The sequence below is a fragment of the Dasypus novemcinctus genome, chromosome 16, assembly GCF_030445035.2.
Source record: "Dasypus novemcinctus isolate mDasNov1 chromosome 16, mDasNov1.1.hap2, whole genome shotgun sequence".
Lineage (NCBI taxonomy): Eukaryota > Metazoa > Chordata > Mammalia > Cingulata > Dasypodidae > Dasypus > Dasypus novemcinctus.
Genome location: NC_080688.1, coordinates 15,869,832 through 16,158,189, shown reverse-complemented (window position 1 = coordinate 16,158,189; position 288,358 = coordinate 15,869,832). Strand labels below are relative to the sequence as shown.

The window sequence follows — 288,358 nt, the reverse complement described above, 5'->3', positions numbered from 1 at the left end:
TGCTATGATTAAGAGGAGCCTTGGATTTCTCGGGAGCACGTGCTTGCACGTCTGAAGTAACCCTACCATAGCCCTACGCTCTCCTCTCTTCTCACCCCTATCTTTTCGCTCTGCATTGCTGCTCCTGAACCTTGGTGACCTCATATGATCCACGGCGGTCTGGGAGAATCGCTGGATGGCTTTCTCCTTCCATGTCGGGGGCTTATACCGACCCGCTATGATTAAGAGGCGCCAATAAAACTCTCAGGAGCACGTGCCTGAGCACCTCCACCCCTGCCTTCACCTCTGCCTCCTCCCTTCTGCGCTTGCTCCCCTTTGCCTTGCTCCACTGCTCGTCGTCCCGCCCTCCCCTCGTCGGGGCCTTCTCTTGGCCCGCGACCACCGTCGGAGCCCCACCGGCTCCGACCCCTCGTCTCACCGCGCACCTCGGCTCCCATCGCCGCGCTCTCAAGCCATTGTCTACTTAGCAACACCCCTCGCTATCGGCCTAGCCACTGTTGCACCGGACGATTGGAACCTTAAACAAAGACTCCTCCTCACTGTCATCTTCCTATCTATCGTTACTATATTTACTGCCCTCATTCTCCTTCGTTTATAAAGCAGTCTCCTACAAACCACAAAGCTTCTGTCTTAAACATACCATTCTCAACCCTATCCTCTAAATGATCTTCTCACTTCCCCCACAGCCTTTAATACTCTATTTCTTCCTCATAACCTTTGCTTTCTTGATAATATTTTCCGCCATCTGTCTAGCCGCTACCACCCCAGAAGATTGTAACCACGGCCCCCCATGCCGCCATCGCTCTCAAGCAGCTCCAGCCCCGCTAAACGGCCCGCAACCCGCTTTCCCCGGCCCGCGGCCTGCTTTCTAGCATCCAATAACGCTTCTGCTCTTGCCTCCCCATACTTCTGCGGAGCTTCCTCCTGTCTCGACCTCACTCCTCTTCTCAGCCATCCAAAGCGTCCTTTCTCGTCCCCCACCCCCCTCCTTTTTTTTTGCCTGAACCCCCACTGCGTTGCAGATTGGGCCGCCCCATGTCGGCCCGCCCCATTAACATCGGCCTCTCTCACGCCCGTGAAGACTTTGGCCTTCTTATTGTCCTCGCCTACGTCTCCACCACTCCCGATGCTGCCACCACCACCGTCGCAGGTGCCCTGACGCGACTTGTCCTCACCGCTGCGATCCTCCAGACCATCACACAGTCTGCCTCTACCGCTCTTCGCTGCCAAGAAGAGATCAACTACCTGCAACGCGCTGTCATCCTGGACTTTTAACAACAGATGGATCTTATAGCCGCCGAGATCAACAAGAATTGGACATTGGCCACCCTTGCTTGCAATGGCAAGATACCGCCCCCTAAATTGTACATTTATATCCCCGTCATACTCACCTCCCTCTTCAGCCCCACTTCCCTCATTGCTTACTGCCTCTTGGGCCTCAGCTACTTGTTGCTGCTGCCATCCTGGTGCTTATTTGAAAAGAAGGGGGAAATGCGGTCACCCCTCAGGCTGAAGTGTGGTTTGCTGGCCTGGCGGGGGAGCGGCCGCGGCAGGCCAAGCCGCTGCCCCCATAATAGGGTGGCTGGTCGGACTCACCGCCACCCCTGAAGGAAGCTCGGCATGGGCGCAGAGTGCCCTCGGGTCTCCCCTTCTCGGCAGCCATGCTTCCGCGGCCGCCCCTCCTCCCGGATGGCGCCACACGATGCCTGTGGGGCGGCACCCTTCTTCTTCTTTCTCCCTGCGCAGGCCCAGGGCAGAAAATTCCAGTCTGCCCTTTTCCCCTCCCCTGACAGCAGCAACAGCCAGGTGTGGGCAGAAAATTCCAGTCTGCCCTTTTCCCCTCCCCCGACAGCAGCAACAGCCAGGTGTGGGCGGAAAAATCCAGCCCGCCCTTTTCCCCTCCCCCGACAGCAGCAACAGCCAGGTGTGGGCGGAAAAATCCAGCCCGCCCTTTTCCCCTCCCCCGACAGCAGCAACAGCCAGGCGTGGGCAGAAAAATCCAGTCTGCCCTCCACCCCAGCAACAGCAGCCACCAATCCCTAAACCCTGCCCCTTCCCCCAGTAACAGCGACAGCCAATCCCTAACCACCACCCCTCCCCCGTCCAGTACCGCCCACTGACCTTTTGCCGGCAACCAATCAGAACAGGGCGTGGCTTCGACCAATCAGCCTTCCCCAGCCCCTATAAGACTGTTGCCTCTCCCTCAGTAAAGTGGACTTGCGTGTTTACCTTGTCTCCGCGGTAGTTCTTCTGCCGTGCGCCCTCCAGTCCTGAGAGCCCCCGACAAGGGCCTGGCCTCCCTTGTCCCCAGTTCGTCGCCTGCTTCTCCAGGCGACCCCTTCGTCGCCTGCTTCTCCGGGCGACCCCTTCGTCGCCGGCTTCGCCGGGCGACCCCGTCAGCCGAACCGCGCAACCCCTTGTGAGACCGATCCCTCGTCTGCTGCCGGACCGACCCCTCGTCCCAGGTGGGACCGACCCCTCATCCCAGGCGGGACCGACCCCTCGTCCAGAGCTGGACTGACCCCTCGTCCGCAGCCAGACCCCACCTCTACTGACCGAGCAAGCCGCCGCACTTTTCCCTTCCACAACAATAATCTTGTAACATATTCATACTATATTTACTGAAACTGATGTACAGATATTGAGACAATAGATTTCAAACAAGGTAACATTTCGGTTTACATTGTGGTTTGTATTTTAGACTATAGAATTTTCTAAAGTTTTAGTTATCTTATGTTTTACATTATAATTTACATTTTAGCCTGTCAGCCCCTATATATTTTTGGTGTAATTTAACATGTCTTATATCCATCCTTGCATAATCTTGTGGAACACTTCTATTGCCCACACAGTTACATTGATTCCATCTATTCAATACCTCTCTCCCCCTCCCATTAGGACCCACAGTGACAGTCAATCTTCATTGCTTAAAGGGCCATGTTCAGACATAAACTTGCAACAGTGTTGAGGGCTTGACATGCTCAACTGCCCTAATGACCTGGGAGCCACCATTTCTCTTGAGAGATACAGTTCCCTATATTTGATGGCATCAGTCCTCCCCAGGATGTGGGTATAATTTCACTCTCATTATATGGGTCTCTATCCAATGATATAAACCACTATGGCAAAATGAGCACTCACACAATCCCTATGAGCCTGTCCTATGTAGGATTATCCCCTTTAAGCATCTTGAACAGTTAACCTTCCTTATTATATTTTTGAAAAAGTTTTCTCAGCATTATACTCTCAACCAAATACCCAACAATCTCCTATGTAGGTATGTTCCCCCACCCTCCCTCCAATTTCTTGGGCAATATTACCCATCCTCCCATCCCTAGTCCCCCTCATGCCCACAAAGCCACACCCAAAAGTAACCCCATTCCCCCATTTTATCCCTTCCTTGTACAAATACTTACCTCCAGCTTATCATAGATTTCACCCATGTAGGTGTGAGCTTACATCCTTCCTCTATGCCCCAATTTCCTTTAAGCCTATCATGCAGTCTCTAGCTCTCTGAGGCAGCTTGGTTTACTTATTTCATATCATTGAGGTCATGTAGTATTTGTCCTTCAATGCCTGGGTTGCTTCACTCAACATAAGGTTCTCAAGATTCATCCATGTTAATCATGTGTGTTTGTAGTGTATTCATTCTTAAAGCTGAGTAGTATTCCATTATGTGTATATACCACATTTTATTTATCCATTCATCTGTTGATGGGCATTTGAGTTGATTCCAACTTTTGGCAATAGTGAACAATCCTGCTATGAGCATTGGTGTGCATATATTGGTTTGTGTCCTTGTTTTCAGTTCTACTGGGTATATACCCAGCAGTGGAATTGCTGGGTCATATGACAAATCTATAGCTAGTTTTTTGAGAAACTGTCCTCCAGAATGGCTGGATCCTTCTGCATTACCACCAGCAGTGGATGAGTGTTCCCATTCCTCCACATCCTCTCCAGCATTTGTAGTCTTCTGTTTTTTTCATAGCTGCCAATCTTATTGGAGTAAGATGGTATCTCATTGTAGTTTTGATTTCCATTTCCCTAATAGCTAGAGATTTGGAGCATTTTTTCATGTGCTTTTTACCATTTGTATTTCTTTGAAGAAGTGTCTGTTCAAATCTTTTCCCCATTTTTAAAATGGGTTGTTTGTCTTTTTATTGTTGAGATATAGGAGTTCTTTATATATGTAGGTTATAAGTCTCCTACCAGATATATGGTTACCAAATATTTTCTCCCATTGCGTAGGCTCTCTTTTCATTTTCTTGACAAACACCTTTAAGGTGCAGAAGGCTTTACTTTTGAGGAAGTCCCAATTGTCTATTTGTTCTTTTGCAGCTCGGGCTTTTGGTGTGAAGTTCATGAATCCATTTCCTATTACAAGGTCCTGTAGATGCTTCCCTACACAGCTTTCCAAAGTCTTTATGGTCTTGGCTCTTACATTTAGGTCTTTGAGCCATCTTAGTTGATTTTTGTATAAGTTGTGAGTTTGTAATCCTCTTTCATTCTTTTACATGTGGATATTGAGTTCTCCAGGCAACATTTGTCAAAGAGGCCATTCTCTCCTAGTTGAGAGGGTTTGGTGGCTTTATCGAATATTATATGACTATATATATGATCTATATCAGAACTATCAATTCACCTCATTGTTCTGTGTGTCTCTCCTTATGCCAATATCATGCTGTTTTCACTACTGTAGCTTTGTAGTGTGTTTTGAAGTCAGGTAGTGTGATTCAACCAATTTCGTTTTTCTTTTTCAATATGTCTTTGGCTATTCAGGGCTTCTTTCCTTTCCTTTCCAAATAAATTTCATAGCTAGTTTTTCTAGTTCCTTAAGAATGCTGTGTTGATTTTTATTGGGATTGCATTAAATGTGTAGATCAGTTTTGGTAGGATAGACAATAATATTTAGTCTTCCTATCCATGAACAGGGAATAATCTTCCATTTATTTAGGTCTTCTTTGATTTCCTTGAACAGTGTTGTGTAATTCTCTGTGTATACGTTTTTTACATCTTTATTTAAATTTTTTCTTAGGTATTTGATTTTATTATTGACTATTGTAAATATTTTTTGTTTCTTGATTTCCTCCTGAGCTTGCTCATTATTGGTATACAGAAATCCTACTGATTTTTGCACATTGATCTTATAACCTGTGACTTTACTAAATGCATTTATGAGTTCTAGAATCTTTGTTGTAGACCTCTCAGGGTTTCTATGTATAGGATCATGTTATCTGCAAATAATGGAATTTTGACTTCTTCCTTTCCAATTTGAATGCCTTTTATATCTGGTTCTTGCCTCAGTGCTCGAGCAAGTACTTCTATGATAATGTTAAATAGAAGAGGTGATAGTGGGCATCCTTGTTTTGTTTCTGATCTTAGAGGGAAAGATTTTAGGATTTCATCATTGTAAACTATGTTGGCTCTGGGTTTTTCATATATACTCTTTATCAGATTTAGAAAATTTCCTTCTATTCCAGTCTTTTGCAGTGTTTATATCAAGGAAGTGTGTTGTATTTTGTCAAATCCTTTTTCTGCATCTATAGATATAATTGTGTGACTTTTTCCTTCAATCTATTTATATGGTGTATTACATTAATTGATTTTCTTATGTTGAACCGTCCTTGCATACCTGGAATGAATCCCACTTGGTCATGGTGTATAATTCATTTAATGTGTTGTTGAATATGGTTAGCAAGTATTTTCTTGAGAATTTTGTGTCTAGGTTCATTAGAGAAATTGATCTGTAATTTTCCTTTCTTGTGGTGTCTTTGTTTGGCTTTGGTAATAAGGTAGTGTTGGCATCATAGAATGATTAGGTAATTAGGTAATGTTCCTCCTGTTTTGATTTTTAGGAAGAGTTTCAGCAAGATTGGCATTAGTTGTTTCCAGCATGTTTTGTAGAATTCACCTGTGAAGCCATCTGGCCCTCGGCTCTTCTTAGTTGGGAGGTTTTTAATGACTGGTTCTATGTCTTTACTTGTGATTGGTTTGTTGAAATCATCAATTTCTTCTTTCATCAATATGGGCTGCTTATGTGTTTCTAGGAATTTGTCCATTTCCTCTGAATTATCATTTTTGTTGGAATATAATTTTTCAAAGTATCCTCTTATGATAGTCTTTATTTCTGTGGGAACAGTGGTGATATCTCCTTTCTCATTTCTTATTTTGTGCATTTGCATCTTCTTTCTTTTTTTCTTTGTTAATCTAGCTAAGGGTTTTTCAATTTTTTTGATATTCTCAAAAAACCAGCTCTTGGTTTTGTTTATCTTTTCAAGTGCTTTCTTATTTTCTCTTTCATTTAGCTGTACTCTTATCTTTGTTATTTCTTTCTTTTTTCTTCCTGTGGGGTTACTTTGTTGTTTTTTTACTAATTCCTCCAAATGTGCATTTAGCTCTTCAATTTTTTTTCTTTCTTCTTTTTTCATGTATGTATTTATGGCTATAAATTTCCCTCTCAGTACTGCTTTTGCTACATCCCATAAGTTTTGATATGTTGTGTTATCATTTTCATTAGTTTCAAGTTTTTTAATTCTTTTGAGATTTCCTCTTTGACTTACTATTTTTCTAAGAGTGTGCTGTTTAACTTCCATATCTTAGTGTGAAATCTGGGCCTCTGGCCCTTGCAGATTTCCAGCTTCACTCCACTATGTTAAGAGATATTATTTTGTATTATTTCAATCTTTCTGAATTCATTGAGCCTTTCCTTTTGGCTTAGCATATGGTCTATCTTGGAGAATGATCCATGTGCACTTGAGAAAAATGTATATTGTATTGTATTCTGGCGTAATGATCTGTATATGTCTATTAGATCCAGCTCCTCTAATATACTGTTCAAAGTTTTTGTTTCTTTATTGATTCTCTTTTGAGATGTTCTGTCCAAAGTTGATAGTGGTGTATTAAAGTCTCCCAGTATAACTGTAGAGGCATGTATTCTTTCAATTAGTTTTTCCAGTGTTTGCCTCACATATTTGGAGACACCCTTCTTAGCATAACTATTTATGATTGTTCATTCTTCTTGAAAGATTATCCCTTTCACTAATATGTAATAGCCATCTTTGTCTCTTGCAATTGTTTTGCATTTGAAGTCTATTTTGTCTGATATTAATATAGCTACTCCTGCCTTTTTTTGGTTATTGTTTGCTTGTAAGATTGTTTTCCAGCCATTCACTTTCAACTGGCTTGAATCCCTAGGTCTAAGATGTGTTTCTTGTAGACAACATATAGATGGGTCATATTTCCTTATCCAGTCTTCCAGTCTGAATCTTTTGATAGGTGAGTTTAATCCATTGACATTCAGTGTTATTACTTTCAAGGAATTATTTATGTTAGCCATATTTTGCTTGTACTTGTGTTTGTCATATTTTGGGGTTTTTTTCCTCTCTTTTTTTGGTCTTTTTTGTTGCTCTTACATTCTCCTCCCACTCTGCCTTTCCTGTTTTTTTTCTTTTTTCCTGCAGAACCCCCTTTACTATTTCTGGAAGGGAAGGGTTCTTGTTGGCATACTTTTAAAATTTCTGTTTATATGTGAATATTTTGAACTCTCCATAATTTTTGAAAGCTAGCCTACCTGGGTAGAGTATTCTTGGTTGGAATTTTTTTCTTTTAGTACCTTCACTATATCATACAACTGCCTTCTTATCTCCATGGTTTCAGATGAGAAATCAGCACTTACTTTTATGGAGCCTTCCTTGTATATGATGGTTCTTTTTTCTCTTGCTGCTTTTAGAATTTTCTCTTTGTCTTGACCATTGGATAATTTGATGAGTATATGTCTTGGGGTGGGCCTGTTGGGATTTATGCTGTTTGGTTTGCATTGTGCTTCCAGGACGTGTACATCCATCTCTCTCAGTAGATGTGGGATGTTTTCAGCCATTATTTCCTCCAACACCCCTTCTGTCCACTTTCCCTTCTCCTTCTGGGATGCCTATAATACATATATTTGTGCATTTTGCATTGTCATTCAGGTACCTAAGTCCCAGCTGGATTTTTTCTATCTTTTTATTGATCATTTCTATTATCTGTTCAATTTCAGATGTACTGTCTTCTACGTCACTAGTTCTCTGCTCTGCCTCTTCTAATCTGCTTTTGGCTGAGAGTGTATTTTTTATTTCTTGAATTGTGGTGTTCATCACCATCATATCTGTTATCTTTTTGTGTATGTGGGCAATTTCCTCCCCAAGTGTTTTCTTCATATTGTTAATCGCTTCCTTTTCTTCATTAAGTTGGTCTCTAATATATGTTTTGTGATCTTTAATGCCTGATGTTCTGCTCCTCTTCCTGGTTTTTAGTTTGTTCATTGGATTTGGCCATGTTTTCCTGATTATTGGTTTTGTTTGTAGTTTTTTGTTGCTGCTGGTCATCATTTTATCTTGACAGGTTTAAACAGTTCCTTAGCTTCTCTTGGGGATTAATTAGCTGTTCTTTGTGCATAAGTATTATGTCTTCTCTTTGTCACATTGTTCTTCTTGGTCTATTTTCTTGTTGCTGGCTAAGTTCACTTTGAAGGAAAATATTAGGCCAGGGAAAGCAAAATGTGTAAGAAAAGAAAATGTATAAAGTAGTATTGGTAATAAATGTTAACAGAGCAACAATGTGAGATCTAGCAGAATGATTATTAGACTCATGTAATTTGTGTAGAGTTATAGCAGTAAGTAGAGTACCTATAATGAGACAGTTAACTGAATATGGGGTTGATTATAGTATGAATTAAAAGGCCAGTGTTTTCATGAGAGAGAGAATGAGAAGAGAAAGACAATAGTATCAAGAGTGGATGAAAGACAGAAAACAGAACAAAGGTGTTAGAGATAAAAAGTCATGCAATTTGGGGACCAAAGAAAGGGAGGTGGAATGTAAGAGAAACAGTAGATGATGGAGGATAGAAAGATATAGGGGAAAGGGGATAGTGTAGGTGGTCAAAATCAATACACACAGAAAAGAGGAAATGGAGGATGAGGAAACAGCAGATGTGAAGCACTCCCTGCAGCACCCATTTTACAAAGAAAAGAAAAGAAAAAAGAGGAAAAAGAGAGAAAAGAATAAAAGAGAAGAGAAAAGGGGGGCAAAGAAGAGGGGTGAACAAGGAAGAAAAAGAGTGATAGATGCTACAATGACATCAACACGGGATTTTATGGGAGTGCATGGCAAGAACCCTTCAGCTACTCTGGGAGAGTGGACAGTGAATGCCTTCACAAAGGAGGACACTGAATTTATTCCTGAAGGAAAATGGTGAAATGAGATTTGGTGTGAGTGGGCTTTGTGTTTCAGGCAGTGGGACCTGTTCCTGACTCCTTGTCCAGTCCTCCTTCCATGACACACTGGTGTGGTATGCTTGGAACCTGCATTTCCTAGCTTCTGGGAATGACTAAACAAAATGTGGTATATACATGCAATGTAATATTAGCCTCAAATGTCCATCAGCAGATGAATGAATAAAGTGATAAATACATAAAATGGAAAACTAGCCTTAAAGAGGAATGAAGTTCTGAATAGGCTACAACATGCATGAACCTTGAATACATCATGTTGAGTGAAATAAGTCAGACACAAATGGATATTGTATGATTCCCCTTAGAAGAAATTGCTAGAATATACAATGCAGAGATAGAAGGTATAGATTAACAGGGGCGGGGGGGCTGAGTAAATGGGGAGTTAATGCATAACCTGTGTAGGGTTTCTTTTAGGGGTCATGGGAAAGTTCTTGTAATTGATGGTGGTGAGGGAAGCAAAACATTGTGAATATGATTAATTCCACCGAATGGTATATTTTGGTTGAGATGAGAAAGTTCAAGTTGTATGTTTTTCCACAATAAAAGAACAACAAGAGAGCAACTTAAGGGATGTGAATGAAATGTAATACACGATACTGGGCTGGACCTAATAATGGAGGAGAAAGACCCAAAAGGAAATTATTGGGAAATATGAAAAAATAGGAATATAGACAGAAAGCTTCAAGAGTTTTAACAATGTTAAAGTTTTTGAACTTGGTAACTGTACTCAAGGTGGTTACATAAGTGAATATCCTTTTTCTTAGAAAATGTACATAGAAGTATTAAGTGATCAAAGAGGAGGATGAATAAAACCTACTCTCAAATGTTTAGAAAATAGAATGATATAGCAAATGTAGTAAAATGATAAAATTGGTGGATCTAGGTACCCGGGGGAGGATGATTTAAGTGGGAGTTCTCTGTATGGATTTTGTATTATTTTTGCAACTCTTCTTTAAGTTTGAAATTACTTCAAAATAAAAGTTAAAAATAGCAAATCTGTCCAAATTAAGCAACTTTACTAACTTTAGTGTCCATTCAGTATTATTCAGATCATAGTGAAAAGGTATTTCATAAATTGAAAACAAACTTGCAAATTTATTAATATCAACAATGTTCCAATTTTTCTTGTAGCTTTCACAGACAATTTATATAACACTGCTAATTACAATAAAAATCTGCATGTTAATTCATGTTAAAATATGCAAATCATTACTGATTTGTATTATGAAAAATTTCAATTTTAACATAATTTCTATCAGTCAAGCAAAGTCACAAATAAGCTTTCCTTTTATTGGAGTTTAAAATTTAGCTTGTGTGCAGTGTGACAGTGAGAAAACATAAATTACACTGCCCATTTTCATCTTTAATTATGGAATGTTTGGCAAGCATTCCATTTGTTTCCTGAAAAATCTTGAACAGAGTTAACAGTACAGGAAATCTTTGTAAAACTCATGATTCACCAAGGAGCTCTGGCAAAGAAGAGAAAAACATTACATTTAATGTCTTCTATTTCAATTGACAGTTTCTTAAATTGATGATGTTTCATGGCATTTTCATGTACATATTGAATGATTTCAACAATTCTACCCATGACACTTTTCAGAATCTGCTTAAGAAAACAACACAAATATTTTCAATATCTATCAACAGTGGAATGAAGTTACAAGAAAAACATATGACTCGCTTTAAAATTACAATAAATCCTGATACCTGACTTTAATATACCTGGAGCATCATGATAGAAACTAATTTAATCATATTTATCTGAAAGTTTTCTCTGATGTAAAGTATTTTAAAATATCTAGGCCATGAGTTTGGTATTTCTGGTCATGAACTGTCATTTCTTCATAAATTTGGAAGCCCTTTGAGACTAAAGAAGTTTCAAAAGATACCCTTCTGGAGGCAGGGCAAGGTGGCATCTGAGTGAGTGCACCTCATAAACTCTCCTGCAAAGAAGTGGCTGAGTAGGGTCAGAGTCCTGCTGGATCAGGCTGTTTTGGGTGTTTGCAGGGCAGGAGGTGTCTGGATGTTGATTTGGTGGGACATGACAGAGGAGATTCTTGCAAGAGGTAGAATTTTGGGTCTCTTAAACGGAGGCCAGAGGTTGTGGGAGGGACCCTTCCCCCAAGGGCTAGCGGCCCAGCTGCAGTGATTCCTGAAGGCTTTGTTGTGCCTGGGTGTTCCCAAGCCCTAAGTGGGTTGTTTTGGGGGCTTGCAGGGCAGGAGGTGCCTGGATGTCAATTTGGTGAGACAGTGACAGAAGAGATTCTTGTGAGAGGTGGGATTTTGGGTTTCTGACATGGAGGTCAGAAGTTGTAGGTGGAACCCCTCCCACTAGGGCTGGTGGCCTGACCATGGTGATCTCTGAAATCTTTGTTGTGCTGCGGTGTTCCCAAACCGAGGGGGCTGTTTCAGGGGCTTGCAGGGCAGGAGGTGTCTGGATGTCGATTTGGTGAGACAGTGACAGAAGAGATTCTTGTGAGAGGTGGAATTTTGGGTTCCTGACACAGAGGTCAGAGGTGGTGGGCAGGATCCCTCCCCCTAGGGCTGGTGGCCCAGCCACTGTGATCCCTGAAGGCTTTGTTGTGCTGAGTGTTCCCAGGCCCCGTGTTAACCAGATGTGTGGTTCCCAGGTCTGTGTCCCCTAAACCCTGGTGGCTCACACTCCAGAGACTCACACAGCTTGAGTCTGCAATATCATGGACTCCTCATCCCCAAATACACCGTGCCCTGAGGTCCATCTAAGGTCCTTGATTACCCTAGCACTCCGCATTTTGTGTTGTTTATTTTTTCTCTCTCTCTCTCCTTGATCTTGGAGGCATATACCAACTGACGTGGGGAGAGTTTGGGAAGAAAGGAGAGACACATCTGCTGAGAAAGCCCAATTTACCTAAATGTCCTGGCATAGGAAACTTGGTCTGGGAGAAGGTGGAGTCAGAAAATTAATTAGACCTCCTCTAGCACACCTAAGGGGGAGGGACTGTAGGAGGTCCTATCCAAGCTTCCAATAGCATATTTGGGGTTTCTGGTGAGATGTAGGTGCTCTCATGCTGGAAATAAAGAGTCATAGTCTTCTGTGTTGAGTTGGTTCAACAAGGACCTACTTGAATCTCCTACCGGACCTCTCAGGCACAGGACTCTATAATACAGTGAATTCTATGGTGGAAGCTGAACTGTGGTTAACAGAAAAAATATGAAAACATTCCCTCATGAATTATAATAAGTAACTAATATGAATACAGGTGTCAGTAACAAGTTGGATTGGGGGGGAAATAGACCAAATGTAAGATACTGGCTACAGTTAGTAGTAATATTCTGAAGATGCTCTTTCATAGTTTGTAACTATTGTTTCACTACAACGCAAGGTGTTAGTGGTGGGGTAATGTATGGAAGCCCTGTATGAAGATATGCATGTTTGTTTCATAAGTTCAAAACTTACACTATATACTTATTTTAATGACTGTTCATGTATGAATAAGAACTTCAATAAAAAATTTAAAGAAATTCAAACAATAAAGAGAAGGAAAAGTCTTCCCATCCCAACTCCCAGGAGAACCACTATTAAAAGGTCAGTAAATATCTAGTTAAATATGTATATATATATGTGTATGGAGGTGTACATATGGGTTCTTATTTTACAGATTGTTCTTTGTGTATCAATGTATGTCATCTAGATCTGTTTCATCCTTTTAAATACCTCATACTAATCAATTTTATGGAAGCACATAGCATTACACCAGTCTCTTATTGATTAACTTTTAGGTTGTTTTTAACTTCATTATTGATGCTTGCTTACATATCTTCATAAATTATTTCCTGAAGACAAATTCTTATTAAATAAAAGTTTGCATATTTTAATTTTGAAAGATTATCATATTGCCTTCCAGAAATATTGCACCAATTTAACCTCCCATTGATAATTTATGAATTATTTCTTCATACTTTTTAAAGGAGTAGGTATTAACCAGAAAGATACATTTAAAGAAAACGCCATAAAAATATGATTAGACTATGTTTGTAAGCCTTTTGCACTTGAAATTTTAATTTGGGCTAGTGTTGGAGGGTGCCTAAGAGTTTCTTCCTGAAAGCCTCCAGTTTGCTCAAATGTGGCCACTCTCTAAGCCAAACTCAGCATATAAATGCATTACCTTCCCCTCAGTGTGAGATATGACTCCCGGGGATAAGCTTCCCCAGCACCAAGGGATTACTACCAAGTGCTGGCTGGTGATGCGATTGGAAAAAACCTTGAATAAAAGGGAGAGATGGTAAAGACAAATGAGTTATATGGCTAAGAGACTTCAAAATGAGTTGGGAGATCATCAGAGGGGTGGTGCTTATGCACATCTCAGCAGGATCTTATAGCCAAAGTAAATACTACCCTAGGTAATGGGGCTCCTGAGTGCTACAGAGACACCCAGGTCCTGTGGTCATGGCAGATGGCTCTGGAGTTTGGTGCCTTGCCATTGGGTCCTACTTTGGAGTTTGTGTTCCCAGGTTTGATAGAGTTGGACTCAGATGTGACTTCTCTATACATGCTTCTTCTGTCCCTTTTACTGAACCTGTGGTTTGTGCTGGGGTTGGTGTATGCTCAGGAGACTTGAATCTCTGGGCTGTCTATATGCCAGCTGGACCCTGAGCCTCAGCAGTTTTGCAACCCCTACTCTCCAGTTTGTTGGACTCACCCAGGTCAGCTAACAGGGAGGTGATGATGGACAGCCACCACACCAAGGAAATGTGAGAGTCTACAGCTCTAAGCAGAAGAGTCCCATCCATCAGCCATGTGGGACTGAAGCCCCCTCTCAAGGGGTGGAGTCCCAGAGTCCTCAGGACTGGGGAATAAAATATGGACTAGAGTGGACTTACTGGTATTCTACTATAAAATTATTATGATTCTAACAATGGAAAAAATTATATCATTGATGTGGAGACAGTGACCACTGGAGTTGCTGAAGCCAGAGAGAGGCCAAAAGAGGTATAATATGGGGACATTTTTGGGATTTGGAGTTGTCCTGAATGATACTGCAAGGACAGATACAGGATATTAAGTATCCTGCCATAAGCTACCAAATGGCCTGGGAGAGAGTGTAAACTACAGTGTGAACTATAATCCATGCTGTACAGCAGTGCTCCAAAATGTATTCATCAATTGCAATGAATGTACCACAAGAATGAAAGATGTTGATGTGGGAAAATTGGGGGGATGTAGAGTGGGGCATATGGGAATGAGTGTAATATTTTGTGTGATCTATGTATCTTTTTAAAAATAAATTTTAAAATGTATATATTTTAAAAGTAGTTGCTACAATGATATGGATTTCAGAATTATAGGTAAGAAATAGCAGACCTGTTTTATGGCATACTTTATAATATAATAAACTATGTCTTAATTTTGTGAAAACTTCAGGATACTATCAGGACACATTAAAGCAGAGCATGTAACCCTTCTTGAAAATAAAAAATGAAGTTATTGAAAATCAATTTTAATATCAAGTAACAAAGACCATCAAGAAAATGACACTGTTTTATATGTTTCTTTAAAGAAAATAGAATGAAATATATATATATCAAATGTTTTAATTTTTAAAAATTGCACATAGTGTGGAAAAAAAGATTTGTTATTGTGGCTTTGATTTGCATTTCTTTGATTTCATAAGTTTAAGAATATTTTAAGTTTATACACCATTGTAATGTATGGATGTATATGGGTGAATTTTCTCTTCCTCTCATTTGCACATTTGTCATTGGAGTGTTGTTTATCAATATGTGAGAGTTCTTTCTAAATTAAGGGCATTAACCCTTTTGTGTAGATTGAATCATGTCCCACTAAAGGCATTTCAGGTCCCAACCCCTGGTCCTGTGGGTGTAAACCCATTTGTAAATAGGAGCTTTGGAGAGGTTATTAACGTGTGTCCAAACTAAAGGAGGCTGGGCCCTAATCTAATATGGTTGCAGTCGTTATAAGCAAAGGAAATTGGACACAGTAAAAAGAAGCTATGGGAAACAAAGAAACAGATTCAACGCAGCCCGGAAGAGAAAGAAGACACTACCATGTGTATTGCCATGGGACAGAAAAGTCACGGCCCGAGGACTGCAGGCAGCTAGCCCCAGAGTGCCATTCTAGATTTCTAGCCTCAAATCTAAAAGTCAATAAATTCCTATTGTTTAAACCAACCTCTTGCATAAGATTTGTTTTAGCAGCTAGGAAACAAACACACTTTTTATCTGATATGTGTATGCATATATTACATATGTATATACATATCATTTCCTCCAATTTGTCATTTGCCTTTGCACTCTGTAATCTTTGTCATATTTAAAATTTAGAATTTGATGCATGGAAGTCGGTGTAGCTCAGTGATTGTGTGCCTGCTTCCCATGTATGAGGTCCCAGAGTCAATTCCTGGTGTCACCTAAGAACTCAAGAAATAATAACTAAATTAAAAATGATTAAAGCAGTAAAATCTGCCAATTTTCTCTTTTGAGTGTATAAGTAAATGGATTTTTTGTCACTTTGGGATTGTCCCATCCCAGAATTATAAAAATGATTTCTATCATTTCTTTGCATACTTTTATGATTTAATTTTAATAAATGAAATTTATTTATGTGTATGCTGTTAGGAATTAATTTTATTTTTAAAAGGTGCTTGAAGTGGAGCAGGTGAAGCTCAGTGGTTGAGTGTGTGATTTATATATACAAGGTCCTAGGTTGAATCCCCAGTATCTTCTTGAAAAAAGAGAAGGTATTTGAAATTCCACTGTACCATGTAAAAATTCTTACATATAAATAAAACTATTTCTGGGGTTCTTCATTATATTCCACTGGCATAATGTATTAGTCTCGTCATTTTCTACTATACCATACACCTTGATTGCTATAGCTGTACAGTGTGTTTTCATAACTGCTAATGATATTTGTTTACAAGTTCCTCTTTTGTTGTTTTCATGATCATGTTTTGCTGATTGGTAAATGAATGTGAATGTTGCTTTTTCCCAAGTCCTAAAGTAGTTTATGTAATACTGAAATTAGCATATCTTGAAGATTTATTAGAGCTTGTGTGTACAGCGCTCTTGATTCTGGTATCTTTTGGAGGAAAAAAAATTTTTAAAGACTCTTCAGTTTTTCCTAAGGTTATTGACATATCCAGGTTTTCTTTTCCTCTTTTTAAATACATTATAGAGATGTATTTCTATAATACATCTCCTAGAAAAGTGCCTATTATACCTATATTTATAAATGGAATGGCATAAAGCTTTGCAGAGTGTTCCTTAATAGTAAAAAATTAAAAAGAAAATTTCACATCTGTAAATAAATCCCTTTTATCCTTGTCCCCTCTCCACCTCTCTTTTAATTCAGTCTTCACACAGTAGTAACTATTTTAACATTCTTTTCAAAGAATGAGATAGAACTTTTATTCATTACTTCTATATTTTTGCTTTCTCATTTATTTATCTCTCCTTTTTATTAATTTCTTCTCTGTATTTTCAGTATAGTCAACTTTATGAGCTCATTGCTTAATTCATTTATTGTCAGTATTTAAGTTTTAATTAAAATCTTCAACACCATGAATTACTCACTTAATGCTTTTATATGCATCCTATTAGTTCTAATACATATTCTCAATATTAATTTCTAAATTGTCTTTAACTTCTGTTTTCTTCTTTGATCCAAAAGACATTTTATAAATATTAATATTTTCCAGGTAATTAGATCTTTTTAATTTTGCACTTAATTTTTTTCTAGTTTTATTGCATAGAGGTCATGAATATGCCACATAGTTTTTTCTCTGAAGAATTTTGTTTTTTATTAGTTTAAACCTCAAACATCTCACTGTAAATATTCCATAGTTCATTTGGAAAAAAAGTGAATTATGTTATGGATATAATGTGTTTGTGTGTGTATATATATGTGCTTATTCAAGCTTGTCTTTCTGTCTTCAAATCATCTATCCCTCATTTGCTTTTGATCCACTTGTTCTTTGAAATTCTGAGACAGGCTGGTTAAGGTCTTTCACTGTGACTACGATTTTGTGAAAATCTCTCTGCATTCCTAACCCTTTTAACTTTATACGTTTTGGAGGAAGGCCCAGCGTCACACCTGTACAACTCCAAGGATACATTCACATTGCAATCCACCTCTAAGTGGTGCTGATTTTAGCTGAAGGAGATGAGGACACTGTAGGATTCTATGTGGATGGCACACCCAGTGCTGTACAGCTCTGCCCTTCTAAAGGGAGTTGGATGTGCTTGCTGGATTGTCATTTTTGTCAGTGTAAAATTTCTCTCTTTGGCCTTTTCATTGACTTTTGTCTGTAATTCTACTTCATTATTAATTTTTCTACTTCTAGTTATTCTTGTCTGCTGGTTGCCTTTTGTCCCAAGTTCTACCTTGTTATTGATCTTGCTTTTTCTGGCTTTTATTTGCATCCTTTTAGAGTGTAAGGGAATTTCAAAAATTACACCCCCACACCAGACTTTTCTGTCTACCAAGGAGACAGAAAGCCACCTTGGTGGAGATTTTTGCTATTGTGAGAAAATCCCATGGGTGGTTGTACTTAGTTATGAACTGGAAAGCAGTAATCAGTTCCTGCAAAGTCTTGCTGGTAACCAGCCACAACATGAGGGACTGTGATTTTTGAGGTGGGTCAGTTCTAGGATAGCTATGGGGTGAGTTGGAATCTCTCAGGACACCCTACCGGTTAGCTAGCATGATAAATTTTTCTTTACTTCATTTGACTTGCAGGTGTAAGGATTGAGTTCATTTTACTCCTCAGTTCAAAGTAAATTAAAATTATCTCATTCAGAGAGCTCTTTCCCCTCCGCAGGCTCCTGCTCCTCTCATGAGCAGTGTACTGTCCTTAATAAATACATTTTTGTTTATATGCATTCTCATAAAGTATTCACTTTCACTTTGTAAGAATGCATACAATATGACATTCTGGTTTTTTTCATTCAGTGAAATGGATTTAAAATCTGCATACTGCTGGGTTTCCAATTAGTCCATGATGTGCATCTGATATAAAAATATGAATGTAAATAAGGAATGGGTTAAGAACTGTGAACCACCAGTAAAAACTGTGCAGGTGCCTGGAGTCTCCTTCCCACAGGAACCAAGGAACATTAACTGGGGTCTGGTGGGGGAGCATGTGCTGGAACACCATGCCTGCAAGGACTCAGATAGCTGTGTCCAAACTTTCACAGGCGCAGGTTGCAAAATTAGCAAGACTTCTGAGATTCAGAATCCATTAAAAGAGTCGGCCCCAAAATTGCCGGTGGAAGTCTAACCCAGGAGAGTAGGCTGGACCTGGTGGTGTGTTGTACCAAGGGCCTGCTGTTGTACCATACCTGGGGCCTTTTGTGGTGTTGTGCCCAGGGCCTGGTGGTATATTGTTCCCAGGTCCTGGTGTTGTATTGTTCCCAGGGCCTGGTGTTGTATTGTACCAAGGGCCTGATGTTCTGTTTATAAGCACCTGGAGTTGTATTTATACAGGCCTGGTGTTACATTGTACCCAGGGCCTGGTGTTGTATTTACAAGGGCCTGATGTTGTAGTGTACCCAGGGCCTGCTGTTCTATTTATAAGGGCCTGGTGTTGTATTGTACCCAGGGCCTGGTTGTATATTTGTAAGGGCCTGGTGTTGTATTTATAAGTGCCTGGTATTATATTTATAAGGGCCTGGTATTGTATTGTTCCCAGGGCCTGGCGTTGTATTTATAAGGGCCTGCTGTTGTATTTATAAGGTCTTGGTGTTGTATTGTACCCAGGGCCTGGTGTTGTGTTTATAAGTGCCTGGTGTTGTATTGTACCCAGGGCCTCATCTTGTATTTTACCCAGGGCCTGGTGTTGTGTTTATAAGTGCCTGGTATTGTATTGTACCCAGGGCCTCATGTTGTGTTTTGCCCAGGGCCTGGTGTTGTATTTATAAGTGCCTCATGTTGTATTTCTAAGGGCCTGGTGTTGTATTGTACCCAGGGCCTAGTGTTGTATTTTACCCAAACCTGGTGATCTACTGTTCCCAGTGCCTGGTGTTATATTTTACCCAGGGCCTGGTGTTATATTTTACACAGGACCTGGTGTATTTTTCCAGGGCCTGGTGTTATATTTTACACAGTGCCTTGTTTGTATTTTTTCCAGGGCCTGGTATTGTATTTTATCCAGGGCTTGGTGCTGTATTTTACCCAGGACCCTATGTTATATTTTATCCAAGCCTTCACGTTGTATTCTACCCAAGGCCTGGTGTTGTCTTGTACCCAGGGTCTGGTGTTTAATTGTACCCATGTACTTGTTTGTGTTGTATTTCTTCAGGAACTGGTGTTTTATTTTATCCTTGCCCTGGTGTTGTATTTCACCCTGGGTCTGGTGTTTTATTTCACCCGGACGTGGTGTTGCCTTCTACCTAAGGCCTGGTGTTGTGCTGTACCCAGAGCCTGGTGTTTTATTGTACCCAGGTACTTGTTTGTGTTGTATTTCCTCAGGACCTGATGTTTTATTTTATCCTTGCCCTGATGTTGTATTTTACCCTGGACCTTGTGTTTTATTTTACCCAGGACCAGGTGTTATATTGTACATAGAGCCTAGTGTGTTTTACCCAGGGCCTGGTGTTGTGTTGTGCCCAGGGCCTCATGTTGTATTGTACCTAAAGGGGGCTGTTGCTAGTCTCTTCACCCAGTCGTTGTTCTAGGCAGGTCTCTGGCTGGCTTTTCAATGGGACTTCTCAGCTGTGTGAAAGTCCAAGTATTGGAGTGTCCCCTGATTTGGTGAGTTCCTATATAAATGTATCATTTCTTACTTTCTTATTAACTATCTGGTGGCTTGTGAATTTCCATGACAGTTGGACTGATTTGTTGCTCACAAACCACACATTTTCTTAGTTTCTAATAAGCAGCAATTTTATGTACTATTTTAACTTAAAATATGTATTAGTTGTTTTAGTGAGTGATTGTACATATCCTTTCATTTTTCCTTTATGTTATCTAATTCACACATTTCATTTAACTAAATATAGCTCTCTTTTAGTTAGTATTCTGAGCTTCTACCTCTTCCTTATCAGGGCATTTTGGTGTAGTTGAAAGGATTCAAGTACAATTACATTCCTAGGATGCTGTGATGTTTCCATGCTAATTCTAATTGGGCCTGTATAGCCAAATTCATAAAATTATTGCTGTTAAAGTTTAGTAACTTTCCAACTGGGCAACTCTATGAAAGTAAGGAAAAATAAAAATGCTAGCAGCTTTGGTACATCTGCAGTTAAGAATATATCACAAAACTGAAAACCTGTAATGCTTGTGTAAACTGTAGAAAAGTTTAAATGGGATGTTACTTTGACAATGTTTTAAGTTTTAGTCACACTTTATTCTGATCAGAATTTTTATCAAACTGTTAAAAAAAACTTCCAGTTTTGAATAAATAGCTTACTCCTGACCTTTGAGCCTAAGTGTATTCCTTAAGAGTAGTAATCCAAAATATATGTGTCAATTGTCTGTCTAAACTGCTAAATTAGAGCTTAACTGTATTTATGTTTTTCAAGTAATCCTAACTGGTTGCTCACTACTAATAAAAGTATTTCCAAGAACAAGCTTGCATATTATAGGCAACATGAATTCCAGAAGAAATCTTTTAAAAAGTAAAATCAGACATGTAAAATGTTGGAGGGTTTGAAGACAGCCGTACCAAAGAAGTAAGAATTATGAGTCAAATTATGAGCTTTATGTTTCTGTTGGTGTGTCATAATTATTTTTGTGTTTGTCTGTCTGTTCCGTGTCAGTGTAGATTTTGATACCTCCAGATGGTAATATTGAGAAATGAACATTCTTTTTTATTTAATTTAATTTTATTTCTCAATTATCTTTTTCTAAACTTAATAGATCACACAAACCATTACATTAAAAAGCATAAGATGTTCCCATATACCTACTCCCCACCCAGCCACCCCATGATTTTTATTGTATTTTTTTAAAATACATTGACCACAAAAAAAAAGTTACACTAAAAAATGTAAGAGGTTCCCATATTACCCTCATCCTCCCCCATCCCACTCATCCCACATCAACAACTGTTTCATCATTGTGGCACATTCATTGCATTTGGTGAATACATTTTGGAACACAACTGCACCACATGGATTATATTTACATTGCAGTTTACATTCTTCCCCAGAACATTCAGTGGGTTATGGCAGGATATGTAATGTGCACCATCTGTCCCTACAATATCATTTAGGACAAGTCCACATCACATCTCTTCTTCCCTCTCCCTGCTCTCAGCAACTACCATGCCACTTTCTCCACATCAATGCTACAATTTTTTTCCATTACTAGTCACAAAACTTCTATAGTAGAATATCAGTAAATCCACTCTAATCCATATTATATTCCTACATCCTGTGGACCCTGGGATGGTGATGTCCACTCCACCTCTATATTGAGAGGGGACTTAGATCCCACATTGATGATTGATGCAATTCTCTTGCTTCCAGTTGTTGGCACTCTCAGTTCCCCGGTGTGGTGGTTGATCGTCTTCACCTCTCTGTTAACTGACCTGGTAAATCCAATGAACCAGAGAGTAGGAGTTGTAACTCTGCTGAGGCTCAAGTCCCATCTGGCACATGGACAGTCCAGAGATTCAAGTCTCCTGAGTATAAAACACTAGCACCAACCACAGGTCCAGTAAAAGTGACAGAAGAGGCACGTGTAGAAAGGTCACATCTGAGTCCATCTCCATTACACTCAGGAGCACAAATTACAAAGTAGGGTGTACTGACATGGCACTGAACTCTAGAGCCATCTGCCATAACCATAGAATCTATGGGTCTCCATAGCCCTCAGGAGAACCAGTACCTAGGATTGTACCTACTTTGGCTCTCTCTCGGGTCATGCTGAGGCTTTCATAAGTGCAACCCCTCTGATAACCTCCCAACTCTTTTTGAAGACTCTTAGCCATATAAACTCACTTGTCTTTGGTCTTTCTCCCTTTTATTCAAGATCAAAAAGCAGTTTTTAACACATGATCATACATGTAGACTGAGATATTCTGCTGATCTGAGTTGACCCTTTTATTCAAGTCTCTTTCAAGTTGCATCACCAGTTAGTGATTGGTAAAAATCCCTCGGCACCAGGCAGGGTCATCCCCGAGAGACATGTCTCACTCTGGGGGGCAGGTAATGCATTTACATGTTGAGTTTGGCTTAGAGAGTGGCCACATTTGAGCAACATGGAAGCTTTCAGGAGGTAACTCTTAGGCACCCTGCAGCTCTAGGCCTAGTTCATATTTCAGACACACAGGCTCATAAGCATAGTCATCATTATCAAGGGCTCATCATTACACCATCATGCTTCATTGGTCTTTGCCATTGTACTTGATAGATTATTGCTGTTCCATTGGGTAATGTGGCAGAGCTCCCCTGGCTAGGAACTCAGCAATCTCTCCATTGTTGTTCGTAACTGTAACTACTATGAAAATACCAAAACATATATCTGAACATTTTTATGTACCTTATATATCTGCCCTGGAGAACTCCCTCCCAACCTGGTGTCCCCCATTAATAACACCCCACACCAGTGTTCCACCCCTGCCATAGTTGAACCTCTCTGTGGTCCAAACTTCTTCAAAATGAAGCCTAATATACTGCCAAATTCAATTAATAGGAAAATGAAATATAGTGATAGGTTTAAAGATTAGAACCAGAATATATACTAATTTAGAAAAACTAAAATAAATAAAAGTAAAAGTAAATTGGGGTATTAAAAAATGAAAAATATTACAAAACTTTGTTTTTGATGATTTGCCTTTCATCACTGTAATTGGTGTTGCCCTGTATGTACAGTGGCAAGGCAATTTCTTCCATTTCTTCCTCATTATTTACATCCTTTCTTTTTTTTTTTTCTCATTTTTAATTTTGTCTTCAATAAGGTTTTAGATCACAGTAATTCAGATATACAACATAGAGGACTCCCATATATCCAACATCAACCCTTTTCCCCTTTGCCCAGAAATAGTCTTTTTACATGCTCATATTATATTTGCTGTAGCAGATGTACACATATTGATACATAGCTACCAAAAATGGTTCCATTTTGGTTTACATTATGGTTTATACTTTAGACTGTACAATTTTCTAAATTTTAGTTACCTTATGATTTACATTGTGGTTTACATTTTAGCCTATAGACTTTCATACATTTTTGGTGTAATTTAACATGTCCTATATCCATCATTGCATGATCTTGTGGAACACTTCCATTGCCCCCCAGTTACCCTAATTCCATCTATTCTATACCTCTCTACCCCTCCCCTCAGGACCTACAGTGACAATCAATCTTCACTACTTGAAGGACCAGATTCACAGATACTTGCAACAATGCTGAGGGCCTGACACACTACACTGCCCTAACCCATTCGAAGCCAGCAATTCTCTCGAGAGACACAATTCCCGCTGTTTAAGAACATCAGAGCTCCCCAAGATGCGGGCAGAATCTCACACCCATTGCTTGGGGGTTCTCACCCAATGATACAAAACACCACAACAAAATAAGCTCTCACACACTCCCCAGAACCTGCTCCTGTGCCAGATGCCCCTTCCTAAGCACTCCAAACAGGCAATCCCTCCTTACCATACTCTCCAAAGAGTTTTCTCAACATTATAATCTCAACCACACACCCAAAAATCTCCCATGTTCAACTGTTCCCCTAGTCCTCCCCCCAAATACTTGGACCATCTGACCCAGTCTCACAACCCTAGTGCCCCTCAAGCAATAAGCCCCACCGAAAGCTATCCCTATGCCCCCATCTTATCCCTTCCCTGTATAAATACTTACCTCCAGCTTACCATAGAATTCACCCATATAGGTGTCAGTGCACAACCTTCCTCTCCCCCCAACTTCCTTTAAGCTTATCATACAGTCTCTAGCTCTCTGAGACAACTTAGTTTGCTTATTTCATATTAGAGAGGTCATGTAGAAATTTGTCCTTCAATGCTTTGCTTGCTTCACTCAACATAAGGTCCTCAAGATTCATCCATGTTATCACATGTGTTTGTACTGTATTCATTCTTACTGCTGAGTAGTATTCCATTGTATGTATATACCACATTTTCTTTATCCATTCATCCATTGATGGGCATTTGGGTTGATTCCAACTTTTGGTAATAGTGAATAATGCTGCTATGAACATTGATGTGCATATTTCGGTTTGTGTCCTTCTTTCCAGTTCTACTGGGTATATACCCAGCAGTGGAATTGCTGGGTCATATGGCAAAGCTATAGCTAGTTTTTTGAGAACTGTCAAACTGTCCTCCAGAATGGCTAGATCTTTCTGCATTCCCATCAGAAGTGGATGAGTGTTCCCATTCCTCCACATCCTCTCCAAAATTTGTTGTCTTTTTTGATAGCCACCAGTCTTATGGAAGAAAGATGGTATCTCATTGTATTTTGATTTGCATTTCCCTAAAAACTAGTGATTTTGAGCATTTTTTTCATGTGCTTTTTAGCCATTTGTATTTCTTCTTTGGAGAAGTGTCTGTTCATATCTCTTGCCCATTTTTTAAATTGGTTGTTTGTCTTTTTATTTTCAAGATATAGGAGTTCGTTACATATGCAAGATATTAGTCTCCTACCAGATATATGGTTGCTGTGTTTGCCTCACATATTTGGAGGTGCCCTTGTTAGGGGCATAAGTGTTTATGACTATTCTTTCTTCTTGAAATATCCTTTTCATTAATATGTAGTGTTCATCTTTGTCTCTCACAATAGTTTTACATTTAAAGTCCATTTTGTCTGATATTAATATGACTACTCCTGCCCTGTATGGTATGGTTTGCCTGTAATATTGTTTTCCAGCCATTCACTTTCAATCTCCTTGAATCCCTAGGTCTAAGATGTATTTCTTGTAGACAGCAAATAGCTGAGTCATATTTCCTTATCCAATCTTCCAATCTGTGTCTCTTAACAGGAGAGCTTAATCCATTGACATTCAGTGTTACTACTTTCAAGGAATTACTACATTAGCCATATTTTCTTTGGATTTGTGTTTGTCATATTTTGTTTGATTTTTTTCCTCTCTTTGTCTTTTTAATTGTTCTTACACTCTCTTCCCCCTCTGTCTCTCCTATTTTTTCTTTCCTCCTGAAGAACCCCCTTTGGTATTTCTTGAAGGGCAGGTTTCTTGTGGGCATACTCTCTTAGTTTCTGTTTACCTGTGAATATTTTGAACCCTCCATCATTTTTGAATGCCAGCTTTGCTGGATGGAGTATTCTTCGTTGGAAATTTTTTTTCTTTTAGTACCTTGACTAAGTCATACCACTGCCTTCTTGCCTCCACAGTTTCAGATGAGAAATAAGCACTTAATTTTTTTAAAATTTTTGTCTTTATTCATTTTTTAATATTACATTCAAAAAGTATGAGGTCCCCATATACCCCCCACCCCCTTCACCCCACTCCTCCCTCCGTAACAACAATCTCCTCCATCATCATGAGACATTCATTGCATTTGGTGAATACATCTCTGAGCACTGCTGTACCTCATGGTCAATGGTCCACATCATAGCCCACACTCTCCCACAGTCCACCCAGTGGGCCATGGGAGGACATACAATGTCTGGTAACTGTCCCTGCAGCACCACCCAGGACAACTCCAAGTCCCAAAAAATGCCCCCACATCTCATCTCTTCCTCCCACTTCCTACCCTCAGCAACCACCATGGCCATTTTCTCCACACCAATGCCACATTTTCTTCATTACTAATCACAATGGTTCATGAATAGAAGACCAGTAAGTCCACTCTAATCCATACTCTATTCCTCCATCCTGTGGACCTAAGAATGGTTGTGTACATTCCACACTTAGATTCCACATGGATGCTGGAAGCAATTCTCTTGCTTTCCATTGTAAGCACTCTTGGCTCCCTGGTGTGGTGGTTGACCTTCTTCACCTCCATGTTAGCTGAGTGGGATAAGTCCAATAAACCAGAGTGTAGGAGTTGCAAGTCTGTTGAGGCTCAGGGCCTGGCTATCACATGGTCAGTCCAGAGATTCAGGTCTCCTGGGTGTACATTAAACGACAGCACCAACTACAGTTCTGGTAAAAGTAACCAGAGAGGCTTGTGAACAAAGATCACATCTAAGTCCAGCTCCATCACACAGAAACACAAACTCCAAAGTAGGGCCAGCTGACATGGCACTGAACTCCATTTGCCATGACCATAGAACCTGTGGGTCTCTGTAGCCCTCAAAAGAACCAATACCTGGGGCTGTATCTACTTTAGGTGTCTCTGGGACTCTGCTGAGGTATGCATAAGGGCAACCCCTCTGATAACCTCCCAGCTCTTTTTGGAGACTCATAGCCATATAAACTCATTTGTCCTTTCCATTTCCCCCTTTTATTATGTATTCTATATCTAACCTTTAAATTCATCACTATATTCCATTTTACTAATAATGGAACCTGGCAATATATTGGGCTTCACTTTTCAAGAAGTTTTGGATCACAGAGAGGTTCAACAATGGCATGGGGAGGAATACTGGTGTGGGATGTTATAGACAGGGGACACATGGTTGACAGGGAGTTCTACAGGGCATATATCCAGGGTACATAAAAATGTTTGGATATTTTCATAATGGATACAATTAAAAACAACAACTGAGGGAGTACTGAGTTCCTAACCAGGGGAGCTCTATCACAGTCCCTAAAGGAACAAGAACAATCCCCCAAGTGCAACAGCAAAGACCAAAAAAGAAGGAAGGTCAAACAATGAGCCCTTGATACTAATGACTATGCTTGTGAGCCTGTGCACCTGAAATAAGAACAAGGCCTAGAGCTGCAGGGTGCCTAAGAGTTACCTCCTGAGAGCCTCCATGTTGCTCAAATGTGGCCAGTCTCGAAGCCAAACTCAACATGTAAATGTGTTGCCTTCCCCCCAGCGTGGGACATGACTCCCAGGGATGAGTCTCCCTGGTGCCGAGGGATTACTACCAAGTACCAGCACTTAATCTTATGGAGACTCCATTGTACATGATGGTTCTCTTTTCTCTTGCTGCTTTTAGTATTTTCTCTGTGTCCTGAGCATTGGATACTTTGACAAGTATATATCTTGAGTTAGGCATGTTGGGATTTATGCTGTTTGGCATATGTTATGCTTCCTGGACATGTACATCCACCTCCCTCAATGGGTTTTGGAAGTTTTCAGCCATTATTTCCTCCAACACCCCTTCTGTCCCCCTTTCCCTTCTCTTCTCCTGGGATGCCTATAATATATATGTTTGTACATTTTGAGTTGTCATTCATGTCCCAAAGTCCCTGCTGAATATTTTCTGTCTTTTTATCAATCAATTCTACTATCTGTTTGGTTTCAGATGTACTGTCTTCCACATCACTAATTGTTTTCTCTGCATCACTAATTGTTTCCTCTGCCTCTTCAAATCTGCGTTATTTGCTGAGAGTGTATTTTTGATTTCTTGGATTGTGCTGTTCATCACCATCATATCCAATATCTTTTTGTTTATGTTTACAATTTCTTCTCTATGCTCTCCAAGTGTTTTCTTAATATCCTTAATCTCTTCCTTCACTTCATTAAATTGGCCCATGATATATATTTTGAGAGCTTTGATTATTTGCGTGATGTTCCTCTCTTCTTCCTGGTTTTTAGTTTGTTCATTGGATTGGGCCATGTTTTCCTGATTATTGGTATGGTTTGTAATTTTTCATTGCTGTCTGATCATCATTTTATTTTGATGGGTTTAATCAGTTGATTGGCTTCTTCATCTAGTCTTGGGGGTTATTTAGGTGTTGTTTTTGTGTACACGTTAAGTCTTCTCTTTGTCACTTTGTTCTTCTCATTCTATTTCCTTTTTGTTGGTTAAGTTCCTTTGAAGGAAAATATTAGATCCAGAGATAGCAAAAGGGATAAGAAAAGAAAAAGTGTAACAATAGTGTTGATAGTACATGTCAGCAGAAGAACCTTGTGAGATCTAAGAAAATGGATATCAAACTCATGTAACCTGTATAGAGTTATAACAGTAAAAAATTGGAGTACCTAGAATGCGATAGTAAACTGAATATGATGAGGAATATAGTATGAATTAAAAGGCCAGCGTGGTCAGGAGAGAGGGAAAGAGAAAAGTAAGGACAATAATATAAAGAGTGAATAGAAGATGTAAAACAGAAAAGAGGTATTAGAAATAAAAAGTCAGAAACACTGGGGACTCAACAAAGAGAGGTGGAATGTAAGAGGAACAATTAATGAGGGAGGATTGAAAGATGTAAAGGAAAGGGAATAGCATTGGTAGCCAAAATCAGTATACACAGAAAAGAGAAAATCGAAGATGAGGAAGCACAGCAAATAAGAAACACTGCATGCAGCACCTAATATTAAAAAAAGAAAAAAGAGGCAGTGAAGCAAGCAAGAAAAAGGGAAAAAAAGAAAAAGAAAAAGCCCCATGGGGGGATAAAGAGGAAGGAAAAACAAGAAAACAAATCAACACAAATAACCAGACAAGGCCTCAATCAAGGAATCCTCTTTGCAATTGAATAAACTTCTTAGGAGTCTGACCTTCTCCTTTCTCCCTACCTCACTTCCCTGTCTCCCAGGTCAGCAGGAAGGCTGTGTGAGGGGTCCCATAGGTGATTCAAATGGCACTCTGGTGAACCAACACACTACAGAAAATAATGACTCTTAGTTTCTTGACAGAGAGCACCCATCCCTTACCAGGAACCCTAAAAATGCTATTAGAAGCATGCAAAGTATGTCCTACTGTCCCTCTCCCTTAAGTGTGCTACAGGGGGGCTAGTTGGTTTTATGACTCCACCTTCTCCCAGACCAAGTTTCCTATCCCACAGCATTTAGGTAAATTGGGCTCTCTCAGCAGATTCACCTCTTCTCCCTTCCTAGGCTCTCCCCAAGCCAGCTGGCATGCTCCTCCAAGCTGAATAAAAGGGGGGAACCAGAAAATTGAACCTGCACTTCTTGGGCCCCTCTGCATCCCCTACCAAAACCTTCCCACTCCCAGAGTTAGTCTGAGACCAAAGGGCTAGGGGAATGCCAGACTTCTGGGAGTGCTGGGTTTAGAAAATGGAGTCCTGGGAGTATGTGGGTCTGGGGAATGTGGGTTATGGGGGTTCAGGGAACATGGGATTGGAGATTGCATGTTTGGGGAACATTGGCCTAGGAACACTGCCGTGCTACCAGTGACTTTCAGGGAACACTAAGGCCCACAACCCTAGGGGGAAGGGTTTTACCTTCCCACAGCTTCCATCTTCAGTGTTAGAAACCCACAGTTTTACCTTGAGCAAACACTACTTTTGTTGAAGTCTCTCCAGATTGATATCCAGACACCTTCTGCTTTGTAGGTTCCTGAAACAGCCCACTCCAGCAGTCCCCACTCAGCCGGTCCTTTGCAGGAGTATGATGAGGGTGTACTCACTTGGACTGAAAATTCTTAAAAGAGCTTTATTCATATGGCAAAAAGAATTAAATAAGCACTTTCTCCATTTAAAAAACTAGTTTTTGCCTGAATAGAAATGGTTTCTCTTTCTTCTTAGAATGGGATGAGGAATGTGAAACTTAAGTGTATATTTTTTAAAAAAGTAAAAGGTTTATAAAGGTGTTAACTAAAATATGATAAGTTTGTTTAAAGGAATGTATTTTTTCCTAAAATAAAATGGCTGGTTTTCATAAAAGTAAAATGAAAGTATGTAGGACAAAACTTGAATATATATGGCGAGTTGTAGAAGGTGTTGCAGAGGTAGCATTGAGTAAGAGAATATGTTCTGTGATGGTGAAATTTGCCTTAAGATGAAATAACTATAGTCTATGTGATTATAAATAGTTATAAGTTCATAGAAGCATTGTTTAAATTTAAATATTGAAATGGATAATTCTAGGAAGTCATTATTAAGCAAAAACTGAATTGATGCTGATAACAAAAAGTAACTTGATAACAGGAAAACCTGTCAGCAGCCAACCTCCCCTGCCAACCTGCTTCAGAAAGACTGTTTCAAGTGTTGCATGCTACTAAGTATTTAAAGTAAAGAAAAGTTATGTTTGCAAATAACCAAATTGAATCATTATTCTGACAACTTTGATTAATATTTTGATAGTAATTGTATGTTGTAAGAGGTTTGCTTTGAGATAATTTCCAGAATCATCTTGGTAACATATGTATGTAAAGCATAGAGAATGTGTTTGATAATTATTAAGGAAAAAGAAAATAATTTTGTCCTAAGATGAAATGACTGGTTATTAAGAAAGAGTAAAGTGTGGGACAAAACCTGAATGAATACAGAAAGTGCAGAAGGTTCATAGAAAAGGAATTTTTATGGCTAAAGATGAGTAAGATTTGATGGGTCTATCTATAAAGATTTTAAAGCTTTAATATTAAATAGTATCATGATGCAAAACTAAAATTTTGTTCTTTCTCTGTTAATATGACAAAGTTTCTTAAGCTGAGATAAACAAGTCTTATCACTTTTAAAAGAACATAATGTTCTAACCTGCTTTCTCAAAGTCAAATCCTGAAAAGTATCTTTTTACTTCAAATTATTGCAAAAGATTTGTTTTTTCACCTTGGAAAAAGGTGAAATAATAAAATGGTTGAGTTCATTTAATACATTATAAGTTGAATATAAAGTGCTTAGAAACTGTTACAAATTAAAAGGAATTTTTTAACCCTCTGTTAAACAAAGTTGTATGAGTCAAATGTTCATATGAATATTTAGTGTATAAAATTCCTGGAAATTTAACAATGTTTTGAAAATTAATATCCTGTTATGTCACTATCACTTTGTTTTAGATGAGGCTTTCTCTAGTCTTTCCTTAGGCAAATCAAGCCAGCCTGCATTCCCCTTCATGTGAGAAGGCCAGTGGTGGATTTTGCAGTGCTTCCCAAGACTGTGTGCATAGCCCAGCCATCTGGCCTGGTGGCAAAGGTTCTGGCTGCGCAAAGAAACCTGTGGATGTTATGCTAACCATTAATCCTTTTTTTCAGAATTAAAAGAACCATTGGAGACTATGGTATCTTATCTTGAGAGCCAGGGATGAGCAAACAATTGGGACAAGCTACAGAGTCCCTGCTGCTCTATCAAATTCTTAAATGTTCTTTGGTTGGGTAAGACAAAAACTATACCCTCTGCTGTAAATGATAAAGTACATTGTTTTCTCACATCAGTAGAGTTTGTAATATTGGGATACTGGAGGCTTCATCCCTCATTTAGCTCAAATATTAAAACCATTGTATATGTTAATTAGGAAAGGTATTTCATGGGAATAAGAGGACCTCCCACTGGCTGTTTCTTGAAAAAAGATAAAGGGCAAAAGCACAAGCTCAAGCAGTAAAAAGGGTGGACCTTGACTTGTCCTGTAAATTGGATGTGACCAGCACCAATATTGGCTTTGGGTGGGTTTGTGGCAGAGGCAACATTCTAAACAAGTACCCCTTCACTTTGAGTCACACTTGTAGGAAGGGGGCAAGAGTACAATATAGCCCCTTAGAAAAGCAATTGTGTGCAACTTACAAAGCCCTGTTGCAAGTGAAGGGCTTAACCCAGTACTGTCCAGTCACTCTGAAGGCTGCCATCCTTGTTCAGGGGTGGATTGTGAATATTAAGAATGAGACAGGAAAAATGGACTCATGGGCTGCCCTCTGTGGGGGAAGAGATCTGTGGAAGGACATCTGGGACACCTGCCAGCAGCAGCAGGTAACTGTCTATCATGTCTCCACCCACTGCTCAAACACCCCTTTCAGCACTGCTGAGGCAGATGCTAAGATCCAGAGCCACACCACAGAGACCCAAGAAGCAGCAGAGTGGCTCCACTGAAAAGGTGAACATCGTGGGTACTAGACTATGTGGTGCCTAGCCCAGTAGTTCCAGCTGCTCTCACTTACCAATAGCTCCTGGACATCACCCACAAGTGTCCTTCATGCCCACTCCAATGACTGTGGCATCGGTTCCCTCCCACTCATGGAAGGGGCGAGGTATGCTTTCAGTGCTGCAGACACTGCAGTGGGACTCTTCTGACCATCCAGCTGCGGTTTCCTTAATTACTAATAAGCAGCTATTTTTATGTGCTTTTAATATTTTAACTTAAGTATGTAATGTTTTAGTGAGTGATTGTGTGTATATGTTCATTTTTTCCTTTACACTTTCTAATTGCCCTAGTTCATTTAAGTAAATAAAGCTCTCTTTTAGTTAGTACTCTGAGTGTCTGCCTCTTCTGTAGCAGAACAGCATGCTCATATTTTCCCTATCAATTCCCCACTGATTAGTGTGCTGGTCTGAGTCTCTTTCAGGCCCCAGAAAATTCTGTTCTTAATGTGAACCCATTCCTGTGGTTCTTGTAAACCCATTGCAGATGGGACATTTTGATGACTTTTGATTAGACAGCTTCAGTTAAGGGCCTTAAATAGATTGTGGGACCCAGGCTGGGTCTTAATCCTCTAACTGGAGTCTTTTATAAATGGAGGAATAGAGAGCTGCAGACACAGGAAAAAGCTGCAGGGACAGAAGTCTCCAGATGTCGATGAGCCTGAGAGAAAAGCCACAAGTGGAGCAGAAGCTGGGGCCACAAGTCCCAGAGGAGAGGGGCCAAATCTACCATGCCTGATCACCCACAGCTGAGCTGGGGGAGAAGCTGGGCCACATGGCAGGTGACCAGAATTGCCAGCAGCTGCCCTTCAGTGAGACAGCATCCCTGATGATGCCTTAACTTGGACATTTTCACAGCTTCTGAAAATTAAATAATTTAAAAATTATTATTAAATTGTCTTTTTCTTTCAAAGATACATAGATCACAAAAATGTTACATTAAAAATAGATTTTGGTGAGGGAAGTAACAAGTTTATGGCTTGGTATCTGTAAGGTCCTACCCCAAATAAATACCCTTCATAAAAATTAACAAATTTCTGGTATTTTGCATCATCACCCCTTTGGCTGACTAATACGGAATTTGGTACCAAGGAGTGGGGAAGTCTTTGCAATTACCGAAATGCTGGAATGGTTTTATAAATGAGTAAGGGGTATTTTTTGTAGAAATTGTGAAATGTTTGATGGAAAAGGCCTAGATTGCTTGAAGAGACTGTCGATAACAATATAGATGCTAAGAGATTTTTTATAATGCCTTAGAAGTAAATGATGAAATTCTTATGGAAAACTGGAGGAAAGGCGATCCATGCTTTAAAGTTGCAGAGAACTTAGGAAGATCAACTTCTGGTTTATGGAAGGCAGAATTTGAAAATGGTGAGTCTTGGCATTTAGCTGAAGAAATTTCCAAAGTAAATCCAGAGAACGCAACTTGACTTCTGCATGCCGCTTATAGCAAAATGCTAGATGAGAGAGATATGCTGAGGATGGAACTGTCAGACACAAAGAAAACAAACTGATTATGGAAATTTCAAGCCTCTGGAAATCAAGCTCCCAGATGAAAGTGCCCCATTAGAGGACATAACTAAACTTGGAACACATAAATCAGGATTGAAGATGCAGTTATCTTGGAAAGACTTGTGCAAAGTCTTACTGTCTGATGGCTTGGACACCTGCTTCATGCATGCTAAACCAACAACGTTTTTGAGAGAGGTGTATGAACAAAACCACTGTCAGCTTGGACGAAAAGGGAAATGTAAAGGAGATATTGAAGAAGAAACAGCTTTAAGAGGAAAACCATGGAAGCTGAGATCTGGAATTAAGACTTCACCTTGGGCCAAGAGAGGAACCCCACCCATTTGTACAAAGAGGGTGAGTTTGCCCCAGCAGTTGAAGAGTGTGGATATTCCTGCCTGATATTCTGGGAGAATTTTGCTGCCCCAGGGTACAGAGAAGGCGGAGCACATTCCCCAAAGATTAGGGTGGTTAAGGTCAGTACCCCAAAGGTCTGAGAGAGGTGGACCTGTCCCCCATGGATTAGGGAAGGCCAGGTGGCCAACTCTTTGCTCAGAGAGGGTTGAGCCTGCATGTCAAAGGTTAGGGGTAATGTTGTCTTCACATCATTGTACTAGAGGAGTTAAGACTCTAACCCAAAGTTTGAGTGAGGTGTGGCAATCACCCCAACACTCTTGAAGGGAGAGGTCTGGAGCTTGGTCAACACCCAGATGCTTGATGAGGGTGGAACCAATAAAATGGCCATTGGACAAGCTGATGGAAAGGGTGAGTGCCCGTATGGCCCCAAGGAGAAGAAACCATCTTCTTAAGAATGACTCTGAGATTTTGAAATAGAACAGAGGATTCCCTGCAGGTCTACTGAACTGTAGAGAAACCATGACTCATGTTTCCCTCCCAATTACTCCTTATTGTAATGAAAATGTTTGTCCTTTCTCTGTCCATTTGTGTATTGGAAATAGATGGATTGTTTTGTAAGTTTTAGAAGTCTATAGCAGACAGGATTTTGCCCCAAGACAAACTGTATTTCTTTAAATTGATTGTGATATGATTTAGTACTTGCATTGTAACTGATTTAAGGTTTTTTTTTTTTCAATATTTAATGTCTTTTTGGAATTCAGAGGGTGGAGTGTATGGAGTGTAGCAGTTTGATATTATTTATGAATTCCAAAAATAAATATTGGATTTTGTTTGCAAACTGGTCTTTATCTCTGGGCATATTAGATTATATTGGATTCAGAGGTTTGTTTGATTAAGTAATCACGTAAACCTCTTGTGACAGTAGGGCATAGAAAAGGCATGCCAAAGGCCAGAGTTGGGGGCTTTTAATGTTGGAGTTTTGATGTTGGAGTTTGATGCTGAAGCTGGAGCCCCAAGAAGAGAGACAGAGCTGTTTGCCTGATAGTCTACAGCTGACCTTGTAGAGAAAGAGAGTTGCTGAGCCCAGAGGAACCCAGGAAGCCTGAACCCTCACAGACATCTGCAGCCATCTTGCTCCAACAAATGAAAATAGACTTTGGTGAGGGAAGTAACTTATGCTTTATGGCCTGGTATCTGTAAGGTCCTACCCCAAATAAATACCCTTTAAAAAAACTAACCTATTTCTGGCATTTTGCATCAGCACCTCTTTGGCTGACTAGTATACCCACAAACACATTTTTTGTTTGCCCATTTCTTTTGTGTGTGTGGTACATTTGTTCCAGTTGATCAATATTGAAGCACTGATACTAACCATGGTCAATAGTTTACACTGTGGTTTACACTTTGCTCTGCACAGTTTTATAGGGTTTGAAAACATGTGTTCTTAATCTACATCCTTGTGTGTGTAAACCCATTGTAGTTTTTGAAGTGGTTAATTTTAGTTAAGCTGTGAGGAATTGAAGCAGGGTGGATGGTAATCCAAGTCACTGGAGATGCACACTAGAAGAAAGCCTCAGGGAGGGGCCAGGAATAGGAAGCAGGGCATTGCCATGGGAAGGAGCCAATATGCAAGCCATGGAAGCCCAGGGATGGGAGCAAGTCAGCCCAGAACACCAGTCTTTTGGGAGAAAGAAGGTCTTGCCAGCACCTTGACTCTAGACTCAAAACCACAAGCCAACAAATTACTGCTGTTGTAACCAAAACTAGTGTGTGGTACTTGTGATAGTAGTTCAGGCAAACCAAGACAGATGGTAAACACATAGACCATAAGCTAAGTAAAGGAGAAAAGCAATAAACTATGAAAAATATATAACAAATTATTAATATCCTTAACATATAGTGTCTAAAAATAGAGAAGAAAAATAACAACTCTATAGAAAAAAAAATGTGCTGAAGAAATGAACAGTTCATAGGAAAAGAAATGTAAATGACTCAATCATATGAAAAGTTGTCCAACTCCACTCATACTGAGAAAAATTCAAATTGTAACTCTGAAATATCATTTTCCATGTTTAGATTGGCAAAAATCCAGAGCATGTGTATGCCAGCATATTCTGATTCATTGCAGATAGAAATGTAAAAAGGTACAATACCCACTCAAGGGTAGCAATAGCTACCAAAATCACATGGGCCTTTACTCTTTGACCTAGCAATCTCACTTCTAGGAATCTCTTCCAAAGGTATAGTGGCAAAAATATGAAAATGCATACACGAGGATATACATTAAGCAATATTTGTAATAATAAAAGAGAAGAAGCAACCAAAACGCCTGTCATTAGAACACTAGTTGAATAAATTATGTTACACTCACATAATGGCATACTGCTTAAAAAGGAATGAGGACTATCATTGCAGAGTGTTCTCCAGAATATATTGTTAAGGGAATAAAGCAAGGTAGAAAAAATGGATACATAAGCTTACATTTCTCTAAGAAAGGTGGATCATATATTTTGTTAAAAATAAGTGAAAAGCTAAACAATAAATTTTTGAAAAATGGTTACCTGCAGGGGAGGGAAGGAATGGTGTGAAGGAAAGGGGTGATAGGGATAGCAGCTAGAATCTTTTTTTGTAACTGAGCATTCATAGCAACTTTATTTTTAATAGGCAAAATTTGGAGATATATTAAACATCCATCAACAGGAGTATCAATAAAAAATGAGCCATATAATAGAGTACTGCTCAGGAATGAAATGGAATAAACATGATATACACACACAAAAAAATGGTTGATTCTCGTTGTAATTATTCCCAGTGAAAGATCCATCCTAATATGTATTAAGTGATTTTATTGATAGGAAGTTCTAAGATTTATTAGAGATATCAGAACATTAATTATCTCTGGGTAGGGAGGGGGAGGGACTGGTTTAACTTGGAAAGAGCAGAAGGGAACTTTCTGGAGTGATGGAAATAATATATCTTCACAAGTATGCATGCATTCATTAAAACTTAGCAAGCTATGCCCTGAAGATCTGTGAGTTTCACTGTATGGAATGTACATATCAGTATTAAAAAAAAAAAAAACTTAATAGGGATACAGAGGAAAGTGAACAAAAGGCAGTGAAGAAAATTGTAACATTTAAAACATATTTTATGAAATTCTCTTTGCATGCTTCCCACATACAGCAAAGTATACCCATAGTATAGTAAACATTGATTTTGATGGTGTTTACATAGTGCTATCAGCTATGCAATGAATGTCTCATGATGATGGAGGAGGTTGTTGTTATGGGGGAGGGGTGGGGTAAGGGGAGTGGGGGAATATGGGGACCTCATATTTTTTTTTAATGTAACCTTAAAAAAACAGAGACAAAAAAATGTAAGTAGATATATCCTACCATAATCCACTGAATGTACTGGGGGAGAGTGTAAACTACAATGTAAACTATAATCCATGCAGTACAGTAGTGTTCTTCTCTAAGGTTTTTCTTCTCTAAGGTCCACAGGATGCAATTTGACAGGTTTCAGTGGAAAGGGTGGAGCATCACAGCAGGAGGAAACATTCAAAAAGTTAGGGGCAGGGGGAGCCCATAGAGCAGACTTAGGACAAAAGGAAAACTCCCAACTCCTGAGGAAGACATCTAGGCAATGTCACAAACTCAACACAGTGGGTAGCCTCCAGACAGAAAGCTCCAAGCTGTCAAAGTGGCTTGGGGCTTTACAAATGCAGAATTTTATGTTATCAATGGCCTGGAGATGTTGAGTGCAGTTCTGCAGGGTGTGCAAACTAGGTTACTTCTACTGGCTAAAAATTGCTAGCTTGGGATACTTTAAATCCTGCCATAACCCACTGAATGGACTGGGGGAGATTGTAAATTACAATGTAAACTATAATCCATGTGGTGCAACAGTGCTCCTAGATGTATTCACCAAACGCAATGAATGTGCCACAATGATGACAAGGTTGTTGATGTGGGAGGAGTGGAGGGGTGGGGATGGGGTATGTGGGAACCTATTATATTTTTAATGTAAAATTTTTTGTGAGCTATGTATCTTCAAAAAAATAAAATAAAATAAATAAATGCTCAAAAAAATTTGTAAGCATTACAATTTGCCTTTAGGACCATGGGTTTTCATAAAAAGCAATGCTGTTGGGAAAAAGTAAACAACTCCCTAGTGACATGATCCTTCTTATAGAAAATTCCAAAGAATCCACAAGAAAACTAGTAGTTAACAAATTCAGCAAAGTTGCAGGCTACAAGATTAATATAGAAAAATCAGCTGTGACTTTATAAAATACGTCAGCCAAGAAAAGACCATAAAGGATTTTTTTTATTCCACAATAGCTCATAGAAGCTATTATTCTGTACTTGCTGGAATAAATTTAACCAGGGAGGTGAAGAACTTGTACACTGAAAACTATAAAACACAGCTCAAAGAAATTAAAGAGGACCCAGCAAATGACAAGATATTATTTGTTCACTGATAGAAGCATTTATTAAGATGTCAGTACTACACAGTGACATACCTGTGAAAATTCCTGCAGACTTTTTTGAAGACATGGCAAAGTTGACCCCTACTGTTGGAGAAAATATGGTGCTTACTGGGACAGAGAGACTGATTGACTATGGACAAAGGAATATTTATTGAGAAGCTCTCTCAATGGAGGGGGTCTGAAGAACAGACTTCAGCCCCCCCCCCCACCACCACCACCAGCATGGTGGGGTCTGAAGAGAGGCTTCAGCCCACTCCTGGAAGGGGGGGAATTGAATTTATACAGAACTTTCCTAGGCAAGGGAATGATAGTTGGTGGGAGGGGGTTGAGGGTCTGAGTGAAGTACAGGGGCCAATAGGAAGCCCTTAGAGGTGGAACTTTTCCTGATAGTGACTAGAAGATAGTGGGTTAGGGAGTTATGTTTTCTTGGAATGCTGCAGGAGCAGATGTTTCTTTGTTCTGCAGGAATTTTCTCTCTCTCTAATATGTAGGTAGGGAAGGTTTCCATTTCTCTTTACTCCCATCTCTCTGTGGTTTCTTTATTTAACCTGTGGGGAAGCCCATGCCCTTGGACACGCAGGCTTATGGGGGATGGGTTTAGCCTTTCCCCAGGGCATATCAGGGGAAACTGAGCTACAGCTTGTTAATTATTGCAAAAGTCTAACACTTACTTTCATATGGAATTGCAACCAACCCTGAATAGTCAAATTAATATTACAAAAGCATATTAGTCAGCCAAAGGGGTGCTGATGCAAAATAACAGAAATTGGTTGGTTTTTATCAAGGGTATTTATTTGGGGTAGGAGCCTACAGGTATCAGGCCATAAAGCATAAATTACTTCCCTCACCAAAGTCTATTTTCATATGTTGGAGTAAGGTGGCTGCCAATGTCTGCAGGAGTTCAGGCTTCCTGGGTTCCTCTCTTCCAGGGACTTGCTTCTCTATGGGTTCAGGTTTCCTCTATTCCCAGGGCTTGATTCTTCTTGGGCTCAGTGTTCCTCTCTTCCTGGGTCTGGCTTTTCTTTCCTCTATGAGCTTACTTCCCAGGACTCCAGCTTAAGGCTTGCTTCAGCATCAAACTCCAACATCAAAACTCCAACATCAAAAAACATAACTCTGTCCTTTGTCATGCCTTTTATGACCTGCTGGCACAAGAGGTTTACATGATTACTTAAGCAAGCAAGCCTCTGAATCCAATATAATCTAATATTCCCAGAGATAAAGACCAGTTTGCAAGCATAATCCAATATTTATTTTTGGAATTCATAAATAATATCAAACTGCTACAAAAAGAAAAGCAAAGTTGGAGTTATCACACTTCCTGATTTCAAAACTTACTGCAAAACCACAGTAATCAAAACAGTGCACTTATTGCAGTGATGAAAGGCAAAACATCAAAAATAAAGCTTTTTCATTTTTTTGATCCACCACTTTATTTTTACTTTATTTAATTTTTCTAAATTAGTATGTATTCTATACCTAACCTTTAAACCCATCACTATATTCCATTTTACAATTAATGGAACCTGGCAATATATTAGGCTTCATTTGTGAAGAAGTTTTGGACCACAGAGAGGTTCAACTATGGCAGGGGAGGAACACTGGTATGGGGTGTTATTGGTCAGGGGCACATGGTTGGAAGGGAGTTCTCCAGGACATGTATACAGGGTACATAAAAATGTTTGGATATTTTCATAGTAGTGACAGTTAAAAATGACAATTGCGAGAGTGCCGAGTTCTTAGCCAGGGGAGCTCTATTACATTCCCCAATGGAACAGCAACAATCCCCCAAATGCAATGGCAAAGATCAATAAAGAAGGATGGTCCAACAATGAGCCTTTGATACTGATGACTATGCTTATGAGCCTGTGCGCCTGAAATGAAAACCAGGCCTAGAGCTGCAGGGTGCCTAAGAGTTACCTCCTGAGAGCCTCCATCTTGCTCAAAAGTGGCCGCTCTCTAAACCAAACTCAGAATGTAAATGCATTACCTTCTCCCCAGCATGGGACAGGACTCTCAGGGATAAGCCTCCCTAGCACCATGGGATTACTACCAATCACCAGCTAGTGATGCAACTAGAAAAAGACCTTGAATAAAAGGGGGAAATGGAAAAGATAAATGAGTTTATATGGCTGTGAGTCTCCAAAAAAGAGTCAGGAGGTCATCAGAGGGGTGGCTCTTATGCACACCTCAGTAGGGTTCCAGAGACAGCCAAAGTAGATACAAGCCCAGGTACTGGTTCTCCTGAGGACGACAGATACCCATATGTTCTATGGTCTTGGCAGATGGCTCTGGAGTTCAGTGCCATGTCAGTAGGCCCTGCTTTGTAATTTGTGTTCCTGAGTGTGATGGAGTTGGACTCATATGTGACCTTTCTACACATGCCTCTTTGTTACTTTTATCAGACCAGTGGTTGGCACTGGGGTTGGTGTATACTCAAGAGACCTGAATCTCTGGACTGTCCATGTGACAGCTATGCCCTGAACCTCAGCAGACTTGCAACTCTTACCTTATGGTTTATTGGACTTATCCTGGCCATTTAACAGGGAGGTGAAGAAGGTCAACCACCACACCAGGGAGCCAAGAATGCCTACAACTGCAAGCAGGAGAATTGCATCCATCATCCATGTGGAATCTAAGCTCCCTCTTGATAGAGAGGTGGAATGGACCTCACCATCCCAGGGTCCACAGGATAGAGGAATAGAGTATGCATTAGAGTGGACTTACAGATCTTCTACCATGGAGCTATTGTGATTAGTAATGGAAGAAATTGTAGCATTGATGTGCAAAAAGTGTCCACAGTAGCTGCTGAAGGTAGAGAGAGGGAAGAAGAGATATGATGTTGGGGCATTTTCAGGACTTGGAGTTGTCCTGGGTGGTACTGCAGGAACAGATGCTGGACATTGTACATCCTGCCATGGGCCACTAGGTGGACTGGGGGAGAGTGTAAACTACAGTATAACCATTGTCCATGTGGTGGAGCAGTGCTCCAAAATGTATTTACCAAATGCAATGGATGTTCCATGATGATGAAGGAGGTTGTTGATGTGGAAGAATTGGGGTGAGGTGGGTGGGGGGTAGAGGGGACCACATATTTTTTTAATGTAACATTTTTTAAAAATAAAGAGAAAAAACAAACAAAAAACAGTGTAATACTGGCATGAAGATAAGGCATATAGACAAATAGAGTAGAACTGAGTTCTGACATGTTGGTCACAAATCTGACCAGCTGCTTTTTCTCAAGGATGTCAAGTACATTAATTGAGGAAGGAAGGTCTCTTTACAAGTGGTGGTAGGAAAACTGGATATCCACTTGTAAAAGAATAAAAAAATCTATTCATCAATGACATTGAACTGAGAGTTCAGAAATAGACCTTCACCTCCATGGTCAATTGATGTTTTTTAGGAGGTACCAGGGTTTGAACCCAGGACCTTATACATGGGAAGCAGGCACTCACCCGCTGTGCTACATCTGCTCCCCTGGCCATTTGATTTTTGACTAGGTTAACAAGTTCACCCAGCTGGGACAGAAGTATCCCTCAACAAATGGTGGTGGGAGAACTGGACCTCCACCTCCAAATGAAGGAGAGAGGATCGATCTCATACCTTATATGGAAATAAACTCAAAAGGGTTCAAAGACCCCAAACACACATGAAAAAAAAAATATCTTCAACATCACTAGCTATTAAGGAAATGCAAATCGAAATTACAATGAGGCTGGCTCCCCTTACTGGCCCTGCTGCCTGGGGTCCTCTGGGCAGAAGGCTGGATGAGAGAAGGTGGTGCCCACCTGGCCTCAAGGCATGTCCACGTCCCCACCTGAACCTGTCCCCTCCTCTCCCTGCGGCATCCAGGGGCGCGCAGGTGCGAGGATGGAGGGAGCTCCTTCTGGCCCCGTGGGGGGCTGCGAGGGAGCAGGGCGCAGGCTCCACAGAGTCCCCTCCAGTACTCGCTGGGCCAACACCGGGGGGCTTCAGGTGGACCCAGCGCGGGCGGCTCCGAGGTGCCACAGGCAAGCAGCTCTTGTGGGAGAAGGCACCCGGCGTGGTCACCTCTGCAGTGGCCTCGCCAGGCTCGCCGCACCGTGGGGTCGCGGCAGCCGCTACCCCAGCGCGGGGGCCTCACGGAGCCAACGCTCTGCCAGCAGCACCGATGGGCCAAGAGAGAGGCACCCGGTGCTCAGTAAAGCGGAGGTCCAGGACTGCATCCAGCCGCCCCGCAGTCCCGGTGCCCGAGGGCGCCCCCGCACGTGCGTTCCCTTCAGCGGAAGCAGTGCGCAGAGAAGATTGCCGGCGCTTGGTGCGAATTAAGGACCATCCCGGCCCCCGCCAGGCTGCGCAGGGGTCGGGGTGCCGCATCGCCGGGCAGCCCAGGGCCCTGGCTCCCGGACCGGGCGGTGGGCTGGAAGGGCCCCCAGACCACGCAGGTGCTCCTGGCCTCGCCCTGCAGCCGCCCTGCTCCTCATCGCGCCTCAAGCGGCCGCCCGCTCTGCACTAAGCTCGACTTCTTTACACATATCTTCTTTTGTAAATTGAACTTCAGGACAACATAAACATTTTACACAATTTTAAAACAAAATAAATGTGTAAATGCAATACCCCCAACCAAAAGTAAAAGAAAACAAAGAAACAACGTATACAGTTGATAACAGAACCTCACAGAAAGAAACTATCACAAATTATTTTAAAACAGTAATTTGACCTTATAAACCCTAAAGACACACACGAAAAAAAAAAAAGAAAATTAACATCAGAAATCCTATTATCCGTGGTGGAAGTACTTTAATTCTGAGGCTGTGGTATGTGATTTGTAGGATAAAGAAAATGAGCCAATGTGTTGGGATCTTTTGAACCAGGATTTTCAGAGTGGAAAAGGGGAAATAATGATGTAAGATCCAAGAAATAAATTTAAAAACCTATAGACTGGGTGGAGCAGGTGGAGCCTTGGTTGTTGAGTGAGTGCTTTACATGTACAAAGTCCCGGGTTCAATTCCTGTTACCTTAAAAAAAAATTTTAAAAAAAAAGCTTGTAGTGTTGATTTTGAATTGGAAGTATCAGTATGTGTTTTATCTTTAAAACAATTTTAATATCTCCCATCTCTGACACCTGAAAAGATCTAAAGATCTTGGGAGAATTATCAACCCCCAGCAGCAGAGATCACTTCTGGTGCCTACACGGTGATTTCTAGATATTATTCCCACTAAAAGGAATCAACGCTCTTTGTAAAAGTGACTGATTCCAAACCTGGGGCAAGAAAGTAGTAGATACTCCTGGGCTATTATGTTATACCAGAAATCGAGAGGGCTATCACAGAATACCAGAGATGTGTCAAAGGATTGAAGAGTCTCCCATTAAAAGCTGAAGAGTCTCCCATTAAAAGATGGGGCAACTGAGCATCAATATGGATAATACAGTAAATTAAAGCTATTAAAAATATTACGCATATTAAAATATGCTTAAATCCATGAGTTCATAATGATACTTGAAAAAACCTATTGGATCACTTTTGCAGAATGCTGGGGAACCAATTCATTCTTTTGAAAATTGGCGAATAAAAAAACAAAGAGAATGGTGCATTTAACTTTATATGAATGGACTATGTCTTTAGGTAACAAAGTATGCATCATGAAACCACTCTTTATGAAAAATTCCAAGGAGAAAACTTGAATATCATCATTTTTGCAACACCTAATGAGTTAATAGATTTAAGCAATGAGCATCAGTGGCTGCTTACAGTACCAGAGAGGAAACCATACATTTTTTACCTCTAACATAATTCTGCCTGTGAAGAAGACTTGCAAAAGAAAAAAAGAGAAAGCCTGAATCTGATCAAGCTACCAATTTAAATAAACATAGAAGACAAAAGACTATAAAACAACTCCACTTGACTCAAAAAACCTATGGGAAAACAACCTGTTTCCTCAACAAAAGGTGTTAAGGAAAAACAGAGAAACAAGTGGGAGGACTTACAGATTAAATATTGAATTTACGCAGCCAGCTAACAGGGAAGTGGAGAAGGTCAACCACCACACCAGGAAGCCAACAGTGCCTGAACTGCAAGCAGTAGAATTGCTTCCATCATCCATGTGGAATCTAAGCCCCCTCTTGAAAGGGAGGTGGAATGAACATAACCATCCCAGGATCCACAGGATGGAGGAATAGAGTATGGATTAGAGTGGAGTTACTGATATTCTACCATGGAACTATTGCGATTAATAATGGAAGAAATTGTAGCATTGATGTGGAGAAAGTGGCCATGGTAGCTGCTGAGGGTAGAGAGAGGGAAGAAGAAATATGATGTGGGGGCATTTCCAGGACTTAGAATTGTCTTGGGTGGTATTACAAGGACAGATGCTGGACATTGTATGTCCTGCCATGGCCCACTGGGTGGACTGGGGGAGAGTGCACAGTACAATGTAAACCATTATCTATGTGGTGCATCAGTGCTCCAAAATGTATTCACCAAATGCAATGAATGTCCCACAATGATGGAGAATGTTGATGTGGGAGGACTGGGGTGAAGGGGTGGGGAGTAAGTGGGACCTCTTATATTGTTTGAATGTAACATTTAAAAAAATAAAGAGAAAAAAGGACATGGGAGGTTCCCATATACCCCACACCACACCCCCACACACCCATCATTTTTTATTGTATTTTTGCACATACATAGATCACAAAAAAATATTGCATTAGAAATTTGAGAGGTTTCCATATTCCTCCCCCACCCCACTCCTCCCACATCAACAACCTGCTTTGTTGTCGTTTTTAGTGATTTTCTATATTTAGGATCATGTCATCTACAAATATTGAAAGTTTTATTTATTTATTTCAAATTTAGATGCCTTTTATTTCTTTTTCTTGCTTAATTTTTAGAACTTCCAGTCTGATATTGAATAACAGTGGTAACAGTATGCATCGTTGTTATTTTCCAGATCTTAAACAAAAGCTTTCAGTTTTTCTCCATTAAGTATACTGTTATTAGTGGATTTTTTTCTTTCTCTCTTTATTAAAAATAAATAAATACAGTAACAATACATCTGATACCACCGGATATAAATAATCCTCAAGGAGGTGCTGAGTTCCATCATGAACCAATACCCTGTAAACTACTGAAGGATTTAAAACAGGCTTGCACACAATCTGGGGTTAATTCTCCATGTACGTTTGGCTTAGTTCAGGGCATGGCTCAGGTAGATAGACTGATTCCCTGGGCTTGGGAAATGTTAGCATGCATGCTGCTTAGTCCAGCTGAATTTTTGCTGTTCAAAACTTGATGAACAGATGAGGCTAACATGACAGCACAGAGGAATGCTAATCAGAATCCTCCGGTGCTTATATCTGCAGAACAATTATTAGGAATAGGAGCTTTGGCAGGAGTGCAAAGACAAATGCAGGATGATTATGTAGCAATTGTACAAGTTAGAATGTCTTGCTTAGCAGCATGAAGATGAATTTCAGCTTCCGGAAAACCCACGCAGTCATATGCTAAAGTCATACAAAGAGTAAATGAACCCTATGTGGAATTTGTAGCTCGACTATCTGACATTATTCAAAAAACTATAAAAATCCCTGAAGCTAGAGATTTGATTTTACTGACTCTTGCATTTGATCAAGCAAACAGTGAGTGCGAAAAAGCAGTAAGACCTATCAAAGCTGCTGGAGGGTCAGTACAAGACTGTATCAAAGCATTCCAGGACATAGGTTCCAGCACCCACCAGATGGCAGTATTGGCTGCGGCAATGAGAGGTAATCAAAGACCGCAGGCTAAAAAAGGAAATTGTTTTAAATGTGGGAAATCTGGTCATTTTCAATAAGATTGTAGAACATATTTTACCCAGTCACAAAAGAATGGTGGAAGAAAGACCCCTTCCAAAGTGTGCCCTGTATGTCAAAAAGGCTTTCACTGGGTTAATGAATGTAAATCTAAATTTCATAAATATGGTTCTCCCATTTCCCCTTCAGGAAACCGTTTTGTGGGCCTAACTCAGGGCCCTCAGACAAACAACATGAGCCTACAAGAAAAATACCCAGTCAACAATAGCCAGCAGCATGCATCCCAATTTCAGAATTAAGAGCAGCTACTGGAGGAAGTGCTGCTGTTGACCTGCCTTCCACAGAAACTAAGCTTTTAACTCCAGCAATGGGTATGCAAACTATACTTACCAGAGTGAAAGGTCCCTTATCCCCCCGCAACTGTTGGGTTAATTGTGGGAAGAAGTAGTTTAATTAAGAAGGGATTGTTAGTGCAAATTGGCATTATAGACAGTGATTATAAGGAGGAAATAAAGGTTATGGTGCAAGCTCTGAGTCAGGTACAAATTACTCTAGGACAATGTATAGCTCAATTACTTTCATTACCTTATCATAAACCAATGACACTTCCTTTTAATGGAGAAGGAGGATTTGGATACACAGGAAATGAAGTTTATTGGCAAACTTTTGTAGGTGATGATCAGCCAGAAGTTACTATTACTGTTAATGGAAAGGTGTTTTTAAGGTTAATAGACACAGGAGCTGATGTATATCCATCATTGCTGAACGATATTTGCCTCAACCATGGACTTTACAAAAGGTACCAACAGTCTTTACTGGCATTGGCAATATGACAGATGTTTATCAAAGTACTTCTGTTTTTGATGTATTAGGACCTGATGGACAAAAATCCATGCTTCAACCTTATGTGGCTAATGTTGGACTTAATTTGTGGGGCTGTGATTTTCTTAGTCAGTGGGGAGCCTTTGTCCATATTCCTACCTTATCTGAGCAGGCAAAAACTATGTATGGATATGCAATATAACCCTAACATTTGTCAGAAAGGAGATCATAGAGGACTTGGCTCCACTACACCATGACAGCATTCAGAGACACAAAATTTAACATAGGGCCCATTGCAATAAAGAACATTACTATTCCCATAACTTGACTTACAGAGGTACCAGTGTGAGTTGATCAATGGCCCCTCCCTGTGGAAAAACATAATGCCTTTCATAGTCTAGTAAAAGAACAATTAGCTCAGAAACATGTTAAGCCCTCAAATAGTCCTTGGAATTCTCCAGTGTTTGTAATAAAAAAGAAATTTGGAAAATGGCAAATGCTAACTGATTAAGAGGTGTTAATAAAGTTATGAACCCTATGGGGGCACTACAACCAGGGGTTCCATAGCCCTCTATGATTCCTAAGAACTGGTCTTTGATTATTATAGATTTGAACCATTGTTTTTTTTACTATACCTTTAAAATCCTTCTGATAAATAGAAATTTGCTTTTTCTGTTCCTGCTATAAATAATCAATCCCCTATGCAGAGATATCAGTGGTGTGTGTTGCCATGGGGCATGATGAACAGCCTTACCATGTGTCAATTATTTGTTTATCAACCTCTACTGGTGCTCAGAGAAAAGTTTCCAAAAGCCATGATCATCTATTCTATGGATGATATATTATTTGCTCACTCATCAGATGACAAATTACAGCAATTGTTTCAGTGTGCTGAGAAGGTGCTTCCTGAGTATGGACTGCAGATTGTTCCTGAGAAAATTCAGCAAAATGCCCCTTATTGTTATCTAGATATGCAATTAGCAAATGGACTCATATGCCCACAAAAAATACAATTAAGACATGACGAACACATTAAATGATTTACAAAAACTTTTGGGGGATATTAATTGGATTCATGCTACTCTAGGTATTCCTAATTATATGTTACAGCATTTATTTCAGACTTTGGAAGGGATCTCTGACCCCTTAAGCCCAAGGAAATTGTCCTTAGAGGAGGAGGAAGAATTAGCTCTCATTTCAGAGTGAGTTTCTCAAGGACAATTAACCTAAATAGATCCTGATAAAACTATAGATTTAATTATTTTTTTCTATCCAAAAATCCCCCACTGCATTATTCTGGCAAGATAGTATATTAGAATGGGTATTTATTACTAATAATAAACAAAAAAGATTGCAAACATATTTACAGAAACTTATTTCTATCATTGCTAAAGGTCGAGCAACTTAGAAGGACTGATCCTGATTGAATAACATGCAGCCTAATGATGAAATTAAACATCTTTACGCTACAAATACATAATGGCAAATTGCTATTAGTGGTTCTCAGGGAATTATTGATAATCATTATCCCACTTCTAAGTTGTTAACATTCTTATGGAGAACAACTTGGATTTTACCTCAAATAGTTAAATTGTTTCCAATTGAGGATGCCCTTACTGTTTTCACAGATGGGAGTAGCAATTGTGAAGCAACTTATGTCTTCCCCTTACAGAAAAGGTTTGGCAAACCCTGTATACTTCTGCACAATGTACAGAATTATCAGCTGTTTTTATGGTCCTGCAAACTTTTAAGGAGCCTCTCAATATTATTTCTGATTCTGAACATGTTTGCTTATCCATTAATAAATTGAAACTGCTAATATTTTTGTAACTGATGAGTTTTCTCAGATGTTCCTGCAATTGCAGGCACTCATCCATCAATGAGTAAATTCTCTGTACATTACCATATTTGCTTACATTCTGCTTTACCTGGTCCCTTGTCCATGCACAATGCACAAGCTGATATTTTGGTAGGGTCTGTACAGGATGCTGCCAAATATCACGCTTTAACTCATATCAATACTAAGGGACTATGACATAAATTTCCATCATTGACAAAATTGCAAGCACAAGATATTATAAGACATTGCTCTACCTGTGGTCCTATCATGTCAGCACTATTTGATAAGAGCACTAATCCCCGAGGGCAGGCTCCAAATCAGATCTGGCAAATGGATGTCACATGTTTCAACTTTTGGTAAATTGCAGTATGTTCATGTTTGTATTGGCACTTATTCTCATTTCATCTGGGCTACAATGCATAGTTGGGAAAGATTTTGTCATGTTCGTTCACATTTATGGTCTGCCTTTGCAGTCATGGGATGCCCTGCACAAATTAAATCTGATAATGGTCCAGCTTATTCTGGCAAACAATTTGCAACATTTTGCTCTAAATATTCCATTCGTCATGTCACAGGAATTCCTTATAATCCTACAGGTCAAACTATAGTTGAACAGTGTCACATCATACCCTTAAGCAAATGTTATTAAAACAAAAAGGGGGAGATGATGGTATTATTGTACCAAAGGGCCAATTGGCAAAAGCTGTATTTACTTTAAATTTTCTTAATGTATATGATGTGGTAATGCCTGCTGAATGACATTATGCTTTGAATAAAGAAAAGGTATTGTGTGACCCAGCTGAATATCAGCCAATCTACTGGAATGATGTACTGATTAATATATGGAAAAAAGGGAAAGTTAAAGTATGGGGGCGATGATATGCTCTTGTCATTACAGAAAAAGGGGAACAAATTTGAATACCAGCCTGACAGAGCAAACCACAGACAGAAGAAAAGGAAGAGAGTTATGAATCATCTTCTCCTGATCGCATTGATGGTAACTCTGAGTCATGAAAATGAAAACCATATCTATTGGGCTTACATTCCTTACCCGCCTTTAGTGTGAGCTTTGACATGGGGAGATCCATCATTTCCCATGTTCTTGAGTAAAACATACGTCCTTCCTGGGCCTATAGATGATAGACTACCCTTAAAACCTAATGAAGAAGGGAGGAAAATATATATTGTTACCTTTCTTTTTGATTATAGACCATTGTGTATAGGAAAAATTCCTCCCAAAATTGTACTATGCTTACTATGAGAGCTAATGGTACTAAATTATTAATAATGGTATTTCCATTATACCAGTCTTTTCTGACCAAGACACAGGATTATAATTGTCCACCCTGAGAACCTGGAGAGAAAGAAAGATGGCAAGAGTGGCATATAAGAAGAGGATCTGTCATTTTTAATGATTCCTGTGGAATAGTTCGGAATAGTGCCCCTAATGGAGACTCCCAGTAATAGCAGCAGCAGATTTGCTTGCTAAGAGTCAAGTAATCAGTAATATGCAAAATCCCTTTTCATGGTCTGCAGAGGAATGAACCATATTTACTAACAAATTTGTTAGGTGGAAACACCAAGGAAAATGGATACTGGTCCCTTGGGTTAATGACACTTATACCATAATATACAAAAAAATTTGTGGAAAATATTTCTTGGAATTGCCCCTATTTTTGAATGGCTGGGAAATATAAATAAGACAGGACAGTATTTGACCCTTAATGAAACATATCATCTTAAAGCCTGTGTTAGAGATCCATTTGTTTTCATAACTGGTAAAATAACTATTAGGAATGACTTATTGTTTTATGAAAATGGTGCCTTGTATACTTGTCTATCAGAAAGTGTGTTGCAGGATGGAGAAACAATAATGATGGCAAGAAGAAGAAGAGGCATTTGGATATCTGTAAGAATGATGTGGGTCTGGCAGTCCTCCCCTGAAAGCCAGTTGCTGCTTCACATGGCACATGATTTTCTGAAGAAACAAAACATTTTATTGGACTTCTTATTGTCAGCATGCTGGGACTGATTGGGAATATTGCTGCAGCCACTACTGCAGCTGTAGCCTTACATGAAACAGTACAAACACAGCAATATGTATATGATTGACTTAAAAATGCTGGTGATTTGTGGCATAGTCAAGAACATGTTGATGAGCAGTTAAATAATTGGGTAAATGATTTAGAATTGGCTGTTTTGCATATTGGAGATCAAGTGTATAATTTAAATTTGTTAAGAGGATTGGAATGTGAAATGAAAGCAACTTTTGTATTCCTCCTCTTGCTTATAAAGTTTCTGATATAGAATGGCAAAAAATTAAAAATCATTTGTTAGGCCATAAGAGTAATATTTCTCTAGAAATAATTGAATTACAAAGGAAAATATCAGAGATATCTCATAATCAAATTCATGTAGCAAATGATAAGGATATTTTTTCAGATATGATTTCACGTATTACAAAATTTAATCCAGTTAATTGGTGGAAATCACAGCATTTCCTGTCAGGTTTAGAAATAGGGCTAATTGTATTTGTTCTGCTGCTCATGATTTTCACCTGTGCTGGACAGGGCTTCAGAAGAAAATTGCAAACCATAATAACCATGGGACAAGCTAATAATTTGGTGCTAATGAAAGCACTGCAATAACTTCCCCTAATTGAAGAGTTTGGCTGGTAGTCAATGGCAGGTAAGACTCTCAGAGGAGGGCAACCTAAGACAGGCACAGTCACCTTGACTAAAAAGGGGGAAATGTTGATGCCTGCAATGTAAGAAGTTTGGCAGTTGGGAGTGTTGGGCAAGAACACTCAAGCAGGATGAAGCTGTCATGGGCTACAAGAATAATGAACATATGTACTTGATGGTTATATATAATATCTGGACTTTGTACTTGGAGATAAGGTGTTTTAGTTTCTTAGGATGGATGGGTAACTTGAGACAATAGTCGATTGAATTCCATAGGTTATAGGTAATATTAAAATTTAACTACATGTAGCTGCTTGTTCACATGAATGCTGGGGTATGTATAGAAACCCTTCTGAAGCAATAAATTTGTCTGATGAGTCCTTACTCACAGATCCCCTGATCCCTTTTCTCTCTGTGTTTCATTCCCGATACCCTTCAGGCCCAAGTCTCCAACAGCGGGTGTAAGCACAACCCCTCTGATGACATCCCAACTCTTTTTTGGAGACGCATAGCAATGTAAACTCATTTGTCCTTTCCATTTCCCCCTTTTATTCAAGGTCAAAAAGCAGTTTTTAACACCTGATATTACATGTATGCTGAGATATTCTGTTGGTCTGAGTTGACCCTTTTATTCCAGGTCTTTTTCTAGTTACATCATCAGCTGGTGCTTGTTAGTAATCCCTCAGCACCAGGGAGGCTCATCCCCAGGAGTCATGTCCCATGCTGGGGGGAAGGTAATGTATCCATATGCTGAATTTGGCTTAGAGAGTGGCCACATTTGAGCAACATGGCGCCTCTCAGGAGATAACTCTTAGGCACCCTCCAGCTCTAAGCCTAGTTCATATTTCAGGTGCACAGGCTCATAAGCATAGTTATCAATATCAAAGGCTCATTGTTGGACCATTCTTCTTTATTGGTCTTTGCCATTGCAGTTGAGGGATTGTTACTGTTCCATTGGGGAATGTGATAGAGCTCCCCTGGCTAGGAACTCAACACTACCTCAGTTGTCATTTTTACTGTAACCACTATGAAAATATCCAAACATCTCTATGTATACTGCATACATGTCCTGCAGAACTCCCTCCCAACCATGTGCCCCCTATCAATAACACCCAACACCAGTGTTCCCTCCTGCCACATTTGAACCTCTCTATGGTCCAAAACTTCTTCAAAAATGAAACCTAATATATTGCCAGGTTCCATTAATAGTAAAATGGAATATAATGATGGGTTTAAAGGTTAGATATGGAATACTTAGTAATTTAGAAAAATTAAATAAATTGGGCTATCAAAAAGTCAAAAAATGAAACAGATTTGTTTTTGATGTGTTACCTTTCACCACTGCAATAAGTGTTGCCCTGTATGTACAGTGGTAAGGTAAATTCTTCCATTTCTTTCTCAGTGTCTACATCCTTTCTTTTTCATTTTTTTCTAATTAAGTTTGTCTTTACAAAAGTTTTAGATTACAGTAATTCATATATACAATATATGGCACTCCTACATATCCAACATCAAACACTTAGTCCCTTCAACAGCAATCATCTTTTTACATGATCATATTCTATTTTCTGCAGCTGATGGACAGGTATTGAAAGAATAGCTTTCAAACACAGTTCCACTCGGGTTTACATTGTGGTTTATATTTTAGACTATACAATTTTCTAAATTTTTAGTTATCTTATGTTTTATATTATGATTTATATTTTAGCCTATAGACTTTTATTCATTTTTGGTGTAATTTAATATGTCCTATATCCATCTTTGCATGATCTTCTGGAACACTTCCATTGCCACACAGTTGCACTGATTCCATCTATTCAATACCTCTTCTCCCCCACTCAGTGCCCACAGTGACAATCACTCTTCATTACTTGAAGGATCATATTCAGAGATACTTGCAACAATATTGAGGGCTTGACATGCTCAACTGCCCTAACACATTGAGAGCAATCAATTCCCTTGAGAGATACAATTCTCTCTATTTGAGAACATCAGTCCTCCTCAAAATGTGGGTATACCTTCACTATCATTGTATGGATCTCCACCCAATGAAATAACCCACTATGACAAAATGAGCACTCACACACTCCCTAGAAGGCTGCCCTGTGTCAGATGCCCCCACTTAAGCATCTTAAACAGGTAATCTTCCTTATTATATTTTCTTTTTTTCCTTCTTTATTTTCTTTTAATGTTACATTTAAAAAAATGAGGTCCCCATGTAAACCCCTCCCCACCCACCCCACCTCCCCCACAACAACCTCTTCCATCATCATGGCACATTCCCTGCACCTGACAAATACATTTCAGAGCACCACTGCACCACATGGACATTGGCCCACATTGTAGTCCATGCTTACCCCAGCCCAACCAGTGGGCCATGGCAGGACACACAATGTCCAGCATCCATCCCGTCAGCACCACCCAGGACAACTTCAAATCCTGAAAATGCCCCCACACCATATCTCTTCTTCTGTCTCCCTACCATCAGCAGCGACCATGGCCACTTTCTCCACATCAATGCTACAATTTCTTACCTTACTAATCACAGTAGTGCCCCAGAAGAACACCAGTAAGTCTACTCTAATCCATACTCTATTCCTTCACCCCGTGGACCCTGGGATGGTTACATTCAGTCCCCCTCTGAATCAAAAGGGGGCTTAAATTCCACAAGGATCATGGATGCAATTCTCCTGTTGGCAGCTGTAGGTTCTCTTGGGTCCCTGGTGTAGTGGTTGACCTTCTTCACCTCCCTGTCAGCTGGCCAGGGTAAGTCCAACAAACCAGAGGGTAGGAGCTGCAAGTCTGCTGAGGACCAGGGCCTGGCTGTAATATAGACAGTCCAGAGATTCAGGTCTCCTGGATATACACCAACCCAAACACCATCCACAGGTCCAGTAAAGGTAACATAAGAGGCATGTATAGAAAGGTCACATCTGAGTCCAACTCCATCACACTCAGGAACACAAACTCCAAAGTAGGGCCAACTGACATGGCCCTGAACTCCAGAGCCATTTGCCATGACCATAGAACCTGTGTGTCTCTGCAGCCCTCAGAAGAATGAGCACCTGGGTTTCCATGTACCTTGGCTATCTCTGGTACCCTGCTGAGGTGTGCATAAGTATGACCCCTCTGATGAACTTCCAACTCTTTTTTGGAGGCTCATAGTCATATAAACTCACTTGTCCTTTCCATTTTCCCTTTTATCCAAAGTCAAAAGGCAGTTTTTAACACCTGATATAACATGTAGGCTGAGATATTCTGCAGATCTGAGGTGACCTTTTTATTCAAGGTCTTTTTCTAGTTACATCATCAGCTGGTGCTTGGTAGTAATCCCTCAGCACCAGACAGGCTCATCCCCAGGAGTCGTGTCCCATGCTGGGGGGAAGGCAATGCATCTATATGCTGAGTTTGGCTTACAGAGTAGCCACATTTGAGCAACATGGAGGCTCTCAGGAGGTAACTCTTAGGCACCCTGCAGCTCTAGGCCTGGTTCATATTTCAGGCACACAGGCTCATTATCAGAGCCATCAATATCAAGGCTCATTGTTGGACCATCCATCTTTGTTGGTCTTTGCCATTTTACATGGGGGTTGTTGCTGTCCCATTGGTGAATGTGATAGATCTCCCCTGATCAGAAACCCAGCACTCTCTCAGTTGTTTCCATCTGAAACCATTATGAAAATATCCAAATCTTTATATGTACCCTGTATAGGTGCCCTGGAGGACTCCCTCCAAACCATGTGCCCCCCACGAATAACACTCCACACAAGTAGTCCTCCCCCACCATAGTTGAACCTCTCTGTAGTCCAAAACTTCAACAAGGAAGCCCAATATAATGCCAGGTTCCACTAATAGTAAAATGGAATATAGAGACAGGTTTAAAGGTGAGATATAGAATACATAGTAATTTAGAAAATTTAAATAAAGGAAAAATAAATTGGGATATCAAAAAATCAAAAAATGAAAAGGTTTGTTTTTGATATTTTGCCTTTCATCATTTCTACAGTTGTTACTCTATATATACAGTGGCAAGGCAATTTCTTCCATTTCTTCCTCAGTGTCTATAGCCTTTTATCCCCCTAATTATTAAGTTTCTCTTCACATAAATTTTAGATCACAGTAATTCACATATATAATATATGGTGCTCCCACATATCCAACATCAAATGCTTTGTCCCTTCACCAGCAATGATCTTTTTATATGTTCATATTATATTTGCTGCAGCTGATACACAGATATTGAAACAACAGCTTTCAAACACCGTTCCTTTTGGGTTTACATCATAGTTTGTATTTTAGACTATACAATTTTCTAAATTTTCAGTTATCTTATGCTTTACATTATGGTTTACATTTTAGCCTATAGGCTTTTATATATTTTTGGTGTAATTTAGCTTGTTCTATATCCATCACTGCATGACCTCGTGGAACACTTCCATTGCCCTGGAGTTACACTGGTTCCATGTATTCAACATGTCTTTCCCCCTTCCCTCAGGGCCCACCATGACAATCGATCCTCATTACTTGTAAGACCGTATTCAGAGATACTTGCAACAATGTTGAGGGCTTGGCATACTCGAATGCCCTAACCCATTGGGAGCCACCAGTTCTCTTGAGAGATACAATTCCCTCTGTTTGAGAACATCAGTCCCTCCCAGGATGTGGGTATAATTTCACTCACATTGTATAGGTCTTCTCCAATGATATAACCCAACATGACAAAATGAGCACTCACACACTCCCTAGAAGCTTGCCCTGTCAGTTGACCACCCCTTAAGCATCTTAAACAGGTAACGTTCCATATTATATTTTCTAAAAAGTTTTCTCTACATTATAATTTCAAACACATACCTGACAATCTCCTATGTACAAATGTTTCCCCAACCTCCCTCAATTTTTTGGGCCATCTGATCTATCCTCCCATCCCTAGCCCCCCTCAATCCCACAAAGCCCTTCCCAAAGTTTTCCCTATACCCCCATTTTATCCCTCCCCTGTACAAATAATTACCTCCAGCTTATCATAAATTTAACCCATGTAGGTGTCAGCTCTCAACCTTCCTCTACCCCCCAACTTCCTTTAAGTTTATCATCCAGTCTCTAGCTCTCTGAGATGACTTAGCTTGCTTATTTCATATCAGAGAGGCCATGTAGTATTTGTTCATCAATGCCTGGGTTGCTTCACTCAACATAAGGTTCTCAAGAGTCATCCATGTTATCACATGTGTTATCACATGTGCTGTATTTGTTCTTATACCTGAGTAGTACTCCATTGTATGTATATACCACATTTCATTTATCCATTCATCTGTTGATGGGCATTTGGATTGATTGCAACTTTTGGAAATAGTGAATAGTGCTGCTATGAACATTGATGTGCATATCAGTTTGTGTCCTTGTTTTCAGTTCTATAGGATATATACCCAGCAGTGGAACTGCTGAGTCATATGGCAAATCTATAGCTAGTTTTTTGAGAAACTGCCAAACTGTCCTCCAGAATGGCTGGAACCTTCTGCATTCCCACACTCAGTGGATGAGTGTTCCCATTCCTCCACATCCTCTCCAACAATTGTAATCTTCTGATTTTTTGATAGCTGCCAGTCTTATGGGAGTAAGATGGTATCTCATTGTAATTTTGATTTACATTTCCCTAAAGCTTGTGATTTTGAGCATTTTTTCGTGTGTTTTTAAGGCATTGTTTATCTTCTTTGGAGAAGTGTCTGTTCAAATATTTTTCCCATTTTTTAAATGGGCTGTTGGTCTTTTTATTTTCAAGATATAGGAGTTCTCTATATATGCAAGATATAATTCTACTATCAGATATATGGTTACCAAATATTTTCTCCCATTGCGTAGGCTCACCTTTTACTTTCTTGACAAACTTGTTTGAGGTGCAGAAGACTTTTATTTTGAGGAAGTACCATGTATCTATTTGTTCTTTTGCTGATCGTGTTTTTGGTGTGAAGTTCATGAAGCTGTTTCCTATTACAAGGTCCAGTAGATGCTCCCTACATTGCTCTTCAAGGTCTTTATTGTCTTGGCTCTTATATTTAGGTCTTTAATCCATCTTGAGTTGACTTTTGTATAAGGTGTGAGTTGGTAATCCTCTTTCATTCGTTTACATATGGGTATCCATTTCTCCAGGCACCATTTGTTGAATAGGCCATTCTCTCCCAGTTGAGATGGTTTGGTGGCCTTGTCAAATACCATTTGGCTATATATATGAGGATCTATATCAGAAATCTCAATTCAGTTCCATTGGTGAGTGTTTCTATCCTTGTGGCAATACCAAGTCATTTTCACTACTGTAGTTTTGTAGTGTTTTGAAGTCAGGTAGTGTGATTCCTCCAATTTCATTTTTCTTTTACAATATGCCTTTGGCTATTTGGGGCTTCTTTCCTTTCCAAATAAATTTCTTAGTATTTCATTAAAGAATGCTATGTTGCTTTTTATTGGGATTGCATTGAATCTGTAGATCAGGTTTGGTAGGATAGACATCGTAATAATATCTAGTCTTCCTATCCATGAACAGGGAATATTCTTCTATTTATTTAGGTCTTCTTTGATTTTCTTGAACAGTGTTGTGTAGGTTTCTGTATATAAGTCTTTTACATCTTTAGTTAAATTTATTCCTAGGTGTTTGATTTTTTAATTTACTATTGTGAATGGCATTTGATTCGTGATTTCATCCTCAGATTGCTCATGATTGGTGTATAGAAATGCTACTGATTTTTGTGCATTGATCTTGTAACCTGTGACTTTACTGAATTCATTTATAAGTTCTGGAAGGTTTGTTGTAGCCTATTTGGGTTTGGTATGTATGGGATCATATCATCTGCAAATAATAAAACTTTGACTTCTTCCTTTCCAATTTGGATGTCTTTTATATCTGGTTTTTGTCTCAGTGCACAAGCAAGTACTTCTAAGACTACGTTAAATAGGAGTGATAGTGGGCATGCTTGTCTTGTTCCTGATCTGAGTGGGAAAGATTTTAGGATTTTACCATTATAAATAATGTTAGCTGTGGGATTTTCATATATGCCCTTTATCGTGTTCAGAAAGTTCCTTCTATTCTGATCTTTTGCATTGTTTTTATCAAGAAAGTGTGCATTATTTTGTCAAATGCTTTTTCTGCATCTGTGGATATGATCAGGTGATTTTTTCTCTTCAATCTGTTTATATGGTGTATTACTTTAATTGATTTTCTTATGTTGAAACATCCTTGCATACCAGGAATGAATCCCCTTCATCATGGTGTATAATTTATTTAATGTGTTAGCAAGTATTTTGCTGAGAATTTTCTTGTCTAGGTTCATTAGAGAGATTGGTCTGTAATTTTCCTTTCTTGTTGTGTCTTTGTTTGGCTTTGGTATTAGGGTAATGTTGGCACCACATAATGTGTTAGGCAATGTTCCTTCTGTTTTGATTTTTTGGAAGACTTTCAGCAGGGTTGGTGTTAGTTCTTTCGGGAATGGTTTGTAGAATTCACCTGTGAAGCCGTCTGGCCCTGGGCTCTTCTTAGTTGGGAGGTTTTTAATGACTGATTCTATCTCTTTACCTGTGATTGGTTTGTTGGGATCTTTAATTTCTTCTTTTGTCAATGTAGGCTGCTTATGTGTTTCTAGGAATTTGTCCATTTCCTTAAATTGTCATTTTTGTTGGAATATAGCTTTTCAAAGGATCCTCTTAAGATAGTCTTTATTTCTGTGGGGTCAGTGGTGATATCTCCTTTCTCATTTCTTATTTTGTGTATTTGCATCTTCTCTATTTTATTCTTTGTTAGTCTAGCTAAGGGTTTGTCAATTTTATTGATATTCTCAAAACACCAGCTCTTGGTTTGACTTATTTTTTCAAGTGGTTTCTTATTTTCTATTTCATTTAGTTCTGATCTGATCTTTGTTCTTTCTTTCTTTCTTCTTCCTTTGGGTTCTGTTTGTTGCTGTTTTTACTAATTCCTCCAAATATACAGTTAGTTCTTCAATTTTAGCTCTTTCTTCTTTTTTGATGTATGAATTTATGGCTATAAATTTCACCCGAATACAGCTTTTGCTGCATCCCATAATTTTGGATATGTTGTGCTATCATTTTCATTACTTTCAAGATAGTTCTTAATTTCTTTTTAGATTTCCTACTTGACCCACTGTTTTTCTAAGAGTGTGTTATTTAACTTCCATATCTTGGTGCTATATCTGGGTCTCTGGCCCTTGCAGATTTCCAGCTTCACTTCACTGTGGTCAGAGAAATTATTTTATATGATTTCAATCTTTCCAAATTCATTAGACTTTTTCTGGGGTCTAGCATGTGGTCTATCTTGGAGAATGATTCATGTGCATTTGAGAAAAATGTATATCCTGCAGTATTTGGATGTAATGTTCTGTATATGCCTAGATCCTCTAATTTAATGTTCAAACTTTTTGTGTCTTCTTTTATTTTTTGTCTTTATTTATTTTTTTAATATTACATTAAAAAAATATGAGGTGCCCATACACCCCACCCCCTTGCCCCAATCCTCCACCCATAGCAACAATCTCTTCCACCATCATGAGACATTCATTGCATTTGGTGAATACATCTCTGAGCACCACTGTACTTCATGGTCAATGGTCTACATCATAGGCCACACCCTCCCACATTCCATAGAGTGGGCAATGGGAGGACATACAATGTCTGGTAATTGTCCCTGCAGCACCACTCAGGACAACTCCAAGTCCCGAAAATGCCTCCACATCTCATCTCTTCCTCCCATTCCCCACACCCAGTAGCCACCATGGCCACTTTCTCCACACCAAGGCCACATTTTCTTCGATTACTAATCACACTAGTTCATGAATAGAATATCAGTAAGTCCACTCTAATCCATATTCTATTCCTCCATCCTGTGGAACTTGGATTGGTTGTGTCCACTCCCCATCTATATCAAGAGGGGGCTTAGATTCCACACGGATGCTGGATGCAATCCTCCTGCTCTCAGTTGTAGCAACTCTTGGCTCCATGTTGTGGTGGTTGACCTTAGTCAACTCCCTGTTAGCTGTAAGTCCAATAAACCAGAGTGTAGGAGCTGAAGTCTGTTAAGGCTCAGGGTCTGGCTATCATATGATCAGTCTAGTGATTCAGATCCTCTGGGTATATATTAAATACCAGCTCCAACTACAGTTCTGGTAAAATTAACAGGAGAGGCTTGTGGAAAAGGATCACATCTGAATCTAGCTCCATCACACAGAAACACAAACTCCAAAGAAGGGCCAACTGACATGGCACTTTACTCCATCTGCCATGACTGTAGAACCTGTGGGTCTCTGTAACCCTCAGAAGAACCAATACCTGGGGTTGTATCTACTTTATCTGTCTCTGGGACTCTGCTGAGGTGTGCATAAGGGCAACCCCACTGATAACCTCCTGGCTATTTTTTGGAGACTCATAGCCATATAAACTCATTTGCCCTTTCAACTTCCCCCTTTTGTTCAGGCCAAAAAGCATTTTAACTCCTGTTATTATATGGAGACTGAGATATTCTGCTGGTCCGAGTTGAACCTTTTATTCAAGGTCATTTTCAATTTACATCATCAGTTGGTACTTGGAAGTCATCCCTCGGCACCAGAGAGGCTCATCCCCAGAGTCAGGTCTCACGCTGGGGGGAAGGCAAGACATTTACATGCTGAGTTTGGCTTCGAGACTGGCCACATTTGAGCAACATGGAGGCTCTCAGGAGGTAACTCTTAGGCACCCTGCAGCTATAGGTCTTGTTCTTATTTCAGGTACACAGGCTCACAAGCATACTCATTAGTATCAAGGGCTCATTGTTGGACCTTCATTCTTTTTTGGTCTTTGCCATTGCAGTTGGTGCATTGTTGCTATTCCTTTAGGGGCTGTGATAGAGCTACCCTGGCTAGGAACTCAGCACTCCCTCAGATTTTGTTTTTACTTGTATCCACTATAAAAATATCCAAACATTTTTATGTACCCTGGATATATTCCCTGTAGAACTCACTGCCAACCATGTGTTCCCTGTCAATAACATCCCACACCAGTATTCCTCCCCTGCCATTGTTGAACCTCTCTGTGATCCAAAACTTCATGAAAAGTGAAGCCCAATATATTGCTAGGTTTCCTTACTAGTAAAATGGAATATAGCAATGAGTTTAAAGGTTAGATATAGAATACATATTAATTTGGAAAAATTACAGTAAAAATAAATTGGGGTATCAAAAAGTTTAAAAATGTGAAAGCTTTGCTTTTGATATTTTGCCTTCCATCACTGCAATAAGTGTTGCACTGTATGCAAATTGGCAAGGCAACTATTTCCGTCTTTTCCTCAGTGTCTAAGTCTTATCTTTTTCTTTTCTTTTTTCTAATTAGTAAGGTTATCTCCACAAGAGTTTTAGATCACAGTAATTCATATATACAATATACAGTACTCACACATATACAACATAAAACCTTTTTCCTTCCACAGTAATAATCTTTTTAAATATTCTTGCTACATTTGCTGAAACTAATGTACAGATATTGAGACAATAGCTTTCAAAAAAGGTAACATTTGTGTATACATTGTGGTTTATATTTTAGACTACACAATTTTCTAAATTTTTAGTTATCTTATGTTTTACATTATAATTTACATTTATCCTATCAGCCCCTATATATTTTTGGTGTAATTTTATATGTCTTATATCCATCCTTGCATACTCTTGTGAAACACTTCTACTGCTCACACAGTTACATTGGTTCCATCTATTCAATACCTCTTTCCCTCTCCCATTAGGGCCCATAGTGAGAGTCAATCTTCATTGCTTGAAGGGCCATGTTCAGAGATACTTGCAACAGTGTTGAGGGCTCAAGATGCTCAACTGCCCTAATGACCTGGGAGCCACCATTTCTCTTGAGAGATACAATTCCCTCTATTTGATGGCATCAGTCCTTCCCATGATGTGGTATACCTTCGCTCTCATTATATGGGTCTCTATCCAATGATATAACCCACTATGGCAACATGATCATTCACATAATCCCTAGGAGCCTGTCCTGCATCAGATTATCCCCTTTAAGCATCTTAAACACGTAACTTTCCTTATATTTTTCAAAAGGTTTTCTCAGCATTATACTCTTAAACAAATACCTGTAAATCTCCTATGTTCGTATGTTGACCAAACATCCCCCCAATTTCTTGGGCAATATTACCCATCCTCCCATCCCTAACTCCCTCAAACCCACAAAGAAACACCCAAAGGTAACCCTATGCCCCCATTTTATCCCTTCTTTGTACATATACTTACCTCCAGCTTATCATAGATTTCACCCATGTAGGTGTCAGCTTATATCCTTCCTTTACCCCCCAGTTTCCTTTAAGCCTATCATGCAGTCTCTAGCTCTCTTGAGGCAGCTTGGTTTACTTATTTCATATCATTGAGATCATGTAATATTTGTCCTTCAGTGCCTGGGTTCCTTCACTCAACATAAGGTTCTCAAGATTCATCCATGTTATCATGTGTGTTTGTAGTGTATTTTTTCTTAAAGCCGAGTAGTTTTCCATTGTATGTATATACCACATTTTATTTGTCCATTCATCTGTTGATAGGCATTTGGGTTGATTGCAACTTTTGGCAGTAGTGAACAATGCTGCTATGAACATTGGTGTGCATATATCGGTTTGTGTCCTTGTTTTCACTTCTACTGGGTATATACCCAGCAGTGGAAATGCTGGACCATATGATAAATCTATGGTTAGTTTTTTGAGAAACCGCCAACCGTCCTTCAGAATGGTTGAACCCATCTGCAATCCCACCAGCAGTGGATGAGCGTTCCCATTCCTCCACATCCTCTACAGTATTTGTAGTCTTCTGTTTTTTTCATAGCTGCCTATCTTATGGCAGTAAGATGGTATTTCATTGTACTTTTGATTTGCATTTCCCTGAGAGCTAGAGATTTGGAGCATTTTTTCATGAGCTTTTTAGCCATTTGTATTTCTTCTTTGGAGAACTGTCTGTTTAAATCTTTTTCCCATTTTTTATATGGGTTGTTTATCTTTTTATTTTCAAGATATAGGAGGTCTTTATATATGCAGGTTATAAGTCTCCTATCCGAAATATAGTTACCAAATATTTTCTCTCAATGTGTAGGCTCTCTTTTCACTTTCTAGACAAACTCCTTTGAGGTGCTGAAGGCTTTAATTTTGAGGAGGTCCCATTTATCTATTTGTTCTTTTGCTGCTCGTGCTTTTGGTGTGAAGTTCATGAAGCCATTTCGTATTACAAGGTCTTGTATATGCTTCCTTACACTGCTTTCCAAAGTCTTTATGGTCTTGGCTCTTATTCTTAGGTCTTTGATCCATCTTGAGTTGATTTTTGTGTAAGGTGTGAGATGGTAATCCTCTTTCATTGTTTTACATATGGATATCCAGTTCTCCAGGCACCATTTGTTGAATAGGCCATTCTCTCCCAGTTGAGAGGGTTTGGTGGCTTTATCAAATATTATATGGCTATATATATGAGGATCTATATCAGAACTCTCAATTCAGTTCCTTTGGTCTATGTGTCTCTCCTTATGCCAATACCATGCTGTTTTTACTACTGTAGCTTTGTAGTATGTTTGAAGTCAGGAAGTGTGATTCCTCCAATTTCACTTTTCTTTTTGAATATGTCTTTGGCTATTCGGAGCCTCTTTCCTTTCCAAATAAATTTCATAGTTAGTTTTTCTAGTTCCTTAAAGAAGGCTGTGTTGATTTTTATTGGGATTGCATTGAATGTGTAGATCAGTTTTGGTAGGATAGACATCATAATAATATTTGTCTTCCTATCAATGAACAGGGAATAGTCTTCCATTTATTTAGATCTTCTCTGATTTCCTTGAACAGTCTTATGTAGTTCTCTGTGTATAAATTTTTTACATCTTTAGTTAAATTTATTCCTAGGTATTTGATTTTTTTATTGACTATTGTAAATGGTATTTGTTTCTTGATTTCCTCCTGAGCTTGATCATTATTGGTGTACAGACATGGTACTGATTTTTGTGCATTGATCTTATAAACTGTGACTTTACTAAACTCATTTTTCAGTGCTAGAGACTTTGTTGTAGACCTCTTAGGGTTTTCTATGTATAGGATCATGTCATCTGCAAATGATGAAATTTTGACTACCTCCTTTCCAATTTGAATGCCATTTATATCTTGTTCTTGCCTCAGTGCTCGAGCAAGTACTTCTAAGACAATGTTAAATAGAAAGGGAGAGAGTGGACATCCTTGTCTTGTTCCTGATCTTAGAGGGAAGGATTTTAGGATTTCTCCATTGTAAATGATGTTGCTGTGAGTTTTTCATATATACTCTTTATCATGTTCAAGAAATTTCCTTGTATTCCAATCTTTTGCAGTGTTTTTATGAAGAAAGGGTGCTGTATTTTGTCAAATGCATTTTCTGCATCTATACATATAATCATGTGATTTTTTCCCTTCAATCAGTTTATATGGTGTGTTACATTGATTGATTTTCTTATGTTGAACCATTCTTGCATACCCAGAATGAATCCCACTTGGTCATAGTGTATAATTTGTTTAATCTGTTGTTGAATATGGTTAGCAAGTATTTTGTTGAGAATTTTTGCATCTAGGTTCATTAGAGAAATTTGTGTGTAATTTTCCTTTCTTGTGGTGTCTTTGTTTGGCTTTGGTACTAGGATGATGTTGGCATCACAGAATAAGTTAGGTAATGTTCCTTTTGTTTCAATTTTTTGGAAGAGTTTCAGCAGATTGATGATAGTTCTTTCCAAATGTTTTGTAGAATTCACCTGTGAAGCTGTCCGGCCCTGGGTTTTTCTTAGTTGGGGGGTTTTTAATGACTGGTTCTATTTACTTGTGATTGGTTTGTTGAGATCATCAATTTCTTCTTTCATCAATAGAGGCTGATTGTGTTTCTAGGAATTTCTCCATTTCCTCTGAATTGTCATTTTTGTTGAAATATAGTTTTTCAAAATATCCTCTTATGATAGTCTTTATTTGTGGGGTCCATGACGATATCTCTTTTCTCATTTTTTATTTTGTGTATTTGCATCTTCTCTCTTTTTTTCTTTGTTAGTCTTGCTAAGGGTTTGTCAATTTTATTGATCTTCTCAAAGAATGAGCTCTTGGTTTTATCTTTTCAAGTGCTTTTTAAATTTTCTGTTTCATTTAGTTCTGATCTTATCTTTGTTATTTCGTTCTTCCTTCTTCCTGTGGGGTTACTTTTTTGTTTTTTTACTAATTCCTCCAAATGTGCAGTTAGTTCTTCAATTTTTGCTTTCTTCTTTTTTCATGTTTGAATTTATGGCTATAAATTTCTCTCTCAGTACTGCTTTTACTGCATCACATAAGTTTTGGTATGTTGTGTTATCATTTTCATTAGTTTCAAAGTAGTTATTAATTTCTTTTGAGATTTCCTCTTTGACCCACAGGTTTTCTAAGAATGTGCTTTTTAATTTCCATGTCTTGGTGTGAAATCTGGGCCTCTGGCCCTTGCAGATTTCCAGCTTCACTCCATTGTGGTCAGAGATATTATTTTGTATGATTTTGATTTTCTGAATACATTAAGCCTTTCTTTGTGGCCTACTATATGGTCTATCTTGTAGAATGATCCACTTATATCTTGTAGAATGAAAATGTATATCCTGCTGATTTGGATGTAATGACCTGTATATGTCTATTCAATCCAGCTCCTCTAATACACTGTTCAAAGTTTTTTTTTTCTTCAGTGATTCTCTTTTGAGATGTTCTGTCTAAAGTCGATAGTGGTGTATTAAAATCTCCCACTATATTTGCATTTTAAGTCTATTTTGTCTGATGTTAATATGGCTATTCCTGCCTTTTTTTTTTTTTTTTTTTGGTTATTCTTTGCTTGTAAGATTGTCTTCCAGCCATTCCCTTTCAACCTCCATGAACCCCTGGATCTAAGATGTGTTTCTTATGGACAGCATATAGATGGGTCATATTTCCTTCTGCAATCTCCCAGTCTGAACCTTTTGATAGGTGAGTTTAATCCATTGGCATTCAGTGTTATTACTTTCAAGGAATTGTTTGTTAGCCATATTTTGATTGGACTTGTATTTGTCATATTTTGTTTGTTTTTTCCTTCTCATTTTGTCTTTTTTGTTGCCCTTCCACTTTCCTCCTACTCTGCCTCTCCTGTTTTTTCCTATCTTCCTGCAGAACTTCCTTTAGTATTTCTTGAAGAGCAGGGTTCTTGTTGGCACACTCTTTCAATTTCTGTTTATCTGTCAATATTTTGAACTCTCCATCATTTTTGAATGCTAGTTTAGGTGGGTAGAGTATTCTTGGTTGGAAATTTTTTCAGTAAGTACCTTAACAATATCATACCACTGCCTTATTTTCTCCATGGTTTCAGATGAGAAATCAGCACTTAATCTTATGGTGCTTCCGTTGTAGGTGATGTTTTTCTTTTCTCTTGCTGCTTACAATTTTCTCTTTGTCTTGAGCATTGGATAATTTGACAAGTACATGTCTTGGGGTCGTCTGTTGGGATTTACGATGTTTGGGTGTGTTGTGCTTCTTGGACATGTACATCCATTTCTCTCAGTAGATTTGGGAAGTTTTCAGCCATTATTTCCTGCAACACATCTCCTGTCCCCTTTCCCTTTTCTTTTCCTTCTGGAATGCTTATGATATGTATGTTTGTGCATTTTGAATTATCATTCAGGTCCCTAAGTCCCAGCTGCACTTTTTCTATCTTTTTATCAATCAGTTCTACTATCTGTTTGATTTCAGATGTACTGTCTTCCATGTCACTAATTCTCTCCTCTGCCTCTTCTAATCTGCTGCTATTTGCTGAGAGTGTATTTTTGATTTCTTGAACTGTGGTGCTCATTTCCATGATATCTGTTATCTTTTTGCATATGTCTGCAATTTCCTCTCCAAGTGTTTTCTTCATATTGTTAATCTCTTCCTTTACTTCATTAAGTTGGTCTCTAATATATGTTTTTGAGCTCTTTAATTACTTGTCCAAAGTTCTGTTCCCCTTCCTGGTTTTTAGTTTGTTCATTGGATTCGGCCATGTTTTCCTGATAAAAGGGTTGGTTTGTAGTTTTTTGTTGATGTCTGGTCATCATTTTATCTTGATGGGTTTAGTCAGTTACTTACCTTCTTTGTCTACTATTGGGGATTAATTAGTTGTTTTTCTTGCATAAGTGTTATGTCTTCTCTTTGTCACTTTGTTCTTCTTACACTATTTTCTTGTTGCTGGCTAAGTTCACTTTGAAGGAAAATATTAGGGCCAGGGAAAGCAAAATGAGTAAGAAAAGAAAATGTATTAAGTAGTATTGGTAATAAATGTTAACAGAGCAACAATGTGAGACCTGGGAGAATGGATATTAGACTCAGATAAGTTGTGTAGAATTGTAGCAATAAGTAGAGTACCTATAATGAGATAGTCAACTGAATATGGGGAGGAATATAGTATGAATTAAAAAGCCAGTGTTTTCCTGAGAGAGGGAAAGAGAAAAGAAAGACAATAATATCAAGAGTGGATAAAAGACAGAAAGCACACCAAAGGTATTAGAAATTAAAAGTCAGACAGTTTGGGGGCCAAAGTAAAGGAGGTGGAATGTAAAAGAAACAGTAGATGATGGAGGATAGCAAGATGTAGGGGAATGGGGATGGTGTAGGTGGCCAAAATCAATACACACTGAAAAGAGGAAATGGATGATTAGGAAGCACAGCAAGTGTGAAGTGCTCCCTGTAGCATTTATTATATAAAGAAAATAAAATAAAAAAGAAGAAAAAGAGAGAAAAGAAAAATAAAGAGAAGAGAAAAGGGAGGGGCAAAGAAAAGGGGAGGAAACAAGTAAAAAAAGAAAAAGAGAAAAAAACTAAATAAATAAATGAAAAAAAAACATTAGGGGATAAAATGGGAGAAAAGACCAGGAGACAATGCAATATTAGCAACCACACCATCAAAAGAACAGAACCAACATTTCAAGTTAGGAATCCTTTTTGCAGTTAACTAATATGCTTCAGGATCTGACCTTCCACCTTCCTCACTTCTCTCTCCCAGAGCAGCAGGAAAGCTGCCTGAGAGGTCCGGTAAGAGATTCAAGTAGGTCCTTGTTGAACCAACTCAACATAGAAGACTATGATTCTTTATTTCCAGTGTGAGAGCACCTACACCTCACCAGAAACCCCAAATATGCTATTGGAAGCTTGGATAGCACCTCCTACAGTCCCTCCCCCTTAGGGGTACCTTGGGAGGTGTAATTAATTTTCTGACTCCACCTTCTCCCAGACAAAGTTTCCTATCCCAGGGCGTTTAGGTAAATTGGGCTTTCTCAGCTGATTCACCTCTCCTTTCTTCCCAGACTCTCCCCAAATCAGCTGGTACACTCCTCCAAGTTCAAGGAGAGAGAGAAATAAAACAACAACATCAGAAAATGTGGATGGCTAGGGTAATAAAGTACCTCAGAAGGACCTCAGGGCATGGTGGATTTGGGGATGGGAAGTCTGTGATATTGCAGACTCATGGTCTGTGAGTCTCTGGAGCGAAGGCCAACTGGGTTTAGGGGACACAGACCTGGGAACCATGCATCTGGTTAACAATGGGCCTGGGAAAACCATAGCACAACAAAGCCTTCAGGGATTGCAGCTGCCAAGCCATCAGCCCTAGGGGGAGGGGTCCCACCCACAACTTCTGACCTCTGCATCAGAAACCCAAAATTCCACCTCTCACAATAATCTCTTCTGTCACTGTCTCACCAAATCAACGTCCAGACACCTCCTGCCCTGCAAGTCCCCAAAACTTCCTGCTCAGAGTTTTGGAACACCACAGCATAACAAAGATCCCAGGGATCACTGCAGCCAGGCCGCCAGCCCTAGGGGGAGGGGTTCTGCCTACAACTTCTGGACCTCCATGTCAGAAACACAAAATTCCACCTCTCACAAGAATCTCTTCCATCACTGTCTCATCAAATCTACATCCAGACACCTCCCACCCTGCAAGCCCCCAAAACAGTCTGCTCAGGGATTGGGAACACCCCAGCACAACACAGCCTTCAGGAATTTCTGCAGCCGGGACACCAGCCCCAGGGGGAAGTATCTCACCCACAACCTCTGACCTCCATGCAAAAGACCCAAAATTCTACCTCTTGCAAGTATCTCCTCTGTCACCATTCCACCAAATCGACATCCAGACACCTCCTGCCCTGCAAACACTTGAAACAGCCCAGTGCAGCAGGACTCCAACCCTACTCAGCCACTTCTTTGCAGGAGAGATTATGTGGTGCACTCCCTCAGATGCCATCTCACCCCACCTTCTCTCTCTGTACTATGTTTTAAAGTCAGGTAGTGTGATTCCTCTAGTTTCATTTTTCTTTTTCAATATGTCTTTTGCTATTCAGGGCCTCTTGCCCTTTCAAATAAATTTCATAGTTTTCCAATTCAATAAGAAATGCTGTGTTGATTTTTATCAGGATTACATTAAATCTGTAGAACAATTTGGGCAGGATAAACATCTTACTGATGTTTAGTTTTTTTATCCATGAACAGAATATTCTTTCATTTATTTAAGTCTTCTTTGATTTCCTTTAAGAGCATTGTGTAGACTTCTGCATATCAGTCATTTACATCTTTAGTTAGGTTTATTCCCACTTATTTGATTCTTTTAGTTGCTATTGTAAATAGTATTTATTCCTGATTTCCTCCTCTGATTGCTCATTATTGGTGTACAGAAGTGCTAGTGATTTTTACACATTGATCTTAAAACTTGTAAACTTACTGAACTCATTTATAAGTTCTTGAAGCTTTGTTGTAGATTTCTCATGGCTTTCTATGTATAGGATCATGTCATCTGCAAATAGTGAAGTTTTTACTTCCTTCATTCCAATTTGGATGACTTTTATATATTTTTCCTGAGCAAGTGCTTGAGCAAGTACTTCCACAACAATGTTAAATAGGAGTTGTGATAGTAGCTGTATTAATCAGCCAATGGGTTACTGATGTAAAATACCAGAAATTTGTTGGTTTTTATAAAGGGTATTTATTTGGGGTAGGAGCTTACAGATACCAGGCCATAAAGCATAAGTTACTTCCCTCACCAAAGTCTATTTTCCCATGTTGGAGCAAGATGGCTGCTGATGTCTGTGAGGGTTCAGGCTTCCTGGGTTCCTTCCTTCCAGGGTCTTGCTTCTCTCTGGGTTCAAGGTTCCTCTCTTCCCAAGGCTTGCTTCTTCCTTGGCTCAGGGTTCCTCTCTTTGTGGGGCTTGCTTCTCTTTTCTCTGTGAGCTTATTTTCCAGGGCTCCAGCTCAAGGCTTCAGCATCAAATGTCAACATCAAAAATCCTCAACTCTGTCCTCTGCAATGCCTTTTTTCTGCTAGTCCCCACCCTCCAAGTTGTGGAGACCCAAAGCCCTAATGATGTGGCCCAATCAAAGCCCCAATCATAAATTAATCATGCCCAGGTACAGAACAGTTTACAAACATAATCCAATATCTGCTTTTGGAATGCCTAACCATATCATACTGTCACAGTGGGCATTCTTGACTTGTTGATTATTTTAGAGGGATAGATTTTAAGATTTCACCATTGTATATGATGCTTGCTGTGGGTTTTTCATATATACACTTTATCGTGATGAGAAAGTTTCCTTATACCCCTATCTTTTGCAGTGTTTTTATTAGCAAAGTTTGCTGTATTTCATGAAATGCTGCTTCTGCATCTATAGAGATGATTATATGATTTTTTTCCTTTAATTTGTTTATGTGGTGTATAACATTGATTGATTTCCTTATATTGAACCGTCCTTGCATGCTAAGAATGAAGCCCACTTAGTCATGGTGAATAATTCATTTGATATATTGTTAAATTCAATTAGCAAGTATTTTGTTGAGGATTTTAGCATCCAGTTTCATTATGGAGATTGGTCTATAGTTTTCCTTTCTTCTGGTGTCTTTGTTCAGATTTGGTGTTAGGTGATTTGACATCATAGAATGAGTAAGGCATTGTTTCCTTTTAATTATGTTTTTTGGAAGAGTTTAAGCAGGATTAGTGTTAGTTCTTACCAGAATGTTTGGTAGAATTCACCTGTGAAGACATCTGGTCATGGGCTCTTCTTAGTTGGGAGTTTTATGAAGACTGATTCTATCTCACAACTTGTGATTGGTCTATTTAATTGATCAATTTTTCTTTTATCAATGTAGGCTGCTTGTTTGTTTCTAGGAATTTGTCCTTTTCCTCTAAATTATTCATATTGTTGGCATAGAATTTTTCAAAGTACCCTCTTATGATACTTTTTATTGGGGTCAGTGGTGATATCCCCTTCCTTCTTTCTTTTTTGTGTATTTGCATCTTCTTTCTCTTTTTCTTTTTTAGTCTAGCTAGGGGTTTGTCAATTTTATTCATCATCATTAAGAATGAGCTTTTGCTTTTGTTTATTTTTCTAGTGTTTTCTTATTTTCAGTTTCATTTAGTTCAGCTCTAATATTTATTTCCTCCTACTTCCTTTGGGGTTACTTTCTTGTTCTTTTTCTAATTCTTCCAGGTGTGTAGTTAGGTCTCTGATTTTAGCTCTTCCTTCCTTCCTTCCTTCCTTCCTTCCTTCCTTCCTTCCTTCCTTCCTTCCTTTCATGCATTTGTGGCTATGAATTTACCTCTCAGTTCTCCTTGTGCTGCATCCCATAGGTTTTGATAGGTTTTGTTTCATTTTCATTCATTTCAAGGTAGTTACTGATTGTATTTTTCTGTGATTTCCTCCTTGGCCCACTGTTTGTCTAAGAGTGTGTTGTTTAACTTCTATACCTTTGGGCATAATTTGGTTCTCTGGCCCTTATTGATTCCTGCTTTGCTTAATTCCATTGTGGTCAGAGAAATTGCTTTGTATAATTTCAATCTCTCTGAATTCATTGAGATTTGTTCTGTAGCCTGACATGTGGTCTATCTTGGAGAATGATCCATGTGCACTTGAGAAGAATGTATATCCTGAAATATTTGGGTATATTGTTCTGTATATGTCTATTAGGTCCAGTTCCTCTAATGTATTATTCAAAGTCTTTTTTCTTTATTAATTCTCTGTCAAGATATTCTGTCTAATGGTGATAATGGTGTATTAAAGTCCCCCACTATAGTTGTAGAGGCATCTATTTCTCCACTTAGTTTTTCCATGGTTTGCCTCATTTATTTTGAGACACCCTGGTTAGATGCACAAATGTTTATGATTGTTCTTTCTTCTTGAAATATTATCCCATTTATTAATATATAGTGTCTATCTTTGTCTCTTATGATAGTTTAGCATCTAAAGACTATTTTGTCCTTCTTTTCACAATATTTTGTAGTATTCATTATTCAAAACTTGTACTCTGGATAATTTATTCCTCTGCATTTTATTCTTTTTGATAATATAAATGAAAATAATTTCTTATATACTTTTGGATCATACACTTTTCATGTACATGAACACAAATGGTTTTGTAATATTGACATTATATTGTGCAACTTTGTTGAACACTAATACAGTTTTGTAGTTTCTTTAGTGTTTTCTGTATGTAAGATCATGTCATCTGCAAATAGAAATCATTTTAATGCTTTAAGTATTAAAAATACAATAAAGTTTGTTGTGTCCAATGTTATTATAGCTACTCCCACACTTTTTTGGTTATTGTTTGCTCTAAAATTGTTTTCCAACCATTTACTTTCAGCCTTCTTGAATCCCTGGGTGTGAGGTGGGTTTCTTGTAGACAATGTATATGGATCATATTTTTTATCCATTCTGCCAGTCTGTCTCATGACTGGTTAGTTTATCCAGTAACATTCAATGTTATTATTATCATGAAATTACTTAGATTAGCCATATTTCCTTTGAGTTATGTATGTAATATATTGTTTTTACTCTTCTTCTTGTCTTTTTAGTAGTTCTTTCACTCTCCTACAGTTCTCTCTCTCTTGTTTTTTCCTTTCATCCTGTGGAAGTCCTTTTAGTATTTCTTGAAGTGCAGGATTTTTATTGACATACTCTCTTAGATTCTGTTTGTCTGTAAATATTTTGAACTCTCCCTCATTTTTGAATGCTAGCTTTGCTGAATGGGGAATTCTTGACTGAAAGTTTTTTTCTTTTAGCACCTGAACTATATCATACCACTCTCTTCTTACTTCATTTATTTCAGATGAGAAATCAGCAGTTAATCTTATTGAGTTTCCCTTGTGTGTGATGTTTCTCTTGCTATTCTCAGTATTCTCTCTTTGTCTTGAGCATTGGACAATTTGGCAAGTATATGTCTTGGAGTAGACCTGTTGGGATTTATAATGTTTGGTGTGCACTGCACTTCTTGGAAATGTACATGCATCTCCCTCAATAGAGTTGGGAATATTTCCAGACATTATTTCGTCCAAAGTCCTTCTGTCCCCTTTCACTTCTCTTCTCTCTCTGGGATGCCTATAATACATATGTTTGTGCATTTTCTGTTGTCATTCAAGTCCCTCAGTCTGTGCTGGATTTTTCTTTTTATCTATCTTTTTCTATTATCTGTTTGATTTCAGATTTACTGTCTTCCACATCACTAATTCTTTCCCCTGCCTGTTCAACTCTGCTATTATATGATTCCATTGTATGTTTTATTTCTTTGTTTGTGCCATTTATCATCATCATAGCTATTATCTCTTTTATTTAAATTTCCCTCCCCCTCTTGCAGCTTGCTTGCTGTCTTCTCTCTGTGTCCATTTGCTGCACACTCTTCTGTGTTTTGGCTTATTTCCCTTTTTTGTTGCATCACCTGGAGTTGGCTCTCCATGACACTTGTGGGCCAGGTGGCACTCTGTGGTGCCCAGGCTGGTGGCTCTCTGCAGTGTGTTGGTGAGTCTGCCTTCACAAGGAGACCCTGGAATGTAAACCTAGGACCTTCCACTTGGTAGACAGGAACCCAATTGATTGAGCCACAGCTGCTTCCCTCCATTATCTTTTTACATATGTTTACAATTTCATCAGTATGTTCTCCCAGTGTCTTCTTAATATCCTTAATCTCTTCCTTCCCTTCATTAAGTTGATTCATGATATTTGTTTGGACAGTTCTGCTTACTTATTCCATGTTCTGCATCTCCTCTTGGATTTTAGTTTGTTCATTGGACAGGGTCACAGCTTCCTGTTTCTTTGTAGAGCTTGTATTTTTTTGTTGGTTTTATTTTGTTCTTTTTTGATTGTGGTAAGGTTTCACTTTGACACTTCACTTTTTTTTTTATTTCCTTGCAATTTTCTATGTTCCCATTAAAAAATGTTAGTACCAGAGAAATGGAAGAGATGGGAAGAGAAAATGAGTAATTATAGTGATAATAGTGAAAGGTAATGCAAGTTGGTGATGGCAGCACAACATTGTAAATGTAAGTAATGCCACTTGAATTGTACACTTAAAAATAGTTAAAATGGAAATTTTTATGTTGTCTGTATATGTTGCCACAATTTGGGAAAAAAGGAACTGAATCAAATTGACTTTCAGCTCTTCTTGTAACTTCTCTCCTCCTTTCTTCCCATGTGAGTATTTTTTAGCAAATGTCAAATGTTCTATTTTCATGCCTGTTTTCCAAATAGTTTTAACTGCTTTTTAATTTCTGTATTATTTTTCTATTGCTGTGTAGGAAACTATCACAAATGTAGTAGCATAAAGCAAAAGAAATGTATTAGCTTATACTTCTGCAGGTGGGGTCTGCAAGGGCTCATCTGGGTTCTCTGCTTATGATCCCACAGGACCGAAATCAAGGTGTTGACCAGACTCAGATGTGACCTTTCTACACATGCCTCTTCTGTCACTTTTACTAAACCTGTGGTTGGTGCTGGGGTTGGTGTATACTCAGGAGACTTGAATCTCTGGACTGGCCATGTGCCAGTTGGGTCCTGAGTCTCAGAAGAGTTGCAACCCCTACCTTCTGGTTCACTTGACTTACCCAGGTCAGCTAACAGGGAGGTGAGGATGGTCAACCACCACACCAGAGAACTAAGAGTGCCTACAGCTCCAAGCAGAAGAATCACATCCATCAACCATGTGGAATCAAAGCCCCCTCTCGATACAGAGATGGAGTGGACATCACTATTCCAGGATCCACAAGATGGAGGAATACAATATGGATTAGAGTGCACTTACTGGTATTCCACTATAGAACTATTGTGACTAGTAATGGAAGAATAGTAGCACTGATGTGGAGAAAGTGGCCACAGCAGTTGCTGAGGGTAGGGAGAGGGAAGAAGAAATGTGATGAGGGGACAGTTTTGGGACTTGGAGTTGTCCTGAATGATACTGCAGGGACAGATGCTGGAGATTATGCATCCTGCCAGAACCCACTGGATATACTGGGGGAGATTGTAAACTACAGTGTAAACTATAATCCATGCAGTGCAGCAGTGCTCCAAAGTGTATTCACCAAATGCAATGAATGTGCCACAATGATGTAAGAGGTTGTTGATATGGGAGGAGTGGGGGGTGGTGTGGGGCATGTGGGAACCTCTTGTATTTTTTGTTGTAACATTTTTTTGTGATCTCTGTATCTTCAAAAAACTACAATTAAAAAAAAAGTAAAATGTATTTGCATCAAAAAAAAGAAAAAAGAATAACACTTTTAACTGTTGATGCTACCACCGTAGGTCTCAATTCCTTTCTCAGTACCTTCCTTGGCCAGGACAGCTGAAGTAACTTATCTAGATTGGTAAGCAGCAGAGCCATAGAAAACACTGAAGTTCGAAGTTGTCTGCCAGGATCTTGCCAAAGTTAATACTTATTGTACACAGATCATCCCTGTGGGAGGAGTGGAACTACAATAAACACTTGTGTAGTGACACAGAGCTGGCTGAAAGTTTGGCAATGAAAAAAGTTAAGGAAACCCAGTTAAGGAAGGCAGGAGCATGCTGAACAAGGAGGCATGGGTGATGAGCCTCAGCTGAGGCCCCTGAAAACCCTTGTCTCAATCCAAAAATCCATCCTAACCTGAGGCTGACCCCTAGCTGGAGCCCAGGACAGGTCCTGCAAAGAAGGGGCTTCACCCCACATGTTGATTTCCTGCTGCTCTGTTTGGGACTCTGCCAGTTTACAGCTGGTTCATGTCTACTAACTCTTTGGTCATGGACTTTCTCAGAAGCCCTAATGTGTAGCTTATCTAAATGTTTATTCACACTAAGTAGATCGTTTTTGGACACCCCACCCAAATTATACTCCTTGTTGTACAAATCACAAGTCCCAGGATCCCAGATCAGTTTGTTCCCTAAAGAGACTTACACAGGTCTTCCATCATAGCCCATGGCTCAATGCTTCCCAGCCTTGAAGGAAAATCCACCCAAAACAGACTCATCAGCTTTGGCCTTTATTTACCTCTCCTCTGCCTTAGATTCTCCAGTGAGGAATAAGCCATGGATTAAGTTAGCAGAGTAGTGAAACAGAGGTGGGTTCTGGAAACCCTTCTTTTGACTTGTTTTTAATTATCTGATTGTTACCTGTAGCAGTTTGATATAGATATAAATTTCAAAAACAGATATTGGATTATGTTTGTAATCTGGTCTGTACCTGGGCATGATTACGTTATTATTAGAGCTTTGATTGGGCCACATTATTAGGCATTGTGTCAGCCCCCCTTGGTGGGTGGGGATTCACAGATAAAAGTCACAGCAAAGGACAGAGTTGGAGCTTTTGATGTGAGAGTTTTTGATGTTGGAGTTTTGATGTTGGAGTTTGATTCTGAAGCCTTAAACTGGAGCCCTAGGAAGTAAGCTCACAGAGGAAACAGAAGCAAACCCCATGAAGAGAGGAATCCTGAGCCCAGGAAGAAGCAAGCCCTGGGAAGAGAGGAACCTTGAACCCAGAGAGAAGCAAGACTTGGAAGGCAGGAACCCAGGAAGCCTGAACCCTTGCAGATATTGGCAGCCATCTTGCTCCAACACGTGAAAATAGACTTTGGTAAGGGAAGTAATTTACACTTTCTGATCTGGTATTTGTAAGCTCCTATCCCAAATAAATACGCTTTATAAAAACCATCCAATTTCTGGTATTTTGCATCAACACTCCTTTGGCTGACTAATACATTACCCTAGCAACTAATTATTTGCAGAAATAAGGACTTCAGAATACCTATTTCAAAACCTAAGGCCACAGTTATTGCTTCAAGTAGATATTTCTCAACTTTTAATTGAACTCTAACTACAAATCCCATATAAATTGAGCTTCTAACTTTCAAGATTTTGTTGTTGTTGTTTCTTGGTTTGTGTATCATTAAATCTACCTTAAAGTTTTTGGAATAAAAATGAAAATCCTCAACTTGATTTTGCTTAACACTTGGAATTAACATGGATATATATTATTTTCATTTATCATCCCTTTAACTTACATGCCACACCCAACCCACTAGAAAACCTGTTGAATCTACTTTCAGAACATATCGAGAATCCTATCACACTTCACCTCCCCTATGCCAACCACCCCTGACCCAAGTCAGCATCGTCTCTCATCTGTAGTATTTCAGTAGGCCAAACTGGTCCCTCTGCATCCATTCACAGTCTCTGTCTTAGCTTGCAAGGGCTGCTGTGACAAATACCACAGACTGGTTGGCTTAAACAACAAGACTTTACTGACTCGATTCAGGATTTAGAAGTCCAACATCTAGGAAGTCAGCAAGGCTTGATTTCTTCCAGAGTCTGCAGGGAACTAGAGGTATCTTTCTGGCAATTCTTGGCATTTCTTGGCTTGCATCTCTGCCTCTATCACTTGATATCTGTGTCCTTCCCTGGCTCCTACTGACCTCCAGTTTCTCCTTCCACACTCAGTTTCCTTTGCATCTAAGAACATCAGCCATAGTGGATCTAGGCTCACATCATTCAGTTCAGACATCTCAACTAACGACATCATCTAAGGTCCTATTTACAAATGGATCTGCACCCACAAATATCCTTTCTGGGGAAACTTGATTCAATCCCCAGCAGTCCTGTAGAAGCTACTCTTAATACTAAGCAATCAGGTCATATAATATTTGCTCAAAATCCTCCAGCATCACCCTACCTCTCTCATACTAAAAGCCCAAACTTCTGTGATCTGGACCTGCTGTTCTTCTCCTGCTGCTCTCCTTGCTCTCAAAAATGGAGCCTTTATTAGTCTTCTCATTCTTTCTTTTTTTAGCATTTTTATTGTATGTTTTTAAAGATATATAGATCACAAAAATATTACATTAAAAAAATACAAGAGGTTTCTGCACACCCCACACCACAACCCACCCCTCCCACATTAACAACTTTTTTCATCATTGTGGCACATTCATTGCATTTGGTGAATACATTTTGGAGCACTGCTATGCCACATGGATTAGAGTTTACATTGTATTTTACACTCTCCCCCAGTACATTCAGTGGGTTATGGCAGGATATGTAATGTCCAGGATAAGTCACTGAAATATCATTTAGGACAACTCCAAGTCCTGAAAATTCCCCAACATCTCATCTCTACATACCTCTCCTTGCCATCGGCAACTACTGTGCTTCCACAGGATGGATGTATAAAATATGGATAAGAGTGGACACACTGATATTCTGCTATAGAACTATTATGAGTAGTAATGGAAGAAACTCATTCTTTTTTCTCTTTATTTTTTTAAAATATTACATTAAAAAAATATGAGGTCCCCACATACCCACCCATGCCTCTCAGCCCCACTTTTCCCAAATCAACATCTTTCATCATCATGGGACATTCATTGCATTTGGTGAATACATTTTGGAGCACTGCTGCACCATATGGATAATGGTTTACATTAAAATTTACATTTTCCACCAGTCGACCCAGTGGGCCATGGCAGGACATACAATACCCAGCACCTGATCCTGCAGTACCATGCAGGACAACTCCAAGTCCTGAAAATGACCCCACATCATATCTCTTCTTCCCTCTTCCCATGCTCAGCAGCTACCGTGGCCAGTTTCTCACATCAATGCTACATTTTCTTCCATTACTAATCACAATAGTTTCACAGTAGACTATCACTAAGTCCACTTTAATCCATAGTCTAGTCCTCCATCCTGTGGATCCTGGGATGGTTATGTCCACTCCACCTCTGTATCTGGAGGGGGCTTAGATTCCACATGGATGATGGATGCAATTCTCTTGCTTACAATTGTAGGCACTCTTGGCTCCCTGGTGTAGTGGTTGAACTTCTTCACCTCCCTGTTAGCTGGCCAGGGTATGTCCAATAAACTAGAGGGTAGGAGTTGCAAGTGTGTTGAGCCTCAGGGCCTGGCTATCACTTGGACGGTCCAGAGATTTAGGTCTCCTGAGTATACACCAACCACAGTGCCAAACACAGGTCCAGTAAAAAGTAAAAGAAGAGGTATGTGTAGAAATGTCATATCTGAGTCCAACTCCATCACACTAAGGAACATAAACTCCAAAATAGGGCCAACTGACATGGCACTGAACTCCCGAGCTGTCTGCCATGACCATGGAAACTGTGGGTCTCTAGCCCTCAGAAGAACCAATACCTGGGCTTGTATCTACTTTGGCTGTTCCTGGGACCCTGCTGAGGCATGCGTAACTATGGCCCCTCTGATGACATTCTGACTCTTTTTAGGTGATTCATAGCAATGTAAACTCATGTCTTTTCTATTTCCCCCATTTATTCAAGGTCAAAAAGCAGTTTTTAACACCTGATATTACATATAGGCTGAGATATTCTGTTGGTCTGAGTTGACCCTTTCATTCAAGGTCTTTTTCTAGTTACATCATCAGCTGGTGCTTGGTAGTAATCCCTTACAGCCAGGGAAGCTCATCCCTAGGAGTTATGTCCCATGCTGGGGGGAAGGTAAAATATTTACCTGCTGAGTTTGGCTTAGAAAGTGGCCACATTTGAGCAACATGGAGGCTCTCAGGAGGTAACTCTTAGGCACCCTGCATCTCTAGGCCTAGTTCATATTTCAGGTGCACAGACTCATAAGCATAGTCATCAGTATCAAGGACTCATTATTGGACCATACTTTTCATTGGTCTTTGCCATTACATTTGGGGGATTGTTGTTGTTCCATTGGGGAATGTGATAGGGCTCCCCTGGCTAGTAGCTCAGCACTCCCTCAGTTGCCATTTTTAACTGTAACCACTATGAAAATATCCAAACATTTTTATGTACCCTGTATACATGCACTGGAGAACTCTCTCCCAACCATATGCCCCCCTATCAATAACACCCAACACCAGTGTTCCTCCCCTGCCATATTTGAACCTCTCAGTCCAAAACATCTTCAAAAATGAAGCCTAATATATTGCCAGGTTCTATTAATAATAAAATGGAATATAGAAATGGGTTTAAAGGTTAGATATAGAACACATACTAATTTAGAAAAGTTAAGTAAAGTAAAAATATAATGGGGTATCAAAAAATGAAAAAATGAAAAAGCTTTGTTTTTGATGTGTTGCCTTTCATCACTGCAGTAAGTGTTGCCCTGTATGTACAGTGGCAAGGCAATTTCTTCCTTTTCTTCCTCAGTGTCTACATCCTTTCTTTTTCTTTTTTTCCTAATTATTAAGTTTCTCTTCACAAAAGTTTAGATCACAGTAATTCACATATACAATATACGGTACTCCCACATATCCAACATCAAACATTTTATCCCTTCCCCAGCAATGATCTTTTTACATGTTCATATTATATTTGCTGCAGCTGATACACAGATATTGAAACAACAGCTTTCAAACACCGTTCCTTTTGGGTTTACAATATGGTCTACATTTTAGACTATACAATTTTCTAAGTTTTTGTTATCTTATGTTTTACTTTATGGCTTACATTTTAGCCCGTAGACTTTTAAACATTTTTGGTGTAATATAATATGCCCTTTTATCCATCAATCTTGATCATCCAGGCTCCCCAAGATCCTGCCACTGGATGCCTCCCCCCCCTCCCCATTTCCATCGGCTTCCTCCCTTCCTTTCTTTACTTAGGTCACCTTCTCAGTAAGTCCTTCCAGGGTCATTCTATTGGGAATGTGAACTCCTTCTCCCACCTGCATTTCATATTCCCTTCTCTACTTCACATTATATGTCCTAATACACTACACGTCATTCTTACCTAAGTTACAGCCTATCTCCCCACCAGAATAAAAACCCCAAGAAGGCTGGGGATTTTGTCTGTTTCAGTCACTATTCCCCCTCACCTAGAACAATGCCTGACCCATGATATAAGCTGAGCAATATTAGTGGACTTGATGGTTGAACAATGCAAGGGTGGGTGGATGGTGAATGAAGATTCAGCAACCAAATTTGGCTTGATTTTTAGTTAAATCAGGGGTGGCCACAAGATGATGTTCCTTAATAAAAGTTTATCCCAATTTTTGTCCTTTTTTATGTCTATTTGTCTTTTTTTTCCTTCTGTATTTGTTTGGGTACCTCTTTTATCTACAAACATGCCTCAATTTCTCTATATTTGTCCCTATGTGTGTCAACAGCCTTTAACTTTGCCTAAGCACTGTGTTTCTAGAAAAGAGCCAAGTTTAAGGAATCCTCCATGCTTTGTGTTTCAGAAAAACAGCTTATTGCAAAGAACAACCCTTCCCCAAATGGCTCAGATGTCACACAGATGACCCCTGTTTACCTATGACATGGACAGACATGAGCCTCTGAATGACTATTCTTTGTCTCATAAATTGTTAGCTGATCTGCTTATGACCACTGACCAACTAGAAGTGTCTTTTCATCATACAGTCCTCTGAAATTTAAAGGGCACCTTTCCCTAAATAAACTGCTTCAGCATAAAAGATTCTCAGATCCAATAGCTGATCACACCAACCTTTCACCCACTTCCCTAAACCCGGTTCTCTCCTCTCTGTAAAAGAAGATCCTTTCTGCCTAACTCTCGAGATGCTAGCTGACCTTAGGTCAGAGTGTTCTGTCCTTAGGAATAGTCTCCTCCCTCTCTCCTTTGCAATGATCCTTTTGAATAAAGTGTCTCCACCAAGTCTGGATTTGTTTCTTAGTTTGCAATGTTTGTCCCTTTTCTTCTCTTTTGGATTTTGTGCCATTCCTTGTCATTTTTTTTTCTTATTTCTACCCTTTCACCACCCCCCCATTGTCTGCTCTGTGTCCATTTGCTGTGTGTTCTTCTGAGTCTGTTGTATTCTCATTAGGCAGCTCCAGAAACCCATCCTGAGACCCTCTGAAGTGGCAGAGAGATGATCATTCTCTTGCTCCACCTTGGCTCCCTACTTTGCTGTGTCTCGTGTTGTCTCTTCTCTGTGTCTCTTTCTGTTTTGCATCATCCTGCTGCATTAGATCTCTGTGTGGGTGTCTCTACTCCTGGGTGGTCTGCCTTCCTGCACAGGGGCTGCACTCCTTGCACAGGGGCACCCCTGTGTGGGGTGACACTCCTTGCATGTGGGAACACTCTGCATGGGCCAGCTCATCACACAAGCCAGGAGGCCCTGCTTATTGAACCCTGGACCTCCTACATGGTACGCAGAAGCTCTAACCATTGAGCCATACCCACTTTCCTCCTTGTACATTTTTATATATCTTTCTCTCAGTCTATGAAATCTCCATTTGGTAGGATGGGAGGAATCTAGTTAGGATGGAAGGCAGTATTTTTTATTTCTTCAATAATGAGTAATGTTTCATTTCTTTAATACGTAACTCACATTTTTGCATTTCTTACTCAAAAAGCATTTTTAAAGCTAAATTAATTTGCTTTTTGCCTCCATGTCCTGAATAGAGTATCTTCCTGCCCCCTCAGGTAGTGGCTCTGAATAAAATAACAACACAAATACAACACTGAGTTTTTCCTTTAGGGGCTAACTAGCTCTTGCCTCTTCAGAAGGCCAAGGCCCTCCTGGTGAGAATGTGCTTCCTTCCTGCTCAGGCAGCTCTTCCAGGGTTTAAACATCCCCTGGAATTGCCTGGCAGCCCTCACCCCCACCCTCTCCACATCACACTCTGCTGTGGGGTCTGCTACTTTTCTGCCCAAGCCCATTGGACAGTTTTCACATAGAAGAATGTCCATGAATTAAGTGGCACCAGCTCTACCTGGCTCCAAATTTATCTGCTATCTTGGAGAAGACTGTGGAGTAAGCTAACTGATTCCCTCCTTCCTCAGACCATGGGGAGGCAGGGTATTGAGAGGAGAACAAGCTAGTTCCTTCAGGGACTCCTGAGCTCCCCCTCTGCCTCCCTCCCAGAATGCAGAAACTGTTCTCTCATCCTCATATTCCTCTCCAGAAAAGGTTGGCATCAGCCCCCTCATCCTGACACAGTTGCAGCCCATTTCTCTGAGATGTGCTCAGAGGCACTTGAAGTTACCTATCCCAGAAGAGGAAGAAGTGGAGGGAAAGATTGGTGAGATGGGGGAGAATGAAAAGAAAATGGGATGTAAAAGATAGAAAATAAGTAGAGGTGAGAAGGAAGAAAAGAAAAAAAGAACATTTTATATCTATGGAGCATACACTTTGCATCAGATACAATGTCAATCTTTTTATAATCAAGTAATAGCTGAAAAACCTCTCTCTTTTAATTCCTTTATAATTATTAGAGTGGTTCTGTTATGGTTGGAAATGTGTTCCCCTCCTGAAAATATGTTCAAACCTCTGGTCCTGTGAATGTGATCCTATTTGGAAATGGGACATTTGAAGATGTTAAGATAAAGCTAAATTGGTATAGGATGGGCCATATCGATCTATCTGGTGTCCTTATAAAATAGGGAGAATTGATCACAGAGAGAGAAAGAGAAGATGGCTGTGTGATGGAGGAAGAGAATGAGTTATGCCACGGATTGCCAGCAAGCCAAAAGAATCTTACAGACTACCAAAAGAAGCATGGACTAGAGAGACAGAACAGCAGACCACCTATGTACGTCAGGGGGAGACATACTGAGAGATGACTGGTAGGAGTAGAGCTATATTATTTGGTTGTTGTTATTATTGGAATCATGAAAATGCTCTACTAATGACTGAAGTGATGAAGGCACAACAATGCCACTGATTGTACACCTTGGATAGATTGTATGCTTTGTCAATATGTAAGAATAAAATGTTTAAAAAAAGAAAGAAAAGAAGACAAAGAAGCATGGCCCTGCTAACACCTTGGCTTCAAGCTTCCATCCTCCAGAACCATGAGATAATACTTTTCTGTGGTTTAGACTGTGGAATCAGGCTGTTGGGCTTGGAATCCCAGGCCTGCTCCTAACTTTCCGCCTCTGGAAAGTGGGTGTGATGACAACACTGACACTCACCTGACAGGGTAAACATGAAGCATTCAGAAATTGCGCCAACTTAGAGGTCTCCCATATTATTTCAAAGGTTTTCTTATAAAATACCTCCCCTGTAGCCTCAGTTTTCATTTACTGCCTGTAGCAGTTTGATATTATTGATGAATTCCAAAAAGAAATATTGGATTCTGTTTGTAAACTGATCTTTTCCTCTGGGCATATTAGATTATATTTGATTCATAGGTTTACTTGATTAAGTAATTATGTAAACCTCTTGTGCCATAAAAGGCATGGCAAAGGACAGAGCTGAGGGTTTTTGATGTTGGACTTTTTAAAAATTTCCCTCCCCTTCCCTGCCCCCGCCCACCCCCAATTTTCTGCTCTCTGTCCATTCACTATGTTCTTCTTATATTCTTGTCAGTGTCTGCTTATATTCTTGTCAGTGGTACCAGGAGTCTGTGTCTCTTTTTGTTGTGTCATCTTGCTGCATCAGCTCTCCATGTGTGTGGCACCACTCCCGGGCAGGCTGCACTTTTTTTTTCATGCAGGGTGGTTCTCCTTATGGGATACATTCCTTGCACATGGTGCTCCCCTATGTGGAGGACACCCCTGAGTGGCACAGCCCTCCTTGCACTCATCAGCACTGCATGTGGGCCAGCTCATCACATGGGTCAGGATGTCCTGGGTTTGAACCCCGGACCTCCCATGTGGTAGGTGGACACTTGACCCACTGAGCCAAATCCACTTCCCTGATGTTGGACTTTTGATGATGGAAGTTGGTGCTGAAGCCTTAATCTGGAGCCCTGGGAAGTAAGCTTGCTGAGACCAGTTTAGCAATAGGTTTGCATGATGGGAAGGTGACACAGAAATGCAGAAATAAAAGGATGGAAAGAAAGACACAAGAGAAGAAATAAAGATGGGACCAGGGGACTCACAGCTTCTGAAATTGAGAGCTTCAACTCTAGTTTTCACATCCTATTTATTTAGAAACTATTAGGCAGCTCTTTGCTATCAGAACTGCAACACCATCTGCAATAACAGGAAACAACTGCAACAGCTACAATAGAACAGGTGCAACATTTTACTGTAATAAGGTTATACATTTACTATAACAAGTTATACAAAGTTCAAAGGCTTCCTCATATGAACATCTTTTCATGCTGACCAGAGGGTGTTCCAGCTAGTCAAGCCCCAGCACTCCTAAACTCACAATTTTTGTCTCCATTATGGAAACATTTCAACTTCAAACCATGTTCCCTACTGTTTTCCCACAACAACTCTCCCTTTTTGTTTTTGCAAAACAGTGATGACACATTTGGCGATTTTGTGCTGCTTCATACCTTGGAGGGTTTGCTGTGTGCATCTGAGGAGGTTGCTGTTACTATGGCAAGCATAGCTACCAGCAAATTAGGAGCGGTAGCTAGAAGTTTCTCCTTTTCCAACTGTTGTTTGGCTTCTTGATTCAGATGTTTAATTTGCCCCCATGTGGGGTGTGAAGCTGCTCTGGTCTTTGGAGTGGGTCCCAGTCATGTGGTTTCCAGCATCAATCTCTCCATCTGCATGACCAGAGGTTCTGGGTTCCACAGGAACTTTTGTCATCTTTTGGCATTCATGATATGGTTTTGTCTGATGAGCTGGTACCACACAGGATGTTCTCTGTCTCCTGCGGAAACACAAGCATACCCTCATCCCCAAGTGAACAGCTTCCCTGTTGACCATTCATTAGTCAGTAGATCATTCCACCAAATTAAAGATTTTTCAGACAGAGTTTGGGTTTGAGTTTTTGAATTATTTTGGAAATGCCTTTCAGCTGCTGTCCCTTCCAGGGTGGTTCCCCAGTTAAGAAAATTAAGAATGAATAGTGCTTTATGTAACTGCACCTGTGGTGTTTCCTTGTCTCCCCCTTTTTGTTTTTGTAACATGAGTTTAAGGGTTTGATTTGCTTGCTCCACACTAGTTTGCCCTTGGGGTCTATACAGAAGTCCTATAATATGTGAAATACTCCAAGTATCTAGAAATCTTTTAAGGGAGACACTGGTATAAGCAGGAGCATTATCTGTTTTTAGAGACTGGAGGAGTTCCATTACAGCAAAGCAAGCTAATAAATGCTGTCTTCTGTGTTGAGTAGTTTCTCCCATCTGTGCTGTAGCCCAAGTGAATCCTGAGCAAGTATCTACAGAGACATGAACATAACATAATTTTCCAAAGGAGGAGATATGAGGTACATCCATTTGCCACAAACAGTTAACAGTTAAACTGTGGGGATTTACTCCAGGTTCCAATTGTTTTGGATTATTAAGAATTTGACAGGATGGACAAATTTAAAAATGTCCCTAGCTTATGTCCATGTTAAAGGGAAATGAGCTTTGAGGCTGGCTACATTATATGGGTTAGATTGTGAAAATGAATAGCTTCTTGGAAAACAGGAGCATTTATCAGCAGCATTAGTGACTTTCTCTAATGGTCCAGGTAAATTTGAATGAGATCCAATGTGAGTGATAAAAAATGGCCTTTTTCTATTTCTAATTATCTGTTGAAGTTTGTGAAAAAACTTATAAAGAAACCGATTTATATTAGGTTAGATAAGAGCTGTTTCAATCAATTGAGTAACCTGGATGACATACACTGAGTCTGGAAGGATGTTTATGGACTCTGGTATGTCTTGCAAAGCAGTAAATACTGCTAATAATTCAGCTTTCTGAGCTGAAAATGAAGGAGTAGGAATTTTCTTAGTTTTATGTCCGGTATACCCAGTGTACCCATCAGTAAAGATTGTAGGGGCATCAAGTATTGGCTGAAATTTATTTATGCTAGGTAAAATCCACTGAGTGCTTTTAAGGAATTGTAATATATGATTTTTAGGATAATGGTTATCTATCTGTCCAATAAAATCAGCTATTTGCTATTTGCCATTGTAAATGATTTTGTAGGCAAGCCTCAACTTCCTTGCACAAAAGTGGAAGAATGATATGAGAAGGATCCTGTTGGTGAAGGTCAAGAGTACATTCATGGCCTTTAAGTATAATTTGGGCCATAAAATCCACATAAGAAGATAAAGTTTTAACAACACTGTTAGGTAAAAATATCCATTCTACAATATGATCTTGTTGCATAAGGATTCCAGTGGGAGAGTGTAAGGAAGGCAAAATAATCAATTGCAGTGGCTGTTCTGGATTAATGCACTCAATTTAGGCACTTTGAATTTTTTTCTCTAGGAGTTCTAATTCTTGTTCTGCTTCTCTCATTAAAACCTGGGGGCTGTTTAATTGAGAATCTTCTCATAATAGTGAAAAAAGATTAGACAGTTCATATGTGGAAATGCCCACTTTGGGCCTCAGCCAATTTATATCTCCTAATAATTTCTGCAGATCATTCAAAGTTTTAGTAGAATCCCTATGAATCTGAACCTCCTGAGCTTAATTGTAATTTTATCAACAATAGTCCCAAGAAAAGAAACAGGAGTTATTTTTGAATTTTCTCAGGGGCAAGTTTTAACCCTGCTGCAGTTAAGCTCTTTTCTATATATTTTCTATATATTTTCTGATATGCTAAAACTAGAGTCTGGGAAGAGGGACCAGCACACAATATATCATCCATGTAATGTATAATATAACAAGAAGAAAAAGCCAAACTGACTGGATTTAAGACTTTAGCTACAAAATTTTGATGTATAGTGGGGCTGTTAAGCATTCCTTTAGGAAGATATTTCCACTGAAACTGTTTCACGCACTCTTTGCTATTGAAAGAAGTCACTAAGAATGCAAATTTCTCACAGTCTTGGGGAGCCAAAGGTATTGTAAAAAAAAAACAATCCTTTAAATCAATAACAACAAGTGGCCAGCTACAGAGATCATAGCTGGTGTAGGCAAACCTGACTGCAGTGCATCCATACGTTGAATGACTGCTTTTTCAGTTTGGAGGTCTGTTAAACCCTCTGTTTGCCTTATTTTTTCTTAATAGGAAACACCAGGGAGTTCCAAGGACTAAAAGATTCTTCAATATGCCCCTTATCTAACTGTTCCTAATTTATGAAGAGCCTCCAATTTTTCTTGGGTTAATGGCCACTGTTCATCCTAAATCAGAAAGGTTGTAGTCCATTTAAGATGAATGGGTTTGGGTCATTCAAGGAGGCTAGACTGAGCAGTGGCCATTATGGAAAAGATGAATATCCTAATTCTTCACAATTACCATGAGCTGTGCGATCTGTTGGTTTAACAATTCCCCGGTGGTGCTTACCCAATCCTAACCCTGGTACATACCCTAGTTTCCTCATTAATTGTGGACTTTGTTTACTATATTGGTTAACCTGGGGAATATAAATTTCAGCCTGCCTTTGTTCTAACAGATCACATGCCCAGAAATTAATAGGTAAGTCTGCAACATATGACTGCAGGGTGGCATGTTGTCCTTCAGGTCTCAGACAATGAAAATTTTGCACACTCTGTTTTAAACCTCTGAGAGTGCCAGACAATGAAAAATTTGCACACTCTGTTTTAAACCTCTGGGAGTGCCAAGTCCCACAATAGAAATAGATGCATCTTGTAATGGCCAAGCAGAGGGCCAATGGTTAGACCTAATGATAGAAATATCAACTCCAGTATCAATAAGTCCTTCAAACCACTTGTTCTGAATGGTCACTTCACAAACAGGATGAGATCCTAAAATTTTTTCAGTTAAAAGTATTCCTGTTATTCCTGTACTTCCAAAACCATTTTTCCCTCAGACTTTCTCACCAGCTCCTACAGGAACATAAGGGAGCAACAACAAGTATGCTATGCGATCTCCAATATCAGCTTTCCTTGGAACTGAGGTGGACATGATAACTTGAACCTCTCCTTGACAGTCACAATCAATTACTTCTATATGCACTCTACTCCGTGGGAGGTGAGACCGCTCCTCCCGAGAGAGGTCTGACCATACCAATTGGTAAAGGTCCCCTTATTCCCATTTTTACACAGATGGGGATATCCCCTGAAAGCAAGATAACAGGTTCTGCCATAGGGATATCTATGGCTGCACTTCCTGCCATGGTGTGGGATAACTCAAGGGTACTGCGGAGTATAAGGGAGTTCTAGAATTGCTCTGCTGAACTGGGAAAGTCCCCTTTTGGATTGAGGCTGGGAGCAGGCCCCACTGGAAGTTTCCCAACAAGGGAGTGCCATTCTTATGATAGCTAGACTGACATTGGCTAACCCAGTGATTTCCTTTACCTCAGCGGGGGCACAGCTCAAATGGTTTCTGAGCAGAAATATTCTGTCTGGGCAACATTGTTTTTCCCTCAGACTTTTTCCAACGATCTTTTCTCAGGTGACCAATTTTTTCACAATTGAAACATTTTCCAAAGAACCACCTATTGATTTTCATTCCTGCCATAGCCTGAGCCATCATTGTAGCATGGTGGCCCTCCAGCCCTACATCCTGGCACAATTCAATATATCCAGTCAAATCCACTTTACCTTTCATAATCCCAATAGCTTTCTGACAATAATGATTGACATTTTCATAAGCCATTAGCTGCAAAATAGTATCAGCAGCTTCTAAATTATTGACCTGTTTTTTTTATAGCCTCTTGTAACCAAATGATAAAGTAAGGTTCTTTAGGTCCTTATAATAATATTTGAAATGACAGCAGAGGATGTCCTTTAGCCTCAATTTTTTGCCAGGTCCTTATGCAACAGCAACAGACCTGTGTGATGGCTTGATCATTCATTGTTAATTGCTGATCTACTCCTACCCAATTTCCCACCCCCACTAACTGATCCAAGGAAATGGGGGATATTATGGGCTCTATTATGAGCAGCCTGAGTAATCTGTCCTCCAGGTTGAATTGTAAAAACTCTCTAGACCCTAGGGTGATACATGTTAATGCATACCAGTCAGCTGGGATCAGTCTAGAGCCTTCAGCAAGCCCCTGCACCATATCATAGGTAAAAGAATTTGGACCATATTGTTGTGCTGCTACTTTTAACTCTTAAAATTTAATGGGAAGGGTTCATGAGTGAACTCATAAACCCCATTCAGATTTTGAGGATCCACTCCAGGAGCTACTTTTTCTCATACAGTGACCAGAAAGGCCATTTAAAGTACCTCCAAGTCACCCTCCCTTCTAGCCTGTAAAATGCTTTGTTGTAAAGCCGACAAACTTTGGCTGAGCATCTCTGGGCATAGGAGTGGGAGGAGGTGTAGGCAGGGGTGAAATGACTTTCTAAAGTCAGCTAATGGAGGAGCTAAAGGCAAAATAACTTTAGATTTAGTATCATCAAAAAATTCAGTGGGAAGAACTTCCTCACTTTCTCTATTTTAATTTTTCTCTTCCTCATCTTCTGTTTGTAAGGGTTCCAAGACAGATTTAATAATCATCCAAGTGGACCAAATAGTAACAGAAAGTGGAACACCTTGTACATGTAATTTTTCTAACTCTTTTCCTCTTTTCCTGCTCTTTTCCAGTCTTCTAATTCTAAGGTTTCCTACTGTTGGAAACCATGAGCAATATTTTTCTGTAATCTGTAAAATTCTAAAACATGAGACTCACTGGCCTCAGCTCCTCCTGCCTTGAGAAGTTGTGTAAGGAGACAGACAAAAGGGCAATACTTTGTTGAACTGTCTCCATTTCCCATCATACCCTACCAGAATATGCAAGAGTGTCCTTACTCACTGAGGACTTGGAAGGCCTTCTAAACAATCTCAGCTCCATGCTGTGACAGCACATTTAATTTCACTTGAAGTGATTCTTCCCCCTTTGGGCCCCATGTTCGGTGCCAGTTGCTAAGACCAGCTCAGCAAAAGGTTTGCATGAAGGGAAGGTGACACAGAACTGAAGAAATAAAAGGACAGAAAGAAAGACACAAGAGAGGGGATAAAGATGGGACTAGGGAACTCACATCTTCTGAAATTGAGAGCCTCAACCCTAGTTTCCACATCCTATTTATTTAGAAACTTTGCTATCAGACCCGCAACATCATCTACAATAACAGAAAACAATGGCAACATCTACAATAAGGCAACATCTACAATAGAACAGGTGCAACATTTTGCTATAATAAAGTACAAGTTATACAAAGTTCAGAGGCTTCCTCACACAAACCTCTTTTCATGCTGACCAGAGGGTGTTCCATCTAGTCAAGGCCCAGCATTCCTAAGCTGGCACTTTTTGTCTGTGTTATGGAAATGTTTCAACTTCAAACCATGTTCCCTACTGTTTTCCCACAGCACAAGCTCACAGAGGAAACAGAAGCAAGCCCCAGGAAGAGAGGAACCCTGAACCCAGAAAGAAACAAGACCCGGGAAGGGAGGAACCCAGGAAGCCTGAACCCTCACAGACTTTGGCAGCCATCTTACTACAACATGGGAAAATAGACTTTGGTGTGGGAAGTAACTTATGCTTTATGGCCTGGTATCTGTAAGCTCCTACCCCAAATAAATACCCTTTATAAAAACCAACCAATTTCTGGCATTTTGCGTCAGTACCCCTCTGGCTGACTAATACACTGCCTTTCTGAGGATTTTGTTGTTTAACCATTTCCCAACCTTCCCTCAAGCCCTGCCTCAGTTTACCACTTTTCTCTACCAGCCCTGCTGTAATTCCTCTGTTCTCTAAGCTGCCCTGTGCCTCCTGATTATCTATGCTTAGAATTTCATGCAGTTACATACTACCCTGCCATTGTTATCAAGGCTTTAGCTCCACATTCCTACAAGAAGGGCCTGTATTTGTTAGGGTTCTCTTCATGTGGTTGAGTACACAGTGGGGTATATGCCCAGAAAAAAAGCAATATGAGAGTCATCAGTGAGTCCTGGGTAGGTAAATTCTACACTCTGTCTCCTCAAAAGCTCAGGGAGGCAAAAAGCTGAGGTAGGATTTGAAAGCCTGTATCTTGCTCCACAGGTTGAGCCTCAAAGATGAGCCAAGCCCCCAGTCAGGGTGTGTAGATAAGGGCACAGACAACCTTACATGACACAGTCGACAGAATATGCCTAGGCCCCAGACACCCCCAGGACCCCTCCATCCTGTAACCAGAGAGTGCTGCAAGAATTCCACATGCCTGGTTCTGAGGTGGTGAAAATGCTATTATAACTGGACTTTCTTTTCCAGAACCTGCATTTTTCTTTCAAAACCATTTGCCTTGGAAATAGGCCACTGAAGATTAGGAGTGGAAATTAAGACTATTGGGAGAGAGTTGTGTTCTGGGGCATGTGGCAGAGCACATGGGTTACTATAAAGGATAAATTGAGGCAATTAAAAAATTTAATCAAAGTTGATTTAGACAAAATATGATTTGCAAATCAAGCAGCACCTAACCAAAGGTGGTAAGGAACTCTACTGAGGGAGTGGAAAGAGGAAGCTTACATTGGGTCAATGTGGAAACAGTGAGGAAACATTCTGATTGGCTATCTAAGTTGCATTGACTGGTTTGGGCTGCTTCCAGAGGAAAGTCCCTACTTAAGATATCTATTTCCTATGGATTAGAGTGGACTTACTGGTATTCTATTATAGAATAATTGTGAATAGCAATGGAAGAAACTGTAGCATTGATGTGGAGAAAGTGGCCATGGTAGTTGCTGAGGGCAGGGAGAAGGAAGAAAAGATGAGATGTGGGGGCATTTTCAGGACTTGGAGTAGTCCTAAATGCTATTGCAGGGACAGATTCTGGACATTATATATCCTACTGTAACCTACTGAATGTACTGGGGGAAAGTGTAAACTACAATGTGAACTATAGTCCATGTGGTGCAGCAGTGCTCCAAAATGTATTCACCAAATGCAATGAATGTGCTCCAATGATGAAAGAGGTTGTTGGTGTGGGAGGAGTGGGGGTGGGGGGGTGGGGGGCGTGGGGAGCATATATGGGAACCTCTTACATTTTTTAATGTAATATTTTTTGTGGTCTCTGCATCTTTAAAAAAAGACAATTGAAAAATAAATTTTAAGAAAAGATATCTATTTCTGATTAGCTGGCATTAATTTTCTGTTTCTTCATAGATCAGACCTATGGAAAAGCAGTCTCTCATTTCAATCCTGCCACTGGGGTTTGTGGGTCAGGACTGGCCAAGGCCTGTCATCCCATTCCAATTGTCTCCTGGATTTTATTTTAACACCACAAAGGTGGGATGGTAGTGATATTTATGTCTGGCCCTGTCTAAAGCCCTGCCATCTCAAATTTCATCTGAAATGTGCTACTCTAGATAAAGAAAGAAACCATCAGAAAAGTGGTAAGATTATTTTTTTACCTAAAATACAAAGAAGTAATCACACACATAGTTATGAAAGTATCTTTATTTCTGAAATGTTGGAAGATTCTTTGGGAGGGGAGCCATCTGAAGCATGAAATGTTTTTAGGTTTGTATGATTATGGACTCAGCAGAGCCTGAGAGATCAAAGCAAGACTTTTAGCATGAAGAAACTAATAAAAATTGGTGAGATGATGGGCATTCCCGGGGAGCTCCCAATGTTGACACAGGAGGTATGAATGCTCGTGTTACCCATTAAAATTAGATTCTTCAAGTTGCAGGCACTTTTAGTGGCACAACCCTTAGCATAAATCGAAACTCCAGGATAAGCTGCCAAGAAAAAAATCCAGGAGTTAGTTTTCTCTCTCACCAACTCTCCTCCTATTCCACATTCTCATATCAATCTATCTCCTCCACTTGGAGAAGAAAAGGATGCTCAGAGTGCCCCAGAATCCATGATTTCTCTATTCTTTGAGGGAAGCATCAACAGAGGCTTCATCCCCTCCAGATACAGCTCCTTCCAAGGACCAAATCCCATTTCCTCTGGCTGCAAAGTCTCCTCTGTGTAGGAGGAACCCTAAAGAGACCCTACTGTCTCAAATGCATGGCTGGGACTGGAGTCCTAGGCCCTGATTACAGGGGAGATGGTTGGTGGAGGGAAGAGGGTTGGAGAGCACACTTCATGTGTTCAGCCTAAACACCTCTGGGTACTTGTCCTCTCTTTTGTCAATGCTTCCTTGGAAAAACACAGGAAAACAATACAGGGGTCTCAAGGTCAGATCCCTTCGCTCCCTTGGGTCCCTTATTCCCATGGCTATGGATTTCTTAGAAGATCATGGACTCTCATGGTATAACTGTGCTTTTCAAGGCAAGTCAAAGAAACAGCCCTACTACTGACAGTTCCACCCTCCCCTGTATGCTATATGATCTCCCATTCTCCTCAAGCATCTCTAGCACATCTCTACAAATGCCCCTTCACCTACCCATCACAGAACCCCTTCAAACTCTTCTCAAAATTGACATCACATCTGCAAGAGTGTCCTTCTGTGAGCTAGAGCAGATATACGTCACTATTGCAGGTTGGTGGGAATGTTGGGAAGCACGGGAAAACTTCAACTGGGGTGGCCTATGGACCGTGGCTAACAGCAGTACTGTAATATTCATGCATCAATGCCAAAGATGTATTGTATTGATGATGGGGGAGGGGGTATAGAAAAAGTGTCAAATGTACACTATGAACCATGGTTTGCGGTAATAGTCTGGTGGTGTTATCTTATAATCTGTAACAAATGTTCCATCATCGTGTGGTGTGTTGGTGAAGGGGTATTGTATGGGAATTCTACACATGTGCATGATTGTTTTGTAAGTACACAATCTCTGTAATAAAAAATATATTTTTAAAAAATAGGGTGAGTTGGGGGGAAAATATACCAATATAATATATGGACTATAGTTAGTAGTAATATTTTGACAATACTCTTACATAATTTGTAACAAATGTGTCACAACAATGCAAGGTATTGGAGGGGTGATGTATGGGACCTCTGTATGATGTTATGTGCATTTATTTTGTAAGCTCACAACTTTTACTATACACTTACTGCTTATTTATGTTCATGTATGAATGAAATACTTCGATAAAAAATGTATTATAAAAAAATGGAAAGGTATATCCATTCTGTCCTAGGATGGAAATACTTCATAAAATCAACTGCTTAATTACAACTAACTTAACCTGAAAATATAATGAAGAACTAAAAATTGTTCAAAGATGTAAAAGATGGGGATTAGTTTAGTTTTCACATATAGGAAGAAAATATTAATTAATGTGACCTGGCAGCCTACTGCCTCAGTCTTCCACTCCTGAGTTAAGCAAGAACAAAGGAAACCAGCTTAAACCAGTACTATAGCCAGTAAAAAGGATGCACAAGAAAGAGCTAAGTCAATACCAATTCAGCATGAAATTCCATTCCTTATTTGGCAAAAGGAGTAGGTAAAAGTTAAAATGCTTGGAATGTGATGGGGGAAGCTGTTAATCAAAAACTGGGGAACTTGCATGGGAAAGTGAGACTTCTCAAACAGGCTGTAATCTGTGAAGCCTCCATTCTATGGAGAAATGGAGGAAGGGCTTGCATGCTAGTCTTAGGGGTATAAATTGTGTCATTTTTCTTTGTTTAGGGTGCCAGTCAAATTTTCTGGTTGTGCGCCCCTTCTTGCAAGATTGAGAGTAAATTATTTTCTTTTCCACAATCGGGTGAGCCTTATTTGTTCCAATAGGAGATTGCTTTCTTACAAAGATTTGTATGTGCTTTGTGCAGGTATCCATATGTGTTCCTCTGTCTATACAGAACTGAACAAGCTGATTCCAAAATTCTCATGGATTTTTTAAAAAAGGATGAATAACCAAACAAGTTCTAAAACAGAAATGTAATTTGAATATTTTTTCTTTAAATCATATCAAGAAGTTCAATTAATTTAAAATTAAAACATAAATAAATATTCTTGAAAACAAGAAATTCCAGGAATAAACCAGAATATTTATGAGAATTTAGTACCTGAAATAAAAGTAATATTTCTAGTTAATGGGGTAAAATCAACAAATATTGTTATAAAACCATCAGAGTCACTCAATATTAGTTAATATTTTGACCAAATATTTAAATGGAAAATAAAAACCTCTCACATCATTTTTTTTTAAAAGTGACATCATAGAGCTTTAAAACATATGACTAGACTATATTCCCACCAAACTCTCTCTCCCATCCTTTAATCAGCTCCTAAAACATCATTAATTCCATGAAACCTTTTACAAGTTGATAAGAAACACCACTTTATGGCTAGCACTCCTTCTACCTGTGCCATCTGGACAGAAAAATACTGTCATTATTTTCACAATTCTTATCTGAATGGCATAGATGACCTTCACCATGAATATATCTTTTTCTCCTACTCTCAGGAAAATTAGAAATCCTACAGATTTCAGAGTGATACACTGCAAAACTAAGAACTTTTGACAATAGCATTAATAGTCAAGATAAAGACAACCAGAACCGAAGTGTTGCCATCCCCTTTGTGGCCAATAAGCCAAAGTCGCATTCCATATACTACATGTTCCCAAGTCTTTAGTCATTCCTCTTCAGTCCTGCAAGATGTTCCCTTCAAAATCTTGGATAGGTTTCCCAACACAGCTGTTCCCTAAACCCCTGCTGTATGTGGTAGTCAGCCTCTAAGACAGGGGTTCTTAACCAGGGGTCCATGGAAAGATTTAGGGAGCCTATGAGCTTGAGTTTTAAAAAATCAACTTATCTATATTTTCTCTGTCCTCCAACTGAAATTTAGCATTTCCTTCACTTAAGAATGTATAAAGTAATTTAGAGTAGTATTCATGTCATATCATACTACAGTTGTTGCATATCTCAAAAAATTGCTTGCACTCATCCATACTTTGAAATGATGGTAGTTGTTAGACCTGACACAATTGAGCATCATAAAAACTATCTGCTACTACATTCTGAGAAGGGGTCTGTGGTTTTCACCTGACTGGCAAAGGGGCCCATGGGACAAAAAAAGATTAAGAAACCCTGTTCAAAGATATCCCCCAATGGTTCCCATCTCCTACCAGCTGAGCACTTGTGTGATCCCTTCCCACTTTGCATCAGGATTGGTCTATATGACTAGTAAAGTACGGCAGAAGTGATACCCTCCTTACAAGATTAGATTATTTTAGAAATGGCAACTAGTGTCTTGGCCTCTGTATCTCAACTTCTTATCACTCATTCTGTAGGAAGCCAGCTTCATAACATCATGAGGACACTCAGGCATCCTAAAGAGAGGCTCACATGGAGACCTGAGGACTGCCAACAGCCACATGAATGAGCTTAGAAGCAGGTCCTCTGTTTCCAGGATCACAGCCTCTGAAAGCAGCTTGACTGCAACCTCATGAAGGACCCTGAGCCCAACCCACTCAGCTAAGCCTGTCTTAGATTCTTAAATCACAGAAACTGTGAAATAATAAGTGCTTATTTAAACATTAAGCTGCCAAGTCTTGGGGTGATTTGCTACATTGTGATAACTAACTAATACACACTACCATTTAAAAATAGGAACACTAAAAGACCAGGGAAATATCCATACCTGAACCAATAACCTCAATACATTTTGTCTCTTTCCCTGTGCAGTTGAGGAGGACTGAGTCACAGGAACTAGTATTGTAAGTGAAGCAGGCAGGACATTTAATGCCATTGGGGTCTGAGGACTTCTGAGACACTGAATGAAAATAGAAATTGTTCATCTTAAGGATAGGCAAAAAACAAAAACAAAAACAAGCCAGAAGCATTGCAATCCCCCCAGAACATGGTTATTCCATGATCCCACCACCACAGAGAGGGTCTGAAAATGGAAGGATATTAGGTGGGAATGTGTAGTCAAAATAATCCTCACATGAATCCAGTGATATCTGTCTCTTTCATTAATAGCTCCTTTTCGTTCTGGCCAGGGAAAAGTGTTTGTACAGTAAGACCGAAGACACTTGGTAGACTAAAAATTTCCTCTTAAGGAAGTGAGGAATTAAATAGGTAAGGAAAGACAACTCAAACTGCTGGAATGGGAAGGCAAATCATTTTAAATCTATAGACACGTCCTTAGAGGAAATTCCCTAAGCAATCCCTGCCACTCAACAGCCACTCCATACAGGAAACAGGGGCTTATCCATTCCCATTCCCTTTGCCAAAGTCACAGAGAGAGGGAGAGGCAACCAGTGAGCAAAGCGAGTGGAAGAAGTAGAAGCAGAGAGGACATGGAATGGTAATTAAAAAGCAGAAGACTTAAGATGACAGCAGAGGTGGGGAGGGAGAGGGATGCTGTCTTGAGGCACTCACCTTGGAAGTCCCCTTTGTTGCACAGCTTGCTCTGGCAGCATTCAGTGCCATATCCAAAGGTCTTATTCCCCAGTGATGCCGTGAATACCAATGGAACACACTTAGTGACAGAACAGCCTCTCTCCTCCTTAAATACTGGGCGTTGACCTGCACAAGACCAAACCCCAAAGGGAATTTTCCCAGTGTGCCATAGAGAATGGTGCCCCAATGGGCACCCCATATTAAAGGATTCTGTGCCTCAACTCCCTTTGTCTCTAGTCTTTCCACTTCTCCAAAAGAGTCCTTCTAAATTGGCCCATCCTTGGAATGAAACAATGGAAGAGCAGTTTTTAGAATTTGTTAGAATGAGAGTATCATACCTCAGTGGTCCCTGTAAGGTTGATATAGGAACCAGGTTTGCTTGGTCGTTTTCCTGGAGTGATGTACCAGGTTCTTGGCAGTATCTCCTTCTGGCTCAGTGCTCCATTCCTGCCACCTCCTACCACCCCATACTCCCTGCACCCATCTGTCAAACTGCTGTTTACAAAAATAAGCATGAAAAAGAAGATGCAAAGGGAATGAGGAACTACATCAAGTTGCCTAGCAAAGGAACCCCCCTTCCCATAAGCACCTTCTCCTCTGGGGTGTAGTTCAAGGCAGAGAGGTTGGTCACAGCATACCTAGCACCTTTAATTCTTGCTTGTGTCTGAAGCATCCTTGAAAGTCTCCACACATCCTTTGTCTCTCAGCTCTACAGTTATTAGTATAGCAGAACACACATTTATAACTCTCTATGGAAAGGAAATAAATAGTATTCATAAAGTAATTCAGGAATGAAAATTTTCAAGAGCTCTATTTGACATTTCCAATATTCAAATATATCTCGATGTCAAGTTGCCATGACCCCACTAAATTTAGGGCCGCTGGAGTGCCATGCAGTTGGCACTTTCTCCCCAAGGGGTCAGTCTCTCTCAGATCTCCATACCTTGTGATTCTAATGTACTTACCCTCACGCTCAAAGAAAGGGTCCCCAACTGTGATCTAGTGAACAATGTACCCCAACAAAGCACATGATCTTAATCTTAAACCTCATGCCTGTGGGTCTAAATCTATTCATGTACAGCACCTTTGAATATGTTAAGGTGAGTTAGTGGTGTGGATTCATTTGTGACTAGGATCTTCAGGGATCTGATTTAAGTGTGCCCATTTAAATCAGGATGCGTCTTCAGCCATATGCTTGAAGGTCTTATAAAGAGGAAATTCAGACAAAGTCAGTCATGAGAAACCAGAAACCAAAAGAAGCCAGAAGTCAGAGAGAGACACGGGGAACCAAGAGCATTGCAAGGTGACGGAGGTAGAAAACCCCAAGAATTGCAGAACACCATCACAGAATACTACAGATTACAAGAGAAAGCGTGCCCTTACTGGTGTCTGGTTTTTAAAGGACTTTTGGTCTTTAAAATTGTAAGCCAATAAATTCTTGTTGTTTAAACCATCCCATTGTATGGTATTTGTCATAGAAGCAAGACACCTACCCTGCAGAGTTTACCATTGTTCTCAGACCTACTGGTCTTTCCTAAGTGGAACACTCCCCTCCTTCATTATCCACTTTACCCTCTAGGTATTGGGAAAGAAAACAACCAATTGTTCTCACCTACGGTGTTAAAAGCAAAGGCTGTAAGGACACAGATGGAGAGGAGTCTATTCAGCTCAGAGGACAAAGGCATGGCAAGCTCCTTCAAGGCACTGTAGAGGATACAAGTGAGGGGGGGGATCAGTTGGTGGGGTATACCCATTCCTTCATTCACCCATTCATCAAGCATGGACTTTGTGCCAGATGTGCTTCTTGTTGGGGAGGCAAAGATGAAAAAGGTGTTATCTCCATCACCAAAGAGCCCAGTGGACAAAAGCATTCCTTCCCTAGTAAGAATTCCCATAGGAAGTTTCCTCCTTGTTAAAATAGGATGATTTGGCCAAGAGGCAGAGATCACCCTTCTGGAGAGAGGATGGAGGCCATCCATATGCCAGAAAAGGCCTGGGACCATCAAGCATTGAGGCAAGAAGGTCCTTAGCCAAGATACTGATTTCTCCAAAGTCACCTTCCCACAAAGAATCAAATCCCTCTGCATTTGTTACTCATGATCCCACAACACCCCACACCAGAAACTCTTACCTTCAAGTATTTCCAATCTTCTTTTGAAGGGACTGTGCCTGAGATAGAGAAGGTGAATGTTATTTATGGAATCTCACTTGGAAGAGAAAGAAGACTTAAATGGTGAGTCAATATCCTGAAGGTGGACTATCTCTTCCTCCTCCTACATTTCCTTTTATAGGACCTGAGGCCAAATATTCTAATAATTAAAGCATTTTAGCTAAATGCAATTCTTAAAAATTTTTCATTTTGATATAACTTCAAAATTACAGGAAAGTTGCAAAAGAAATAATAAAAACAACACATAGAACTCTAATATACCCCCTCACCCAGATAACAAGATTTGCCACCTATTATTAGCATTTTGATGCATTTGTTATAGCATTCAGTATGAAGAAGACTTGAAAATTTTGGTTGATTCTGGAATTTCTGGTCTACACAACTGCATGATTTTTCTCAACTTGGGCTTATAGTCACAAACCAATTACCACTGTGGAAGAGAAGGAAATAGAAAATGGAAGGAGAACTCAAAGTAGAACATCAGTGATAAGCAACTTCAAGGTGGTCAAGCCCAAAAACGAACAATTTCAGTAGGAACCACAGAAAACCCCAGCTCAAGTTCCCCAAGGCATTAATGTTTTTATTTTTTATTTTTTTGAAAGATACATAGATCACATGAAATGTTACATTTAAAAATATGAGGTTCCCATATACCCCAATCCCAACCCAACTCCCACTCTTCCCACATGAACAACCTCTTTCATCAGTGTGGCATATTCATTGCATTTGATGAATACAGCATTAATGTTTTTATAATGCCCAGTCCATTGGTTTAAAATTCAGTTCTGCATCATGGACTTTATTCGGGCAGCAGAGGAACATCCAATCTTTTTCAAAAAAACCCAAATTCAATTCATTATAGCTATTTTAGCCCAGAATATTCCAATTGGCTGTAATCCTCCTACATTTTTGCACATAGATGATATCCTATCACCCATAGTAATAGTCTGCAGGGAAATTTGATCTTTCTTAAGCACAACTTTTCAGACCCAGCCGCATTCTGGCTGGTGTCTCAGTTTAATCCCTTGCACCGTCAAAAATGTATCAACTTCCACAGCCTGGTCTCTGACTCTGTCCTATATCAAATCCAACAGCCCAATAGCCTAGTCAACAAGGCCACCAGACCTCCCACATCTACATGCCCATCAGTGTAACATTTAGTCTGCAATGTGCAACAATTATCCATCTGGTAGCTCACAATCTTCTTGCCATATATATAATATTCAGAAATGTTCAACACAGCCCTGATAAAATGAGATTGAAATCAAACTTGAACAGCCCACAAATGAAGAATTCTTTAAAATAGTATTCCTCTGAACTTCAGACCTCTAGCAGTTCCTCTTCAGTAAACGGTCAGACTTCAATAGAAATCAACCCACCTTAAAATGCTCCATAGCTTCTAGTTCCCCAAATACTGATGGGACAATGTTCCACAGTCAACCTGAGGTCTACACTTCAGTTCCAGCTACCAAGGAAATAAACAGGGCATGCAGAATCAGCCCACACTCTTCACAGCCACAAACTCTGAAGCATCTGCTGCTGCCAGAAATTTGGCGAGGCACATGATTATGGGCTGTTTTTTCATCACCACATCCTCAAAAGTCAAGCACTAGACAACCACCAGGCGACTTTTCCCCAAACACTGGTCCATCAACCCAATATAACGCATACTTCAAAATCCCAGTTTGACTAATTAGGTGTTCCTGATCTTTGAACTATAAATTTTAAACTTTTCTGATCATTGTGTAGAGAGAGGGTATTTCATAGCTCATGGGACATATCAATAGCCTGAAAGAAGGACAGAAGCTGAACTATATTGGTAATTCAGAAGACCATGATAGGGCAGTTTCATAGAGAACTTGAGATTCAAGAAAAATCCTGAGTAATGTAAAATCTGAAGTCAATAAAATGGAGAATAGGCTAACTCAAAGGTACCTGAAAAAACTGAACTCTACCTGGCAAAAAGCTTTACTCAAAGACATGCCAGTTGCAAAGCTACAGCAGACAACTCCAGATTGACACAGATGGCCTAACCAAAGAGACCGGTAGTTGCCAAATCTTAGGGCCACATTTTGATCCTAATGATAATATTGAATTTGTAGGTCCTGCCTCACGAAAATCCATATAGCAAAGACCCACCTCCAAACACCAAAAGTTCAAGACCCTGAGAATGACGAGGAAGCTCTGTGGGATTGGGCTGCTTCTACTTAGCACACTGTGAACAGTGTGACCTGCCAAGCTGTTTCTAAGCCAAAAGGCTTAATTTCCCCTAAAGTTACATTGAAAGGTCAAGAAAGTAGGGAGAGGACAACCATGAATACATAGGCTTTCTCATACTGAAGGGTGAACTATGGCCCTGTGCCAACGTGAACTGTCAGCCCATGGTGAAAGTGTTGCAGGCAGCTGGCACATCCACAAAATGACCTGACTGTTCTGGCTGCTTCCACCATGGAAAATGCTCAACAGTCACTGCTTTGGGGTTTCCAATTCCTTGCTCCCTCGTGTCACTAATAAATTTTGACAAAAGGAAGGACTATTCTTAAAACTTTCAGTGAAACTCTAAATGAGCAAATAAAAGGACAAGATTCAGCTATTTAAACTGTTTGCTGCAGTATAGTGCCAATGGACAGAGGAATTTCCTCAATCTGTGGGACTCTTCCTCTTGCCTTCCCTGAAAACACCTCTTTATGTGATACAAGTGTTTAAAGTGTACAGATGGCAAAGAAGAAACAGGCACAGCCTGTGCAATCCTCAAAGAAATGGCCCAAAGCTTTGCTTATGGTACAGAATTCTAGAATCCACTGTAGATTACTCATTTTTTCTGTATTATTTTCTTGTATCTCTAAAATGTACAGTTTAATAACCTTTTGAACCAGGTCATTGAGATATAATTCATATATCATACAATTCACCTATTTAAAGTGTACATTGTAATGATTTTTAGTATATGTCCAAAGTTGTACATCAGTCATGACAATCAAAACTAGAATATTTCAATTGTCTCAAAAAAGACTATGCATCTTGCAGCAATGACCTCCTATTTCCCCATCCACCCTGCTCTAGGAGAAACACTAACCTATTTTCTGTACCTAGAGATTTTCCTAATCTGGACATTTCATATAGATAAGCTCACATAATGTGTGATCCTTCGTGTCTGCCTTCTTCCACTTAACGTTCTTTTTGTTTTTGTTTTTAAATTTTTTTATTGAATCATCTTTTTTTACAGATACATAGATCACAAAATATTACATTAAAAAATATATAAGAGGTTTCCACATACTGCACACCCCACACCCCCACTCCTCCCACATCAACAACCTTTTTCATCTTTGGAGAACATTCATTGCACTTGGTGAGTACATTTTGGAGCACTGTTGCACTGCATGGATTATAGTTTACATTGTAGTTTACACTCTCCCCCAGTACATTCAGTGGGTTATGGCAGGATGTATAATGTCCAGCATCTGTCCCTGCAATATCATTTAGGACAACTCCAAGTCCAGAAAATGCCCCCACTTCACATCTCTTCTTCCCTCTCCCTGCCCTCAGCAAACTACCATGGCCACTTTCTCCAGATCAGTGCTGCAGTTTCTTCCTTTAGCAGTCAGAATAGTTCTATAGTAGAATACCGGTAGACAAAAAGAGGAAAAAAAAAACATATGACAAACACAAATGCAAAGAAAAGATGGCTAATATAAGTAATTCCTTGAAAGTAATAGCACAGAATGTCAATAGATTAAACTCACCTGTTAAGAGACACAGATTGGAAGATTGGATAAAGAGATATGACCCACCTATATGCTGTCTACAAGAAACACATCTTAGACCCAGGATTTAAGGAGGTTGAAAGTGAATGGCTGGAAAACAATTTTACAGGCAAACAATAACCAAAAAAGGACATGAGTAACTATATTAATATTTTACATAATCTTTTAAAGGTTAATTCAAGTTGTAGCATGTAGGCTCTTTTTATGGCTACATAATCCATTGTATGGGGAATAAAACTTTTATTTATCATTCATCAGTTAATGGACATTTGGACTATTTCCAATTTTTTACCATTTTGAATACTACTCTTATGACCATTTCTGTATAAATTTTAATGTGAACGTATGTTTTCAAATCTGTTGAGTATATACCAAGAGTAGATTAAGTGAGTCATAAGGTAACTCTGTCTAGATTCCAAAGAGGTGCACTATTGTACATTCTCACCATCAGTGTATAGGTATATGTTTAATGCTTGTTAATAACTATTTTCGTTGTTGTTGCAGGCAAGGTAATGGGTATAAAATGGTATCTTTTTGTGATTTTAATTTGCTTTTCCTTGATGTTGGAATCTTTCCATGTGTCAATTGGCCATTTGTAAATCACCTTTGGGAAATATAAAACTCTTTTGTGAACTAATTTTCTTTTAGTGACTAAGGAGACCATGCCTCTTTTTGAACATTAGATGAGAAAAGCAATGCTTTAAAAATAACATAGCATTAGTGAAATAAAACTATGCCCAAACAACTTTCCACTATGGACTCTGAACTTTATCTTCAAAAGTACTGTTGGGAAGAATGGTGGGAAGATGATGGAGTAGGGAGATCCAGCAATCAGCCCCTCTACCAGAACTGCTATTAAATAGACAGGAATTGTCTGAATGACCCTTCAAAACCCTGGAGTCCGGAAGAACACTGCAGAGCATCCAGTGTTCTGGAGAAAGAGGCTGGTAGACTGTGGTAAACAGCAGTAAATGGCTCTCTCTACCTGACACTCACCAGCACGCATCCCCCAACCTCACTGCAGGAAGTAGTGGGGTCTGGTCCCTGGCATAACTTGCTGGTGCCTAAAAGGACATAAAAATCCACTTCCCCAACATTCAGGGTGGAGATGGGTCTGCTGCTGATTACAGCTTTTGATGAGCAACTTTGGATCACTAGGGGTCCAACTCAGAAGGCAGCCATGTTCCAACCTGCCTGGGACAAAGGGCAGCAGTGAGAACTTGAAGATGCTACACTTTCTCAGCTGTGGAGGGTGATTGAAGGGCTGCATTTATCATTCAGGTCAAAAAAGAATAGCTTTGGGGAGCTGAGGCAGAGACCCCTTGTACCCTTCGTGGCCCCTCCCGCATCCCTTCTGCAAGGCAATTTGGACCTGCCAGCACTTTCTTTGTGGGTTCCTGGCCTTGTTCCAATGGAATGACTGACTTGGGAAATTCCTTTCCAGCAAATTGCCCTTCCAAGAAATTTCCTCGACAGGCAAAAGCAGCTTGAGACAATGAAACCAAGGTAAGAAACAATGGAGATGGCAAAGGCTTACCTGCTTTCAGTCCAGCAGGGGAATGCCCAGGAAAATCAGGTCTTTCTTCTGCAAAACAGAGGGACTATTCAGACTCCTGTAAATAGAAGTCCTTGGAGAAAGTGGCCATGGTAGTTGCTGAGGGCAGGGAGAGGGAAGAAGATATATGATGTGGGGGCATTTTCTGGACTTGGAGTTGTCCTAAATGATATTGCAGGGACAGATGCTGAACATTATATGTCCTGCCATAACCCACTGAATGGACTGGGGGAGAGTGTAAACTACAATGTGAACTATAATCCATGCAGTGCAGCAGTGCTCCAAAATGTATTCACCAAATGTAATGAATGTGCCACAATGATGAAAGAGGTTGTTGATGTGGGAGGAGTAGGAGTGTGGGGTGTAAAGTATGTGGGAACCTCTCATATTTATTTATTTATTTTTTATTTCTCTCTCCCCACCCCCATTGTCTGCTCTCTGTGTCCATTCACTGTGTGTTCTTCTGTGTCTGCTTGTATTCTTGTCAGCAGCACTGGGAACCTGTGTCTCTTTTTCTTGCATCATGTTGCTGTGTCAGCTTTCTGTGTGTGCAGCCTCACTCCTGGGGAGGCTGCACTATTTTTGGACAGGGCGGCTCTCCTTACAGGGTGCACTCCTTACACATGGGGGTCTCCTACATGGGAGACACCCCTTTATGGCACAGCGCTCCTTGCATGCATCAGCACTGTGTGTGGGTCAGCTTCACCACATGGGTCAGGAGGCCCTGAGTTTGAACCCTGAACCTCCCGTATGGTAGGTTGATGCTCTATCAAGCCAAATCACTTTGTGATAGGAGGGCTAACACTCAAAAAAATCTGCTTTATCACCAGTTGGCTACAAGCTCTACAAACAAATGTCCAAGGAATAAATCTCAGATGTAATATTTTAAAATATTTAAAACTGCTTCCAACAAAAGATGACAGGAGAAAAGACAGGAAATGATGGCTCTTCAAAAGGAAGAAGATAAAAATCCAGAAAACATCAAAGGAGAAGATGAGACTGGAGATATACTGGAAAAAAGACTTTTTAAAAATCTTCAATATGCTCCAAGAGATGAAGGAAAAGACAGAAAAGAAATAAGGAAGAACAGTAAGACAATGAATGAAAAATATGAGAACCTTCATAAAGAGACAGAAATTTTTAAAAAGGAACCGAAAGGAACTACTGGAGTTGAAGACCACAATAACTGAAATGAAGAACTCTCAGGAAGGTTTCAACAGCAGAGTGGAGCTGGCAGAAGAAAGAATCAGCAATCCCAAAGACAATACACCTGAAATGAGTCAGGCTAAAGAGGAAAAAAAATTACAAAAACCGAAAATAGTAGAGGAGACCTCTGGGATATCATAATATAGGTTATTATGGGGGTCCCTGTAGGAGAAGAAAGAGAAAAAGGGGCAGAAGGAATATTCAAAGACATTATGACAAAAAAAAAAAAAAAACTCCTTAACTAGAGCAAAAGACATGAATATGCATATCCAGAAGATCAGAGAACACCAAACAGGATAAACGTGAGGGAAAAAAAAAATGCCCCCTCACATTCTGCTCAAACTGTCAAATGCAAAGGACAAGGAGAGAGTTCTGAAAGCTGCAAGTGAAAAGAAACTATTATGTACAAGATGTGTCAATTAGATCAAGTGCCAGTTTCTCAACAGAATGGAGCAAGAAGGCAGTGGATTGGAAGACTTAAACTGCCAACCAAGAATTTTATGTCCAGTGAGACTTTCTTTCAAAAATGAGGAAGAAATTAAGAAATTCCCAGATGAACAAAAACTGAGAGAGTTCATCACCTTTACACCTGCCCTGCAACTAATGCTAAAGGGAGTTCTTCATACTGAAAGAAGAAAACACTAGACAGGGGTTCAAAGCAACATAGAGAAATAATATTGTATTGTATTTTTGATCTGTAACACTATTTCTTACTTCATATTGATACTAAAATGCAAGTGCATAAAATGTAATTACAAATCTAAAGTTTTGGACATACAATGTACAAAAATATAATTTGTAACAAGCACAAAAAAGTGGGGGATAGAGCGGTATAGGAAGAGTGTATGTATATACTACAGAAGTCAAGTTGGTATCAAAGTAAATATGATTCTTATAGATTTAAAATATTAAATTTCAACCCCATGGTGACTATAAGGGAAATATATTAAAAATATATTCATGTAGAAATGAGAAGTGATCCAATATGATATGAAACAAAAATTCTAATGAATATGAAAGTAGACATTAACAGAAGACCTTATGGACAAAAATAGTATAAGATTTAGAAAGAGAAAGAAGCAAAATGGCATTATCAGTAGTCAAAAGGCAGAGTAAGAGAATGGATTAAAAAAATGACAGAAGAAAGTCTTTCATTATCAGTAGTCAAAAGGCACAGAGTGAGAGAATGGATAAAAAAAAAATGGCCCAATGATATACTGTCTACAAGGGACACACCTTAAATAGAAAGACATTAGTAGGTAGAAAGTGAAAGGATGAAAAAATGTATCATACAAGTAGTAACCAAAAGAGACCTGGGGTGGCTATATTAATATCAGATAAAATAAATACTAAGTCAAAAACAGTTGTGAGGGACAAAGAGAGTAATTATTTACTGATAAAGGGATCAATTCAGGAAGAAGATATAAAAGTTATAAATATATATGTACCTAAATGCAGAGACCCAAAATAATGAAGCAAATACTGACAAGTGTTTGTCAAGTCTAACTCAAAAATGTTGACTGAAATAAAGTATACAATTAAAGACACTGTAGCAACCATAGCTATGTGTTTCCCATTATATCCTCCAAAAATGATACTAAATAAAGAAGAGGAAAACAGATCTACACAACCCACACCATGAGCAGAACTTGAAGAATGCCAAAACTTCAAAATTCCTATAAACAGAAAGAAAAATCACCAAATCCCAGAACAAAATCTCTCACCCCCTACCCTATCCCTGTTCAACTCCTGCCATGCAAAAGAGGGGGAAAGAAAACTGCAGAGAGAGAGAGAAAAAAAAAGGCAACAATGAAGCATTTAATTGCTGACGTGGGAGGAGTCTGGTGGGGGTGGGGGGTATATGGGAACCTCTTATATCTTTTAATGTAACATTTTTGTGATCTATTTATCTTCAAAAAACAATTTTAAAAATGATGGTGTGGAGATGGGGAGTGGGGTATATGGGAACCTCTTATGTTTTTAATGTAACATTTTATGTAATCTATTAACTTTTTAAAAAGATAATTAAAAAATTTAATTTAATTTAATTTTTTAAAAAATGAAGCAGAAGATTAACCAGAAACCACTGCCAGAAGTTCTATGTTGGTCGTCAGTCTGAAATACTGAAAAAGGTATCTATCATCCAATATGATTTGACATCATATTAGAAGTGTGTGTCAATGCAACTAGACAAATCAATTGGATGCATAAATATGGATTAAGAGGAAGTGAAATGTTATAAATTCAAAAGTAATATCTGAAAAAAGATACGTCATCCAAAGAAAAAAAGACCTTTTCTCTGACTTCTCCAACCGAACAAATGAAAGTTTTCACAGATTTCCTGTTCAAAGATATGTAACTCATTATTTCCATTCTGCTTTCTGCTTTTCCTTGAAGACATTTCTAAGCAGAAAACTGAAGTTGGTGTGTACGTTTAAATACATCCATTGAAACACAAATAGCTATAAACTTACATAGTGATATTAGACACACCAAAGTGTCTGTCTCTCCAAATGTGCAGAGAAGAAACTAAACAAACTTTGGTATTCAAGACTTCAAACAACATTATGTTAATAAATATCAATTAAAAAAAAAAAGAAATACCATACACAAAACTAAAGAAAACTAATTGGGAAAAAATATTTGCAGCATTTTTATACCACAAGACTCATCTATAACCAACTCTTAAAAACTGATGGACAAGCTGCTGCCACTGCTGAGACAAAGATAGCCATGCGAGTAGCTGCCTTCTTCAAGAATGCCGGGGTCCAGGAGCTTGTGTTGATTGTGCCCTTCGTCATCAGGACCTTGCTATAATTTTGCCCCCAACCAACCCCTACATCAAGCCCTCCAGGATGATCAGCCAGTGCCAGATCTAGATGATGGCAACATGCCTGCATCCCCAGGATGACCGGGGCCAAGCTTGGAGTAGGTGAAGACTCAGAGCACCTCCACTAACAGGCAGGAGGCATCCTCCCTTGTGGCCCCCAGTAAAAATGTGAAAAATAACAACTGAGCGACAACAAGCCAAAATCCTGTAGAAAAATGAAAAAAGACATGAACAGGCCAACACACACACACACGGATGTATGCATATATAAATATATATATACACATGATATATAGAAATATTAATGGCCTTTAAACATGAAAGATATTCAAACTCATAATCAGAGAAATGCAAATTAAAACAACATGGAAATATCATTTATTACTAATCAGGCTGGCAAAAAGTAAAACACATGAAACACATTCACTGGCAAGGCTGTAGGGAAGCAGGAGCTTTCAGAGGTTGCTGGTAGGAATGCACATCCGTACAACCCTTGTGAACCTAACAAAACTACAAATGCACTTCCCTTTGACTCAGCAAGTTCTCTTTCTGGGAATAAGATGCAGAGTGATTTCCAGGATATACTGTGAAGTAAGAAAAGCCAAGTGCCAGAAGAGTAGCCAGAGGAGGCTACCCTGGGCAGGCACTCTTAACCTGGTTGGGGTCTGCAAAGCTATGATGGCCTGATGGGCTGTCCTGAATGGATGACACCCTAGTTCCTCCAGGGATCCTCCCCTGGAAAGGAGTATACTTTCACTAAAGTTTAGACAGACCCTCTGGAAGGACATGACAGATGACAATGACCTGGGCAGAATACACAACCTCTGCAACTCAGCTTTGTCAATTTCAGAACTCCCTGCAGCACTAGCACTGGGGGGAGAAAATCTTTTTTCAAGAAGCTCTCTGACCTTCAGGATAGATAGATAGATAGATAGATAGATAGATAGATAGATAGATAGATAGATAGATAGATAAATAGAAATCAATAGATGAATGAAAGCAAGCAAGGATAGAGAGACGAATAGACTGATAAATAGAAATCAATAGATGAATGATAGATAGATGAATAGAAAGATAAAAATAGAAATAGATAGATGAATGAAAGCAAGCAAGCTAGGGTTGCCCAGGTAGAAAATAACTAATTTAGTTTATTTATAGCAAAACAAAATAGAAATTGTCCAATGTACAAAATGTAAAAGGTAAACTTTAGTTCTATTCCGTGACCTGTGCAGAGGAAACAGTTCAAAATGGAAGCAGATGATATGGAGTTGTAGGAAATGGTAAGGATGCACAAGACTCCAAAAAAGAAAGACAGGAATTGGGCCAAAGAGACAGGCAGAAAGACAACTGGGAATAGACTTCCAGTGGACATGACAACTGAGCACACAGGGGGCCCAAACCCACCCCCCACTTATGAGGGAGCATGGACATCTCCAGGCCCCTCATACTTACCTTGAAGACTATAGAGGGTGATGACCAAGTCCAAGTGGTGCTTCGCACACTGACTAAGATTTAAAAGAAAGCAGTTCCCCTTTTGGCCAGCCCTGCAATGCAGTTACAGGACAGAGACTGGAAGGAACTTGAGAAGGACCCTGAAGCCATCCTTTCACAACTTAGATAAGCAACCCCAGTGAGAGACAAAAGCAGGCTCCACTGAGGCATCTCTCTACCAAGGTAGAGCCATGATCTTTCTCCAAGGCTCCTCCTTCAGGATTCCTGGTCAAGTACTACCTCATTAGCCCTGTGACCTTGGGCAAGTTTCTTGGCCTCTGCAAGCCTCAATTTGCTCATCCAAAAAACAGGGACATTAACACCGTCCTCATTTGATTGCCATGAAATAAAGTGTGACACAAAACCAGCTGCTCAAGGAGAATCTTAACTTTTACTATTGCTATTTTTTTTTAGATTTATTTTTTATTTATTTCTCTCCCCTTCCCCCCTGTACTACTGCTATTATTATCACTGTCAGTACTGGTAGAAAGTAAGCTGTACCATAGCAGAACACGGCAAAATTTATTCACTAAGTCTGGCAAGCAGATCCCTCCCATTTCTCCTTTGGCTGGGTACTCCAGAGGTTACGGCCCATCTGAGAGGTCTAACTAACCCACATGAGTCCCATTCCCCACATTTCAGGGACCCTGGCCTTTACCCCCTAATGGATTGGCATCAATCTTAGGCTTAAATTGGAGGCCTCTTCCCCTCCTCCCCTTCTAACCGCAGAGCCAGTTTGAGTTAGTTTTGACCTTGGTTGAGATAATAGACTACTAGACATTCCTTGGGGTCACTTTTAGGTGAAGCTAAACTTAACTCTTTCCTTCCAATTTCCCCCTCTTTCTTTTAGACTCTTGGTTTTCACATGCTAGTTTCTCAAACCTGCCAAGTGCCTCCTCACATTCTTCATCATAGAGATCTTCCTCTTTAAGGGGATACTAGTTGTTTTGCTTGTACTATATGGGCATGTTTGGTAGGGTGGTCTCAATGAGTCTTTGGGCTAACCCTCAGGCACATAAAATGATGCAACACCCAACTGCTGTGGGTACCCCAACCACAATAATAAGGGAAGTCAGGACAGGCAGTGCTACTCCTTTCCCTTGCCTGAACCAGCTCTCTAACCATCTTGTGAGGGGGTTGTCAATGCCAGAATTTTTTGCTAATTCTTCAGAAAAGGTGGTTAGGCCTTGCAAAGCTTTGGTGATAGTCCTGTCCAGTGCTGTATTATTGGTGAAGAACGTACAACAACTACTTCCAACCATAATACAGATGTCCCCCTTCTCAGCTAGCATCATGTCTAGGGCCATCCTGTTTTTTCTACATCATTCAGCCAGTAGCATTTAATTGTCCTACTATTCCTTTAACTGCATCCCTAGTGTAATTAATAAATCTTTACTGATAGTAATATATATAATTAATCTGATCTACATTTTTGTTAATGGTGACCCACCAGAATAAAAATGACTCAAATCCTGCAACTACTTGATTTCTAGTGTTAAATTCCTTGGGTTTCCCTGGGGAACCTTATGTATCTAGATAAATTCGGTCATCAAAGGAACCAGGTAAACTTTTTTTCTTTTTACCTGGTTTTGTGTTTCTTCTTTTTTTTCAAATGCCAGGGTAAATGGAATGGCCAATTGACCCAGAGCCAAGGTCCCTCTTTACTTCTCAGTTAATGCTGTTTGGAGGACACCCTTTCTGAAGTACTACCAGAGGTCTGCTCAGATTATGGCCAAACTGGAGAAATTGCTAGTATTTTCTTTACCCACATTCGACCCCCATGTACATAAGGCCATGGTAGGTCCTGGAACCCTTTTCCCCATCTAGAGAGACAGGCAGAGTGACTTCCTGGACCAAGGTGGGAAGCCAGTATGGCTTTGACATTTTCCTTTTTGAAAGGAGGGAAGAGATAGGACCACGTACTACAGTTTTCACCAGGAGTAGCTTTCTGGAAGAGGAGTACCATGCACTTAAACTCCCTTTCATGTCTTCCATACCTAACAGAAAGGGTACAATATGAGCAGGGCTAGCCTGTTGCACAAGTGTAACAATTGCTTTTGTTCAGACTCTGGACCATATATTTGACCCATTTTACTCAGACATTTGTGTCCCCATATCTTGTCTCTATTTCTATGGTTTGTTTTAAATTTTCTGCCTTGACTATCCTGATTACCTTGGGGTTATCTTGGATTGGGGAACTTGTCTCTGGCAGAGTTCCCTCCAGCATCATGAAGGGCTAACTGGAGAAGGCATTGTTGGTGTTGTGTTGATGGGAGGGTTCTGTGTATAGAAACTCCCTAAAGGATCTTTACCAGTAACATCCACCCCCATCCTATATATCCTGTCAGGTGAGGAATACCTGTTTTTGCCCCACTTGTTGTCTGCCTTCCTAATGGTTATTTCTACTGTGTTGCACTGAAGATTTTTGCAATATGGTAGGATATTATCTTTATAAAAGGTTGTTTTAGATTTTAGTGCTATCCATCTTTGTGAGCTCCATCCCGTTTCTGCGGTTCATCCTGTATATTGGGTAGTCCACCATACATGGCCCCAGGAGGGGCAAGGGGCACCAGAAGTCCCTACTGACTCTAGGCATATGTACTTGTTTTCTCCATTCAGCCACTGCTGATGTTCTAAATTCCCACAATCTATCATTTGGCAGGCATCAAACTGTGCAGACTGGGACTCTAGGCTTTTGGTTACATTTACTACCAATTTGACAGGACTTATTGCATCCTGAATCTGGAACATCATAGCCAGTATAACTATTTCTATTCTTAGACAAAACTATTTTTAACATTTTTATTGTATTGTTTGAAGATACATAGATTACAAAAAAAAAATGTTACATTAAATAATATAAGAGGTTCCCATACACCCCACACCACACACCCCCACTCCTCCCACTTCAACAATCTCTTTCATCACTGAGGTACATTCATTGCATTTGGTGAACACACCCTGGAGCACTGCTATACAGCATGGATTATAGTTTACATTGTAGTTCACACTCTTTCCCAGTACATTCAGTGGGTTATGGCAGGATATATAGTGTCCTGCATCTGTTCCTGCAATATCATTCAGGACAATTCCAAGCCCCAAAAAATGTTCCCATATCACACCTCCTTTTCCCTCTTCCTGCCTTCACCAACTCTTGTGGCCACTGTCTTCACATCAATGGTATAATTTCTTCCATTGCTAGAGTCACAATAATTCTATAGTAGAATACCAGTAAGTCCATTCTAATCCATATTTTATTCCTCCATCCTGAGGACCCTGGGATGGCAATACCTACTCTACCTCTAAATTGAGAGGGGGCTTTGACCCCACACGGCTGGTGGATGGGACTTTGTGCCTGCAGCAATAGACTCTCTTGGTTCCTTGGTGTGGTGGTTATCCATCCTCACCTCCCTGTCAACAGACCTAGGTAAGTCCAATGAATTGGAGAAAAGGTGCGGCAACACCACTGAGGCTCAGGGACCAGCTGACACAAGGACAGCCCAGAGATTAAAGTCTTCCAGGCATACAACAACCCCAGCACCAACCACAGGGTCAATAAAAGGGACAGAAGGGGCATGTGTAAAGAAGTCACATCTCAGCCCAACTCCATCACACTCAGGAGCACATATTCTAAAGTAGGGCCCACTGGCAAGGCACTGAACTCCAGAGCCATCTGCCATGACCATAGGACCTGGGTCTCTCCATAGCACTCAGAAGCATCACTACCTGGGGTTGTACCTACTTTAGCTATCTCTGAGATCCAGCTGAGATGTGCATAAAGTCACCCTTCTGGTGACCTCCTGACTCATATTGAAATCTCTTAGCCATATAGCTCATTAGCTCATTTGTCTTTATTATTTCCCCCTTTTATTCAAGGTCTTTTTCTAGTTATATCACCATCTAGTGCTTGGTAGTAATTCATTGGCACCAGGGAGGCTTATAACTGGGAGTCATGTCCCATGCTGGGAAGAAGGTAATGCAGATATATGCTGAGTTTGGCTCAGAGAGTGGTCACATTTGAGCAACATGGAGGCTCTCAGGAGATACCTCTTAGGCACCCTGGAACATTAGGCCAAGTTGAAATTTAAAGCACAATAGGATCATAAGCATAGTCATCACTATCAAGGGCTCATCATTGGATCATCCTTCTTCACTGGTCTTTGCCGTTGCACTTGGGGATTGTTGCTGTCCATTGGGGAGTGCGAGAGAGCTTCCCAGGATGGGAACTGGCAACCCAGCACTCCCTCAGTTGTCATGTGAATCTTTACCCACTGTGTCAATACCAATGAAAGTCCACACATCTGTATACCATATATGCATGCTCAGGCAAACTCCCTCCAATACATTCCCCATTAATGACAATCCACAACAATGCTCCTCCCCTGCCATAACTGAACCCCTTTATTATCCAAAACATCTTCAAAAATGAAGCCTAATAATTTGCCAAATTCAATTAATAGAAAATGAAATAGTAATGATGATTTTAAACATTACAAATGAAATATATAGTAATTTAGAAAAATTAAAGTTAAGTAAAATAAAATTGGAGTGTTAAAAAATGAAAAATAGGTAGTGCAAGATGGTGTCCCATAAGTACACAGTCATCATCTCTCCCACAAAGGGCCAGCTGTGTGGTGATGGTATTCTGCCAGAGTGGACTGTTTCAGGAAGCTACTGAGCAGGAGGTGTCTGGACATTAATTAGGAGAGACTGCAGCAGAGTTAGTGCTTGCTCAAAGTAGAATGGTGGGTTTCTAACACTGAATTTGGAAGCCATGGAAAGGGAACTTATTCAACAACAAGGAAATAGAATAAGAGGAACACAGTGACAAAGAAAAGACTTAACATGCACAGAAAAGCAACAACTAATTAAACCATGAAAGAAAGATGCTAATCAACTGAATAAACCCAACAAGATAAAATGATGACCAGACAGCAACGAAAAACTACAGACCATACCAATAATTAGGAAAACATGACCCAAACCAATGAACAAACTAAAAACCAGGAAGAGAAGCAGAACACTGAATAAATAATTAAAGCTATCAAAACATGTATCATGGACCAATTCAATGAAGTGAAGGAAAGGATTAAGCATATTAAGAAAACATTTGGAGAGCATACAGAAGAAATTGTTATCATGCACAAAGGATAATGGGTATGATGGGGATCAACAGCACAAACCAAGAAATAAAAAATACACTCTCAGCAAATAACAGCAGATTTGAAAAGACAGAGGAAAGAATTAGTGATGTGGAAGACAGTACATCTGAAATCAAAGAGATAGTAGAATTGATAGATAAAAAGTTTGAAAAAATCCAACAGGGACTTAGGGACCTGAATGACAATGCAAAGCACTCAAACATATGCACCATAGGCATCCCAGAAGAAGAGAAGGGAAAGGGGACAGAGGGGATGTTGGAGAAAATAATGGCTGAAAACTTCCAAGAACTATTGAGGGATATGCATGTACATGTCCAGGAAGCAAAATGCCACCCAAACAGCATAAATCCCAACAGGCCTACTGCAAGACACATACTTGTCAAATTCTCCAATGCACAAGACAAAGGGAAAATATTAAAAGCTGCAAGAGAAAAGAGAGCCATCACCCACAAGGGAGGCTCCATGAGATTAAGTGCTGATTTCTCATATGAAGCCATGGTGGCAAGAAGGCAGTGGTATGACATAGTCAAGGTGCTAAAAGAAAAGAATTTCCATTCAGAAATACTCTATTTAGCAAAGCTAGCCTTCAAAAATGATGGAGAGTTCAAAATAAATTAACAGATAAACAGAAACTAAGAGAGTATGCCAACAAGAAACCTGCCCTTCAGGAAATACTAAAGGGAGTTAGTTCTTCAGGATGAAAGAACAAAACAAGAGAAACAGAGTTGAAGGAGAGTGTAAGACAACTAAAATGACAGAAAGAGAAAAAAATTAAACAACATATGACAAACACAAATCCAAAAAATATGGCTAATATAAGTAATACCTTGAGAGTAATAACACTGAATGTCAATGGATTAAACTCACCCATTAAGAGACACAGATTGGAAGACTGGATAAGGAAATATGACCCATCTATATGCTGTTTACAAGAGATGCATCTTAGACTCAGAGATTCAAGGGTTTGAAAGTGAATGGCCCTTTCGGTGCTGCTGCAGCAGCCATGAGTAGGCTCAGGCTTCAGAAGAGGTTTGCCTCCAGTGTCCTCCGCTGTGGAGAGAAGAAGGTTTGGTTGGACCCCAATGAGGCCAATGAAATCACCAAAGCCAACTCCCCTCAGCAGATACAGAAACTGATCAAAGATGGGCTGATCATCCGCAAGCCTGTGACTGTTGATTCCTGGACTCGATGCCGAAAAAACCCCTTGGCCCACTGGAAGGGAAGGCATATGGGCATAGGTAAATGAAAGGATACTGCCAATGCTTGCATGCCTGAGAAGGTAACCTGGATGAGGAAAATGAGAATTCTGCACTAGCTGCTCAGAAGATACCGTGAGTCTAAGAAGATTGATCGCCACATGTACCAAAGCCTGTACCTGAAGGTGAAAGGGAATGTATTCAAGAACAAGCAGATTCTCATGGAACACATTCACAAGCTGAAGGTAAACAAAGTCCGCAAGAAGCTCCTGGCTGACTAGACTGAAGCCCACAGGTCCAAAACCAAAGAGTCATGCAAGCGCCATGAGGAGCAACTACAGGCCAAGAAGGAGGAGATTATCAAGACTCTGTCAAAGGAGGAAGAGACCAAGAAATAAAGCTTCCCTTCTCTTGTCTGTACATAGCTGCCTCAGCAGTTATATTGATCAATCATTCAATAACTTAAGCCCTTATCTGCTTTAAAAAAAAGTGAATAGCTTGAAAACAATCTTACAGGCAAACAATAACCAAAAGAGGGCAGGTATAGCTATATTAATATCAGACAAAATAGACTTTAAATGAAAAACAATTGTGAGAGACAAAGCTGGACACTACATATTAGTAAAAAGGATAATCTTTCAAGAAGAAAGAACAATCATAATTATGCCCATAATAAGGGCCCCTCCAAATATGTGAGGCAAACACTGAAGAAACTAAGTGAGGAATAGATGCCTCTACAATTAGAATGGGGAACTTTAACACACCACTATCACCACTGGACAGAATAATTCAAAGGAGAATCAATAAAGAAACAAAGACTTTGAACAATGTATTAGAGGAGCTGACCTGATAGACATGTACAGAACATTACACCCAAATACAGTAGGATATACATTCTTCTCAAGTGCACATGGATCATTCTCCATGATAGACCACATAGTATGCCACAGGAAAAGTCTCAATGAATTCAGAAAGATTGAAATCATACAAAATAATTTCTCTAACCACAGTGAAATGAAGATGGAAACCTGCAAGGGCCAGAGACCCAGATTTGGCACCAAGATATGGAAACTAAACAACACGTTCTTAGAAAAACAGTGGGTCAAGGAGGTAATCTCAACAGAAATCATTAACTACATTGAAACTAATGAAAATGATAACACAACATATCCAAACTTATGGGATGCAGGAAAAGCTTTACTGAGAGGGAAATTTATACCCATAAATTCATACATCAAAAAAGAAGGAGCTAAAAGGGAAGACCTAAATGCACACTTGTGGGAATTAGAAAAAAACAACAAACTAAACCCAAAGAAAGAGGAAAGAAAGAAATAACAAAGAACAGAGCAGAACTAAATGAAATAGAAAATAAGAAAGCACACAAAGAAATAAAAAAAGAACTGTTTTTTTGAGATCAATAAAACAGACAAACCATTAGCTAGAATTACATAGAAAAAAGAGAAAAGATGCAAATACACAAAATAAGAAATGAGAAAGGGGATATCTCCACTGACCCCACAGAAATAAAGATTATCATAAGACAATACTTTGAAAAACTATATTCCAACAAGGCAGATAATTGAGAGGAAATGGACAAATTCCTAGAAAGAAATAAGCAGCCTACATTGATGAAAAAAGAAATCAATGACCTCAGCAAACCAAGCACAAGTAAAGAGATAGAATCAGTCATTAAAAACCTCCCAACTGAGAAGAGCCCTGGGCCAGATGGCTTCACAGATATCTACCAAACATTCTGGAAAGAACTAACACCGATCTTGCTTAAACTCTTCTGAAAAATTGAAATAGAAGGAACATAGCCTAACTCATTTTATGATGCCAACATTTCCCTAATACCAAAGCCAACCAAGACACCACAAGAAAGGAAAATTACAGACCAATCTCTTTAATGATTCTAGATATGGAAATCCTCAACACAATAGCTGCTAATCATATTCAACAACACATTAAATGAATTATACACCATGACTAAGTGGATTTCATTCCTGGTATGCAAGGATGTTTCAACATAAGAAAAGCAATTAATATAATACACCACATAAAGAGATCAAACGGAAATAATCCAGTGATCATATTTATAGATGCAGAAAAGACAATGACAAAATACAGCATCCTTTCTTGATAAAAATTCTGCACAATATAGGAATAGAAGAAAACTTTGTGAACATGACAAAGGGTATATATGAAAAACCCACAGCTAACATCATTTACAATGGTGAAATCTTTCCCTCTAAGATCAGGAACAGTCTGAATGCTCATTTTGCCAGAGTGGGTTGTACCATTGGGTAGAGACCCAAGTAGTGAGAGTGGGGGTGGACCCATATCCTGGGGAGGACTAATGCCATCAAATAGAGGGAACTGTATCTCTCGAGAGAAAGGGTGGCTCCCAGGGCATTAGGGCATTTGAGCAAGTCAGGCCCTGAACACTGTTGCAAGTATCTCTGGAAGTGGCTCCTCGGGAAATGGAGATTGGCTGTCGCTGTGGGCACCAAGGGGAGGGGGAAAATGGATGTTGAATGGATGGAACCAAGGTAAATGTGGGGGCAAGAGAGGAGTTTTGCGAGAGTACACAAGGATGAATATAAAACATGTAATATTACACCAAAAACATATAGAGGATGACAGACTAATAATGTAAACCATAATGTAAAACATAGGATAACTAAAAAATTTAGGAAACTGTATAGCCTAAAGTATGGACCACAATGTAAGCACAGATGTCACCTTGTTTGAAAGCTATTGTCTTGGAGTCTGTACATCAGTTTCAGTAAATATGATATGAATGAGTTAAAAGATAATCACTATGGAAGGGAAAAGGTTTTATGGTGTCTGTGTGGGAGCATTGTATATTGTATACATGAATTACTGTGATCTAGGGCTCCTGTGAAGAGAAGCTCAATAATTAGGAAAAAAGAAAAGAAAAAGATAGGATGTAGAATTTTTCCAAATCAATATGTATTCTATATCTAACCTTTAAACTCATCGCTATATTCCATTTTACTAGTAAGGGAACCTGACATTATATTGGGCTTCACTTTTCAGGAAGTTTTGGATCACAGAGTGGTTCAACAATGGCAGCAGAGGAATACTGGTATGGGATGTTATGGACAGGCGATATATGGTTGACAGGGAGTTACACAGGGCATATGTCCAGGGCGCATGGAAATGTTTGGATATACTCATAGTGGAAACAATTAAAAACAACAGCTGGGGGGGTACTGGGTTCCTGGCCAGGGGGGGTCTCTGTCTTGGTCCCTAGGGGAGCAGCATCAGTCCCCCAGGTGCAACAGTAAGGATCAGGAAGGAATGAGGGTCCAATAGTGAGCCCATACGCCTGAAAGAAGAACAAGGCCTAGAGCATCACTGTGCCTAGGAGTTCCCTCCTGACACCCTCCATGTTACTCAAATATGGCCAGTCTCGAAGCCAAAGTGAGCATGTAAATGCAATGCCTTCCCCCCAGCATGGGACATGACACCCGGGGATGAGCCTCCCTGGCACCAAGGGATCACTACCAAGTACCAGCTGATGATGGAACTAGAAAATGACCTTGAATTAAAGGTTCAACACAGACCAGCAGAATATCCATGTCTACATGTAATAAGAGGAGTTAAAAATGCTGTTTGACCTAAAGTAATGGGGAAATGGAAAGGACAAATGAGTTTATATGGCTATGAGTCTCTAAAAAAGAGTCTGGAGGTTGTCAGAAGGATTGCCCTTATGCACACCTGAGCAGAGTCTCACAGACAGATAAAGTAGATACAACCCCAGGTATTGATCCTTTTGAGGGCTAAAGAGACCCACAGGTTCTATGGTCATGGCAGATGGGGTTCACTGCCATGTCAGTTGGCCCTTCTTTGGAGCTGGTGTTTTTGTGTGATGGAGCTGGACTCAGATGGGATCTTTTTTCACAAGCCTTTCATGCTACTTTACTGGAATTGTAGTTGATGCTGGGGCTTAAGATATATCTAGGGGATTTGAATCTCTGGACTGACAATATGATAGCCAGGCCCTGACCTCAACAGACTTCAGCTCCTACACTCTGAATTATTGGACTTACCCCACTCAGTTAACATGGAGTTGAAGAATGTCAACCACCACACCATGGAGCCTAGAGTGCCTACAACTGAAAGCAGGAAGATTGCATCCAGTATCCATGTGGAATCTAAACCCCCTCTTGACATAGATGTGGAATGGCACAACCAAGCCAGGGTCAACAGGAAGGAGGAATACAGTAAGGATCAGAGTCGACTTAATGATATTCTATTCATGAACTATTGTGGTTAATAATCAAGAAAATGTGACATCGATGTGGAAAAAGTGGCTATGGTGGCTGCTGGGTGCAGGGAAGTGGAGGAAGAGAAGAGATGTGGAGGCATTCTCGGGACTTGGAGTTGTCCTGGGTGGTGCCCCAGGGACAATTGCCAGATGTTGTATGTCCTCCCATGGCCCACTGGATGGAACATGGGAAAGTGTGGGCTATGGTGTGGCACATGGGACATGGGTTGCAGCGATGCCCAGAGATGTACTCACCAGATGCAATGGATGTGACATGATGATGGGGGAGAGTGTTATTGTGGGGGGAGTGGTGGGGTGGGGGTGGTGGGGGCGAATGGGGACCTCATATTTTTTAATGTAATATTTTTTTAAAAAATGAATAAATTGAGTAGAATTTGAAAAAAATAAAATAAAATAGGTTTACAACCACAGGAGAAAAAAAAAGATCAGGAACAATACAAGGATGCCTGCTATCACCCTTTCTATTTAACATTGTTTTAGAAGTATTGATCGAGGACTGAGGCAAGACCCAGACATAAAAGGCCACCAAATTGGAAAGAAGTCAAAATTTCACCATTTGCAGACGACATGATCCTATACATAGAAAGCCCTGAAGTCTACAAAAAAGTTTCTAGAACTTATAAATGAGTTCAGTAAGGTCGCAGGGTGTAAGATCAATCCATAGAAATCAGTAGCATTTCTGTACACCAATGATGAGCAATCTGAGGAGGAAATCAAGAAACAAATACTGAAATCATACAAAATAATATCTCTGACCACAGTGGATGAAAGTGGAAATCTGCAAGGGCCAGAGGCCCAGATTTCACACCAAGATATAGGAAATTAAACAGCACACTCTTAGATAAATAGTGGGTCAAAGAGGAAATCTCAAAAGAAATCAATGATTACCTTGAAACAAATGATTATGATAACACAACATACCAAAATTTATGGGATGCAGCAAAAGCAGTACTGAGAGGGAAATTTATAGCCATAAATTCATACATCCAAAAAGAAGAAAGAGCAAAAATTGAAGAACTAACTGCACATTTGGAGGAATTAGAAAAAAACAACAACAAAGTAATCCAACAGGAAGAAGAAGGAAGGAAATAACAAAGATAAGAGCAGAACTAAATGAAATAGAAAATAAGAAAGCACTTGAAAAGGTAAACAAGACCAAGAGCTGGTTTTTTGAGAAGATCAATATAATTGACAAACCTTTAGTGAGACTAACAAAGAAAAAAAGAGAGAAGATGCTAAGACACAAAATAAGAAATGAGAAAGGAGATATCACCACTGACTCCACAGAAATAAAGACTATCATAAGAGGACACTTTGAAAAACTATATTCCAACAAAAATGACAATTCAGAGGAAATGGACAAATTCCTAGAAACACATAAGCAGCCCATATTGATGAAAGAAGAAATTGATGATCTCAACAAACCAATCACAAGTAAAGAGATAGAATCAGTCATTAAAAACCTCCCAACTAAGAAGAGCCCAGGGCCAGACGGCTTCCCAGTTGAATTCTACAAAACATTCCAGAAAGAACTAACACCAATCCTGCTGAAACTCTTCCAAAAAATCGAAACAGAAGGAACATTGCCTAACTCCTTCTATGATGCCAACATTACCCTAGTACCAAAGCCAAACAAAGACACCACAAGAAAGGAAAATTACAGACCAATTTCTCTAATGAACCTAGACACAAAAATACTTAACAAAATACTTGCTAATCGTATTCAACAACACATTAAATGAATTATACACCACAACCAAGTGGAGTTCATTCCAGTATGCAGGGATGGTTCAACATAAGAAAATCAATCAATATAATACACCATATAAACAGATTGAAGGAAAAAAATCACATGATTATATCTATAGATGCAGAAAAAGCATTTGACAAAATACAGCACCCTTTCTTGATATAAACACTCCAAAGATTGGAATACAAGGAAATTTTTTGAACATGATAAAGAGTATATATGAAAAACCTATGGCCAACATCATTTAAAATGGAGAAATCCTAAAATCCTTCCCTCTAAGTCAGGAACAAGACAAGGATGCCCACTGTCTCCCCTTCTACTTAACATTGTCTTATAAATACTTGCTCGAGCACTGAGGCAAGAACCAGATATAAAAGGCATTCAAATTGGAAAGGAAGAAGTAAAAATTTCATTATTTGCAGATGACATAATCCTATACATAGAAAACCTGAGCGGTCTACAACAAAGCTTCTAGAATTCATACATGAGTTTAGTAAAGTCGCAGGTTATAAGATCAATGCGCAAAAATCAGTAGCATTTCTGTACACCAATAATGAGCAAGATCAGGAGGAACTCAAGAAACAAATACCATTCACAATAGTAAATTAAAAAATCAAATATTTAGGAATAAATTTAACTAAAGATGTAAAAACTTATACACCGGGAACGATACAAGACTGTTCAAGGAAATCAAAGAAGACCTATATAAATGGAAGAATATTCCCTGTTCATGGATAGGAAGACTAAATATTATTATGTCTATCCTACCAAAACTGATCTACACATTCAATGCAATCCCAATAAAAATCAACACAGCCTTCTTTAAGGAACTAGAAAAACTAACTATGAAATTTATTTGGAAAGGAAAGAGGCCCCAAATAGCCAAAGACATATTGAAAAGGAAAAACGAAATTGGAGGAATCACACTACCTGACTTCAAAACATACTACAGAGCTACAGTAGTGAAAAGAGCATGGTATTGGCATGAGGAGAGACACACAGACAAATGGAATCGAATTGAAAATTCTGATATAGAACCTCATATATATAGCCCTATAATATTCGAAAAGTCACCAAACCCTCTCAATTGGGAGAGAATGGCCTATTTAATAATGGTGCCTGGAGAACTGGATATCCATATGTAGAAGAATGAAAGAGGATTACCATCTCACACCTTATACAAAGATCAACTCATGGTGGCTCAAAGACCTAAATATAAGAGCCAAGACCATAAAGACCTTGGAAAGCAGTGTAGCGAAACATCTACAAGACCTTGTAATAGGACATGGCTTCATGAACATCACACCAAAAGCATGAGCAGCAAAAGAACAAATAGATAAGTGGGACTTCCTCAAAATTAAAGCCTTCTGCACCTCAAAGGAGTTTGTCAAGAAAGTAAAAAGGGAACCTACACAATGGGAGAAAATATTTGGCAATGATATATCTCATAAGAGACTTATAACTCGCATATATAAAGAACCTATATCTTGAAAATAAAAAGATAAACAACCCATTTAAAAAATGGGTAAAAGATTTAAACAGACACTTCTCCAAAGAAGAAATACAAATGACTAAAAAGCACATGAAAAAATGCTCCAAATCTCTAGCTATCAGGGAAATGCAAATAAAAAACTACAATGAGATACCATCTTACTCCCGTAAGATTGGCAGCTATGAAAAAAACAGAAGAATACAAATGCTGGAGAGGATGTGAAGAAAGGGGAATACTCATCCACTGCTGGTGGGAATGCAAAAGGATCCAACCATTCTGGAGGACAGTTTGGCGGTTTCTCAAAAAACTAACCATAGATTTGCCATATGACTCAGCAATACCACTGCTGGGTATATACCCAGCAGAACTGAAAACAAGGACACAAACTGATATAAGCACAACAATGTTCATAGCAGCATTGTTCATTATTGCCAAAAATAGGAATCAACCCAAATGCCCATCAACAGATGAATGAATAAATAAAATGTGGTATATACATACAATGGAATACTACTCGGCTTTAAGAACAAATACACTACAAACACACGTGATAACATAGATGAATCTTGAGAACCTTATTTTGAGTGAAGCAACCCAGGCATTGAAGGACAAATACTACATGACCTCAATGATATGAAATAAGCAAGCTGCCTCAGAGAGCTAGAGACTGGAAGATAGGCTTACAGGAAATAGGGGGGTGGAGGAAGGATGTGAGTCGACGTCTACATGGGTGAAATCTATGATAAGCTGGCGGTAAGTATGTGCACAAGGAAGGGATAAAATGCGGCATAAGGTTACCTTTGGGTGGGGCTTTGCGGGTTTGAGGGGGGCTGGGGATGGGCAGATGGGTAATATTGCCCAAGAAATTAGGGGGAGGGAGGGGCAACATACCAACATAGGAGATTGTCAGGTGTTGGTTGAAAGTAAAATGCTGAGAAAACCTTTTCAAAATATAATTAGGAAAGTTACCTGTTTAAGATACTCAAAGGGGATAATCTGACGCAGGACAGACACCCAGGGAATATCTGAATGCTCATTTTGCTGGAGTGGGTCATACCATTGGGTAGAGACCCACATAATGAGAGTTAAGGTAGACCTACATCCTAGGGAGGACTAATGCCATCAAATAAAGGGAAGTGTATCTCTCAAGTGAAAGGGTGGCTCCCAGGGCATTAGGGCAGTTGAGCAAGTCAACCCTTCAATACTGTTGCAAGTATCGCTGAACATGGCTCCTCAAGAAATGAAGATTGACTGTCACTGTGGGGCCCAAGGTGAGGGGGACATAGATATTGAATAGATGGAACCAAAGTAAGTGTGAGGACAAAAGAAGTGTTTCACAAGAGTACACAAGGATGGATATAAAACATGTAATATTACACCAAAAACATATAGGGGATGACAGACTAATAATGTAAACCATAATGTAAAACATAGGATAACTAAAAAATTTAGAAAACTGTATAGTCTAAAGTATGAACCACAATGTAAACACAAATGTTACCCTGTTTGAAAGCTATTGTCTCAATATCTGTACATCAGTTTCAGTAAATATGATATGAATAAGTTAAAAGATTATTGCCATGCAAGGGAAAAGGTTTTATAATGGATATGTGGGACTACTGTATATTGTATAGATGAATTACTGTGATCTAAGGCTCTTGTGAAGAGTAGCTCAATAATTAGGAAAAAAGGAAAGAAAAAGATAGGATGTAGAATTTTTCCAAATCAATATGTATTCTATATCTAACCTTTAAACTCATCGCTATATTCCATTTTACTAGTAAGGGAACCTGACATTATATTGGGCTTCACTTTTCAGGAAGTTTTGGATCACAGAGTGGTTCAACAATGGCAGCGGAGGAATACTCGTATGGGATGTTATTGACAGGCAATATATGGTTAACAGGGAGTTATACAGGGCATGTGTCCAGGGTGCATGGAAATGTTTGGATATACTCATAGTGGAAACAATTAAAAACAACAGCTGGGGGGGTTACTGGGTTCCTGGCTGGGGTGGGGCGCTCCGTTGTGGTCCCTAGGAGAGCAGCAGCAGTCCGCCAGGTGCAACGGTAAGGACCAGGAAGAAATGAGGATCCATAACTGAGCCCCTGATACTAATGACTATGCTTGTGAGCCTATATACCTGAAATAAGAACAAGGTCTAGAGCAGCACTGTGCCTAAGAGTTCCCTCCTGACAGCCTCTGTGTTACTCAAATGTGGCCAGTCTCAAAGCCAAACTCAGCATGTAAATGCAATGCCTTCCCCCCAGCGTGGGACATGACACTCGGTGATGAGCCTCCCTGGCACCCAGGGATCACTACCAAGTACCAGCTGATGACATAACTAGAAAATGACCTTGAATTAAAGGTTCAGCGCAGACCAGCAGAATATCCCTGTCTACATATTATAACAGGAGTTAAAAATGCTGTTTGACCTAAAGTAAGGGGGAAATGGAAAGGACAAATGAGTTTATGTGGCTATGAGTCTCTAAAAAAGAGTCTGGAGGTTGTCAGAAGGATTGCCCTTATGCACACCTGAGCAGAGTCTCACAGACAGATAAAGTAGATACAACCCCAGGTATTGGTTCTTTTGAGGGCTAAAGAGACCCACAGGTTCTATGGTCATGGCAGATAGGGTTCACTGCCATGTCAGTAGGCCCTCCTTTGGAGCTGGTGTTTCTGCGTGATGGAGCTGGACTCAGATGTGATCTCTTTTCACAAGCCTTTCATGCTACTTTACTGGAATTGTACTTGGTGCTGGGGTTCATGATACATCTAGGGAATTAGAATCTCTGGACTGACAATTTGATAGCCAGGCCCTGAGCCTCAACAGACTTCAGCTCCTACACTCTGATTTATTGGACTTACCCTACTCAGCTAACATGGATTTGAAGAATGTCAACCACCACACCATGGAGCCTAGAGTGCCTACAACTGAAAGCAGGAGGATTGCATCCAGTATCCATGTGAAATCTAAACCCCCTCTTGACATAGATGTGGAATGGACACAACCAATCCAAGGCGCACAGGATGGAGGAATACAGTAAGGATTAGAGTGGACTTAATGATATCCTATTCATGAACTATTGTGGTTCATAACCAAGAAAATGTGGCATTGGTGTGGAAAAAGTGGCCATGGTGGCTGCTGGGTGCGGGTAATGGGAGGAAGAGATGAGATGTGGAAATGTGGAGGCATTTTCGGGACTCGGAGTTGTCCAGGGTGGTGCTACAGGGACAATTGCCAGACATTGTATGTCCTCCCATGGCCCACTGGATGGAACGTGGGAGAATGTGTGTTATGGTGTGGACCACAGGACAAGGGGTGCAGCAATGCCCAGAGATGTACTCACCGGATGCAATGGATGTGTCATGATGATGGGGGAGAGTGTTACTGTGGGGGGAGTGGTGGGTTGGGGACGATGGGGGTGAATGGGGACCTCATTTTTTTTAATGTAATATTTTTTATAAAATGAATAAATTGAGTAGAATTTGGGGAAAAAATAAAGTTTAGTATCTGCAAAAAAAAAAAAAAAGAAACAAATACCATTTACAATATTAAATTTAAAAATCAAATACCTAGGAATAAATTTAACTAAAGACATAAACAACTTATACACAGAAAACTACACAACACTGTTCAAAGAAATCAAAGAAGACCTAAAATAATGGAAGAATATTCCCTGTTCATGGATAGGAAGTCTAAATATTATTAAGATGTCTATCCTACCAAAACTGATCTACAGATTCAATGCAATCCCAATAAAAATGAATGTAGCATTTTTCAATAAACTAGAAAAACTAAATCTGAAATTTATTTGGAAAGGAAACAGACCCTGAATACCCAAAGATATATTGAAAAAGAAAAATGAAACTGGAGGAGTCACACTACCTGACTTCAATACATACTACAAAGCTACAGTAGTGAAAATGCCATGGTATTGGAACAAGTATAGACACACTGACCAATGGAAATGAATTGAGAGTTCTGATATAGATCCTCATATATACAGTCATCTGATATTCAACAATGCCACCAATCCTACTCAACTGGGAGAGAATGTCCTCTTCAACAAATTGTGCCTAGAGAATTGGATATCCATATGCAAAAAAAGAAAGAGGATTACCAACTCACACCTTATATAAAAATCAAGTCAAGATGGATAAAAGACAGAAATGTAAGAGCCAACACCATAAAGACGTTGTAAAATAATTTAGGGAAGCATCTACAGGAGCTTGTAATGGGAAATAGCTTCATGAACTACACACTCAAAGCATGAGCAGCAAAAGAACAAATAGATAAATGGGACTTCCTCAAAATTAAAATCCTTTGCACCTCAAAGGAGTCTGTCAAGAAAGTTTAAAGAGAGCCTACTCAATGGAGAAAATATTTGGTAACCATATATCTGATAGGAGACTTATTTCCTGCACATATAAAGAAATCCTATATCTCAAAAATAAAAAGACATACAAAAATAGATTTGAAACAGATGCTTCTCCAAAGAAGAAATACAAATGGCTAAAAAGCACATGAAAAATTCTCAAAATCACTAGTTTTTAGGGAAATGCAAATCAAAACTATGAGATACTGTCTTACTTCCATAAGACTGGAAGATATGAAAAAAAAACAGAAGACTACAAGGGTTGGAGAGAATGTGGAGGAATGGGAACACTCATTTGCAGCTGGAGGGAATGCAGAAGGATCCAGGCATTCTGGAGGACAGTTCAGCTGTTTCTCAAAATGCTAGCTATAGATTTGCCATATGATCGAGCAATTACACTGCTGGGTACATACCCAGAAGAAATGAAAATAAGGACACCAATGATATATGCACACCAATGTTCATAGCAGCATTAGTCACTATTGCCAAAAGTTGGAATCAACCCTAATGACCATCAACAGATGAGTGGATAAATAAAATGTGGAATATACATACAATGAAATACTACTCAGCTATAAGGAGGAATACAGTACAAGCACATGTGATAACATGGATGAATCTTGAGGACCTTATGTTGAGTGGAGCAAGCCAGACATTGAAGGACAAATACTACATGACCTCTCTGATAGGAAAAAGCAGACCAAGCTGTCTCAGATGGCTAGAGACTGGAAGATAGGCTTAAAGTAATTTGGGGGGAGGGAAAGGAAAGTTGTGAGCTGATGCCTACGTGGGTGAAGTCTATGAGAAGCTGGAGGTAAGTATTTGTACAGGGAAGGGATAAAATGGTGGTATAGGGATAGCTTTGGGTGGGGCTTTATGGACTTGACAGAGCCTAGGGTTGGGAGGATGGGTCAGATGGCCCAAGGAATTGGGGGATGGTTGGGGGGAGCAGTTGAATATGGAAGAATGTCAGGTATATGTTTGAAGCGATAATATTGAGAAAACTTTAGAACATGTAAGGAAGGATTATGTATTTAAGATGCTTGGTATGTATCTGGTACAGGGACAAGCTTCCAGGGAGTGTGTGAGTGCTCATTTTTTCCTAATGTGTTATATCATTGGGTGGAGACCCACACAATGTGTGTGAAGGTGCACCCACATCCTGGGGAGACCTGATGTTCCCTAATAGAGGGAATTGTGTTTCTAGAGAGAATCGGTGGATCCCAATTAGTTAGGGCAGTCTATTATGTCAAGGCCTCAGCAATGTTTCAGTATCTATAAATCTGGTCCCTCAAGTAGTAAAGATTGATTGTCATGGTGTGCCCTAAGGGGAGAGTTAGAGAGGTATAGCATGGATGGAAGTAGGTAACTTGGGGGCAATGGAAGTGTTGCAAAAGATCATGCAGTGATGGATATAGGACATGTTAACTTGCACCAAAAATATATAAAAGTCTATGAGCTAAAATGAAAACCATAATGTAAAACATAAGGAGCTAAAAATTTATAAATTTGTACAGTCTAAGATATAAACCATAGCATAAACCAAAATTGAACCATGTTTGATAGCTGGGTTTCAAAATTTGTACATCAGTTGCAGCAAATATAACATGAACATGTAAAAATATCATTGCTGGGGAAAGGGGGAAAGGGTTTGGATATATGGATTTCCCTATATTGTGTATGTGAATTACTGTGATCTAAAACTTTTTTGAAGTCAAAATAAAAAATTAGAAAAAAAGAAAGGATGTAGACACTAAGAAAGAAATAAAATGGCCTTTCCACTGTACATACAGGGCAAAACCTATTACCATGATGAAAGGCAAAATGTTTGAAACAAAGCTTTATAGTATTTTTCATTTTATTAATACACAATTTATTTTTAGTTTATTTTAGTATTTCTAAATTATGCATTCTTTTTACAAATTTTAACCCCATCACTATATTTCAATTTCCTGTTAATTGAATCTGGGAATATATCAGGCTTCATTGTTGAAGAAGTTTTGGACCACAGAGAGGTTCAACTATGGCAGGGGAGGAACACGGGTTTGGGGTGTTATTGATGGGGGGCACATGAGTTGGGGGAGATTCTCCAGGGCATGTATATAGGGGACATAAAAATATTCTGATATATGTTGAGTATTTTTATAGTAGTTTCAATTACAAATGTCAACTGAGGGAGTGCTGAGTTCCTACACAGGGAATGCTGTCACATACCCCAATGGAACAACAATAATCCCCCAAGTGCAATGGCAAAGACCAACAAGGAAGGATGGCCCAATAATGTGCCCTTGATACAGATGACTATGATTATGAGTTTGTGTGCCTGAAATATGAACTAGGCCTAGAGCTACAGGGTTCCTAAGAATTACCCCCTGAAAGCCTCCATGTTGCTCAAATGTGGCCACTCTCTAAGGCAAATTCAGCATGTAAATGCATTACCTTCCCCCAGCATAGGACATGACTCCTGGGGATGAGCCTCCCTAGCACCAAGGGATTACTAGCAATCACTAACTGATGACGCAACTAGAAAGAGACCTTGAATAAAAGGGTCAACTCAGACCAGCAGAATATCTCAGCCTACAAATTGGATCAAGTACTAAAAACTGCTTTTTGCCATGAATTAAAGGAAAAATGGCAAAGATAAATGAGTTTTATGGCTAAGAGTCTTCCAAAAAGGATCAGGAAGTCATCAGAGGGGTTATGTTTATGCACACTTGAGCTGGACCCCAGAGAGAGACAAAGTAGATACAACTCTAGGTGCTGGTTCTCCTGAAGGCTACAGAGCTCCACAGGGTATGCAGTCATGGCAGATGGATTTGGTGTTCTGTGCCATGTCAAAGGGCCCTACTTTGGAATTTGTGCTCCTGAGTGTGATGGAGATGGACTCAGATGTGATCTTCCTACATATGCCTCTTCTGTCAGTTTTACTGAGCCTGTGGCTGGTGCAACAGATGGTGCAAACCCCGGAGTCTTGAATCTCTGGACTGCCCATTTGCCAGCTTGGCCCTGAACCTCAGCAGTTATGACTCCTACTCTCTGGTTCATTGGTCTTATCCAGGTCAGCAACAGGAAGGTGAAGATGGTCGAACACCACACCAGGGAATCAAGAGTGCCAACAACTGAAAGCAGAGGAATTGCATCCATCATTCATGTGGAATCTAAGTCCCTTCTTGATCTAGAGGTGGAGTGAACATCACCACCCCAGGGTCCACAGAATGCAGTAATATAATATGGATTAGACTGGACTGATATTCTACTATAAGACTATTGTGACTAGTAATAAAAGAAATTTTAGCATTGAGGTGGAGAAAGTGACCACAGTAGTTGCTGACGTCAGAGAGAGGAAGAAGGGATGTGGTGTGGGGGCACTTTTGGGACTTTGAGTTGTTCTAAATGATATTACAGGGTCAGGTGCTGGACTTTATATATCCTGCCATAACCTACTGAATGTACTGTGGGAGAGTGTGAATTACAGGGTAGGCTATTATCTATGTGGTGCAGCAGTGCTCCAAAATGTGTTCACCGAGTGCAATGGGTGTGCCACAATGATGGAGGAGGTTGTTGGTGTGGGAGGAGTGGGGTGGGGAGGTGGGGGTTATATGAGAACCTCATATTTTTAATGTAACATTTTTTGTGATGTATATATCTTTAAAAAATACAATTTACAATAATGATGTGGTGGGGGTGGGAAGTGGGGTATATGGGGACCTCTTATGGTTTTTAATTTTTTAAATATTTTTAATGTAACATTCTTTGCATTCTATTGACTTTAATTTAAAAAGTGTAAAAAGAAAATGAAAAATATTATTTAGAAAATTTTTGTGCATTTTGCCTTTCATCCCTGCAATAGCTGTTGTCCTGTTTGTACAGTGGCCAGGCAATTCTTCCATTTCTTCCTCAATGTCTTACATCTTTTTTTATTATTTCTTCAAAGACGTTTAGGTCACATACAGAATATAGGGGACTCCCATATACCCAACATCCTTCCCTTTTTCCTCTTACACCGACAATGATCTTTTTACATGTGAATGTTACATTTGCTACAACACTTGTACAAATATTGAAACTTACTAACCATGGTCAGTAGTTTACATTATGGTTTACACTTTATAGATCATACACTTCTATAAATTTTGGTGAAATTTAATGTAACCTGTATCCATCATGCAATTGGCTTTCTACTCTAATTGGACACAAGGGTATTAATGACTCCCTTTCCAATAATCGAGAGGCTGCTGACAGTCCATGGCATGAGTTGACAATTGAGATACACAAAATATCATCACTGGATTCCCCCACTTCCATGCTTATAAGAAGCAAGGAACTGGGTGAGAGTGTTTTCAACACTTTAGCAGAGTTTGTGGAGCCAAAAGTTATAATGATGTTGACTGGTTCCTCCTAGATATTCTGGATACTGTTATAAAAGAAAGAGATGAGTTAAAGTCTTCAAATTTAAAACTTAGCCATTGCGTGAATGATGCAAACGTTTCTATGTGTACACTGAAATAAAATCTTGTCTCCAGTACTGCCATGCCCTATGATTAAAGTCAATGGGAAATTGCCACAACCCAATCCAAGGAAGACTAACAATGGCCCAGAATCTTCAGGAATAGAAGTTTGGTTCACCCCACCAGGCAAAGAACCATGGCCAGATGAAGTAATTCCTGAGGATAAAAGAAACATAGAATGGGTAGTGGAAGAAGGTAGTGATAAATATGAACTTCAACCACATGACCAGTTGCAGAAATGAGGTATGTAAAGGTCATGAATCTTTCTTCCTTGTTTCATTATGATTATGATTGTATATGAACACAAAATGAATTTCTTTGTCTTTTTCCCCAACCTTTCTCTTATCATATAACAAGTTGTATCAGTTTCATGTCATAAGATTTGAGGATGTCAAGTTTAAGAGTGAATATTATCCAAGAACTTGTACCCATTTTATCTCTTCTTTGTGTTCATACTTACCGCCAGCTCATCATAAATTCCCCATTCTGTATGGAATGAATGCATTTCCAGTTGTACACAGAGGATCTGAACATTGTTAGACAGAAATATATATATACAAATGGCTGTTATTGTTTTTACTTAGAGACCAAGTATGGTTTAAGGTAATGTGTACGGTTGTGGAGTTGGCAAGGGGTGGACTGTGTTGTTCATGCTAATGTGTCAGCTGGGCCAGGTAATTGTGCCCAGTTGTTTTGTCAAGCAAGCACTGGGCTAACTGTAATACAAGGACATTTATGGACTTTAGTCAGCACTAAATTTACTGCATATATAGCTGATTACTATTACAACAATCAGGGAGATTGTCATAAGCAATGAATGATGCTTTATCCAATCAGTTGAATGCTTTAAAAGGGGAATTGATTCAAGCATTAAGTGAGAATTTACCAGATCATCTTTGAACATCCAATGTCTTAATTCATCAAGGACCTTCATTGGACTTTCATTGTAACCCTTGATTGCAGCCTGCCTGAAGAATCTGGACTTGTGCATCACCACAGTCATGTGAAAGATAAAATCTTTTACTATTGAGAGATATCTCTTGTTGATTCTATTTCCCTAGAGAACCCTGACTAATACCTCCCAATGAATGTCAGTAGGCTCAAGAGAGGGAAATTTAAGTCCCTCCACTTTTACCCCCAAGATTGTGAGGGAGCTGCCAGATTACTTGGTCCCCTTTGAGAGGTGGCTCACAAAGGATTGAGCTGCTCTGCTGTCCACCAAAAATGTGATTTCTTTCTGATATAGGTCCACCATTAGATTTACAAAAGTCACCAGATGAGGTCTTGATATTAGGAGGCTCTGAACCAACTCGTCCTCAGAATTCATCAGGGGTATAACCTCAACTTCTCTCTTTAAACATGGGCACTCTTTTTTTTTTTTTTTTTTGCATTTAAAAAATTTTATTGAAATATATCACTCATACATAAATGTACATAAACAATAAGTGTATAATAGTTGTGAACTTACAAAACAAACATATATAACATCAAACAAAGATATATAACATCTCATCCTACCACCAATAACTTGCATTGTTTTTAAACCTTTTTAACTAATGATTAAAGGGCATTGTCAAAATACTACTAAACAAAGTATTTTTCCCTAACCAATCCGATTATTATCTTTATATCATTTATATATGAACATACATAAACAATTAAGTGTATAGTAAAAGTTGTGAACTTACAAAGCAAACATGCATAACATCATACAGGGGTCCCATACATCAACCCTCTGCCAACACCTTGCATTGTCATGAGATGTTTGTTACAAACTATGAAAGAACACTGTCAAAATCTTGCTGCTAATCATAGTCTTTATCTTATATTTGGCACGTTTCAGGCACTCTCTTTTAAAATAACTAGGTTTCAACAGTGATATTGGAGTCCTGCACTCTCTTAGCCCCTTTATCCAAGCTAGCCCAGCCTGCTCCCGTATTTGGTCTGGTGTCTGCCTGCCCCCCTGCCCCCTCCCTGTCTTGTCTGTAATCTTTTCTTGACATATGGTCAATCGTGCTCATCATTATCTTAGCTTTTTGCTTCTGCTTTTCTTCCTCCCTTCTCATGAACCCTTTCTGAGACTTCCTCATTAACCCTTCTAGTGGTTTATCCATCCATCAATCCATTTTCTGGATCTTTTTCAAAATGTCAGGCCAAGACCCTTTATGTAGTTGACCTTTAGCATTCCCTGGGCAACAGGTCATCAGAGTCCATTTCTGAATATTTCCTCGCCTGGTCTCTCAACCTTTGCTGGTAAGCAGGGGCAGTCTTATCTTTTTCTTGAATCACCTCAAAGGCCTTATTTACATTTTGAGATTTAGGCATGGCAAATTTGATCCCTTGTATGATGAGGTCTCTAAGATCTTTCATTTGTGCTCTATCCCCCAATTATTTTTTTTCTTTTTTTAACAAATCAATTTTATTTATACATATTAATAAAGCTTACAATTCACACAAAGTATAAAAACAGTGGAATTTGGTATGATCAAATAGTTGTGCATTCATCACTTCAATCATTATTGGAGTATTTCTATTATTTCAGTAATAATAAAAAATAAACAGGAAAATTCCTCACCTCTCAACCTCTCTATGATTCCCCTGCTGTACATAGTTGCTATTTCTGGCTACTCTTGCAAAATTATTTATTAGTTCATTAAGTTGTTTTTTTGAGATGTATTCACATACACTATGATCTATCCAAAGTGTATAATCAATGGCTTTTATTATAATCATAATGTTGTACATACAGTTTTTAGCACAATTTCTCAGCCTTTTCCATGCACCATTCTCTGGATGCTGTATAATGCTCCTTTGGCCTCCTGAGCTCCAGAACAGTTGTTACAGACAGTTTCTGACTCTTCACTAGCTCTTTTGGAAGAGAAGTAAGTCCTGAATCTCCCTGCTCTGCCATCTTCCTGGAAATACCCTTGCTAGTGTAAATATCTTTGGTATATATGGAAGAAGATAACCTAGTACACATCTTCCTGACCACACAAGGAGAAAAGTTTTATATATTTTCCCGCATGGAAAATAAGCAATCCAATATGATCTAAAGTTAGGTTAAGATTAGATCCAGAAAACCACCTTGAATGTCTCTCTATTTGTATTTTTTTACCCTTTAAGGAGGTCATATAAGCATCAGCACATTGCCATTTTACAAGAGTCCATTAGTCTGAGAAAGAAGAAATCATTCCTATTTAAATGATGTAACAATTCATGTATATTACTCCCAATTAAGTATGTTGAGTTTCCATTTTATTTTATTTTTTTATTGATTTTGTAAAAATATTACATTAAAAAAACAATATGAGGTCCCATTCAACCCCACCACCCTCACCCCACCACTCCCCCCCCCCCCAGCAACACTCACTCCCATCATCATGATACATCCATTGCATTTGGTAAGTACCTCTCTGGGCATCTCTGCACCTCATGGTCAATGGTCCACATCATGGCCCATACTCTGCCACATTCCATCCAGTGGGCCCTGGGAGGATTTACAATGTCCGGTGATTGCCCCTGCAGCACCATCCAGGGCAACTCTAAGTCCCAAAGGCGCCTCCGCATCTCATCGCTTCCTGCCATTCCCCATACCCATATCAGCCACCATGTCCACTTTTCCCACTCCACTTCAATGCCACCTTTTCTCTGTGGACCTTGGATTGGTTATGTCCGTGGCATCTCTATGTCAAGAGGAGGCTCAGATTCCACATGGATACTGGATGTAATCCTCCTGCTTTCAGTTGTAGGCAGTCTAGGCTCCATGGTGTGGTGGTTGTCCTTCTTCAACTCCATCTTAGCTGAGTGAGGTGAGTCCAATAAATCAGATTGTAGGAGCTGAAGTCTATTGAGGCTCAGAGCCTGGCTATCATATTATCAGTCCAGAGATTCAAATCCCCTAAATATATCTTAAACCCCAACACCAACTACAATTCCAGTAAAGTAGCATGAAAGTCTTATGAAAAGAGAATCCATCTGAGTCCAGTTTCATCACGCAGAAACACCAGCTCCAAAGGAGGGCCATCTGACATGGCAGTGAACCCCATCTGCCATGGCCATAGAGCCCGTGGGTCTCTCTAGCCCTCAAAGGAACCAATACCTGGGATTGTATCTACTTTATCTGTCTCTTAGATTCTGCTCAGTTGTGCATAAGGTTAATCCTTCTGACTGCCTCCAGACTTTTTTTTGGAGACTCGTAGACATATAAACTCATTTCTCCTTTCCATTTCCCCCTTACATTAGGTCAAACAGCATTTCAAAGTCATGTTATTATATGTAGACAGGGATATTCTGCTAGATCCGCATTGAACCTTCAATTCAAGGTCATTTTCCAGTTGCATCATCAGTTGGTACTTGATAGTGATCCCTCGGTGCCAGGGAGGCTCATCCCCGGGTGTCATGTCCCACGCTGGGGGGAAGGCATTGCATTTACATGCTGAGTTTGGCTTCGAGACTGGCCACATTTGAGTAACATAAAGGCTGTCAGGAGGAAATTCTCAGGCACAGTGCTGCTCTAGGCCTTGTTCTTATTTCAGGCATATAGGCTCACAAGCATAGTCATTAATATCATGCTCTCACCGTTGGACCTCATTCCTTCCTGGTCCTTACCGTTGCACCTGGGGGACTGCCGCTGCTCCCCTAGTGACCACGACAGAGCACCCCCAGCCAGGAACCCAGCACCCCCCCAGCTGTAGTTTTTAATTGTTGCCACTATGAGTATATCCAAATATTACCATGCACCCTGAACATATGCCCTGTATAGCTCCCTGTCAGCCATATATCACCTGTCAATAGTATCCTATACCAGTATTCCTCCACTGCCATTTTTTAACCACTCTGTGTTCCAAAACTTCCTGAAAATTGAAGCCCAATATAATGTCAGGATCCCTTACTAGTAAAATGGCATAGAGCAATGGGTTTAAAGGTTAGATATAGAATACTTGTTGACTTGGAAAAATTCTACATCTTAACTTTTTCTTTTCTTTTTTTCCCCCTAATTATTGAACTTCTCTTCACAAGAGCCCTAGACCACAGTAATTCATATATACAATATGCAGTACTCCCACACATCCACCATAAAACCTTTTCCCTTCCACAGGGATATTCTTATACCTTATTCATATCATATTTACTTACAGTGATGTAGAGACTCTGTGACAATAGCTTTCAAACAAGATGACATCTGTGCTTACATTGTGGTCCATACTTTAGGATATACAGTTTTCTAAATTTTTAGTTATCCTATGTTTTACATTATGGTTTACATTATTAGTCTGTCGTCCCCTATATGTTTATAGTGTAATAGTACATGTTTTGTATCCATCCTTGTGTACTCTCATGAAAGTCCTTTCTTATCCCACATTTATTTTGGTTCCACACATTTAACATCCATTTTCCCATCCCCTTGGTGCCCACAGTGACAGCCAACCTCCGTTTCCCGAGGAGCCACGTCCAGAGATACTTGCAACAGTGTTCAGGGCCTAACTTGCTCAACTGCCCCAATGCCCTGGGAGCCACCCTTTCTCTCAAGAGATACAGTTCCCTCTATTTGATGGCATTACTCCTCCCCAGGATGTGGGTCCACCTCCACTCTCACTACTTGGGTCTCTATCAAATGGTACCACCCACTCTGGCAAAATGAGCATTCAGACATTCCCCAGGAGCCTGTCCCGCATCAGACCATCCCCTCCGAGCATCCTAAACAGGTAACCCTCTTAATTATATTTTGATACGATTTTCTCAGCATTTTACTCTCAACCAACACCTGACACTCTCCTATGTTCGTATGCTACCCCTCCCTCCCCCCACTTTTTGGGCAAGATTACCCATCTGCCCGTCCCCAGCCCCCCTCAAACCCGCAAAGCCCCCGCCCAAAGACAGCCCCTTGCCCCCATTTTATCTCTTCTTTGTGCTCATACTTACCGCCAGCTCATCATAAATTCCACCCCTGCAGACGTCAGCTCAAATCCTTCCTCCACCCCCCGATTTCCTGTAAGCCTATCTTCCAGTCTCTAGCTCTCTGAGGCAGCTTGCTTATTTCATATCATTGAGGTCATGTAGTGTTTGTCCTTCAATGCCCGGGTTGCTTCACTCAACATAAGGTTCTCAAGATTCATCCATGTTATCACGTGTGTTTGTAGGGTATTGGTTCTTACAGCCGAGTAGTATTCCATTGTGTGTATATACCACATTTTGTTGATCCACTCATCTGTTGATGGGCATTTGGGTTGATTCCAACTTTTGGCGATAGTGAACAATGCTGCTGTGAACATTGGTGTACATATATCGGTTTGTGTCCTTGTTTTCAGTTCTGCTGGGTATATACCCAGCAGTGGTATTGCTGGGTCATATGGCAAATCTATGGTTAGTTTTTTGAGAAACCGTCAAACTGTCCTCCAGAATGGTTGGATCCTTTTGCATTCCCACCAGCAGTGGATGAGTATTCCCTTTTCTTCACATCCTCTCCAGCATTTGTATTCTTCTGTTTTTTTCATAGCTGCCAATCTTACGGGAGTAAGATGGTATCTCATTGTAGTTTTGATTTGCATTTCCCTGATAGCTAGAGATTTGGAGCATTTTTTTCATGTGCTTTTTAGCCATTTGTATTTCTTCTTTGGAGAAGAGTCTGTTCAAATCTTTTTCCCATTTTTTAAATGGGTTGTTTATCTTTTTATTTTCAAGATATAGGACTTCTTTATATATGCAAGTTATAAGTTTCTTATCAGATATATGGTTGCCAAATATTTTCTCCCACTGTGTGGGCTCCCTTTTTACTTTCTTGACAACTCCTTTGAGGTGCAGAAGGCTTTAATTTTGAGGAAGTCCCATTTATCTATCAGTTCTTTTGCTGCTCGTGCTTTTGGTGTGATATTCATGAAGCCATTTCCTATTACAAGGTCCTGTAGATGTTTCCCTACACTACTTTCCAAGGTTTTTATGGTCTTGGCTCTTATATTTAGGTCTTTGATCCATCTTCAGTTGATCTTTGTATAAGGTGTGAGATCGTAATCCTCTTTCATTCTTCTACATATGGCTATCCAGTTCTCCAGGCACCATTTGTTGAATAGGCCACTCTCTCCAAGTTGAGAGGGTTTTCTATCCCCCAATTATTATTGTTCCAGTTAGGGTCTACATTAGAGAACTTCTGCTCTGCTGCCATTACCCCTTGTCCGGGTAGGTGCTGCTTTTCTTATTCCTTTGTAGCCGCCCTCCTTACCATTCTCCTTTCTTCTCTCATAAAGAGGATACTCAATATAGACATAAGTTCAGACCACATATACAGACTTGGGCCCAGGAATTAATCCACTTACTCAGCTAGCCCCACTGGGTCTTCCATGAATGACTTCATCTCCTTTTTAACGTTTTTTACTTCAATACTTGTCAGTGGGTCATTTATATAATTGATCTCTCCTGGCCCAATTGGTACTTCTCTCAAGGAGTAAAGAAGCTCAATGGGGGTATGTTCCCTCACTCTCTTTTCTTTGGAGGCCTTGGAGAAGGGAAAGTTCTATATATTCTTCCTACATTGTTCCAATTCCTTCCTTAACTGCTGGTGGGTCATAACCAGTGGGGCAGTGGGTATGGATTGGCTCCCTGGGTGCTTGGGTGGGTCCTATTGTACCTTCCAAATCTGCCAGTTCCTGCCCTGGGAGGAGAAGAGAAACATAGGGAGGAGGAAGGCTCAATAGAGGGTACCAGGGTTTAGCTTTTACAGATTTAGTTTCTGAGTCTGGAGTCCTGGCTTTCAAGGGCTAGAAAATGGTCTCTTTTCCCTTTAACGAGTACATGGCATAGTCAGACTTCTCCTTGTAAAAGGGTTTCTTTTCATTAACAAAGTACAAGGTCAGCACAGAGCCTATCTTCATCCACCCCATTTCTTGGCCAAAATACATTGGGCAGTAAAATGCTTTCTTTGGCCCAAATGTAACAGCAATATTTAATCATTTTCTTTTTGTCCTTTCCCTTAGTCAAATCATTATCAGTCCAATGTTTCAACATCCTCCCTAATGGACTATCCAAAGGAATGTCCCTGGGAGACCCAACAGATACCATCTTTCCTCTTTTCCCTGCTGGCTGGCTGTCCCTATTCCCCATTCTGTGTCTTGTCTGGGTTTCTTACTTTCAGATCCTTTTGCTTCATCCATCTCCAGCCCTTTCCCTTGTAGGAGAAGGGAAGCATGAATCAGGACTCCACACTTGCTTCATGTAGTGTGTCGTGCATCTCATACACATACAAACTCAGACTCATCAGAATTTCTGACCACTAACGCAATACTTAATAGTCCTTTTTCTTATCTTGGCCCATGCACAGAGTTTCCTGGTCAGTGAAAGGCAGGTTTTTCTCTTCACCTTTTCTTGTCCACAATCAGGAGATCTAAGCATCTGGTCTCAGGTCTTTCCAGCTGTCAGAGGCAGTCCCCCAATGGGAGAGCCCAAGAGTGCTCAATCAGCAGTGTGTGCCTTCCCCTCATCCACACTGGGGGTCCCCTCTAAAGCTTTGTATCCTGAACAAGCCCTGAAACATGTTAGAAAGAAAGCTGTACCTGAAAGAGAATAAACATTCACCTGATTGTGGAGAAAAAAATTATTTGCAATCTTGCAAGAATGGGTGTACAGCCAAAGCACAGTGGCTGCCTGGTGTGCCAAACAGCAAAACACAGCAAAATTTATTCCCTAAGCCTAGCTTGCAGATCCCTCCCACTTTCCCATTGACTGGGTACTCCAGAGATTACAGCCTATCCAAGAGATCTCACTAACCCACATGAGTCCCACTCCCCACATTCTGGAGACCCTGGCCTTTCCTCCTCCAAAGGATAGGTGTCAATCTTAGGCTTAATTTAGAGACATTTTCCCCCTCCCCCTTCCTAATAGCAGAGCTGGTTTGAGTTAGTTTTAAACTTGGCTGAGATAATAGACTACTAGTCTGCTCTGGGGGCTTTCCATGTCATTTTTACGTGAAAGCTAAACTAACCCTTTCCTTACAGTACTGATATGGGGGATGACTCCATATCACACAAGGATGGGAACTGGGTGAGTTTGTAAATGTGTGTTTAGAGGTCATTCACCACTGATCCTTTCCCCATCCTCCACCTTCACCTTCATGCACCCTTTCTTTTCTTTCTTACCCACCTTCTGTTTAACCTCAAGAGACTTCCCTCTAGACAGCAACTATTCTCGTAAGATATCAGCTGGCAGTACTTCAAGAGTGACCCCTATCAGGAATTATTCTGTGGGAAATGGATGCTCCTCAAGAGCCAAAAAATGTAGTGAGATTTTAGGCAGCATAGTCCCTGGGGAAATTATGTTGGTCAGCGGACCCATGTTTTCTCCGTGCTGTCCAAACTCACTACCACTATTAAGCTGTGTCTGTGGCTTCCTTCTCTCTGACCAAAGGTCAGAAACTCACCTCCTGCTTCAGGGTCCTGAATCTGGTACATGGGATTCTATTCCAAGCTAAGTCAAGAGATCATATCCCAAGTCTGTACCCTGTATGGTCTGGTCTGTCTTGATACTAGGCATTCATTAACAAGTTCTAGAAAGAGACAAAAGGGGAAAAGGGTCTCCAAGATCCCAATCACACCCAAGAGCTCAAGGAAACCCCACAGCTGGCTGAGTTTCACAGGTCATCTTAGAGTGTGTTTCTTGAGGTTTGGGCTTTATGGGTTTCTTGGGCGGCGGTCTTGGAGTTTAAATTTAGGTCCTGTGAAAGGGAACTTATAGTGGGCTACACTCTGAAGGGTAGGTTATCCTGAGGTAAGCCATGATGGCTTGATAGCTGCAAAAAGACAGGCCAGACTTGGCACACAAAAGACCTTCTCAGAAGGAATGCCAAGGATGGAGTGATCATCCTGGGGGCTTTCAGGAATATTCTGGAGAAACGCCTGATGGGATGTTGTAATGTATATTCCAGTGGTGGAAAGATGGAGGATTCATCTTCCAACTAATCATTGTGGTCAATATGAAACATGCCACCCAGCTGTCCCACAAGGAAGCTTCACTGCCCAACCCTGAGCAATGTGGCTATGGCTGGGGTTTCCCAGGTGGGTGTCATCAAGGTTCATACATCTCAGCATTCCAGCTTCCCAGAGCCCCTAACCAGTGGCTTTGTGAGATGGTGGTAGCCAAGAGCATGACCATCTACACCCAACACAGGACTCCTTTATCATGTAGTCTTTGCTCCATGACTCTCTATAGAATAAATGCAGCTTTTTTCAGGTCAGCATAGTAGTCTGATGATTCCCCTTGCCCCATTTCTGCTTTCTCTCCTCAGGATTTACTCCCCCAATAAGATTTTTGCATTCCTAATGATAGGATGACTTTCTGCTTTGCTCCATGGACATCCCAGCTGAAGATTTTAGAAGAGACCCAAAATTCATATATAAGAAGAATTTCTTCTGGTTGCTTCTGCCAAGATTTTTCCAGTTTCTTTAAATGAATAAAAACATTAAAATATCAATCAAAGATGATACAGAGCTGAGAGCCCTGTGTCACTGCTCATGAAGATGTATAAGATGGAAAGTCCTTACAGAGGACTAACTAGTAGAAAAGTCTCAGATTCTAGCAATGCATTTTTGAACACAAGAAAAAAAAACCTTGCTCCCCTTCTGGTTCTGTGAAACATCTAAGCATAAACTGATGTCAAGTGTGGCAGGGGTAGGGGGTGGGCATATGGGAATCCTCTATATTTTTTATGCAACATGTATGTAATCTGAAGTACTTTTTAAAAAAATAAATATAAAAAATAAACCCATTTCACTGGAAAAGGACTCATGCATCCTTTATTAAGTAGATGTAGAAAAAGCCATGGGAAATATTAATCAATAGATTATTTAGCATAAAAACTTAGTAATAGTATTGATGCTTTCACATAAATTCCATAGCTTTTACTCTTGACACAAGGTATAACTTTACTAATATGATTTTATTGACATTTGCTTTAAGTAGATGAGAATTGATAAAAAAAAAACATGAGTATATTTTATTCTCTTTAAAAAAGGTCTAACATTTTAAAGAATTTCCTCTCATACTTAGCATCCCTTCACTACCAAATAGTGTTAATTTTGCTCATGTGGTATTCTAAATGCATTTTTTCTTTTCTACATGACTTTCAGATTCCAGAGACCTGGATGTAACTAGGTGACAAACAATAATTGCCAAATCAATTTCTATAGTCCTACCTAGGCAGTGGAAAGATGGGAGAAAAATTCAGACCAATAAGCCAAGTATCCCAGATGGAAGCCATAAAGAGACAAGAGACAGAATATTTCTCATCCTGGGTATTTCATCTGGCCCTGGGTAACCACTGCCTAGACTTTTAAATTTCAGGTCACATGGGACCAAAAAATAATTACATTTCAACAGCAGTGTTTTTTTCAAGATGCTTAAATTTCCTTTGAAGATTGGAAAATTAATTATTGCATTTTGGCATAAACTTTCATGTACTTTACCTGTACTGTATCCCCAACATCAAGTCATGATTCCAAAGGCAAGGTTACTTTCTTCCAGCGTGCTTCACAGATGAGTATTTCTTTTTTTCTTTCTCTTTATTTTTTTCAAATGTTACATTAAAAAAATATATGAAGTCACCATACACACCCCACCCCTACATCACCCCACTCCTCACACATCAACATTCTCTTTCATCATCATGGGACATTCATTGCATTTGGTGAATACATTTTGGAGCACTGCTACACCACATGGATAATGATTTATGTTGTAGTTTACATTGTCCCCTAGTCGATCCAGTGGGCCATGGCAGAAGATACAATGTCCAGCATCTGTCCCTGCAATATCATTCAGGACAACACCAAGTCCAAAAATGCCCCCAAATCACACATCTACTTCCCTCTCTCTGCCCTCAGCAACTCCTGTGGCCACTGTCTCCACAACAGTGATACAGGTTCCTCCATTGCTAAAGTCACAATTATTCTTTAGTAGAATACCAATAAATCCACTCTAATCCATATTTTATTCCTCCATCCTGAGGACCCATGGATGGCAATGTCCACTCCACCTCTAAATTGAGAGGGGGCTTAGAAACCACATGGCTGATGGATGGGATTCTCCTCCTTGCAGGTGTAGACTCTTGGTTCCCTGGTGTAATGGAGCATCCTCAACTCTCTGTAAGTTGACCTGTGTAAGTCCAGTGAACCGGAAAGTAGGTGTTGCAACTCTGCTGAGGTTCACAACTGAGGTGGCACATGGACAGTTCACAGATTCAATTTTCCTGAGCATACACCAACCCCAGTGCCAACCACAGGTTCAGTAAAGTGACAGAAGAGGCATGCATAGAAAGGTCACATTTGAATCCAACTCCATCACACTCAGGAACACAAATTCCAAAGTAGGGCACTGGAGTAAGGCACTTAACTCCAGAGCCATCTGCCATGACCATAGAACCTGTGTGGTTCTGTAGCCCTCAGGAGCACCACTACCTGAGGTTGTAGCTACTTTGGCTGTCTCTGAGATCTTGCTGAGATGTGCATAAGCACAAACCCTCTGATGACCTCCTGACATTTTTTGAAGTCTCTTAGCCATATAAACTCATTTGTCTTTAGCATTTCATCTTTTATCAAGGTCTTTTTCCAGTTGCATCACCAGCTGGTGCTTGAATGTAATCCCTCAGCACCAGGGAAACTCTTCCCTTGGAGTCATGTTCCATGCTGGGGGGATGGCAATGCATTTACATGTTGAGTTTGGCTTAGAGAGTGGTCATATTTGAGCAACATGCAGACTCTGAAGATGTAACTCTTAGGCACCCTGCAGCTTTAAGCCTAGTTGAAATTTCAAGCACACAGGCTCATAAGCATAGTCATCAGTATCAAGGACCTTTTATTGGATCATCCTTTTTCACTTGTCTTTGCCCTTGAACTTGGGAGTTTTTGCTGTTCCACTGGGGAGTGCAACAGAGTTACCCAGAATGGGAACTCAGCACTCCCTCAGTTGTTGTGTGAAACTCTACCCACTAACTCATACCTAAAGAACATCCAAATGTATCTATATACCTTATATGCATGCCATGGAGAACTCCCTCCCATCCATATGTCCCCCATCAATGACACCCCATGTCAGTGCTCCTTCCATGCCATAGTTGATCCCCAATGTGATCCAAAACATCTTAAAAAATGAAGCCTAATATTGTTGTGGGAAACTGGCTTACGTATTTGTTGCTTCCTGTTATTGTAGATGACGTTGCAACTGCTTCCTGTTATTGTAAATGTTACATTATCATAGATGTTGCAGTTACTTCCTGTTATTGTAAATGTTGCAGTTGCTTCCTTCTATTGTAAAAGATGTTGCAAGTTGCTTCCTGCTATTGTAGAATATGTTATATGTTGCTTCCTGCTATTGTAGATGTTGCAAATTGCTTCCTATACTAAACAGCTGCTTGTTAGTTTTCAAATAAATACGATGTGGAAACTAGGGTTGAGGCTCTAAGTTTCAAAAGCCATGAAGCCCCCTGGTCCCATCTTTGTTTCCTCTCTTGTGTCTTTCTTTCTGTCCTGTTATTTCTTCAGTTCTGCTTTGCCTTCCCTTCATGCAGACCTATTGCTGAGCTGGTCTCAGCATAATATATTGCCAAATTCAATTAATAGGAAAATGAAATCGTAATGATAGGTTTAAAGATTATAAATATAATACATAATAATTTAGGGAAACTAAAATAGAGTAAAAAATAAAATGGGGTATTAAGAAATGAATAATATCACAAAAAATTTATTTGCCACTTTGCCTTTCATCACTGTAATAGGTGTTGTCTTGTATTACAGTGACTAGGCAATCTTTTCCTTTTTTTCCTCAGTGTCTACATCCTTTTTTTTAATGTCCCCAAAAAAGTCTAACTCACAGTAAAGTCACATATAGAATCTAGGGGACTCCCATGTATCCAACATCCAACTTTCCCCCCCATTCCCTGCACTTACCTTTTACATGTGGATGTTGTATTTGCTACAGCAGATGTACAGATTTTTTTAAAGATTTATTTTTTATTTATTTCTCTCCCTTCCCCCCCCTCCCCAGTTGTCTGCTCTCTGTGTCCATACACTGTGTGTTCTTCTGTGACCACTTCTATCCTTATCAGTGGCACCAAGGATCATGTTTCTTTTTGTTGTGTCATCTTGTTGTGTCAGCTCTCTATGTGTGTGGCACTATTCTTGGGAAGCTGTACTTTCTTTCAAGCTGGGCAGCTCTCCTTACAAGGTGCACTCCTTGTGTGTGGGGCTCCCCTACACAGGGGGCATCCCTGCATGGCAGGGGACTCCTTGTGTGCATCAGCACTGCACATGGGCCAGCTCCACGTGGGTCAAGGAGGCCCAGGGTTTGAACCATGGACCTCCCACGTGGTAGGCGAATGCCCTATCCACTGGGCCAAGTCCGCTTCCCTGATGTACAGATATTGAAACATAGCTACTAACCATGGTTCCATTATGATTTACATTTTAGACTATACAATTTTATAAATTTTTGATGAAATTTAACATGGCCTGTCTCCTTCATGGCATGATCATGCAGAACACTTCCATTGCCCTCCCCCCAGTTACCCCTTCTCCCATCTATTCTATTCCTCTCACCCGCTCTCCTCAGGGCCCACAGTGACAACCAAGCTTCACTGCTTGAAGGACAAGGTTCATAGATACTTTCAACAGTGCTGAGGACTTGACACAATAGTCTGTCCAGCCCCATTGGGAGACAACCATTCTCTTAAGAGATACCCTCCCCTCCGTTTGAGAAAATCAGGCCTCCCTAGGATGGGTGTACAACACCTTCAGTCTCATTGTATGTGACCCACGCAAAGAGAGAACACACTATGACAAGATGAGCACTCACACACTCCCTAGAAGTGTGCCCCAGGTGCACCCTGTGCCAGAAGGTCCCCTTCAAAGACCATAAATGAGTAACCTATCCTTAATTTATTTTCTAAAGAGTTTTCTCAACATTATAGTTTCAACCACATATCCAACAATCTCCTGTGTTCACTTGTTCCTCCCCAACACTCTTCCCGATTCTTTGGACCATCTGACACATCCTTCCAACCCTAGCCCCCCTCAACTCTGCAAAGCCCAATCCATTATTATTGCTATGCCCCCATCTTATCCCTTCACTGCACAACTACTTAACTCTACTTTATCACAGATTTTGCCCATATGGACATTGGCTCACAACCTTCCTCTCCCCCCTATTTCCTGTAACCTATCTTCCAGTCTCTACCTTTCTGAGACAGCTTGATTTGCTTAATTCATAAAGGAGAGGTCATGTAGTATTTTTCCTCCAGTGCCTGGATTGCTTCACTTAACTTAAGATCCTCAAGATTCACCCATGTCATCCCATGTGTTAGTACTGTATTCCTTCTTATAGCTGAGTAGTATTCTATTGTATATATATAACACATTTTAGTTTATCCATTCACCTGTTGATGGGCATTTGAGTTGATTCCAACTTTTGTCAATAGTGAATAATGCCACTATGAATACTAGTGTTTGACTGACCTTGGCTCCTGTCTGAAGACATACATAATGTAGGTTGTTCCTAATTCTTGTGTTAAAGTTTCTTTTCTCTACACTTCTGGTTATCCACAAAGACTCAGCTTTGGGGACTAACACTTACATCTGATGTGAGTCTCTTGTAGACAGCACATGAATGCCTCATATTTTTTATCGATCTTATCAGTCTATATCTTTTGATTGGGTAGATCAAGTTATTCACATTCCATTTTTTTACTCTAAATGCATTACTTCATTCATTTTTTCCTTTGCTTTCCATTGTCATATATTACTATTGTCTGTCTTTTTACCATTTAATTTACCCTTCTTAATCTTCATTTCTCCAGTCTTCTCCATGTCTCTCATCTTTGTTTTGTTCAGTTTTGTTTTTTCTTTCAAGCTGCAGCACTCCCTTAATATTTCTTTTTAATTCTGGTCTTTTGGTAACATACTGTATTGTTAGCCAAAGAGATGCTGATGCAAAATACCAGAAATCTGTTGGCTTTTATAAAGTGTATTTATTTGGGGTAGAAGCTTACAGTCATCAGGCCATAAAGCATAAGTACTTCCTTCACCAAAGTGTATTGCCATGTGTTGGAGCAAGATGGATGCCAATGTTCACAACGGCTCTTCCTCTTAAGGCTCTGTGGTCCCAGCTTCTTCCAATCTTAGCTGTAGGCTGGGATAAGTCTTGTCTCTCTCCAAGGGTTCATTCCTCTCTGGGCTCTGCTGCTCTATTCTCTCCACAAGGTCAGCCATACATTATTAGCTTCTCTCTCTTCCTGGGACCTCTATCATGTCTATGGAGCTGTCTCTATTCCTCTGTTCTTCTCCTGTGTGTTGAATTCCTGGGGTTCCAGCATAAAAACTGCAACTCTCTTCTCTGCTTTACAGTTTTCTCTGTGAGTTCCCACCCTCCAAGGGGGTAGGGACTCAACATCCTACTGATGTGGCCCAATCAAAGTCCTAATCATAACTTAATCAAGTAAAAGTGAAACTTCTGAATCTAATACAACCAAATGAGAACACATCCAGAGGAACAGACCAGTTTACAAACATGATCCAATATCTATTTTTGGAATTCATAAACAATGCCAAACTGCTACACATATTCGGTCAGTTTTTGCTTTTTTGTAAAGACTTTAAACACACCCTCACTCTTGGAGGATAGTTTTTGCTGGATACAGAATTCTTGGCTGGCAAGTTTTTTGTCTCTTTCTGTGCCTTAAACACATCATACAACTTTCATCTCCCCTACATGATTTCTAATAAGAGATCAGCATTTAATCTTATTGAGGTACTTTTGTATATGTTGCTTTGCTTTTCTCTTGTTAATTTCAGAATCCTCTATCTCTGATACTCATCATTCTGAATAGAAGGTTTCTCAGAGTAGATCTATTCAGGCTTATTGTTTGGGGTGCATTGTCCTTCTTGAATATTCCTACTTATGTCTTTCATAAGGGTTGGGAAGTTTTCAGTCATTATTTCCTCAAATTGTCTTTCTGTCCCTTTTCCATTCTGTTCTCCTTCTTGGACACCAATAATGTATATGTTTGTGCATTTCATGTTGTCATTCAATTCCCTGAGACCCTGTTCAATTTCTTCCACTCTTTTCTCTTTGTGTTCTCCCATCTTCTCCAGTTCTGATTATCTGTTCTTGAAATCATTAATTCTATCTTCAAACAACTCAAATCTGCTGTTATCTTCCTCTAATGTATTTTTTAATCTCATCTATCATTACTTTCATTTTGATGAGCTCTGTTACTTTTCTTTGCAGGCTTTCAAATTGTTCTTTATGTTCACTGTTCATTCAGTATCTTCTTAATATCGTTTATCTGTTTAGTCATATTTTCCCTCAATTCTTTTAATTTATTTAGGAGACTTGTGTGATTATCATTGACCAGTTGTCTTAAATCCTATATCTCTTTAGGATAGTTGTTTTGTCCCTTTGGCTGAACCATCTCTTCCTGTTTCTTAGACCAGCTTGTAATTCTTTGCTAATGTCTAAGCATCTGAATATGTTGGTGAATTTACTATGATGGTCAATTTCTCTCTCTTGCATGCTTTTTTTTTCCCCTGCTCTTTTTGATTTTTTTTCTAGAGGCACTGGGGATTGAATCTGGGACCTCCTACAAGGGAAGCAGGTGCTCAACCACTGAGCTACACCCACTCCCCTCTTCTATTTTGGTTCAATTTGTTCTAAGGTTTTTAAATTACTCAGCTTAAGTTATCAAAATCAGGTCAGAAACTCACTAGTGGGGCGCAGATTTTCTCCCAGGTTGGAGTAGTTTTTCTCCTTGCAATTTCCTGGCCTGCCAGCAGATGGCACCCTTTTGTGATCCGTCAGATGGAGTTGTTTCTTTCACCTTTTGCTTGCCCATGTTTCTAGTCTGGCTAGAGCCAAGTTTTAAGGCAGGCTGTGCTGGCCAAATTGACTGAAAAGGAGCCCTCCAACTCTCCCTCCCTCTTCCCTTGTAAAAGCCAAGGAAGATGTCTGATCTCCTCTCAGTCAGCCTGAGTGAGGCAATGCTTTAATCCAGGCTTAATATCTTGGGAGTGGGGGATTGAAGCCCTTCCCAGTCACCATGGGGTTTGATAACTCATATTTGTTGTTTCAGATTCTTCCTCTCTCTGTTCCTCACACTAGCGTGAGCTGCACAGCACTGTCCTGATCTGATGACCCCCAAATCAGGTCCCTAAGACAGCTTTTGCCTCTTTTCCATTGTTTATGTGAGATAGGTGAGCCCTGCCTGCCTAATCCAATGTCATCTACCTGGAAATCCACTACCACATACTGATTTTTCTTGCTGTACAGTGATATTAGTTGGATTTGGATGGTGAGGAAATTGAGGCATAGAGAGGTTTATTAACCTGCCTATGATGAGCAGTGAGTAAGAAGCAGAGTTAAGATTCCAGTTAAGGGGGTAAATACTTCTCTTCATCCAAAACCTTTTGTTGGAAGGATCAGAAAGTCCCATACCAGGCACTATATTCGTAGTATTTCTGAGAATGGAGAATCTCCACAAATCAGCTGTAGATGATTACAATTGAAGAGCATAGCCTGATCTGGAGAAAGATCTGGAGAAAGAATTTGACCACAAGAGAGAGAAATTTCCTAGGAGAGTGAGACAGTCCAGTAGCAAACCCCTCCTGGTGTCACTGTGGATCCATTTTAGGCACCAAAACTGTTGGTGCCTGACAGGTGCAAGTGCTGGCAAGATGTTTGAACTTGTCATCTGATCAAGTCGGAAGTTGGTTCCAAAGGAAAAGTTTTATTGTCAAAATCCATCAAAATATATACCTAAGGGAAGTGGACTTGATCCAGTGGATGGGGCATACACCTACCACATGGGAGGTCTGTGGTTCAAACCCCAGGCCTCCTTGACCCATTTACAGCTGGCCCATGCACAGTGCTGAGGCACACAATGAGTGCAGTGCCATGCAGGTGTGCCCCCCGTGGAGGGGAGCCCCCCGCACAAGGAGTGCACCCCATAAGGAGAGCTGCCCAGTGCTAAGGAAAGTGCAGCCTGCCCAAGAATGGCACCACACACACGGAGAATTGACACAGCAAGATGACGCAAGAAAAAGAAACACAGATTCCCAGTGCCGCTGATAAGGATAGAAGTGGTCACAGAAGAACACACCGAATGGACACAGAGAGCAGACAACTGTGTGTGGGGGGGGGGGGGGAGTCAGGCAGGAAGGAGAGAGAAATAAATAAATAAATAAATAAATAAATAAATAAATAAATAAATAAATAAATAAATAAAATATACGCTTAAAATGGGAGCATTTATTGTATGTAAACAGTTACTCAAAAAAGTTAATTTTACAAATCAAAAGAAGATTCAAGTCAAGGGACATCTGGGGAAGATGGCAGAGTAAGGAGCTCCAGGACTCAGCTATTCCCCCAAAACAACTATTAAATAGGTAGAAACTGTCTGAAACAGCTATTTTGAAACTCCAGAAGCCAGAACACTGCAAATCATCCAGAGAAGAGCTGGATGGGGAAGCTGATAAATTATACTAAACAACTGTAAATTGCTTTCTCTGTGCACTACCTGACTCAAGTGGTCTGTTTTTGTCGAGTCCAACAACTGGCTAGCAGCTAGTGACAGAAAGGGACATAAAAATCCTCTTCCCCTCTCTTCTCACAAGACTTTCATGATACTTTACTGGAATTGTAGTTGGTGTTGGGGTTTAAGATATATTTAGGGGATTTGAATCTCTGTACTGACAATATGATAGCCAGGCTCTGAGCCTCAACAGACTTCAGCTCCTACACTCTGATTTATTGGACTTACCCCACTCAGCTAACATGGAGTTGAAAAAGGTCAACCACCACACCATAGAGCCTAAAGTGCCTACAACTGAAAGCAGGAGGATTGCATCCAGTATCCATGAGGAATCTAAGCCCCCACTTGACATAGATGTGCAATGGACACAACCAATCCAATGTCCACAGAGAAAATGTGGCATTGGTGTGGGAAGGGTGGCCATGGTGGCTGCTGGGTGTGGGGAATGGGAGGAAGAGATGAGATGGGGAGGCATTTCCGGGACTTGGAGTTGTCCTGGGTGGTACTTCACGGACATCTACGGGACATTGTAGATCCCCCCAGGGCCCACTCGATGGAACGTGGGAGAGTGTGGGCTATGATGTGGACCATTGACTATGGGGTGCAGCGATGCCCAGAGATGTAATTAATTAAAATTGGGGGGTGGAGGCGGTGGGGTTGAATGGGACCTCATGTTTTTGAATGTAATATTTTTTTAAATGAATTAAATAAAAAAATTTTTAAAAATTAAAAAAATAAAAAATCCTCTTCCCCAAGAACAAAGGTGTGTACAGCCAATCACTGACCATGCCATTTGATTAGTGAGTTAGGATCACTGGGTTCTGGCACTGAGGGCAGCCACTATTTCAACCTTGCCCAGACAAATGCAGAAGCAGCCATAGTTTCAACTTTCCATAGATAGAGATGGTGGAGATTTAAAGATGCAGATCCTCCTCAGGGCTGCAGGGCAAAGTTAGCTAAAGGGCTGCCTTTGCTAGGTAAGCCAGGGAAGCTTAGCTTTGGGGAGATGTCAGAGAAGTTTTTGGTGTCCTTTTTGACACCATTATCAGGGCACTTTGGAACCAGTCTGTGCTGCCTTGTGGGTCCCTGGCCTTGTTTTGGCTGGAAAAGACATAATTGGACAAGTCATCTGTGAAGCACAAAGCTTCCAAGAGGCTGGGCCCATGGAGCAGCTGAAGTCTGAAAAGATGAGCTCCAGGAGCTAGACTACAGGAGATGTTGATCCCAGAGAGGAAGGCAGGGTACTCAGCAGAGATTGCCCACCATCTTGCTTCACCACATGGCAGCATATCAGGATCACCAGTAGCTGACTTTGGTGAGAAAGCATCTCTGAAGATGCCTTGATTTGGACATCTCATAGCCTTGTAACTGTAAAATTTTCCCTAACAAAATTCCTGCTATTCTGGACTCAGATGTGATCTTTGTCCGCAAGTGTCTCCTGTTACTTTTACTGGAATTTTAGTTGGTGCTGGAGTTTAATGTTTACCCAGGGGACCTGAATCTCTGGACTGACCATGTGATAGCCAGGCCCTGAGCCTCAACAGACTTGCAACTCCTACACTCTGGTTTATTGGACTTACTCCACTCAGCTTATATGGAGTTGAAGAAGGTCAACCACCACACAAAGGAGCCAAGAGTGCCTACAACTGAAAGCAGGAGAATTGCATCAACATCCATGTGGAATCTAAGTCCCCTCTTGATATAGATGTGGAGTGGACACACCATTCTAAGGTCCACAGGATGGAGGAATAGAGTATAGATTAGATTGGACTTACTGATATTCTATTCATGAGCTATTGTGATTAGTAATCAAAGAAAATGTGGCATTGCTGTGGAAAAAGTGACCATGGTGGCTGCTGGGGTAGGGAGTGGGAGGAACAGATGTGATGTGGGGGCATTTTGGGGAACTGGAGTAGTCCTGGGGGGTGCTGCAGGGACAGTTACTGGACATAGTATGTCCTCACATGGCCCACTGGGTGGACTGTGGGATAGTGTGGGCCATGATGTGAACCATTGACCATGAGGTGCAGCAGTGCTCAGAGATGTATTCAACAAATGCAATGAATGTCTCATGATGGTGTTATGGGGGGAGGAGTGGGATGAGGGGGATGGAGGTATATGGGTACCTCATACTTTTTGAATGTAACATTTAAAAAAAATAAAGATAAAAATTAAAATTAAAAAAATAAAAAAATTCCTGCTATAAAAGCCAAAACATTTCTGATACTTTGTATTGGCAGCTCTTTTGCAAGTTAAGGCAGAAATTGGTACCAGGAGAGTTAGGTCCCACTGCTTGCAATTACCAAAAGTGTTTGAATGGCTTTATAAATGGGTAAGGGGTATATTTGGAAGAATTGTGAGATGCTTGATAGAAAAGGCTTAGATTGTTTTGAGGAGACTGTTGAAAAATATAGACACTAAAAATAGTTCTGATAAGACTTTAGACAGAAATGATGAATTTGTTATTGAAAACTGGAGGAAAGGCAATCCTTGTTTTAAAGTGGCTTAGATCTTGGCAAAATTGAGTTCTGATGTTTCAAGAAAGGCAGAACTTGAGAATGATCAACTTGGATATTTAATTGAGGAAATTTTGAAGCTAAATGTGGAAGATGCAGCCTGGCTTCTTGCAGCTTATAGAAAAAATGCAAGAGGAAGGAGATAAGCTGAGAATTGAACTTATGGGCACAAAAGAACCAGAAACTGATGGTGTGGGAAATTCCAAGCTTCCGGAAAACAAGCCCCCAGAAGATAGTAGCCCATAAGAGAACTTAGCTAAATGTGGAACCAGTCAGCCATTTACTTGTAAGACAGAATTGGAAATGCAGTTATCCAGGAAGAACTTGTGGAAAGTCTTACTGTCTGATGGCTTGGACCCGAAGAACTGCATGGAAAATTAGGAAAATTTTGCAAGATCTGTATGAACGAAACCACTGTCAAAGTAAACTAAAAGGCACAAGAAAGGCAGATATTGAAAGAAAAGTAACTTCAAGGGGAAAACCATGGAAGCTGAGGTCTGAACTTAAGACAATTCTAGGGCTAAGAGAGGGATTTACTTCTTTCTGTGGAAAGGATGAGTTTGCCCTAGGATTTGAAGAGGGTGGATCTTCCAGTCCCTTGTTTAGAGAAAGTTTGGCTGCCCAAAGCTACAGAAACAATAAAGCCTATTCCCTGGAGATTAGATAGAGTTAAATTGCTACCCAACTGTTCTGATGGAGTTATGACTATGAGTTAGAAATTAGGGAAAGTACTGCCACCATCCCACCATGCTAATGTGGTTTATACTGTGTCCCAGAAAATGGGGAGGGTGAGATCATCAGCCCAGTGCTCTTGGAGGATGAGACCTGAAGGTCAGTTGCCACCCAGATGTTTGATGAGGGTGGATTTGAGAACATGGCCACCAGACAAGCCCTTGGAAGAGGTAGACCTCCATGAGGCCCTGAGAAGAAATCATCATTCTATAGGTATTGCTCGGGCTTTGATATCTAATGGAGTATGCTCTGCAACTTTCAGAACTGTTTAGGACCCATGATGCCTCTCACAATTTCTCCTTATGGTAATGCAAATATTTATCCTATGACTGTACCTCCACTGTATATTGGAAACAGATAACTTGTTTTCTAAGTTTCACATGTCTGCAGCCAGAGGGGAATGTTGCCTGAAGACAAACTGCATGCTTATAAATAATATTTATGAGATTTTGTACTTAGCATTGCTACTGAAATGAACTGAGGCTTTTGAAATATTGTGATGTGATGAAATATGCTGCATGTGGAAAGAACTTGTCTTTAGGAATACAGAGGGTGGAGTGTGACAGTTTGAATTTTCTGAATCCCAGAAAAATTTATATTCTTAAGCTAATCAACTTCTCTTGGGTGGGCCCTTTGATTGTAATAAATTAAGTTAAGGGTCATTGGTTAGATTACTTAATAAGATTTCTTTAGAGTTTTTGATTTGACTATGACAGTAAGACATGATCTAGCTTGGGTCTCTGTCCTCTTTCTGGGTCTAACATAAACAGAGGCAGAGAGAGAGAGTCAGAAAGGGAGCTCTACCACGTTTTATCCTTCCATGTGAAAGAGAACTGGAGGATCTCCAGCAGCCATAGCTTAAGTGCAAAAGCCCTAAGAAGCTGGGTCTGACAGAGCATCTCAAGTTGAAGAGACAATCTCCAGGAGTTGGCTTCTGGTAGATGATGATCCCAGAGAAGTCAGGGACTTCAGCAGAGATCACCCACCATCTTGCTTCACCATGTGGCAACATGGGCTATAGTAAGAAGTAATAACTTAATGATGCTCTTTCATAGTTTGTAGCTAATGTTTCACAAGAAGGCAAGGTGGTGGTGGTGGGGTGATGTATCAGAGTGATGATATGCGTGTTTGCTTTGTAATTTCACAATTTTACTATACACTTACTGCATACATATGATCATGTGTGAATGATACACTTCCATAAAATTAAAAAAACACAATAAGATATCACTACAGACTCACTGCTAGTAACAAAACAAAAAAATAACAAGTTTTGGAGAGAGGATGCACAGAAATAGAAACACTCATTCATTGATGGTGGAAATGTAAAATGGTGCAGGCACTGTGGAAGACAGCTTGGCAGTTTCTCAGAAAGCTAAGTATAGAATTAGGATAGGATCTGGCAATCCCACTACTAGGTATACACATAAAAGAATTGAAAGCAGGGACTTGAACAAATATTTGCATTTCAAAGTTCATTGCAGTATTACTCAAAATTGCAAAAATATGGAAACCACACAAATGTCCATCCTTCAATAAATAGATAAAAACTGTGGTATATACACACAAATGGAATATTATTCTGTCTTAAAAGGAAAGTGTCCTGATGCATACAACAACACAGTTAGACCATAAAAACATCATGTTGGGTGAAATAAGCCAGTTACAAAAGAACAAGTATTGTATCATCTCACTGATTTGAAACATTTAGAATAAGCAAAGTCATAGGGTCAGAATATAGAATAAGAGAGGTGGGGCAAGATGGTGTCAGAGTGAGTGCACCCATATTATCACTTCTACAAAGGAACAGATGAGTGGGGATGGAATTTGTCTGATGAAGCTGTTCTGGGAGTCCACGAAGCCGGAGGCTGCTGGATATTGATCTAGAGAGAGTGCAACACAAAGAGTGATAGTTTAAGGTGCTGCTAGTTTGTTTATCGTTTGCTCTGCTTCCTCATGCTCAATTTCTCTTTTACTATGTGTACTGGTTTAGGCTGATATTATCTCTTTTCCTTCTGACATCTTGCTATCTTCCACCTTCTGTTGTTGCTCTTACATTCCACCTTTTTTGGTTAGCCCCCAATTGTCTAGCTTTTTATTTCTAACACTACTCTTCTGTTTTTTATCTTTTATTAACTCTTTCTGTTACTGTCCTTTCTTTTCCTTTTCCCTCTCTTGTGATCACACTAATTCTATATTCTTCTCCATATTCAGTTTTCCGTTCCATTGTAGGTACTCCACTTTCTTATTCCTATAACTATACACTGTTTATGCGAGTTTAAAATTTATTCTTCAAAGACTTATAATGTTCTTCTGCTAACATTTACTACCAATACTGTTATTCTACTTTGTCATTTCTTACCTCTTTTGCTTTTCCTGGCTCTAATATTTTTCCTTCAAGGTAACTTACAAAACAGCAAGGAAATAGAATGAGAATAACAAAGTATCAAAGAGAAACTTAACACACAGAAAAAAGTAGCACATAAACAACCCCAAGACTAGATGGAGAAGTTAATCAACTGAACTACCACCAAGATAAAATGATGACCATCCAGCAGTGAAAAATTTCAAACCATACCAATAATCAGGAAGACATGGTCCAGTCCAATGAACAAATTAAAAACCAGAAAGAGAAGCACAACATCAAACATCTAATCAAAGCTCTCCAAACAAATACCATGGACCAACTTAATGAAGTGAAGGAAGAGATTAAGAATATTAGAAAAACACCTGGAAAACATACTGAAGAAATTTTAAACATACACAAAAATAACAGATATGATGGTGATGAATGACACACTTCAAGAAATCAAAAATATGCTCACAGCAAATAACAGCAGATTTGAAGAAGCTGAGGAAAGAATTAGTGATGTGAAAGACAGTACATCTGAAATCAGATAAATTGTAGAATTGAGAGATGAAAAGATAGAAAATATCCAGAAGGGAATTAGGGATTTCAATAACCACACGAAATGCACAAACATACACATTATTGGCATTCCAGAAGAAAAAGAGAAAGGAAAGGGGAATGAATGGGAGTTGGAGGAAATAACGGCTGAAAACTTCCCAATGCTATTGAAGGAAATGTATATACTTGTCCAGGAAGTGAAATGCACCACAACAATAAATCCTAATATGCCTACCCCAATACATGTACTTGTCAAGTTGTTCAATGCTCAAGACAAAGAAAAAATACTGAAAGCACCAAGAAAAAAGAGAACCATCACATACAAGGGAAGCTCAATAAGAATAAGTGCTTATTTCTCATTTGAAACCATGGAGAAAAGAAGGCAGTAGTATGATATAGTCAATGCATTAAAAGAAAAAAATATCCAGCCAAGAATATTCTATCCAGCAAAGCTGGAATTCAAAAATGAGGGAGAGATCAAAATATTCACAGATAAACAGAAACTAAGAGAGTATGCCAATAAGAAACCTGCCTTTCAAGAAATAATAAAGGGAGTTCTGCAGGAGGAAAGAAAAAGACAAGTGAGACAGAATTGGAGAAGAGAGTAAGATCAACTAAAAAGACAAAAGGAGAAACAAAAACAACATATGACATACACAAATCCAAAGAAAATATGGCTAAGGTAAATAATTCCTTGAGAATATTAACATTGAATGTTAATGGATTAAAATCACCTATCAAGACACTCAGATTGGCAGAATGGATAAGGAAATATGGCCCATCTATATACTGCAAACCAGAAACCAACCTTAGACCCATGGATTCAAGAGGTTGAAAGTGAATGGCTTGAAAACAATCTTACAAGCAAACAATAACCAAAAAAGGGCAGGAGTAGCTATACCAATATCAAACAAAATAGATTTTAAATACAAAACAAAGATCACTACATATTAGTAAAAGGGGTAATCTTTCAAGAAGAAAGAATAATCATAAACATTTATGCACCTAATCAGGGCACCTCAAAATATGTGAGGCAAATACTGGAAAAACTAAGTGGAAGAATAGATGCCTCCACAATTATAGTAGGGGACTTTAATACACCATTATCACCATTAGACAGAGTATCTTAACAGAGAATAAATAAAGAAACAGACTTTGAAAAATATATTAGAGGATCTGGACCTAATAGACATATACAGAACACTACACCAAAATACAGCAGGTTATACATTCTCTCAAGCACACATGGAACATTCTCCAAGATAGACCACATGCTAGGCCACAGAGAAAGTCTCAATAAATTCAGAAAGATTGAAATCATGCAAAATAATTTTTCTTACCACAGTGGAATTAAGCTAGAAATCTGCAAGGGCCACAGACCCAAATTAGGCACCAAGATATGGATGTTAAGAAACACAATCTTAGACAAACAGTGCGTCAAGGAGGAAATCTCAAAGGAAATCAGTAACTACCTTGAAACTAATGAAAATGACAACAAATCATGTCCAGGCTTAAGGGATGCAGCAAAACGTGGACTGAGAGAGAAATTCATACCCACAAATTCATAGTTCAAAAAAGAACAGGCTAAAATTGAAAACCTAACTGTACACTTGGAGAAATTAGTAAAAAAAAAAAAAAAAAAAAAAAAAACTACCCCACAAACCTCAAAGAAGAGGGAAAGAAATGACAAAGATCTGAACAGAATTAAATGAAAGAGAAAATAAGAAAGCACTAAAAAAAAATAAACAGGGAAACGGACTTGGCCCAGTGGTTAGGGCATCCGTCTACCACACGGGAGGTCTGCGGTTCAAGTCCTGGGCCTCCTTGACCCATGTGGAGCTGCCCATGTGCAGTGCTGATGCACACAAGGAGTGCCCTGTCACGCAGGTGTGTCCCCCGCGTAGGGGAGCCCCATGTGCAAGGAGTGCGCCCTTAAGGAGAGCCGCCCAGCGCGAAAGAAAGTGCAGCCTGCCCAGGAATGGCACTGCCCACACTTCCCATGCTGCTAACAATGAAGCGGACAAAGAAACAAGACACAGCAAATAGACACAGAGAAGAGACAACAGGGGGAGGGGGAGAATTAAATAAATAAATAAATCTTTAAAAAAAATAAACAAAACAAAGAGGTGGTTCTTTGAGATCAATAAAATTGACAAACCCTTTGCTAGACTATTGGAGTTGGACTCAGATTTGACCTTTCTACACATGCCTTTTCTGTCACTTGTATTGAACCTGTGGTTGGTTCTGAGGTTGGTGTATACTCAGGTGATTTGAATCTCTGGAATGGCCATGTGCCAGCAGTAACCTGAGCCTCAGCAGAGTTGCAACTCCTACTCTCTTCTTCATTGGACTTATGCAGGTCAGCTAAAAGGGAAGTGAAGATGGTCAACCACCACACCAGGGAACCAAGAGTGCCTACAACTCCAAGCAGGATAATCACATCGGTCAACTATGTGGAATCTAAGACTCCTCTCTATATAGAGGTGTAGTGGACATCACCATCCCGGGGTCCACAGAATAGAGAAATAAAATATGGATTAAAGTGGACTTACTGGTGTTCTACTATAGAATTATTGTGTCTAGTAATGGAAGAAACTGTAGCATTGATCTGGAGAAAGTGGCTATGGCAATTGCTGAGGGCAGGGAGAGGGAAGAAGAGATATGATAATGGGGCATTTTTGGGACTTGGAGTTGTCCTAAATGATATTGTAGGGACAGATGCTGGACATTATATATCCTGCCACAACCCACTGAAAGTACTGGGGGAGAGTGTATACTACAATGTAAACTCTAATCCATGCAGTGCAGCAGCACTCCAAAATGTATATACCAAATGCAATGAATGTGCCACAGTGATGAAAGAAGTTGTTGTCGTGGGAGGATTAGAGTGAGGGGGTGGGGATAAAGGGGAACCTCTTAAATTTTTTAATGTAACATTTAAAAAATAAAGGGATCATAGCTAAAAAAAGACAAATAATATGTGATCTCTCTGATATGAAGTAAGCAATCAAGCTGTCTGAGAGAGAGACTGGAAGATACGGTTACAGGGTATGAGAGGGGCAGAGGAAGGAAATGAACCAATGTCCACACAGGCAAAATATATGATAAAGTGGAGGTAAGTAGTTGTACAGTGAAGTGAGAATAGGGATACTATTGTTTTGGAGACTTGAGAGGGGCTAGGGTTGGGAGGATGGATCAAATGGTCCATGGAATTGGGGGTCAGGGTTTTCAGGGAGCAGGTGAATACAGGAAATGTTTGGGTATGTGGTTGAAACTATAATGTTGAGAAAACTTTAGAAAATATAATAAGGAAGGGTTACTGGTTTAAAGTGTTTGATGGGGGGCATCCAGCACAGAGTTCACATGGGGCAGACTTCTAGGGAGTTTGTGAGTGCTCATCATGTTTAGTGTATTATATCAGTGGGTGGAGACCCAAGCCATGAGTGGAAATGTGTTGTACCTCCATCTTGGGGAGAACTGATATTCCCAAACAGAGGGGAGGGTGTCTCTTCAGAGTATGGGTGGCTCCCAATCAGGGAGGATAGATTAGTATCTTATGTCCTCAGAATTATTGCAAGTATTTAGCAATCTTGTCCTTCAAGCAGTGAAGCATAGTCATCACTGTGGACCCTGAAGAGAGAGGGTGAGAAGAATAGAATTGTTGGAAGAAGAGGTAACCGGGGGCAATGGAGGTGTACTACATGATCCTGCAATGATGAATACAGGCCATGTTAAACTTCACCAAAAATTTATAAAAGTGTATAGTTTAAAATGTAAACAAGAATGTAAACAAGAATGTAAACAAGAATGTAACCAAAAATTTAGAAAAGTGTACAATCTAAAATATAAACCATAATGTAAACCATAATTGAACCATGGTTGGTAGCTATGTTTTAATATCTGTACCTCAGTTGCAGCAAATATAACAGCCACACAAAAAAAGATCATTGCTGGGGAATGGGGAAAACGGTTTCATGTTGGGTAGGTACATGATAGTCCACTATATCCTGTATGTGACTTCACTGTGACCTAAAACCTTTTTGAAGACATTACAAAAAAGAATGTAGACACTGAGGAAGAAAGAGAAGAGATTGCGTTCCACTGTACATACAGGGCAACATCGATTAGAGTGATGAAAGACAGAACATTCAAAAAAATGTTTTACAATATTTTTCATTTTTTAATACCACAATTTATTTTTTAACTTATTTTGTTTTTCTAAATTGTCATGTATTCCCTTTCTAATCTTTAAACCTATCATTACTACTGCATTTTCCTATTAATTAAATGCAACAATATATTAGACTTCATTTTTAAGAAGTTTTGGAAAACAGAGGGTTTCAACTATGGCAAGGGAGGAGCACTGATGGGTGTGTCATTGATGGGGGATGCATGGGAGTGAGGGTGTTCTCCAAGGCATGCATATCAGGTATATAGACATGTTCAGATGTTTGTTAGGTATTGACATAATGGGTAGACTTTCACATGACAACAGAGAGAGTGCTGAGTTACCATTCCAGGGAACTCTGTTGCACTCCCCAATGGAGCAGCAATCTTCACCGAAGGAAAAAGACAAGTGTAGAAGGATGCTTCGATGATGGGCCCTTGATACTGATAAATATAATTCTGAGCCTGTGTGTTTGAAATTTCAACTAGGCCTAGAGTGGCAGGGTGCCTAAAGAGTTACCTCCTGAGATCCTCCTTGTTGCTCAAGTGTGGCCACTCTCTAAACCAAACTCAGCATTTAAAGGCATTACCTTCCCCCCAGCATGGGACATGACTCCCAGAGATGAGCCTCCCTGGTGCTGAGGGATTTCTAAAAAGAACCAGCTGGTGATGCAACTAGAAAAAGATAATGAATAAAAGGGGGAAACAGTAAAGATAAATGAGTTTAAATAGCTAAGAGACTTCAAAGTGAGTTGGGTGGTCTCTAGAGGGGTTACACTTATGCAACTCTCAGCAGAATCTCAGAGACAGCCAAAATAGATACAACCCCAAGTTAGGGTGCTCCTGAAAGCTACAGAGACACCCAGGTCCTACAGTCATGACAAATGGCTCTGGAGTTCAGTGCCTTGCCTATGGGTCCTAATTTGGAATTTGTGCTTCTGAGAGTGATGGAGTGGGATTCAGATGTGACTTCTCTACATATGTCTCTTCTGTCACTTTTACTGAATTTGTGGTTGGTACTGGGGTTGGTGTATGCTTGGAAGCCTTAAATCTCTGGATTGACTATGTGCCACCTGGGCCCTTAGCTCAGCAGAGTTGTAGCAACTACTCTCCAGTTCATTACACTGGCCCGTGTCATCTATCTTGGAGATGGAAAGGATTAACCACCACACCAGAGACCTGAGAGGGTCTGTCATAGCAAGCTGAAGAATTCACCCATCAGCCATGTGGTATCTAAGTCCCCTCTTGAATTTAGGGTGAAATGGGCATTGCCATCCCAGGGTCCTCAGGATGGAGGAATGAAATATGGATTAGAGTGGGCTTGTTGGTATTCTACTATGGAATTATTTAGACTCTATCAATGGAAGAAACTGTATCATTGATGTGGAGACACTGGCCATGGGAGTTGCTAAGGGCAGGGAGAGGGAAGAAGAGGTGTGATGTAGGGGCATTTTCAGAACTTGGAGTTATTCTGAATGGTATTGCAGGGGAAGATTCTGGACATCATGTGTCCTGCCATAACCCACTGAATGTACTGGGAGAGAGTGTAAACTACAATGTAAACTATAATCCATGCTGTGTAGCAGTGCTCCAAAATATAGGCATCAAATGCAATGAATGTGCCACACTGATGTAAGAATTTGGTGATATGGGTGGAGTGGGGTGGGTAGGGAATGGGAGTATATAGAACCCTCTTATGTTTTTTAATGTAACAGTTAGTATAATCTATGTATCTTTTAAAAATTAAAAATATATATTTATTAAAATATATAGGTTATAGGTGTGACCATTTTAATTTTGTGAATCAAAAAAGTTTATGTTCTGGATTAATTCATTCTTGTGGGTGGGGGACCCTTTTGATTGGATTAGGTCAATGAGGCATGACTCAGGTTGGGTCTCCACCCTCAGGTTGGGTCAAATATAAACAGAGACAGAGAGAGACAGAGACACACAGAAAAGAGAGCCACCATCATATTTACCCTGCAATGTGTGAGAGAGGACTCTAGGATAGCTAGCAGTCAAAGCTGAAGCAAGAAGCTCCCAAGAGGCTGGGCCCATGCAGCAGCTCAAGGTTGCAAAGATGAGCTCTGAGAGCTGGGCTCCAGGAAATGGTGATACTGGAGAAGAAGGCAAGGACCTCAGCAGAGATCACCCACCATCTTGGCTCACCATATGGCAGCATGCCAGGATCACCAGAAGCTGGTTTTGATGAGAAATTATCTCTGATGGTGCCTTGATTTGGGCATTTTATGGCCTTGGAGCTATAAGTTACCCCAAATAAAATTCCCTTTGTATGGGTAATCAAAATGTGATATATACATACAATGGAATATTAATCAGCTGTAAGAAGGAAGGAAGTTTTGACAAATGCAACAGCACAGAGAAATCTTGAAGACCTTATTCTGAGTGAAGTTAGCCAATCACTAAAGAAAAAATATTGCATGACCTCACTGATATGACCTATGTATATTGAGCAGACTCACAGAATTTCTCTGGAAGATAGGTTATCAGGAGACAGAAAGGGTATAGAGAGTGGTGATTGGATGCTCATTCTGGACAGAACCTATAATGAGGTGGAAGGGAATGATTTTGCAGTGGATGGTGTGATGGTGGTGCAGGGATGTGAATGGGGTCAATGTTGCTGGAATGTGGAGGTGAGTAGTGTTGGAAGGTGGTTTGGACTATCCATGGAACTGAGGGAAGGGCAGGGGGAAGGAACAGATGAACTCTGGGGAGGTGAAGGTCTGTGGTTAAAAATATAGTTGTGAGAATATTCTTTTGACAAATATGGCAGGGGAGGGTCACTGGTGCAGGTTGATGGTGGGGAGATGTGTGGGAAAGGGTTCACTTGGAGCATGCTTCTGTGGACTATGAAAATGTTCATCTTGTCATAGGGTATTATCTCAGTGGGTGGAAACCCACACAAAAAAAACAAGAAAATATTAAACTCCCATCCTGGGGAGCACTGCTACACTCTTAAGTAAAGAGGCAAGAATCTTTCAAGTACATAGGTGGTACCTAATAAAAGAAAACAGACCCATGTGTCAATCCCTCCATATCAATGCATGTAGCTATGAACCTTATTCTTGTAAAATTGAAACAGCCTAATAATAAGTATTGCCTAAGAATTACCTCCCAAAAACAACCTTGTTGCTCAAATATGGCCTCTTTCTTTTTTTCTGTGTCATTTTTTTAATGGTACCTTAAAAATTATGAGGTCCTCATAAACTCCCCACCCACTTCTCCCACATCAACAACTTCCTTCATCATCGTGGGACATCCACAGCCTTTGGTGAATACAGTTTGGAGAACTGCTGCACCACATGGACAATGGTTTACACTGTAGTTTACACTCTCCCCCAGGTCACCCAGTGGGCCATGGCAGGACATACAATGTCTAGCATCTTTCCCTACAATACCACCCAGGACAACTCCAAGTTCTGAAACTGCCCCCACATCGTATCTCTTCTTCCCTCTATCCTCAGCAGATACCGTGGCCACTTTCTCCCCATCAATTCTACAATTTCTTTCATTACTAACCACAATATTTCCATAGTAGAATATCAGTAAGTCCACTCTAATCCATACTCTATCATCCATCCTGTGTACCCTGGGATGGTTAAGTCCACTCCACCTCCATACTGAGAGGGTGCTTATATTCCACATGGATGATGGATAAAGTTCTTCTTTCAATTGTAGGCACACTTGGCTCCCTGGTGTGGTGGAGAAGGTCAACCACCACACCAGGGAGTCAAGAGTGCCTGCAACTGCAAGCAGTAGAATTGCTTCCATCATCCATGTGGAATCTAAGCCCCCTCTCGATAGGGAGGTGGAATGAACATAACCATCCCAGGGTACACAGGATGGAGGAATAGATTATGGATTAGAGTGGACTTATTGATATCCTACCATGGAACTATTGTGATTAATAATGGAAGAAATTGTAGCATTGATGTGGAGAAAGTGTAATAGTAGCTGCTGATGGTAGAGAGAGGGAAGAAGAGATAAGATGTGGGGGCATTTCCAGGACTTAGAATTGTCCTGGAGGGGAAATTGCAGACATACACAAAAAAATAACAGATATGATGGAAATAAACACCACAATTCAAGAAATCAAAAATACACTTGCAGCAAATATCAGCAGACTAGAAGTGGCAGAGCAGAGAATTAGTGATGTGGAAGATAGTGCATTGGAAATCAAACAGATAGTAGAAGTGGTCAATAAAAAGCTAGAAAAAAATCCAGATAGGACTTAGGGACCTGAATGATAATGCAAAACACTCAAACATACATATTATAGGCATTCCAGAAGGAGAAGAGAAGGGAAAGGGGTCAGAAGGAGTGTTGCAGGAAATAATGGCTGAAAACTTCCCAAATCTACTGAAAGAGACAGATGTACATATCCAAGAAGCTCAGCACACTCCACTGGTCATAAACCGCAACAGGCCCACCCCAAGACATATACTTGTCAAATTATCCAATGTTCAAGACAAAGAGAAAATTCTAAAAGCAGCAAGAGAAAAGAAAACCATCACATACAAGGGAAGCTCCATAAGATTAAGTGCTGATTTCTCATCTGAAACCATGGAGGCAAGAAGGCAGTGGTATGATATAGTCAAGGTACTAAAGGAAAAAAATTTCCAACCAAGAATACTCTATCCAGCTAAACTAGCATTCAAAAATGATGGAGAGTTCAAAATATTCACAGATAAACAGAAACTGAAAGAGTATACCAACAAGAAACCTCCCCTTCAAGAAATTCTAAAGGGAGTTCTGCAGGAAGAAAGGAAAAAACAGGACAGGCAGAGTTGGAGGGGAGTGTAAGAACAACAAAAAAGACGAAAAAAGAAGGGAAAAAAAATAATACAAACAAAATATGACAAACACAAATCCAATCAAAATATGGCTAACACAAATAATTCCCTGAAAGTAATAACACTGAATGTCAATGGATTAAACTCACCTATCAAAAGATTCAGACTGGGACATTGGATAAGGAAATATGACCCAGCTATATGCTGTCTACAAGAGACACATCTTAGACCCAGAGACTGATGGAGGTTGAAAGTGAATGGCTGGAAAACAATCATACAAACAAACAATAACCAAAAAAAAAAGACAGGAGTAGCTATTTTAATATCAGAAAAAATAGACTTTAAATGCAAAACAATTGTGAGGCACAAAGAAGGAGCCTACATTTTAGTGAAAGGGACAATCTGTCAAGAAGATCGAACGATCATAAATATGCTCCTAACAAGGGTGCCTCTAAATACGTGCGGCAAACGCTGGAAAAACTAAGTGAAAAAATACATTCATCTACAATTATAGTGGGGGATATTAATACACCACTATCAACTCTGGACAGAACATCTCAAAAGAGAATCACTAAAGAAACAAAACATTTGAACAGTGTATTAGAGGAGCTGGATCTAATAGACATATATAGATCATTACACCCAAACACAGCAGGATATACATTTTCCTCAAGCGCACATGGAACATTCTCCAAGATAGACCATATGATAGGCCACAAAGAAAGGCTTAATGAATTCAGAAAGATCGAAATCATACAAAACAATATCTCTGACCACAGTGGAGTGAAGCTGGAAATTTGCAAGGGACAGAGGCCCAGACTTCACACCACGATTTGGAAATTGAACAGCACACTCTTAGAAAAACACTGGGCCAAAGAGGAAATCTAAAAAGAAATCAATAACTACCTTGAAACAAATGATAATGATAACACAACATACAAAATTTATGGGATTCAGTAAAAGCAGTACTGAGAGGGAAATTTATAGCCATAAATTCATATATTAAAAAAGAAGAAAGAGCAAAAATTGAAGAACTAACTGCACTTTTGAAGGAATTAGAAAAACAAGAACAAAGTAACCCAACAGGAAGAAGAAGGAAGGAAATAACAAAGATAAGAGCAGAACTAAATGAAATAGAAAATAAGAAAGCACTTGAAAAGATAAACAAGACCAAGAGCTGTTTTTTGAGAAGATCAACAAAATTGACAAACCTTTAGCAAGACTAACAAAGAAAAAAAGAGAGAAGATGCAAATACACAAAATAAGAAATGAGAAAGGCGATATCGCCACTGACCCCACAGAAATAAAGACTATCATAAGAGGATACTTTGAAAAACTATATTCCAACAAAAATGACAATTTAGAGGAAATGGACATATTCCTAAAAACACATAAGCAGCCCATACTGATGAAAGAAGAAATTGATGATCTTAACAAACCAATCACAAGGAAAGAGATAGAATCAGTCATTAAAAATCTCCCAACTAAGAAGAGCCCAGGGCCAGATGGCTTCACAGGTGAATTCTATGAAACATTCCAGAAAGAACTAACACCAATCCTGCTGAAACTTTTCCAAAAAATCGAAACAGAAGGAACATTGCCTAACTCCTTCTATGATGCCAACATTACCCTAGTACCAAAGCCAAACAAAGACACCACAAGAAAGGAAAATTACAGACCAATTTCTCTAATGAAGCTAGACGCAAAAATACTTAACAAAATACTTGCTAATCATATTCAACAACACATTAAATGAATTATACACCACGACCAAGTGGGATTTATTCCAGGTATCCAAGGATGGTTCAACATAAGAAAATCAATCAATGTAATACACCATATAAACAGATTGAAGGAAAAAAATCACATGATTATATCTATAGATGCAGAAAAAGCATTTGACAAAATACAGCACACCTTCTTGATAAAAACACTCCAAAAGATCGGAATACAAGGAACCTTTTTGAACATGATAAAGAGTATATATGCAAACCTACAGCCAACATTGTTCACAATGGAAAAACCTTAAATCCTTCCTTCTAAACTCAGGAACAAGACAAGGATGCCCATTGTCTCTGCTCCTATTTAACATTGTCTTAGAAGTACTTGCTCGAGCACTGAGGCAAGAACCAGAAATAAAAGGCATTCAAATTGGAAAGGAAGAAGTCAAAATTTCATTATTTGCAGATGACATGATCCTATACATAGAAAACCCTGAGAGATCTACAACAAAGCTTCTAGAACTCATAAATGAGTTCAGTAAAGTCACAGGTTATAAGATCAATGTGCAAAATTAAGTAGCATTTCTGTACACCAATAATGAGCAAGATCAGGAGGAAATCAAGAAACAAATACCATTCACAATAGCAAATAAAAAAATCAAATACTTAGGAATAAATTTAACTAAAGAGGTAAAAAACTTATACACCGAGAACTATACAAGACTGTTCAAGGAAATCAAAGAAGACCTAAATAAATGGAAGAATATTCCTTGTTCATGGATAGGAAGACTCAATATTATTAAGATGTCTATCCTACCAAAACTGATCTACACATTCAATGCAATCCCAATAAAAATCAACACAGCCTTCTTTAAGGAACTAGAAAAACTAACTATGAAATTTATTTGGAAAGGAAAGAGGCCCCAAATAGCCAAAGACATAATGAAAAAGAAAAATGAAATTGGATGAATCACACTACCTGACTTCAAAACATACTACAGAGCTACAGTAGTGAAAACAGCATGGTATTGGCATAAGGAGAGACACACAGACCAATGGACTCGAATTGAAAGTTCTGATATAGAACCTCATATATATCCATATAATATTCGATAAAGCCACCAAACCCTCTCAACTGGGAGAGAATGGCCTATTCAACAAATGGTGCCTGGAGAACTGGATAGCCATATGTAGAAGAATGAAAGAGGATTACCATCTCACACCTTATACAAAGATCAACTCAAGATGGATCAAAGACCTAAATATAAGAGCCAAGACCATAAAGACCTTGGAAAGCTGTGTAGGGAAACATCTACAGGACCTGCTAATAGGAAATGGCTTCATGAATATCACACCAAAAGCACGAGCAGCAAAAGAACAAATAGATAAATGGGACTTCCTCAAAATTAAAGCCTTCTGCACCTTAAAGGAGTTTGTCAAGAAAGTAAAAAGGGAACCCACACAATGGGAAAAAATATTTGGCAACCATATATCTGATAAGAGACTTATAACTTGCATATAAAAAGAACTCCTATATTTTGAAAATAAAAAGATAAACAAGCCACTTAAAAAATGGGAAAAAGATTTAAACAGACACTTCTCCAAAGAAGAAATACAAATGGCTAAAAAACACATGAAAAAATGCTCCACATCTCTAGCTATCAGGGAAATGCAAATCAAAACTACAATGAGATACCATCTTACTCCCATAAGATTGGCAGTTATGAAAAAAACAGAAGAATACAAATGCTGGAGAGGATGTGAAGAAAGGGAAACACTCATCCACTGCTGGTGGGAATGCAGAAGGATCCAACCATTCTGGGGTCAGTTTGGTGGTTTCTCAAAAAACTAACCATAGACTTGCCATATGACCCAGCAATACCACTGCTGGGTATATACCCAGCAGAACTGAAAACAAGGACACAAACCGATATATGTACACCAATGTTCATAGCAGCATTGTTCACTATCACCAAAAGTTGGAATCAATCCAAATGCCCATCAACAGATGAGTGGATCAATAAAATGTGGTATATACACACAATGGAATACTACTCGGCCGTAAGAACAAATACACTACAAACACACGTGATAACATGGATGAATCTTGAGAACCTTATGTTGAGTGAAGCAACCCAGGCATTGAAGGACAAATACTACATGACCTCAATGATATGAAATAAGCAACCTGCCTCAGAGAGCTAGAGACCTGAAAAGAGACTTACAGGAAATGGGGGGTGGAGTAAGGATGTGAGCCGATGTCTGCAGGGGTGGAATCTCTGATGAGCTGGCAGTAAGTATGAGCACAAAGAAGGGACAAAATGGGGGCAAGGGGTTGCCTTCAGGTGGGGATTTGTGGGTTTGAGGGGGGCTGGGGTTAGGCAGAGGTGTAATATTGTCCAAAAATTGGGGGGAGGGAGGGGCAACATACAAACATAGGAGAGTGTCAGGTGTTCGTTGAGAGTAAAATGTTGAGAAAATCGTATCAAAATATAATTAGGAGGGTTACCTGTTTAGGATGCTCAGGGGGGATGGTCTGATGCGGGACGTACTCTGGGGGAATAGCTGAAGGCTCATTTTGCCAGGGTGCGTTGTACCATTGGGTAGAGACCCAAGAAGTGAGAGTTGGGGTGGACCCACATCCTGGGGAGGACTAATGCCATCAAATAGAGAGAACTGTATCTCTCGAGAGAAAGGTTGGTTCCCAGGGCATTAGGGCAGTTGAGAAAGTCAGGCCGTGAACACTGCTGCAAGTATCTCTGGAGGTGGCTTCTCAGGGAAATGGAGATTGGCTGGCGCTGTGGGCCCCAAGGGGAGGGGAAAATGGATGTGGAAGGGATGGAACCAAGGTAAATGTGGGGGCAAGAGAGGAGTCTTGCAAGAGTACATGAGAATGAATATAAAACTGTAGCTGAAAGAGAGGGTTTCGTCCTCGCTCAAGCCCAAGAGTCGGGGGGGCTTGCTCCTGCTGAACCGCCAGCAGGGGGTGCTCCAAGAGGGAACACCGGTTCTCCAGGCGTGGGGGACGTGCGGTTGAGGAAAAACCATGGAGACCACTTGAGCGCAAGAACAGGTCTGCTTTATTGCGGAAGTACACTTAGCTATATAGGGTTGGGTAGAGGGAGGAGTGTGATGAAGGGAGGGCTGGCTACGGGGCGGTTGTGGATAGGCTGAAGCTGATGGACAGCCCTGAGGTAAGCAGTTACTGGGGAAAGGGGCAGATTGTGGGTTGGCAATATGGGCGGGACTGGCGGGAAGGACGGTGGGGGCTGGAAGGGGAGGAGGGGTGGAGAAAGGCGGCAACATAAAACATGTAATATTACACCAAAAACATATAGGGGACGACAGACTAATAATGTAAACCGTAATGCAAAACATAGGATAACTAAAAAATTTAGGAAACTGTACGTCCTAGAGTATGGACCACATTGTAAGCACAGATGTCACCTTGTTTGAAAGCTATTGTTTCGGAATATGTACATCAGTTTCAGGAAATATGATATGAATAAGTTAAAAGATTATCACTGTGGAAGGGAAAAGGTTTTATGGTGGATCTGTGGGAGTACTGTATATTGTATATATGAATTACTGTCATCTAAGACTCCTGTGAAGAGAAGCTCAATAATTAGAAAAAAAGAAAAGAAAAGAAAAAGATAGGATGTAGAAATTTTTTCAAAATCAATATATACTCTTGAACTAACCTTTAAACTCATCACTATATTCCACTTTACTAGTAAGGGAAACTGACATTATGTTGGGACTCACTTTACAGGAAGTTTTGGATCACAGAGTGGTTCAACAATGGCAGTGGAAGAATACTGATATGGGATGTTATTGACAGGCTATATATGGTTGACAGGGAGTTATACAGGGCATGTGTCCAGGGCACATGGTAATGTTTAGATATACTGATAGTGGAAACAATTAAAAACAACAGCTGGGGGGGTACTGGGTTCCTGGCTGGGGAGTCTCTGTCATGGTCCCTGGGGGAGCAGCGGCAGTCCCCCAGGTGCAACGGTAAGAACTAGGAAGGAATGAGGGCCCAACAGTGGGCTCCTGATACTAATGGCTATGCTTTTGAGCCTATACACCTGCAATAAGAACAAGGCCTAGAGTAGCAGTGTGCCTGGGAGTTTCCCCCTGACAGCCTTCATGTTACTCAAATGTGGCCACTCTCGAAGCCAAACTCTGCATGTAGATGCAGTGCATTCCCCCCAGCGTGGGACATGACACCCGGGGATGAGCCTCCCTGGCACCGAGGGATCACTACCACATACCAGCTGAAGATGCACCTAGAAAATGACCTTGAATTAAAGGTTCAATGCGGATCAGCAGAATATCCCTGTCTACATATAATAACATGACTTCAAAATGCTGTTTGACCTAATGTAAAGGGGAAATGGAAAGGAGAAATGAGTTTATAAGGCTACGAGTCTCTAAAAGAGACTGGTGGTTGTCAGAAGGAATGCCCTTATGCACAACTGAGCAGAGTCTAAGAGACAGATAAAGTAGGTACAACCCCAGGTATTAGTTCTTATGAGGGATAAAGAGACCCACGAGTTCTATGGTCATGGCAGATGGGGTTCACTGCCATGTCAGATGGCCCTTCTTTGGAGCTGGTGTTTCTGCGTGATGGAACTGGACTCAGAGGGGATCTCTTCACAAGACTCGCATGCTACTTTACTGGAATTGTAGTTGGTGCTGGAGTTTGAGATGTATTCGGGGGATTTGAATCTCTGGACTCACAATATAATGCCCGGGCCCAGAGCCTCAACAGACTTCAGCTCCTACACTCTGATTTATTGGACTTACCCCACTCAGCTAACATGGAGTTGAAAAAGGTCAACCACCTCACCATGGAGCCTAGAGTGTCTACAACTGAAAGCAGGAGGCATGCATCCAGTATCCATGTGGAATCCAAGCCCCCACTTGACATAGATGTGCAATGGACACAACCAATCCAATGTCCACAGAGAAAATGTGGCATGGGCGTGGGAAGGGTGGCCATGGTGGCTGCTGGGTGTGGGGGGAATGGGAGGAAGAGAAGAGATGGGGAGGTGTTTTGGGGACGTGGAGTTGTCCTGGGTGGTGCTTCACGGTCAATTAGGGGACATTGTAGGTCCCCCAGGGCCCACTCGATGGAACGTGGGAGAGTGTGGGCTATGATGTGGACCATTGACTATGAGGTGCAGTGATGCTCAGAGATGTACTTACCAGGTGCAATGGATGTGTCATGATGATGGGAGAGAGTGTTGCTGTCGGGGGAGTGGGGGGTGGGGGCGGTGGGGTTGAATGGGACCTCAAATTTTTTGAATGCAATATTTAAAAAATAATAATAATAAAAAAAAAAAAGGAAAAAAAAGGAATTGTCCTGGGTGGTATTACAGGGACAGATGCTGAATACTGTATGTCTTGCCATGGCCCACTGGGTAGGCTGGGGGAGAGTGCACAGTACAATGTAAACCATTATCCATGTGGTGCATCAGTGTTCCAAAATGTATTCACCAAATGCAATGAATGTCCCACGATGATGAAGGAGAATGTTGATGTGGGAGGACTGGGGTGAAGGGGATGGGGGGTAAAGGGGAACCTCTTATATTGTTTGAATGTAACATTTAACAAATAAAGGGAAAAAAGACATGGGAGGTTCCCGTATACCCCACTCCACACCCCCACACACCCATCATTTTTTAATTGTATTTTTGAAGATACATAGATCACAAAAAAATGTTGCATTAGGAATTTGAGAGGTTTCCATATTCCTCCCCCCACCCCACTCCTCCCACATCAACAACATGCTTTGTTGTAGTTTTCGTGATTTTCTATATGTAGGATCATGTTATCTACAAATATTGAAAGTTTTATTTATTTATTTATTTCAAATTTGGGTGCCATTTATTTCTTTTTCTTGCCTAATTTTTAGAACTTCCAGTCTGATATTGAATAACAGTGGTAGCAGCATGCATCATTGTTCTTTTCCAGATCTTAATCAAAGCATTCAGTTTTTCTCCATTAAGTATAATGTTATTAGTGGATTTTTTTCTCTCTCTATTTAAAAAAAAAAATAACAGTAACAATACATCAGATACCAACGGATATAAATAATCCTCAGGGGGTGTTGAGTTCTATCATGAACCAATACCATTTAAACTATTGAAGGATTTAAAACAGGCTTGCACACAATCTGGAGTTAATTCTCCACGTACGTTTGGCTTAGTTCAGGGTATGGCTCAGGTAGATAGGTTGATGCCCTGGGCTTGGGAAATGTTAGCATGCGCAGTGCTTAGTCCAGCTGAATTTTTGGTGTTCAAAACTTGATGAACTGATGAGGCTAACATGACAGCACAGAGGAATGCTAATCAGAATCCTCCGGTGCTTATATCTGAAGAACAACTATTAGGAATAGGAGCTTTGGCAGGAGTGCAAAGACAAATGCAGTATGATGATGTAGCAATCGTTCAAGTTAGAATGCCTTGCTTAGCAGCGTTGGAGATGAATTTCAGCTTCCGGAAAACCCATGCAGTCTTTTGCTAAAGTCATACAAAGAGTAAATGAACCCTATGTGGAATTTGTAGCTCGGCTATCTGACATTATTCAAAAAACTATAAAAATCCTTGAAGCTAGAGGTTTGATTTTACTGACTCTTGCATTTTATCAAGCAAACAGTGAGTGCAAAAAAGCAATAAGACCTATCAAAGCTGCTGGAGGGTCAGTACAAGACTGTATCAAAGCATTCCAGGACATAGGTTCCAACACCCACCAGATGGCAGTATTGGCTGCAGCAATAAGAGGTAATTAAAGACCGCAGGCTAAAAAAGGAAATTGTTTTAAATGTGGGAAATCTGGTCATTTTCAAAAAGATTGTAGAACATATTTTACCCAGTCACAAAAGAATGGTGGAAGAAAGACTCCTTCCAAAGTTTGCCATGTATGTCAAAAAAGGCTTTCATTTGACTAATGAATGTAAGTCTAAATTTCATAAAAATGGCTCTCCCATCTCCCCTTCAGGAAACCGTTTTGTGGGCCTAGCTCAGGGCCCTCAGACAAACAACATGAGCCTACAAGAAAAATACCCAGTCAGCAATGGCCAGCAGCATGCATCCCAATTTCAGAATTAAGAGCAGCTACTCGAGGAAGTGCTGCTGTTGACCTACTTTCCACAGAATCTAAGTTTTAACTCCAGCAATGGGTATGCAAACTATACTTACCAGAGTGAAAGGTCCCTTATGCCCCCGCAACTGTTGGGTTAATTGTGGGAAGAAGTAGGTTAATTATGTAGGGATTTTTAGTGCATATTGGCATTATAGACAGTGATTATAAGGAGGAAATAAAGGTAATGGTGCAAGCTCTGAGTCAGGTACAAATTACTCTAGGACAATGTACAGCTCAATTCCTTTTTTTTTTTTAAATTTTTTAAAATTCATTTTTTTAAATATTACATTAAAAAAATTAGAGGTCCCCATGTACCCCCCACCCCCTTCACCCCACTACTCCCCCCATATCAACATTCTCCTCCATCATCATGACACGTTCATTGCATTTGGTAAATACATCTCTGATCATCACTGCACCTCATGGTCAATGGTCCACATAATAGCCCACACTCTCCCACGTTCCATCCAGTGGCCCATGGGAGGACATACAATGTCCGGTAATTGTCTCTGCAGCACCACCCAGGACAACTCCAAGTCCTGAAAATGCCTCCACATCTCATCTCTTCCTCCCAATCCCCACACCCAGCAGCCACCATGGCCACTTTTTCCATACCAATGCCACATTTTCTTCGATTACTAACCACAATAGTTCATGAATAGAATATCAGTAGGTCCATTCTAATCCTTACTGTATTCCTCCATCCTATGCACCTTGGATTGTTTGTGTCCATTCCACATCTATGTCAAGAGGGGACTTAGATTCCACATGGATGCTGTATGCAATCCTGCTTTCAGTTGTAGGCACTCTTGGCTCCATGGTGTGGTGGTTGACCTTCTTCAATTCCATGTTAGCTGATTGGGGTAAGTCCAATAAACCAGAGTGTAGGAGCTGAAGTCTGTTGAGGCTGAGGGCCTGGCTATCATATGGTCAGTCCAGAGATTCAGATCCCCTGGGTATAACTTAAACCCCAGCACCAACTACAATTCTGGTGAAGTAACAGGAAAGGCTTGTGAAAAGAGATCACATTTGAGTCCAGTTCCATCACGCAGAAACACCAACTCCAAAGAAGGGCCAACTGACATGGCACTGAACTCCATCTTCCATGACCATAAAACCTGTGGGTCTCTGTAGCCCTCAGGAGAACCAATACCTGGGATTGAATCTACTTTATCTGTCTCTGGGACTCTGCTCAGATGTGCATAAGACAACCCCACTGATAACCTCCCAGCTCTTTTTTAGAGACTCATACCCATATAAACTCATTTGTCCTTTCCATTTCCCCCTTGATTTAGGTCAAAAAGCATTTTTAACTCCTGTTATTATATGTAGACAGAGATATTCTGCTGGTCCAAGTTGAACCTTTAATTCAAGGTCATTCTCTACTTAAGTCATCAGATGGCACTTGGTAGTGATCCCTCAGCACCAGGGAGGCTCATCCCCAGGAGTCATGTCCCATGCTGGGGTGAAGGCAATGAATTTACAGGCTGAGATTGGCTTTAAGACTGGCCACATTTGAGCAACACGGAGGCTCTCAGGAGGTAACTCTTAGGCACACTGCTGCTCTAGGCCTTGTCCTTATTTCAGGTGCACAGGCTCACAAGCATAGCCATTAGTATCAGGGGCTCATTGTTAGACCTTCATTCTTTTTGGTCCTTGCAATTGCACTTGGGGGATTGTTGCTGTTCCTTTAGGGACTGTGATAGAGCTCCCCTGGCTAGACTCTCAGCACTCCCACAGTTGTTGTTTTTAATTGTTTCCACTATGAATATATCCAAACATTTTTATGTACCCTGGATATATGCCCTGTAGAACTCCCTGCCAACCATGTGTCCTCTGTCAATAACATCCCAGACTAGTATTCCTCCACTGCCCTTGTTGAACCTCTCTGTGATCCAAAACTTCCTGAAAAGTGAAGCCCAATATATTGCCAGGTTCCCTTAATAGTAAAAGGGAATATAGCAATGAGCTTAACAGTTAGATATAGAATATATATTAATTTGGAAAAATTTTACATCCTATCTTTTTCTTTTCTTTTTTCTAATTATTAAGTTTATTTTCACAAGAGTTTTATATCTCAGTAATTCATATATACAATATACAGTACTCCCACATATACAACATAAAACCTTTTCCCTTCCACAGCAATAATCTTTTTAAATATTCATACCATATTTACTGAAACTGATGTACAGGTATTGAGACAATAGCTTTCAAACAAGGTAACATTTGGGTTTACAGTGTGATTTATATTTTAGACTATACAGTTTTCTAAATTTTTAGTTATCTTATGTTTTACATTATGATTAACATTTTAGCTTATCAGCCCCTATATATTTTTGGTGTAATTTAACATGTCATATCCATCCTTGCGTACTATTGTGAAACACTTCTATTGCCCACACAGTTACATTGTTTCCATCTATACAATACCTCTTTCCCCCTCCCCTTAGGGCCCACAGGGACAGCCAATCTTCATTTCTTGAAGAGCCATGTTCAGAGATACTTGCAACAATGTTGAGAACTTGACATGCTCAACTGTCCTAATGCCCTGGGAGCCACCATTTCTCTTGAGAGTCACAGTTCCCTCTAATTGATGGCCTCAGTCCTCCCCAGGATGTGGGTATACCTTCACTTTCATTATATGAGTCTCTGCCCAATGATATACCCACTCTAGTGAAATGAGCATTCACATATTCCCTAGGAGTCTGTCCTGCGTCAGATTATCCCCTTTAAGTATCTTAAACAGGTAACTTTCCTTATTATAATTTTGAAAAGGTTTTCTCAGCAGTATACTCTAAACGAACACCTGACAATCTCTTATGTTCATATGTTGCCCCATCCTCCCCCCAATTTCTTGGGCAATATAACCCGTCCTCCCATCCCTAGCCCCTCAAGCTGGCAAAGCCCCACCCAAAGATAACCCTATGCCCCCATTTTATCCCTTCCATGTACACATACTTACCTACAGCTTATGATAGATTTCTCCCATGTAGATGTCAGCTTACATCCTTCTTCTACCCCCTGATTTCCTGTAAGCCTATCATCCAGTCTCTAGCTCTCTGAGGCAGCTTGGTTTAATTATTTCATATCATTGAAGTCATATAGTATTTGTCCTTCAATGCCTGGGTTGCTTCACTCAACATAAGGTTCTCAAGATTCATCCATGTTATCACATATGTTTGTAGTGTATTTGTTCCTAAACCTGAGTAGTATTCCATTGTATGTATATACCACATTTTATTTATCCATTCATCTGTTGATGGGCATTTGGGTTGATTCCAAATTTTGACAATAATGAACTGTGGGAAGCCATGGTAATGGACCACAGGGGGTCTCAGCTAGCGTGCGCGAGGCAAAACCGCCCGCCTTATTAACAAAGAGACTGCGCCTGTCAACATGGTGACCTTCCTTTGTTTTCTTTCTCTTCCTTGTTCTTCTTCTGTACTAATTTCCCCGGCGAAAAGCGTCGCACCTGTGCAGTACTACTCTAGGGCCACAATTGGTGCAAAGATATACAACCTATGACAAGCAGCCTAGCAACTTTTCATCGCCTTTTATGGAAACTTGCCTTGCATGCCAATCATACCCTGCCATGTATTCTACCCTCATTATAAAGTCTGATGCTCAACCCTCAATAAATGAGACTTGATCAAAATCCTGTCTTGTCTCCATTCTTCTCGTCTCTTGTCCCCCCAATTCCCACTCCCTCTTTCAGGGCTGGTTCCACTGTCCCGCGGGTCAGGTCAATGAACAATGCTGCTATGAACATTGGTGTGCACATATTGGTTTGTGTCCTTGTTTTCAGTTCTGCTGGGTATATACCCAGGAGTGGAATTGCTGGGTCATAAGGCAAATTTATGGCTAGGTTTTTGAGAAACAACCTAAGTGTTCTCCAGAATGGTTGGATCCTTCTACATTCCCACCAGCAGTGGGTGAGTGTTCCCATTCCTCCACATCCTCTCCAGCATTTGTATTCTTCTGTTTTTTTCATAGCTGCCAATCCTATGGGAGTAAGATGATATCTCATTGTAGTTTTGATTTGCATTTCCCTGATAGCTAGAGATTTGGAAGAATTTTTCATATGTTTTTAGCCATTTGTATTTCTTCTTTGGAGAAGTGTCTTTAAATCTTTTTCCCTTTTTTTAAATGGGTTGTTTATCTTTTTATTTTCAAGATATAAGAGTTCTTTATATATGCAAGTTATAAGTCTCCTATCAGATACATGGTTACCAAATATTTTCTCCCATTGTGTAGGCTCACTTCTCACTTTCTTGACAAACTCCTTTGAGGTGCAGAAGGCTTTAATTTTGAGGAAGTCCCATTTATCTATTTGTTCTTTTGCTGCTTGTGCTTTCGGTGTGAAGTTCATGAAGCCATTTCCTATAACAAGGTCTGTATATGTTTCCCCACACTGCTATCCAAAGTCTTTAAGGTCTTGGCTCTTATATTTAGGTCTTTGATCCATCTTGAGTTGATTTTTTTATAAAGTGTGAAATGGTAATCCTCTTTCATTCTTTTACTTATGGATATCCAGTTCTCCAGGCACCATTAGTTGAATACTCCATTCTCTCCCAGTTGAGAGGGTTTGGTATCTTTATCAAATATTATATGGCTATATGTATGAGGATCTATATCAGAACTCTCAATTTGGTTCCATTAGTCTGTGTGTCTCTCCTTATGCCAATACCATGCTGTTTTCACTACTGTAGCTTTGTAGTATGTTTTGAAGTCAGGTAGTGTGATTCCTCCAATTTCATTTTTCTTTTTCAATATATGTTTGGCTATTCAGGGCCTCTTTCCTTACCAACTAAATTTTGTATATAGTTTCTCTAGTTCCTTAAAGAATGCTATGTTGAATTTTATTGGGAATGCATTCAATGTGTAGATCAGTTTTTATAGGATAGACATCTTAATAATATTTCATCTTCCTATCCATGAACAGGGAATATTCTTCCATTTATTTAGGTTCTTTGATTTCCTTGAACAGTCTTATGTAGTTCTCTGTGTATAAGTTTTTTACATCTTTAGTTAAATTTATTCCTAGGTATTTGAGTTTTTTATTGAATATTGTAAATGGTATTTGTTTCTTGATTTCTTCCTGATCTTGCTCATTATTGGTGTACAGAAATGCTACTGATTTTTGCACATTGATCTTATAACCTGTGACTTTACTAAACTCATGAGTTCTAGAATCTTTGTTGTAGACCTCTCAGGGTTTTCTGTGTATAGGATCATGTCATCTGCAAATAATGAAATTTTGACTTCTTCCTTTTCCAATTTGAATGACTTTTATATCTGGTTCCTGCCTCAGTGCTCGAGCAAATACTTATACGACAAAGTTAAATAGAAGGGGAGTGAGTGGGCATGCTTGTCCTGTACCCGATCTTAGAGGAAAGGATTTTAGGATTTCACCATTGTAAACGATGTTGGCTGTGGGTTTTTCAAATATACCCTTTATCATGTTCAAAAAATTTACTTGTATTCCAATCTTTTGCAGTGTTTTTATCAAGAAAGAGTGCTGTATTTTGTCAAATGCTTTTTCTGCATCTATAGATATAATCATGTGATTTTTTTCCTTCAATCTGTTTATATGTTGCATTACATTGATTGATTTTCTTATGTGGAACCATCCTTGCATACCTGGAATGAATCCCACTTTTTCATGGGGTATAATTCATTTAATGTGTTATTGAATATGGTTAGCAAGTATTTTGTTGAGTATTTGTGCATCTACATTCATTAGACAAATTGGTCTGTAATTTTCCTTTCTTGTGGTGTCTTTGTTTGGCTTTGGTACTAGGGTAATGTTGGCATCATAGAATTAGTTCAGTAATGTTTCTTCTGTTTCGATTTTTTGAAAGGATTGGTGTTAGTTCTTTCCGGAATGTTTCATAGAATTCACCTGTGAAGCCGTCTGGCCCTGGGCTCTTCTTAGTTGGGAGGTTTTTAATGACTGATTCTATCTCTTTACTTGTGATTGGTTTGTTGAGACCATCAATTTCTTCTTTCATCAATATAGGCTGCTTATGTGTTTCTAGGAATTTGTCCATTTCCTCTGAATTGTCATTTTTGTTGGAATATAGTTTTTCAAAGTATCCTCTTATAATAGTCTTTATTTCTGTGGGGTCAGTGGTGATATCTCCTTTCTCATTTCTTATTTTGTGTATTTGCATCTTTTCTCTTTTTTTCTTTGTTAGTCTCGCTAAGGGTTTGTCAATTTTATTGATCTTCTCAAAGAACCAGCTCTTGGTCTTGTTTATTTTTTCAAGTGCTTTCTTATTTTCTATTTCATTTAGTTCTGCTCTTATCTTTGTTATTTCTTTCTTTCTTCTTCCTGTGGCATTACTTTGTTGATTTTTTACTAATTCCTCCAAATGTGCAGTTAGTTTTTCAATTTTTGGTCTTTCTTCTTTTTGGATGTATGAATTTATGGGTATAAATTTCCCTCTCAGTACTGCTTTTGCTGCATCCCATAAATTTTGGTATGTTGTGTTATCATTATCATTAGGTTCAAGATAGTTATTAATTTCTTTTGAGATTTCCTCTTTGAATCACTGTTTTTCTAAGAGTGTGCTGTTTAATTTCCATATCTTCGTGTGAAATCTGGGTCTCTCGCCCCTGCAGATTTCCAGCTTCACTCCACTGTGGTCAGAGATATTATTTTGTATGATTTTGATCTTTCTGAATTCATTGAGCCTTTTTTGTGACCTAGAAAATGGTCTATCTTGGAGAATGATCCATGTGCACTTGGGAAAAATGTATATCCTGCTGTATTTGGGTTTAATGATCTGTATATGTCTATTAAATCCAGCTCCTCTAATATACTGTTCACATATTTTGTTTCTTTATTGACTCCTTTTTGAGATGTTCTGTCCAAAGTTGATAGTGGTGTATTAAAACTCCCACTGTAATTGTAGAGGCATCTATTCTTTCACTTAGTTTTTCCAGTGTTTGCCTCACGTATTTGGAGGTGGCCTTGTTAGGAGCATAAATATTTATGATTGTTCATTCTTCTTGAGAGATTGTCCCTTTCACTAATATGTAGTATCCTTCTTTGTCTCTCACAATTGTTTTGCATTTAAAGTCTATTTTGTCTGATATTAATATAACTTCTCCTGCCTTTTTTTGGTTATTGTTTGCTTGTAAGATTGTTTTCCAACCATTCACTTTCAGCCTCCATGAATCCCTGGTTCTAAGATGTGTTTCTTGTAGACAGCATATAGATGGGTCATATTTCCTTATCCAATGCCCCAGTCTGAATCTTTTGATAGGTGAGTTTAATCCATTGACATTCAGTGTTATTACTTTCAAGGAATTATTTGTGTTAGCCATATTTTGATTGGACTTGTGTTTGTCATATTTTGTTTGTTTTTTCCTTCTCTTTTTGTCTTTTAATTGTTCTTACACTCTCCTCCAACTCTGCCTTTCTTGTTTTTTCCTTTCTTCCTGCAGAACTCCCTTTAGTATTTCTTGAAGGGTAGGTTTCTTTTTGACATACTCTTTCAATTTCTGTTTATCTGCAAATATTTTGAACTCTCCATCATTTTTGAATGCCAGTTTAGCTGGGTAGAGTATTCTTGGTTGGAAATTTTTTTCCTTTAGTACCTTGACTATATCATATCACTGCCTTCTTGCCTCCATGGTTTCAGATGAGAAATCAGCACTTAATTTTATGGAGCCTCCCTTGTATGTGATGGTTTTCTTTTCTCTTACTGCTTTTAGAATTTTCTCTTTGTCTTGAGCATTGGATAATTTGACAATCATATGTCTTGTGATGGGCCTTTGAGTTTTATGATGTTTGGGGTGCATTGTGCTTCCTGGATATGTACATCCATTTCTCCCAGTAGATTTGGGAAGGTTTCAGCCATTATTTCCTCCAACACCCCTTCTTTCCCCTTTCCCTTCTCTTCTTCTTCTGCAATGCCTATAATACTTATGTTTGTGCCTTTTGCATTTTCATTCAGGTCCCTAATCCTAGCTGGATTTTTTCTATCTTTTTATTGATCAACTCTACTATCTGTTTGATTACTGATGTACTGTCTTCCACGTTGCTAATTCTCTCCTCTGCTTTTTCTAATCTGCTGCTATTTGCTGAGAGTGTATTTTTGATTTCTTGAACTATGGTGTTCATTCCCATCATATCTGTTATCTTTTTTATATGTCTGCAATTTCCTCTCCAAGTGTTTTTTCTTTGTATTGTTAAACTCTTCCGTTACTTCATTAAGTTAGTCTCTAATATATGTTCTGAGATCTTTTAATTACTTGTCCGATGTACTGCTCCCCTTCCTGGTTTTTAATTTGTTCATTGGATTCAGCCATGTTTTCCTGATTATTGGTTTGGTTTGTAGTTTTTTGCTGCTGTCTGGTCATCATTTTATCTTGCTGAGTTTAATCAATTCCTTAGCTTCTTTGTCTAGTCTTGGGGATTAATTAGTTGTTGTTCTTGCATAAGTGTTATGTCTTCTCTTTGTCACTTTGTTCTTCTTATTCTAATTTCTTGTTGCTGGCTGAGTTCACTTTGAAGGAAAATATTAGGGCCAGGGAAAGGAAATTATGTAAGAAAAGAAAATGTGTAAAGTAGTGTTGGTAACAAATGTTAACAGAGCAACAATGTGAGATCTGGGAGAATGGATATTAGACTCATATAAGTTGTGTAGAGTTATAGCAGTAATAAAGTACCTATAATGAGTTAGTCAACTGAATATGGGGAGGAACATAGTATGAATTAAAAAGTCAGTGTTTTCATGAGAGAGGCAAAGAGAAAAGAAATAATAATATCAGGAGTGGATAAAAGACAGAAAACAGAATGAAAGTACTAGAAATTAAAAGTTAGACAATTTGGGGACCAAAGAAAGGGAGGTGGAATGTAAGAGAGACAGTAGATGATGGAGGATAGCAAGATGTGTGGGAAAGGGGATAGTGTAGGTGGCCAAATCAATTCACACAGAAACAAGGAAATGGAGGATGAGGAACACAGCAAATGTGAGGCACTCTCTGCAGCACCTATTGTATAAATAAAATAAAATAAGAAGAAAAAGAGAGAAAATTACAAAGAAGAGAAGAAAAAAAGGGGATGGGCCAAGAAAAGGGAATGAAACAAGCAAGAAAAAGAAAAGAAAAAAAATCCTAAATAAATGAAAAAGGACCTTGGGGGGTGCAATGGGAGAAAAGACCAGGAGATAATGCAATGTTAGCAAACAAGGCAATAAAAAAGAAGAAAAAAGAGAAAAAGGAAAAAAAAAACAAAACCGCCAATGGCTAGGACAATCAAGGACCTCAGATGGACTTCAGGGCATGGTAAATTCAGGGATGGGAAGTCTGTGATATTTCAGACGCAAGAGGTGTTAGTCTCTGGGGTGTGGGCCACCAGGGTTTAGGGGACACAGATCTGGGAACCATGCATCAAGTTAACAGGGAGCCTGGGAGCACCGCTTTGCAACACAGCCTTCAGTGATTTCTGCAGTTGGGCACCAGCCTTAGGGGGAGGGGTTATACCCACAAACTCTGACCTCTGTGTCAGGAACCCAAAATTCCACCTCTCACAAAGTTCTCTTCTGTCACTGTCTCACCAAATCAACTTCAGGACACCTCCTGCCCTGCAAGCCCCCGAAACAGCCTACTGGGGGTGATGCTGTACTACAAACAATTCAGGGATTGCCACAGATGGGCCGCCAGCCCTAGGGGGAGGGGCTCTAGCCGAAAGCTCTGATCTCCATCTGAAACCCAAACTTCCACGTCTTGCAAAAATCTCCTCCATCTCTGTCTCACCAAATTGGCTTCCAGACACCTCCCACCCTGCAGCCCCCAAAACAGCCTGCTGGTGACACCACTGTACTACAAACAGTTCAGGGACCACTGCAGATGGGCCATCTACCCTAGAGGGAGGGCCTCTAGCTGGAAGCTCTGATTTCCAGTGTCAGAATCCCAAAATTCCACGTCTTGCTAGAATTGCCTCCATCTCTTTCTCACCAAATCAACTTCCAGATACCTCCTGCCCTGCAAGCCCCTGAAACAGCCTGCTAGGGGCGCCTCTGTATTACAAAAAGTACAGGCACACTGCAGATGGGCCATCTGCCCTAGGGGGAGGGGCTCTAGCAGGAAGCTCTGATCTCTGTGTCAGAAACCCAAAATTCCACGTCTCACAAGAATCGCCTCTATCTCTGTCTCACCAAATTGATTTCCAGACACCTCCCACCCTGAAAGTCCCTGAATAACCTGCTCAGGGCTTGGGAACTCCCCAGCACAGCAAAGCCTCCAGGAATCACCACAGCTGGGCTGCCAGCCCCAGGGGGAAGCATCCCATGTGCAGCCCCGATCTCCATGAAAGAGACTCAGAATTCTACCTTTTACAAGAATCTTCTCTGTCATCATCCCACTAAATTGATATCCAGACACCTCCTGCCCTGCAAACACCCAAAACAGCCCAGTCCAGCAAAATTCCAACCCTACTCAGATGCTTCTTTGCAGGAGTGATTATAAGGTGCACTCACTCAGATGCTATCTTGCCCCACCTCCTCTCAATTACTTTTAATACCTTATAAATCACTGACACTTCCTTTTAATAGAGAAGGAGGATTTGGATACACAGGAAATGAAATTTATTGGCAAACCTTTGTAGGTGATGATTGGCCAGAAGTTACTATTACTTCTGTTAATGGAAAGGTGTTTTTAGAGTTAATAGACATAGAAGCTGATGTATCCATCATTGCTGATCGATATTGGCCTCAATCATGGACTTTACAAAAGGTACCAACAATCTATACTGGCATTGGCACTATGGCAGATGTTTATCAAAGTACTTCTGGTTTTGTTGTATTAGGACCCAATGGACAAAAATGCATGCTACAACATTATGTGGCTGATGTTGGACGTAATTTGTGGGGCTGTGATTTTCTTAGTCAGTAGGGAGACCTTGTCCATATTCGTACCTTATCTGAGCAGGCAAAAACTTTATATATGGGTATGGAATATAACCCTAACATACATCAGAAAGGAGATCATAGAGGACTTGGCTCTACTACACCACGACACCATTCAGAGACACAAAATTTAACATAGGGGCCATTGCAATAAAGAATATTACTATTCCCATAACCTGGCTTACAGAGGTACCAGTGTGGGTTGACCAATGGCCCCTCCCTGTGGAAAAAGGTAATGTCCTTCAGAGTCTAGTAAAAGAACAGTTAGCTCAGAAAAATGTTAAGCCCTCAAATAGTCCTTGGAATTCTCCAGTGTTTGTAATAAAAAAGAAATCTGGAAAATGGCAAATGATCTAAGAGGTGTTAATAAAGTTATGAACCCTATGGGGACACTACAACCAGGGATTCCACAGCCCTCTATGATTCCTAAGAATTTGGTCTTTGATTATTATAGATTTGAAATATTGTTTTTTTACTATACCTCTACATCCTTCTGATAAAGAGAAATTTGCTTTTTCTGTTTTTGCTATAAATAATCAATCCCCTATGCAGAGATATAAGCGGTGTGTGTTGCCACAGGACATGATGAACAGCCTTATCATGTGTCAATTATTTGTTCTTCAACCTCTACTGGTGCTCAGAGAAAAGTTTCCAAAAGTCATGATCATCCATTCTATGGATGATATATTATTTGCTCACTCATCAGATGACAAATTACAGCAATTGTTTCAGTGTGCTGAGAAGGTGCTTCCTGAGTATGGGCTACAGATTGCTCCTGAGAAAATTCAGTGAAATGCCCCTTATTGTTACCTAGGTATGCAATTAGCAAATGGACTCAAACGCCCATAAAAAATACAATTAAGACATGACAAATTGAACACATTAAATGATATACAAAAACTTTTGGGAGATATTACTTGGATTCATCCTACTCTAGGTATTCTTAATTATATGTTACAGCATTTGTTTCAGAATTTGGAAGGGAATTCTGACCCCTTAAGTCCAAGGAAATTGTCCTTAGAGGCAGAGGAGGAATTAGCTCTCATTTCAGAGCAAGTTTCTCAAGGACAATTAACTCAAATAGATCCTGATAAAACTATAGATTTAATTATTTAATTATTTTTTCTACCCAACAATCTCCCACTGCATTATTCTGGCAAGATAGTATATTAGAATGGGTATTTATTTCTAATCATAAACAAAAAAGATTGCAAACATATTTACAGAAACTTATTTCCATCACTGCTAAAGGTCGAGCAACTTAGAGGGACTGATCCTGATCAAATAATATGCAGCCTAATGATGAAATTGAAACATCTTTATGCTACAAATACATAATGGCAAATTGCTATTAGTGATTTTGAGGGAATTATTGATAATCATTATCCCACTTCTAAGTTATTAACATTCTTATGGAGAACAACTTGGATTTTACCTCAAATAGTTAAATTGTTTCCAATTGAGGATGCCCTTACCATTTTCACGGATGGGAGTAGCAATCATGAAGAAGCTTATGGCATTCCTCTTACAGAAAAGGTTTGGGAAACCCCATATACTTCTGCACAATGTACAGAATTATCAGCTGCAAACTTTTAAGGAGCCTGTCAATATTATTTCTGATTCTGAATATGTTTGCTTAACCATTAATCAAATTGAAACTGCTAATATTTTTGTAACTGATGAGCTTTCTCAGATGTTCCTGCAATGGCAGGCACTCATCCATCAATGAGTAAATTCTCTGTACATTACCATATTTGCTCACATTCTGCTTTAGCTGGTCCCTTGTCCATGCACAATGCACAAGCTGATATTCTGGTAGGGTCTGTACAGGATGCTGCCAAATATCATGCTTTAACTCATATCAATACTAAGGGACTATGACATAAATTTCCATCATTCACAAAATATTTTTTTAAGATTTATTTATTTATTTAATTACCCCCCCCTCCCCCGGTTGTCTGTTCTCTGTGTCTATTTGCTGCGTCTTGTTGTCTTGTTTCTTTGTCTGCTTCTGTTGTCGTCAGTGGCATGTCAAGTGTGGGTGGTGCCATTCCTGGGCAGGCTGCACTTTCTTTCGCGCTGGGCGGCTCTCCTTATGGGTGCACTCCTTGCGCATGGGACTCCCCTACGTGGGGGACACCCCTGCGTGGCAGGACACTCCTTGCATGCATCAGCACTGTGCATGGGCCAGCTCCACACAGGTCAAGGATGCCCAGGGTTTGAACTGCAGACCTCCCATGTGGTAGACAGACACCCTAACCACTGGGACAAGTCCATTTCCCCCATTCACAAAATTGAAAGCACAAGATATTATAAGACATTGCTCTACCTGTGGCCCTATCATGTCAGCACCATTTGATAAGGGCACTAATCCCCGAGGGCAGGCTCCAAATCAGATCTGGCAAATGGATGGCACATGTTCCAACTTTTGGTAAATTGCAATATATTCATGTTTGTATTGGCACTTACTCTCATTTCATCTGGGTTACAGTGCATAGTGGGGAAGATTTTGTCATGTTTGTTCATATTTATGGTCTGCCTTTGCAGTCATGGGATGTCCTGCACAAATTAAAACTGATAATGATCTAGCTTATTCTGGCAAACAATTTGCAACATTTTACTCTAAATATTCCATTCTTCATGTCACAGGAATTCCTTATAATCCTACAGGTCAAACTATAGTTGAACAGTGTTACGTCATACCCTTAAGCAAATGTTATTAAGACAAAAAGGGGGAGATGATGGTATTATAGTACCAAAGGACCAATTGGCAAAAGCTCTAGTTACTTTAAATTCTCTTAATGTATATGATGTGATAATGCCTGCTGAATGGCATTATGCTTTGAATAAAGAAAAGGTATTGTGTGACCAGCTGAATATCAGCCAATCTACTGGAATGATGTACTGATTAATATATGGAAAAAAGGGAAAGTTAAAGTAGGGGGGTGATGATATGCTCTTGTCATTACAGGAAATGGGGAACAAATTTGAACACCAGCTTGACAGATCAAACCACAGACAGAAGAAAAGGAAGAGAGTTATGAATCATCTTCTCCTGATCGCATTGATGGTAACTCTGAGTCATGAAAATGAAAACCATACCTATTGGGCATACATTCCTTACCCACCTTTAGTGTGAGCTTTGACAAGGGGAGATCCATCATTCCCCATATTCTTGAGTAAAACATATGTGCTTCCTGGGCCTATAGATGATAGACTACCCTTAAAGTTTGATGAAGAAGGGAGGAAAATAGATATTTTTATCCTTCCTTTTGATTATAGACCATTGTGTATAGGAAAATGTCCTCCCTGTATGCAAAAACAAAACCATACTATGGTTACTATGAGAGCTAATACTACTAAATTTTTAATAATGGTATTTCCATCATACAAGTCATTTCTGACCAAGACACAGGATTATAAGTGTCCACCCTGAGAACCAGGAGAGAAAGAAAGATGGCAAGAGTGGCATATAAAAAGAGGATCTGTCATTTTTAATGATTCCTATTGAATAGTTCAAGATAGTGCCCCTATGGGGATTCCCAGTAATAGCAGCAGCAGATTTGCTTGGTATGGACTTAACAATAAGAGTCAAGTAATCAGTAATACGCAAAATCCCTTTTCATGGTCTGCAGAGGAATGAACCAAATTTACTAACAAATTTGTTAGGTGGAAATACCAAGGAAAATGGATACCAGTCCCTTGGGTTATTGACATTTATACCATAATATACAAAAAAAAATTTGTGGAAAGTATTTCTTGGAATTGCCCCTACTTTTGTATGGTTGGGAAATATAAATGAGACAGGACAGTATTTGACCCTTAATCAAACATATCATCTTAAAGCCTGTGTTAAAGATCCATTTGTTTTCATAACTGCTAAAATAGCTATTAGGAATGACTTATTGTTTTATGAAAATGGTGCCTTGTATACTTGTCTATCAGAAAGTGTGTTGCAGGATGGAGAAACAATAACAATGGCAAGAAGAAGAAGAGGTATTTGGACACCTGTAAGAATGATGCAGGTCTGGCAGTCCTCCCCTGAAAGCTAGTTGCTGCTTCACATAGCACATGAATTTCTGAAGAGACGAAACATTTTATTGGACTTCTTATTGTCAGCATGCTGGGACTGATTGGAAATACTGCTGCAGCCACTACTGCAGCTGTAGCCTTGCATGAAACAGTACAAACACAACAACATGTACATGGTTGACATAAAAATGCTGGTGATTTGAGGCATAGTCAAGAATATATTGATGGGCAGTTAAATAAGTGGGTAAATGATTTAGAATTGGCTGTTTTGCATATTGGAGATCAAGTGTATAATTTAAATTTGTTAAGAGGATTGAAATATGATTGGCATGAAAGCAACTTTTGTATTACTCCTTTTGCTTATAATGCTTCTGATATAGAATGGCAAAAAATTAAAAATCATTTGTTAGGCCATAAGTAATATTTCTCTAGAAATAATTGAATTACAAAGGAAAATATTAGAGATGACTCATAATCAAATTCATGGAGAAAATATTAAGGATATTTTTTCAGATATGATTTCACATATTACAAAATTTAACCCAGTTAATTGGTGTAAATCACAGCATTTCCTATCAGCTTTAGGAATAGAGATGATTGTATTTGTTCAGCGGCTCATGATTTTCACCTGTGCTGGACAGGGCTTCAGAAGAAAATTGCAAAGCATAACAGCCATGGGACAAGCTAATAATTTGGTGCTAATGAAAGCACTGCAATAACTTCCCTAGTCGAAGAGCTTGACAGGCAGTCAATGGCAGGTAAGACTCTCAGAGAAGGAGAGGCACAATTGCCTTGAATAAAATAAAAAGGGGGAAATGTTGGAAACAAAGACATAATGATCTCATATAGAAAGACATGCTGTTTCCCTGGTAATGCTTGCAATGTAAGAAGTTGGGCAGTTGGGAGTGTTGGGAAAGAACACTCAAGCAGGATGAGGATGTCATGGGCTACAAGAATAATGAACATATGTACTTGGTGGTTATATAGAACATCTGGACTTTGTACTTATAGATAAGATGTTTTAGTTTCTTAGGAGGGATGGGTATCTTGAGACAACAGTTGATTGAATTCCATAGGGTATAGATAATATTAATGTTTAACTACATGTAGCTGCTTGTTTGCATGAATGCTGGGGTACATATAGAAGCCCCCCTGAAGCAATAAATTTGTCTAATGAGTCTTTACTCACAGATCCCCTGATCCCTTTTCTCTCTTTGTTTCATTCCTGATACCCTTCAGGCCCAAGTCTCCAACAACATGTGTAAGCACAACCCCTCTGATGAAACACCGACTCTTTTTTGGAGACTCATAGCAATGTAAACTCATTTGTCCTTTCCATTTCCCTCTTTTATTCAAGATCAAAAAGCAGTTTTTAACACCTATTACATGTAGGCCGAGATATTCTGTTGGTCTGAGTTAGCCATTTTATTCAAGGTCTTTTTCTAGTTACATCATCAGCTGGTACTTGTTAGTAATCCCTCAGCACCAGGGAGGCTCATCCCCAGGAGTCATGTCCCATTCTAGGGGGAAGTTAATGCATCTACACGCTGAATTTGGCTTAGAGAATGGCCACATTTGAGCAACATGGAGACTCTCAGGAGGTAGCTCTCAGGCACCCTGCAGCTCTAAGTCTAGTTCATATTTCAGACACACAGGCTCATAAGCATAGTTATCAATATCAAGGGCTCATTGTTGGACCATCCTTCTTTATTGGTCTTTGCCATTGCAGTTTAGGGATTGTTGCTGTTCCATTGGGGAATGTGATAGAGCTCCCCTGGCTAGGAACTCAGCACTACATCCATTGTCATTTTGACTGTAACCACTATGAAAATATCCAAATATTTCTATGTACCCTGCATACATGTCCTGCAGAACTCCCTCCCAAACCATGTGCCCCCTATCAATAACACCCAACACCAGTGTTTCCCCCCTGCCACATTTGAACCTCTCTGTGGTCTAAAACTTCTTCACAAATGAAGCCTAATATATTCCCAGGCTCCATTAATAGTTAAAGGTTAGATATAGAATACTTAGAAATTTAGAAAAATTAAATAAAGTAAAATAAATTGGGCTATCAAAAAGTCAAAAAATGAAACAGATTTTTTTTTTGATGTGTTGCCTTTCATCACTGCAATAAATGTTGCCCTGTATGTACAGTGGTAAGGTAAATTCTTCCATTTCTTTCTCAATGTCTACATCCATTCTTTTCCTATTCTTTTCTATTTATTAAGCTTGTCTTCAGAAAAGTTTTAGACCACAGTAATTCATATATACAATATATGGTACTCCCACATATCCAACATCAAACACAAAGTCCCTTCAACAGCAGTCATCTTTTTACATGGTCATATTATATTTGCTGCAGCTGATGGACAGGTATTGAAACAATAGCTTTCAAACACTGTTCCACTCAGGTTTACATTATGGTCTATATTTTAGACTATACAATTTTCTAAATTTTTAGTTATCTTATGTTTTACATTATGGTTTACATTTTAGCCTATAGACTTTTATTCATTTTTTATGTAATTTAATATGTCCTATATCCATCTTTGCATGATCTTCTGGAACACTTCCACTGCCACACAGTTGCACTGATTCATTCCATCTATTCAATACCCCCCACTCAGTGCTCACAGTGACAATCACTCTTCATTACTTGAAATATCATATTCAGAGATATTTGCAACAATAATGATGGCTTGACATGCTCAACTGCCCTAACACATTGAGAGCAACCAATTCTCTTGAGAGATACAATTCCATTTGAGAACATCAGTCCTCCTCAGAATGTGGATATACCTTCACTCTCATTGTATGGGTCTCCACCAAATGAAATAACCCACTATGACAAAATGAGCACTCACACACTCCCTAGAAGCTTGCCCTGTCAGATGACTCCCCTGGAAGCATCTTAAACAGGTAACCTTCCATATTATATTTTCTAAAATGTTTTCTCTACATTATAATTTCAAACACTCACCTGACAATCTCCTATGTACAAGCGCTCCCTCCACCCTCCCCCTAATTTCTTGGGCCATCTGACCCATCCTCCCATCCCTAGCCCCCCTCAAGCCCCCAAAGCCCTACCCAAAGGTTTCCCTATACCCCCATTTTATCCCTTCACTGTACAAATAATTACCTCCAGCTTATCATAGATTTCAACCATGTAGGTGTCAGCTTGCAATCTTCCTCTACCCCCCAACTTCCTTTAAGTTTATCATCCAGTCTCTAGCTCTCTGATACAGTTTGGATTGCTTATTTCATATCAGAGAGGCCATGTAGTATTTGTCCTTCAATGTCTGGGTTGCTTCACTCAACATAAAGTTCTCGAGAGTCATCCATGTTATCACATGTGTTATCACATGTGCTGTATTTGTACTTATACCTGAGTAGTACTCCATTGTATGTATATACCACGTTTCATTTATCCATTCATCTATTGATAGGCATTTGGATTGATTCCAACTTTTGGAAATAGTGAATAGTGCTGCTATGAACATTGATGTGCATATATCAGTTTGTGTCCTTGTTTTCAGTTCTATAGGATATATACCCAGCAGTGGAACTGCTGAGTCCTATAGCAAATCTATAGCTAGTTTTTTGAGAAACTGCCAAACTGTCCTCCAGAATGGTTGGATCCTTCTGCATTCCCACCAGCAGTGGATGAGTGTTCCCATTCCTCCACATGCTCTCCAGCAATTGTAGTATTCTGATTTTTTGATAGCTGCCAGTCTTATGGGAGTAAGATGGTATCTCATTGTTGTTTTGATTTGCATTTCCCTAATAGCTTGTGATTTTGAGCATTTTTTCATGTGTTTTTAAGCCACTGATTTATCTTCTTTAGAGAAGTGTCTGTTCAACTCTTTTCCCCATTTTTTTTTGAAATGGACCCTTTTTGTTTTATTTTATTTTTTAAAAAAATATTATATTCAAAAAATATGAGGTCCCATTCAACCCCACCGCCCCCACCCACACTCCCCCCACAGCAACACTCTCTCCCATCATCATGACACATCCATTGCACCTGGTAAGTACATCCCTGAGCATCGCTGCAGCCCATAGTCAATGGTCCACTTCATAGCCCACACTCTCCCACGTTCCATCCAGTGGGCCCTGGGGGGATCTACAATGTCCCGTAGTTGTCCATGAAGCACCACCCAGGACAACTCCATGTCCTGAAAATGCCTCCCCATCTCATCTCTTCCTCCCATTCCCCACACCCAGCAACCACCATGGCCACCCTTCCCACACCAATGCCACATTTTCCCTGTGGACATTGGATTGGTTGTGTCCATTGCACATCTATGTCAAGTGGGGGCTTAGATTCCACATGGATACTGGATGCACTCCTCCTGCTTTCAGTTGTAGGCACTCTAGGCTCCATGGTGTGGTGGTTGACCTTCTTCAACTCCATGTTAGCTGAGTGGGGTAAGTCCAATAAATCAGAGTGTAGGAGCTGAAGTCTGTTGAGGCTCTGGTCCTGGCTATCATATTGTCAGTCCAGAGATTCAAATCCCCTAAATATATCTTAAACCCCAGCACCAACTACAATTCCAGTAAAGTAGCATGAAAGTCTTGTGAAAAGAGATCCCATCTGAGTCCAGTTCCATCACACAGAAACACCAGCTCTAAAGAAGGGCCATCTGATATGGCAGTGAACCCCACCCCATCTGCCATGACCATAGAACCCTCCGGTCTCTTTATCCCTCAAAGGAACCAATATCTGGGGTTGTATCTACTTTATCTGTCTCTGAGACTCTGCTCAGTTGTGCATAAGGGCAATCCTTCTGACAACCTCCAGACTCTTTTTTAGAGACTCATAGCCATATAAACTCATTTCTCCTTTCCATTTCCCCCTTACATTAGGTCAAACAGCATTTTGAAGTCATGTTATTATATGTAGACAGGGATATTCTGCTGATCCGCATTGAACCTTTAATTCAAGGTCATTTTCTAGTTGCATCTTCAGCTGGTATTTGGTAGTGATCCCATGGTGCCAGGGAGGTTCATCCCCGGGTGTCATGTCCCACGCTGGGGTGAAATGGACTCTTTGTGTTTTTATTTTCAAGATATAGGAGTTCTTTTTATATGCAAGATATAAGTCTCCTATCAGATATATGGTTACCAAATATTTTCTCCCATTGTGTAGGCTCACTTTTTACTTTCTTGACAAACTCCTTGGAGGTGCAGAAGGTTTTTATTTTGAGGAAGTCCCATTTATCTATTTGTTCTTTTGCTGATCGTGTTTTTGGTGTGAAGTTCATGAAGCCATTTCCTATTACAAGGTCCTGTAGATGCTTCCCTACATTGCTCTCCAAGGTCTTCATGGTCTTGGCTCTTATATTTAGGTCTTTGATCCATCTTGAGTTGACTTTTGTATAAGGTGTGAGTTGGTAATCCTCTTTCATTCTTTTACATATGTGTATCCAGTTCTCCAGGCACCATTTGTTGAAGAGCCCATTCTCTCCCATTTGAGAGGATTTGGTGGCCTTGTCAAATACCATATGGCTATATATATATGAGGATCTGTATCAGAAATCTCAATTCATTTCCATTGGTTAGTGTGAATATCCTTGTGGCAATACCAAGTCATTTTCATTACAATAGCTTTGTAGTATGTTTTGAAGTCAGGTAGTGTGATTCTTCCAATTTCATTTTTCTTTTACAAAATGCCTTTGGCTATTCGGGGCTTCTTTCCTTTCCAAATAAATTTCTTAGTAAGTTTCTCTAGTTCATTAAAGAATGCTGTGTTGAATTTTATTGGGATTGCATTGAATCTGTAGATCAGGTTTCTTAGGATAGACATCTTAATAATATTTAGTCTTCCTATCCATGAACAGGGAATATTCTTCCATTTATTTAGGTCTTCTTTGATTTTCTTGAACAGTATTGTGTAGGTTTCTGTGTATAAGTCTTTTACATCTTTAGTTAAGTTTATTCCTAGGTATTGATTTTTTTTATTTACTATTGTGAATGGCATTCGATTCCTGATTCCCTCCTCAGAATGCTCATTATTGGTGTATGGAAATGCTACTGATTTTTGTGCATTACTCTTGTAACCTATGACTTTACTGAACTCATTCATATGTTCTGGAAGCTTTCTTGTAGCCTTCTTGGGGTTTTGTATCTATGGAATCATATCACCTGCAAATAGTGAAACTTTGACTTCTTCTTTTCCAATTTTGATGTTTTTTGTATCTGTTTTTTGTCTCAGTGCACAAGCAAGTACTTCTAAGACTATGTTAAATAGAAGGGGTGATAGTGGGCATCCTTCTCTTTTTCCTGATCTTAAAGGGAAAGATTTTAGGATTTCACCATTATAAATGATGTTAGCTGTGGGATTTCCATATATACCCTTTATCGTGTTCAGAAAATTTCCTTCTATCCTGATCTTTTGCATTGTTTTTATCAAGAAAGGGTGCTGTATTTTATCAAATGCTCTTTCTGCATCAATAGATATGACCATGTGATTTTTTTCCTTCAATCTGTTTATATGCTGTATTACCTTAATTAAGTTCCTTATGTTGAATCATCCTTGCATACCAGGAATGAATCCCACTTGGTCATGGTGTATAATTTATTTAATGTGTTTTTTAATACAATTCACAAGTATTTTGTTGAGTATTTTCTCATCTAGGTTCATTAGAGAGATTGGTCTGTAATTTTCCTATCCTGTTGTGTCTTTGTTTGGCTTCGGTGTTAGGGTAATGTTGGCATCATAGTGTGTGTTAGGCAATGTTCCTTCTGTTTTGTTTTTTTGGAAGAGTTTCAGCAAGATTGGCCTTACTTCTTTCTGGAATGTTTTGTAGAATCCACCCATGAAGTGGTCTGGCCCAGGCCTCTTCTTAGTTGGAAGATTTTAATGACTGATTCTATCTCTTTACCTGTGATTGGTTTGTTGAGATTTTTAATTTCTTCTTTTGTCAATGGAGGCTGCTTATGTGTTTCTAGGAATTTGTCCATTTCCTCTAAATTGTCATTTTTGTAGGAATATAGCTTTTGAAAGGATTCTCTTATGATAGTCTATTTCTGTGGAGTTAGTGGTGATATCTCCTTTCTCATTTCTTATTTTGTGAATTTGTATCTTCTTTATTTTATTCTTTGTTATTCTAGCTAACAGTTTGTCAATTTTACTGATCTTCTCAAAACACCAGCTCTTGGTTTTGTTTATCTTTTCAAGTGCTTTCTTATTTTCTATTTCATTTACTTCTGCTCTGATCTTTGTTCTTTCTTTCTTTCTTCTTCATCTGGGTTCAGTTTGTTGTTTTTTTTACTAATTCCTCCAAGTGTGCAGTTAGTTCTTCATTTTCAGCTATTTCTTCTTTTTTGATATATGAATTTATGGCTAAAAATTTCCCCTGAATACAGCTTTTGCTGCATCCCATAATTTTGGATATGTTGCATTATCATTTTCATTACTTTCAAGATTGTTATTGATTTCTTTTTAGATTTCCTCCTTGACCCACTTTTTTTCTAAGAATGTGTTATTTTACTTCCATATTCTTGGTGCCAAATCTGGGTCTCTGGCCCTTGCAGATTTCCAGCTTCATTCCACTGTGGTCAGAGAAATTATTTTGTATGATTTCAATCTTTCTAAATTCATCAGACTTTTTCTGTAGCCCAGCATGTGGTCTATCTTGGAGAATGATCCATGTGCATTTGAGAAAAATGTATATTCTGCTGTATTTGGATGTAATGTTCTGTATATGCCTATTAAGTGCAGCTCCTCTAATATATTTTTCAAACTTTTTGTTTCTTTATTGATTCTCTGTTGAGATGTTCTCTCCAAAGTTGACAGTGATGTATTAAAGTCCCCCAACATAATTCTGTAGGCATCTATTCCTTCCCTTAGATTTCCAGGGTTTGTCTCACATATTTGGAGGCATCTGTACTGGTAGAACGATTATCCCCTTCACTAATATTTAGTGTCCATCTTTCTCTCTCACAATTGTTTTGCATTTAAAGTCTATTTTGTGATATTAATATAGCTACTTCTGCCCATTTTTGGTTATTGTTTGCTTGTAAGATTGTTTTCCAGTCATTTACTTACAGCATCCTTGAATTCCTGGGTCTAAGAGGTGTTTCTTATAGACAACATATAGATTGGTCATATTTCATTATCCAGTCTTCCAGTCTGAGTCTCTTGACAGGTGAGTTTAATCCATTGACATTCAGTGTTATTATTTTCAAGGAATTACTTATATTAGCTATGTTTTCTTGGATTTGTGCTTCTCGTACTTTGATTTTTTTTCTCTTTTTCTCTTTTTCGTTGCTCTTAAACTCTCCTCCAACTCTATCTCTCCTGTTATTTTTCTATCTTCCTGCAGAACTCCCTTTAGAGTTTCTTCAAGGGCAGGATTCATGTTGCATACTCTCTTAGTTTCTGTTTATCTGTGAATATTTTGAACTCTCCATCATTTTTGAGTGCCAGCTTAACTGGATCTAGCATTCATGGTTGGATATTTTTTTCTTTTCATACCTTGACTATGTTATACCACTGCCATCTTGCCTCCATGGTTTCAGATGAGAAATCAGTAATTTAACCTTATGGAATCTCCTTTGTGTGTGATAGTTCTCTTTTCTCTTCCTGTGTTAAGTATTTTCTCTTTGTCTTGACCATTGGATAATTTGACAAGTATATGTCTTGTGGTAGGCCTGTTGGGATTTATGCTGTTTGGGGTGTGTTGTGCCTTCTGGACATGTACATCCAAGTCCCTCTATAGATTTGGGAACTTCTCACCCATTATTTCCTCCAACACCCTTCTGTCCCTTTTCCTTTCTCTTCTCCTTCTGGGATGCCTATAATGTGTATGTTTGTGCATTTTACATTGTCATTCAGGTCCCTAAGTCCCTGCAGATTTTCTTCTATCTTTTATTTGATCAGTTCTACTATCTGTTTGATTTCAGATGTATTGTCTTCCACATCTCTAATTCTTTCCTCTGCCTCTTCGAGTCTGCTGTTATTTGCTGACAGTGTAGTTTTGATTTCTTGAATTGTGCTGTTCATCACCATCATATACATTTATCTTTTTGGGTATGATTGCAATTTCTTCTGTATTCTCTACAAGTGTTTTCTTCATATTCTCAATCTCTTCTTCCACTTCATCAAATTGGTCCCTAATAAATGTTTTGAGAGCTTTAATTACTTGTTCAGTATTCTGCTCCTCTTCCTTGTTTTTAGTTCATTCATTGGATTGGGCCATGTTTTCCCGATTATTGGTTTGGTTTGTAGTGTTTTGTTGCTTTCTGGTCATCATTTTATCTTGATGGGTTTAATCATTTCCTTAGCTTCTTTGTCTAGTCTTGGGATTTAATTAGTTGTTGGTTTTGCATGCTTGTTAAATCTTCTTTTTGTCACATTGTTCTTCTTATTCTATTTCCTTGTTGTTGGCTAAGTTCACTTGAAGGAAAATATTAGGGCCAGAGAAAGCAAAAGGAGTAAGAAAAGAAAATGTATAATAGTAGTATTGGTAATAAATGTTAACAGAGGAACCATATGAGATCTGGAGAATGGATATTAGTCTCATGTAAGCTGTGTAAAGTTATAACAGTAAGTAACGTAGAGTACCTATAATGAGACAGTCCATATGGGGAAGCTTGGAAAGCATGCCCTGTGGTTGCTCTCCCTTAGGTGTGCTACAAGAAGAGCTTTTTGTTTTTCTGACTCTACTTTCACCCAGACCAAATTTCCTATCCCAAAGCATTTAGGTAAATTGGGTTTTCTCAGTATATTCACCTCTCCTTTCTTCCCAGGCTCTCCCCAAGCCATCTGGTGTGCTCCTCCAAGCTCAAAATAAAAGGGGGGTGGGGGTTGAAAAATTGAACCCACACTCATTTGACCTCTCTGCATTTCCCACAAAATCCCTCTCACTCATGGAGACAGTCCAAAACTGGAGGGCTAGGGTAATATTGGACCTCAGGGAGTGCTGAATTCAGGAAAGGGAAGTCCAGTATATTACAGACTCAAAGTATGTGGGTCTGTGGAGTGTGGGTTTTGGAGGTTTAGGGGACATGGACCTGGGGACCATGCATCTGGGGAACATGGGGCTTGGGAACACTGCTGAACAACCAACAGTTTTCAGGCAACACTGTGGCCACCAGCCCTAGGGGGAAGACCCCACCTCCTCACAACTTCAGACCTCTGTGCTAGAAACCTACATTTCTACCTTTAGCAAGCACTACTTCTGTCACAGTCTCTCCTAGTCGATGTCTAGACACCTCCTGCCCTGCAAGCCCCTGAAACAGCCCACACTAGGAAGATTCCAACCCTACTTGGCCTGCTTCTTTACAGGAGAGATTGTGAGGTGCACTCAGTCAGAAGTCATCTTGCCCCACCTCCTCAGACTTTTCATATATATCCTTTACCATGTTGAGGACATTTACTTCTTCCTCAATTTTTATTAGTGTTTTTTATGAGGAAGGAATGTTGGATTTTGTGAAATGTCTTTTCGTCATTAATTGAGATAAATGTGATTTTCCCCCTTTAAAAAAAAAGAGACTTAAAAGGTATATGAAGCAGTTTCAATGTGTTTTTCCTATGTGACTCTTGACTCTTGCAAACTGCTATTTTTAGAAGGCACATTTATGAGATAGTTGGGAAATTTGAACTCTGGAATTTAATATCAAGGAATTATTTTTAATTTGTTAAGATAGGATAATAGTATTGTGTTTATGATTTTTCCAAATTCTTAGCATTTACATATATAAACAAAACTGTTTACAGATGAAATTTTATGATGTTTGGGATTTGTTTCACAGTAATGTTGAGGAATAAGAGTATTGATAAAACAAGCTTGGCTTGTGTTTATTGTTAATTGTAGATGATGGATAGGTGCATGAGGAATTTTTATGATTCCATCTACTTTTGTACATATTTTAATTTGCCCATTGTAAAAAGAAATCAAGATACTTAATTGCTTTTATTTGCATTTTCTGTTTTGGTTTACAATAATTGTTGGAAAGTAGAAAAGTAATATGGAATTTTGTAAATTAATCTGGCATCTGAAACCTGCTAGCATGCTCTTATTAGTTCAATAGTATGATTCTGACAGTTTTTCTAAGTAGATGATCACATCATCTGCAAGTAATGGCTGTTCTTTCTCTTCCCTTAACCGTTAAAACTCTCATTTTTCTTTCTTTAAATCATTGGCCAGGATCTCCAGTACAGTGTTAAACAGCAGCGGTGTTACTTTGTATTTTTATTTGTTCCTGACTTTAAACTCTTTCCACTAAGTATATAACATTTGATGTCATTTTTTATATATATAACTTTTATTGGTTAAGGCATTTCCCTTCTGTTCCGAATTTTGTCAAGACTCTTTCTTCTTAAATAAGTGCTGAATTTTATCTAATACTTTTTCTGCACAAATAACCATATTTTTTCTCTCTAATATTAATATCATGAATTACATTTATAGATTATTTTTGCTTTTGAATACACATTCCTTGACAAAAGCTGATGATTGTGTTTTATTATTTTTAATGGAATACTCTATTCACTTAAACTAATATTTAGTTGAGGACTCTTCTACATATACTCATAAATAAAATAGGTCTAAACTTTCTTTTCTGCCTTCCTTGGTTTTGGAATAAAATTACAGTGGCCTTATCAAATATGATTGTAAGTTGTTTTTTTTTCCTCCTGGAACAACATGCATAAGATTGGAATTAACTTCTCTTTGAAAGTGTGCTTGAAAATTTACCCATAAAATTCTCTGAACTTAAAGTTTTGGAACATAAGGCCTTGATTACCATTTGGATTTTTTTCTTATACCAACTTTGTCATTTTATATATTTTTAGGAATTTATCAATTTCATCTAGGTTGTAAAACTTATTTGCATAATGATATTCATAATGTCTCAAAATATGCATAGTTGTAAATTTCTGGCATATCTATCTATAGTCATTTCCACTTTTATATACTATATGTTGTTTATTTGTATTTCCTCTTTTTTTTCTGGATCAGCCTATGAACTTACATTACCTTGAAAGTATGAATTACTTTGTCTGGTAGTGGATAGTGGGAAAGAACACAACTGGTGAAGAACTGGTTCTAGTCTTTGTCAAGGAGAAGTAAGAGGAGAACTGATGGATCCTAAGCTCTACAAAATCACTATTGATCATGTTAGACTCACCAGCAGCTGTCTATAATTACCTTACACACTTAGCATGAGCAGAGAGGGCCATCTCCCTTGATTTAATCTACTATCCCAGAAAATTCAGAGGATGAGAAGGTTGAAAACTGAGAGCTCAGGGTTGCTGGCCATATTTGCCTGATTTCATCGACTCCCCACCTCATCAACACTCCAGTGCTGAGTAGTTGTTGACCCCAGATCATGCTGTTATGACTGAGTCCTGTGAGCAAGAGGGCCACAATGATTGTGGCAAGAAAACATGCAAGAGGCAAATAAAAAACACTTCCATATGACTTCTTCACCTGGTGCCTCTTGCTGAAGAGGATATTCCTCACATCTCTGATCCTTTCACTTCAACACCATTCAGAATAAAGATCTCTAAATAGCTCTTCTATTGACCTTTCACTCTTGGAGCTTTCCAAGGCATTCCATTTCTGCCCACCCCTTCATCTGGGGAATTCACTCTCATGCCCAACAGTTAATCTTGACTCTTACTCCATCAGCTTCCCACCTCCCAAGCTATATGTTCATGCACAACTATATCCTCTCTTATTTCCCTTAATCTCATAGGAAGATTTATCTTCTCTCCTGTTTTCAGTTTAGCATATGTTTTAGTTCAATGCACTTTAACAAATATTTATGAAATGCCCATACTGTGCCAGCAAATCTTCTATAAATCCTTCTCAGTATTACACTCTATCTGGGATGGAGGAATTTAAACAAGTAATTACAACTGCCAGGGTGTTAGAAGATGGAATACATGGGGTGTGAAATAAACAGATAAAACATTTTCTCCTCTTCCCTCCTATGTCCCTCTTCTGTGATCCCCAAACATGTCAGGAACCAGGCTTTCCATTTAACTTCCAAGCAGAGGCTAACTACTCTGACTATGTTTCCAGAGTATGAAGAGCTCACAATACTTGATATTTTGATCACTTAGGAACATGGACTTTTAATCCCATCTTTCCCCAGTGCTGTACTGAAGATATTTCAGAAGCAGCTTGAATTCTGAACATCACTTTCTCTCTACAGAATTCTCTTATCCCCCTCTTCAAGCACCTGACCTAGTTTGAGAAGGCCAGGGAGCTCTTGGCATTGTCACAAACACTTTCTTGATAACTGCCTCTGCATGACTTGGGATATCTGGCTCTTTTATCTACATTGACATACCAGTCCCCTCACTTTCCTCTCCCATCACTGATTATTCTATTTTATTCTCACTTTCTAGGATGAGAGAAAGATTTAAGTTCACTCTTCCTGCACAGTATGACAGTTTGAATTTTGTGAATCCCAAAAGATTGTCTGAGGGTTGGAAGCAGATGGTGGCTGAGTGAGCTTGCCTTGCGGTCTCTCCTGGGAAGAGGCAGCTGGGTGCCATTGGAGGTTCTCCGGGACCAGGCTGTTTCAGAATTTTTGCAGGATAGGAAGTGTCTGGACATTGATTTGGTGGGAAGGTAATGGAGAGGATTGGTCTATAAGATAGAATTGGGGTTCTATTGCACGGAGGTGAGAGCTGCACAGGGGTTGCTCCCTCCTTAGGGGTGGGGTGGAGCCACAGAACCAGTGCTGCAGCCGTGCTTTTTGGAGGCTCTGCGGTGCTGGGGAATTCGTGAGTCCTGGGTGGGCTGTTGGGGGGTTGATGGGATGGGACACCTTTGTGGACCAATTTGGGTAGACAGATGGTGTTTTGTTGTGAAGCAGAGAATTTTTGATTGCAGACACAAGTAGTAGCACTTCAGCCTGGAGCCCTGCCCCCACAAGCCCGGCTGCCGATCTGCAGTGGAATTAGATTGCTGGAAATAAAGGGACATAATTGGGAGGTTGTTACAAGGAGAGCAAGGGAGGGGGACACATCTGGAAGCAGATTGGGGAATATTTTGCGAAGCTTGGGAACTCCGGTTTTGGACTCTGTTGTCGGCATTTCAGACTGAAGCCCCACCCACGGGCCTGGCTTCTGATCTGCGTCATTAAATTGGCTGCAGTGTAGAGGCGCCCTCAGGTGGCCGTTCTGGGGGATCACAGGGTGGGAGCTGTCCAGAAGCTGAATTGACGATATATCCACATAAATTGACCCCAGTGAGTAAGTGAATTGCAGGGTTCAGACAAAACAGAGTTTGCAGATCTGACATCCCCCATAGGGCTTGCACCCAGCTGCGGAGGTCCCTGAAGGCTGTGTTACACTGCGGTGCTCCTAGGCTCCCTGTTGACCAGATTTGAGGTTGCCAGGTCTGAGTACCCTAAACTCTGGTGGCCCACACCCCAGAGACTCACACCTCTTGAGTCTTCAATATCTCAGACTTTCCATCGCTGAATCCATCACACCCCAAGGTCCATCTGAGGTCCTTGAATGCCCTAGCCTTCAACGTTTGTGTTTTTCCTTTTTTGTTTCATTTTGTTTTGTTTTTATTTTCATTTTATCTTATTTTTTCATTTTTTTAATGTCCTGATTGCTAATATTGCATTATCCCCTAGTCTTTTCTCCCAGCGTATCCCCCAAAGTCTTTTTTTTTTTTCAGTTATTAAGGGATTTTTTTTGTTGTGGTAGTTGGTGTTGCAATTGGGGTTCGTGTATATCCTTTTTTTTTCTTTTCCCTACCTGTTCCCCACCCTTTGTCAATCCCCACCCCCTTTTTTTTCTGTTTTTTCTCTATCTCTTGTCCCTCATTTTCTTCTTATTTTATTTTAACTTAATTATACAACAGGTGCTGCAGGGAACACCTCACATTTGCTGGGTTTTCTCATCCTCCACTGCCTCATTTCTGTGTGAACTGATTTAGGCTACCTACACTATCCCTTTTCCCCTACATCTTGATATCCGCCATCATCTACTGTCTCTCCTATATTCCACCTCCCTTTCTTTGATCCACAAAGTGTCTAACTCTTAATTTCTAATACCTTTGTTTTGTTTTCTGTCTGTTATCCACTCTTGAAACTACTACCTTTTTTTCTCTTTCCCTCTCGTGAAAATACTAGCTTTTTAATTCATACCATATTCCTCCCATATTCAGTCAACTACCTCATTATAGGTACTCTACCTACTGTTATAACTCTACACAACTTACATGAATCTAATATCCATCCTCCCAGATCTCATATTGTTGCTTTGTTAACATTTATCACCAATACTACTGTACACTTTTTCCTTGCTTACACAATTGCCTTACCCCAGCACTAATACTTCCTTTAAAGTGAACTCAACCTGCAATAAGAAATTAGAATAAGAACAAAGTGACAAAGAGAAGATATAACACTTATGCAAAAGCAACAGCTAATTAATCCCCAAGACAAGACAAAGAAGTTAAGGAACTGATTAAACCCGTCAAGATAAAATGATGACCAGACAGCAAAAAAAATCTACAAACCAAACCAGTAATCAGGAAAATATGCCTGAATCCAATAAACAAACTAAAAATCAGGAAGGGGAGCAGAACTTCGCATAAGAAATGAAAGATCTCAGAACATTTATCACCATCAAATTTAATGAAGTAAAGGAAGAGGTTAACAATATGAAGACAACACTTGGAGGGGAAATTGCAGACATACGCAAAAAGATAACAGATATGATGGGAATGAACACCACAGTTCAAGAAATCAAAAATACACTTGCAGCAAATATCAGCAGACTAGAAGAGGCAGAGCAGAGAATTAGTGATGTGGAAGACAGTACATCAGAAATCAAACAGATAGTAGAATTGGTCAATAAAAAAGGTAGAAAAAAATCCAGCTAGGAATTAGGGACCAGAATGATAATGCAAAATGCTCAAACATACGTATTATAGGCATTCCAGAAGGAGAAGAGAAGGGAAAGGGGTCAGAAGGAGTGTTGCAGGAAATAATGGCTGAAAACGTCCCAAATCTACTCAAAGAGACAGATGTACATATCCAAGAAGCACAGTGCACTCCACTGGTCATAAACCACAACAGGCCCACCCCAAGACATATACTTGTCAAATTATCCAATGCTCAAGACAAAGAGAAAATTATAAAAGCAGCAAGAGAAAAGAAAGCCATCACATACAAGGGAAGCTCCATAAGATTAAGCACTGATTTCTAATCGGAAACCATGGAGACAAGAAGGCAGGGTATGATATAGTCAAGGTACTAAAGGAAAAAAATTTCCAACCAAGAATACTCTATCCAGCTAAACTAGCATTCAAAAATGATGGAGAGTTCAAAATAGTCATAGATAAACAGAAACTGAAAGAGTATGCCAACAAGAAGCCTCCCCTTCAAGAAATTCTAAAGGGAGTTCTGCATGAAGAAAGGAAAAAACAGGACAGGCAGAGTTGGAGGAGCATGTAAGAGCAACAAAAAAGACAAAAATAGAAGGGAAAAAAATACAAACAAAATATGACAAACACAAATCCAATCAAAATATGGCTAATACAAATAATTCCTTGAAAGTAATAACACTGAAAGTCAACGGATTAAACTCACCTATCAAAAGATTCAGACTGGGACATTGGATAAGGAAATATGACCCATCTATATGCTGTCTACAACAGACACATCTTAGACCCAGAAACTCATGGAGGCTGAAAGTGAATGGTTGGAAAACAATCATACAAGCAAACAATAGCCAAAAAAAGACAGAAGTAGCTATATTAATATCAGACAAAATAGACTTTAAATGCGAAACAATTGTGAGAGACAAAGAAGGATACTACATTTTAGTGAAAGAGACAATCTGTCAAGAAGATCGAACAATCATAAATATTTATACTCCTAACAAGGGTGCCTCTGAATACATAAGGCAAACGCTGGAAAAACTAAGTGAAATAGATGCATCTATAATTATAGTGGGGGATTTTAATACACCACTATCAACTCTGGACAGAACATCTCAAAAGAGAATCATTAAAGAAACAAAATATTTTAACAGTATATTAGAGGAACTGGATCTAATAGACATATATAGATCATTACACCCAAACACAGCAGGATATACATTTTTCTCAAGCACACATGGATCATTCTCCAAGATAGACCATGTGCTAGGCCACAAAGAAAGGCTGAATGAATTCAGAAGGATCGAAATCATACAAAAAAAATATCTCTGACCACAGTGGAGTGAAGCTTTAAATTTGCAAGGGACAGAGGCCCAGATTTCACACCACAATTTGTAATTTGAACAGCACACTCTTAGAAAAACAGTGGGTCAAAGAGGAAATCTCAAAAGAAATCAATGAATACCTTGAAACAAATGATAATGATAACACAACATACCAAAATTTATGGGATGCAGGAAAAGCAGTACTGAGAGGGAAATTTATAGCCATAAACGCATATATCAAAAAAGAAGAATGAGCAAAAATTGAAGAACTAACAGCACATTTGAAGGAATTAGAAAAACAAGAACAAAGTAACCCAACAGGAAGAAGAAGGAAGGAAATAACAAAGATAAGAGCAGAACCAAATGAAATAGAACATAAGAAAGCACTTGAAAAGATAAACAAGACCAATAGCTGGTTTTTTGAGAAGATCAACAAAATTGACAAACCTTTAGTGAGACTAACAAAGAAAAAAGAGAGAAGATGCAAATACACAAAATAAGAAAAGAGAAAAGCGATATCACCACTGATCCCACAGAAATAAAGACTATCATAAGAGGATACTTTGAAAAACTATATTCCATCAAAAATGATAATTTAGAGGAAATGGAAAAATTCCTAGAAACACATAAGCAGCCCATATTGATGAAAGAAGAAATTGATGATTCTTAACAAAGCAATACAAGCAAAGAGATAGAATCAGTCATTAAAAATCTCCCAACTAAGAAGAGCCCAAAGACAGACAGCTTCACAGGTGAATTCTACAAAACATTCCGGAAATAATTAACACCAATCCTGCTGAAACTATTCCAAAAAAATTGAAACAGAAGGAGTATTTCCGAACTCCTTCTATGATGCCAACATTACCCTAGTACCAAAGCCAAACAAAGACACCACAAGAAAGGAAAACTACAGACCAATTTCTCTAATAAACCTAGACCCAAAAATACTTAACAAAATACTTGCTAATCGTATTCAACAGCACATTAAACGAATTATACACCACGACCAAGTGGGATTTATTCCAGGTATGCAAGGATGGTTCAACATAAGAAAATCAAACAATGTAATACATCGTATAAACAGATTGAAGGAAAAAAATCACATGATTATATCTATAGATGCAAAAAAAGCATTTGACAAAATACAGCACCCTTTCTTGATAAAAACACTCCAAAAGATTGGAATACAAGGAAATTTTTTGAACATGATAAAGAGTATATATGAAAAACCTAAAGCCAACATTGCTTACAAAGGAGAAATCCTAAACTCCTTCCCTCCAAAATCAGGAACAAGAAAAGGATGCCCATTGTCTCCACTCCTATTTAACATTGTCTTCGATGTACTTTCTCGAGCACTGAGGCAAGAACCAGATATAAAAGTCATTCACATTGGAAAGGAAGAAGTCAAAATTTCATTATTTGCAGATGACATGATCCCATACATAGAAAACCCTGAGAGATCTACAACAAAGCTTCTAGAACTCATAAATGAGTTCAGTAAAGTCGCAGGTTATAAGATCAATGCGCAAAAATAAGTAGCATTTCTGTACACCAAATATGAGCAAGATCAGGAGGAAATCAAGAAACAAATACCATTCACAATAGTAAATAAAAAAATCAAATACTTAGGAATAAATTTAACTAAAGAGGTAAAACTCTTATACACCGAGAACTATACCAGACTGTTCAAGGAAATCAAAGAAGACCTAAATAAATGGAAGAATATTCCTTGTTCATGGATAGGAAGACTGAATATTTTTAAGATATCTATCCTACCAAAACTGATCTACACATTCAATGCAATCCCAATAAAAATCAACACAGCCTTCTTTAAGGAACTAGAAAAACTAACTATGAAATTTATTTGGAAAGGAAAGAGGTCGCCAATAACCAAAGACATATTGAAAAAGAAAAATGAAATTGGAGGAATCACACTACCTGACTTCAAAACATACTACAGAGCTACAGTAGTGAAAACAGCATGGTATTGGCATAAGGAGAGACACACAGACCAATGGAATCGAATTGAAAGTTCTGATATAGAACCTCACATATATAGCCATATAATATTTGATAAAGCCACCAAACCCTCTCAACTGGGAGAGAATGGCCTATTCAACAAATGGTGCCTGGAGAACTGGATAGTCTTATGTAGAAGAATGAAAGAGGATTACCATCTCACACCTTATACAAAGATCAACTCAAGATGGATCAAAGACCTAAATATAAGAGCCAAGACCATAAAGACCTTGGAAAGCAGTGTAGGGAAACATCTACAGGACCTTGTAATAGGAAATGGCTTCATGAATATCACACCAAAAGCACGAGCAGCAAAAGAACTGATAGATAAATGGGACTTCCTCAAAATTAAAGCCTTCTGCACCTCAAAGGAGCTTGTCAAGAAAGTAAAAAGGGAACCCACACAATGGGAGAAAATATTTGGCAACCATATATCTGATAAGAAACTTATAACTTGCATATAAAAAGAACTCCTATATCTTGAAAATAAAAAGATAAACAACCCACTTAAAAAATGGGAAAAAGATTTAAACAGACACTTCTCCAAAGAAGAAATACAAATGGCTAAAAAGCACATGAAAAAAATGCTCCAAATCTCTAGCTATCAGTGAAATGCAAATAAAAACTACAATGAGATACCATCTTACTCCCATAAGATTGGCAACTATAAAAAAAACAGAAGAATACAAATGCTGGTGAGGCTGTGAAGAAATGGGAACACTCATCCACTGCTGGTGGGAATGCGGAAGGATCCAACCATTCTGGAGGACAGTTTGGTGGTTTTTCAAAAAACTAACCATAGATTTGCCATATGACCCAGCAATGCCACTACTGGGTATATACCCAGCAGAACTGAAAACAAGGACACAAACTGATATATGTACCCCAATGTTCATAGCAGCATTGTTCACTTTCGCCAAAAGTTGGAATCAACCCAAATGCCCATCAACAGACGAGTGGATCAATAAAATGTGGTATATACACACAATGGAATACTACTCGACTGTAAGAACAAATACACTACAAACACACTTGATAACATGGATGACTCTTGAGAACCTTATGTTGAGTGAAGCAACCCAGGCATTGAAGGACAAATACTACATGACCTCAATGATATGAAATAAGCAAGCTGCCTCAGAGAGCTAGAGACTGAATGATAGGCTTACAGGAAATCGGGGGATGGAGGAAGGATGTGAGCTGACGTCTGCAGGGGTGGAATTTATGATGAGCTGGTGGTAAGTATGAACACAAAGAAGAGATAAAATGGGGGCAAGGGGCTACCTTTGGGTGGGGCTTTGTGGTTTTGAGGGGGGCTGGGCATGGGCAAATGGGTAATATTGCCCAACAAGTGGGGGGAGGGACGGGCAACATACGAACATAGGAGAGTGTCAGGTGTTGGTTGAGAGTAAAATGCTGAGAAAATCGTATCAAAATATAATTAGGAGGGTTACCTGTTTAGGATGCTTAGAGTGGATGGTCTGATGCGGGACGGGCTCCTGGGGAATGTCTGAATGCTCATTTTGCCAGAGTGGGTTGTACCATTGAGTAGTGACCCAAGTAGTGAGAGTGGGGATGGACCCACATCCTGGGGAGGACTAATGCCATCAAATAGAGGGAACTGTATCTCTCGAGAGAAAGGGTGGCTCCCAGGGCATTGGGGTAGTTGAGCAAGTTAGGCCCTGAACACTATTGCAAGTATCTCTGGACATGGCTCCTCCAGAAATGGAGGTTGGCTGTCACTGTGGGCCCCAAGGGGAGGGGAAAATGGATGTTAAATGTGTGGAATAAGGTAAATGTGGGGTAAGAGAGGAGTTTCACAAGAGTACACAAGGATGGATATAAAACATGTAATATTACATCATAAACATATAAGGGATGACAGATTAATAATGTAAACCATAATGTAAAACATAGGATAACTAAAAATTTAGAAAACTATATCCTGAAGTATGGACCACAATGTAAGCACAGATGTCACCTTGTTTGAAAGCTATTGTCTCAGAGTCTGTATATCACCTTAAGTAAATATGATATGAATAAGTTATAAGAATATCGCTGTGGAAGGGAAAAGGTTTTATGGTAGATGTGTGGGAGTACCGTATATTGTATATATGAATTACTGTGATCTAGGGCTCTTGTGAAGAGAAGTTCAATAATTAGGAAAAAAGAAAAGAAAAAGATAGGATGTAGAATTTTTCCAAATCAACATGTATTCTATATCTAACCTTTAAACCCATTGCTATATTCTATTTTAGTAGTAAGGGATCCTGACATTATGCTGGGCTTCACTTTTCAGGAAGTTTTGGATCACAGAGTGGTTCAACAATGGCAGCAGAGGAATACTGGTATAGGATACTATTGACAGGTGATATATGGCTGACCAAGAGCTATACAGGGCATATGTCCAGGGTGCATGGTAATGTTTGGATATACTCATAGTGGCAACAATTAAAAACTACAACTGTGTTGGTACTGGATTCCTGGCTGGGGGTGCTCTGTCATGGTCCCTAGGGGAGCAGCAGCACTCCCCCAGGTGCAACAGTAAGGACCAGGAAGGAATGAGGGTCCAACAGTGAGACCATGATACTAATGACTATGCTTGTGAGCCTATATGCCTGAAATAAGAACAAGGCCTAGAGCAGCACTGTGCCTAGGAATTTCCTCCTGACAGCCTTTATGTTACTCAAATGTGGCCAGTCTCAAAGCCAAACTCAGCATGTAAATGCAATGCCTTCCTCCCAGCATGGGACATGACACCCGGGGATGAGCCTCCCTGGCACCAAGGGATCACGACCAAGTACCAACTGATGATGCAACTAGAAAATGACCTTGAATTAAAGGTTCAATGCAGATCAGCAGAATATCCCTGTCTACATATAATAACATGACTTTAAAATGCTGTTTGACCTAATGTAAGGGGGAATTGGAAAGGAGAAATGCATTTATATGCCTACGAGTCTCTAAAAAAGAGTCTGGAGGTTGTCAGAAGGATTGCCCTTATGCACACCTGAGCAGAGTCTCAGAGACAGATAAAGTAGGTACAACCCCAGGTATTGGTTCTTTTGAGGGATAACGAGACCGGAGGGTTCTATGGTCATGGCAGATGGGGTTCACTGCCATGTCAGATGGCCCTTCTTTGGAGCTGGTGTTTCTGCGTGATGGAACTGGACTCAGATGGGATCTCTTTTCACAAGCCTTTCATGCTACTTTACTGGAATTGTAGTTGGTGTTGGGGTTTAAGATATATTTATGGGATTTGAATCTCTGGACTGACAATATGATAGCCAGGCCCTGAGCCTCAACAGACTTCAGCTCCTACACTCTGATTTATTGGACTTACCCCACTCAGCTAACATGGAGTTGAAGAAGGACAACCACCACACCATGGAGCCTAGAGTGCCTACAACTGAAAGCAGGAGGATTGCATCCAGTATCCATGTGGAATCTGAGCCTCTTCTTGACGTAGAGGTGCAACAGACACAACCAATCCAAGGTCCACAGAGAAAAGGTGGCATTGGTGTGGGAAAAGTGGCCATGGTGGCTGATCGGTATGGGGAATGGGAGGAAGAGATGAGATGTGGAGGCGTTTTTGGGACTTGGAGTTGCCCTGGATGGTGCTTCATGGACAATCACCGGTCATTGTAAATCCTCCCAGGGCCCACTGGATGGAATGTGGGAGAATATGACCTATGATGTGGACCATTGACCATGAGGTGCAGAGATGCCCAGAGATGTACTTACCAAACGCAATGGATGTGTCATCATGAAGGGAGTGAGTGTTGCTGGGGAGGGGAGTGGTGGGGTGGGGGTGGTGGGGTTGAATTGGACCTCATATATTTTGAATGTAATATTTTTACAAAATGAATAAAATTAAAAAAAAAAAAGATTGTCTGAAACTTACCCATTCCTTTGGGTGTGAGACCTATTTGACTGGATTATGTCAGTGAAGCATGATACATGTTGAGACCCTGCCCTTCTGGGTCTGATAGAAATGGACTTACTCAGACAGACACAGGGGGGTTATAAAAGGAGGCAGCATATTTGATTCTGCAATGTGGGAGAGGATCATATAAGCATGAAGCCCAAGGAGGTTAGGCCCATGGAGAAGCTCAAGAGGAAACCTGCCCTCTTGTATGCCTGATAGCTCACTGCTGAACTTAGGAAGAAAGCAGGACAGCTAAAACTGATATAGGAGGCCTCAAAAGAGAAAATCCGTATGCCTGGTGCTCAAAGTTGAGCACCAAGAGATGGTAAATTTTGGAGAGAAGGCAGAGATCTCCACAGAGATAAGCAACCATCTTGCTTCACCATGTGGCAATGATGCCAGGATCAAAAGTAGCTGACCTTGCATGTAAATGCATTACCTTCCCCCAGCATGGGGCATGACTCCCAGGGATGAACCTCCCTGGTGCCAAGGATTTCTACCAAGCACCAGCTGATGATGTAACTAGAAAAAGACCTTGAATAAAAGGGTCATCTCAGACCAGCAGAATATCTCAGACTACATGTAATATCAGATGTTAAAAACTGCTTTTTGACCTTGAATAAAAAGGAGGGGAAATGGAAAGGACAAATGAGTTTATATGGCTATGAGTCTCCAAAAAAGAATCAGGAGGTCATCAGAAGGGTCATGCTTATGCACACCTCAGCACGGTCCCTTAGACAGCCAAAGTAGATACAAGCCCAGGTATTGGTTCTCCTGATGGCTACAGGAGAACCAGGTATTGGTTCTCCTGGACTACAGGAGAACCACAAGTTCTATTGTCATGGCAGATGGCTCTGGATTTCAGTGCCATGTCAGTTGGCCCTACTTTAGAGTTTGTGTTCATGAGAGTGATGGAGTTGGACTCAGATGTGACCCTTCTACACATGACTTTTCTGTCACTTTTAATGGACCTGTGGTTAGCGCTGGAGATGATGTATACTCAGAAGACCTGAATTTCTGGACTGACCATGTGACAGCCAGGGCCTGAGCCTCATCAGACTTGCAATTCCTACCCTCTGGCTTATTGGACTTACCCTGGTCAGCTAACAGGGAGTTGAAGAAGGTCAACAATCACAACAGGGAGCCAAGGGTGCCAAAAACTGTAAGTAGGAGAACTGTATCCATCATCCATGTGGAACCTAAGCACCCTTTCAATACAGAGGTGGAGTGGACTTAACCATCCCAGAGTACACAGGATGGAGGAATAGAGTATGGATTAGAGTGGGCATACTGATAGTCTACTATGGAACTCTTGTGATTAGTGATGGAAGAAATTGTAACATTGATGTGAGAAATTGGCCATGGTAGCTGCTGAAGGTAGGGAGAGGGAAGAAGAGATATGACGTGGGGTCTTTTTTTAGGACTTGGAAGTGTCCTGGGAGGTACTGCAGGGACAGTTGCTGGACATTGTATGTCCTGCCATAGTCCACTGGGAGGACTGGGGGAGAGTGTAATCTACCATGTAAGCCATTATCCATGTGCTCAGCAGTGCTTCAAAATGTATTCACCAAATGCAATGAATGTTCCATGATGATGGAAGAGGTTGTTGATGTGGGAGGTGTGGGGTGAGGGCGATGGGGGATATATGGGGACCTCATATTTTTTTAATATAACATTTAAAAAATAAAGACAGAAAAGAAGGTAAGAAAGTAACTTATTTTGGTGAGAAAGCACTGCTTATGGTGCCTTGAGTTGGACTTCTCAAAGCCTTGGTTCTGTGAGTTGTTACACAAATAAACACCCTTTATAAAAGGCAACGCATTTCTGGTACTTTGTATTAGCAGCCCTTTTGCAAAATAAAACACACAGCAATAAAGAACTAATATTTGACACTTGGTGCTGCCTTCACTGATTTTAGTGAAATATACATATACAGTATTCCAAGCCAGGTCTTGGAGACAATGTTTGCTTTGCATGAAAAGTAAGGATATTCCAGTTGCAAGGAAGACAAATACCAACTCTGATGAATTATTTTTGCACCTGTGGAAGCAGATACTCTTAAGCTCAAATCAGTACAATATAAATTGAAATGAAACTTTAATGTGACTTGTTCTTACAGCTTAGATATAATGGAAAATTGATATCTTGAACAGGAGGATAGGGTTGTAGCTCTTAAACATGACATGATTCCACTCTGCATTGTTAAGGTCTATATCTACATATATTTTGGGAAATACTTGCATTCCTATAGAGATACCAAGCAGGAATCTCTGATAGTGATGAGGATTTTTGTGTGTGGCTTTAATGATTTTGAAACTGTTCTTCATACCTTTTGCTAATAATCTGAGCCATAATTAAAATAGGGAGGGAAGGAAGGCAACCTTACTTGAGAGGATTTACTCCCATTCTTTACCCAATGTCTAAATTTAGTACTGCCATTCTGTAACAAATTTACAGTACTAATAATACATGGTGTTAATAATGGGATGTTGGGTGGGAAAAATACACCAAATATAAGCTATGGACTATAGCTAGAAGTAATAATATGATGATGTTTTCTCATTTGTAACAAATGTATCACAACAATGTAAGGTGGTGGTGAAATGATGCATGAAATCCTGTGTAGTAAGTCTGATTGTTTTGTTAACCCATAGCTTCTCAAAAACTAAAGAAGTGTTATGATACAAAAAAGAAAATTCAACCAAATAGGCCTATTTGTTTGTCTTCTTTTTTTTTTTAAAGATTTATTTTTATTTATTTAATTCCCCTCCCCTCCCCCGGTTGTCTGTTTTCTGTGTCTTTTTGCTGCGTCTTGTTTCTTTGTCCGCTTCTGTTGTCATCAGCGGCACGGGAAGTGTGGGCGGCGCCATTCCTCGGCAGGCTGCACTTTCCTTCGCGCTGGGCGGCTCTCCTTATGGGTGCACTCCTTGTGCGTGGGGCTCCCCTATGCAGGGGACACCCCTGTGTAGCAGGGCACTCCTTGCGTGCATCAGCACTGCACACGGGCCAGCTCCACACGGGTCAAGGAGGCCCAGGGCTTGAACCGCGGACCTCCCATGTGGTAGACGGACGCCCTAACCACTGGGCCAAAGTCCGTTTCCCTGTTTGTCTTCTTACACCAATACTACACTGTCTTGAAATCAGGTAATGCAAGTTGTCTAAATTTTTATTCTTTTTTCAGTATTTTTTAAACTACTCTAAATCTCTTATATTTCCATTAGGTATTAGGATTAATTACCTTGCCTAGTTGTGGTTTTTTTTTCTTAATCTCCCATCTCTTTTTTTTTAATTAATTAATTATTTATTTATTTCTCTCCCCTTCTCCCCCTGCCCCAGTTGTCTGTTCTCTGTGTCTATTTGCTGCATGTTCTTTGTCCACTTCTGTTGTTTTCAGCGGCACGGGAATTTGTGTTTCTTTTTGTTGTGTCAGCTCTCCATGTGTGCGGCACCATTCCTGGGCAGGGTGAACTTTCTTTTGCGCTGGGCAGCTCTCCTTACAGGGCACACTCCTTGCACGTGGGGCTCCCCTATGCAGGGGACACCCCTGCGTGGCAGGGCACTCCTTGCGCGCATCAGCACTGCATGTGGGCCAGCTCCACACGTGTCAAGGAGGCCCAGGGTTTGAACTGTGGACTTCTCATGTGGTAGACAGGCTCCCTAACCACTGGGCCAAGTCTGCTCCCCATAGTTGTGTTTTTTTAAAAAGACTGTTCAAACAGACATTTTAACAATATTAGGCTTTCCAATCCAATGAAAACATGTTATCTTTCTATTTATTTAGGAGGTCTTTAATTACCTTTTACTTCATGAAAGAAACTTTCATTGGACAAAAAATTCTAGGTTGACAGTCTTTTCCTTCAGCACTTGAAAAATGTGCCACTTTCATGCCTTCACAGTTTTCAAAGAGAAAACTTCTGTCAATTGTGTTGTTGCTCCTCTGCACTGAATTAGCTGCTTCTCTCTGACTGCTTTGAAAATTCTTTTTTTTTTTAATCTTTAGCTTTCATAAATTTTATTATGAGCATGAATTTATTTGTATTTATCTTTAGGGGGTTTGCTCAACTTCCTGATTTGGTAGATATATTTCTTTCATTAAATTTGGGGATGGAAGCAGACTTGGCCCAGTGGATACGGCATCCATCTACCACATGGAAGGTCCGTAGTTCAAACCCCGGGCCTCCTTGACCTGTGTGGAGCTGGCCCTCATGCAGTGCTGATGTGTGTAAGGAGTGTCATGCCATGCAGGGGTATCTCCCAGGTAGGGGAGCCCCATGCGCAAGGAGTGCACCCAGTAAGGAGAGCCACCCAGTGCAAAAGAAAGTGCAGCCTGTCCAGGAATGGTGCTGTGCACACAGAGAGTTGATGCAGCAAGATGACTCAGCAAAAAGAGACACAGATTCCTGTACCACTGACAACAGTAGGAGCAGACAAAAACAAGAACATGCAGCAAATGGACATAGAGAACAGACAACTGGGGAGAGGGGGCGAAGGGAGAGAAATAAATAAAAAATAAATTTTTAAAAATTGGGGGAAATTTCAGCCTTATTTGATTTTTTTTCAAATCTGTCTTCTTTTTTCTCTCTTTCAAAGACTTCAAAGACATGGGCATTAGCTATTTGAGATTGTTTTGGTTTTTGTATTGTTTTATCCCACTTTTTAATTTTTTTTAAAGTTACCTTGATTAAATAAATGCTACAGATAATACATAGGGGATTCCTCTTTGCCCTTCCCCCCACACCTTCCACATTTCCCCCACATTAGCAACATCCTTCATTAGTGTGGTACATTCATTGCAATTGAAAAACACATTTTGGAGCATTGCCACTAAGCATGGATTATAGCTTGCACTGAAATTTACACTCTCTCCCATTCAACTCTGTAGGTTATGGCCAGATATATAATGACCTGTATCTGTCATTGTAGTGTCATTCAGAATGATTCCCAAGTCCAAAAGATGCCCCCCCATTACATCCATTTTTCCTAATCCCTAATCCAGAACATCCATGGGTCACTGCCTTCACAACAATGGTATTTCTTCCATTGCTAGAATTACAATAAGTCTATAATAAATACTAGTAAGTTTATTTTATTCCATAATTCATTGCCCAGTCCTGAGGACTCTGGGATGGTAATGCCCACTTCACCATTAATTGAGGAGAGTTTCCATCCCATTCATCTGATGGATGGGACTCTCTTGTTTGCAGTTGTAGACACTCACAGTTCCTTGGTAAGTCATTTGTCCATCATCTCCTCCCCATGAGTTGCCCTGGGTGAATCCATTGAACTGGAGAGTAGGTGTTATAACTCCACTGAGATTCAGGGCTCAGCTGGCACATGGACAGCCCAAAGATTTAAGGCTCTTGGATGAACACCTATGAACTCTAGGACTAATTATAGGTTTGAATAGACAGACAGAAGAGTCATGCATAGGGAAAACTGCTGAGTCTAACTCAGTCACACTAGGGAGCATAAATACAAGATCAAGGCCCACTAGCAAGGGCCCAGACTCCTGAGCTATCTCCCCTGATCATAGTTTTTGGACATATCCCTTCAGAGCTTCACTATTTTGGGGGTAATATCTACTTTGTCTGTCAACAAGATCCTGTTGAGATGTGCATAAGTCCTCCCTCTGGGATGACCTCCCAACTCACTTTGAATTCTCTTAGCCATACAAACTCATTTGTCTTTAGTTTTTCCCCCTTTTGTTCAAGGTCTTTTTTTCCCCAGATGCATTGTTTGTTGGTATTTGGTAGCAATTCCTCAGTGCCAGGAAGCTTCATCCCTGGGAGTCATATCCCATGCTGAGTGAAAGTTATTCTTTTTATATGCTGAGTTCAATTTAGAGAGAGGCCACATTTGAGCAACAAGGAGGCTCCCAGTAGGTAACTCTTAGGCACCTTATGTCACCAGTCTACGTTTCCATTTCAAGAGTAAAGACTCATAAGTGTAACCATCATTATCAAGGGTCCAATGAACCAGAGAGTAGGAGTTGCAACTCTGCTTAGGCTCAGGGTCCAGCTGGCATATGGACAGTCCAGAGAATCAAGTCTCCTGAATATATACCAACCCCAGCACCAACCATAGGTTCTGTAAAAGTGACAGAAGAGGCATGTGTAGAAAGGTCACATCTGAGTACAACTCCATCATACTCAGAAGCACAATTTTCAAAGTAGGACCCACCAACAAGGCACTCAACTCCAGAGCCATCAGTCATAACTGTAGAATCTGTGTCTCTGTAGCCCTCATGAGCATCAGCAACTGGAGTTGTATCTACTTTGGCAATCTCTGGGATCCTGCTGAGATGTGCATAAGCGCCACCCCTCTGATGACCTCCTGACTCTTTTTGAAGTCTCTTAGCATATAAACTCATTTTGTCCTTACCTTTCCCCCCTTTTATTCAAGGTCTATTTCTAGTTGCATCACCAGCTGGTGAGATAATGATCCCTCAGTGCCAGAGTAGTTTATTTCTGGGAGTCATGACCCACCCTGGAAGGAAAGTAATGCATTTACATGCTGAGTTTGGCTTAGAGAGTGGCCACATTTGAGCAACATGGAGGCCCTCAGGAGGTAATTCTTATGCACCCTGCAGCTCTAGAGCTAGTTGAAATTTCAGGCACATAGGCTCTTAAGCATAGTCATCAGTATCAAGAGCTCATCATTGGGCCATCCTTCTTCATTGGTCTTTGTCCTTGCACTTGGGGGATTGTTGCTGTTCCATTGGGCATTGGGGAATAATGACAGATCTCCCCTGGCTGGTCAGCTAACAGGGAGGTGAAAATGGTCAACCACCACACCAGGGAACTGAGAGTGCCTACAACTACAACAGGAGAATTGCATCCATCAGGCATGTGGGATCTAATACCCCTCCCTATTTAGAGGTGGAGTGGGCATCACCATCCCAGGGTACACGGGATGGAGGAATAAAACATGGATTAGAGTGGACTTACTCATACTCTACTATAAAACTGTTCTGATTAGCAATAGAAGAAACTGTATCATTGATGTGGAGAATGTGGCCACAGTAGTTGCTGAGGGCAGGGAGAGGGAAGAAGAGATGTGATGTGGCATTTTTGGGACTTGGAGTTGTCCTAAGTGATATTGCAGGGACAGGTGCAGGACATTATGTATCCTGCCATAACTCACTGAATGTAATGGGGGAAGTGTAAACTACAATTTAAACTATAATCCATGCAGTGCAGGAGGCGGGCTTGGCCCAGTGGTTAGGGCATCCATCTACCACATGGGAGGTCTAAGGTTCAAACCCCGGGCCTCCTTGACCCGTGTGAAGCTGGCCCATGTGCAGTGCTGATGTGCCCAAGGAGTGCCCTGCCACATAGGGGTGTCCCCTGTGTAGGGGAGCCTCACACGCAAGGAGTGCACCCCATAAGGAGAGTTGCCCAGCGCCAGAGAAAGTGCAGCCTGCCTAAGAATGGCACTGCCCACATGGAGAGCTGACACAACAAGATGATGCAACAAAAAGAAACACAGATTCCCATGCCACTGACAACAACAGAAGTGGACAAAGAAGATGCAGCAAATAGACACAGAGAACAGACAACTGGGGTGGGGGGGAAGGGGAGAGCTATAAATAAATAAATAAATCTTAAAAAAAAAATCCATACAGTGCAACAGTGCTCCCAAATGTATTCACCTAATGCAATGAATGTGCCACAATGATGAAAGAAGTTGTTGATATGGGAGGAGAGGGATGGGTTGGGATGTGGGATATATGGGAACCTCTTATATTTTTTATGTAACATTTTTGTGATCTATGTATCTTTTTAAAAAGACAATAAAAAATTAATAATTAAAAAATAAAAAATTTAAAAATATTTCAAGGGTCCTTCAAAGGACCATCCTCCTTCACAAGTCACTGTCCCTGTACTTGGGGCATTCTTGTTGTTCCATTAGAGAATATGACAGCGCTCCCCCAGGTGGTAATTTGGTATTCTTTTGGTTACTGTGTGAATCTCCACCCACCATGACAATGCCCAATGAACATTTGAACACATTTATAAACCTTATATGTATGCCCTGGTGAACTTCCTCCCATGTACCCCCATCACTGACACCCCACACCTGTCATCCTCCCCTGACACAGTTCTATCCTTCTGTGATCTAAAACCTCTTCAAAAATGAAGCCAATAATGTAGCCATATACAATTAATAAGAAAATGAAATAATACTGAGAGTTTTGTACGTAAGAAGTATGATAAAAAAAGTAAAAGTATTTTTAAAAATTGAGATATTAAAAATTAATGAAAAATATTCAAAGAAAAAAATTTTTTTGACATTTTGCATTCCATCTTTGTAAGACTGTTCTCCTGTATATACGGTGACATTTTATACCATTTATTCCTCCAGAGTCTTATTTTTTTTTCATTTTTTTCTTTAAAGAAGTTTCCAGTCACAGTAGAATCATGTACAAATATAGGGATTCCCATATACTCAACATCCTGTCCCCCTTCCGCTTTCCCCCATCAATAATATTCTATGCATGGATGGTACATCTGTTACAACTGATACACAAATATTGAAACAAAGCTACTAACCATTGTCAATGGTTCACATTATAATTTACATTTGGACAGTATATTTTTATAGAATATGATAAAATTTTACATAGCCTGTATCCATCATTGCAAGACCATGCAGAACATTTCCATCATCACCACAAAGTGTCCCCTGTTCTATCTATTTTATTCATCCCTCCCCTTCCCCTTTGGGCCCCCAGTGACCATCAGGCTTCACTCCTTGAAGGACAAGATTCATATTTACTTGCATATTCACCGATGGCTTAACACACTGGTCTGTCCTCCCTTATTAGGCACTGCCAATGCTCTCAAGTGACTCCCATCCCCCTGTTTGAGAACATAGCAGGCCTCCCTAGGAAGGGGATCCAACACTTTCCCACTCATTATGTGGTCTCTACCCACTGATGCAAAATGCCAAAATTATCACTCACACACTCCCTAGAAGACTGTCCCAGATGTCCCCTGGTCTGAATTCCCCCCATCCAACATCCTAAACTAGTAACCCTTCCTTGTCATATTGAAAAATAAGCTTCCTCAACATTGTAGTTTCAACCACATAACCACTAATCCCCAGAGGTCACCTGCTCCTTCCTCCAACCCTACCCCAGTTCCATGGAACTTTCAACCCATCCTACCCACCCACCCCCATCTCAAACCTAAACACCCAACTTAATATTATCACTATATTCCTGTCATGTCTCTTCACTAAATAACTACATGCTTCCACCTTGTCATAAATGTTGCCTGTGTGGGTGTGGGCTCACAACCTTCTCCCTTGCTATTTCCTGTTAACCTATCTTCCAGACTCTAGCTCTGTGGGTCTGCTGACTTTGCTTAATTTATATCAGTAAGGTCATGTAAAATTTGTCCTTCAATGCCTGGCTTGCTTCACTCAACATAAGGTCCTCAAGGTTTATGTGTGTTATCCCGTGCATTAGTACAACATTCCTTCTTACAAAGGAGTAATGGTCCATTTTATGTATAAACTATTTTGTTTATCCATTCATCAGTTGATGAGCATTTGATCTGATTCAAACTTTTGGCATTAGTGAATAATGCCATTATTACAACTGGTGTGCATATATCTGTTTGTGTCCTTGCTTTCGATTCTTCTAGGTATATACCCAGCAGTAGAATTACTGGAACATATGTGAGTTCTAGAGTTAGTTTTTTGAGGAACGGCCAAACTGTCTTCCACAATGGCTGCAGCATTCTACATTCCTTCAGTAAGGGATAAGAGTGTCCCCATTCCTCTACATCTTCTCCAACACTTGTAGTCCTGTCTTTTTAATAGCTGCCAGTCTAATGGGTGTAAGATTGCAGTTTTGATTTGCATTTCCCTAAAAGTTACCGATGTTGAGCATCTTTTCATGTGCTTTTTAGCTATTTGTACTTCTTTGGAGGAGCATCTGTTGAAATCACTTGCTCATTTTTTAAATGGGTTGTCTTTTTATTTTTGAGGAGTACAATTTCTTTATATAAGATAGATAAGAGATTCCTAGCGGATATATAGTAACCAAATATTTTCACTTTCTTGACAAACTCCCTTGAGGTCCAAAAGTTTTTAATTTTGAGGAAGTCCCCTTTATCTATTTTTTCTTTCACTGTCTGTGCTTTGGATGTGGAATTCATGAAGCTGTTTCCTATTACAAGGTCCTATAGATGCTTCCTTACATTGTCTTCCAAAGTCTTTATGATCTTGGCTCTTATATTTAGATTTTTGATCCACCTTGAGTTAATTTTTGTATAAAGTGTGAAATGGAGTTGCTCTATCATTCTTTCAGATATGGATACCAACTTCTCTGAGCCCATTTGTAGCTGAGCGTGGGGGTTTCGTCCTTGCTCAGGCCCAAGAGTCGGGGGGGCTTGCTCCTGCCGATCAGCCGGCGGGGGGTGCCCCAAGAGGGAGCACCGGTTCTCCAGGCGTGGGGGACGCGCGGTTGGGGAAAAACCATGGAGACCGCTTGAGCGCAAGAACAGGTCTGCTTTATTATGGAAGTACACTTAGCTATATAGGGTTGGGTAGAGGGAGGGGCGTGATGAAGGGAGGGTTGGCTAAGGGGCAGCTGTGGACAGACTGAAGCTGATGGATAGACCTGAGGTAAGCAGTTACTGGGGAAGAGGGCAGATTGTGGGTTGGCAATATGGGCGGGACTGGCGGGAAGGACGGCGGGGGCTGGAAGGGGAGGAGGGGTGGAGAAATGCAGCAACACCCATTTATTGAAAAAGCCATTCTCTCCCAGTTGAGATGGTTTGGTGGCCCTGTAGGATATCAAATGACTGTATATGTGAGGATCTGTATCAGAACACTCAATAAAGTTCCATTGGTCATTATGTTTATCTTTGTGCCAATACCATGCAATTCTGAACCCTGTAACTTTGTACTAGGTTTTGTTTTGTTTATATTTCTCCATTTAGTTATTAAATTAATTTTTCTCTCAAAGTGTTTTCTAATTTTCAAATACAATACTTGAATATATATTTAAAAATCATCCATAATATTTTAAGTTTTCTATCAGTACTGTATATAAGTTTGCTTTAAATTTCATTTTTAATTTTTTTCTTGTGGTAATACAATTATATTTTATTTTATTTTTAAATTATCTTTTTTAAGTTAATAGATCACACAAAACATTACATTAAAAAACATGAAACATAAGGGAAGTGTACTTGGCCCAGTGGTTAGGGCATCCGTCTACCACATGGGAGGTCTGCGGTTCAAACCCTGGGCCTCCTTGACCCATGTGGATCTGGGCAATGTGTAGTGCTGATAGGCACAAGGAATGCCATGCCATGTAGGGGTGTCCCCCATGTAGGGGAGCCTCATGCACAATGAGTGTGCCCCATAAGGAGAGCCACCCAGCGCAAAGAATGTGCAGCCTGCCAAGGAATGGTGCCGCACACACCGAGAGTTGACACAGCAAGATGACTCAACAAAAAGAGACACAGATTCCCATGCCACTAACAACAACAGAAGCAGACAAAGAAGAACATGCAGCAAGTAGACACAGAGAACAGACAACTGTGGGGGGAGGGAGGGAAAAGAAATGAAAAAAAAAAACAAAAAAATGAGGTTCCCACATACCCCCCTCCCCACCATCCCACACCCATCAATTTTTTAATTGCATTTTTTGAAGATACATAGATAACAAAAAATGCTATATTCAAAAAATATGAGGGTCTTGTATATCCCCACCCCCCTCACTCCACTCTTCTCACATCAACAACCTCTATCATCATTGTTGCACTTTCATTGAATATGGTGAATACCTTTTGGAGCACTGCGGCACCACATGGATAATAGTTTGCAGTATAATTTATACACTGCACCAGTACATTCAGTATACTATATTTTTTTTCAAATTTTTTGTCTTTATTTATATTTTTAATGTTACATTCAAAAAATATCAGGTCCCCATGTAACTCCCAACCCCCTCACTCCACTCCTCCCTCCATAACAACAACCTCCTCCAACATCATGAGACATTCATTGCACTTGGTGAATACATCTCTGAGCACTGCTGCACCTCATGGTCAATGGTCCACACCATAGCACACATTCTCCCCCACTCCATCCAGTAGGCCATGGGAGGACATACAATGTCCAGTAACTTTCCCTGCAGCACCACCCAGGACAACTCCAACCCCCAAAAATGCTCCCACATCACATCTCTTCCTACCATGCCCTAACCCCAGCAGCCACCATGGCCACTTTTCCACACCAATGCCACATATTCTATTACTAATCACAATATCAGTAAGTCAACTCTAATCCATACTCTATTACTTCATCCTGTGGGCCTGAGAATGGTTGTGTCCACTCCACATCTATATCAAGAATTGCTGGATGCAATTCTCCTGCTTTCCGTTGTAGGCACTCTTGGCTCCCTGGTGTGGTGCTTGACCTTCATTACCTCCATGTTAGCTGAGGGGGGATTCCAATAACCCAGAGAGTAGGAGTTGCAAGTCTGTTGAGGCTCAGGGCCTGGCTATCACATGGTCAGTCCAGAGATTCAGGTTCCCTGGGTATATATTAAGCCCCAGCACCAACTACACTTCTGGTAAGAGTAACAGGAGTGACTTGTGGACAAAGATCACATCTGAGTCCAACTCCATCACACAGAAACACAAACTCCAAAATAGGGCCAACTGACATGGCACTGAACTCCATCTGCCATGACCATAGAAACTGTGTATCTCTGTAGCCCTCAGAAGAACCAATACCTGGTGTTGTATCTACTTTATCTGTCTTTGGGACTCTGCTCAGCTGTGCATAATGGCAACCCCACTGATAAATCCCAGCTCTTTCCATTCCCCCCTTTTATTCATGTCAAAAAGAATTTAACCTCTTGGTATTATATGTAGGCTGAGATATTCTGCTGGTCCTAGTTGACCCTTTTATTCAAGGTAATTTTCTAGTTACATCATCAGCTGGTATTTGGTAGTAATCCCTCAGCACCAGGGAGGCTCATCCCCGGGGGTCATGTCCCATGCTGGGGAGAAGGCAACACATTTACATGCTGAGTTCTACTTTGAGACGAAGTCGAGCAATACAAAGGCTCTCAGGAGGTAACGCTTAGGCACCCTGCAGCTCTAGGCCTTGTTCTTATTTCAGGTGCACAGTCTCACAAGCATAGTAATTAGTATCAAGGGCTCATTTCTGGACCTTCCTTCTATTTTGGTCTTTGCCGTTGCACTTGGGGGATTGTTGCTGTTCCTTTAGGGACTGAGATAGAGCTCCCCTGGCTAGGAACTCAGCACTCCTTCAGTTGTTGTTTTTAATTGTAACCACTATGAAAATATCCAAACATTTTATTTACCCTGGATATATGCCCTGGAGAACGCCCTGCCAACCACGGTGTGCCCTGTCAATAACATCCCACACCAGTATTCCTCCCCTGTCATTGTTGAACCTCTGTGAAGAAGTGAAGCCCAATATACTGCCAGGTTTCATTAATAGTGAAATGGAATATAGTGATGAGTTTAAAGGTTAGATACAGAATACATATTAATTTAGAAAAATTAAGGTAAAAATAAATTGGGGCATCAAAAATTTAAAAATACAAAAGCTTTGTTTTTGATGTTTTGCCTTCCATCACTCAGTATATGTTGCCCTGTATGCAAATCGGCAAGCCAATTACTTCCATGTTTTCCTCAGTGTCTACGTCCTTTCTTTTTCTTTTTCTTTCCTACTTATTAAGCTTATCTTCATGAAAGTCTTGGATCACAGTAATTCATATATACAATATACAGTACTCCCTCATATCCAACATAAAACCCTTTTCATTTCCACAGCAATAATCTGGTTACATATTCATACTATATTTACTGAAACTGATGTACAGATATTGAAACAATAGCTTTCAAACAAGGTAATATTTGGGTTTACATTGTGGCTTATATTTTAAACTATAAAATTTTCTAAATTTTTATTTATTTTATGTTTTACATTATGATTTATGTTTTAGCCTATAAGCCCTATATATTTTTGGAGTAATTTAACATGTCTTATACCCATACATTGGTAATCTTGTGGAATACTTCTATTGCCCACACAAATACCTCTTTCCCCCTCCCCTTATGGCCCACAGTGACAGTCAATCTACATTGCTTGAAGGGCCATGTTCAGAGATACTTGCAACTGTGTTGAGGACTTGACATGCTCGACTGCCCTAATGCACTGGGAGTTATCATTTCTCTCGAGAGATATAATTCCCTCTGTTTGAGAACATCAGTCCTCCCCAGGATGTGGATATACCTTCACTCTCACTATATGGGTCTCTATCCAATGATATAACCCACTATGGCAAAATGAGCACTCACATACTCCCTAGGAGACTGTCCTGTGTCAGTTTATCCCCTTTAAGCATCTTAAAGAGGTAATTTTCCTTATTATATTTTTGGAAAGGTTTTCTCAGCATTATACTCTCAACCAAATACGTGACAATCTCCTATGTTCATATGTTGCCCCACCCTCTGCCCAATTTCTTGGGCAATATTACCCATCCTCCCATCCCTAGCCCCCTTCAACCCCACAAAGCCCAACAAAATGGTAGCCCTATTTCCCCATATTGTCCCTTCCTTGTACAAATACTTACCTCCAGCATATCATAGATTTCTCCCACGTAGGTGTCAGCTTGCATCATTCCTCTATCCCCAGATTCCCTGTAAGCATATCATCCAGTCTCTAACTCTCTGAGGCAGCTTGGATTACTTATTTCATATCATTGAGGTCATGTAGTATTTGTCCTTCAATGCCTGGGTTGCTTCACTCAACATAAGGTTTTCAAGATTCATCCATGTTATCATGTGTGTTTGTACTTTATTTATTCTTAAAGTTGAGTAGTATTCCATCATATGTATATACCACATTTTATTTATCCATTCATCTGTTGATAGGCATTTGGGTTGATTCCACTTTTGTCAATAGTGAACAATGCTGCTATGAACATTGGTGTGCATATATGGGTTTGTGTCCTTGTTTTCAGTTCTACTGGATATATACCCAGCAGTGGTATTGCTGGGTCATATGGTAAATCGATGGAAAGTTTTTTGAGAAACTGCCAAACTGTCCTCCAAAATGGCTGGATCCTTCTGCATTCCCACCAACAGTGATTGAGTGTTCCCATTTCTCCCCATCCTCTCCAGCATTTGTAGTCTTCTGTTTTTTTTCATAGCTGCCAATCTTATGGGAGTAAGATGATATCTCATTGTAGTTTTGATTTGCATTTCCCTGATAGCTAGAGATTTGGAGCATTTTTTCATGTGCTTTTTATCCATTTGTATTTCTTCTTTGGAGAAGTGTCTTTTTAAATCTTTTTCCCAGTTTTAAAATGGGTTCTTTGTCTTTTTATTTTCAAGATATAGGAGTTCTTTATATATGCATGCTATAAGTCTCCTATCAGATATATGGTTACCAAATATTTTCTCCCATTGTATAGGCTCTTTTTTCACTTTCTTGACAAACTCCTTAGAAGTGCAGAAAGCTTTAATTTTGAAGAAGTCCTATTTATCTATTTGTTCCTGTGCTGCTCGTGCTTTCGGTGTGAAGTTCATGAAACCATTTCCTATTACAAGGTCTTGTAGATGTTTCCCTTCACTGCATTCCAAAGTCTATATGGTCTTGTCTCTTATATTTAGGTCTTTAATCCATCTTGAGTTGATTTTTCTATATGGTGTGAGACGGTAATCCTCTTTCATTTTTTTACATATGGATATCCAGTTCTCCAGGCAACATTTTTTGAAGAGGTCATTCTCTCCCAGTTGAGAGGGTTTGGTGGCCTTGTTAAATATCATATGGCTATATATATGAGGATCTATATCAGAACTCTTAATTTGGTTCCATTGGTTTGTGTGTCTTTCCTTGTGCAAATACCATGCTGTTTTCACTACTGTAGTTTTGTGGTATGTTTTTTCCCCCAAATTCTACTCAATTTATTCATTTTTAAAAAAAATATTGCATTCAGAAAATATGAGGTCCCCATTTACCCCCACTGCCCCCACCCCACCACTCTTCCCACAGTAACACTCTCCCCCATCATCATGACACATCCATTGCATCTGGTGAGTACATCTCTGGGCATCACTGCACCCCATGGCCTGTGGTCCACACCATAGCCCACACTCTCCCATGTTCCATCCAGTGGGCCATGGGAGGACTTACAATGTCTGGCAATTGTCCCTGGAGCACCACCCAGGACAACTCGAAGTCCCGAAAATGCCTCCACATCTCATCTCTTCCTCCCATCCCCGCACCCAGCAGCCACCATGGCCACTTTTTCCACACCAATGCCACATTTTCTCGATTATTAACCACAATAGTTCATGAATAGGATATCATTAAGTCCACTCTAAACCTTACTGTATTCCTCCTTCCTGTGGACCCTGGCTTGGTTGTGTCCATTCCACATCTATGTCAAGAGGGGGTTTAGATTCCACATGGATACTGGATGCAATCCTCCTGCTTTCTGTTGTAGGCACTCTAGGCTCCACGGTGTGGTGGTTGACATTCTTCAACTCCATGTTAGCTGAGTGGGGTAAGTCCACTAACTCAGAGTGTAGGAGCTGAAGTCTGTTGAGGCTCAGGGCCTGGCTATCATATTGTCAGCCCAGAGATTCAAATTCCCTAGATATATCTTAAACCCCAACACCAACTACAATTCCAGTAAAGTAGCATGAAAGGCTTGTGAAAAGAGATCACATCTGAGTCCAGCTCCATCACGCAGAAACACCAGCTCCAAAGGAGGGCCATCTGACATGGCAGTGAACCCCATCTGCCATGACCATAGAACCTTTTCTCTCTCTCCCAGGGCAGCAGGAAAGCTGCCTGAGAGATCTGGAAGGAGATTCAAGTAGTTCCTTGTTGAACCAACTCAACACAGAAGACTATGACTCTTTATTTCCAGCATGAGAGCACCTACACCTCACCAGAAACCCCAAATATGCTATTGGAAGCTTGGATAGGACCTCCTATAGTCCTTCCCCCTTAGGTGTGCTAGGAGAGGTCTAATTGATTTTCTGAATCCACCTTCTCTCAGACCAAGTTTCCTATCCCAGGACGTTTAGGTAAATTGGGCTTTCTCAGCAGATTTGCCTCTTCTTTTTTCCCAGACTCTCCCCAAGTCAGCTGGCATACAACTCCAAGACCAAGGAGAGAGAAGGAAAAAAAAATGAAAAATGCAGAGGGCTAGGGTAATCAAGGACCTCAGATGCACCTCAGGGCATGGTGGATTCGGGGATGGGAAGTCCGTGATATTGCAGACTCAAGGTGTGTGAGTCTCTGGAGCATGGGTCACCAGGGTTTAGGGGACACAGACCTAGGAATCATGCATCTGGTTAACATGGGGCCTGGGAACACCACAGCATAATAAAGCCTTCAGGGATCACAGCAGCCAGGACGCCAGCCCTAGGGAGAGGGGTCCTGCCCACAAGTTCTGACCTCCGTGTCAGAAACCCAAAATTCCACCTCTACAAGAATCTCTTCTGTCACTGTATTATCAAATTGACATCCAGACAACTCCTTCCCTGCAAGCTCTGAAAACAGCCTGCTCAGTGTTTGGGACATAGCAGCACACCAAAGATGCCAGGGATTGCCACGGCCAGGCCACAAGCCCTAGGGGGAGGGTTTCTGCCTACAACTTCTGACCTCCACGTTAGAAACCCAAAATCCCACCTCTTGCAAGAATCTCCTCCGTCACTGTCTCACAAAATCAACATCCAGACACCTCCCACCCTGCGAGTCCCTGAAACAGACTGCTCAGGGCTTGGGAACTCCCCAGCACAGCACAACCTTCAAGAGTTGTCACAGCCAGGCTGCCAGCCACAGTGGAAAGGGTCCTGCCCACAACCTCCGACCTCCATGCAAGTGACCCAAAATTCTACCTCTTGCAAGAATCTCCTCTCTCATCATCCCACCAAATCAACGTCCAGACAACTCCTGCCCTGCAAACACCTGAAACAACCTGGTGCAGCTGGACTCCAACCCTACTCAGCCACTTCTTTGCAGGGGAGATTATGAGGGGCACTCACTCAGATGCCATCTTGCCCCACCTTCTCTCTCTGTACTATGTTTTAAAGCCAGGTAGCGTGATTCCTCTGGTTTTACTTTTCTTTTTCAATATGTCTTTTGATATTCAAGGCCTCTTGCCCTTCCAAATAAATTTCATAGTTAGTTTTCCAATTCAATAAAAAATGTTGTGTTGATTTTTATCAGGATTACATTAAATCTGTAGAACAATTTGGGTAGGATAAACATCTTACTGATGTTTAGTTTTTCTATCCATGAACAGGGAATATTCTTCCATTTATTTAATTCTTCTTTGATTTCCTTTAAGAGTATTGTGTAGACTTCTGCATAGCAGTCATTTACATCTTTAGTTAAGTTTATTCCTACTTATTTGATTCTTTTAGTTGCAATTGTAAATAGTATTTATTCCTGATTTCCTCCTTAGATTGCTCATTATTGGTGTACAGAAGTGCCAGTGATTGATCTTAAAACTTGTAAATTTACTGAACTCATAAGTTCTAGAAACTTTTTTGTAGATTTCTCATAGCTTTCTATGTATAGGATCATGTCATCTGCAAATAGTGAAGTTTTTACTTCTTTCATTCTAATTTGGATGACTTTTGTATATTTTTCTTGAGCAAGTGCTTTCACAAAAATGTTAAATAGGAGTTGTGATAGTAGCTGTATTAATCAGCCAATGGGTTGCTGATATAAAATACCAGAAATTTGTTGGTTTTTATAAAGGGTATTTATTTGGAGTAGGAGCTTACAGATACCAGGCCATAAAGCATAAGTTACTTCCCTCACCAAAGTCTATTTTCCCATGCTTGAGCAAGATGGCTGCCAACGTCTGTGGGGGTTCAGGCTTCCTGGGTTCCTCCCTTGCAGTGTCTTGCTTCTCAATGTTCTTCTCTTCCTTGGCTCAGGTTTCCTCTCTTTGTGGGGCTTGCTTCTCTTTTCTCTGTGACCTTATTTTCCAGGGCTCCAGCTCAAGGCTTCAGCATCAAATGCCAACATCAAAAACCCTCAACTCTGTCCTTTGCAATGCCTTTTTTTCTGTTAGTCCCCATCCTCCAAGTTGTGGAGACCCAAAGCCCTAATTATGTGGCCCAATCAAAGCTCTAATCATAAATTAATCATGCCCAGGTACAGACCAGGTAACAAACAAAATCCAATATCTGTTTTTGGAATTCATAACCATATCAAACTGTTACAGTGGGCATTCTTGTCTTGTTGATGATCTTAGAGGGATAGATTTTAAAATTTCACATTTGTATATGATGCTTGCTGTGGGTTTTTCATATATACACTTTATTGTGATGAGAAAGTTTCCTTATACCCCTATCTTTTTTAGTGTTTTTATCAGCAAGTTTTGCTGTATTTTGTCAAATGCTTCTTCTGCATCTATAGAGGTGATTATGGGATTTTTTTCCTTTAATTTGTTTATGTGGTGTATAACATTGATTGATTTCCTTATATTGAACCATTCTTGCATGCTAAGAATGAAGTCTACTTAGTCATGGTGAATAATTCATTTGATATATTGGTAAATACAATTAGTACGCATTTTGCTGAGGATTTTAGCATCCAGGTTCATTATGGATATCAGTCTATAGTTTTCCTTTCTTCTGGTGTCTTTGTTCAGCTTTGGTGTTAGGTGATGTTGACATCATAGAATGAGTAAGGCAGTATTCCTTTCCATTATGTTTTTTGGAAGAGTTTAAGCAGGATTAGTGTTAGTTCTTACCAGAATGTTTGGCAAAATTCACCTGTGAAACTACCTGGTCATGGGTTTTTCTTAGTAGGGAGTTTTATGAAGACTGATTCTATTCACAACTTGTGATTGGTCTATTTAACTGATCAATTTCTTCTTTTATCAATGTAGGCTGCTTGTTTGTTTCTAGAAATTGTCCATTTCCTCTATATTATTCATATTGTTGGCATAGAAATTTTCAAAGTACCCTCTTATGATACTTTTTATTGGGGTCAGTGGTGATATACCCTTCCTTATTTCTTTTTTGTGTATTTGCATCTTCATTCTCTTTTTCTTTGTTAGTCAAGGTAGGGGTTTGTCAATTTTATTCATCATCATAAAGAATGAGTTTTGGTTTTATTTATTTTTCTAGTGCTTTCTTATTTTCAATTTCATTTAGTTCAGCTCTAATATTTATTTCTTTCTTCTACTTCCTTTGGGGTTACTTTCTTGTTCTTTTTCTAATTCTTCCAGGTGTGTAGTTAAGTATCTGATTTAACTCTTTCTTTCTTTCTTCCTTCCTTCCTTCCTTTCTTCCTTCCTTCCTTCCTTCCTTTCTTTCTTTCTTTCTTTCTTTCTTTCTTTCTTTCTTTCTTTCTTTCTTTCTTTCTTTCTTTCTTTCTTTTCTTTCTTTCTTTCATATATGCATTTGTGGCTATGAATTTACTTCTCAGTTCTCCTTGTGCTGCATCCCATAGGTTTTGATAGGTTTTGTTTCATTTTCTTTCATTTCAAGGTAGTTACTGATTGTATTTTTCTGTGATTTCCTCCTTGACCCACTGTTTGTCTAAGAGTGTGTTGTTTAACTTCTATACCTTTGGGCCTAATTTGTTTCTCTGGCCCTTATTGATTTCCTGCTTTGCTTAATTCCATTGTGGTCAGAGAAATTGCTTTGTATAATTTCAATATTTCTGAATTCATTGAGACTTGTTCTGTAGCCTGTCATGTGGTCTATCTTGGAGAATGATCCATGTGCTCTTGAGAAGAATGTATATCCTACAATATTCGGGTAGATTGTTCTGTATATGTCTATTATGTCCAGTTCCTCTAATGTATTATTCAAAGTATTTGTTTCTTTATTAATTCTCTGTCAAGATATTCTGTCTAATGGTGATAATGTGTATTAAAGTCCCCCACTATAGTTGTAGAGGCACCTATTTCTCCACTTAGTTTTTCCAGGGTTTGCCTCATTTATTTTGAGACACCCTGGTTAGATGCATAAAAGTTTATGGTTGTTCTTTCTTCTTGAAAGATTATCTCTTTCATTAATACATAGTGTTTATCTTTGTCTCTTATGATAGTTTATCACCTGAAGTCTATTTTGTCCTTCTTTCCACAATATTTTGTAGTATTCATTGTACAAGACTTGTACTCTGGATAATTTATTCTTTTGCATTTTATTCTCTCTGATAATATAAATGAAAATGTTTTTCTTATATACTTTTGAATCATACACTTTTCATGTACATCAACACAAATGGTTTTGTATATTGACATTATATTGTGCAACTTTGTTGAACTCTAATACAGTTTTGTAGTTTCTTTAGTGTTTTCTGTATGTAAGATCATGCCATCTGCAAATAGAAATCATTTTAATGCTTTAAGTATTAAAAATACAATAAAGTTTGTTTTGTCCAATATTGGTATAGTTACTCCCACACTTTTTTGGTTATTGTTTGCTCTAAAATTGTTTTCCAACCATTCACTTTCAGCCTTCTTGAATCCCTGGGTGTAAGGTGGGTTTCTAGTAGACAATATAAATGGGTCATATTTCTTATCCATTCTGCCAGTCTGTGTCTTGTGATTGGTTGGTTTATCCAGTAACATTCAATGATATTATTATCATGAAATTACTTAGATTAGCCATATTTCCTTTGGGTTATGTAGGTGAAATATTGTTTTTACTCTTATTCTTGTCTTTTAGTAGTTCTTTTACACTCCTACAATTCTCTTTCTCTTATTTTTTCCTTTTATCCTGTGGAAGTCCCTTTAGTATTTCTTGAAGTGCAGGTTTTTTATTGACATACTCTCTTAGATTCTGTTTGTCTGTAAATATTTTGAACTCTCCCTCATTTTTGAATGCCAGGTTTGCTGAATGGAGAATTCTTGAGTGGAAGTTTTTTTCTTTTAACACCTGAACTATATCATACCACTCTCTTCTTACTTCATTTATTTCAGGTGAGAAATCAGCAGTTAATCTTATTGAGTTTCCCTCGTGTGTGATGTTTCTCTTGATATTTTCAGTATTCTCTCTTTGTCTCGAGCATTGGACAATTTGGCAAGTATATGTCTTGGAGTAGACCTGTTGGGATTTATAATATTTGGTGTGCACTGCACTTCTTTGAAATGTACATCCATCTCCCTCAATAGAGTTGGGAAATTTTCAGACATTATATCCTCCAACACTCCTTCTGTCTCCTTTCCCTTCTCTTCTCTCTCTGGGATGCCTATAATGCATATGTTTGTGCATTTTCTGTTGTCATTCAAGTCCCTCAGTCCGCGCTGGATTTTTCTTTTTATCTATCTTTTCTATTATCTGTTTGATTTCAGATTTACTGTCTTCCATATCACTAATTCTTTCCTCTGCCTGTTCAGCTCTGCTATTGTGTGATTCCATTGTATGTTTTATTTCTTGGTTTGTGCCATTTATCATCATAGTCATTATCTCTTTTTTTTTTAAATTTCCCTCCCCCCCTTGCAGCTTGCTTGCTGTCTGCTCTCTGTGTTCACTTGCTGCACACTCTTCTGTGTTTTTGCTTATTTCCCTTTTGTGTTGCATCACCTTGAGTCAGCTCTCCATGGCACTTGTGGGCCAGGTGGCACTCTGTGGTGCCCAGGCTGGTGGCTATCTACAGTGTGTGGGTGAGTCTCCCTTCACAAGGAGACCCTGGAATGCAAACCCAAGACCTTCCATATGGTAGACAGGAACCCAACTGATTGAGCCACAGCTGCTTCTCTCCATTATCCTTTTACATATGTTTACAACTTCATCAGTATTTTCTCCCAGTGTCTTCTTAATATCCTTAATCTCTTCCTTCCCTTCATTAAGTTGATTCATGATATTTGTTTGGACAGCTCTCTTTACTTATTTCATGTTCTGCATCTCCTCTTGGATTTTAGTTTATTCATTGGACTGGGTCACAGCTTCCTGTTTCTTTGTAGAGCTTGTATTTTTTTTTGTTGGTATCTAGTCATCTGTTCATCTTGGTGTGTTTATTCAGTTGATTGGCTTCTCTCTATGCTCTATGGTTTTATTTTTTTCTTTTTGATTGTGGTAAAGTTTCACTTTGACACTTCACTTTTTTTCTATTTCTTTGCTGGTGTCTATGTTCCCATAAAAAAAATGTTAGTACCAGAGAAATGGAAGAGACAGGAAGAGAAAATGAGTAGTAATAGTGATAATAGTGAAAGGTAGGAGAGGGACTGTACAAGAAGTAGGCAATCGAATAATTAACCCTAGTAAGAAGTACAGAAGAATAAGATTAGAAAAATGGGATAGAAACAATGAAACATGAAACAGAATGGAGAAAAATATAGAATGAATTAAAAGCCCAGAATGGTGAGAAGAGGGGAAAAGGAAAAGTAGAAGAGAGAAGGAAGGAGAAAAAAAGTTAAAAAGAAAAACTGAAACACACAGAAAGTAGGAGAAAGATAGAAATGAGTACAAGAAAAATTGAAGGCCAAGCCCAAAGAAAGAGCAATAGAAAACAGAAAATATAAGGATGAAGGAAGAAAAGATATAGAATGGGTAGAGAACATTGGGAAGCAAAAGAAAGAGAGAAAAAAACTAACAAATAGAAAAACAATGGAAGGATGGATACAATAACAAGAAATCAAGAGAGCAGCTACTCTTTGTAAAAGAAAAGAAGAAGGCAGGACAGGGATCAAAAAGCCAAGAAAAACACAGAAAAGTAGCCTTTTCTCTTCCCCTAGTAATCTTCTCAGGCTGCTGTTATTCAGCAGTCACACTGCAACCTATCCTCTGTAGGTTTTAGCCAGGTTTTAGTGAGTAAAATAAGGAAATAAAAATGGACTTTTTTTTTTACTTTTTAAATATTTTATTTATTTTTATTATCTTTTTTAAGTTAATAGATCACACAAAATGTTACATTAAAAAACATAAGAGCGTCCCTTACATCCCTCTTCTCACCCTCCACCCCCATCATTTTTTTGTATTTTTTGAAGATACATAGAGCACAAAAAAATGTCACATTAAAGAATATAAAAGTTTCCCATATATCCCCCATCCCCCACCCCACTCCTCCCGCATCAACAACTTCTTTTATCATTATGGCCCATTCATTACATTTGGTGTATACATTTTGAAGCACTGCTGCACCACATAGATAATAGTTTACATTGTAGTTACTTTACACTCTCCCCCAGTACATTCAGTGGACTATGTCAGGATTTATACTGTCGAGGATCTATCCCTGCGATATCATTTAGGACAATTCCAAGTCCTGAAAATGTCCCCACATCACATCTCTTCTTCCCTCTCCCCGCCCTCAGCAACTACAATGGCCACTTTCTCCTCATCAATGCTACAAGTTATTCCATTATTAGTCACAATAGTTCTATAGTAGAATGTCAGTAAGACCTCTTTAATCCATATTTTATTCCTCCATCCTGTGGCCCCTGGGATGGTGATGTCCACTGTACTTTATGTTGAAAATGTGCTTAGATCCAACATGGATGATGGGTGAAATTCTTCTGCTTACAGTTGTAGGCATTCTTGGTTCCCTGGTGTGGTGGTTGAACATCTTCACTTCCTTCTTAGCTGACCTGGGTAGTCCAAAGAACCAGAGAGTAGGAGTTGCAACTCTTCTCAAGCTTAGGGCCCAGTTGGAACATGGACAGTCCAGAGATTCTAGTCACCTGAGTAAACAGCCCCAGAGCCAACCACAGGCTCAGTAAAAGTGACAGAAGAGGCATGTGTAGAAAGGTCATATCTGAGGCCAACTTCATCACACTCAGGAACACCAATTCCAAAATAGGGCCCACTGACATGGCACTGAACTCCAGAGCCATTTGCCTTGACCATAGGACCTATGTGTCTCCATAGCCCTCAGGAGCACTAGTACATGGGATTGTATCTATGGAACACTTTTTTTAAAATAAGAGATCCAATAAAAGCTAATACAAAGAGGATGGCCATACTTTCCATGTCATAAAACTTCACTGAATGCTTTGTGTCACTTAGAGAAGAACTGGGATCAAACCAGGAACCTTAAATGTTTTAAGTAGGAGCCCTTCCACTGGGCTAATGTCCCCTCTTATGTCAGGAAGACTTTTGAGAAACTTCTCAGCCCCTATTCCCTCCCTGTTACATCAACCTCTTTCTGACGTAAATTTTCTCTTTACCTAGGCTGTTAGGAATGGCAGCCTGCCTGATGATATCCCCATCTCCTCTCTGATGTGCATTCTCCCTTTACCTAGGCTGCTGAGTCTGGCAGCATGCCTGAGTTCCCCCTCCACTATCCCTGTCATGTCAGGGTCCCTTCCAATACCCAAAGTGGACTCAGCTGTCTAAAATGACTGCAAAAAAAAAAAAAAAAACACTCTCCATGCTCTAATATCCCTCCACCTCCTAGGAAGAGATTTCTGTTTTGCGGTACTGGGGACTGGGGATTGAACCCGGGACCTCATATGTAGGAAGTCAGTGCTCAACCACTAAGTAACATAGGCTCCCTGTTGACTTCATTTTTAAGCATATGTTCTTAAAGGTTGCCTTTAGATCTGTTCAGCTCAGTGTCCATCCAAAGATAGGTCAGAGGTTGTGCTCAATCATCTTGAGCCAGGAAGTTTCCACTCTGCTGGTGGATCAGAGTGGACCAGAGAGCACACTCAAACTTCAGGCTACTTTGAAGTCTGCCCAGCTTCACTTTCTCTAGGGTTCTCTTCTGTCTCCTCTGCACGTGTGCAGTCATATCAGTCAGGGGCAGACATAGCCTCTAGTCAGCCCAGGATGTATGGAGAACTTATCAGGCCCTCTAGGCTGTACCACCTCCTAGGTCACCACATTAAGTCTGGGGGCTAGTCCAACAGTCCACTGCTTGTCCCACAACTTCCCTGTGTTTGTACTACCAAGATCGCCATTTACCTTGACTAAGCTTCAAATCAATAAGACCCTCTGCCAGCAGCAGGAAAATTTGCTGTCTTCATGGTCTGCTCTACCCTGGTTAAGTTACAGTGGCAAGGGAATGATGGGCCCTCAGAGAAGATATAAAGAGCCCCAAGAAAGAATGCCCAGTGTCATTGTTCCTATCCAGAACTTGTTAATGTGCTATGTGCACTTGGTCAAATTCCAGAGCACAGAAATAGTTGTTTTTGATAATGTGTCCAGCTTTGTAGATGCTTTCTTGAAAGAGAATCTATCGACCTCCTCAATCCACCATGCCTGAGGTCAAAACTTATGATGGGCAGAATTCTAAAAATGTCTCCCAAAATCCCGTGCCTTTATTCCTGGAATTTGTGAATATGATGAACTATCACTCCTGTGATTATAAGACAGAGTTGCCTTAAGAAAGGAAGATTATCTAGGTGGCCCTAAATTAATAATACTTCCCCCCCTCAAAGCAAATATTTCAGGATAAACAAATGTGGTAAGTCATATGATGGAATACTATTTGGTCACAAGAAATGAATATCTGATATATGCTACAATATGGATGATCTTTGAAATAAGCCAGACACAAAAGGACAAATGTTACATGATTCTACTTATAAGAAGTATCCAGAATAAGCAAATTCATAGAGATGGAAATCAGATTAGGGGTTACCGGTGGCTAGAGGGGGGACGGGGGTGAGGGGGCAGGAGGCTGAAATGGAGGATGGGGAGTTATTTCTCAATGGTAAAGAGTTTCTGTTTTGGGGGACGAAAAAGTCTTGGTAATGCAAGTTGGTGATGGTAGCACAACATTGTAAATGTAAGTAATGGCACTTGAACTGTACACTTAAAAATGGTTAAAATGGAAATGTTTATGTTGTCTGTATATGTTGCCACAATTTGGGGAAAAAGGAATTGAATCAAATTGACTTTCAGCTCTTTTTGTAACTTTTCTCCTCCTTTCTTCCCATGTGAGTATTTTTTAGCAAATGTCAAATGTTCTATTTTTTTTCATGCCAGTTTTTCAAACAGTTTTATCTGCTTTACAATTTCTGTATTGTTTTTCTATTGCTGTGTAGGAAACTCACTAATGTAGTAGCATAAAGCAAAAGCAATGTATTAGCTTATACTTCTGCAGGTGGGATCTGCATGAGCTCATCTGGGTTCGCTGTTTATGATCCCACAAGCCTGAAATCAAGGTGTTGATCTGACTCAGATGTGACCTTTGACATATGCCTCTTCTGTCACTTTTATTGAACCTGTGGTTGGTGCTGGGATTGATGTATATTCAGGAGACTAGAATCTCTGGACTGGCCACATGCCAGTTGGGCACTGAGTCTCAGCAGAGTTGCAACTCCTACCCTCTGGTTCATGAACTTACCCAGGTCAGCTAACAGGGAGGTGAGAATGGTCAACCACCACACCAGGGAACAGAGAGTGTCTACAGGTCTAAGCAGGAGAATCACATCCATCACCCATGTGGGATCTAAGCCCCCTCTTGACATAGAGGTGGAGTGGACATCACTCTCCCAGGATCCACAAGATGGAGGAATACAATATGGATTAGAGTGGACTTGCTGGTATTCTACTATAGAACTATTGTGACTAGTAATGGAAGAATAGTATCATTGATGTGGAGAAAGTGACCACAGCAGTTGCTGAGGGCAGGGAGAGGGAAGAAGAGATGTGATGAGGGGACATTTTTGGGACTTGGAGTTGTCCTGAATGATACTGCAGGGACAGATATTGAACATTATGCATCCTGCCATAACCCAATGGATGTAATGGGGGAGAATGTAAACTACAATGTAAATTATAATCTATGCAGTGCTAAATGTATTCACCAAATGCAATGAATGGGCCGCAATGATGAAAGAGGTTGTTGATATGGGAGAAATGGGGAGGGGGGGCATGTGGGAACCTCTTGTATTATTTGTTGTAACATTTTTTGTGATCTATGTATCTTCAAAAAACTACAATTAAAATAATAAAAGTAAAATATATTTGTGTCAAAAAAAGAAAAAGAAAAAAGAATAACAAGAATAACACTTTTAACTGTTGATGCTACCACTGTGGGTCTTGATTCCTTTCTCAGTACCCTTCTTGGCCAGGACAGCTGAAGTAACTTATCTAGATCAGTAAGCAGCAGAGCCATAGAGAACACTGAAGTTCAAAGTCATCTGCCAGGATCCTACCAAAGTTAATGCTTATTATACACTGATCATCCCTGTGGGAGGAGTGGAACTACAATTAACACTTGTGTAGTGAAACACAGCTGGCTGAAAGTTTGGCAATGAAAAAAGTTAAGGAAACCCAGTTAAGGAAGGCAGGAGCATGCTGAACAAGGAGGCATGAGAGATGAGCCTCAGCTGAGGCCCCTGAAAACCCTTGTCTCAGTCCAAAAATCCATCTTAACCTGAGGCTGACCCCTAGCTGGAGCCCAGGACAGGTCCCACAAAGAAGGGGCTTCACCCCACATGTTGATTTCCTGCTGCTTTGTACAGGACTCTGCCAATTTACAGCTGGTTCATGTTTACTAACTCTTTGGTCATGGAGTTTCTCAGAAACCGTAGGGTGTAGCTTATCTAAATGTTTATTCATGCTAAGTACATCGTTTTTGGACACCACACCCAAATTATACTCCTTGTTGTACAAAGCACGAGTCCCAGGATCCCAGATCAGCTTGTTCCCTAAAGAGACTTACACAGGTCTTCCATCATAGCCCATGGCTCAATTCTTCCCAGCCTTGAAGGAAAATCCACCCAAAACAAAATCATTAGCTTTGGCCTTTATTTACCTCTCCTCTGTCTTAGATTTTCCAGTGAGGAATAAACCATGGGTTAAGTTAGCAGAGTAGTGAAACAGGGATGGGTTCTGGAAACCCTTCTTTTGAGTTGCTTTTAATAATCTGATTGTTACCTGTAGCAGTTTGATATAGATATGAATTCCAAATATAGATATTGGATTATGTTTGTGTCATGGTCTGTACCTGGGCATGATTAAGTTATTATTAGAGCTCTGATTGGGCCACATTATAAGGGCATTGTGTCAGCCTCCCTTGGTGGGTGGGGACTCACAGAAAAAAGGCATGGCAAAGGAATGAGCTGGAACTTTTGATGTGCGGGTTTTTCATGTTGGAGTTTTGATGTTGGAGTTTGATTCTAAAGCCTTAAACTGGAGCCCCAGGAAGTAAACTCACAGAAGAAACAGAAGCAAGCCCCATAAAGAGAGGAAACCTGAGCCCAGGAAAAGGCAAGCCCTGGGAAAAGAGGAACCTTGAGCCCAGAAAGAAGCAAGACCTTGGAAGGGAGGAACTCAGTAAGCCTGGACCCTCATAGATGTTGGCAGCCATCTTGCTCCAATACATGAAAATAGACTTTGGTGAGGGAAGTAATTTATGCTTTCTGATCTGGTATCTGTAAGCTCCTACCCCAAATAAGTACCCTTTATAAAAACCAACCAATTTCTGGTATTTTGCATCAACACCCCTTTGGCTGACTATTTCATTACCCTAGCAGCTGACTATTTGCAGAAATAAGGACTTCAGAATACCTATTTCAAAACCTAAGTCCAAAGTTATTGCTTCAAATAGATATTTCCCAACTTTCAATTGAACTCTAATTACGAGTCCCATATAAATTGAGCTTCTAATTTTCTAGATTTCATTGTTGCTATTTCTTAGTTTATGTATCATTAAAGCTACCGTAAAGTTTTTGGAATAAAAAAAAAATCCTCAATTTGATTTTGCTTAATGCATGGAATTAGCATGGATATATATTATTTTCATTTATCATCCCTTTACTTACATGCCACATCCAACCCACTAGAAAATCCTCTTGAATCTACTTTCAGAACATATTCGAAATCCTATCACTCTTCACCTCCCCCATGCCAACCACTCCTGATCCAAGCCAGCATCGTCTCTCATCTGTAATATTTCAGTAGGCCAAACTGGTCCCTCTGCATCCATTCACAGTCTCTGTCTTAGCTTGCAAGGGCTGCTGTGACAAATACCACAGACTGGTTGACTTAAACAACAGGACTTTACTGACTCGATTCAGGAGATTAAAAGTCCAGCATCTAGGCAGTCAGCAAGGCTTGATTTCTTCCAGAGTCTGCAGTGAACTAGAAGTGTCTTTCTGGCAATTCTTGGCATTTCTTGGCCTGCATCTCTGCCTCTATCACTTGATATCTGTGTCCTTCCCTGGCTCCCACTGACCTCCAGTTTCTCCTTTCACACTCAGTTTCCTTTGCATCTAAGAACATCAGCCATAGTGGATCTAGGCTCACATCATTCAGTTCAGACATCTCAACTAATGACATCATCTAAGGTCCTATTTACAAATGGATCTGCACCCACAAATATCCTTGCTGGGGAAACTTGATTCAATCCCCAGCAGTCCTGTAGAAGCTACTCTTAATACTGAGCAATCAGGTCATATAATGTTTGCTCAAAATCCTCCAGCATCACCCTACCTCTCTCATACTAAAAGCTCAAACTTCTGTAATCTGGACCTGCTGTTCTTCTCCTGCTTCTCTCCTTGCTCTCAAGAATGGAGCCTTTATTAGTCTCCTATTCTTTCTTTTTTTTTTTTTTGACATTTTTATTGTATGTTTTTATAGATATATAGATCACAAAAAATGTTACATTAAAAAAATACAAGAGGTTTCTGCATAGCCCACACCCCAACCCACCCCTCCCACATTAACAACCTTTTTCATCATTGTGGCACATTCATTGCATTTGGTGAATACATTTTGGAGCACTGCTATACCACATGGATTATGGTTTACATTGCAGTTTACACTCTCCCACAGTACATTCAGTGGGTTATTGCAGGATATGTAATGTCCAGCAAAAGTCACTGCAATATCATTTAGGATAACTCCAAGTCCTAAAAATGCCCCCCACATCTCATCTCTACATCCCTCTCCCTGCCCTCAGCAACTACGGTGCTTCCACAGGATGGACAGATAAAATATGGATATGAGTGGACATACTGATATTCTGATATAGAACTATTATGACTAGTAATGGAAGAAACTCATTCTATTTTCTCTTTATATTTTTTAAATGTTACATTCAAAAAAATATGAGGTCCCCATATACCACCCATGCCCCTCAACCCCACTCCTCCAAAATCAACATCTTTCATCATCTTGGTACATTCATTGCATTTAGTGAACCCATTTTGGAGCACTGCTGCACCACATGGATAATGGTTTACATTACAGTTTACATTTTCCACCAGTCGACCCAGTGGGCCATGGCAGGACATACAATACCCCATACAATGCAGGACAACTCCACGTCCTGAAAATGACCCCACATCATATATCTTCTTCCCTCTCCCCACCCTCAGCAGCTACCATGGCCACTTTCTCCACATCAATGCTACATTTTCTTCCATAACTAATCACAATAGTTTCATAGTAGAATATCACTAGGTCCACTCTATTCCATACTCTAGTCCTCCATTCTATGGATCCTGGGATGGTTATGTCCACTCCACCTGTATATCAAGAGGGGGCTTAGATTCTACATGGATGATGGACACAATTCTCCTGCTTACAGTTGTAGGCACTCTTGGCTCCCTGGTGTGCTGGTTGAGTTTCTTCACCTCCCTGTTAGCAGGCCAGGGTATGTCAAATAAACTAGAGGATAAGAGTTGCAGGTGTGTTGAGGCTCAGGGCCTGGTTATTACATGGACAGTCCAGAGATTTAAGTCTCCTGAGTATACACCAAGCACAGTGCCAAACACAGGTCTGGTAAAAAGTAACAGAAGGGGTAGGTGTAATATGTCATATCTGAGTCCAACTCCATAACACTCAGGAACACAAACTCTAAAATAGGGCCAACTGACGTGGCACTGAACTCCAGAGTGGTCTGCCATGACCATGGAAACTGTGGGTCTCTGTAGCCCTCAGAAGAACCAGTACCTGGGCTTGTATCTACTTTGGCTATCTCTGGGACCCTGCTGAGGCATGCGTAAGCATGACCCCTCTGATGACATCCTGACTCTTTTTAGGTGGCTCATAGCAATGTAAATTCATGTCCTTTCCATTTCCCCCATTTATTCAAGGTCAAAAAGCAGTTTTTAACACCTGATATTACATGTAGGCTGAGATAGTCTGCTGGTCTGAGTTGATCCTTTTATTCAAAGTCTTTTTCTAGTTACATCATAAGCTGGTGCTTGGTAGTAATCTCTCAGTGCCAGGGAGGCTCATCCCCGGGAGTCATGTCCCATGTTGGGGGGAAGGTAATCCATTTACATGCTGAGTTTGGCTTAGAGAGTGGCCATATTGAGCAACATGGAGGCTTTCAGGAGGTAACTCTTAGGCACCCTGCATCTCTAGGCCCAGTTCATATTCCAGATGCACAGACTCATAAGCATAGTCATCAGTATCAAGGGCTCATTTTTGGACCATCCTTTTTTATTTGTCTTTGCCATTGCATTTGGGGGATTGTTGCTTTCACGCCCTCACACGCCCTCAGTTGTCATTTTTACCTGTAACTGCTATGAAAATATCCAAACATTTTTATGTACCCTGTATACAATCCCTGGAGAACTCCCTCCCAACCATATGCCCCCTGTCAATAACACCCAACACCAGTGTTCCTCCTCTGCCATAGTTGAACCTCTCTCGGTCCAAAACATGTTAAAAAATGAAGCCTAATATATTGTGAGGCTCTATTAATATTAAAATGGAATATAGAGATGGGTTTAAAGGTTGGCTGTAAAATACATATTAATTTAGAAAAGTTAAATAAAGTAAAAATAAAATGGGGTATCAAAACATGAAAAAATGAAAAAGCTTTGTTTTTGATATGTTGCCTTTCATCACTGCAGTAACTGTTGCCCTATATGTACAGTGGTGAGGCAATTTCTGCCATTTCTTCCTCAGTGTCTACATCCATTCTTTTTCTTTTTTTTTCTAATTATTGTTTGTCTTCACAAAAGTTTAGATCACAGTAATTCACATATACAAAATACAGTACTCCCACATATCCAACATCAAACATTTTGTCCCTTGCCCAGCAATGATCTTTTTACATGTTCATATTATATTTGGTGCACCTAATATACAGATTGAAACAATAGCTTTCAAACACCATTCCTTTAGGGTTTACAATATGGTCTATATTTTAGACTATACAATTTTCTAAATTTTTTTATCTTATGTTTTACTGTATGGTTTACATTTTAGCCTATAAACCTTTAAACATTTTTGGTGTAATATAACATGTCCTATACCCATCATTCTTGATCATCCTGGCTCCCTCCCACGATCCTACCACTGGATTCTTCCTCTTCCTGGATGCCCCATCCCCCCTCCCCCCCATATCCACAGGGCTTCCTCCCTTCCTTTCTTTACTTAGGTCACCTTCTCAGTAAGTCCTTCCAGGGTCATTCTATTGGGAATGTGAACTCCTCCCACCTGCATTTCATAATCCCTTCATTCTTACCTAAATTATGGCCTATCTCCCCACCAGATTAAAAACCCCAAGAAGGCAGAGATTTTGTCTGTTTCAGTCACTATTCCCCCTCACCTAGAACAATGCCTGACCCATGATATATGCTGAGCAATATTTAGTGGACTTGATGGTTGAACAATGCAAGGGTGGCTGGATGATGAATGAAGATTCGGCAACAAAATTTGGCTTGATTTTTAGTTAAATCAGGGGTGGCCACAAGATGAAGATGTTCCTTAATAAAAGTTTATCCCTATTTTTTTCCTTTTTTATGTCTATTTGTCTTTTTTTTCCTTCTGTATTTGTATAGGCACCTCTTTTATCTACAAACATGCCTCAATTTCTCTATATTTGTCCATATGGGTGTCAACAGCCTTTAACTTTACCTAAGCACTGTGTTTCTAGAAAAGAGCAAAGTTTAAGGAATCCTCCATGCTTTGTGTTCCAGGAAAACAGCTTATTGCAAAGAACAACCCTTCCCCAAAAGGCTCAGATGTCTCACAGATGACCCCTGTTTACCTATGACACGGACAGATATGAGCCTCCGAATGACTGTTCTTTGTCGCATAAATTGTTAGCTGATCTGCTTATGACCACTGATGAATTAGAAGTGTCTTTTCATCGTACAGTCCTCTGAAATTTAAAGGTCACCTTTCCCGAAATAAACTGCTTCAGCATAAAAGATTCTCAGATCCCACAGCTGATCACACCAATCTTTCACCCACTTCCCTAAACCTGGTTCTCTCCTCTCTGTAAAAGAAGATCTATTCTGCCTAACTCTTGACATGGTAGCTGACCTTAGGTCAGAGTGTTCTGTCCTTTGGAATAGTCCCCTCCCTCTCTTTCTCCCTTGCAATGATTCTTTTGAATAAAGTGTCTCCCCCATGTCTGGATTTGTTTTAGTTTGCAATGTTTGTCCCTTTTGGATTTTGTGCCATTCCTTGTAATTGTTTTCTTATTTCTACCATTTCCCCCTTCCCCCATTGTCTGCTCTATGCCCATTTGCTGTGTGTTCTTCTGAGTCTGTTGTATTCTCATTAGGCAGCTCCAGAAACCCATCCTGAGATCCTCTGAAGTGGCAGAGAGATGATCATTCTCTTGCTCCACCTTGGCTCCTTACTTTGCTGTGTCTCGTGTTGTCTCTTCTCTGTGTCTCTTTCTGTTTTGCATCATCCTGCTGCATTAGATCTCTGTGTGGGTGTCTGCAGCGGCTTGCTCGGTCGGTAGAGGTGGAGTCTGGCTGCGGACGAGGGGTCGGTCCAGCTCTGGACGAGGGGTCGGTCCCACTTGGGACAAGGGATCGGTCCCACTTGGGACGAGGGGTCGGTCCGGCAGCAGACGAGGGATCGGTCTCACAAGGGGTTGCGCGGTTTGGCTGACGGGGTCGCCCGGCGAAGCCGGCGATGAAGGGGTCGCCTGGAGAAGCCGGCGGTGAAGGGGTCGCCCAGAGAAGCAGGCGACGAACTGGGGACAAGGGAGGCCAGGCCCTTATCGGGGGATCTCAGGACTGGAGGGCGCACAGCAGAAGAACTACCGCGGAGACAAGGTAAACACGCAAGTCCACTTTATTGAGGGAGAGGCAACAGTTTTATAGGGGCTGGGGAAGGCTGATTGGTTGAAGCCATGCCCTGTTCTGATTGGTTGCCGGCGAAAGGTCAGTGAGAGGTGCTGGACGGGGGAGGGGTGGTGGTTAGGGATTGGCTGTCGCTGTTGCTGGGGGAAGGGGCAGGGTTTAGGGATTGGTGGCTGCTGTTGCTGGGGTGGAGGGCAGACTTGAGTTTCCCGCCCACGCCTGGCTGTTGCTGCTGTCGGGGGAGGGGAAAAGGGCAGACTGGATTTTTCCGCCCACGCCTGGCTGTTGCTGCTGTCAGGGGAGGGGAAAAGGGCAGACTGGAATTTTCCGCCCACGCCTGCGCAAGGAGAAAGAAGAAGAAGGGTGCCGCCCCACAGGCATCAGGTGGCGCCATCCGGGAGGAGGGGCGGCCGCGGAAGCATGGCTGCCGAGAAGGGGAGACCCGAGGGCACTCTGCGCCCATGCCGAGCTCCCTTCAGGGGTGGCGGTGAGTCCGACCAGCCACCCTATTATAGGGGCAGCGGCTTGGCCTACCGCGGCCGCTCCCCTGCCAGGCCAGCAAACCATGCTTCAGCCCGAGGGGTGACCGCAGGTGTCTCCACTCCTGGGTGGTCTGCCTTCCTGCACAGGGGCTGCACTCCTTGCACAGGGGCACCCCTGTGTGGGGTGACACTCCTTGCATGTGGGAACACTCTGCATGGGCCAGCTCATCACACAAGCCAGGAGGCCCTGCTTATTGAACCCTGGACCTCCTACATGGTACGCAGAAGCTCTAACCATTGAGCCATACCCACTTTCCTCCTTGTACATTTTTATATATCTTTCTCTCAGTCTATGAAATCTCCATTTAGTAGGATGGGAGGAATCTAGTTAGGATGGAAGGCAGTATTTTTTATTTCTTCAATAAATGAGTAATGTTCCATTTCTTTAATACGTAAGTCACATTTTTGCATTTCTTACTCAAAAAGCACTTTTAAAGCTAAATTAATTTGCTTTTTGCCTCCATGTCCTGCATAGAATATCTCCCTGCCCCCTTGGGCAGTGGCTCTGAATAAAATAACAGCACAGATACAACATTGAGTTTTTCCTTTAGGGGCTAACTAGTTCTACCCTCTTCAGAAGGCCAAGGGCCTCCTGGTGAGAATGTGCTTCCTTCCTGCTCAGGCAGCTCTTCAGGGCTTAAACATCCCCTGGAATTGCCTGGCAGCCCTCAGCCCCCACCCTCTCTACATCACACTCTGCTGTGGGGTCTGCTACTTTTCTGCCCAAGACCATTGTAAAGTCTTCACATGGAAGAATGTCCATGAATTAAGTGGCACCAGCTCTTTCTGGGTCCAAATTTATCTGATATCTTGGAGAAGAGTGTGGAGTAAGCTGATTCCCTCCTTCCTCAGACCATGGGGAGGCTGGGTATTGAGAGGAGGACAGGCTAGTTCCTTGAGGGACCCTCAGCTCACCCTCTGCCTCCCTCCCAGAGTGTAGAGACTGCGCTCTCATTCTCATATTCCTATCCAGAAAAGGTTGGCATCAGCCACCTCATCCTGAGACAGTTGCAGCCCATTTCTCTGAGATGTGTTCAGAGGCACTTGAGGTTACCTATGCCAGAACAGGAAGAAGTGGAGGGAAAGAAGATTGGTGAGATGGGGTGAGAATGAAAAGAAAATGGGATGTGAAAAGATAGAAAATAGGTAGAAGTGAGAAGGAAGAAAAGAAAAAAGAATATTTTATATCTATTGAGCATAGACTTTGCACCAGATACAATGTCAATCTTTTTATAATCAAGTAATAGCTGAAAAACCTCTCTCTTATAATTCCTTTATAATTATTAGAGTGGTTCTGTTATGGTTGGAAATGTGTTCCCCCTGAAAATATCTTCTAACCTCTGGTCCAGTGAATGTGATCCTATTTGGAAATAGGACATTTGAAGATGTTAAGATAAAGCTAAATTGGATTAGGATGGGCCATATCGATCTATCTGGTGTCCTTATAAAATGGGGAGAATTGATCACAGAGAGAGAACGAGAAAATGGCTATGTGATGGAGGAAGAGAATGAGTTATGCCATGGCTTTCCTTCAAGCCAACAGAATCTTACAGACTACCAAAAGAAGCATGGGCTAGAAAGACAGGATAGAAAAACACCTATGTACATCAAGGGGTGAAAGACTGAGAGATGACCAGTAGGAGTAGAGCTGTATTGTTTGGTGGTTGTTGTTATTATTATTGGAATCATAAAAATGCTCTTCTAATGATCGAAGTGATGAATGCACAACAATGCCATTGGTTGTACACCTTGGATGGATTGTATGCTTTGTCAATATGTAAGAATAAAATGTTTAAAAAAAGAAAGAAAAGAAGACAAAGAAACATGGACCTGCCAAAACCTTGGCTTCAAGCTTCCATCCTCCAGAACCATGAGATAATACCTTTCTGTGGTTTAGACTGTGGAATCAGGCTGTTGGGCTTGGAATCCCAGGCCTGCTCCTAATTTTCCTCCTCTGGAAAGTGGGTGTGATGACAACACTGACACTCACCTGACAGGGTAAACATGAAGCATTCAGGAGTAGAGTCAGCTTAGAGTCTCCCATATTATTTCAAAGGTTTTCTTATAAAATACCTCCCATGTAGCCTCAGTTTTCATTTACTGCCTGTAGCAGTTTGATATTATTGATTAATTCCAAAAAGAAATATTGGATTCTGTTTATAAACTGATCTTATCCTCTGGGCATATTAGATTATATTTGATTCATAGGCTTACTTGATTAAGTAATTATGTAAACCTCTTGTGCCATAAAAGGCATGGCAAAGGACAGAGTTGAGGGTTTTTGATGTTGGACTTTTTAAAAATTTCCCTCCCTTTCCCTGACCTCCCCCCTCCCCAGTTGTCTGCTCTTTGTGTCCATTCATTGTATGTTCTTTTCTGTCTGCTTATATTCTTGTCAGTGGCACCAGGAGTCTGTGTCTCTTTTTGTTGTGTCATCTTGCTGCATCAGCTCTCCGTGTGTGTGGCATCACTCCTGGGCAGGCTGCACTTTTTTTTCATGCTGGGTGGTTCTCCTTATGGAGCACACTCCTTGCACATGGGGTTCTCCTATGTGGGGGACACCCCTGCGTGGCACATCACTCCTTGCACACATCAGCACTGCATGTGGGCCAGCTCATCACATGGGTCAGGAGGTCCTGGGTTTGAACCCTGGACCTCCCGTGTGGTAGGTGGACACTTGATTCATTGAGCCAAATCCACTTCCCTGATGTTGGACTTTTGATGATGGAGTTTGATACTGAAGCCTTACTGTGGAGCCCTGGGAAGTAAGCTTGATGAGACCAACTTAGCAATAGGTTTGCATGATGGGAAGGTGACACAGAAATGAAGAAATAAAAGGACAGAAAGAAAGACACAAGAGAGGAAATAAAGATGGGACCAGGGGACTCACAGCTTCTGAAATTGAGAGCCTCAACTCTAGTTTCCACGTCCTATTTATTTAGAAACTAATAGGCAGCTCTTTGCTACCAGAACTTCAACACCATCTACAATAACAGGAAACAACTGCAACAGCTACAGTAGAACAGGTGCAACATTTTACTATAATAAGGTACAAGTTATACAAAGTTCAAAGGCTTCCTCATACAAACATCTTTTCATGCTGACCAGAGGGTATTCCATCTAGTCAAGCCCCAGCACTCCTAAGTCCACACTTTTTGTCTGCATTATGGAAACATTTCAACTTCAGACCATGTTCCCTACTGTTTTCCCACAACAACTCCTGCGGTCACTCCTCGGGCTGAAGTGTGGTTTGCTGGCCTGGCGAGGGGAGCAGCCATGGTAGGCCTAATTCCACTGCCCCCATAATAGGGTGGTTGGTCAGGCCCACCGCCACCCCTGAAGGAAGCTTGGCGTGGGCGCAGAGTGCCCTCGGGTCTCCCCTTCTCGGCAGCCATGCTTCCCCGGCCGCCCCTCCTCCCAGATGGCACCACAGGATGCCTTGTGGGGCGGCACCCTTCTTCTTCTTTCTCCCTGCGCAGGCGCAGGGCGGAAAATTCCAGTCTGCCCTTTTCCCCTCCCCTGACAGCAGCAACAGCCAGGCGTGGGCGGAAAAATCCAGTCTGCCCTTTTCCCTCCCCCCGACAGCAGCAACAGCCAATCCCTAATCACCACCCCTCCCCCATCCAGTACCACCCACTGACCTTTCGCCAGCAACCAATCAGAACAGGGAGTGGCTTCTACCAATCACTCTTCCCCAGCCCCTATAAAACCGTTGCCTCTCCCTCAATAAAGTGGACTTGCGTGTTTACCTTGTCTCCGCGGTAGTTCTTCTGCCGTGCGCCCTCCAGTCCTGAGAGCCCCCGACAAGGGCCTGGCCTCCCTTGTCCCCAGTTCGTCGCCTGCTTCTCCGGGTGACCCCTTCGTCACCGGCTTCGCCGGGCGACCCTGTCAGCCGAACCGCGCAACCCCTGTGAGACCGACCCCTCGTCTGCTGCCGGACTGACCCCTCGTCCCAAGTGGGACCGACCCCTCGTCCTAAGCTGGACCGACCCCTCATCCGCAGCCAGACCCCACCTCTACCAACCGAGCAAGCCGCCGCAAACTCCCCCTTTTTGTTTTTGCAAAACAGCGATGACACATTTGGCGATTTCTTGCTGCTTCATACCTCAGAGGTTTGTCGTATGCATCTGAGGAGGTTGCTCAGCATAGCTACCAGCAAATTAGGAGCAGTAGCTGGAAGTTTCTCCTTTTCCAACTGTTGTTTGGCTTCTTGATTCAGATGTTTAATTTGCCCCCATGTGGGGTGTGAAACTGCTCTGTTCTTTGGAGTGGGACCCAGCCATATATTTTCCAGCATCAATCTCTCCATCTGCATGACCAGAGGTTCTGGGTTCCACAGGAACTTTCGTCATCTTTTGGAATTCATGATATGGTTTTATCTAATGAGCTGGTACCCACACAAGATGTTCTCTGTCTCCTGGGGAAACACAAGTGTACCCTCATCCCCAAGTTAACAGCTTCTCTGTTGAGCATTCATTAGTCAGTGGATCATTCCACCAAATTAAAGATTTTTCAGACAGAGTTTGGGTTTGAGTTTTTGAATTATTTTGGAAATGCCTTTGAACTGCTGTCCCTTCCAGGATGGTTCCACAGTTAAGAAAATTAAGAGTGAATAGTGCTTTATGTAACTATACCTGTGGTGTTTCCTTGTCTCCCCCTTTCTGTTTTTGTAATAGGAGTTTAAGGGTTTGTTTTGCTAGCTCCACATTAGTTTGCCCTTGGGGGTTATACAGAAGTCCTATAATATGTGAAATACTCCAAGTATCTAGAAATCTTTTAAGGGAGACACAGGTCTAAGCAGGAGCATTAACTGTTTTTAGAGACTGGAGGAGTTCCATTACAGCAAAGCAAGCTAACAAATGCTGTCTTATATGTTGAGTAGTTCCTCCCATCTGAGCTGTAGCCTAACTGAATCCTGAACAAGTATCTACAGAGACATGAACATAACATAATTTTCCAAAGGAGGAGATATGAGGTACATCCATTTGCCTCAGAGAATTAACAGTTAAACCATGGGGATTTACTCCAGGTTCCAACTGTTTTGGATTATTAAGAATTTGACAGGATGGACAAGTTTGACAATGTCCCTAGCTTATGTCCATGTTAAAGGGAAATGAGCTTTGAGGCTGGCTACCTTTATATGGGTTAGATTGTGAAAATGAATAGCTTCTTGGAAAACAGAAGTAACTAATTTTTCAGCAGCATTATTTACTTTCTCTAATGGTCCAGGTAAATCGGGACGTGGAGTTGTCCTGGATAGTGCTTCACGGACAATTACAGGACATTGTAGATCCCCCCAGGGCCCACTGGATGAAACGTGAGAGAGTCTGGGCTATGATGTGGACCATTGACTATGGGGTGCAGTGATGCTCAGAGATGAACTTACCAGGTGCAATGGATGTGTCATGATGATGGGAGAGAGTGTTGCTGTGGGGGGAGTGGGGGGCGGGGGCGGTGGGGTTGAATGGGACCTCATTTTTTTTAATGTGATTTAAAAAAATAAATAAATAAATAATTTTAAAAAAAAACATGTAGGGGTGAGATTAAATTAATAAATTAGTCTGAAGTATTGGCAAAAAAAAAAAATTTGAATGAGATTGAATGTGAGTGATAAAAAATGGCCTTTTCCTATTTCTAATTATCTGTTGAAGTTTGTGAATAACCTAGATGACATACACGGAGTCTGAAAGGATGTTTATGGACTCTGGTATGTCTTGCAAATCAGTAAGTACTGCTATTAACTCATAGTTTTCTGAGCTGAAAATCCAGGGTAGGAATTTTCTTAGTTTTATGCCCAGTATACACAACTGTGCCATTTCCAGACCCATCAGTAAAGATTGTAGGGGCATGAAGTATTGGTTGAAATTTACTTATGCTAGGTAAAATCCACTGAGTGCTTTTAAGGAATTGTAATATATTATTTTTAGGATAATGATTATCTATCTAATATAATCAGCAAAGGCTATTTGCCATTGTAAATGATTTTGTAGGCAAGCCTCAACTTCCTTGCACAAAAGTGGAAGAATGATATGAGAAGGATCTTGTTGGTGAAGGTCAAGAGTACATTCATGGCCTTTAAGTATAATTTGGGCCATAAAATCCACATAAGAAGATTAAGTTTTAACAATATTGTTAGGTAAAAGTATCCATTCTACAATATGATCTTGTTACCTAAGGATTCCAGTGGGAGAGTGTAAGGAAGGCAAAATAATCAATTGCTGTGGCTGTTCTGGATTAAGGTACTCAAATTGGACACTTTGGATTTTTTTCTCTAGGAGATTTAATTCTTATTCTGCTTCTCTCATTAAAATCTGGGGACTGTTTAATTGAGGATCTCCTCGCAATACTGAAAAAAGATTAGACCGTTCATATGTGGAAATGCCCAATTTGGGCCTCAGCCAATTTATATCTCCTAATAATTTCTGCAGATCATTCAAAGCTTTAGTAGAATCCCTATGAATCTGAACCTCCTGAGGCTTAATTGTAATTTTAGCAACAATAATCTGAAGAAAAGAAACAAGAGTTACTTTTGAATTTTCTCAGGGGCAAGTTTTAACTCTGCTGCAGTTAATTAAGCTCTTTTCTACAGCCTGATATGCTAAAACTAGAGTCTGGGATGAGGGAGCAGCACACAATATATCATCCATGTAATGTATAATATAACAAGAAGGAAATGCCAAATTGACTGGATTTAAGACTTTAGCTGCAAAATTTTGACATACAGTGGGGCTGTTAAGCATTCCTCGAGGAAGATATTTCCACTGAAACTGTTTCACGCATTCTTTGCTATTGAAAGAAGTCACTAAGAATGCAAATTTCTCACAGTCTTGGGGAGCCAAAGGTATTGTAAAGAAACAATCCTTTAAATCAATAACAAGTGGCCAGCTATGAGGGATCATAGCTGATGTGGGCAAACCTGGCTGCAGTGCACCCATAGGTTGAATGACTGCTTTTTCATCTTGGAGGTCTGTTAAAAAGCCTCATTTTGCCTGATTTTTTCTTAATAGGAAACACCAGAAAATTCCAAGGACTAAAAGATTCTTCAATATGCCCCTTATCTAACTGTTCCTTAACTAATTTATGAAGAGCCTCCAATTTTTCTTAGGTTAATGGCTACAGCTCAATCCAAATTGGAGAGGTTGTAGTCCATTTAATATGAACGGGTTTGGGTCGTTCAAGGAGACTAGACTGAGCAGTGGCCATTATGGAAAAGGTGAATATCATAATTCTTCACAATTACCATGAGCTGTGGGATCTGTTGGTTTAACAATTCCCTGGTTACCCAATCCTAACCCTAGAACATACCCTTGTTTCCTCATTAATTGTGGACTTTGTTTACTATATTGGTAAACCTGGGGAATATAAATTTCAGCCTGCCATTGTTCTAACAGATCACATGCCCAGAAATTAATAAGTAAGTCTGCAACATATGACTGCAGGGTGGCATGTTGCCCATCAGCTCCCAGACAATGAAAAATTTGCACACTCTGTTTTAAACCTCTGGGTGTGCCAAGTCCCACAATAGAAATAGATGCATTTTGTAATGGCCAAGCAGAGGGCCAATGGTTAGAACTAATGGTAGAAATATCAACTCCAGTATCAATAAGTCCTTTAAACCATTTGTTCTGAATGGTCACTTCACAAACAGGATGAGATCCTAAAATTTTTTCAGTTAAAAGTATTCCTGTTATTCCTGTACTTCCAAAACCGTTTTTCCCTCAAATTTTCTCACTAGCTCCTACAGGAACATAGGGGAGCAACAACAAGTGTGCGATATGATCTCCAATATCAGCTTTCCTTGGAACTGAGGTGGACATGATAACTTGAACCTCTCCTTGACAGTCACAAACAATTATTTCTGTATGCACTCTACTCCCTGGGAGGTGAGACCGCACCTCGCGAGAGAGGTCTGACCATACCAATTGGTAAAGGTCCCCTTCTTCCCATTTTTACACAGATGGGGGTATCCCCTGGAAGCAAGATAACAGGTTCTGCCATAGGGATATCTACGGCTGCAATTCCTGCCATGGTGTGGGATAACTCAAGGGTACTGCGGAGTATAAGGGAGTGGTAGAATTGCTCTGCTGAACTGGGAAAGTCCCCTTTTGGATTGGGGATAGGAGCAGACTCTGCTGGAAGTTTCCCAACAAGGGAGTGCCATTCTTATGATAGCTAGACTGACACTGGCTAACCCAGTGATTTCTTTTATCTCAGTGGGGGCACAGCTCAAATGGTTTCTGAGAAGAAATATTCTGTCTGGGCAACATTGTTTTTCCCTCAGACTTTTTCCAACAATCTTTTCTCAGGTGACCAATTTTTCCACTATTGAAACATTTTCCAAAGAACCACTTATTGATTTTCATTCCTGCCATAGCATGAGCCATCATTGAAGCATGGTAGCCCTCCATCCCTACATCCTGGCACAATTCAATATATCCAGTCAAATCCACTTTACCTTTCATAATCCCAATAGCTTTCTGACAATCCTGATTGGCATTTTCATAAGCCATTAACTGCAAAATAGTATCAGCAGCTTTTAAATTATTGACCTGTTTTTTATTGCCTCTTGTAACTGAGTGATAAAGTAAGGTTGTTTAGGTCCTTGTAATAATATTTGAAATGACACCAGAGGCTAGCCATTAACCTCAATTTTTTGCCAGGTCCTTATGCAAAAGCAACAGACCTGTGTGATGGCTTGATCATTCATTGTTAATTGCTGATTTACTCCTACCCAATTTCCCACTCCCACTAACTAATCCAAGGAAATGGGGATATTATTGGCTCTATAAAGAGCAGCCTGCCTCTCTGCATAATCTGTCCTACCGGTTGAATTGTAAAAACTCTCCAGACCCTATGGTGATACATGATAATGCAGAACAGTCAGCTGGGATCAGCCTAGAGCCTTCAGCAAGCCCCTGCACCATACCATAGGTAAAAGGAGAATTTGGACCATATTGTTGTGCTCCTACTTTTAACTCTTACAAAATTTTAAATGGGAAGGGTTCATGAGTGAACACATAAACCCAATTCAGATTTTAAGGATCCACTCCAGGAGCTACTCTTTCTCATACAGTGACCAGAAAGGCCATTTGAAGTGCCTCCAAGTCACCCTCCCTTCTAGCCTGTAAAATGCCTTTTTGTAAAGCCTACAACTTTGGCTGAGCATCTCTGGGCATAGGAGTGGGAGGAGGTGTTTGCAGGGGTGAAATGACTTTCTAAAGTCAGCTGATGGAGGAGCTGAAGGCAAAATAACTTTAGATTTAGTATCATCAAAAATTCAGTGAGAAGAACTTCCTCATTTTCTCTATTCTAATTTTTCTCTTCCTCATCTTCTGTTTGCAAGGGTTCCAAGACAGATTTAATAATCGTCCAGGTGGACCATATAGTAACAGGAAGTGGAACACCTTGTACATGTAATTTTTCTAACTCTTTTCCTCTTTTCCTACTCTTTTCCAGTCTTCTAATTCTAAGCTTCCTATCGCTGGGAACCATGAGCAATATTTTTCTATAATCTCTAAAATTCTAAAATACAAGACTCACTGGCCTCAGCTCCTCCTGCCTTGAGGAGTTTTGTAAGGAGACAGACATATGGGCAATATTTTGTTGAACTGTCTTTGTTTCCCATCATACCCTGCCAGAATAAGCAAGAGTGTCCTTACTCACTGAGGACTTGGAAGGCCTTCTAAACAACTCTAGGCTCCATGCTGTGACAGCACAATTAATTTCACTTGAAGTGATTCTTCCCCCTTCAGGCCCCACATTGGGTGCCAGTTGCTGAGACCAGCTCAGCAATAGGTTTGCATGAAGGGAAGGTGTCACAGAACTGAAGAAATAAAAGGACAGAAAGAAAGACACAAGAGAGGAGACAAAGATGGGACCAGGGGACGCACAGCTTCTGAAACTGAGAGCCTCAACCGTAGTTTCCACATCCTATTTATGTAGAAACTTTGCTTTCAGAACTGCATCATCATCTAAAGTAACAGGAAACAACTGCAACATCTACAATAAGGCAACTTCTACAATAGAACATGTGCAAAATTTTACTATAATAAAGTACAATTTATACAAAGTTCAGAGGCTTCCTCACACAAACATCTTTTCAAGCTGATCAGCGGGTGTTCCATCTAGTCAAGGTCCAGCATTCCTAAGCCCACACTTTTTGTTTGTGTTTTGGAAATGTTTCAATGTCAAACCATGTTCCCTACTGTTTTCCCACAACATAAGCTCACAGAGGAAATAGAAGCAAGCCCCAGGAAGAGAGGAACCCTGAACCCAGAAATAAGCAAGACCTTGGAAGAGGGAAATGCAGGAAGCCTGAACCCTCACAGACTTTGGCAGCCATCTTGCTCTAACATGGGAAAATGGACTTTGGGGAGGGAAGTAACTTATGCTTTATGGCCTGGTATCTGTAAGCTCCTACCCGAAATAAATACCCTTTATGAAAACCATCCAATTTCTGGTATTTTCCATCAGTACCCCTTTGACTGACTAATACACTGCCTTTCTGAGGATTTTGTTGTTTAACCATTTCCCAACCTTCCCTCAAGCCCTACCTCAGGTTACCACCTTTCTCTATCATACCTGCTGTAATTTCTCTGTTCTCTAAGCTGCCCTGTGCCTCCTGATTATCTATGCTTAGAATTTCATGCAGTTACATACTACCCTGCCATTGTTATCAAGGCTTTAGCTCCACATTCCTACAAGAAGGGCTTATATTTGTTAGGGTTCTCCTCAAGTGCCTGAGTACATGGTGGGGTATACGCACAGAACAAAAGCAATATGAGAGTCATCAGTGAGTCCTAGGAGGTAAATCCTGCTCTCTGTCTCCTTAAAAGCTCAGGGAGGCAAAAAGCTGAGGTAGGATTTGAGAGCCTGTACCTTGCTCCACAGGCTGAGCCTCAAAGATGAGCCAAGGCCCCAGTCAGTGTCTGTAGATAAGGGCACAGACAACCTTACATGACACAGCCAACAGAAAATGCCCAGGCCCCAGACACCCCCAGGACCCCTCCATCCTGTAACCAGAGTGTGCTGCAAGAATTCCACATGCCTGGTTCTGAGGTGGGGGAAATGCTATTATAACTGGACTTTCTTTTCCAGAACCTGAATTTTTCTTTCAAAACCACCAGCCTTGGAAATGGGCCACTGAAGATTAGGAGTGGAAATTAAGACCATTGGGAGAGAGATGTGTTCTGGGGCATGTGGCAGAGCACATGGGTTACTATAAAGGATAAATTGAGGCAATTAAAAATGTAATCAAAGTTGATTTAGGCAAAATATGATGTGCAAATCAAGCAGCACCAAACCAAAGGTCTTAAGGAATTCTACTGAGGGAGTGGAAAGAGGAAGCTTACATAGGGTCAGTGTGGAAGCAGTGAGGAAACATTCTGATTGGCTATCTAAGTTACATTGACTAGTTTGGGCTGTTTCCAGAGGAAAGCCCCTACTTAAGATTTCTATTTCCTATGGTTAGAGTGGACTTACTGGTATTCCATTCTAGAATAATTGTGACTAGCAATGGAAGAAACTGTAGCATTGATGTGGAGAAAGTGGACATGGTACTTGCTGAGGACAGGGAGAGGGAAGAAGAGATGAGATGTGGGGGCATTTTCAGCACTTGGAGTTGTCCTAAATATTATTGCAGGGACAGATTCTGGACATTATATATCCTGCCATAACCTACTGAATGGACTGGGGGAGAGTATAAACTACAATGTGAACTCTAATCCATATGGTGCAGTAGTGCTCCAAAATGTATTCACCAAAGGCAATGAATGTGCCCCAATGATGAAAAAGGTTGTTGGTGTGGGAGGAGTTGGGGGGGTGAGGGGCATATATGGGAACCTCTTACATTTTTTAATGTAATATTTTTTGTGATCTATGTATCTTCAAAAAAAGACAATTGAAAAATAGATTTTAAGAAAAGATATCTATTTCTCTGATTAGCTGGCATTAAGTTTCTGTTTCTTCATAGATCAGACCTATGGAAAAGCAGCCTCTCATTTCAATCCTGCCATTGGGGTTTGTGGGTCAGAACTGGCCAAGGTCTGTCATCCCATTCCAATTGCTTCCTGGATTTTATTTTAACACCACAAAGGTGGGATGGTAGTGATATTTATGTCTGGCCCTGTCTAAAGCCCTGCCACTCAAATTTCATCTGAAATGTGCTACTGTACATAAAGAAAGAAGCCATCAGAAAAGTGGTAAGATTATTTTTTACCTAAAACACAAAGAAGCAATCACACACATAGTTATGTAAGTATCTTTATTTCTGCAATGTTGGAAGATTCTTTAGAAGGGAAGACATATGAAGCATGCAATGTTTTTAGGTTCGTATGATTATGGGACTCAGCAGTGCCTGAGAGAGCAAAGCAAGACTTTTAGCATGAAGAAACTAATCAATTGGTGAGATGATGGGCATTCCCAGGGAGCTTCCACTGTTGACACAGGAGGTATGAATGCTTGTGTTACCCATTAAAATTAGATTCCTCAAGTTGCAGGCACTTTCAGTGGCACAACCCTTAGCATAAATCAAAACTCCAGGATAAGCTGCCAAGAAAAAAAGCCAGGAGTTAGTTTTCTCTCTCACCTCACTCTCCTATTCCACATTCTCATGTCAACCTATCTCCTCCCCTTGGAGAAGAAAAGGATGCTCAGAGTGCCCAGAATCCATGATTTCCCTTTTCTTTGAGAGAAGCATCAACAGAGGCTTCGTATCTCTTCATCCCCTCCAGACACAGTTCCTTCCAAGAACCAAATCCCATTTCCTCTGGCTGCAAAGTCTCCTCTGTGTAGGAGGAACCCTAAAGAGACCCTACTATCTCAAATGCATGGCTAGGACTGGAGTCCTGGGGCCCTGATTACAGGGGAAATGGTTGCTGGAGGGATGAGGGTTGGAGATCACACTTTGTGTTCAGCCTAAACACTTCTGTGTACTTGTCCTCTTTTGTCTCTGCTTCCTTAGAAAAACACAGGAAGACAATACAAGGGTCTCAAGTTCAGATCCCTTCTCTCCCTTGGCTCCCTTCTTCCCATGGCTATGGATTTCTTGGAAGATCATGGAACCTCATTGTGTAACTGTGCTTTTCAAGGCAAGTCAAAGAAACAGCCATACTACTGACAGTTCCACCCTCCCCTCTATGCTATATGATCTCCCATTCTCCTCAAGCATCTCCAGCACATCTCTATAAATGTCCCTTCACCTACCCACCACAGAACCCCTTCAAACTCTTCCCAAAATTGACATCACATCTGTAGGAGTGTCCTTCTGTGAGCTAAAGCAGATATACATCACCATTTCAGGTTGGTGGGAATGTGGGGAAGCATGGGAAACTTTCAACTGGGATGGCCTATGGACCGTGGCTAACAGCAGTACTGTAATATTCATGCATCAATACCAAAGATGTAATGTGTTGATGATGGGGGGCAGGTATAGAAACAGTGCCATATATACACTATGGACCATGGTTTGTGGTAATAGTCTGGTGGTATTATCTCATAAACTGTAACAAATGTTCCATCATCGTGTGGTGTGTTGGTGAAGGGGTATTGTATGGGAATTCTACACATGTGTATGATTGTTTTGTAAGTATACAACCTCTGTAATAAAAAATATATTTTTAAAAAATAGGGTGAGTTGGGGGGAAAATATACCAATATAATATATGGACTATAGTTAGTAGTAATATTTTGACAATTCTCTTACATGATTTGCATCAAATGTGTCACAACAATGCAAGGTATTGGAGGGGTGATGTATGGGACCTCTGTATGATGTTATGCACGTTTATTTTGTAAGTTCACAAGTTTTACTATACACTTATTGCTTATTTTAGTTCATGAATGAATGAAATACTTCAATAAAAAATATATTATAAAAAAATGGAAAGGTATATCCATTATGTCCTAGGATTGAAATACTTCATAAAATCAACTGTTTAATTGCAACTAACTTAACCTGAAAATATAATGAAGAACTAAAAATTGTTCAAAGATGTAAGAGATGGGGATTAGTTTAGTTTTCACATATAGGAAGAAAATATTAATTAATGTGACCTGGCAGCCTACTGTCTCAGTCTTCCACTCCCGAGTTAAGCAAGAACAAAGGAAACCAGCTTAAACCAGTACTATAGCTAGTAAAAAGAATGCACAAGAAAGAACTAAGTCAACACCAATTCAGCATGAAATTCCACTCCTTATTTGGTAAAAGGAGTAGGTAAAAGTTAAAATGATGAACCAATGTATATGAGGTGCAGAGGTGCCCAAAGTTGTACTTACCAAATCCAATGGAAGTGTCATGATGATGGGAACGAGTGTTGTTGGGGGGGGGGGAGAGGGGGGGTGGGGGGGTGGGGTTGAATGGGACCTCACATATATATTTTTAATGTAATATTATTACAAAGTCAATAAAAAATAAAAAAATTAAAAAAAAAAAAAGTTAAAATGGTTGGAATGTGATGGGGGAAGCTGTTAATCAAAAACTGGGGAACTTGCATGGGAAAGTGAGACTTCTCAAACAGGCTGTAACCTGTGAAGGGCTTGCATGCTAGTCTTAGGGGTATAAATTGTGTCATTTTTCTTTGTTTAGGGCGCCAGTCAAATTTTCTGGTTACGCGCCCCTTCTTGCAAGATTGAGAATGAATTATTTTCTTTTCCACAATCAGGTGAACCTTATTTCTTCCCGAAGGAGATTGCTTTCTTACAAAGATCTGTATGTGCTTTGTGCAAGTATCCATATATGTTCATCTGTCTATACAGAGCTGAACAAGCTGAATCCAAAATTCTCATGGATTTTTTTAAAAAAGATAAATAATCAAACAAGTTCTAAAACAGATATGTAATTTGAATATTTTTTCTTTAAACCATATTAAGAAGTTCAATTAATTTAAAATTAAAACATAAACAAAAGTCCTTGAAAACAAGAAATTCCAGGAATAAACCAGAATATTTATGTGAATTTAATACTTGAAATAAAAATAATATTTCTAGTTAATGGGGTAAAATAAAAAAATATTGTTATAAAACCATCAGAGTCACCTAAAATGTGTCAAATTATATTCCTTTCTTTCATCCTACATTTAATTAAAATATTAACTAATATTTTGACCAAATATTTAAATGGAAAATAAAAACCTCTCACATCATTTTTTTAAAAAGTTACTTCATAGAGCTTTAAAATATATGACGACTATATTCCCACCAAACTCTCTCTGCCATCCTTTAATCAGCTCCTAAAACATCATTAATTCCATGAAACCTTTTACAAGTTGATAAGAAAACACCCCTTTATGGCGAGCACTCTTCCACCTGTACCATCTGGGCAGAAAAATACTGTCATTATTTTCACAATTCTTATCTGAATGACATAGATGACCTTCACCATGAATATATATTTTTCTCCTATTCTCAGGTAAATTAGAAATCCTTCTACAGATTTTAGAGTGATACAATGCAAAAACAGAATTTTGACAAGAGCTTTAATAGTCAAGATGAAGACAACAAGAACTGAAGTATTGTCATCCCCTTTGTGGCCAATAAGCCAAAATCTCATTCCATAAACTACATGTTCCCAAGTCTTTAGTCATTCCTCTTCAGTCCTGCAAGACGGTACCCTCAAAATCTTGGATAGATTTCCCAACACAGCTGTGCCCTATACCCCTGCTGTAGATGGTAGTCAGCCTCTAAGACAGGGGTTCTTAACCAGGGGTCCATGGAAAGATTTAAGGAGTCTATGAGCTTGAGTTTTAAAAATATCAACTTATCTTTAATTTCTCTGTCCTCTAACTGAAATTTAGCATTTCCTTCATTCATTTAGGAATGTATAAAGTAAATTACAGTAGTATTCATGTCAGATCACACTACACTTGTTGTGTATCTCAAAAAATTGTTTGCACTCATCCATACTTTGAAATGATGGTAGTTGTTATAACTGACACAAGTTGAGCGTCATAAAAATTACCTGCCACTACATTCTGAGAAGGGGTCTATGGTTTTCACCTGACTGGCAAAGGGGCCTATGGGACAAAAAAGGTTAAGAAGCCCTGTTCTAAGATAGCCCCCAATGGTTCCCATCTCCTACCAACTGAGCGCTTGTTTGATCCCTTCCCACTTTGCATCAGGATTGGTCTATGTGACTAGTAAGGTACAGCAGAAGTGATACCCTCCTTACACGATTAGATTATTTTAGAAAAGGCAACTAGCGTCTTGGCCTCTGTATCTCACTCTCTCATCACTCATTCTGTGGGAGGCCAGCTTCGTACATCATGAGGACACTCAGGCATCCTAAAGAGAGGCCCACATGTAGAACTGAGGACTGCCAACAGTCACATGAATGAGCTTAGAATCAGGTCCTCTGTTTCTGGGATCACAGCCTCTGAAAGTAGCTTGACTACAGCCTCATGAAGGACCCTGAGCCCAACCCACTCACTAAGCCTTCCCCTCGATTCTTAATTCACAGAAACTGTGAAATAATAAGTGTTTATTTAAATGTTAAGCTGCTAAGTCTTGGGGTGATTTGCTACATTGTGATAACTAACTAATACACACTACCATTTAAAAATAGGAACACTAAAAGACCAGGGGAAATATCCATACCTGAACCAATAACCTCAATACATTTTGTCTCTTTCCCTGTGCAGTTGAGGAGGACTGAGTCACAGGAACTAGCATTGTCAGTGAAGCAGGCAGGACATTTAATGCCATTGGGGTCTAAGGACTTCTGAGACACTGAATGAAAATAGAAATTGTTTATCTTAGGGATAAGTAAAAAAAAAAAGAAAAGAAAAAAAGAAACAAGCCAGAAGCATTGCAACCCCCCCAGAACATGGTTATTCCATGATCCCACCACCACTGAGAGGGTCTGGAGATGGAAGGATATTAGGTGGGAACCTGTAGTCAAAATAAACCTCACATGAATCCAGTGATATCTGTCTCTTTCATGAATAGCTCCTTTTTGTTCTGGCAAGGGAAAAGTGTTTGGAAATTAAGACAGAAGACACTTGGTACACTAAAAATTTCCTCTTAAAGAAGTAAGGAATTAAATAGGTGAGGAAAGACAACTCAAACTGCTGGAATGGGAAGGCAAATCATTTTAAATCTACAGACACATCCTTAGAGGAAATTCCCCAAGCAATCCCTGCCACTCAACAGCCATTCAGCCTCCCCATGCAGGAAACAGGGGCTTATCCATTCCCAAACCTTTGACAGAGTCACAGAGAGAGAAAGAGGCAACCAGTGAACAAAGTGAGTGGAAGAACTAGAAGCAGAGAGAGGACATGGAATGGTAATAAAAGGCAGAAGGCTTAAGATGACAGCAGAGATGGTGTAGGGAGAGGGATGCTGTCTTGAGGAACTCACCTCAGAAGTCCCCTTGGTTGCACAGCTTGCTCTGGCAGCATTCAGTACCATACCCAAAAGTCTTATTCCCCAGTGATGCCGTGAACACCAATGGAACACACTTAGTGACAGAACAGCCTCTCTTCTCATTAAATACTGGGCGTTTACCTGCACAAGACCAAACCCCAAAGGGAATTTTCCCAGTGTGCCATAGAGAATGGTGCCCCAATGGGTTCCCCATATTAAAGGATTCTGTGCCTCAACTCCCTGTGTCTTTCCACTTCTCCAAAAGAGTCCTTCTAAATTGGTCCATTCTTGGAATGAAGCAAAGGAAGAGCAGTTTGTTAGAATTTGTTAGAATGGGAGTGTCATACCTAAGTGGTCCCTGTAAGGTTGATAAAGGAACTAGGATTTCCTGGTCGTTTTCCTGGAGTGATGTGCCAGGTCCTTGGCAGTATTCCCTTCTGGCTCAGTGCTCCATTCCTGCCACCTCCTACCACCCCATACTCCCTGCACCCATCTGTCAAACTGCTGTTTACAAAAGTAAGCATGAAAAAGAAGATGCAAGGGGAATGAGGAACTACATCAAGTTGCCTAACAAAACAAACACCCTTCCCATAAGCACCTTCTCCGCTGGGGTGTAGTTCAAGGCAGAGAGGTTGGTCACAGCATACCTAGCACCTTTAATTCTTGCTTGTGTCTGAAGCATCCTTGAAAGTCTCCACACATCCTTTGTCTCTCAGCTCTACAGTTATTAGTATAGCAGAACACACATTTATAACTCTCTATGGAAAGGAAATAAACACTATTCATAAAGTAATTCAGGAATGAAAATTGTCAAGAGTTCTATTTGACATTTCCAATATTCAAACATATCTTGGTGTCAAGTTGCCATGAACCCCACTAATGGGCCACTGGAATCCCATGCAGTTGGCACTTTCTCCCCAAGGGGTCAGTCTCTCTCAGCTCTCCATAACTTGCGATTCTAATGTACCCACCCTCACGCTCAGAGAAAGGGTCCCTAACTGTGGTCTAGTGAACCATGTACCCCAACAAAGCACGTGATCTTAATCTTAAACCTCATGCCTGTGGGTCTAAATCTATTCATGTACAGCACCTTTGAATATGTTAAGGTGAGTTAGTGGTGTGGATTCATTTGTGACTAGGATCTTCAGGGATCTGATTTAAGTGTGCCCATTTAAATCAGGATGAGTCTTCAGCCATATGATTGAAAGTTTTATAAAGAGGAAATTCAGACAAAGTCAGTCATGAGAAACCAGAAACCAGAAGCCAGAAGCTAGAGAAGCAGAAGTCAGAGAGACACACAGGGGGGAACCAAGAGCATTGCAAGGTGACAGAGGCAGAAAACCCCAAAGATTGCAGAGCACCATCACAGAATACTACAGATTACTAGAGAAAGCATGCCCTTACTGATGCCTGGTTTTTAAAGGACTTCTGGTCTTTAAAATTGTAAGCCAATAAATTCTTGTTGTTTAAACCAGCCCATTGTCTGGTATTTGTCATAGCAGCGAGACACCTACCCTGCAGAGTTTACCATTGTTCTCAGACCTACTGGTCTTTCCTAAGTGGAACTCACCCCTCCTTCATTTTCCACCTTACCCTCCAGGGATTGGGAGAGAAAACAACCAATTGTCCTCACCTATGGTGTTAAAAGCAAAGGCTGCAAGGACACAGATGGAGAGGAGTCTATTCAGATCAGAGGACAAAGGCATGGCAAGCTCCTTCAAGGCACTGCAGAGGATACAAGTGAGAGGTGGGGGATCAGGTGGTGGGGTATACCTATTCCTTCATCCACCCATTCATCAAGCATGGACTTTGTGCCAGATGTGCCCCTTGTTGGGGAGGCAAAGATGAAAAAGGTGTTATCTCCATCACCAAAGAGCCAAGGGAACAAAAGCATTCCTTCCCTAGTAAGAATTCCCATAGGAAGTTTCCTCCTTGTTAAAATAGGATGATTTGGCCAAGAGGCAAAAATCACCCTTCTGGAGAGAGGATGGAGGCCATCCATATGCCAGAAAAGGCCTGGGACCATCAAACATTGAGGCAAGAAGGTCCTTAGCCAAGATACTGATTTCTCCAAAGTCACCCTCCCACAAAGAGTCAAATCCTTCTGCATTTGTTACTCATGATCCCACAACACCCCACGCCAGAAACTCTTGCCTTCAAGTATTTCCAATCTTCTTTTGAAGGGACTGTGCCTGAGATAGAGAAGTTGAATGTTATTTATGGAACCTCACTTGGAAGAGAAAGAAGACTTAAATCGTGAGTCAATATCCTGAAGGTGGACTATCTCTTCCTCCTCCTGCATTTCCTTTTATAGGACCTGAGGCCAAATATTCTAATAATTAAAGCATTTTAGCTAAATGCAATTCTTAAACATTTTTCATTCTGATATAACTTCAAAATTACAGGTTGCAAAAGAAATAACAAAAACAACACATGGAACTCTAATATACTCCCTCACCCAGATAACCAGATTTGCCACCTATTATTACCATTTTCATGAATTTGTTATAGCATTCAGTATGAAGAAGACTTGAAAATTTTGGTTGATTCTGGAATTTCTGGTCTACACAATCGCATGATTTTTCTCAGTTTGGACTTGTAGTCACAAACCAATTACCACTGTGGAAGAGAAGGAAATAGAAAAATGGAAGGAGAACTCAAAGTAGAACATCAGTGATAAGCAACTTCAAGGTGGTCAAGCCCAAAACGAACAATTTCAGTAGGAACCACAGAAAACCCCAGCTCAAGTTCCCCAAGGCATTAATGTTTTTATTATCTTTTTTTTAAAAGACACATAGATCACACGAAATGTTACATGTAAAAATATGAGGTTCCCATATACCCCAATCCCAGTTCAACCCCCACTCCTCCCACATGAACATCCTCTTTCATCAGTGTGGCATATTCATTGCATTGATGAATACAGCATTAATGCTTTTATAATGCCCAGTCCATTGGCTTAAAATTCAATTCTGCATCATGGACTTTACTCAGGCAGCAGAGGAACATCTAATCTTTTTCAGAAAACCCCAAATTCAATCCCATTATAGTCACTTTAGCCCAAAATATTCCAATTGGCCATAATCCTCCTACATATTTGCACAGAGATGATATCCTACCACCCATAGTAATAGTCTGCAGGGACATTTGATCTTTCTTAAACACAACTTTTCAGACCCAGCAGCATTCTGGCTGGTGTCTCAGTTTAATCCCTTGCACCCTCAGCAATGTATCAACTTCCGCAGCCTGGTCCCTGACTCTGTCCTGTATCAAATCCAACAGCCCAAAAGCCTAGTCGACAAGGCCACCGGACCTCCCACATCTTCATGCACATCAGTGTACCATTTAGTCTACAATGTCCAACAATTATCCATCTGATAGCTCACAATCTTCTTGCCATATATATAATATTCAGAATAGTTCAACACAGCATTGATAAAATGAGATTGAAATCAAACTTGAACACCCCACAAATGAGGAATTCTTCAAAATGGTATTCCTCTGAACTTCAGACCTCTAGCAGTTCCTCTTCAGTCAACAGTCAGACGTCAACAGAAATCACCCCACTTTAAAATGCTCCATAGCTTCTAGTTCCCCAAATACTGATGGCACAATGTCCCACAGTCAACCTGAGGTCTACACTTCAGTTCCAGCTAACAAGGAAATAAACAGAGCATGCAGAATCAGCCCACACTCTTCACAGCCACAAACTCTGAAGCATCTGCTGCTGCCAGAAATTTGGCTAGGCACATGATATAGGTTCTGTTTTTTCATCACCACATCCTCAAAAGTCAAGCACTAGACAACCACCAGGTGACTTTTCCCCAAACACTGGTCCCTCAACCCAATACAACACATACTTCAAAATTTCAGTTTCTGACCTAGTTTGACTAATTAGGTGTTCTTGATCTTTGAACTTTAAAATTTTAAACTTTTCTGATTATTGTGTAGAAAGAGGGTATTTCATAGCTCATGGGTCTTATCGATAGCCTGAAAGGACAGAAGCTGAACTATATTGGTAATTCAGAAGACCATGATAGGATAGTTTCAAAGAGAACTTGAGATTCAAGAAAAATCCTGGGTAATGTAAAATCTGAAGTCAATAAAATGGAGAATAGGCTAACTCAAAGTACCTGAAAAAACTGAACTCTACCTGGCAAAAAGCTTTACTCAAAGACATGCCAGTTGCAAAACTACAGCAGACAACTCCAGATTGACACAGATGGCCTAACCAAAGAGACCAGTAGTTGTCAAATCTTAGGGCCACATTTTGATGCTAATGACAATGTTGAATTTGTAGGTCCTGCATCACCAAAATCCACATAGCAAAGACCCACCTCTAAACACCAAAATCTCAAGACCCTGAGAATGATGAGGAAGCTCTGTGGGATTGGGCTGCTTCTACTTAGCACACTGAACAGCGTGACCTGCCGAGCCGTTTCTAAGCCAAAAGGCTTAATTTCCTCTAAAGTCACATTGAAAGGTCAAGAAGTAGGGGGGACAATTCCAAGACTACATAGGTCTTCTCATACTGAAGAGTGAACCATGGCCCTGTGCCGACGTGAACTGTCAGCCATGGTGCTAACAACTGGCACATCCACAAAATGACCTGACTGTTCTGGCTGCTTCCACCATGGAAAATGCTCAACAGTCACTGCTTTGGGGTTTCCAATTCCTTGCTCCCTCATGTCACTAATAAATTTTTACAAAAGGAAGGACTAGTCTTAAAGCTTCCAGTGAAACTCTAGATGAGCAAAGAAAAGGACAAGATTCAGCTATTTAAACTGTTTGCTGCAGTATAGTGCCAATGGACAGGGGAGGAATTTCCTCAATCTGTGGGACTCTTCCTCTTGCCTTCCCTGAAAACACCTCTTTCTGTGATGCAAGTGTTTAAAGTATACAGATGGCAAAGAAGAAACAGGCATAGCCTGTGCAATCTGCAAAGAAATGACCCAAAGCTTTGCTTATGGTACAGAGTTTTAGAATCCACTGTAGATTACTCCTTTTTTCTGCATTATTTTCTTGTATCTCTAAATTGTACAGTTTAATAACCTTTTGAACCAGGTCATTGAGATATAATTCATATATCATACAATTCACCTATTTAAAGTGTACATTGTTATTATTTTTAGTATATGTCCAAAGTTGTACATCAATCATGACAATCAAAACTAGAGTATTTCAACTGTCCCAAAAAAGACCATTCACTCTGCAGCAATGACCTCCTATTTCCCCCATCCACCCTGCCTTAGGAGAAATGCTAATGTACTTTCTGTACCTGGAGATTTTCCTAATCTGGACATTTCATATAGATAAGCTCACATAATGTGTGATCCTTCATGTCTGCCTTCTTCCACTGAACAATGGTATTTTTGTTTTTGTGTTTAAATTTTTTATTAAACCATCTTTTTTTCAAAGATACATAGATGACAAAAAAGATTACATTAAAAAATATAAGAGGTTTCCACATACCCCACACTCCACACCCTACTCCTCCCACATCAACAACCTATTTCATCTTTGTGGAACATTCATTGCACTTGGTGAATACATTTTAGAGCACTGCTGCCCCACATGGATTATAGTTTACATTGTAGTTTACACTCTCCCCCAGTACATTCCGTGGGTTATGGCAGGATGTATAATGTTCAGCATCTGTCCCTGCAATATCATTTAGGACAACTCCAAGTCCCAAAAATGCCCACACATCACACCTCTTCTTCCCTCTCCCTGCCCTCAGCAAACTACAATGGCCACTTTCTCCAGATCAATGCTACAGTTTCTTCCATTAGCAGTCAGAATAGTTCTATTGTAGAATACCAGTAGGACAAAAAGAAGGAAAAAAAAAAAAAACATGACAAACACAAATCCAAAGAAAATATGGCTAATATAAGTAATTCCTTGAAAGTAATAACACTGAATGTCAATGGATTAAACTCACCTGTTAAGAGACACAGATTGGAATATTGGATAAGGAAATATGACCCACCTATATGCTGTCTACAAGAAACACATCTTAGACCCAGGGATTTAAGGTTGAAAGTGAATGGTTGGAAAACAAACTTAAAGGCAAATAATAACCAAAAAAGGACATGAGTAGCTATATTAATATTTATCATAATGTATTAAAGGTTCATTCAAGTTGTAGCATGTAGTCTCTTTTTATGGCTACATAATCCATTGTATGGGGAATAAATCTTTTATTTATCCATTCATCAGTTGATGGACATTTGGGTTGTTTCCAATTTTTTACCATTTTGAATACTACTCTTATGACCATTTCTGTATAAATTTTAATGTTTTCAAATCTGTTGAGTATATACCAAGAGTAGACTAGGTCGGTCATAAGGTAATTCTATCTAGATTCCAAAGAGGCTGCACTATTGTACATTCTCACCAACGGTGTATGGGTATATGTTCAATGCTTGTTAATAACTATTTTTGTTGTTGTTGCAGCCAAGGTAATGGGTATAAAATGGTATCTTTTTGTGATTTTAATTTGCTTTTCCTTGATGTTGGAATCTTTCCATGTGTTAATTGGCCATTTTGTAAATCACCTTGGGAAATATAAAACTCTTTTGTAAACTAATTTTCTTTTAGTGACTAAGGGGACCATGCCTCCTTTTGAACATTAGCTGAGAGAAGCAATGCTTTAAAATAACATAGCATTAGTGAAATAAAACTATGCCCAAACAACTGTCCACTATGGACTCTGAACTTTACCTTCAACAGTGCTGTTGGAAAGAATGGTGGGGAGATGGTGGAGTAGGAAGATCCAGCAATCAGTCCCTCCACCAGAACAGCTATTAAATAGGCAGGAACTGTCTGAATGACCCTTCAAAACCCTGGAGTCCAGAAGAACACTGCAGAGCATCCAGTGTTCTGGAGAAAGAAGCTGGTAGACTGTGGTAAACAGCAGTAAATGGCTCTCTCTACCTGACACTCACCAGCACGCATCCCCCAACCTCACTGCAGGAAGTAGTGGGGTCTGGTCCCTGGCATAACTTGCTGGTGCCTAAAAGGACATAAAAATCCACTTCCCCAACATCCGGGGTGGAGACGGGTCCGCTGCTGAGTACAGCTTTTGATGAGAACCTTGGATCACTAGGGGTCCAGCTCAGAAGGCAGCCATGTTCCAACCTGCCTGGGACAAAGGCAGCAGTGGGAACTTGAAGATGCTATACTTCCTCTGCTATAGAGGGTGACTGAAGGGCTGCATTTACCATTCAGGTCAAGAAAGAATAGCTTTGGGGAGCTGAGGCAGAGACCCCTTGTACCCTTCTTGGCCCCTCCCTCATCCCTTCTGCAGGGAAGTTTGGACCTGCCAGCACTTCCTCTGTGGGTCTCTGGCCTTGTTCCGTGGAAGAGACGGACTTGGGAAATTCCTTTCCAGGAAATTGCCCTTCCAAGAAATTTCCTCGACAGGCAAAAGCAGCTTGAAACAATGAAACCAAGGTAAGAAACAATGGAGATGGCAAAGGTTCACCTGCTTTCAGTCCAGCAGGGGAATGCCTAGGAAAATCAGGTCTTTCTTTTGCAAAACAGAGGGACTATTCAGATTCCTGTAAATAGAAGTCCTTGGAGAAAGTGGCCATGGTAGTTGCTGAGGGCAGGGAGAGGGAAGAAGAGATGTGATGTGGGGGCATTTTCTGGACTTGGAGTTGTCCTAAATGATATTGCAGGGACAGATGCTGAACATTATATGTCCTGCCATAACCCACTGAATGGACTGGGGGAGAGTGTAAACTACAATGTGAACTATAATCCATGCAGTGCAGCAGTGCTCCAAAATGTATTCACCCAATGTAATGAATGTGCCACAATGATGAAAGAGGTTGTTGATGTGGGAGGAGTGTAGGTGTGGGGTGTGGACTATGTGGGAACCTCTCATATTTATTTATTTATTTATTTTTATTTCTCTCCCCCACCCCAGTTGTCTGTTCTCTGTGTGTATTTGCTGTGTGATCTTTTTTGTCTGCTTCTGTTGTTGTCAGCAGCACAGGAATCTGTGTCTATTTTTGTTCCATCATCTTGTTGTGTCAGCTTTCCGTGTGTGCAGTGCCATTCCTGAGCAGGCTGCACTTTCTTTCACACTGGGTGGCTCTCCTTACGAGGTGCACTCCTTGCGCGTGGGGCTCCCCTACACGGGGACACTCCTGCGTGGCACGGCACTCCTTGCGCACATCAATACTACACGTGGACCAGCTCCACACGGGTCAAGGAGGCCCAGAGTTTGAACCGTGGATCTCCCATGTGGTCCTCTCATATTTTTTAATGTAACATTTTTTGTTATGTATGTATCTTCAAAAATAAATAATTTTTTAAAAAAATTTTTAAAGTAACTGAACTCGTAAGGCCATTGACTAGCATGAGCACAGGACAACACAAGCCCCAGAGAGAAAGGAAAGACTCACAGCTGCAATCACCCCAGGCAGACCTTTCTTTTTTATTTATTTATTTCTCTCCCCTTCCCAACCCCCCCCCCCCGCCAGTTGTCTGCTCTCTGTGTCCATTCGCTGTGTGTTCTTCTGTGTCTGCTTGTATTCTTGTTAGCAGCACTGGGAATCTGTGTCTCTTTTTCTTGCATCATCTTGCTGCGTCAACTTTCTGTGTGTGCAGCCTCATGCCTGGGCAGGCTGCACTATTTTTGGACAGGGTGGTTCTCCTTACAGGGTGCACTCCTTGCACAGGGGGTGCTCCTACATGGGAGACACCCCTTTATGTCACAGCACTCCTTGCACGCATCAGCACTGTGTGTGGGCCAGCTTCACCACATGGGTCAGGAAGCCCTGAGTTTGAACCCTGAACCTCCCATATGGTAGGTGGATGCTCTATCCATCGAGCCAAATCCCTTTCTGATAGGAGGGCTAACACTCAAAAAAATCTGCTATATCACCAGTTGGTTACAAGCTCCACAAACAGATGTCCAAGGAATAAATCTCAGATGTAATATTTTAAAATATTTAAAACCACTTCCAACAAAAGATGACATGAGAAGAGACAGAAAGTGATGGCTCTTCCAAAGGAAAAAGATAGAAATCCAGAAAACATCAAAGGAGTAGATGAGACTGGAGATATACTGGATAAAAGACTTTTTAAAAATCTTCAATATGCTCCAAGAGATGAAGGAAAAGACAGAAAAATAAATAGTGAAGAAGTGTAAGACAATGAATGAAAAATATGAGAACCTCCATAAAGAGACAGAAATTTTTAAAAAGGAACCAAAAGGAACTACTGGAGTTAAAGACCACAATAACTGAAATGAAGAATTCCCAGGAAGGTTTCAACAGCAGAGTGGAGCTGGCAGAAGAAAAAATCAGCAATCCCAAAGACAATACACCTGAAATGAGTCAGGCTAAAGAGAGAAAAAAAATTACAAAAATGAAAAAGGTAGAGGAGACGTCTGGGATATCATCAAGTATACCAATATAGTTATTAGTGGGGTCCCAGTAGGAGAAGAAAGAGAAAAAGGGGCAGAAGGAATATTCAAAGACTTCATGAAAAAAAAACCTCCTTAACTAGAGCAAGAGACATAAATATGCATATCCAGAAGATCAGAGAACACCAAACAGGATAAACGTGAGGGGAAAAAAAAAGGCCCCATCACATCTTGCTCAAACTGTCAAATGCAAAGGACAAGGAGAGAGCTCTGAAAGCTGCAAGAGAAAACAACCTATTATGTACAAGATGTGCCAATTAGATCAAGTGCCAGTTTCTCAACAGAATGGAGCATGAAGGCAGTGGATTGGAAGACTTAAACTGCCAACCAAGAATTTTATATCCACTGAGACTTTCTTTCAAAAATGAGGAAGAAATTAGGAAATTCCCAGATAAACAAAAACTGAGAGAGTTCATCACCTCAAGACCTGCCCTGCAAGTAATGCTAAAGGGAGTTCTTCATACTAAAAGAAGAAAACACTAGACAAGGATTCAAAGCAACATAGGGTAATAAAGATCTCCAGGATAGGTCACCTTATGGGGAATTATAAATGCCAATAATATTATATTGTATTTTTGATATGTAACACTACTTCTTACTTCATATTGATGCTAAAATGCAAATGCATAAATTGTAACTATAAATCTAAAGTTTTGGACATACAATGTACAAAGATATCATTTGTAACAAGCACAAAAACAGTTGGGGGATAGATCGGTATAGGAAGAGTGTATGTATATACTACTGAAGTCAAGTTGGTATCAAATTAAATACGATTCTTATAGATTTAGGATGTTAAATTTCAACCCCATGGTAATCATAAGGGAAATATATAAAAAATATATTCATGTAGAAAAGAGAAATGACTCAGTATGATACAATACAAAAATTCTAATGAACATGAAAGTAGACATTAACAGAAGACCTTATGGACAAACATAGTACAAGATTTAGAAAGAGAAAGAAGCAAAATGGCATTATCAGTAGTCAAAAGGCAGAGTAAGAGAATGGATAAAAAAACGACAGAAGAAAGTTTTTCATTATCAGTAGTCAAAAGGCACAGAGTGAGAGAATGGATAAAAACAAACATGGTATACTCCCTACAGTGATATACTGTCTACAAGGGACACACCTTAAATTGAAAGACATTAAAAAGTAGAAAGTGAAAGAATGAAAAAATGTATCATGCAAGTAGTAACCAAAAGAGAGCTGGGGTGGCTATATTAATATCAGATAAAATAGATATTAAGTCAAAACAGTTATGAGGGACAAAGAGAGTAATTATTTACTGATAAAGGGATCAATTAAGTAAGAAAATATAACAATTATAAATATATATGTACCTAAATGCAGAGACCCAAAATAATGAAGAAAATATTGACAAGTGTTTGTCAAGTCTAACTCAAAAATGTTGACTGAAATAAAGTATACAATTAAAGACAATGTAGCAACCATAGCTATGTGTTTCCCATTTATATCCTCCCAAAATAATACTGAACAAGAAGAGGAAAACAGATCTACACAAACCCACACCATGAGCAGAACTTGAAGAATGCCAAAACTTCAAAATACCTGTAAACAGAAAGAAAAATCACCAAATCCCAGAACAAAATCTCTCACCCGCTACTCTATCCCTGTTCAACTCCTGCCATGCACAAGAGGGAAAAGGAAAACTGCAGGGAGAGAAAAAAAAAAGGCAACTAACAATGAAGCACTTAATTGTTGATGTGGGAGGAGTCCGGTGGGGGTGGGAGGTATATGGGAACCTCTTATATCTTTTAATGTAACATTTTTGTGATCTATTTATCTTCAAAAAACAATTTAAAAAATGATGGTGTGGTGATAGGGAGTGGGGTATATGGGAACCTCTTATGTTTTTAATGTAACATTTTATGTGATCTATTAACTTTTTAAAAAGATAATTAAAAAATTTAATTTAATTTAATTTTTTTTAAAAAAATGAAGCAGAAGACTAACCTGAAACCACTGCCAGAAGGTCTATGTTGGTCGTCAGTCTGAAATACTGAAAAAGGTATCTATCATCCAATATGATTTGACATCATATTAGAAGTGTATGTCAATGCAACTAGACAAATCAATTGGATGCATAAATATGGATTAAGAGGAAGTAAAATGTTATAAATTCAAAAGTAATCTCTGAAAAAAGATGTCATCCAAAAAAAAAAAAAAGACCTTTTCTCTGACTTCTCCGACCAAATAAATGAGAGTTTTCACAGATTTCCTGTTCAAAGATATGTAATTAATTATTTCCATTCTGCTTTCTACTTTTCTTTGAAGATATTTCTAAGCAGAAAACTGAAGTTGGTGGGTACGTTTAAATAAATCCTTTGAAACACAAATAGCTATAAACTTACATAGTGATATTAGACACACCAAAGTGTCTGTCCCTCCAAATGTGTAGAGAAGAAACTAAACAAACTTTAGTATTCAAGAACTTCAAACAACATTATGTTAATAAATACCAATTTTAAAAAAGAAAAAAGAAATACTATACACAAAACTAAAAAAAACTAATTGGGAAAAAATATTTGCAGCATTTTTATACCACAGGACTCATCTATAACCAACTCTTAAAAACTGATGGACAAGCTGCTGCCGTTGCTGAGACAAAGATAGCCATGCGAGTAGCTGCCTTCTTCAAGAATGCCTGGGCCCAGGATTTTGTGTTGATTGTGCCCTTCGTCATCAGGACCTTGCTATAATTCTGCCTCCAACCAACCCCTACATCAAGCCCTCCAGGATGATCAGCCAGTGCCAGATCTAGATGATGGCAACATGCCTGCATCCCCAGGATGACCGGGGCCAAGCTTGGAGTAGGTGAAGGCTCTGAGAGCACCTCCACTAACAGGCAGGAGGCATCCTCCCTTGTGGCCCCCAGTAAAAATGTGAAAAATAACAACTGAGAGACAACAAGTCAAAATCCTGTAGAAAAATGAAAAAAGACATGAACAGGCCAACACACACACACACGGATGTATGCATATATAAATATATATATACATATCGATATATATGAAATATTAATGGCCTTTAAACATGAAAGATATTCAAACTCATAATCAGAGAAATGCAAATTAAAACAACATGGAAATATCATTTATCACTAATCAGGCTGGCAAAAAGTAAAACACATGAAACACGTTCACTGGCAAGGCTATAGGGAAGCAGGAGCTTTCAGAGGTTGCTGGTAGGAATGCAGATTCGTACAACCCTTCTCAACCTAACAAAACTACTAATGCACTTACCCTTTGATTCAGCAAGTTCTTTTTCTAGGAATAAGATACAGAGTGATTTCCAGGATATACTGCGAAGTAAGAAAAGCCAAGTGCCAGAAGAGTAGCCAGAGGAGGCTACCCTGCGCAGGCACTCTTAACCTGGTTGGAGTCTGCAAAGCTATGATGGCCTGATGGGCTGTCCTGAATGGGTGACACCCTAGTTCCTCCAGGGATCCTCCCCTGGAAAGGAGGATACTTTCACTAAAGTTTAAACAGACCCCTCTGGAAGGACATGTCAGATGGCAATGACCTGGGCAGAATACACAAACTCTGCAACTCAGCTTTGTCCATTTCAGAGTTCCCTGCAGCACTAGCACTGGGGGGAGAAAATCTTTTGTCAAGAAGCTCTCTGAACTTCAGGACAGATAGATAGATAGGTAGGTAGATAGATAGATAGATAGGTAGGTTGATAGATAGATAGATGAATAAAAATCAATAGATGAATGAAAGCAAGCAAGGATAGATAAATGAATAGACTGATAAATAGAAATCGATAGATGAGTGATAGCTAGATGAATAGACTGATAAATAGAAATCAATAGATGAAATGAAAGGATAGATAGAAATAGGAATAGACAGATAAATAGAAATAGATAGATGAATGAAAGCAAAGCAAGCTAGGGTCACCCAGGTAGAAAATAACTAATTTAGATGATTTATAGCAAAAAAAAAAAAAAAGAAACTGTCCAATGTACAAAAGGTAAACTTTACTTCTATTCTGTGACCAAGGCACAGGAAACAGTTCAAAATGGAAGCAGAAGATATGGAGTTGTAGGAAATGGTAAGGATGCACAAGACTCCAAAAAATAAAGACAGGAATTGGGCCAAAGAAACAGGCAGAAAGACAACTGGGAATAGACTTCTAGCGGACATGACAACTGAGCACACAGGGGGTCCAAACCATGCCCAAACTTAGGAAGGAGCATGGCCATCTCCAGACCTCTCATACTTACCTTGAAGAATATAGAGGGTGATGACCAAGTTCAAGTGGTGCCTCCCACACTGACTAAGATTTTAAAAGAAAGCAGTTCCCCTTTTGGCCTGCCTTGCAATGCAGTTACAGGACAGAGACTGGAAGGAACTTGAGAAGTACCCTGAAGCCTTGGTTTCACAGCTTAGATAAGCAACCCCAGTGGGAGACAAAAGCAGGCTCCTCTGAGGCATCTGTCTACCAAGGTAGAGCCATGATCTTTCTCCAAGTCTCCTCCTTCAGGATTCCTGGTCAAATACTACCTCATTAGCCCTGTGACCTTGGGCAAGTTTCTTGGCCTCTACAAGCCTTAATTTGCTCATCCAGAAAACAGGGACATTAACACCTTCCTCATTTGATTGCCATGAAATAAAGTGTAACACAAAACCACCTACTCAAGGGGAATCTTAACTTTTACTATTGCTATTTTTTCTAAGATTAATTTTTTATTTCTTTCTCTCCCCTCCCCCCCACCCATACTACTGCTATTATTATCACTGTCAGTACTGGTAGAAAGTAAGCTATACCATAGCAGAACATGGCAAAATTCATTCACTAAGTCTGGCAAGCAGATCCCTCCCATTTCTCCATTGGCTGGGTACTCCAGAGGTTACGGCCCATCTGAGAGGTCTAACTAATCCACATGAGTCCCATTCCCCACATTTCAGGGACCCTGGCCTTTACCCCCTAATGGATTGGCATCAATTTAGGCTTAAATTGGAGACCTCTTCCCCTTCTCCCCTTCTAACCACAGAGCCAGTTTGAGTTAGTTTTGACCTTGGTTGAGATAATAGACTGCTAGGCATTCCCTGGGGTCACTTTTATGTTAAGCTAAACTTAACCCTTTCTGCGGTGGCTTGCTCGGTCGGTAGAGGTGGGGTCTGGCTGCGGACGAGGGGTCGGTCCAGCTCTGGACGAGGGGTCGGTCCCGCTTGGGACGAAGGGTCGGTCCCACTTGGGACGAGGGGTCGGTCCGGCAGCAGACGAGGGATCGGTCTCACAGGGGTTGCGCGGTTTGGCTGACGGGGTCGCCCGGCGAAGCCGGCGATGAAGGGGTCGCCCGGAAAAGCAGGCGACGAAGGGGTCGCCCGGAGAAGCAGGCGACGAACTGGGGACAAGGGAGGCCAGGCCTTTGTCGGGGGCTCTCAGGACTGGAGGGCGCACGGCAGAAGAACTACCGCGGAGACAAGGTAAACACGCAAGTCCACTTTATTGAGGGAGAGGCAACAGTTTTATAGGGGCTGGGGAAGGCTGATTGGTCGAAGCCATGCCCTGTTCTGATTGGTTGCCGGCGAAAGGTCAGTGGGAGGCACTGGATGGGGGAGGGGTGGTGGTTAGGGATTGGCTGTTGCTGTTGCTGGGGGAAGGGGCAGGGTTTAGGGATTGGTGGCTGCTGTTGCTGGGGTGGAGGGCAGACTTGAGTTTCCCGCCCACGCCTGGCTGTTGCTGCTGTTGGGGGAAGGGAAAAGAGCAGACTGGATTTTTCAGCCCATGCCTGGCTGTTGCTGCTGTCGGGGGAGGGGAAAAGGGCAGACTGGAATTTTCCGCCCTGCGCCTGCGCAGGGAGAAAGAAGAAGAAGGGTGCCGCCCCACAGGCATCGTGTGGCGCCATCCGGGAGGAGGGGCGGCTGCGGAAGCATGGCTGCCGAGAAGGGGAGACCCGAGGGCACTCTGCGCCCATGCCGAGCTCCCTTCAGGGGTGGCGGTGAGTCCGACCAACCACCCTATTATGGGGGCAGCGGAATTAGGCCTACCGCGGCCGCTCCCCCGCCAGGCCAGCAAACCACACTTCAGCCCGAGGGGTGACCGCACCTTTCCTTCCAATTTCCCCCTCTTTCTTTTAGACTCTTAGTTTTCACATTCTAGTTTCTCAATCCTGCCAAGTGCTTCCTCACATTCATCATCATAGAGGTCTTCCTCTTTAAGGGGATACTAGTTGTTTTGCTTGTACTATATGGGCATGTTTGGTAGGGTGGTCTCAATGAGTCTTTGGGCTAACCCTCAGGCACATGAGATGATGCAACACCCAACTGCTGTGGGTACCCCAGCCACAATAATAAGGGAAGTCAGGACAGACAGTGCTACTCCTTTCACTTTCCTGAACCAGCTCTCTAACCATCTTGTGAGGGGGTTGTCAATGCCAGAATTTTTTGCTAATTCTTCAGATAAGGTGGTTAGGTCTTGCAAAGCTTTGGTGATAGTCCTGTCCAGTGCTGTATTATTAGTGATGAACGTACAACAACTGCTTCCAGCCATAATACAGATGCCCCCTTTCTCAGCTAGCATCATGTCTAGGGCCATCCTATTTTTTCTATGTCATTCAGCCGGTAGCATTTAATTGTCCTACTATTCCTTTAACTGCATCCCAGTGTAATTAATAAATCTTTGCTGATAGTATTATATATAATTAATCTAATTTACATTTTTCTTAATGGTGACCCACCAGAATAAAAATGACTCAAATCCTGTAACTACTTGTTTTCTAGTGTTAAATCATCCGGGATTCCGCAGGGAACCCCTATGCTATCTAGATAAATTCAGTCATCAAAGGAACCAGGTAAACTTTTTTTCTTTTTACCTGGTTTTGCATTTCTTCTTCTTTTTCAAATGCTAGAGTAAATGGAATGGCCAATTGACCCAGAGCCCAGGTCCCTCCTTACTTCTCAGTTAATGCTGTTTGGAGGACACCCTTTCTGAAGTACTACCAGAGGTCTGCTCAGGTTATGGCCAAACTGGAGAAATTGCTAGTATTTTCTTTACCCCCATTCCACACCCATGTACACAAGGCCATGGTCCCAAGGTCCTGAAGACCTTTTCCCCATCTAGAGAGACAGGCAGAGTAACTTCCTGGACCAAGGTGGGAAGCCAGTATGGCTATGATGTTTTCCTTTTTGAAAGGAGGGAAGAGAAAGGACAATGTACTAAAATTTTCACCAGGAGTAGCTTTCTGGAAGAGGAGTACCATGCACTTAAACTCCCTTTCATGCTCTTCCATACCTAACAGAAAGGGTACAATATGAGCAGTGGGCTAGTCTGTTGCACAAGTGTAACAATTGCTTTTGTTCAGACTCTGGACCATATATTTGACCAATTTTACTAAGGCATTTTGTGTCTCCATATCTTGTCTCTATTTCTATGGTTTGCTTTAAATTTTCTGCCTTGACTATTCTGATTACCTTGGGGTTATCTTGGATTGGGGAACTTGCCTCCAGCAGAGTTCCCTCCAACATCATGAAGAGCAAACCGGAGAGGGCATTGTTGATGTTGTGTTGATTTGGGGGGGCGGGTACCTGTGTACAGAACCTCCCTACAGGATCTTTACCAGTAACATCCACCCCCATCCTATATATCCTGTCAGGAGAGGAATACCTGTTTTTGCCCCACTTGTTGTTGATTCCTAATTTGTCTGCCTTCCTAATGGTTATTTCTACAGTGTTGCACTGAAGATTTTTGCAATATGGTGGGATATTATCTTTATAAAAGGTTGTTTTAGTTTTTAGTGCTATCCATCTTTGTGGGCTCCATTCCCTTTCTGCGGTTTATCCTATATACTGGGTAGTCCACCATACATGGTCCCAGGAGGGGAAAGGGGCACCAGAAGTTCCTACTGACTCTAGGCATATGTACTTGTTTTCTCCACTCAGCCACTGCTGATGTTCTAAATTCCCACAATCTATCATTTGGCAGGCATCAAACTGCACAGACAGGGACTCTAGACTTTGGTTACATTTACTACCAATTTGACAGGGCTTATTGCATCCTGAATCTGGAAAATCATAGCCAGTATAACTACTTCTATTCTTAGACAAAACTCTATTTTTTCAACATTTTTATTGTATTTTGTGAAGATACATAGATCACAAAAAAAAGTTACATTAAATAATATAAGAGGGACTTGCGTGTTTACCTTGTCTCCACGGTAGTTCTTCTGCCGTGCGCCCTCCAGTCCTGAGAGCCCCCAACAAGGGCCTGGCCTCCCTTGTCCCCAGTTCGTCGCCTGCTTCTCCGGGCGACCCCTTCGTCGCCGGCTTCGCCGGGCGACCCCGTCAGCCGAACCGCGCAACCCCTTGTGAGACCGATCCCTCGTCTGCTGCCGGACCGACCCCTCGTCCCAGGTGGGACCGACCCCTCGTCCCAGGTGGGACCGACCCCTCGTCCCAAGCGGGACCCCTCGTCCAGAGCTGGACCGACCCCTCGTCCGCAGCCAGACCCCACCTCTACCGACCGAGCAAGCCGCCGCACATGTAAAGGTTTTACTGAAAATGAATTCAGTCAGCTATTTCAGTGCAAGTCAGGATTAGAAATGCAGTTTTCCAGAAAAGATCTTTGGAAAGTCCTACTGTATGAGAGTTTGGACTCCTGTGTACCACATGTAAAATTGGCAATTTTTTTGCAACATCTATATTAACAGAACCACTGCCAGCATTGATTAAAAGGAACAGAAAAGGAACAGATTGAAAGAAAAATCATTTCAAGAGCAAGACAATGGAAACTGACATCTAGACTGAGGCCATCTTCTCAGGTCAAGGGAGAGAGCCCACTCATGTGTGTAGAAAGAGTGAGTATACTCCAATAGTTAGAGATGTGGGGCTTCTGCTGTATTGTTCAGGAAGACAGCTACCACCTCAGTTTTCTCAGATGCTGGGGGACTGTGGAAAACCTGGCCAACATCTCATTTGACAAGAGTGGAGCTTAGAGTCTGGCTGCTACCCTGATGCTTGAAGAGGGTGGAACCTTCACTCCAGTATTCTGGGAGAACAAGGCCACTGCACAAACACTTGTAAGTGGTAGAGCTACTGCTCCATCAAGTTTAAGAACAAAATATTGTTCTACAGCTGACTCTCAGACCTTGACATCTAATGGAGTATGCACTGCTGAGATTCAGAATTGTTTGGGACCTGTGGTACCTGTTTCCCTTCCAATTCTCCCTTCTGCAATGGAAATGTTTATACTTTGTATATTAGAAGCAGATAACTTATTCTCTGGGTTTCACATGTCTGTAGAATTAGGAGAATTGTTCCCCAGGATGAGTCTTTGAATTAAAGATTGTTTCTGAAATTAAAAAAAAAATAAAATAAAATAAAATAAAATAAAATAAATAATATAAGAGGTTCCCATATACTCCACACCACACCCCCCCCACTCCTCCCACTTCAACAGTCTCTTTCATCACTGAGGTACATTCATTACATTTCATGAACACGCCCTGGAGCACTGCTAGACAGCATGGATTATAGTTTACATTGTAGTTCACACTCTTTCCCAGTACATTCAGTGGGTTATGGCAGGATATATAGTGTCCTGCATCTGTTCCTGCAATATCATTCAGGACAATTCCAAGCCCCCAAAATGCTCCCATATCACACCTCCTTTTCCCTCTCCCTGCCTTCAGCAACTCTTGTGGCCACTGTCTTCACATCAATGGTATAATTTCTTCCATTGCTAGAGTCACAA

The 288,358-nt window shown here is 40.2% G+C and overlaps 3 pseudogenes; all 3 read left to right on the top strand.

Annotated features, from left to right (window-relative positions):
* Positions 1-42,347: 42,347 nt before the first annotated feature.
* Positions 42,348-102,733, top strand: LOC101423511 (TGF-beta-activated kinase 1 and MAP3K7-binding protein 2-like; annotated as a pseudogene).
* Positions 102,734-118,054: 15,321 nt separating this feature from the next.
* LOC101421748 (large ribosomal subunit protein eL19-like) lies at positions 118,055-118,702 on the top strand (annotated as a pseudogene).
* Positions 118,703-127,029: 8,327 nt separating this feature from the next.
* On the top strand, positions 127,030-273,084 carry LOC101423937 (TGF-beta-activated kinase 1 and MAP3K7-binding protein 2-like; annotated as a pseudogene).
* The last annotated feature ends 15,274 nt before the right edge of the window (positions 273,085-288,358 follow it).